At 43.0% G+C, this 288,358-nt stretch overlaps 1 protein-coding gene across 2 annotated transcripts; it reads right to left on the reverse strand.

Moving 5' to 3' along the window:
* Positions 1 to 63,391: 63,391 nt before the first annotated feature.
* TNFRSF19 (TNF receptor superfamily member 19) lies at positions 63,392 to 229,863 on the reverse strand. Of its 2 annotated transcripts, none has more exons than XM_069202244.1 (10): positions 229,751 to 229,863; positions 202,143 to 202,236; positions 196,042 to 196,152; positions 171,391 to 171,569; positions 145,306 to 145,391; positions 92,166 to 92,327; positions 77,986 to 78,111; positions 68,524 to 68,626; positions 67,602 to 67,998; positions 63,392 to 64,018 (listed from the first exon to the last, which is right to left on the reverse strand). In XM_069202244.1, exons 2-10 carry the CDS (start codon positions 202,209 to 202,211, stop codon positions 64,010 to 64,012), a joined length of 1,242 nt encoding a protein of 413 aa, XP_069058345.1. In that variant the 5' UTR covers positions 202,212 to 202,236; positions 229,751 to 229,863; the 3' UTR covers positions 63,392 to 64,009. The 2 variants fall into 2 exon arrangements, with proteins under 2 accessions (XP_069058345.1, XP_069058344.1); XM_069202243.1 differs by lacking the exon at positions 229,751 to 229,863 and adding an exon at positions 214,722 to 214,800.
* Between the last annotated feature and the right edge of the window lie 58,495 nt (positions 229,864 to 288,358).

Below are 288,358 nucleotides of genomic sequence, written 5' to 3' on the forward strand. Positions count from 1 at the left end.
TATAAGGATGCCGTTTGGGTTGGTATCAGCCTCATCAGTGTTCCAAAGGTTGATGCATGATCTTTTTAGTTCGGAGAAAGGTGTGAAATATTTTCAAGATGACATTCTGGTGTATGGGCGAACTAGAGAAGAACATGAAGAAAGGGTTAGGAGAGTGTTAAGTATTCTAAAAAGTCATGGGCTCACGTTAAAGCTTAGTAAATGTCATTTTGGTAAGGAGGAAATAGAGTATTTGGGACACAGAATTACTTCTACTGGTCTATACCCAAAACAGGACTTAATAGAAGGTATTTTAAGACTACACTCGCCAAAGAATAAAGAGGAATTGCAGGCTTTCTTTGGTATGGTTGAGTTCCATGGAAAGTTTCTACCTAACTTAGCTATGAAAACAGAAAATATGCGGAGATTACTGAAAAAAGGTATTGAATATGTATGGAATGATTTGTGTGAAAAGGAGTTTGTAGTTATGAAAAAGCAATTGTCTAATGTGGGTTGTTTGAAATCGTTCAATCCCAATGAGTTGATTGTGATCATGACGGATGCTAGCACAAGAGGTTTAGGGGGTGTTCTCTTACAGAAGGGAGAAGGACAAGATTGGAAACCGGTTGTGTATTGTTCGCGAACTTTAAAAGGGTCTGAGGTGAATTATTCTACAATTGAAAGAGAAGCGTTAGGTGTTTTTTGGACTGTAAACAAATTCAAAAGTTTTGTATGGGGAAGACTCTTTCATGTGTATACTGACCACAAACCTTTGATTGAAGTTTTCATGAAAAAGGGTCTTGACCAAATTTCTTCCAGGATAAGTAGGTGGGTGGTTAATCTTCAAGATTTCAATTTTCAAATGTTTTATGTTCCGGGAGCGTATAATAATACAGCTGACTGTTTGTCCAGACTTGCATTGGTATCAGAAGAAAATTTGTGTGATAGTCAGGAAAACAATTTCAGTGTGTGTAGTGTTACGGAAGGAATTATTGGCCATGATGACTGGGTTCGTGCAGTTGCAGATGATTCCGTTTTGCAAAAAGTGTGTGATTTCCTTAAGGACAAATGGAACTTTGATGATTTAAGGAGTTCTAATACTTTAAAAACATTCTGGAAGATAAGGGATGAGTTGTCAGTTTCAGGTGATCTATTGTTTCGTGGTGGGAGATTAGTGGTACCGAGTACATTAGTTGAGAAAATCATTCAACTTGGTCATAGTGGTCATCAGGGCATAAGTAAAACCAAAGCTAGGATTCGGATGAACTGTTGGTGGCCTGGGATGGATTTAAGTATTGAAAGAGTAATTAGAGACTGCTCTGACTGTTGTAATAGCGATAAAACCTATAAAACGAGAGTACCTTCAATGGGTGTTAGGAGTTTGTCGAACAGGCCGTGGGATGTTGTGGCTATGGATATTGTTGGACCTATCAATGGTAAAGGTGGAAGCAGTTATATTTTGGTTTTAATTGATCAATTTTCCAGGTGGGTGGAAATTGGTATAGTTTGTAGTGTTGAAACCAAGAGAATAATCAATCTTCTGGAAGAGGTTTTTGCTCGAGAGGGTTTTCCCAATGCCATCCTGACTGATAATGATCCACAATTTGTGTCCAAGGAAATGGAAGGTTATCTGAAGAGATTGGGGATTAGGCACAACTTGTGCTCATTGTATCATCCTGAAGGGAATGGGATTGTTGAAAGGTTTAATAGGTGTGTGAAGGAGTGAGTGCAGTTGGAAGTAGCTGCAGGGAGATGTTGGAAGGAAGGCCTGAGAAAATTCTTGATAGCGTATCGTTTTACCCCACATGTTACGACAGGATCTGTTCCCTTTGAGTTATTCAGGGGAAGGAAACCCAATACTATGCTTGTTCCTGGCTGGGTTACGGTGGGCAAGGATAAAGCTGTTTCTTGGTCTCATGGAGAATATGATAGGACGTGTGAGAAAAATTCAGTGGAGAAAAGGAAGGAGTACTTTGATGGAACTAAACGTGTATGTGACGTGGAAGTGAATGTGGGTGATGAAGTTTTGGTTAAGATACCTGTTTTGGGTAAGGGTGAAAGCAAATTTTGGGGTCCGTTTAGTGTAATGAAATTGTTCAAAAATGCTGTAAAAGTCAATGATGGCCGTATATGGAATCTCAATCGTATTGTGATCTCGAAAAGGAAAAGTATCTGATTTTTCAATGTGTTCTTACTGTACCTTGTTTTATAGGTTGTAATCACATTATAGAGGAAAAGTTTATTCTTGTGTTCAATGTTTATAGTTTATGATATTTATTTTCTGTTTTGTTTGTTTTCTTTGGGGGGAAGGTGTGTGGTATTGCCTTCTGCGGTTTATGTAGCCCATCCATCTCTTTTCATGGAATGCGTCTTGAGACATGGAATGTGAGGTTGGAGATTCTAGTGTGGGGGATTAAGGTTGGGCAGAGGAGGATAAGGATGTGAGGAGAGCTGTGGGCTGATTATCTGTGGATGGGATATTTATTCCAGGACTTAATAAAAGACATCAGAGCACATCGACTATGGATATCTTTATTACAAAAGTACCATCTTGCCTGGCATGTTACCCCCATTTTCACTGTATGCATGTATGTTTTAGCCCCTGTGTCACTGGGATCCTGCTAGGTAGGACCCCAGTGCGCATAGTATGTGCCCTCTATGTGTTTCCTGTGTGGTGCCTAACTGTATCACTGAGGCTCTGCTAACCAGAACCTCAGGGCTTATGCTCTCTCTGCTTTCTAAATTTGTCACTGCGGGCTAGTGACTAAATTTACCAATTCTCATTGGCACACTGGTACACACATATAATTCCCTTGTATATGGTACTTAGGTACCCCGGGTATTGGGGTTCCAGGAGATCCCTATGGGCTGCAGCATTTCTTTTGCCACCCATAGGGAGCCCAGACAATTCTTACACAGGCCTGCCACTGCAGCATGAGTGAAATAACGTCCACGTTATTTCACAACCATTTTTCACCGCACATAAGTAACTTATAAGTCACCTATATGTCTAACCTTCACCTGGTGAAGGTTGGGTGCCAAGTTACTTAGTGTGCGGGCACCCTGGCACTAGCCAAGGTGCCCCCACATAGTTCAGGGCAAATTCCCCAAACTTTGCGAGTGCGGGACACCTTTACATGCATACATTATACATAGGTCACTACCTATGTATACCGTCACAATGGTAACTCCGAACATGGGCATTTAACATGTCTAAGATCATGGAATTGTACCCCCCAATACCATTCTGTTATTGGGGGGACAATTACATGATCCCCCGGGTCTCTTGCACAGAACCCGGGTACTGCCAAACTGCCTTTCCGGGGTTTCCACTGCAGCTGCTGCTGCTGCCAACTCCTCAGACAGGATTCTGCCCTCCTGGGGTCCAGGCAGCCCTGGCCCAGGAAGGCAGAACAAAGAATTTCCTCTGAGAGAGGGTGTTACACCCTCTCCCTTTGGAAATAGGTGTGAAGGGCTGGGGAGGAGTAGCCTCCCCAGCCTCTGGAAATGCTTTGATGGGCACAGATGGTGCCCATCTCTGCATAAGCCAGTCTACACCGGTTCAGGGATCCCCCAGCCCTGCTCTGGCACGAAACTGGACAAAGGAAAGGGGAGTGACCACTCCCCTGACCAGTACCTCCCAGGGGAGGTGCCCAGAGCTCCTCCAGTGTGTCCCAGACCTCTGCCATCTTGGAAACAGAGGTGTTGGGGGCACACTGGACTGCTCTGAGTGGCCGGTGCCAGCAGGTGACGCCAGAGACCCCCTCTGATAGGCTCTTACCTCTCTTGGTAGCCAATCCTCCTTTCTTGGTAGCCAAACCTCCTTTTCTGGCTATTTAGGGTCTCTCCTCTGGGGTATTCTTCAGATAACGAATGCAAGAGCTCACCAGAGTTCCTCTGCACTTCCCTCTTTGACTTCTGCCAAGGAGCGACCGCTGACTGCTCCAGGACACCTGCAAAACCGCAACAAAGTAGCAAGACGACTACCAGCAATATTGTAGCGCCTCATCCTGCTGGTTTTCTTGACTTTTACCTGGTGGTGCATGCTCTGGGAGTCATCTGCCTTCTCCCTGCACTGGAAGCCAAGAAGAAATCTCCCATGGGTTGACGGAATCTTCCCCCTGCTAACGCAGGCACAAAAAGACTGCATCACCGGTCCTCTGGGTCCCCTCTCATCCTAACGAGCGTGGTCCCTGGAACACAGGAACTCTATCCAAGTGACTCCCACAGTCCAGTGATCCTTCAGTCCAAGTTTGGTGGAGGTAAGTCCTTGCCTCTCCACACTAGACTGCCAACCTGTGTACTGCGTGATTTGCAGCTGCTCCGGCTCCTGTGCACTCTGCCAGGATTTCCTTCATGCACAGCCTAGCCTGGGTCCCCAGCACTCTGTCCTGCAGTGCTCAACCCTCTGAGTTGGCCTCTGGCGTCGTAGGACCCTCCTTTGTGACTCTGATCCAGCTCTGGTTCACAAATCTTCTAAGTGCCTGTTCGGGTACTTCTATGGGTGCTGTCTGCTTCTCTGGGGGCTCTCTGAGTTGCTGAGTGCCCCCTCTGTCTCCTCCTCCAGGGGGCGACATCCTGGTCCTTCCTGGTCTCCAGCAGCACCCAAAATCCTATACCATGACCCTTGCAGCTAGCAAGGCTTGTTTGCAGTATTTCTGCATGGGAACAATTCTGCAACCTTCATCGTGACGTGGGACATCTTTCACCCAAAGGAGAAGTTCCTAGTCCTTCTCGTTGTTGCAAAACTCCAAGCTTCTTCCATCCGGAGGCAGCTTCCTTACACCTTCATCCAGGGTTTTCTGGGCTCCTGCCCCCCTGGACACTATCGCGACTCTTGGACTTGGTCCCCTTACCTTGCAGGTCCTCAGGTCCAGGAATCCTTCTTCAGTGCTTTGCTGGTGTTTTTGGTTCTTGCAGAATCCCCCTATCACGACTATTGTGTCCTTTTGTGGTAGTAGGTGTACTTTACTCCTACTTTTCAGGGTCTTGGGTTGATGTATCTTGGACACCCTGACTGTTTTCTTACAGTCCCAGCGACCCTCTACAAGCTCCCATAGGTCTGGGGTCCATTCGTGATTCGCATTCCACTTTTGGAGTATATGGTTTGTGTTGCCCCTAGACCAATGTTTGCCTATTGCAACCTATTGTAATTCTACACTGTTTGCATTACTTTTCTGACTCTTACTTACTTAGATATAACTTTTGTATATTACTTACCTTCTTACTAAGGGTACTCACTGAGATACTTGTGGCATATTGTCATAAAAATAAAGTACCTTTATTTTTAGTAATTCTGAGTATTGTGTTTTCTTATGATATTGTGCATAAGATATAAGTGGTATAGTAGGAGCTTTGCATGTCTCCTAGTTCAGCCTAAGCTTTGCCATAGCTACCTCCTATCAGCCTTAGCTGCTAGAAACACCTCTATTCTACTAATAAGGGATAACTGTACCTGGCACACGGTGTAAGTACCACAAGGTACCCACTATAAGCCAGGCCAGCCTCCTACATTATAAAGGCTTGATCCCTCCATACATTGCCCAGGTGCTCAAGATCAATTCGTGCCCATTTGAGAAACCTTTTAGGCCACCAACTTCAGACAGAATGCTGCTATCCCAAAGTGGAGTCATCTCTGTCAGCTTGCCCCACCAACCCAAGTATTTAGTAGTTTCTCTCCACACCCTCACCACCGTTTGTGTATGAGTGGGGAGGACCCTCTTTAGCTGTTTTTTATAAAGAAGTAGCTGGTGTTCTTTGGTTCCCGTGGCAGCTGTGTCCATCCGATAAGAGGGTTCAGCTCGGTAAGCAAATGTCCAGTCATTGACCGCTGCCAACTGAGAGGCCCAGTAGTATTTTCACAAATGAGGAACTCCTAGACCCCCTTCCTAGACACCCTTCTGTAACTTACGCCGAGGTATGCGTGAGGTACCTCCATCTCATAGTAGATGGTGTAGATCCTGATCTTTCTTTTGGAACAATTCTGGAGGGATCCTAGAAGGCATATTTTGGAGGATGTGCAAAGACGTGGGAGAATCATCATTTTAAAAAGGGCTACACATCCCATTAAAGAGAGAGGATGTGCTCGCCAGTGGGGGGGGAATTGTGGGGAAACCGATCTAGCTGTGACAGTAGATTGCTCTCATAGAATTCTCTGTGGTTTCTGGTAACATAGATACCTAATTATTTTAAACCATGTAATGTAAATTGGGGCCGTCTATCTAGGGGGAATTTTTGGAATCCCTCCCGCCAATGGAAATATTAGGGATTTCTCCCCATTAAGATGATATCCAAAGTGGTCTCTGAAAATTTGGAAAATTTGCAGAATACGATTGATTGATAGTTCTGGCCGTGTCATATAGAGCAGAACTTATAAACTGGGGACCAAAGCCTATCCTTTCCAGAGTAGGGAAGAGGAAATTCCACTCATTGCTGTCAAATGCCATCTTGGCATCTAATGACAGCAATGGAGCCTGCTCATGAGCCGGGGCCATGACTACATGGAGGACACTGTATAGGCATTGCAGATTTAACCATGTCTCTCTATGCAGCATAAACCTAGATTGTTTCAGGTGTACCACTGTGGAAGTCACCACTTCCACCCTGGTCACCAGGGCCTTCCTGAGGACTTTAGCCTCACAATTTAGTAGTGAGATGGGCTTGTACGACTCGTTTTCAGTAGCTGCCTTGGTCTTCTTGGGGATAATCACCACCACTGTAGTACTTTAGTCCTCAGGGAGTCACCCCTCTGTCCTGGCTGTCTGAAACATTTGTAGGAGATGTTTTCCAATTTTGTAAGTCATACATTTATATAGCTCTACTGGCAAGCCATTTGGCCCAATCACCTTTCTGGCTTGGAAGGCTCATACTGCCTTTGTTATTTCCACCACCGTTAGGTCTTGGTCTAGTGCAACACGGTTTTCCTCTGTAAGTGTTGGGAGTGTGATGTCTCTATGGAAATCAGTGCAGTCCTCCCCAGTCATAGTTAACGTGGAGGTAAATAAAGCATCATAATATGTTGTGAGGGTCTCTGCTATAGCCATACTCAGGGTGTGTGACTTACCTTCTCTGTCATGAATCTTCAGGAACCAATCACTCCCCTGTCTCACCGTTCTAGCCACGTGAGTAACTTCTTGGCCTTGTTCCCAACGTCATACAGTCGACGCTAGGTTGCCACTGTGAAGACACGCACTCTATCTTCGACCAGTTCCCTTAGTTAATGTTGCTTCAGTCGCAATTGGAGGGGCAAATGGGGGAAGGTCAGTTCCCCACTCACCAAACATGCCTCCATGGAGACACACTCACATTCCAGAGCCGCTCTCTTCAATTGTTTATCTTTTTTCATACCCCATAGCAGGGCCTGTGTGTGGCCATGAATGACTCCCCCAAAGGCCTGCCACAGCATACATGGTGAGTCAATTGATCTCTCATTATCTCAGAAATACTGATTCTCACGATTGCGAATGCTCATCTTGAATACTTTATCTTCTCAGTACCAGGGGTCCATCCTAGGGGAAGCACAAAGTCTCTGCCAGGCCCATTGAGTAGCGCCTCTACTGATGAATGGTCAGATATCCCCGTGCCATATGTGTAGCAGCCCCAAAATGGCCATTTGAGTGAGGATGCAATCTCAACGTGCAAGAGACCTATGTGCTGTGGATAAGTATGTGTATTATCTCAGCATCTGATTGTGCTTGTGTCAAATGTCTACCAAGCCTGTAGCCCCAAGAAAGTCCCACAGTGGGCCTCGACTCCCCACAACTGTTCCCCCAGCACTCCTATCCATTGCCAGGTCCACTACATCATTCATGTCTCCTCGCAGAATCAATGTTCCCAGCGGCAGTTCTAGGAGCACAGTTCCCAAGGAGGCCAATGTTGGTGTATGGAACCTAAGGGGGATTTAGAGAGAGAAGACATTCAGGGCAAGCCCCTCCCAATTCCCCTTTAGTGCTGCATATCTACCTAGGTGATCTGTCCAACCTGAGTGGGAACAAAGGGTGTAGCTTTCTTACAGACAATGCCAACTCCTCTAGAGTCTGTCGAATAGCCGGCATGCACCAGCAGAGTGTAGCCAAATCTCTTTAGGTACTCATAATGGTTCCCTTTGAGGTGAGTCTCCTGCAAAAGGATTATGTCTGGGGCATGTCTGCGTATATATTGAAGCACAATTGTGCATTTAATCTTGCTACCAAGGCCATTGGTATTCTATGTCCAGATTTTTAGAGTGTTATGCTCTGGCAGTCCCATTTAGCTTACTGAGATATCAATGGGTCCTCAGACTTACTTTCTGAGTGCTTATGCCCTCCTTCCCCAGGCAACTCCTCTCGGAGGTCGATTCTGTCTGTCTGTACTGCAGCTGAGCTAAATAAAAGCATTAAAACTGTTATAGCATTGCAAACAAACCAACAAAGAAAAAAAGAACACCCTGCTACCCTGCCATGTGGGTTCTGAATCACCCACCACCCCAACCTGCAGAGTGCCTGCAGAGTGCCCGTTGCCAAACAGAATCATATAAAAAAACTAGCAAACTATGGATTAGCCAGCTCCCTTGTGACTGAGCGACGAATGCCAACTAAGACAACAATGTTATATCCGTTCATCTAATATTGAAATTACATCCTGTGGCACAGGTTGAGTAGTGACATTGTCTCTAGCGGCAGAGAAACTTGGGCCTCCCTCTACAGCCACTGTCACATATGGGGAGTAGCATGCCACCTATATGAGCATCCTCCCCCAGATTCAGAGAAGCACCAATAAACTAAAATCCTTTTGATCTTTGGTAAGTAGATGACATCGAACAGTAGTATCGCAATAAGGAGTCTTTGCAACCAGATTTTCAGCCCTTGGATCTGGTGGAGCAAGGGCATCAGTGTCTAAGTCCTCCACCTTGATCATTCCTGGCTCCCCAGCCGTTTTGCTGCCCATAGGTGTGCCAGGCCTCTAACCATTCCCCTGTTTTCTCAGGTGACAAAAAATGCCAAGTTTTGCCTTCCGCGATCACTCTTAACTTGTATTGCTTAGAGTGGAGGGTATTGACAAAAAAGTCTTCCAGGAAAAGGTCCACACGTTGAACCTCTGCCGTCTCTGGGACTCCCACCACGCTGATGCTATTTCTCCTCGCCCTACCTTCCTGCTTCACCACCATTGTTCCAGATTGTTTCACTAGGAACTGCGCCTGAGACTCGAGCCTCTGTGTGGTTGACTGAAGGTGGGAAATGTGAGATTCCACCGCCTTCACCTTCTTGCTTATTTTCTGGACATCAGTTCACAGAAGAGCAACATCAATTGTCACAGTGTCAAAATTTGGTTCCAATGTGTGTTTTATGTCATTAATCGCTGCCATAATTGCCCCCAATGAGGGCTCTCCACCGCACGTAGACTCAGCCACCTGCTCGTCTCTGTCTGTCTGCGGCCTCAGGGCTGCACATTTTATTGATCTGGGGCACAGCAGGCCCCTTAGGCTTTACCATAATGGATCCTTTTGGGTGGCCACTGGGCAGACCCCACCCCGTCCCCCACCAGGTACAGCTCTGTATATCGTAGCAGCCAGATTGGTAGAATAACCCTCAGAATCTCTGCTGGGTGTTTCACTGCAGTGATGCAACAAAAGGCAATGTGTGAGGCAGTTAATTGTTGTCTCGGGCCCCAGGAGGAAGGGGGGCCTCCACTGGCCACATCGTAGAGTATTTGGTCCAGTCACTCTGCCTGTGTAGGATATCGGAGTCTGCACGTGAGCTCACGCTCCCAACACCATCGCACTCACTGCTCCAAGAGAAATCAGGGCTTCTCTTTCCAAGGTGTCTCCAGGCCTTAACGATTGATCACACAATGCGCAGTGATCCTCCGCTTTTCCCCTGTTGACAGAGCGACAATCCTCAGGCATTTGCATTCGATGGCACTCTCCCGCTGTCAGCTCCGGGCTTCATCGTGGCAGAAGAAGGAGTGGGGGTGCACCCACCATGCTGCCGTCGGCACCACGGGGTAAGGCCCAGCAATGGGCCAAGGGAGTCTACTACCATCAGCATGATGGCTCACAGCAATCCTCAGCCCCGAGAAGCCCAGCAGGATTAAACCAAGCCATGCTTGCGACGAGGCGCACTTGCAGCCCCTTTGCGGCCGCTCATTCCCCTCAGCCAGGAGGCCCTCCACCGACCACAGTCTCAACTGCCTCCCGGGGTCCTGTATAGCAAACCACAGACACCGACCTCCTCCGCACACACAACAGGACTTCGATGACCCCAGGATGTGGAAGATTGTGTCAGATGTGGGGTTAATTTGGCAGCTGCCGCAGAGCTTTACCAGTGTGCAGCCATCTAGGCCACACACCCCAGGTCTTCATTCTTGTTATGGATAACCTCAAGAACCTTTTCCATTTGGAGCAGCTTCTCTCCTGTCACTGATTGACCATCCTCCATGCCTGACATGCGGTGCTCAAGCTGGTCCAATCGATCATCGTGTTTGTCGACTTTCTTCTTGAGGTGGTCAAACCTGTCTGTCAGGCAGTCTATTTTGGTGTCAATGGCAGTCAAATTCTGCTTAAGGTCTAAGAACATAGTACAGATGTCTGCTTATGTTATTCACAAAGGGAGCTTGGACTGTTTAGTGTTGGCTTTCCCCATCTTGCAAAAAGTATGATGAGGTAGAAGTCAAAGGCAGGGAGTGGGCTGGCAAGAGCCTGTGTTTCTTGGGCAGATAGCGTAACCAGCAAGGTCCCGCCACTCTCAGCAGCGGGCAGGGTTTGGGGGGACAAGCATACTGTCCTCTTAGAGGAAGATTTTTTGTAGTTCTTTAGTCGGCTGAAATTCTTGGCAGACAGTCTGGATCAGCTCGAGCCCCACTAGTCACAGCCACTCACAATGTGGACATCACACTTCCCCAAGGCTAGGCCCCTCTACACCCCACATCTCCTTCATCGGGGGCACGAGCAGGCAGACCACACCAACAGTTCACGCTGCTGTACTGGAGGGATCCATTAATATCTGTTTTGCGCCAGAACTGATTAGTATGGGTGCAAATGGGCCTTCCCCAGTTCTGCATTAGCAGTCTCTGGGCCTGAGGGTTAGTTTGTGCACATGTCTTGTGTAGTGGTCGGGCTCTCAGGCGCTGAATGTATCACAAAATGATGCCGGCTGCCAGGCTCATAAACGCTCTTGAACATAGAGCAGTATCCAGGCAGCGGGGGTCAGGAGGTCTCAACAGCTGGCACGGTATTTGCACTGTGTCTCATTCAAAGCCGCCTCCCCCCCCACACCTGGGCTGCCCGTCAGGTCAGGTAGGCCACCACAGGAGTGAAAGCCAGTGTTCTGCGTTATCCAAGGGCTCACTCCCAGATCTTAACCCCATGTGAAAGTGGTCAGCGATTCCATCTGATCCTGTGCGCCCCCGGCCCGGCAGTGCCAGGCAGGGGCTCTCTGTGTTAGTTATGACAGGCAGGGCGGTGACGGCCCTCTTCGCTACTGGTCTTCTAGCTGGCATGTGACCCACCCACAAGAGTTCCCTCACTCACACATGTGGCTGCCCCTGTCGGCTTCTCCACTTCATGGCCTCCAGGCTCCAGTCCTCAGTTTGCTCCCATAAATGCTCGTGGCCATGCGTTCGCTCCTCTGTCTCGGCCACTGCTCATGGGTCTGTCTCTCTCAGCACAGCACAACTCAGCTCAGGCCACAGTTTTATTACACCTCATTGTCACCGGCTATCCACTTTTGAGGCAAATTGCTTAGCTGGCATGTCAGCGCAGCACGTTCCACAGGCAGTCCCCCGCTGGGCAGACTCCGATGCTGACAGTTAAACAGGATAAATGTCGGATAAACAGCCTCTTCCCGTCAGAGCTTCACAGAGTGGCGGTCATCTTGCGGCCAAGATCTCTAACACCACCCTAAATTCATAAATTGGAAGTATCGGAATACACACTGCTGTCATAGCCTAAATGGAGGAGGCTTGCTTGCATTTTTGGTACATGGCTTTGGATCACCAGGCTCAGATACAGATGGCTAGATTGGCTACTCCTACCACCTGTCTGATTCAGGTGATGTAATCAATGACATAAACGGTTCTTCATGTAAAAATAAATGCTGCTTTACTGTCAGTTCAATAGACTTGCATTTCAGGCTTAGTGAACTTGTCATCAATTCCGTTTCTCCTTTATGGATTTATTTCATATAGATGAAGCATGTGGCTTCTTTAAGGTTCTAAATTTGATTCATGGTATTGAGGTGGCTGAAACTTTAGTGCTGTCCCTCTTGTCAGAGAAGTCCTCTACACGGCCAGCAATGTGACCCAACAGTAAGAACTGCACACATTGGCAAGTCTGAAACCCACACACCTGACACACATCCACAACACTATAAAACACTCACAGACACACCCCACAATCCTTTGCAACAAAATTCAGATAACTGATACAGAGAACTCCAGAAGCAGACACTGAAAGCCACAATATACAATATATACACCCAACCACACAAGAGCACCCTCACCTAGATCCACACAACACACCACTCACAACACACACCATGGCACCCCCTAAACACAGACCAGCCAACAACAGCAGCAGCAGCAGCAACTGGACTTGTGCCAGGCCCCCTCAAATAAGTGACTCTGGCAAGAACTGTCCTCCAAGTGTGCCACTGAAACAACATCCACAGCGTGTAAAAAAAAAACCAAAACTGCATATGATAGATGGACATACCACCACTGCCAACAAACGCTGCGACCATGTAGCCATATTGGACATCTACCAGTAGCCCACTCCCATCACTGTAAAGAGCACCATGGCATCCCTGACAACAAATAAAACACCTGTTCACCAATTTAAATGTCCCCTGTCATTATGTTGAATCAAATGTAAGTGTGCATGCAATTGTCATTGAAATCCTTTATTCATTAATTAAGTGCAGGAATGGCACCCCACGCATAACATGTGGTTGTGCCAACAGAATTGTCAAACAATTTGACCATAATGTTACATGTCCCATGCAAACCTGGTCACAGTGACAATGTCTATAGACCCAACACCCCCATAGAGGAAAAGGCACACTGACAGTAAGCTGCACAGACAGCAACATCATCGAATAGTGCCACATAGTTACTGGAAGTAACGTTGTATCAGTCGGTTCCTGGAATGTACATCTTCCCCCTCCTCATCATCACCATCTCTCTCCTCCCCTCCCTGAGAAAGCTAGTCTGGATATACAGCACCCACCTCCTCCAAGAGGGGGATAGAATTCCTGACAGCCACGTTGTGCGGCATGCTGCAGGTCACCACTATTCTACACACCTTTTCAGGCTCATAGGCCAGGGATCCCCCAGAGATATGGAGGCAATGGAGTCTAGCCTTTAGGGGACCTATTGTGCGCTCTATCACCCTCCTTGTACGTCCATGGGCCTCATTGCAATTCCTCTCTGCATCTGTCCTAGGATTCCTCACTGGTGTCAGGAGCCAACGCATGTTGGGATAGCCAGAATCACCTGAAAAAGGGGGCAAAACAGGACTATCAAAGACAACCCTCAGTGGCAGACAGCCTGGCTGTCTGCTATGTGTTAAAAAGTGTCAGACACACTTACCTATGATCCATCCTCTGTCCCCTTGTAGTTGTTCCATCTTGTGTGGCACACTACTGTTCCTCAGCACAAAGGAATCATGGACTGATCCAGGGAACATGGCATTCACATGTGAGATGTACTGGTCTGCAATACACACTAATTGAATGTTCATGGAGTGAAAGTTCTTCCTGTTTCTGTACACCTATTCACTGACTCTTTGGGGGATGAGAGCAATGTCGGCTCCATCGATGACACCCATCACATGAGGAATGTTGGCAAAGGCATAGAACTCCGACTTGATGGCAGGGAGGTCAGCACTTTGGGGGAACCTCACATAGGACTGCAGGTGTCGTACAAATGCATTCAGGAATCTGGACAGTATAATGCTAAACATTGGCTATGAAAACCTGCACCCATGCCCACTGTCACTTGAAATGAGCCCGTGGCCAGGAAATGGAGTGCAGAGAGCACCTGCACTTCATTAGGGATGGCATGCTGATTCCGATTAGCCGGTCTCAGTGCTGGATCCAGTAATGCACAAGGTTCATGAATAGTAGCACGAGTGTGTCTGTAATTGATGATGTGATGCTCCACCATGGTCCTCAAATCAACAAGTGGTCTGTACACCGATGGGGCCCTCCCTCGCCACAAGTATCTGTACCTAGGAGGAGTATAGAACACATGTGAGGAACACACATACATCTGTCCACAATGTTTCCTACTCAGCACAGCTGGCATATAAGTCTACGACACATATGCATCGTAGGTGTGAAACTGGAGTAACATGTCCTCAGTGATACATCAGGACTGTTGTGGTGAGTAAATGTATATTTGTTAATGCCTATGGGGGTTTTGGGACAATAGGGCCTGCATGGGGCAGATGAGGATTTAACAACTGCGTAGTAAAGGCCAAAATGTCTGCCCCCTGTAATCGAGAAATGTTGTAGTGGAAGTGACCTCATACTGCTAGCGGTTGACATAATAGAGTACGTCGGATTTCACCGCCGGCGACCATTCATTGGTTAACATGGTTGTCAATAGGGATTCTTAGCCTATCATAATCGCTGCCGGCGGTGACGGTGCACACCTCCGCGGTGCGTATGCTAACTCGTCACCCCAACTTCACTTGACTACAGGATCTCGTGCATGCAGGTATGTGTGTAATGGTGGTAGATGGCTGTAAACATGTGTGCACGTTTGACACTGTATAGTCCCGGGTTCCTGACATGCTGCGTGTGTGCTGTTATGCTGTTGTAAATGTCCGTCTCATAGTGGACGTATAGCCAGTTGAATGTAATGGCCATTGTCCGGCATCTGTGTTCCTTTTTCTGTGTGTCCCATATAGGTCAGCGCTCATCAGAAGAAGGGACTATGGCAGGCCATCACCAGGGAGGTGCGGACCTTAGGGGTCTACAACCGGCAGAGCACCCATTGCAGGAAGTGGTGGGAGGACCTACGGCACTGGGCGAGGAAGATCTGCGAGGCCCAGCTGGGGAAGTCCTCCCAACTAGGAAGGGGTGCCCGTCGGGCACTGACCCCCTTATCCGACGCATTCTGGCGGTGGTGTATCCGGACCTGGATGGGTGCTTGAAGGCTGCACAGCAGTCACAAGGGGGTGAGTACAAAAACCATGGTATGGCTCCTTGATGGATGTGTGAGTGTGCAGTGGTATGTATGTTGTCTAGTGGCAGGGATTCTGACTGATATCCTTCTAGATGATGCCCCCCATGCCTAGTAGGGTTGTAAGGTTCAGGTGCACAGTACTTCAGGTCCTTCAGTGCTGTGGGGAATGGCTGTAGAGCGGGGTTGTTGCCACTAGTCAGGGCCATTGCCATGTGTATAGCGGTAGGTGCTGCCTGGTGGAATATTAGCAGGGTGGGTGTATGTATAAACCACTTAGGTACCTCCATTCAGCTATTTACAATTGTCTCTCCTGTTTTGTCTCCCAATCCCTGTTCTCTTGTGTTGTCCGTGTACATCAGCATCATCTGGCGAGGGAGCTGAGGCACCGACAAGTGGGGATGCAGCGGCCCATGGTTCCATGGAGGCAGAGTCGTCTGACGCCAAGAGGACCAGTGGGTTGGAGGGTGAGGGGAGTACCACAGGAGGCAACTACCACTGGAGGTAGTGACTCTGATACCTCCTTCGAAGGGAGCTCCCTGGCGGACCCTAGTGGGCCCACCCATTCTGTGTCATCTTCCGCCACCCCCTAAAACATCACCACCCTCCCATTTGCTCCCCACCGAGATGCCCGTGCCCGCTCACCCAGAAGGGTGAGCGTCTCCTTTGCCCCAGGTGCCCCCTCCTCTGCCCCAGTCGGCCCAGCTGCCTTCATGGAGGAGGCTATTGACCTCCTGAGAATCATCTCTGTAGGGCAGACAACCATCGTAAATGCCATCCAGGGGCTATCATCAGAGGTGCAGCAGATCAATGCCTACCTGGATGGCATTCACGGTGCCGTGTCTGGCCTACAGAGATATTTTCAGGCTCTGGCCTCCTCTTTGATGGCAGCCAATGTCCCTGGCCATTCCGTCCCCCTCCAACCACCTCTACCCGTTCCAGCACCCCACTCCCTTCACTCATCCAAAGCACACATTCTGACATGCAGGCACACACCTCAACACACAAGATGCACACTTAAAAACACAAGCACCACACTTCCCACCACAGGCATACACACAGCCAACATACACAGGCACACACACCAACATACACTTCCACCAGTGTGTCCGTATCTTCCGCCTCCCTGTCTGTCCCCTATACAGGCACACCCACAGGCACTGCACCCTCATTCAATGTTGCTGACCCTAATCTTGCAGTCACCACAAAAACAGACATCCGTTCATGCACCCCAGACACCATACCTGCACTCACCACAACGACTTTAGTTGACACGTGCAGCACACTCACCAAACTTGCAGACACACAGACAACATACATTTACAGTGCCAGCCTGTCTTGTCCGACTGTGTCCACCCCCCTCGTCCCAAGACACTCAAACGCACCAAAACACCCACACATCCACCACACCTCAGCATACTGTCCAGTCACCTGGAGCCACGTCACGCACACCTACACCTGTCATGACCACTCCCTCTACCTCCACTCCCACGCCTTCCTCCAGCTCCACCCCAATTTCCCCCTAAAAAACTTTTCCTATCCCGTGTTGACCTATTCAAACCCACTGGCCCACCCCGTCTCGTCCCTAAATGTGCCCACCTCCTTGCTCTGTCCACTCCTCCCACGTCACAGCCCCTCCTGTGCGCCCTTCCCATTCACGTGCTACCTCCCCTGTGAGCAAGAGACCCGGTGCTGGCCCTGGAACATCTGCCGCACCCCAGGCCAAGTCCGCTCCACCTGCTTAAAGGTCCAGATCCAAGCCCCCTCCACCTCCGAAATGTAAGGACAAGCCCACCCCTCCCAGTCATAATTCCCCACCACCCCCTGCCCCTGTTCCCTGAGGTGCCTGGATGCCCCATTGTTGCCCCTATAAGGTGGAGTACCTTTGTACTTGTGGGAGTCAAGTTGGGGCCAGTTTGTCCCATCGGACTACGAACTATGGACTGGCCATTGGCCTTATGTTGCACTTATGTTACTCATTGAGCTGAAGTAAAAATCGTGTGGTCAGTGTTGTTTATGGCACACTCTGGATCCGTGGTTCATCGTTTCTTTGGTTGGGGGAGTTGGGCACATGTGCGTACTTTTGGCAGGTTGGCTTTGCCTTGTGTTAGGTAGGTACCTCTTGCTGTAGGGTGTATGCCTTGTGCTGTTGTGAAGGGTTGTGGGTGCTTTGCGGGGTGGGTGGAGTGGGTGGGTATGTAACTGTGCCCCTTCTTCCCTTATTTAGTAGGTTGTGGTACTCACCATCGTCGTCCTCATCGGCGGTCTCGGTCGTGGAGGTATGTGGCAAGGAGCCTGGCTGGCATGATCTGCAACTTTCTATCCATTTCTGCTTCGGCGTGTTGTGTGTGCCTCCGGTGAGTGTTTACTTTTATTTGGTCTGTTTCTGTCTGGCTTTGCGTGGCGGTGGTTCCCGTCCCAGAACTGACCGTGGTCTAGTGCTTCATTATTTGATGGGCGGGTAGGGCCTTTCCGTCGGCCTGCGGGCGGGCTCTGCCGTTGTTGTCGGCACTCCGCTGCTGGCGGTGAGTGGTTTTCAGGCTGCCTGTTTTTAAGGTGGTTCATAATTTGGCAGTTCAGACTGCCCGACTGTTGGCGGCTGTTACCGCCACCGCCGCTGGAGCGGTGTTTACTGCTGTGTTCATAATGAGGGCCTATGTATTGAAATTATATTGAATTTTTAAGGATTTATGATTTACATACCTGTGCAAAAATAGAGGAATGTAGTTCCACGTTACACTGATTAGAATATATCAACAGAGTTATTTAGTTTCAAATATTGAAATCTAAATGCTAATGATGAATTATTAAAGAAGAATGATCAGTTTGCATATTAAAATGTGTTTTATTAGATGTATTAATGTATTGTATTAATATACTTGCATTAGACTAAGTGAGGCTTGTTAGGCCCTGTTTTCTATGATTGTGCAGAAAATGCAAAGTCATTTCTTTTGGACTTTGTGCCCATGAGAAGACTAGCTTTGTATTACACGTGGAGAGTTATACAATTTAACCTTGGATGTGGAACACCCTGTACTGTGGACTAGCAATTTAAACATTTGTTTCAAATTCGAATGGAACTTCATGGATGGATGATGTTCTCATGACACACCTGGGAAGGTGTGTTAATGTTGTAGGTTGGAGACTATTAGATGGCGCCCATTCAAAGTAAAAAGTAAAATGAATTATTGTCCTGAACGAATCAGATTGTGATATGAACTTTGATGTGTTATTGACCAGTTGGACTTTGGTCAGAGATCTTGCAGAAGCCCTTGCAGATGAACAACCCCACATGCTGAACCCTTGGAGAGATATCTTCCTCTCTGCCTTTGCCCCTTTGAGATGCCCTTTTAGAGTATTTCTTCCTAACCCTTCAGAAGACATTTGATTGAGCTTCTGACAGGCTGACGTTTTCCCTTTTGACCTATCTTTTGCCCACCTTAGTAGTCTGTGGCCCTTCTTCCAAATTCTTGTTATCCATTTTGTTCTTTTTGTCTTTTGCCCACATTTGTTTCACCCCACACATATATTATTCTTATTTGGCCAATAGTTGGTTTTCCCTATGCCCAGCTAAATTAAGCCTTTGATGATTTGAATTCCATTTATGTTTATCAAAGCTGAGCACCATTTATTTTCTGATTCTCTGATAATCTTGTTGATGTTTTGCATTGTTCGTGTTGAATGTTTAATTTTATTAATGTTAGTATGTCTGAACTTGTTTTGTCGCCTTAGGCAATCACTGGTGATTTTGTATTTTTATAACTTTGTTTTGTGAGGTGCCTACATGATTTTGAGCTTAAGTTTGTAATAAATCCCTTAATTTTATTCCTGACTGGAGTTTTCCTTGTATGGCCACATTCGGCATACTGTTTAACTAAATTGACATAAATTGACATTTTGTTAATGGTTCTACCACATCCTATGCAGGTTCCAAAGATCCGTTGATCTCATTGAGCATTGATTCTTGCGGAGGATGAAAATGCTCCAGCAGTATCCAATGCCATATGCCACCTTTGGATGTCTGCCATCAAGCCACCAGGCTGCATAAGGTAGGAATCATGTGACACTGGCACCTGTGCCCCTTTATGTTACGTTAGCTGCCCCTAACAATTAAATTACACTTCAAATATATATAATTGCTGTACATTTCACACATATTTACAATTTAAGGTATATTCAGTTTAAGTGATTAGCCCAGAATGACAACTTTCAACCAAAGGCCAGAACCACATGCAGATCCTAGGTCTTCAGGTTCCAAAGTCAGTAGCTTAGCCAGTAGACTACATCCAGGCTGGGCCAATTTCCCCCCATTATAACATATCATGACACCTTACATCTGATGGGTAATCAATAATAAAGTAATAGCAGTGTACATATAGCAATGCTCATGGGAAAGTGACATGAGGAAACATACGACCCAACCACCCTTGAAAAGTATGAGCACTTGAAAAAACAGAATCCCGCTTTGTAATAGGTTCAACGTGATCACCGTGAAGATGAGACTCACAACGTCCAGTTACAGAGCAGGGTTTACCTTCTGCCTCTCTTCGTTTCTCTCGTATTTATTACGACTTGTATCAGTCTGCTCCATGCTTGCTTCCAGGTGTTTTTGCACAGTAGATTTAGTCCTAGAAAAATGGGGAAAGTCCAGAGAACGCATTTATGGCTGCACCAGGGCAAAACATAGAACTAACGGATTCCACACTGTTTTATTATGTTTATATGATGAACAAAGGAGAACTACATTTTTAATTGTGAAAGACTGAGACTAAATATGAAGCAATATAGGTTTGTTTCATTTTTTATAAATATAAATAGCCATAGGTCATTCGCAGACATTTGGGGTCATTACAACCCTGGCGGACGGTGTTAAAGCGGCGGTAAGACCGCCAACAGGCTGGCGGTCTTATTTTTGGAATTATGACCATGGCGGTTACCGCCATGGTCATCCGCTGCTTCTCCGTTCCGCCCGCTAGGGCGGAGATGACCGCTGGGCTGGAGACCTGGGTCTCCAGCCCGGCGGCCGTGACAATACCGCCGCCGGTATTTTGACCAGGCTTACCGCCGTGGATTTCCAGCGGTAGGAACCGCCATAAAATCCATGGCGGTAAGCACTATCAGTGCCAGGGAATTCCTTCCCTGGCACTGATAGGGGTCTCCCCCACATTACTCCCTCCCCTACACCCCCCACCACCCTTGCCACCCCCCAAAGGTGGCAGGACCCCCCCTCCCCACCCGACCCCCGACATTACCTTACACATACACACCTGACACGCACGCAGGCACCACCAACACACATACACGCACACACACCGACACACATGCCAACATCCACACACACATTCAGACACGTACACCCACATTCACACATTCACGCACACATCCACACAGACATACCTACAGACATACACGCACTCATTCCCAAAACACGCAATACCCCCGCAAGCATATACGCACTCACACACCCCCCTACATACACAGAATCACACCCCCATGCACACACACAACACACAACACCCTCCCACCCCCCTCCCCTAACGGACGATCGACTTACTTGTTCCGTCGATCCACCGGGAGGGGACAGGAGCCATGGGGGCAGCTCTGCCGACACCACACCGCCAACAGAACACCGCTGCGCAGAATCACAGGACGGGATTAGCTGGGCGGTGTTCTGTTGGCGTGGAGGTGGAGAAGCCTCCACTTCCCCGCCGCCCGCAAGTATGGCTGTTGGCGGCTCTCCGTCGGAAAAACGACAGAGGGCAGCCAACGGTCATAATACGCCGAGCGGCAATCCGCCACTACTGGCGGTCTTCTGCATGGCGGTCCCTCGGCGGTCTTGTTAAAAGACCGCAGAGGTTGTAATGACCACCATTGTCTTTGTTAAAACCTCTAAGGCACACATAAGATGATGTGTATATATGGTTGCTAATGGTTTCACAATTAATTTAATCTAATTTTTGCAATGGGGCTAAATTGTTTCTGTAATATGGACTTGTGTGCATTTTGAGTGATCCAATCTGCATTACAGAGCAATCTAGCGCAATATTGATTTGTCCTGTTACATTGACCCAATGTAAAGGTTCACTAATATCACCTAATAGGGTTTCTCTTTTGTTATAAAGATTATAAACACAAATGAAACCTTGTAGGACTTTAAAAAATAAAATATCTGGAATTTTTATAGAAAGCCCACAAGTGATGCAATGAGACAAGTACAAACCACAGCCTCGGCTACAAGTGTTTAGGCGGTACTGATGCTCATGAAACACATTTAAATGGCTTAACAACTGTTACAACTTAGCAAGAATGAATGCACACTTATAGCCATGACTGTCACTTTTCAATTATCAAAGGGTTGAGTTGCCAGAAAGAACACATTGTTCTTATTGAAAATACACCTTTCATTGATGGTGCCAAAGCAATCTTTCTGCACATATAATTTATTGCCTCATTTAATAAGTGAAAGCCAGGTCGCATTGCTGCATTCCCCTGAGACCTTCTGTTAACTACTTTGGCCACCCTCTTCTTAATTCAGAAGTAGCCGTCTGCAGTTTTCTTTGGAAGTTTTAGCCTGGATTGTCCCAGTGCATAAAATTATGCAGCACTTGGTGAAGTTTCCATGACTTCAGTTTGTCGAGATGTTACACTAGGTCTTATTGACTTTCTTTCTGTTGAAATAACATGATATGAAAGTTTAGGGGGCTTGTGAATGCTGCAGACTGGTTATGTGGTGACAGGGATGACGGTTTGGCTAGTAAGTGAAATACTGGCTAATTTGTGGTATTTCTTTTGCTGTAGGTTGAGCTGTCAGAATGAAAAATACTGTCTATATTATTTTTTACATTTCTTTTTTGAATAACATCATTTACATTATAATATCACTTCAAATATAACGTATAACATTATTCGTTGCTACAACCATTTTATTTTTCATTTTTGTTTCCAATTATATATTTGCTATGAAGGTCACTCAGAGGAAATTGCCATTGGCCTATAACTGCTAGGATATATGTGTGGACTACATTACCAGAAATTCATTGAGTTTTAAATTTAGATAACCCAGGATGGATCACTTCAACAATTAGCATGGTACTTCTAGAAAATGAGGAAATTAAGTGCACTTGTTAAATAGTGGGTGAACACTTGTGTTGTCCTAGCCCAAAAATACATCAATGATTAAGGCTAGTGATGTTTTTCATAAACAATATGTAACAAAGACATTTAAAGTTCTTACCTGGAGTATTAGATAAAGGGGCTGATGTGTCAATGGGCAGAAACTCCTGAAATGGTCCTGGGCTAGACGATGCTCTCTCTTATTTCTTCATTGGGAGTGGATGGGGGCTCAGGGCTAGGTCCTTCAGCCTATTGAAGTACTGCAGACTAATGTCTCCTTTTAGCTAAGGTTTCCTTTGGGTGGGAATTCAGGTCATAGTACCTTTTCCTAATTGAATCCACAGACCTTCTGGTCACCCCCACAGCATTAATTCTCTCACGTATCCTACTCGATATTTGCTTTTTGTAGCCTCAGTAACATTGAGGGAGACTTTACCAAAGAGTTTGGCATGTTCAGCTACAGACTCTTCAACAGAAAATTCAAATTATTGGTCACTAAACGTGCTCTTCCTCCCAACCTCCTCATGTAGTTCCTACTTGGACACAGTGGCCACATATCCTCTGTATTAGCAATCAACTCCTGTCTTTGCTTACAGCTGAAGTTATAACATACATCCTGAATTTGATGATTCCATCAGTAGCGGACAGTGCAACAGCGGTAATTTGCAAATAGTACAGAATGGCTATTTGATATTGGGAAATATGTTAGGAAATATGAATGATAATAATTTCTTAGTGAAATAAACTACCGGTACATACATCAAATTTTGCTATTTATTGTCTGTGATTTGCAAATTATTGAAATGTATGAAGTGCACAATATAATTTTTATACATCAGGCTCTTTGTTTCCAAAATTACTACTACCTCCGAAATCAGACAAACGAAGTGTATGCTGAAAGTAATGGCTACATTTTTCTAATGCATAGGAAGAAACAAGTTGCATAAGGTTACTTTCTTATGCTACAGCATTTAACTTAATTGGTGAATACGATCGTTGGCAAGAGTAGCAGGAAGATCAAGAGAGGGCAGATAGGCAGGAGTCAAGAAGAGCATGAGAAGGAGGGTCATAATTGTTTATAAGGTCAAAATCAGGCAATGAAAAGAGATTCTTTTCATGTAGATTTAGAAAGAAAGATCAACATGCTATGCATTGTATATGTGTTTTAGATGGCCAATTACTTGTAGAAGCAAACAGAGGAAGCAGTAAACAGGTAGGGCTAGTTTATTAGTGAGTGTAACTCTGTTGACTGCTGATGATCGTTTGATCCAACACATGGAATGTATGGGCATTTATCTATAGGGACTAATACTGGAAGTAGTAAAGGCAATAGGATGTCCATTATTGATCAAAGCAGTTTTTGACTGGATGCCCGACTATTGATTTTTTTAATGTTACTTTTATTGACTTGTGTAATTACCACTGTAAAACCTTAAAAAACATGCAGCATTGGCAAATTAAATAGAATATCACCTTAGTGATAGGGCAACGTTGAAAGTTTCTTGGTTATTGTCTTTTTAACACGTTATGTTTATTAACCTGAATCAACTCATTTTAAAACAGATATCATGATAGCTTCTTACTGTTACAACACATGCTGACAATAATAAAGTTTCACTTAACATGTTAAGTTCTTCACCTGCAATTGTAGAGCTCCAGCGTGTGGCGTTTTTGTGTGACTGGCTACTTTGAGTGTACTGTGGCCTTCGCTCATGAATTGTCACAGCTAGCCTTACTTTGTTTCGAACTGATTCACGATGTTGAGTTGAGATATGTAAGCAATTATGCCACTTTTGCATCTGCCACATTAAAAGTCCAGGGTGTAAAGACAGAGTTCTAAACAATATCTCAAATTCCAAATACCGTTGGTACTACTGACTACTTCTGTGCAACTGATCCCTACAAAGGGCAATATACAGATTTTCTGAAATAAGAAAATGAAGCACAAAATACAAGTACAAAGAATATGTGACATAAACTTGATCATCGCATGTTTTCTGTTGTATTCCTTGGTTTAACAAACAACACCGTGATCCTACACCGTAGTATCCCATCTTACTGGAGGTTATTGGAGTTCAGTCCTTGGAAAAACATGTCTTTATTCCTAACACTTCTACAAGCATGCATTCCTAAACAGTTTTGCCCAACCATCATTGCCTAAGATCCTCTGCAGTACTGTTGCAATACCGCCTGAGGACTTGGTGTTCCCATCAAAATGATATACAACTTCATCACATACATCTTATTCTACCCTACAGTAATTATAGTAGAAACAAGACTCCTAAAAAGGGAAAAACCAGAAAAACATGAACAAGCTCTAAGGAAAAGCACACTATACAGTTTGATTAAAGGGCACAGAAAGTAACACGGTTGCTAAGAACACCTGATAAGTTTGTGAAACTGATAATAAAATAATGAAATATAGTCATATTAGAATATTACAGTCTGAGTGGCATGATCTAGACTGTCTTATCATTTTAGGGGCTTATCACAGTGGAGTATTGGACTGGTCTTTTCGTAAGTCCCCCGAAGCCGCGGGCGCCAAAAGACCGCCAGTGCTGGTGGTCTGAAGACTGCCATAATACAACATCAAGCGGAAACCCGACACCGTCGGCCTGGCTGACATCGTAATAGAGGCGGTTTCCACTGCTGGCACTGCCACGCCAACACAACTCCGCCTGCTGTATTATGACCCGTAATACCTGTAGGAGGCTGGCCTGGCTTGTAGTGGGTACCAAGGGGTACTTACACTCTGTGCCAGGTCCAGTTATCCCTTATTAGTGTAGAAGAGGTGTTTCTAGCAGCTTAGGCTGATAGAAGGTAGCTATAGCAGAGCAGCTTAGGCTGAACTAGGAGACATGCAAAGCTCCTACTATACCACTGGTGTCATATGCACAATATCATAAGAAAACACAATACACAGATATACTAAAAATAAAGGTACTTTATTTTTATGACAATATGCCAAAAGTATCTCAGTGAGTACCCTCAGTATGAGGATGCCAAATATACACAAGATATATGTACACAATACCAAAAATATGCAGTAATAGCAAAAGGAAGTAATGCAAGCAATGTAAAGTTACAGTAGATTGCAATAGGAGAACATAGGTATAGGGGCAACACAGACCATATACTCAAAAAAGTGGAATGCGAATAACGTCTGGACCCCAAACCTATGTGAGCTCATAGAGGGTCGCTGGGACTGTAAGAAAACAGTGAGGGTTAGAAAAATAGCCCACCCCAAGACCCTGAAAAGTAGGTGTAAAGTGCACCTCTATTCCCCGGAGAGCACAGAAGTTGTGATAGGGGAATTCTGCAAGGAAGACCAACAGCAGCAATGCAACCAAAGTGGATTTCCGGACGAGAGTACCTGTGGAACAAGGGGACCAAGTCCAAGAGTCGCGACAAAGTCGAGATTGGGCAGATGCCCAGGAAATGCCAGCTGAGGGTGCAAAGAAGCTGCCACCGGATGGTAGAAGCTGTGGATTCTGCAAGAACGAAGAGGACTAGGAACTTCCCCTTTGGAGGATGAATGTCCCACGTCATGAAGAAGCTTGCAGAGGTATTCCCACGCAGAAAGACTGCAAACAAGCCTTGCTAGCTGCAAGGGTCACGGTTAGGGTTTTTGGATGCTGCTGTGGCCCAGGAGGGACCAGGATGTCGCCACTTGGATGAGGAGACAGAAGGGGCGCCCAGCAAGTCAGGGAGCCCTCACAAAAGCAGGCAGCACCCGCAGAAGTGCCGGAACAGGCACTATGAAGAGGAGTGAACCGGAGCTCACCCGAAGACACAAAAGGGAGTCCCACGACGCCGGAGGACAACTCAGGAGGTTGTGCACTACAGGTTAGAGTGTCGGGGACCCAGGCTTGGCTGTGCATGAAGGAAATCCTGGAAGAGTGCACAGGAGCCGGAGCAGCTGCAAATCACGCGGTACCCAGCAATGCAGTCTAGCGTGGGGAGGCAAGGACTTACCTCCACCAAACTTGGACTGAAGAGTCACTGGACTGTGGGAGTCACTTGGACAGAGTTGCTGAGTTCCAGGGACCACACTCGTCGTGCTGAGAGGGGACCCAGAGGACTGGTGATGCAGTCTTTTGTTGCCTGCGGTTGCAGGGGGAAGATTCCGTCGACCCACAGGAGATTTCTTCAGAGCTCCTGGTGCAGAGAGGAGGCAGGCTACCCCCAGAGCATGCACCACCAGGAAAGAGTCGAGAAGGCGGCAGGATCAGCGATACAAGGTTGCAGTAGTCGTCTTTGCTACTTTGTTGCGGTTTTGCATGCGTCCTGAGCAGTCAGCGGTCGATCCATTGGCAGAAGGTGAAGAGAGAGATGCAGAGGAACTCTGATGAGCACTTGCATTCGTTATCTAAAGAATTCCCCAAAGCAGAGACCCTAAATAGCCAGAAAAGGAGGTTTGGCTACTTAGGAAGGAGGATAGGCTAGCAACACTGGTAAGAGCCTATCAGGAGGAGTCTGTGATGTCACCTGCTGGCACTGGCCACTCAGAGCAGTCCAGAGTGCCAGTAGCACCTCTGTTTCCAAGATGGCAGAGGTCTGGAGCACACTGGAGGAGCTCTGGGCACCTCCCCTGGGAGGTGCAGGTCAGGGGAGTGGTCACTCCCCTTTCCTTTGTCCAGTTTCGCGCCAGAGCAGGGCTGGGGGATCCCTGAACCGGTGAAGACTGGCTTATGCAGAGATGGGCACCATCTGTGCCCATCAAAGCATTTCCAGAGGCTGGGGGAGGCTACTACTCCCCAGCCCTGACACCTTTTTCCAAAGGGAGAGGGTGCAACACCCTCTCTCTGAGGAAGTCCTTTGTTCTGCCTTCCTGGGCCAGGCCTGGCTGGACCCCAGGAGGGCAGAAAACTGTCTGAGGGGTTGGCAGCAGCAGCAGCTGCAGTGAAACCCCGGTAAAGGTAGTTTGGCAGTACCCGGGTCTGTGCTAGAGACTCGGGGATCATGGAATTGTCTCCCCAATGCCAGAATGGCATTGGGGTGACAATTCCATGATCCTAGACATGTTACATGGCCATGTTCGGAGTTACCATTGTGACGCTGTACATAGGTAGAGACCTATGTACAGTGCACGTGTGTAATGGTGTTCCCGAACTCACAAAGTCCGGGGAATTTTCCCAGAACGATGTGGGGGCACCTTGGCTAGTGCCAGGGTGCCCACACACTAAGTAACTTTGCACCCAACCTTCACCAGGTGAAGGTTAGACATATAGGTGACTTATAAGTTACTTAAGTGCAGTGGTAAATGGCTGTGAAATAACGTGGACGTTATTTCACTCAGGCTGCACTGGCAGGCCTGTGTAACAATTGTCAGATCTCCCTATGGGTGGCAAAATAAATGCTGCAGCCCATAGGGATCTCCTGGAACCCCAATACCCTGGGTACCTCAGTACCATATACTAGGGAATTATAAGAGTGTTCCAGTATGCCAATGTGAATTGGTGAAATTTGTCACTAGCCTGTTAGTGACAATTTAGAAAGCAGAGAGAGCATACCCACTGAGCTTCTGGTTAGCAGAGCCTCAGTGAGACAGTTAGTCATCACACAGGGAACACATACATGGCTGGCAGGGTCCCAGTGACACATACACTAAAACAACATATATACAGTGAAATATGGGGGTAACATGCCAGACAAGATGGTACTTTCCTACAATACCGCACGGCGGTGAAAGCACAGGGACCCATCTTCTCCCAGACTCCCACCTCTCCGAAGCAGGTAAGTTGATCCTCCGAAAGGAGGCTGGGGGAGAGAGGGTGTGTTGTGTGAATGTGAGTGGTGGCTGCGTGTGTGTATGAATGCAGAGGGGGAGGGGATGTCTGTGTGTGTGTGTGTGCGTGTGTGTGTGTAAGTGCATGTATGCAGAGGGGGGTGTTGTATGTGTGTGTGAGTGTGTATGTTTGTGTGAATATGGGGCGGATGGGTTGTATGTCTGAGTGCGTGCATGCATGTGAATGTGTATGTCTGAGTGCATGCATGTGATTGAATGGGTATGTTCAAGTGCGTGTGTGTGAGTGAATGGGTGTATCTGAGTGAGTGTTTGGGTGCAAGTATGTGGGGGTGTTTGTAAGTGAATGAGTGGGGGTGCATGAATGTAGGTGTGTGTGGGGTGTCTGCTGGTGACAGGAGTTGGGATGCCTGTTGCCGGGTGCATGCCTGCCAGTATTTTCGTGGCGGTGTGACCGCCACAGAAGTGCTGGCAGTCTGCCAAGTCATAATGCCGATGGTGGTATTTCGGCTACCGCCAGAGGTGCTCACATCCGGCCTAGCAGTCCCACTGCCCTGTCGGTACGGGCAGTGTTTCGGCGGTTTGGCTTTGGCCATACCGCCAAAGTCATATTATAGCAGTCTTTACCGCCGGCCCGGCTGTGGTAAGACAGCCACCGTAAGTCTGGCGGCCCGAGGACCACAAGACTCAAAATGAGGACCTAAGGCATCATGGAATACAAGGGCTCTAGCCTTCTGCTGGTATATCAGGTGATTGAAGACCTGGTGACACAGGATTGTATTACATTGACTTAGGTAGAGATTACTTTATTTGGGGTGGATATATATATATATATATATATATATATATATATATATATATATATATATATATATATATATATATATATATATAGACATACATGTATATTTATATATATAGAGAGAGAGTGGGCATATCTTCACCAAACAGCAATTAGAAGTGGTAGGTTTTGTGGCTGATGCAAGGAGTAGGTCAACTACATTTTTCCAGTTTAAAAGGTAATTTAGAATTACCATCTAGAAATAATACCGAAAACTATAATAGCAAAAGAAAATAAATACAGTAAAATTAAAACTAAGATGAGAATAAAAGAACAGTTTAAGTAAGAGAAATTAGGGTTCATAGAAATTGAGATAAGAATAAATAACAATTTCATCCGCATTAAATACGAACAAATAAGTCACGGAGAGAAAATAATTGCATAACACGTACAAATACATAGAATGCATTGCAACAATAGAGGTGACATGCTCAAGGTGGATTGAATAATTTTTTCTAGTTTGATACAACAATCATTATTTTTGTTTCAGATGTTATTAAGATAGGAAGTTATCAGAGCCCATAAAATGCTTCTTTTAGCAGCAAAAGAAATTGTTGATACACAAACTCTATCTATTCTATGATTATAGCAAACACTGTACCACCAAACTTTGGAAGAAACATTTTCCAATTCGTAGTAGTTGATTGCTTTTGGAACGCAATAGCCATTAACAGATCTGTCAAATCTCTATCAAATGAACAAGAGTTCCGACATCTGCAACGCTGCATATAAATATATGTGCAAAATTAAAAGAATTCTTAGTTTCAAACATACAATTAAGCTGAATCCAAATCTGCTTCCAAAACGTTTGTATTGCTAGACGAGAAAAAAAGCATAGATACAAAGTTTGAATTGTACAGGGGGGAAGGGAGGATTATTGAAATATAAACACAATTCAGTTCCATGTATTCACAGACCACCAAATAAAAAAATATTATTCCCATTGTAATTTAACTTTAGATTTCATTCTGGCATTAATAGTTTTCCTAAGCAGTTTATATATGCTGGAAGCCTTTGGACAATGTGAGAGAAGCAACACAATATATCATTATTTGTATGATGGTGAGACAAGTCAGGTAAGGAAAAAGGGGTGTTTAGTATAGTTTTGGATATAAGTTGATACTTCCATTTCAAGGAGTTTGGAAATGGAAATGTGTTCTATATATCTGTAAAAGAAAGCATTTAGTTCTTACTGAACAATTGATTAACTCAAATTAACCCTCTATTCCCCCAGGTTCTCAAATAAGTTGTTTTATTTTTCAAGTTAATAAACTTATTATCCCAAATAGTGGATCTTATAAACTATTTTCCCCTATAAAAAGAGGAAAATGAATTGGTTGTAAAAGTCTATGGGTGTTTTAATAATAAAAGATGCCCGGGAGAAGGGCTTTTGAGAAAAGGATAAAAATGTTCTAACAGAAAATGAACTACTGAAAGATGTCTCAAGATCAACCCTAATAGGTGGAAAATGATTATCTATGTTTGACAACCAGAAAGAGGATTGCTTTAATAGAAAAGCTTTGCAGAGGAAATCTGGAAAGTTCACTCCTCCTTCAGATTTAGGTCATTTTAATTGTGAAAGTGAGATACTAGATGTAAGGAAATGCCTCTTTTTGTATAGTCGTCCCAAAGATTTTTTTGACTGATGCTGCTGGTTTTTCGGCTCAGAGTTCAGCGAGGTCTTCTAACCAGCCCACAGTGCCTGTGCCCCTACCCTTTAACTCATATATTGAATTGGCTTTTACCCAACTGGCTGAGCCAACCTACCTGTAAGTCCCTAGTAAATGCTCCCCATGGTGTCCAACGCATGTAAGTTAGAGGGTCACCCCAGGGATTGCAGCACTGGCTGTGCCGCCCTGGGTGAGACACAAATAAAATCGAACTCCCAGCCTGCCATTTGCAGTTTTAACTGCTGGCCCAACTTTGCCATTTAAAGCAATGGCAATGGCAGATTTCCTCCTGGTATATGGAAGGCCTACTGAGTCCTAAGGCAGGATGCAACATACTCCACGGGCAGGACATGTAGCTTTATGTGTTTTGGCAGTAAAAACGTGGAACACTCGATTTTACTGTGGAAAAGCTAGGTCACTCAATTGGCGAGTGCAGAGTTACACGCTAACCCCTCAGCTGTGCTAAATCTGGAATATTGTTCCCAAAGTGGGTCTTCCAAGGTATCAAACAAATTGTTACTTTGGTTCTCGGGTCGTAATTAATTGCTGTGTGCAACTTTAGCAAAGTTGCCACTTTGTTGCATTTACTCCTCCATGCCTATCTGGTTGCACACATGGTCCTGTCGCAGAGACAGCGTTCTGCTTTCACCTCCCTCTCTCAGGAAGCTATTAGGGTGTTGGCCCAAAAGGAGAGCATCAAAGGAGAAGGTGCCTTTGATGGGCAAATGGGTAACTCTTTGGAGTGGGATTGTTCCATCGTTCAGCAGACAGGCTGGTACTGGGACAGAAATCCCTACAAAGGATAAAAGCACCTGGGACTGACTGAAGAGTGCTTCACCTGCTGAGGTAACTTCTTCCGAGGACCTCGCTGGTCCCCCTGACTGGCTCCCTACTGAAGTTTGTCACATAAAGTGACTGCATAACAGCATAACAGTTAGCCTAAATGTTTTGGTGAAAAAGTTTTTGTGTCAAATGCATTGAATTTGCCAGTGCTTGTTTGCAGTTGAATGAAATAACTTTATTACTATACCTTCTATATTCTATATCTCTGGAATCCTCTGGTGGAACTTTTTCATTGTTGTGTTGAAAAATATATGAATGTTCAGTCTGTTTTTATAAACTGGTGTTGAAGTTCTTTGGTGTCTTGCCAAATTCTTCTTCAGTTGTTTTGTTGCTGTTTAAATTCTTTCGATGTGTTCCTTTGTGTGTGCCTTGCTGCTCAGAGCCACAGCTACCCAGGGTTGAATTAAAGGTTTGACAACTGAAACCGCAAGGTCCTAAAGGGCTTGGTAAGTGTATTACACAGTGAGGTCGCACAATCACACTATATAACACACCCCATTTCCTCACACTACATTATTTTTTAATCCATAAAAATGTAAGCAATAGGGAATCAGATTTTTTTTTTAAATAGGAGGTAGGAATATTAAAAACTAGCATAGATAAAAATAGAACTAATGGAACTGACATCATTTTAATTGAGTCTAAACAACCCCACCAAGACAAAAACAGAGGATGTCGTCAGGTAGTAAGATTGTTACTTTAATTCAGTCTGATAAATGTATATTCACTGCACCTTAAATAGAGGCAGTGAACCACAAACACAAATGTTTCATTTTATTAGGATTCCAATAAAAAACTCTCAAACATATGTTCATTAAATGCAGGATTTCACATTTATCTTTGTTATGTTTATATCCTGAAAATGCCTACCAGAGTCTGCATGATTTCGTCCCACGTGGGCGCTCACCAGTGACTACTGGGTCCGCCCACCTGTAAGGCTCTATGGGCCATGGACAAAGGTGCTCATAAGCTCTTCCTCCAACGAAAGTTTTCAGTATGGTCTGTAAACATGGCATGCAAGGATGAATGAAGCATGAATGAGACACAGCAGCTACTGATGGCACTATTAGGGCAGTACCCAGAGACGAGAAAGCCATCATTTTCACAAGATACAGGGTTCTATAAATCTTGATGGTGAAGACAGCCATTCGATCTTAAGGTGATGATATATTACTGAAACATGTAGACCTTTTTGAGGTAGGAACCCTTTGTAACCCTATATGCATCAAACTGCAATTTGATTATCTTGCCAGCGGATCATAAAAATAGAATATTAGACTACATTCAATGCCTAAAGGCAATTTTAAACCTAGATCTCACTCCAAGAAATACATCAAGTACTCTATTAGCTATCAACATTGAGCCCATTCAGGTACACAAGGTACCATGGGTGAGGATCCGATAATGAAGCGTGCACTGATAACCCAAGTGGGTGCGGGTCCTTTAAACAAGTAGAGAGTCTTTAGACCACACAGAGAGTCTTTTTTAAGGATAGAAATGGGTTTCTCTATTTTGATATACGCTATTCATATTCAGGATGAGGGAAGAAATCAGGATAAAACATCTTTTTCCCTCTCCTTTTGGTAATTGTAATACGCGTTTAGTGCTAGATTTTAACAGAAACCTAGAAGCTATTTCTGTAGAGTGCTTGTTAAATTCAAGCTTTACTTCAGTTAGGTTCTTAAACACATCCCAGTAATTAATGTTATAAAAAGAGTCTTCTAGAATTCTTACTTTGTCTGTAACTTATTGTAAATACATTTCGGAGTTTTTCTTTTTTGTTAGCAAAGTTAATGTTAGCATTTCTTGCTGAGGCTTTAAATGTATCCCATGTTATTGGACACAGTATTTCATCTGATAAATTAGTTTTAAAAAACATCATCTTTAAAGGTTTGAAATGACTGTACAAAACTAGAATCATTCAAAATGGCCATGTTAAACCTCAATCAACCTCCATTTTTAGCAAGAAAAATCATGGTCTGGTGAAATACAAATAGGAGCATGATCTGATATAACAATAGCCCCAATAGTAGCATCTGTTATGGATTGAAATTAGACTCTGACCTAAAATCAAATAATCGTGTTCTTATTGAAAATTATGCATAGGGGAGAAAAAAAGAATATTCTTTCATTTTAGGTTTAAATATCCTCCAAGCAGCCACAAGAGATTTTTCTATGATAGTGCTATGAAACTGTGTCTGCATAGAACTGGGTATAATTTTAGCTTTAGCTTTATGATCAATAATGAGTCTAACACCTGATTACAATCGTCACCAAACATCAGATGATCATCTGGGTAATTCATCAATATATTTTTGAAAAACTCTGCCTAAACATATTATCAGTTGTGTGGGATCAAAAACATTTACAATGATAACAGTTTTTATTGATAAAAAGCCTAGCAATTATCCGTCTATCAATATTATCCAATTTCTGAGACACCACCAAAATGTCTAAATGTTTAATTCATTAATGGGAGCTTGTGCAAACTGTGTCTGCAGTCCTGCCAATTGCAGCCTGCATGAAAAGGTGCATACAACCTTTCACTATGGGTCACTACACCCGGTCACTGTAAGTCACCACTCTGGTAGGGCATTGCAGCCCACATGTCAGGGTGCAGGTCTCTTTGTGTGTGTGTGTGTGTGTGTGTGGACACCCCTGCATGAGCAGAAGTGCCCCAATGAACTCCAGCTCCAATTCCCTGGAATTCATAAGTGTGGGGGAAACCATTGTACCCATGTACTGCTCATATGTCACCTGTGGACCAGCTACATAATGGTAACTTTGAACCTGCACATGTTTGGTGTCGAAGATGTCGGAATCATTTCCCAATGCTGATCCCAGTATTGGTGGCATGATCCCATGCACTCTGTGGGTTCCTTAGAGGATCCCCCAGTTCTGCTCCTACCAGTCTTTGATGATATGTGGGCAGCCCGCGCTGCTGCAGCACCCCAGATACATTTCTTCCCTCCTGCTGCTTGACCCGCTGAAGCAGGGGGCAGCAAACAAAGGATAACCTGTGGGAGAGTGGTGCAAAGTCCTCTCCTTTGGAAATAGGTGTAAGTGGGCTGGGGAGGGGTAGCCTCCCCATGCCACCAGACTGCTTTGAAGGGCACATTTGGTGCCCTCCATTCATAATCCAGTTTTCACCAGTCCAGGGACCACTGGTCTCTGCTCTGGTGTGAATCACACAAAGGAAAGAGTGTCCAGCTCCACCCCTAGGGTGGTTTCCATAGGTCCTTCAGGTGGCCACTTAGATCTGTCATCTTGGAACCAAGAAGCTTCTGGGAGCATCTGACTGGGTAGGCCAGGTAGCCGATGACAGAGGCCCCTCCTGATAGGTGGTCCTTCGCTATGACAGGGGAGGTCTGACTGCCAAATTATGACTGTGCGGAGCTGCCATGGTCTGACCACCGCACTGCCAGGTTTCCACCAGCCGATGACTTGGTGGTGCAGGTGGTCTCAGTCCGCCAGGGCAGCGATGCTCCGGATTACGACCCGTGTTTCCTCCAGCCTTTGCATGGCGGTGGAAGGTGGTGCTGGGGACCCCATGGGGGCACTGCACTGCCCACTGCACTGTTCATGCATCTCCCATGGACAGCCCTGTCCCACTTTTCACTACCCAAATTATGGGCAGTAAAAAGCGCGTCAGGTGCTGTTGCAACCGACGCACCGCAACATTGCCTCCAGCTCTATTATGAACCGGCATCAATGTTGTGGTGAGTACCCCGCAGGGCCACCAGGCAGAAACGCTGATTCCACCTGCTGGCTTAGCAGAAAACTCATAATTTGGCCGGTGGGCGGAAAACCGGAGTGGCGGTTTTCTGTCGAAAGAGTTTGGCGGGCGGTGCCACCCGCCAAACCCAAAATGAGGGCCATGGGGTGACGAGCAGTGAGGGGAGTGCACAGAGCACTCCCCTCCATGCACATGTGTGTTTGGCCAGCCGCATTGGGAGGTCAAACACACGTGCGCAGTGTGCTCTCTCCAGCCCAGCACTGTGTTACCGGCCTGGAGATAGCAGGCACAGGCTCCCAGCCTGCCTGGGAGCTCCCTGGCTGGGCGCTCCCATCCAATCCTAACGCTGCTCCGAGCAGCGTCAGGATTGGCCATAGGGCAGGCTGGGAGCCTGCGTCTGCATGCTGAGAAGTCGGAGGAGCGGCAGCGCGGAGCAGAGGTATGTGTTTAAAAAAATGTATTAATTTTTAATTTATTAATATTCCCCCCTCTCTGATGTTACCCTGGGTGCCGCCCCTCACTCTGTAACTCTGGTGAGCCACGACTGGTGGTCACTCCAGAGAGTGACCAAACACCCTTTTTGGATTATTTAGGGACTACCTTGAGAGTGGGTCCCCAGATTCATCATGCAAACTCCACCAAGACCTCTCTGCAAAAACATCTTCTGCTACTGGTCTTCGGAACTGCGGCTAGGCAACACCGGAACTAAAAAGACTGCAATGCCTGGGAAGACTTCTCCTTGTACAATTGTTTCCGCTGCTCCTGTCTGCATTCTGCAACATTTCCATGACTGAGTATCCTCTGGGGTTGGCAAGACTTCAGCTGCACCCAGGAGCAAGAAGGAATCTCCCTTGGAGTGAAGAAGTCACTCCCCTAAGTCACTCCCCTGCATCCGCAGGCAGCTAAGGCAATGATGTCCAGCTGATGGGATCTTCTGTCCTCTGGATCTGCAAAGATTCTCCAACACAGGTGGTGGTTCTTAGGGATACACTCAATCCTCTCTGCCTTCTGTCCATAGTAGGAGATGGTAAGCCCTTGCCTCTGCCACTGGGACAGAACCCCTGTGCACTGTGACTATCGCACCAATCAAGGCTTGTCGACTCCTGGTCCAAGGGGATCTTCAGGCTCCAAGTAGCACCAGCCCCCAGCACTCTATCTGTGCAAGGACAGTCTCCTATCTGTTGCTCCATCTACTTGGGAGTCCTCTTCAGCTGTGCTGATTGGGCTTCATTGTGACTTACTGTGCCTGCTGCCAGTGGGTTGCCTGTGGGGGCTATGACTGTTCTGCTGGATCTCCTATCTTCTGAGGGTCAACCCCTCAAAGGGTTGAGTCCCCAAGACCTTGCTGGTCCTCCACAGTTCTGCAAACATCCAACAGCTCCTCTTGCATTTGCTTGTGCTTCTTGGAGGACCTCTTGACCACTGACCCATCTGCAATCTGGTGACCAGCAAGGGACAGCTTATTGGCAACTTCAGGGACTCCTCTGCAGCTCCTAAACCCCTCAGCTGGACTTCATTCATCACTGTCGACCCGGATCTTGAGCTACAGAAAGGTGGGCATTGGCTCCTGCTCCACCTGGACACTCCTGTGTGGACTGGACTCTGTCCCCTTCTTTTGAAGGTCCTTTTCACCTGGAATCCGCCCTTGGGTTCCACTGGTCCGGTCCTGCTTCTGCATTTTCCAACTGCGACAGCCCCATGTTAGCCTATGGGAAAACCGGGTAACTTACCTCTCTGCTCCCGGCCTCTGAGGATCTTCTAGGTACTTACCTTTTGGGGTTCCACTCCCAGGACTTGTCTAACTACTCCAAATATTCTGGTGGGGGACACCCGTTCGCATTCCAGTTTCTATAGCATATGGTTTGGCCACCCATGGGGCCTTTGCTAATATATGCTTTTCCTAATCACTTACCTGTGTATATCTTGTGTGTCCATACCTCCAGGGGGAGGTATAGCAATGGTTGTCTAGTTTGGTGTACCTATAATAAAGTATCTTTATTTTTGCAAGACTGTGTGGTTCCTTTTATGTGGGATAAGTTACTGTGTGACTACTGTTGTGTTGCAAGTGCTTCACATGCCTTCTAGATAAGTCTTGGCTTCTCACCACAGCTACCCTAGAGAGCACTGGCTGTCTAGACATTGTAAGACTATCTAATTAGGGTTTGCATGGACTCAATATAAGGTTTAACACCATAGGTGTCCACCACGTATTGGGCCAGCTTCCTACACTGACACCCTGGATTATGTTATCTGGCTAGAAATTAGCACCGCCAGTGCAGAGTCACTGTATTGACGTTACATGGAAGAGTCAATAGACTCACCACATGAGAGACCTCTGTGTTGCCCCGGTCTCGGGTAATGAATACAAAACAAAATTTAAACAGGTCAATAAAGCTGTTTTTGCTGGAAGATGAAAACACTTTGGACAAAAGTACCCATTGATAGCAAATCATAATCACTTCGATTGCAAATGTATTTGTACACTTGTTACTCAAAGTTTCTAAAAAAGGAAGGTTCTGTGTTATCGTTTTAGCACTCCAACAGTGTTGAACAGTCTACTGCTGTTGTTAAAACTGACAACTGGCACTGTCTACAGACTGTGTGACTAACCGAAAGAAACTACAACACACATACGTTGAATTTGTTCAGCACTCCTGAAAGAGTAGTTATTGAATCACTGAACTTGGACAATACTATTTGGAACACTAGATTTGTAAAATATATGGGACGGTTTGAAAAAATACCTGAGCACTCACATCGGTTGCAGATCTTTGCTCAGCATCCATAAATAGAATTAATGCAGATATAAAGTCCACTAATCAGGGGCGGCTCCTGTGCAAAGGCGGAGGAGCATTGCCCCCCTGGCTAAGAATCAGCAGATAAAAAAATCAAACAATAGTTTACTAACGTTTTAGTTTTCATCTGCTGGCTCAGCCAGCAGGGAGAGGCGGGGCTGGGCCACTGGAGGGGGGGAGGGAGGAGTGGGAGTGAAGTGCACTAACTGGGCATGTGTGTTTGGCCGACCATCTTAGGCCGGCCAAACACACATGCCCACTTAGGTTTCTCCAACTTGGCTGCGTTGAACAGCCGGGCTGGAGAAACTGCACAGACCCTAGTGCACTGTCTGAATCACAGTCCAAGCCACTCAGACCAATCCTGACGCTGCGTTCATGCTAGTTTTAAGATGAGAGCAGCACCAGGAATGCTGGGGAGCATGTGCTGGTGTGCCAGTGAATGCTGGGACACCACCAGGAGCAGAGAAGCGATGCGGCAGGATGTGGAGGCGGCGGGAATGGTGAAACGGTAAGTGTTTTTTTAATCATTTGTTTTCCCCATCCCTGTGGTGCCCCTGACCCCCATGACATTTGAAGTGGCCGCCGCTGCCCCTAATACGTTTTGGGCAACAACCAAATTGGCGAACAACCTCAACAATACCTATACTTAGCCCAAAAGTACAAATAAGGGATCCATCGTACTCAGTACAAAATTGCTGAAGCTTTGCTCTCAATACCTTTATATGGAAGTAAGAGACTGACACATGTGGACACTCCTGGAATACCGATCTTTTTATTTTTATTTTTTAAAATTCCACAGTGCATCTTTTAAAGATGAAATTAATACGATTTGTAATATATTGCTTTCATTCAGTATTCCTTTAATACATGTAACGGTTTTAATTAACATGATTAAGTACATTAAAATATGATTTGAATTTAATAAATGGGATTTCTGTAGAAGAACGATTTGGGGATTATGTCGTAAGAAATGCTTACAGATCTTTTTCCTCATACTAAGCATACCAAGTCCTTTAGCATTCCAAAAATTGTTTTTAAAGAGCACACTGGAATAAAATTACATATGTGAAAATTCTCTAGAAAACCAATAACAATAAATAGATATTTAATTGTGCAATGTAACTCAATCTCTAACAATTATATTTAGAACTAGATTTGACAATTGCAAGGAGTTGAAGAAAATCAGTGTATTCTGGGAATATAATTATTACACACTTTGAGGAAGTTGAGATAAGACCTAATTTATGATCCAACCTATGTGCTCCTTGAATGTTAATGTTAGCATTTCCCCAGTCTAGTACTTTCAGAATAAAATAATGGAGAACGCTAGACTTCTCTGATGAGTTCTAAGAAGAGTGAAACACATGTGTCAAGGGTTACTTTTAGTCAAACCAAGTTGGCTTGGATGGTATTTACATTTATGTGTATATAGCTATATATATATATATATATATATATATATATATATATATATATATATCAGTTTACCTAGGCTGGTACTGTGCTGTTACAGTACATATTCCATGTGTTCACCATATGCAAGCACAATGGCAGGTTAGTTTGCATTTGCTGCAGGGGTGGCTTCATCATATGTACCAAGTAGGCTTTAATCACCGCTGCCCTATTTTAGGGAGGAGAGAGAAGCCTCAGGCCATTTTCCATTCTCTCTTTTCACTAGGCTACAGTACAGGCATTTAAATCAAAGAAATGAAAAAGGCTCATTCTGAAATCAACTCATTCCCTCTAGCCCTTTGCCAATCAGACCCCACTTACTGGATCAGGCACATACTGCACTTAATTAATAAATTCCTTATCTGTTTGTATTAGTCAGAAATGTGGATCCATAGCAGACATAATACCTCAATCTCCGAGAACACAGCATTCATTATATGGACTATATGATAACATTTAGGCTGACTCATCCAAAGAGGCAACCACGTTGTCTGATGCTTTACAAGAGTGCCTTGTTAATCTTGAAGTAAACAATTTGTATTATTTTGAACCCATCCCTCGATGGCTGGATAGTACACAGCAAGCCACCTGCAACACCACATAATGCACCCTTATAGATCTTTGGTGTTAAGATGTGTAAATGCTTCTCTCTCTCTCAACTCTTTTTCGTGCCAGTCTCTTAGCAGCATTTCTGATTCAGACCTTGCACCTACTGGTAGCTTTCCTTTGGACTGCTTACCTTTGGAAATATGACTTCTAGATGTTGGTACAAACCCAGGCAAATATATGTGTAGTGCTCAGAAAAGTGCTAACACAAGTTTATTTTATCTAATAGATGATGTGAACACAAACAATTCCTTAGCTCTGCCATTTTTCAGTCATCCTTTTTGGACAATGTGAAGTCATTGAATAAGGCAATTAAAAAATAGGACTACAGAAGTCTAAACATCTCTGATTTGAAGGTAGGTCCATATGGCACACTTGCTAGGCCATTGGTTGATTACCAGGTTTGTTGTCGGTCTAAGAGACCTCTACAAAGATGCACAGCTTGCTTTATCTGACATCTAACAAAAGCACCAAAAATAAAGGTTCTTTGCACTGACTGTCTTCTGTAGTTTAGGCAATTCGTAATTCAGTTACCAACCCATAGAAATATGCCATAACTGCTTAGACCCCATCCGTGTGAAATAGGGACTGGAATTTATTGAAACCTAAGAAGACAACATCCAACTCTCTAACTTGATCCAATTTCACATAAGCAGACAATCACACATGCTCCTCCTGCAGAAGAGTGCATTCAAAAGTTGCCACCAATCTTTATGAGGTTTTCCATGAATTCCCTTATTGCCCAGGTGAAGCTTATTGGGCTACATTCGCCAGCCTTCTCTGACATGTCACATACCTGAAACATTTACCCATTACCTTTGGGGGTCACCATATAAGCAAGCACTGCTCTCTGCAGCAAGCTCAACACATTGAAGAAGTCCAAGGGGGTTATTACAACTTTGGAGGAGGTGTTAATCCGTCCCAAAAGTGACGGTAAAGTGACGGATATACCACCAGCCATATTACGAGTCAATTATATCCTATGGAACTCGTAATACAGCTGGTGGTATATCCGTCACTTTACCGTCACATTTGGGACGAATTAACACCTCCTCCAAAGTTGTAATAACCCCCCAGGTGTCTTATTTACAAGGAGCTTGTGCACCAATTCATCATCATTTTGGACACATTGGCAGTGCAGTCAGAATTCCACCTTTACAAGGTGACGCATCTAGGCCGTTGCGTCACTTATAGGAATACTGCGTCTAAATGTACCTGCATCACTTAAGTATTAATATATGCAAGGTAGGCATTCCTACATAATTTCCCTTGCAAAATAGACGCATGGCTATTTACAAGTTCCTGGAAAAGTACTACATCGGGTGGGAGAGCACCGCATGTGTCCAAATGCATCAAAGTTTCTGCGCATTGACAACCCAGGGAATGATGCATTGGCTTTGGCATTTAAAGAGAAGTCAGACAGGACAGTCTGGCAAGCTCAACTACAACCTGGAGTGCCTAATTTTGCAGTTGGGAGTGGGAAGGAGAAGACCACAACTACCACCATCCCAACTATACACACCTCCCCTCCTCACCACCACAAAGGCAGTGCAAGAGACAGGAGTGCATTTATCGGTAGCGGATTAGCCTCATTGACCACTACTAGCTCAGGAGGCAATCAGTTGTCCAAATGCTATACCACATAGAGTCTAGGCTCCAGCCACCAATGGGGAGGTCCACCAACATCTCGCCATGGGTGAAGCTTATGGCTGTACTCCACATGTTGGTGTCAGGGTCATTCCAGATCACAGTAGCAAGAGATGCTGGTATCTCCCAGCCATCATTCTCAGCTTTCTTCAACACTGTCCTGGATGCCATCATATGCCTAACATCGCAGTACTGCCTCTTCCACAACACACAACAACTGCAGCTGCAGATCAAGCAAGGCTTCTATGCCATCACCGGCTTTCCACAGGTGCTGGGTACCAGGGACTGCACACATGTGCAACTGGTCCCCCTGGCTGCCACATCACATTTATACAGGAACTGGAAACACACACACTCCATAAATGTCCAGGCCATCGTGGATGATCGTGGCATGTTCACCAACGTCCTTGCCAAATATCCAGGGAGTGGCATGACGCATACATCTTCAGCCACTCCATCATAAATGAGGGAGTCCAGGACAGTCCCAATAACAGCAAATAAAGAATGACCCAATGGACATATCCGTTTGTGGTACCTTAGACAGTACATATTTAGGAGGAGAGTACCTCATACTTGCACCATTTATCTGGGCATATCTGCAATGCAAACCTCAAAGTCACATGTTGTGAGACATGCTAAGCCACTGTGATTGACTGTCAGTAGTGCGCTGACTGACTTTTTTCCCTTTGTCTTTTCAACTGACCAAGGATATGGTCTGCAGGCCTGGGTAATGACCCCATATGCACATCCCCAGACCAAGGCACAGCGCAAATTCAACAAATCACTGTCCAAAACTAGAGGCATTGTTGAACTGACTTTCGGCCTACTAAAGTCACATTTTCACTGCCTGGATATGTCAGTTAGCCGGCTATTATACTCCCACCAACACTCAGCAAAATCATACTTGTGTGCTGTATTTTGCACAATATCTGTGTGCAAACAAATGTCCCATGGAACCAGTGCCAGGAGGATCATGAAATAGTGGAGGATGATGAAGATGAGGACAGAAGGGAAAATATTGGCACAGTTGCCAGGACAAGTTGAAGGGACACTGTGGTGCAGAATTTCTTTACGGAAGACTGATTATGTGGGCTGGCCAAAAATACCAGTCTCAATTATTTTTGTCAATATATTCTGTCCAAATGTAAATAAACTATGTGTATGGACTTTCATTTTACAGTCACTGTAAACATCCATACCGTGACATCTTACCCCTTTGAATTTGGGTTATCACAAAGTTCTGTAGCTAGGTATCATTCACACCACAGAACACCATCATGTTGTCAAAAACGTGTGCATTTCTACAACATGTGCCAAATGCATGTGCGTGGAATAATAATAATAAACAAAGGTAGCAATGTGAATATTGTGCACATGTACGGAGTATGTGTGGTGCAACTGTGTACTGACTGTCAGACAACCCATCACATTCCAAAGGGAGTATACATGTCAACAGAGTGCAATGACTGAGTGTGTGTGTTGTCATATTTACATACCTTTGCTGTGTCAAACTCATAGATGGCGGCATATTGATCTGATAGTCCCATGACTGTGAACAGAGGACCATAGGATGGTCATGGCACACAGTGCAACCCAGAAAGTCCACATATGCTACACAAAAGTTGGCCAGCACATAGCTACATCAGAGTCACATATCACATAACACATACAAATGTTGATTCCCATACTGTGCTAGTGCTGGATTGGTTACCTAGCCACAAGGGAGCCAAATTTGACCTAATAGGCAAGGGTGCAACTGTCACATGCAGGAATGGATGTGACTTGGTAGCTCTGTCTTACCTTGAAAGTAACAATGCAGTGACTCTTGCAGCTCTATACATGTTGTACAACTTGTCCAGGACACAAAGCAAATCTAAAAGACCAATAAATGTCAAGGTCAAACTACATGTGATGACTCCTGGCAAAGTGGCATGTACTAACGCATCACAGCTCACAGTGGCATGACATGGCAATGTCTGCACATGTGACCATCTGGTGTGAATGCATACCCACATTCTAAGTTCACATTAGCTCTCTTTGTTGTAAAAAACTGTGGTTCATGGGAATGCAAAATATATCCTTACTTGGAAGACACCACACTTGTTAGGCATACTCAAGCAGGCCTCTTGAAGAACAAAAATAATGTGTAACAATCTTGGTTGACCCACTTCTGCCAGTGCAATTTGCATGTGGCACACACACAGTGCCAGGCACCAATCCATGACAGTAGATGTGTGTGGACTGGTATATCATATGGTGTTTGTTGGACAATATAGGGTCTGATTTAGAACTTGGTGGAGGGGAATATCCTGTCTGCTGTATTATGATCCCCTCATGTCCTATGGGGATCGTATTACAGCAGATGGGATATCCATCACATTTGTGATGGAGCATTCCATTTGCTAAGTTCTAAATAAGGCCTATAGGCCACTATATGATGTTATGCACATATGAGCAGGTGACCCATTGCCACAGCAAACTACTGTACATATCTAGAGTGTCAATCTGTGAGCTGAATGCCATGTACAATGTGGACAGGCTGAAGTAGCCAATTAATGTAAATTCCTGAGTGTGTTTTATGTCCATAAGCACAACCATGGTAAATAATGCAGGCAGATAATATGAACTACAAGTATCCCCACAATCATGCTTGAAAATGTGGATATCATATGCATAGTAGTGCAGCATCTGGGAACAGAAAATGACCTATACGCTGATAACTACATCAAAGCAAGCACAATACAAACTGTTATTCATATTGATAATGTCAACATGTGCACAATTGTCAATCAGTCTGTGTTACAGCAATATGTTGTCTATCCTAGTATCTGCAACATGAACGCAAGGAGTTACATATATGCACCCTGTTAACATACACATGCAACACAGCTCAAGTCTACATGCATGTTAGCAGAGAGAATTAGGCCTGTGATAAATTTTACTGCATTGCACCAATAATTACATCGTATCACACACAAAGGGCTAGTTATCTGAAGGAATATTCACACATTGGTCCCTAGCATGACGGATTGCACATGGAGCGTTGTTTGGAGGCCAGGCATCAATATCAAAGTGTCAAAAACAATGCATTGTACATTGGCATGTATTGTATGTAACCCACACCTTGCCAATGTCACTGGCATTGTGTCATTAAAATACAATGCTTCTGCAGAAAAGTGGCGTTTTAGTTGGAAACGTGATGCTTTAGTAGGAAGCGCATTGTTCAGAATCTGCGCATCAACTACATAGCCTCAAGGGCAATGCCTTGTTTATTGTAATGTGTTGAGTGTCCCTTGAGCTTTGGCTAATTCAGTAGTGATGTATCAAAAAAACAACGCTTTTGTAGAAAAAGTGATGCTTTAGCCGGAAATGTGACGCATCCACACAGGAAATGATGCTATGACTCAGCCATGCTGCAAACCAGGGAGTGTCATGTTCCTTTCACTTACAGACTTTTTGGTTGTGCTGGATGTTGGAGGTGCTTGATGTGTGCTGTGGAGAAGTGGTCTGTTTTTTGGTCTTGTTAGTGTCTCTGCTGTTATTATATTGTAAACTGTCCTTTGTTTATTGTATATGGTATAGTTTTGTCCACTGTATTGTCAGGTGTTTGTCCATTTAGGGGTTCTGTAGTTTAGGGGTAGAGGAAAGGGTTATTTAGTTTTTCTTTTTTGCCTGCTTAGGGTGGCTACTTTGGGTACTGGGATGTCAGACAGGGGCAGAGCAAAAACATGTTGGAGGATATGTTTGGTAGCCTGCTGTGGTTGTTGGTTCATTACCTGCCCAACGTGATCAGGAGTGGAGGTAGGGTGAAGCAAGTCTACCCTACCCAAGAGAGGTGAAAGCGTTGGGAGAAGGTGTGGTACCAAATGGATTGTGTATTAAATGCCCAGCTGAGCGTCCAGCAACTGAAGCATCGTTGGGTTGTTGTTGTCAGCTGGGAGGGCAATCTCCTTGATCGCCTAGGGATTGAAGTTGGTGACCAGACCGGTAAGTCCCTATATACCACAAGCTTGTTGCTGTGTGTCATTTGTACATATGTTTGATGTTTTCTTTTTTTTGTAGGCTCATATATGTATTTGTGTCAGTATGGCCTAATACAGGTCAACTCACTAAATTGAACAATAAAGGCCACAGGAGCCTGTTGACAGTGGCATGACCATTGCAAATATGTACCATGCTGCACCGGCTAGGCCCATAGGTGTTGTGTGACCCATTAATCATTGCGTAGAGAGTAATGTCACCCTGCATGCTAGATCATTGCTGATTCAAAACTGTGTAGTCCAGCTAGCATGTATTTTGCAGGATCATCAGGCCCCAGGTTAGACAAGGTGTTGGCTTTACCACCCATTGTATCGCACATATGTGTATACTGGGGGAAATGGTCATGATCCCTTGAATACTCATTGTTCAATTACAGTCAAGTGGTTACATGTAAGGAACTAGGGGCCAGATGTACGAAAGCTTTTTCCCATAGACACAGAATGGGTAAAATCCTTTCGTACATCTGGCCCTAAGTGAATAAGATAACTAAGCATGTGTAATGTCAGATGTGTGCATCTTTGTGAAGAACAGGTGTTTATGTGAGCAGCCCCCAGCATTCTCATGCTATGCAGTGTTGTCAGTCAACTTGGACTGTTCACATAGCCATCAAAACAAGGTGCCCTTGAACCCAGAGGCAACTCATGGAGGTCTTGTGCCTTATCCGTACTCTGTGCAACTGATACGTGATGTGTCTGGTCTCATCTGACTACACTGCAACATGGCAGACATATGTCCATCATTAGGACATTCCAACTTTGCGTCATGCTACATGTTCAATGTACAGACAATACCAGACATTTGTGAAGTCAATGTACTGAGCTTCATATGTACACAGTGTACATGTTCAGCTTTAACAGAGAAATGAACAATGTTCTTGTGTTGTAGGTTGTCCAGACCCATACACTTGTGGTGAGGTAGACAGCTTACGTGATCTAAATGCTACAAGTGAGTGTCAGCTGATTGTTTCTGTGCTCTGTAAGGATTGTCTGTGTCCATGTTTATAGTCTGCAGTGAGATGTGTGTTATCCTCAGTCAGCACTTACAATATACCTGACATGTAGGTACAAAACAGCAGTAGGATATAGAAAGGATAAGTTGGATGGTTGTATGAAGGATGTTGTAATCGAAGTGGGTGTGAACATTGAAATGAAGGGATGAACTTCTCTCTGCCTGTCTGATGCACAATGCTAGTGTAGCTGTCAAGATGGCAATGTATGGTCAATCTTGTGTAACACAGGCTGTGTTGATTCCTAACACACTGCAGATGGATTTGTAATGAATTGATGTGGGACATGTCACCATTCCATGCATGCCAATGCTGTTACATGCCTAACTTATGCCCTCATATACCTAATTCCCTATGACAGAGACATGTTCATATCTTTGTAGTGTTTTGTGAGGAATAAGGACAATGTGTTAAGTACCACAGGCATGCATGCACAGTGTTGTCTGCATACAGGCCATTTCACATTCAACCTACAGTTGTCATTGCCCATACTGTCCCCCCATGGATTGTCACCATTGACCCTGTTCAGGCACTTACCTGTAATGTACAGGACAACATACTCCATTGTGATGCTATAAATTGTGTTTGACTAATGACTTTGTGTTTCACCACTGCGCATATTAGTTGCTCAATGTTCACCAGCAGCACATTATGGGGGTTATTACAACTTTGGAGGAGGTGTTAATCCGTCCCAAAACTGATGGTAAAGTGACAGATATACCACCAGCCGTATTACGAGTTCCATAGGATAAAATGGACTGGTAATACGGCTGGTGGTATATTCGTCACTTTACCGTCACTTTTGGGACGGATTAACACCTCCTCCAAAGTTGTAATAACCCCCTATATGTTTTGTTCAGTTTAGCTGCCTATTGGCTTTGACATGGCATTAGGCATTACATTTTGTATTCAGTTTAGCTGCCTTTTGGCTTTAACATGGCATTAGCCATTACATTTTGTATTCAGTTTAGCTGCCTATTGGCTTTGACATGGCCTTAGCCATTACATTCTGTATTCAGTTTAGTTGCCTATTGGCTTTGACATGACATTAGACATTACATTTGATATTTAGGTTAGCTGCCTATTGGCTTTAACGTGGGGTTAGACATTGCAGCTGAGACATTGCAGATGAGCTGTGTTTTTCCAAGCTGTGTTTTTCCACAAGATGGGCCAAGCTTTTTTCTTCACACCAGACCTTAGCTGATAAGAGCACGTAGATTTTGTGTTTACCTCGCAATCCAGTCTGAGAGCGAGGGAGCCCAGGAGAATTGGCCACTCTCCAAGTTTCTTCGGCTCTCACACTGAGTTTGCTTTTAAGGATGACTCTGGGCTACAGGAGGGTAGATTGAATCTGCTTGACTTCAGACAGGAGCTAGACGTCAGTTGCCTGTCTCCCATTTGGGTAGAAAATCTCTTTCTCGCAGTTGACCGGAGTCATCAACTTGCAGACCCCAGAAAGAGGAAGCTGAATATAGGCCCTACCGCCTTGCCCATACGGTGATGAATTTTGACTTTTATGCTTTGCTTTGAAGTTATGCTATAATATAATCACATCTATTTGCTGTGTACATTGCAACTGAGAAGTACTTTGATATATTTTGCTTTCATTGCTGCGACTACTTTTGAACGTGTGCTTCCAATCTACTAATTTAGTCTCTCAGGAACCTCGTGGTGGGGGGGAATTAATAACAATAAATGTCTTCTTTAAACTCAGAAGTGCATTCCAGAGAGGTTCTGTAAGCTCGGTTATGAGATAAGAGGGAAAGCAGAACATCCATGCATCCATGTTATATTCTGTAGAGTTGCTGGACCCTCTATAGCACAGCCAGCAGTTCCAACACAGCCTGTCCCCACAACACCAGGACTTATTTTGAATAGCAGCCCCTGAAGGACAATGTAGAGGTGAAGTTGAGGCTGGCTGACCTGGAACAGCAGGTGGCCACACTTATGGACATGGTCAGAAATTTGTGGCCCAGACTGATGCCTAAATTTAGGACTACCTCTGCCTTGCTGCCCCTCCCCAGTTCCTGTTTGATTTAATTTATGTATACCATTTTACCATAGTTTAGGATAGGTTTTAGAATAGGGGTAGGTTAGGCTAGTTTTAGTGCTGTAATATACTTTAGTATTTGACAGGTCATCTAGATGTTTAGTTTATGTATAGCAACAAAAAAAAAATATATATATATATATATATATATATATATATATATATTTATATATGTGTGTAGGTTTTAATGTTTAGTTAATTTATGTATAGGTGTAGTCTAGGTTTGTCTGATGTTCTAATGTGTAATAAGGGTGTGGGGGTTGATGTTTAATATGTTCTGGTATATGTGTAGAGTTGGTTAAGTTAAGGTTATGTAGGTTAGGTTAGTTGTAAGTTAAGGTAGCATAGATTATTGTAGGTTAGTTTAGGCATAGTTCACTTAGGATTGCTCACTGTAGGTTAAGTTTAGGTTAGGTTTTAAGTATTTATAATAAAAATCTTTTACGCACTTTCACAACTGCTCCCTTATTAAATGTGTGTCAGCTACCATTTATGCTTTTGCTGGATTAAGCACGTGATGTATGGTTCCCTAGTAGTGCTTGTATACATGTGTAACTGGGTGAAGCAACTAAGGAGTATATACTGCAAGTTTGCAATGGAGTCAATTAAGGGATCTTCCAATGCAATTGTGCCCTGAAAGGGACAATCTTGCTGTGAATGAGCACATTGCAACAGTAGGTGAATACCTGTTTTAGGCTATGTGTGTGTAAGTGATGCTACATGTTCTGTATTGTTGTATAGCCATTTTAGTGATGCCTCTAGGCATGTTATTTTAGCAATGAGGCCTGCCGCTTGTGTCCTTTAGCCCAGTTACATTTTATTCTGCTTTGTTTTTATTATTTCACAATCAGCCACATTCGTGGTGCTGTTTTATTTTCTTTATCTAGTTGTTCTTTTGCCTAGCAAAGCATTGCTTTTCTTAGCAAGACAGTGTTTTCACTTTGTGCTTTCTTCAAGGCTGCAGCAGGTTGCCGGCAAAGTGGTACACTTCGTCTCCAACATTCACAGAAACCCACACATCCTTACGTGGGGACATTTTCTCACAACATCAGCTTTTTTCTTATAAAAACACTTCTCTGTTCCATGCACGTTAGAGGAAGATTCCAGCCAGAGGACCACAACCCCATGCTGATTGACTTTGGAACAGCTGCTTGCCGAGACTACTGATTCTCTGGCCTACATGGGGATGGTGTCTCTTTAGACAACAGGATCCTTGCTCCGGTATGGGGGATGATGTCTTCCCAGGGGAGTCCTGAAGGACGGATTAGGGCTTATCATGCTGTGCTCTAACATAGCTTAGGTACGAACCGCATATATTACGCATAGTGACAGTACGGTGGACTCTTCTTGTGTTTCACTTTTCTTCTCACCATTTTGATTCTAGCATGTTTCATCATTTTAATTATTTCAATTCGTGCCATTTTATCTAAGATGCAGCTGATTTAATAAATCGTATTGAACCATTTGCTGTCTCTGTTTGTCTTTGCATGTGTGAGACTAATGTAACTGAAAGAAAAGGATGAAATCTGATACACCACGATTTCCATGAGAAGTTATTAGGTTATATGACTTGTTGCCACAAATCATCCCTGCTCTTGGGCAGAGATGAGGCACTGCTAGTTGGCCGGAAACAGATTAGGCTAACTATTGTCACATGGTGTGGGATTAGACTCAGTTACTCAAAATTCAGCAGCCTCATTCGGATAGTGACAGCCCACGCGGCAGTATGAATTAATTAGTAATACAATTGTGAGTAATCAAGCATGTTCTGGGTTGCACATTGTTGGCTGCCACTTACACACACTCCTTGCATCAATTTATTGTCACATCAGTGTTGATTGCAGGCTAGTATCCATGAAAGTGTCCCCCACCTGGGCAGTAACTTCCTTTGGTATTACCATTGACAGACTGCTAATTGTAGGACTTCATAAAAGTGACCTTGGGTAATTACTTGCTACTTTAGATGCACATAAGGTTCACGTATACTAATGCCCTTGGCATGTGCTGATTTTGCCATCGGTCTGTTGAACACAATTCCATTTTGATAATCTGTTGGGTCTTTTGGGGCAGCACATACACCATGGTCTACTGTGTCTGATCATGAACAGACATGCAACAAGCTGGATCCGGTAAGTGATTTTATTTAGAAGTAAACCTAGGAACAAGGAGCAAGTGGCAGTCGTTGGGACAACAACCCCAACATTGTTTGTCAGCCATAGGATATCCAGACAAAGTCCATAGGGGATACATTGCATTGGACGTGTTGAGGAGAGGAGTGCTGAGGAAGAGAAGGAGCAAATTGCAATAGAGAAGCTAGGCCACATTGACAGTCCACAAATGGGTGAGGTCAACAGGTAGGACAGCAAACTGAGGACAGTACCAGTTTGAAAGCACACTGGCACAGTCATCGGCACTGTGCAATTTGGCACAGAAATACTACCAGGCAGTTTTAAGTTGCAAAGAGATGAAGTCCACGGCTTCCTGTGAGGAGGGTGTTGTAAGTGCCATAGGCGACAGAGGCACACATACATCAGGGGATGAAGATGTGTAGCCGCGGTCCACAGCAGCATTTCTCTGTGCCAACAAGTGAGGCAGCACAGCACTGAAAAGGGCCTTCTGGTTTACAATGCAGATTTGTGTGCATGGACCCATGTAAGACACAGTGGCCTCATGGTGCAAGATAGCCTACATTCTCACAATCAGGTTGTATTTGTTGTTTCAGTCCATGAGGCATATTTACATGCAGCATCTGCCGCCAGTGCATCTCTTTTTGTGATACACCAGCAGAGCAGACTGCAGACCCATATCTACAAGGCCACCCAAAGCCACTTTGCATGGCTTTCATTGGTCTTATAGATATGCAGTAAGGCAATGCAGCGCAAGTTGCTGTGTTGCCTTACTCTGCGTCAGGGGGGCGTACCATGGGTATTGTGGTGGGTTTTTCAATTTAAAACCCATGGGTTTGGATTAATTCCCTGATTTACAAGGATCTGTAAAGCTGGGAATGCATCAATGTTTTAAGCCTCTCCAAGGGAGGCATAACAAGGAGAAAATATCTTTGTTTCTCCTTGTTGTTTCCTCTTTCTAATTGTGCAGCAGAATGTAGCTTACATAGAAAGAGGAGAAAGCCTGACAGGACGTTTTTTGTACAGGAAAGTGCCCCTTCCTGCACAGAGACAATCCTGTCTGTGATGCAGGCATCCTTGCAACATGGGGTGAGGGTGCTTGCATCGGTACATGGGCAGCCCAGTGCGCATCAGTGCAGGGTGAGAGAACAGGAATGCATGGTATCTTTAGGTACGACCCATTCTTCCCCTTTCCATGTGGCACAGGGCAGTGCAGCAAGATGTCTTGCAGTGCTGCCCTGCGCCACTTACCTTGTGATTAGGACCCATGTTTTGTACTTTGAATTGTGGGGCTTGTAGTTTTGGTGACTCATGTTGTGCATTCCATTCACGTGCCAGTATACAAAGGTGGACCTGGACTGGTGCAGCACCTCACACATGGAATGGAGAAACATGACAGAGCATGACTGAGTGTGCTACATGTAACTGGGCAGTATTTCTGACCTTTCTGTGCCATTTAATGGGACATGATCTAGATTCCTGCCCTCTTCCTGGCACACAGTGCAGTGGAGCACTGGGACATAGCTAACTGCACTGCATAATATGACCATTTTGCCCACATTGCCCCTTGTTGATAATTAACCTGTGGCTGTAGTTGTTCTTTGTGTGCTGCACTGTCATGTCCTGGTACTCCAGCCACCAACTCATCTGTCATGACAACTGACATCCTCTCTTCCAAGGCATCCAGCTCCCCCTGGGGCACTGGGCTCCCTCCTCCAATCTGCATTGCTGCCTTCAGGACATTGGCTAGTTTCTCCTCTGTTCAGTGCTTATAAGAATGCCAGGATTTCTTGCAGTCAGTGACAGTTCTCTTCGCTTGCGCCACACTTTTATCTTCTCCACTATGGGCTGCCAAATGGCTTCTTTACTCCCTAGAGGCAATTTAGATGTGACAAATGGCTAATGTTAGCGCTGTGTTACCTCAGTGATCAAGATGTCATTCTCTTCCCAACTGAAATTACACTTCCTCTTCCTCTGGGAGTCTGTCGGGATATCCTGGCTGGTGCTGGGGTTGTTATCCTTGCTGCTTCTATCTGCTCCCTGCTCTATGGCTGCCTTCTGTGAAGTGTGCTATTGTTTTTCCACCAATGCATCTTTTTAAAAAACTTTTTTTGATGCATTCCAAACTCAAACATGATGAAGTGCCGATTAGCGTTACTTTACATGCCGCAAGGCAGCCCAGCATCACTTTTGCAGCAGGCGTGTCAGATTTCCTTCCAACAAGGCACACAAGGATGCGTCATTTTTGTTTACGCCACCAGGATCCTCACGCCATGAAGCACCGTTTTGTAAATATGATGCATCCACGGCGTAGGATTCTGTCATAATGACGTACAAATTATTATGACGCCTTGCTGCCGCAACGCAGTGATGAGTCAGTCCTTGTGAATGAGGACCCAAGTTTGTAAAGTCTGACAGGTACAATGCTCATGATTTCTGATTCAACTGTAGGAAAGTATCAGTTCCTGAACTGCTGTGCACATCATAATAATAGAGGCCAGGGTCTATCAGATTTTAGAGGAAGTCCATTCGTTATAGATCTCCATTAAACATGTAATTCTCTTGTGTTTTCTAATTGTTCCTTTGTTAACGTTTGAAGAATAACAGAATGCAGACCATTCAATGTTACAGGAAAGGTCCACTTTCAATAGGATGCTCTTCTATCTAGCTGCAAGTTACCCACGCAGTCTGTGTACACAGTGAAAACAATTGAGAAGAACCAATATAGTATCAAATCTTACATAAGTAGTGATACGAACCGTGATGCATAATGTAGGGTTAGCTTGTCATCATTTTAAGCATGAATAAGTATAACATCAAAGAAACAATGAAGACCCCCACTCCAATAGCACACATTGATTGAACAATAAGTCAAAATACAATAAAGGTCATTAGCCTGTCATCCAGTGTATCTAACCTGATCATACATTGTTAACTACAAATCCGCCCCACCAGCCCCCCTCCAGCTCCCCAGCCCGCCACGCCACATGACAACTTGTTTGTGATATTGTATATAATTGAACCCCAGAGGGCCTCCCCTTTCCAGTCAGCATCCCTGGCGGAGGAAGCACTAGCTTGAATTGAGCCACTTGAAGTTAGGGAATAGGAATGCCTAGTGGTGTTCACGAGGGTGAATGTCCGATTTGGTTTCCTGTGCCAGCACAATCATGGTGGCAAGCACATCTGCCTCTGCTTTCACCTATTATAGCAGATCTCTCAACCACAGTCTCAACTCTGCCTCTCTGGGGGCCTTCCATACCATTGCTATGCTTCGTTTCACTAGATCTACATTTTTCAATCTTGTGAGGTATTTGAATCCCTCTGACCAGAGCATTAAGCCTAGCAGGCAGAGTGTTTGTTCCAGCTGCATCATTTTCTAGCCAACTCGCTAATAAGTGCCTCCACCCAGAACTACAAGGTGACCGGCCACTGTCACACCATATTGAAGAATCCTGCCAGTGGGGACTGGCAGTGGGGGTATCTAGAATCTGCAAGCTTGTATATGTGGGACAACACGTTGGGGATGAGATAGGTCTGGTGTAGGTAATTGAATTGGGTGTAGTTTAGGTAAGCACCTTCTTCTAACGAATTCCAGCACCTGGGTCCATCGGTCATCCAGTAGATCCGTCCCAATATTTTATTCCCAACCAACCTTCAGAAACAACGTTGGGACAGCAGGCAGGGTTTATCAGTGAACTGTATAGCACTAAAACCACCCTCCGAGCCTCCCCGTGAGTAAGCAACATCATGAGGACAGGCCTTTGCATGGGGCTCTATTCTGTCTTGCTCCTGTAACTGCTTCAATATGTTTACCAGTGTGTTGTAGGTGACTAACTAACCTGGCCACAGGACAGCCTCATCTTGGATTGGAGCTCCTGAGACATACAGAAAAGTCCCATGTAGGTAGAGGTCACCCCATTTAGTGATACTCACCTAAGTGCAAGGCCGCTTGTTGTGTATGACCATGAGACTAATGGGAGTAGGGGACGAAAGTGGGAGTTCTACTGCATGAACGTGTCTGAGGTGCTTGGAGGGTATGTACTGTCTCCAGAAATGTCCTGCTATCTCCCCCAGCTTCTGTCTTACTCACTGTCATGGTCCTAGGGCCAGCAGCCACTGTATTATCTCGGGAACCTGCATGTCTCTGACACCTTTCCTTAATGATCTGGCTGTGGGCTAAGCAATCTAGCTACTCACTGAGCCGCAGCACAGTATGTTTTGTAATTGGGGGGACCTAAACCACTGGTGTAAATTGGATGCTGTAGTTAACATGGGGCTACCCGTTTCGAGCTAGAACCCCAAAACAGGTCGGATAGGATTGTGTCCAAGTCTGAGAATCCCTTCCTGGGCAACTTAACCGGAAGTACTGAAAAGAAATAAAGTAATCTTGGGAGAACCAACATTTTAAATATCACCATCCTGCCCACTGGGAAAAGTGGTTGGTACACCCAGATTTTCATGGGCTGGCACTTTGTCTCTATCACTCTACCCAGATTCACCTTGATTAGATTATCATCTGAGTGAAATACATTCACCTTAAGGTACCTACAGGTGTGAAACCTTGATTATATCCCCACCAGGTGAAACCCAACACATTCCTTGTTCCTTAAGGGTTGAAGAACAAAAATACATGACTTTTTCCCAGGTAATCTTTAACAAAGAATTGTCCCAAAAATCATTCACAATCTCCCCACCTTCGGCTGTGCCTCCAAGTCATCTTTAAGATAGATTAAAGCATTATCTGCATAAAGGGAAACAATCAGCCACCAGTCTCCCAGGCATATTCCCCAATCCACCTCCCTACTACACAACACGCAGGCCAGGAACTCCATCACAAAATCAAAAATCCGACAAGGGACACCCCTGCCTTGTTCCCCTATCACTCATTCCACTGGTTAGTTGCTGCCACTATCTGAAGCAAGGGCTGATCCCCGGATTTTCCAAGACCATCATTAAATAAGGCCACCCCACAGTGTCAAAGGCCTTTTCTATGTCAAGAGAAAGAGACACATGATTTGAGATGTACATTGTCTAACTGACTAACTGGGCAACGCAAATTAAGGAACATAATCCTCCCTGGCACCAACCATTTTGGATGGGTTGCACTATTGCATTGACCACTGTTTGGAGCCTGTTGGTAAGTATTTCCCCCAGTATCTTGTAGTGCAGTATCCCTAGAGCTGCTCCAACCGCAAATCCCCACAGTGAGTCTGAGCTTGGGCAACAGCAGCTGCTTGGCAAGGGCCAAGGTTAAATATAGCCCCCTGGGTGCCAGTAGGTGGTTGCAGTGGTATACCTTCAGAGGATAATCGCCTCTCAGTGAAACCTCAGGCTCATACAGTGGTGTTGGACACAAAAATCTGTTATAGTCCCCAGTATGTCCCCTTCCCCTCTCGGCCCATCCTCAACAACCAGCAATCTCGCCATGGCCAGAGGTTCGGGGTGCCCATCCCACATCACTCACTATGCCTGTGACAATGTCCCAGTCAATTTCTGTGTTTTTTTTTGCAGAAACAATCACACCTGATTTTTGAGCAAGGTGAGAGTGTGATCCTCGTGATAATGACCCCCACCCTCTCACTTTACCTAACATGCATCTCACCTTGCCAGACACCACTTTGGCTCAGTATACAGACAGCCAGGTATGATGCTTAAAGGGTTCTAACTGTTGACTCTAGATACAGGACTCCTGAGGGTGCCTCCTTAGGGTGTGATTTTATCCTCCCTTTTGTGTACAGGAGACCCTACGCACAAGAGAGAGTTGTGCCACTCAGTTCTATATGTCCTTCCTCCCAAGCAACACCACCTCCATCCACACCGCCTCAGGACTCACAGCCCCCCATCTCCTTCCTGACCAGCAGGTTTACTTGGGGCATGAACAGCCTCAGGCTACAGGCCCTGGGGCCTACCCACTCCACACTGCCATGAATCACTTGCCCATGGGAGGAAGCTGCAGCATCTGATTCTCCACCTCCCTGAGTTAGGGCGCTGTCTCTCCAGGCCACACCACTACTGAGACCACCAGGCCGGATCCCAGCTCCAGGAAGCCACCCATTACCTTGCGATGGCAAAGCCATTGGCAGAAGATTAATGGTGATGACCAAAGAAGAGTCCAAGACATCGGTCTAAGTCAGTCTGCAATAAAGGATAACTTTCAGGCTCGGAGTGCTACTCGGAGCAGGGTTAGTATACAGCCATCTCCGCTGCCATCTTGCCCACAACCCTTAGGGTACTTCTCTTGTTGAGAATCCTGGTGTACTTAATTTTGATGAAACTGATCTTCTGCTTAGTGAAAAGCTGTAACATTTTCAGTGCTCAACATAGGCTGCTGACTGTTATCTTTCTGATTTGCATGAAGGACAAGTGCCACCACTGAACTGACAAACAATTGACATTATAAACTTATTTATGTTAACCGTGGTAGGCACTAATTGATGTGTGCTTCATACTCAACCCTAAAGGATTTCTAAATATATGTTAACTTTGTTAACATATATTCTGTCAAGACCAGATGTACTTTTTTCTTTTGGACTTTGCTTCCACAAAGGGGCATTTTGTAGACATATATACAATGAAGTTCCCAACCACACCTTTCGTCAGTTCTGGTGTCTGGGTCGAGACGCTTTATGTATCCAGACATCTTGCCCAGGGTTATGGTGTTGTTATTCAAGACTTGTTTGCTATTAAAAGGGAATTTGATGCCCATCATGAACGAGTTGGTGAGTACCCACATGCACAAGAACAATATGTTCAAGAAATCATCCAGGGGCAATTAAACTTAATAGTCCTGTTCGCCAACCCTGTCTGACCTCACATGCTAAAAAGAGAAAAAGATCAGTTTGAGCCTGTGAGATACAACAACAATATAAAGTGGCTTCCATTGAAAACCATGCTTGAGAGTTGATAAAAAACAGGTTAATTTAGTTTCCATGGTTCAAAACCTGGAAATAATCCACTAAATTAACTAATGAAACAACTTTAAATCATCGTGTTGGTATTTAGTAAGAGTTAACTTGATGCTGTCCAGACAAAGTTTGCCCAATCTGAAAATGTTCCTGCATGCCCTAAAACCACTATCTTACCTAATGCAAGTTCAGTTGAAATTCCTAATCATTTACTAAACGATTCCCTACAGGCCATCTCAGTCATATTAGAATGTGGATTAAACCCCATGCCCATGCCCTCCCACTTCCATTTCATTTGGTACATATATTTTTTCAGTAGATTCAATGCGCCTTCAGTTCCAATCCTTTGCTGCACCACTCCTGCTTCTTCCATTCTCTAGTGTTGCCCTTAGACCCAAAACATGATGATGGCGAGGCCAGTGATGCCCCACTGACTGAGTGATGCAACACAGGCACCTATTAGCCATTCTTCACTGACTGCAAATAATTCTATTCAAGTACAGCCATAAAGATTAGGTAGCTTAATTGAAAAATATTAAATATGTAAGTTTCAGTCGAGAAACGTACTTTCAATCCTGGCTGTTTCAATATAATGCTGAATGTTATGTGCTTGGAATGAGAGTTTGTTCTTTGGAACATAATTGGGTGTGTAAAGTACTAGTGCATTTAAGTCTCTTTTGAGTCACGATGAGTGGATTCAGAATAAATACGACTCCCTTCACTGACAACCACCCAGGGATCATAGATAAGAGTAGTCGCGGTAGCTAAAACGGTGTTATGTCTTTGTGTGTGTCCACACCATTTTTACAGCTCAGTAGATTTATTAGGATTCCTGAATCATTTAAGTAGCATCAGTTCAGTAGGAGTACATTACTGGTAATGAGACAAACAGAATGAGATTGGCGAGGATGAGAGCGCTCTAAGGAGTGCAGGTAATGGTTCAACCAATTAGACGTCTTATGGTCTCATTCAGAGTTTGTGGACAGACATGGCTTCCTTGTCCTGGCAGGTATTAGAGATCCCCGCCTTCTTGGCAGGGTTAGCTGCAACTTAAGGGCATCCACCAGTCTGGCAAATGCACCGAAACCATGCACTGAAAGCAAAGATGAAGGCTGAGCAGAGCCGTTGTTTATTTGATCCGCTCTGCATTTACTTCTTGTTTGTCAGGTCAAGGCCTCAACTGGCTCTGCAATCGAGGTTTCAGAGGTTCTTCTGACTCCAAGTTAAGTGAGGGAACCAGACGTTTGGCAGGGCAGGAGCGCCATCAAATTATGGTGGAGCTCCAGCTCTGCGAAACTCTAAACGAGTCACTTAGACTGTTCGTATGAACTCACTTCCCCAGAGTACACATCACTGTCTTTAGTTTAGGCATGTACCAGAGGGGCAGGCAATAAATTACATAGGCTAACAACAATACATTAACAGTAAAATGTCAAGGGCAGACATCTGCTTTAGTTAAGTTATTGAATAAGCCTTCTAAGTGAGGTATAGGAAGACACATAGAGGCGTTTTGTAACAAACAGCAAAGTGAATAGAAAAAAAATTAAACAGTAGGTTTAAATGCAAAAACAACTCGGTCACAATTTATTTCCACACACACAAAAGACAAAACTGTTTACATAAGATATTTACAAAATACAAAAAATAATTAAAACTACAAAGCTGTCATGCAGTTATGTGAACAGTGGTGTAAATATTCTCCTGGCACGCACAAAAAAGTCTTAGCAGAAAAAATGCACAGTATTCCAATCAGAACAATTAAATATATATATATATATATATGTACATATATGTTTACACCCACCCTTGAATAGCTTTTATTTTCTCTCACAATTATTTGTCATTGTTTTACTTGATGAGGGAAACTTTTGCCACAGGTGAGGATGATATCACCTCAAAAGGCATTGCAACACATTTTGGTAGGTAAATATTTTACAAGGCAGTTCTTGGCAGAGGCATTCTGATGAACTGTGATCTTAATTATTCATCCTATGAGAGAATTAAATTCTCCGACGCGCTGTGAAATGGAAACGGATTGATGTTATTCTCAAGGTTTATACAGCAACCTGAAAATGCAAATCTCCTGGCACATCACACAAATCTTTCATCAAGTATACATTAGATTACTTACAAGAATGTGAACAGCACACAGGGACCAGAGTCATCAAGTTTTTTTCTGCAAGTAGCTGCTTCTTACTCTTGACCAAGATGTGCTTAAGTCATGAATTTTCAGAGGTTAGGCATGCATAATCATGGGAAACAAGCTTCATGACAGGGGCCATGAATATGTCACACCTAGGCGTGGAGCACATAGCAACTCATAGAAAAAGCTTTGTGAATCAAGCCTGACGATGTAGGAGGTATTCGCATCGAAAACAGGAGCAAGATATAGCTACTCAGGAAAATGAGCATTGGCATTGTCAATATTTTTTAGCCATGATGTACAGCAGTGCAGCTGAAAGTTTTTTTTTTTAACTGTTATGATGCAGCTAGCTCTGGCCACGTGATAGCATTTTTTTTTTGCTGGTCGGAGGAGGAGTGGGAGGTAACAAGAAGGGAGTGAGGAGGCAACAAGGAGGATGGAGGGTGTGGGGGTAAAAGTGGTGTCCACGTTACACTACTTTCTCTTGTTATGGTGAGTGGGAGGCATCTAAGGACCACAGAGGAAGGGAGCCCTCAGGGCAACAATGGAAGGAGGGATGACAGGTGGGGGAGAGACAAGCCAACAAGGACAAGAATGGAGGGAGGCAGGAAGTGGGAAGGTAAACATGGACAAGTGGAAAGAGGGTGGGTGGGGGCAATCCAGCATGGACAACAAAAGGAGGAGGGTGGAGGAAAGACATCAGGGACAATGAATGGAGGGAGGGAGGAGGCCAGGCCAACAAGGTCATTGCTTGAAAGGAGGATAGGGCAAGCCAACACACATAATGAAAAATGGAAGGATGTTGGGAGGAAGCCAACACAGACAAAAGAAGAGGAAGGGTGGATGGGAGCAAGCAGATGGACAGGGGTTGAGCATGGATGGGGGAAAGTTCACAAAGGCCCACTGAAAAAAACACACTTTGGTACTGTGCTTAAATCGAAAGAAAAAGTAGTGTTTGAACAAAAGGGGAGAGACAAACACATAAAGATGAAGGAGGGCTATGGCAGCTAAGCAATAGGTACCAAGCAAATGGGAGTGACAATAAAGCCAACCAATAGTAAGGAATGGGTCACCTCTAAGCCCACTGACAGAAAACAAAAGGTCCCGAAGAGACAGCACATGCACTGTTTAGGCGGGACCTAAAAATATTGGTGAACGGTGCGTACAGTGCGGTGTTCACATGCTTGTTAGACACCTAATGTTGGCTTGAGGAAATATCTGAGAGACAAAGCATATACAATATTTCCAAGCACAAGAATCCACTATAAAGATGTTGACATTACTATTCAAGCATTAAAAGAGTCAACACATTTGAGACCTGTCTTGAGGACCACCACCAAAAATATTCACATATATTCAGTGGAACATTAACCTTAAGCATCTCACGGCTTGGTTTAGCACTATGCTTTTAAAATCTCAATTTACATTATGATACAAGATGATATGACTTGCTACATAACAACTGCATGTTCCTACCAACAGGACAGTGAGGCCCTGCTTTTCTCAGGTTAAGAAATGGCATATTGTACAGAATATAGTCTATGTGCCATTGCAGCACCACAGTTGCTGTTCATATTTACTAGTCTGCTTCCCATTGGCTGCACCTATATTTCTGACATGGGGCAAGTATACCATTTCCAGATGTGGTGGCACACATCATACAGCATACTGGCTATTGTAAGCACAAATCACTGACTGTTTTGTAATCTGAAAGAACTAATGGCGAGTGATATCCAGGATCGACTATTGAAGATCCTGATTAGTATGAATACTATAAGAATACTATATGGCTTGAACTTCGTGCAGACCTTTCCTGTCTTTCTATCATTCTGACACTATTTCAGAATACAGGTACTTCTGAAAGGTGGGCTCCAGAACTGGGAACACACTGCGGCCCAAAATCAGCCATGATCCAGCAGTCCAGTGTGTTCTACCCTTTATGAGTCTTACTCCTTCTGCTTTGCCTTTTATTGAACATTTTGCCATTAGGATTTTATGAAAGTGTGAATAAGTCTAGCTTTTATTTTAGTAAAAGGGAGCAGGAACCTGTCTGAGTGAGGATAACTCATAGTTTAAGTAATAAGTGTGAGTAAGAGAACAAGGATATTGTTGATATGTCTACACACAGACCTGAACTTTTAGTGACATGTAAATGATCAATCGCCTCAACATGGACAAAACAAATAGCTACATATAAATAAATGACCATGTCCTAGTAAAGTCTCATGGTGGCTCAACACAAATGTGATAACTACTAGTGCAATAACCATATAACATTACTATTTTCATAAACGCCAAACTCACGAACATAAATCTTTTTTCAAAGTGGCCAAGTACTCTGAGGAAAGTTACCAGAATATAAGATGTTTTTAAACTGGCAACTGTGTATCACTTGTTCTCAGTGACTATTACCAGATAGAGTGGCTGTGATCTTTGGAAAAGTGGCAAAACAGTGCTGGATAGAGTGCATTGTGTTAAAATTATGCCTACATGGCATCAAATGAGGCCTGAAAATCTTGTTTGGTGAGATTATGGTAGGGCATGAAGGGACCCGGTGAGTTCCAATGTGTACTTAGGGGCCCTTTGGATGGATATTTCCACTGCTGAATCCATTGTTTGTCAAAAGGTGGTTAGACATGTCCCACTCTGGAGAAACCTAGACCCATATTTATACTTTTTTAGCGCCGCATTTGCTCCGCTTTTTGACGCAAAAACGGCGCAAGCTTACAAAATACAATTTGCGGTGCTAAAAAAGTTTAAATATGGGCCCTAGTTTGGAAATGCACAAAGGCAGGTATTTCTCTGTGGGCTTTCCCCACCAGAAGACATACTTCTATCCTCATACCTTCATTGCATTAATGTTGTAATTTCACTTCAAACCCTCATGAACATTAATCCTTCTGCATTGCAGGGCATGTTCAGAAAGAACACTGACTTAATTGGAGGGTAAAAAACTAAACATCAATAGCCATTTAAACACATCTTTCATACACCACGTCATACCTACTTCATGACCTGTCATTGACTATTTTGGAGTTTGTATTTACTATTCTAACTCCGTGCATGCCTTGATCATGGGATAAGTTATCAAGTAGACCAAAGCAAACATAACTGTGCCTTTATTTGTTTAATACACACACTCAGAAGCACCTAAACACCCTACAGAAACCGGTCCATTGCAGCATGCTGGTCCTCACAGAGATGGTGATTCAGTGTTTACTAACACTGTGTGGAACAGTCTGGTCCTCACAGTTGGGATTAAAAATATACACAGACACACACACACACACACACATACATACACACACACACACACACCGTGCAACTACTATCTTTACATATTACAGAAATGTGGATTAATATTTGTGTTATAATTACTAATGAAGCAGAATGTTTGCGATTGCCATACACTTTTTTACATGAAAGTCCAGCACTGCTACTTCAACACTGAAAAAGTGCACCATACAAATGTTAGGTTAAAATGTACTTCTCATCCCCAATTACTAATAACTTCAGATTTTTTTTTTAAAAAAACCTCAATTACAATGCTGTGCACAGGGTACTTTTCTATACAGTATTGGCATACCAAACTTCACAGAAGTATTTTATACACATCACTCTCATGCTGAATCCAATGCTGTGACATGAAAAGCTCTAGGTTTTTAGTGTCAGCTATCGGCCTGAGTTCAAGGTGTGTTAAAAGCATAGATATCAATTGATGATGGCCTTCATTTAAGTACTAACATGTCTTTAAGCTCAATTCGCTCTAAAGAAAGAAGCTTGTACTATAGCATCTGCATGGTGAGTTCCAATTCCAAGGTTCAGTCCGAACACACAGTTGCAAATACGTATCTTGACTATTTACATGGTGGACATGGCTGTGGGTTCAAACCATTGTTCTGTACATTCATTTGTGCGGTGTGGGCCTGGCAGAGCAGAAACGATGCACGTGCAAATCATTTTGCTTATATGGTCTCTTAAGTTGCTCCTAAAGACATCCAGTAACAGCTGCCACGAATCATACACAGCTTCTTAAAGGGAACCAGTGTGTCCTTTGTTTCTAAACATCGCCGTTTCATACAGCGTTGCTCCTTTAATAAGCCGCAGTGAAGAACAGAAGACTTCTTGTGCCCACATGACCAATTATTTTAGGTTTCCTACGGAAAACACACAAAGTGACAATTACAAATCAGAAACACACATCTACATTGTAGACCAGTGATACTTATCCTTTTGACTTCTGTGGACCCCACGTATTCACTATTGGAATCCAGTGACCCCCACTAAATCATTATTGGAATCCTGGGACCCCCACTGAGTCATTATTGGAATCCATGAACACTGGGCTAAGCAATATTAATGATTTGTAATGCAAAACAGTACACAAAAACAGAAATAGACACTCATCAATCAAATACACAAATGATGAAATATTTTACTTAATTCACAAACAAATTAAAAAAGGAATTTTAATTTTAATGGGAAGGTTGGAGCTTTTCTACATTCAGTTGAGGGCAACCATCGTCCATTCTATATTCTGTTTGATACACTTGCACTGCTCTCATGAATGAAGGACATCAATTTAGGGACATATTTATGAGTACCATGTGCCAACATTGCGTCATTTTTTTTTGTGATGCAACAGCAGCACAAACCTTGAAATCATATATATGAGGCCAAGCAAAGCCACTTTTTGTGGCTTTGAATTGTTCTGGAGTAAGGCAAGGCTGTGCAAGGGAGTTGTTCCATGGGCATTGGGGGGGGTGTTCCCATGCATCAACCATGGACATTTAAGAATCCCTAGATTTACAAAACCTTGAAAATCTGGGGATGTGCCAAAACCTTCCACCTCTCCAGGGGAGATATCTTTATTTCTCAGAGTTTTTTCCTCTTTGTATATGTGCTGCATTCTGCTCATAAATATTCCTGCCTACAACGCAGACACCCTTGCACCGTGGTGCAAGGGTGCCTTGCACTGGTGCTAGGCTGCAGTAGGAAAGGACAGGAAAGCACTGTATGACATAGATATAGGGCATTCCTGCCTTTTCCTTTTTGATGCAGGGCAGCGCAGCAAGGTGAATCGCTGCACTGCCCTGTGCCAAAAGCCCAAAAGTATGGGCCCTAATGTTTAGCCTTCAATTTCAAATTCCTTCACATTTAAAGAAAGTTTTAACATTTTCAGATTTTACAATTTGCTTAAACTTTATTAATCTATTAATATTATTTAGTTTTCTAAGCAGTCAAGGAACCCCTAAGGAGGACTGGTGGACCCCCAGGTCCACAGGTTAAGAACCACTGTTGTAAAACTTACCTTCACATATTATTCTAGCTGCAAGCAACATTTCACAAAGTAGTATTAGATGACTACAAAAGGAGATGTTAACACATAGACTGCAATACTGATGGACGAATTACTAGGAGGGATCTAATTTCCTCCTTTATGATAACCAATCCAATGGTATCACTTACCAGCATCCACAAAGGCTGGTCCTTGTAGAAGTATTATTTTGTGTTTGTAAAGTTGATGTATTTTTACATGGTATAAAGTACCCTCCTTGCTTGTGCCTTATCATATTTTGCGTTTGGATATGTGAAAGTGTGACAAAGTGGACTGGTTGCAGATTCTTTTGCTATATTCTAAAGCTTGGTTTTTGATTGAATGTTGAATGGCCCAATATTTATTTACTTATTTAATTAGCATATAAGGCACAATAGTGACGGTGTAGGCCATACAAAAGGAAATAAATTAAAAGGGAAACAACCAAGTGTTGAGGAACTTCCAAGCAAGACCAAGGTATTTTCCCAGTTTGTTATGTTAATAAATCTAACCTCGACCATAATTGACCTAGTGAGGAAAACACAGTCACTTGCTTCTCAATCGAAAGCCAATAGAGTTTGACAAGATGGCAAGAGTCAGACTCTTTCCTGCTAAGAACCAGATTCAGTCTTGCAGCCATATTTCAATTCATTTGGAGTCTATGTAATAGATATTTAGGAAGTCAGACATACAAAGTATTTCCATAATGTAGACAAAATGGCTGCATATATGACCATCATATGACAGTAGGTTTTACTAACACGATTTTTTTCAACCTTTTCAGTACAGCAAAACGAGAAGCAGTATCCTTATTTATCTGAGCTTCCAGAGGAACTTAGGGCCTCATTACGACCCTGGCGGCTGGCGGTACACTGGCGGTAACACTGCCAACAGGCTGGCGGTGTACCGCCAGTGAATTATGACCGTGGTGCATTAGCCATGGCCATAACGCCGGCTCCTCCACTTGACCACCAAGCGGTCATAATCCCCAACCACCAGCCTGTCCATGGTGGTAAACACTGCCATGGAAAGGCTGGTGGTAAGGGGGGACTCGGGGTGCCCCTGTGGGCCCCTGCACTGCCCATGCACCTGACATGGGCAGTGCAGGGGCCCCCAGGCACAGCCCTATCGTGCATTTCCCTGCACATCAACATTGCCGTCGGCTCTATTATGAGCCAGCTGCAATGTTGATGTGACTTTTCCGCTGGCCCAGCGGAAATGTCAAAATAGGGAACCACAAATATCAACAGCACTGACGGTATAGTGGCGCCTGCGGCTTTGGCGGTCTTTTTGTAAGATCGCCAAAGTCGCAATGAGGGCCTTAGTGTCAAAAACGACTCCCATGCTTCTGACTGTCAGAGAAGGGACTTGCACTTGTCCCACATTTTTAGGCCACCAAGGATTTGTTCAAGAACCTTGACTAATGTCTAAGCCAATATCTCCTCCATCTGAATATTAAGCTGAAACTCACTGTCTCTCATCCAGTCTGCAATGGATATTATACAGTTCTGAAGGTTTTTCAGCAGTTGTTCCAAATCCCCATCTAACCTCACTAGCAGTTGAGTGCCAATAACCAAACCAAGCAAGAGATCATGAAAACAAAATGACAAATAGGTATTGCAAAAGGATTCACAAAAATATTAAGCAGTGTGGGCTGACTGTTGCCCAGAAGACTAGTTTTCTATAGTGACAAAATGATCAACAGGCATGTGTGCCATTGTTCTTCACACTGCTTGTCATTTGTGCCACATATTTCAAGTAGTATGATTTTATAAAATGTATATGACTGAAAGGTTGTCACACAAGGGTATTTGGGTGAGGGAAATGGGTGCTGTTTGCATCTAGGCAGCAAGGAGATTAGGCCAAATTTATGAATGTGCTACCGAAAATGAAACAGAACCATTGTCGATGGTAACAACGTACAACAGAAATAAATATATGCCTTATGTGCCCTTCAATAATATTATTCATGTAAAAGTAAGAATCCTACACAGCAGCCTTAAAGTTATCTGTGGTTACTCAATTGGTTGTTTTCTAATTATTTGGACATGAAAACCACCAGCATGATAGGCCATAATGTACTTCAATTTTGCATCATTAAAATATACAATACTTGCTTGAAAGTGCAACAGGCCTAACTAACATTCAGCTGCCTGAGTTAATTTCTGACTGGGTGAGGATGACACATGTTGTGCACTAAAAACTATGCATTTCCTTGCTCTAAAGAGTAGGTTTCCAGTCGAAGGTAAATCCTTGATCCAAAGGACATTTCCTCTATGAAACACAACTTCCTCAATAAGTAGGTCATGTGCTATAGCCTATGTAAGGTTCTGTATTCACCCCATCCCTTTAGTTGGATTTCAATAATACTTCCTTTTTAACATCAACTAGGATCTCTGAAATCTGCTGTACAGGCTTACTACCTTGATATCATTATTCTGGCTCATTTTGACTTCTGCTTTGCAGTCTTCTGTTGAAGGATGTTGAACAGCTTTTACTGTCTGCAGTGGTGTATCCTGGCATTCATGGTCCTCAGGTGTACCAGCAGGTTCTAGGGATTTTTCTGAATAGGATAAAGCTGGAATGAGTCCTGCACTTTGAGCCTGGTCACCTAAGCTCATAATGGCTGCATCATCATTCTCCATGCTGGCATCACTACCAGGGTCTTCTTTACATTCTTCATGTGACTCACAGAAGGGAGCAGCATCTCTGTCAGATGATGTCTTCATGAGAAGCCAATCTTCTGTAAGCTCCCTACTGGCAAAGTGTGAAGCAGAGCCCAGGAATGGCAGGTTAATTTCCGGCAGGGAATCTGCATTCCTGTAAAAACAAGATATACATTTGGAGATTGCTTTGCATTTCCGTGGTTTCCTCGTAGCACCTTGACATAATGGGCTGCACAGTAACATCATGTGGTACATCATTGTAATTTAACTGTTATGATGAACAAGGACACTTTTTTGGGTGGGAATTGACCAGTGGGACCAACATCTAAAACAACATCTTGAAAAATAATATTTGACCACTTTTGAAAGTTCTGAAGGAGGGGGCATTTATCAATATGGATTACCTGAAATAGGGAAAACACAAATTGAATCTCTCGAGATTTGCAACGATATTTTTATTATGCTAGTGCAAATGTCTAGCTTCTAGTTTTTAAGGCAGAACAGGCTGTCTCTTCTAAAGGGGCGTAGATGTTTCTGAAATCTAGCAACCAAGCATATGCAAATGAGGGATAAAGGGTATATGGGTAATGGAACACGAAGTATACTTATGGGAGAGGCCATCTACAATCTCCATAGAAAAACCTCTTTATATTAAGTTTCTACTTTACTTCAACATTACCTTTCATGAAGGGTGCTCTCAGAGTGAAAACTGCAGCAAGTTCTGTTGTGCTGAAGGCTACAAGTTTCCTCACAGAAGAGAGAAGGAATCAAATGAACAGGCCCTGTAGAAAATAATAAAATATCCTATAAACACATCTCCACTGATTCTGGTTGAAAGCAAAAAGCAAAGACAGTTGTTTTCCAGATTACTATTACTTTGTATTTATATAAATGTGTATATTCACAAACTCAATTTCAAAGTAGTAGGTACAAATTAGAAATGGCAATACTAGAAAGCAGTGTTCCCAATACTCCAAGGATCACCAGGACCCATATTCAAGACTTTTTTGTCATATGTCTGGCAAAGCCGTTTTTTATAACTGTAGAGTCTTCAATATCTGTTCACTGCACCGAGTGGGCTAGTGGGGAAATCCAAATTTGCATGTGTGGAGAAAGGCAATTCATCCTGCATTTTGTAGATCTTTTTGAATTGTCAGCAGTTCCTTGCAGGCAATGGAAGTTAAAGGATAGGCCTATCTTTATATGTGTGAATTCTCTAAAGTTGTAAAGTTACAATTAGTAAAAGTAAGCTTCCAGTTTCTGAATACCAAAAAATTGGCAAAGCTTGCAGAGAGGTTTAAGTTTTCTTTTGTGAATCTGGCCCTTAGTTTCTAAGAAATAGCTCTTAATAGACACTGAGGCCCATATTTATAGGCTTTCTGGGGCCGAGCAGCACAGCAAGTCACCTTCCTGAGCTGCATCACGGGGAAATGGCAGGAATGTGCGGTGTTTTAACAAATACCACACATTCCTGTCCTTTCCCCTACACTGACGCCCTTTAGGCTATCTAGTACCAATGCGGGCATTTTTGCACCATGGTGCAAGGGTGCCTCCATTGCATGAAAGATTGGTTTTGTGCAGGAAAGTGAAAGTGCACCTTCCTTCACAAAAAAAACAACCCTGAGAGGCTTTTTCCTCTTTCTATGTGTGCTTCAGAATACATGAAAAAACAAGGAGAAATAAACATTTTTGCCTCGTTACGCCTTTCCCAGGAAGGGATATCTTTTTGGGTGCATTTCCAGGCTTACAAGTTCTCGTAAATCTGGGGATGCTTCAAAGTCCATGAATGTTGCGTGGGAACACCCACGCACCACCCATGGAAATGCCTCCGTGGAGCATAATAATGTAATGCAGTGATTTGCACTGCCTAACACTACTCAACATTTTTGATGTCACAGAAGGTCACGCAAAGTGGCATTGTTTGGCTTCATAAATCTCACTTAAGGTTTGCGTCACTCTTGCACCAAGATCTCTGGTGCTGGAGTGATGCAAACAAAGCCATAAATATAGCTCTGAGTTTATAGTATACTTTGTATTGTGCCATGCTGAATCACAGTTGTTCAACTCACAACCAAAGACTAGAATAATGCATAGTTGCTTGATTTTATTATCCCTGCAGAGTGAAGAGCCCACAGCAGTAACGTTGACACCAGAGGTGATCAAAAATACACTCTACAGATACTGGCCCCACAACCAAGAGAAAGGGACACATATTTTGTATTGTGCAAAGGGGACAGGCACGCTAATGTTGGCAGGAGCAACGGCCTTAAATCAAATGGGGGGACTCATCCAGTATGACTCCCACATGGTGAGGGAGGAGTGTCCTTGATGACTTGTGATTTCAATATTAAAACACTGCATAGGACCCTTAACTGATTGTGAAGCTAGTGAATATTTTACAGGATTTTATCAATACCTTTAAAATAGGATGTAAATTCGCAAGATATGAGGAGTGTGGTATTTCTTGGCAATATTGATGTTGAAAAGTCCTCTATAGCATACAAGTTATATTGTTTATAAGTCAGAAGTATGATAACACTGTAATAACGTAGGGTTTCAGGAATGCAGTGTATTTCAGGCATTGGAACACTGATGAAAGTTTTTGCCAGTTTTTAGTTTTAAACCTAGGCATAAATAGGAGGAGAGGACGAGCCCTGCAAGGCTTCAGATCTTTGCACACATAAAACTTTAACCAATGGAAGAAATGGCGAGTAGGAACAAGCATTGGAAAAGCCAATAGAACTGGCCATGGTGTCCAGGCTTTTGGCTTAGGCAATGCTTGTTTTTTTTATGCCTTCTTTGTAACGTTTTATTGTTAGTAGGATAAGGCCCCCACCGATATTAAAAAACATAAACATTGATTCAAAGCAAAAATATTTTTATATCAAAAAGCACACAATATCATAGGAATTTCTAGTAGTTAAGGGAATTACTTTGTGTGCGGATGCACTTCCAGTAAAGGAGCACAATGTTGAAATTCACATTGAAGTTAGCCAATTATTGAAGTAGGCTGACCAACTGCCCCGTGCTTTATTCTCTTGTAGGTGGAATTAAAGTGTGAATGACAAGACCAATGGATGAAGAGGGTTGGATTAATGCTCCTAGGTGTAAGCACATCAAATATATTATTTTAGTAAAATCAAAAGATCTTGGCTAATATCACTCAAAAATTCCACATATTGTCACAGCAGTTCCTGACACTAACAGAAACTACTGTGTTTGCGGATTTTCTCTTTGTGAAAAAGCAGAATGTGTTACAGTGAAGTTAGCCAGTGGATGAAGTGGGCTGACTGACTGCCCCATGCCGTGTGCTGTAGTGCACAGAACAAATATGTATATGACGTAAGGGACAAATGGATGTAGAAGGCTTAGTAAAATATCCTATATGTAAACATATATAATTTTAGTAAAATTAAACATTCTTGGGTGATGCCAGAACTAAACAAGCATTGGCAAAGCCATTCAGTCTGGCTTTGACCGCCAGACTTTGACAATGCTGTTTTTTATTTTATAATGGATTTTGGGAAAGCTGTCAAGATCTTTTCAATATAATAACAAATACAGTGGCTGAAAGAAAAACAGTTTTTTCTTAAATAAGTACAGTACCGAATTAATTTTAATAAAATCAAAAGGTCTTGGCTGACGCCCTGCCTAAAAAAGCAGTGTCCAGATTATAACTCAGAAAGCTTCAACGTATCTAAGTGGCTGTCAATGCAGAAGCCCCCAGCACTTGGCAAAGGCAGTGGACGTGCTCAGTGATTTGGAGAGGACACAGTATTCTATTCAGGATGAACATGCAGCTGCACAAACAGAAGCACGTGAGCATCTCAGAGGCAGGACCGCCTGAGTGCGAGAAGGCATATTTTCATTTATCTTTTTGGGCAGGCTCCAAAATCAGTGACTGTTCACAACCGTGGTTGTACGATAAACGGCAAGATTTGGAAAGTTGTAAGAACGTAAGCAAATATTCAGAATTAATACAAACATTTAGCACAGTCAGGATTGTAGGCAGTGGACAGTGTGTTAAAAAATCCCACTTGAAACAAAAAAGATAATTTCTGGTGGTAAGAAATAATTAACTCTGGCTCTCTCTCTCTACATCTTCATTTTGCAACAACAAAAGTTGGACCGAAATCATATTAATAAAAAAAGAATTAAACAATGAAGAGAAGGAAATGTAAAAAGAACACGGAGTACTAATACATCAAGTTATCAAAGCTTGTCTACTAAAGTATGCTGATTTAATTAAGTGCAGCAAAACGCCCTCTGATCACCACAGTGGAAGCAAAACATTTCCAGAACTGGCAGTCCACGAATAAATGGAACAAATGAAAATATCAGTAAGTCAAATGCTAGTTTTACAACGTGTGTCGAATGACGCAGATATTTAATTTAACAGAGCCTAAAAAACACAGGGGCATGTTTACAAGCTCTGAGGGCCGCCAGACCGTCACTTATTTTTGGAGCAGAGGGCAGAGCAATATCTATGAAGCTAAGTAAAGCCACTTTGCGTGGCCTTTAATGGTCTCATAGATATGAAGTAAGCCAAGGCAGCGCAAGTCGCTGTGTTGCCTTACTCTGTATGGGGTGGCATTCCATGGGCTTTGTGATGAGTTTTCCCATGCAACACCCATGGGTTTTGATGCATTCCCAGATTTATAAGGACTTGTAAACCTGAGAATGCGTTAAAACCATATGTCTCCCCAGGGGAGAAGTAATAAGGAGAAATATCTTTAGTTGTCCTTGTTTTTTCCTCTTTCTATGTGTGCTGTATTCTGCAGCACACAGCGAAAGAGGAAAAAGCCTGACAGGACTGTGTTTGTGCAAGAAGGTGTCCCTTCCTGCACAGAGACGACCATGTCTGCGACTCAAGGGTGCCTGCGTCTGCGCTAGGCAGCCAAAAGTGTGCCAGCACAGGGGGAAAGGACAGAAATGCACTGTATTTTGTAAATATTCTTGTAAATATGTTCTGTAATGTCTGGCATGGAGCAGTTAGCAACAAAAAGCATGACAAACTATAGATGAAGGATGGAATTGAACTAAACATATTTATTGCCATTTCAAGTACTGTAAAGTATTATGAAGATCAGGAATCCAAACTATTCTGTTAGATATCTAAAACAGGGGCACACATTTTGGTCACACAAGGATTTTTAAATGAACAGGTGAATAAGCGGGTGGGTCTTTCTGAAACTTACAAGATTCAGACAACAGAGAAAGTTAACCAAAGCTGGGACTGCTTTGACGTCCAATTGCACAATTACTGTTCCTCTACTAATTAGTAAATTAATGTATGCCAAATGAAGATGAGAAAACAACTAGTAGTAGCAGTCATGTAGTGCTTAATTTGTGCTTGTTGTTTCTGGTGCTGAGCACCGGCACTTATTTTTGAGGACCGGCGCTTATTCTTTTGCCTCAAGCATATGCTGCGAGCAAAAGACATATATGGGAAAGACGGAGGAAGAAAAAAACGAAAAAGCGTCACAAAGGGAGAAATTAGAAAGCTGCAAGTGAGTGAGCTGAAGGGCAGAGAGTGGCTCTATATGGATTGAAGAGGCCCAAGATGGCTTCAGGATTACGCCGCCTCAGTATTCTGTGTTCACATATTTAATTGCAGCAGCCGTGTGTTTAAGAGGAGGGCTTTGGGCACCGGCACCTTTTCACTTACAAATTAAGCACTGCAGTCATGTTTGCATTCTCTCAGAAAGTACGTTTTAGCACCATTGATTCCCAGTAAATGCTCAGAACAAGAGTTTCAAATAGATTTAATTTTCACAGAGCAGTTTTCTCAGTTTGGTCTGAATGACATCCATCCACCAAACAATATCAATTTATAGAAGATAAATCATTTGACCACTGTTGTGGTTGAGAATGATATGTTTTGACATCTGCTGCTGTGAGGCATCATAGGGTAGGGAAAAAAAACTATGGGCCTGATTACGAGGCTGGCGGTCCAAAGACCTGCGAACCTACCGCCGTCCCTGCCAGGATCTCGGATCCTGATGGGCTGACAGTGGTGCAGGTTGTAATCAGCCAGGGTGGCACTGAACTCAGTGACACTGTGCTCATTACAATCTTGTTACCACTGCCATGAAAAGGCTGGCGGAGAACAGGGGCAGAGGGCCGCAGGGGGGCCCCTGCACTGCCCATGAACGTGGCATGGGCAGTGCAGGTTTCCTCCTGCCCAGCACCCCCAAAATGCACACTGTCTGCTGCGCAGGCAGTGCGCATTTCAAGGGTGCTGGTGCCCTCTGCTTGCGGCAGCATTGCGGCCGACTGTATTATGGGCTGGCGATAATGCTGCTGCACCTTTCCCATTGGGCTGACTGGTAGAAACATTAGTTTCTGCCAGTCAACCCAGTGGGAAAGTCATAATGGGGCTAGCGGGGAGGTCACCAGCATGGCAGCGACCACACCTCGTTGGGAGTTTGGCAGACAGGTGTTTCCATCCGCCAAACTCCTAATCGGCCCCTACAAAAATTATATTTCTAACTATTTTACATAATTTAATTTAACATTCTTTTCTATGGTGTTTTATTTTAAGACCCTACCTCCATTGATTTGTATTCAAAGGTGTTACAGTTACAGTGGATGGCCATGTGCGGTGCTAGATGTACCTCAGCTCTGAGCTGTTCTTTGCTGCCAGTGAATACAAACATCAGCGATGGTAATAGGTCTGGCTTTAATGGAATATTGTATGGTAATGTGAAGCATTACAAGTAAATGGCATGGGCATATTAAACACTGGTGTAGATGAAGGGGTAAGTTGCACTGTCAAGCCCGACATAAAAAGCTGTGTAGGTTAATGACTGCCATCTGCCCAACTGTGCTGCTGCGAGAGAAAAACACTGTTAATTATCTATTTATTCAAGACATTTTATTAACACTGCAGTGTCATATGTGTGTCCCTGACAGTTCAAACTCAGGTAGTTGGATAAATAAACAATACGATCACAGCTGTGTGATGGGAAAGCACTTTTTTGTGGGTGCACACAAAATCTGCCCAATCAAGGCATATCCTCTGGCTCTTAAAATGTGGGCAGAGTTACAGACCTTTCCTGGTGATACTCACATTATTGTCTGGCGACAGCTCCACTGTCAAGCCAGACCATAAAAATTACACAACTATGCTAAAAGTATACAAAAACCATCTATCGTACAATTGTCCCCTATGACTTCTGCCCATAGCCATTCATAGCTAACAATTGGATTTCTTTCTAATAACAAATCATAATTTACCGTTATTAAGAAACTCTTCCTAGGTAGAACACATCCTAACCTGCTCTCTACCAAAGAGGTTTTTGAATCTCTGGAAGACCACCAACAATTGTGTATGGATTTACTTTAATCAAAAGTCAAGTTTTAGCATTAGACAGGTGACGTTGCCTTTTGCCGGACTGATGATCGATTATTCAGACACTTGATCTCAGTCATGGTGGGCTGCAATGCATTGCACTAATTATATTTTAAGCTAACCACTGAGTAAGGATGCATGGGTTGTAAGAGCACTGGTTGGGTGAGAGGGAGAAGGACTTACTTGTGGATAGCCCTACACTGATGGCTTGAAATGCCTTTTAATAGAAAATCGCAACAGATGATCAGACATTATTGACAGAGACTAAGACGTCGGAATCTAAGCAACATGACAACTTCATACATGTGTGACTATATCTCCACCTCAGTGCATGTAAAGCAATACATTTTTGTATAAATGGCAATAGAATTGAAGATTTTTCCATGTTATTAAAAAAATTACTTTGGCCTATAAGACCAACGTCTGTCTCAAGTCAAACCTGACCACTGCCACCACCAGCATGCAACTTCAGGTCCAGGAATATCTTGATGAAATGAACCTGAGGTTTTGCACACCATCTTGTCTATCATAACAAATGCCTGGGCTTCTCTGTTGCCTTCTACGTTACCTTCTGGACTAATACAGCAGACAAAAGAAAAAGGGGCTGCCTAGGACCCAACTTACACTGCTCCGCAGAGCTAAACCACTCTTGCCAGAAGATGACAACAGAATAATCCTTTCAGGCACTAGACGATCACATACCAATGGTAATCATTCTCTATAAATCATTCCAGAGATTCAACTGCACCCTTCATGAGCAATCTCCAAACTTCAGCTAGTCTTGTCTAGTAGGATAACACCAGCTCTCAAAGAACTCCATTGACTATATCAACCACCCAACATCAACTTCAAAGTCTGGTTGATCATCTATAAGGCAGTCACAAATACCACTCAGACACCAAAATCAAGCTTTCTGGAGCACCCTGCAAGACCTGCATTTCGATACATAAGATGATGGTATGCGGTTTAGGAGTGGAATTGATGTGGTAATCAGGAACTGTGCCAGTAATAAGTGACTGGTGGAGGGAGAATGTAACACGAGACACACACTAAAAATTGCAGTTCTGCTGTTCATATGATGAGGGAGGGCATTAGAAGTTGTATTTTCTGAGCCAGATGGTCTACACCTAATAACTTCACAGTACTTTAGAACATTAGTAGAAAGATGGTAAAGTTGAGCTTGGAAGAAGAACATGAATATGACAGGTAAATGCAATGGAAGTTAAGGGCTATATTCATGACCTGGTTTGCATCGCTCTTGCACCACACAATGTGGTGCAGGTGTGACGCAAACCTTAAGTGAGATTTATGAAGACATGCACAGCCACCTTGCGTCACCCTGTGTGGCTTCATAAATCTCGAGCAATGTAACGCACTGCAAATAACCACGTTACATTATTCTCTGCCAGGGAGGCATTTCCTTGGGTGTTGTGTGGGTGTTCCCAGGCAACATCCTGGATTTTGACACATTCCCAGCTTTACAAGAAATTGTAAACATGGGAATGCGCTAAAGAAATACACCTCCCTAGGAGAGGTGTAGGGTCGTGTAAAGGTGCCTGCATTGGTGCTAGATTGCCTAAAGCGCGCCAGCCCAGGAGAAAGGACAGGAATGTGCAGTATCCTTATAAATACCGTGCATTACTGCACTTTCCCTGTGACGCAGGGCAGTGCATCAATGTGACTTGCTATGCTACCTTGTGCCACAAAGCCCATAAGCATGGGCCTACGTTTGGAGCATATTCACAGAGTATGAATATTGCCACTCATAGGTCAAACATTCTGTTGGGTTTGAGGTGTGAGAGTCACGATCGATGACGTGTAGAAATGTGGCCTTGTTTTTCATTGCATTTCTAATTGCATTCCTTTTAGAAACAAATCAGGTGTCTCATTATCACTGAACTCCTTTGTGGGGGTGCATAGCAAGCAGGTTGAATGAGTCAATTCATATATGTTTTTAAGTATATCTAGTTTTTCATAAAGCATGAACGTAGCTTGGTATCAATGAAGCACTCAATGGGGATACATAGCAGCTCAGGAACGTGTAGATGAACGAGGAGAACATGCAGAAAAGGCCGAACAGGGAGACTCTGAGTTTAGGTCTCTTGACTTCAGAAGGTGCATACCATGGAGGGGATAGATAAAGTGCTTTTTTGAGTCCCACCCTTTTATAGCTACCTTGCAGACAGATAATTAATCACGTTTCGATGTTTAAATGAAAAAATTAACACCTACAGTCAGCATTTTGTGTGTGTTATACAATGTTCTGTAATGAACAATTCCATGAGCTGAATCATTGAGAACTGCCCTGCTGTGACTAGGGAGGTTTATTCAACAACACCAACAATTTATCAACAACATAAAAAATAGAACCTAGCTAAGTATGAGCAAAATGTCAGTTATTACTTGCACTATTAAAGTGAATATTGCTAAACCAAACAACCTTTTAAATGATATCATCTCACCATGATTGATTGGAATGTTTCCTGTCAGAAGGTAACCCTGAATTACAGATTTTAAAAAGGAAGAAACTGAGTAATAAACCTAACTGGCAAGCTGTTTTAATGAGATCAGCTAACTCAAAACAGCAGAACCTGAGCTGCAGTTTTGAGTATTCTAGGAAGGTAGTGGTCCACTCAGAAATCAAGAATAATTTGACCACAATGCATAGAACTACCGACCGAAGCATGGAGGCTTCAGTTTCTGTGTGCATGTTCAATATTTAATGCACGTTTTACTGCAGAGGACTCTGTGCGTCCCAAGTTGTGCTTTCGAAGAGGCTTCACTCACCGCATGCTTGAGCTGGGCCTCGTGGGCACTGATGGCATGGTCTTTGGCTGTACTGAATAATCTGCTGTCTGTCAAAGCAGGATAGTTCCGCCCCTTTGCACTGCATGTCTTGTGATCTCGTAGACCCTTAGAATTAGACAGTAGGAAAAGAAGACATAAGATGAGACCTCCTAACTTTTCTCAGTCACATTTCACAGAAACACAACATTGTCACAGTTCAGGTCATCATTCTCACAAGCAGTATGGTTCAGTGCTATTAGCACGCATTGCTGATATTGGTCTGTGCAAGTCAGCTTTACAACCGGTGTGCATACGCAGAAAAAATCTTTGTTGTTGTAATTTAAAACAAAGCACCGAAATACACAAATATTTACAGAGCTAATAGTTTAGATGATTTGCTGTAAAGTTCTGTGACAAAAAAAGGCCTATGACCCTTTTTGAAAATATGTAATGAAATCAAATCACAGCTCCGTTTCTACCTACATATGCTTCTGTGTTTTTTTAACAGATGTCAGCAAACCCAAAATGCAGCTGTTTGAGTTTTGGCTCTGGTTGTCTTGCGAGTTAATTACAGTTGTGGCTTGCAGCACTTAAAAGAGGCGGGTGCAGTGCAACGGGGAGGGGAAGAGGGGACAGGGGGTGAGTGGGGGGTACATTAAATTATTTATTTTTTAAATTAAAAACGTACCTGATCTGTCGACCTGTGTCGCTCTCCTTTCTAGTGTCTCTGCAGGCACAGGCTCACAGCCTGCCCTGTGCCAATCCTGGTGCTCTTCAGAGCAGCGTCAGGATTGGCTGGGAGCTCCCATGCAGACTGGGAGCCTGTGCATGCTCTCTACAGCCCAGCAATTGTGTTGCCGGCCTGGAGACAGCCTACTGCGCATGTGTGTTTGGCCTGCCGGAGACGGACGGCCATACACATGAGCTCTGAGGGGGAGTGCACGTCACCCCCGTGGCCCCGCCTCTTTCAGAATGAAAGGATAATAAACATAGTTTATTATCCTTTCGTACTGAAAGGATTGCAGCTTCTACTACTGGCAGAAGAGTGACGCTCCTCCGCTCTTATGGAGGAGCCGCCCCTGCTCAATTAGCCAATAGTTTTGCATGCAGTTGATGTAGGAAGTTGGCTCTGTATGTGCTATTTCAAAGTAAGGAATAGCATGCACAGAGTCCAAGGGTTCCCCTTAGAGGTAAAATAGTGGTAAAAATAGATAATACTAATGCTCTATTTTGTGGTAGTGTGGTCGAGCAGTAGGCTTATCCAAGGAGTAGTGTTAAGCATTTGTTGTACATACACATAGACAATAAATGAGGTACACACACTCAGAGACAAATCCAGCCAATAGGTTTTGTTATAGAAAAATATCTTTTCTTAGTTTATTTTAAGAACCACAGGTTCAAATTTAACATGTAATATCTTGTTTGAAAGATATTGCAGGTAAGTACATTAGGAACTTTGAATCATTTCAATTGCATGTATACTTTTCAAGTTATTGACAAATAGCTACTTTAAAAGTGGACACTTAGTGCAATTTTCACAGTTCCTGGGGGAGGTAAGTTTTTGTTAGTTTTACCAGGTAAGTACCTGCGTCTTCGGAGGGCAGACCAGGGGGGTTTTGTAGGGCACCGGGGGGGACACAAGCCCACACAGAAATTTCACCCTCAGCGGCGCGGGGGCGGCCGGGTGCAGTGTAGAAACAAGCGTCGGGTTCGCAATGTTAGTCTATGAGAGATCTCGGGATCTCTTCAGCGCTGCAGGCAGGCAAGGGGGGGGTTCCTCGGGGAAACCTCCACTTGGGCAAGGGAGAGGGACTCCTGGGGGTCACTTCTCCAGTGAAAGTTCGGTCCTTCAGGTCCTGGGGGCTGCGGGTGCAGGGTCTCTCCCAGGCGTCGGGACTTAGGATTCAAAGAGTCGCGGTCAGGGGAAGCCTCGGGATTCCCTCTGCAGGCGGCGCTGTGGGAGCTCAGGGGGGACAGGTTTTGGTACTCACAGTCTTAGAGTAGTCCTGGGGTCCCTCCTGAGGTGTTGGATCTCCACCAGCCGAGTCGGGGTCGCCGGGTGCAGTGTTGCAAGTCTCACGCTTCTTGCGGGGAGCTTGCAGGGTTCTTTCAAAGCTGCTGGAAACAAAGTTGCAGCCTTTCTTGGAGCAGGTCCGCTGTCCTCGGGAGTTTCTTGTCTTTTCGAAGCAGGGGCAGTCCTCAGAGGATGTCGAGGTCGCTGGTCCCTTTGGAAGGCGTCGCTGGAGCAGGATCTTTGGAAGGCAGGAGACAGGCCGGTGAGTTTCTGGAGCCAAGGCAGTTGTCGTCTTCTGGTCTTCCTCTGCAGGGGTTTTCAGCTAGGCAGTCCTTCTTCTTGTAGTTGCAGGAATCTCATTTTCTAGGGTTCAGGGTAGCCCTTAAATACTAAATTTAAGGGCGTGTTTAGGTCTGGGGGGTTAGTAGCCAATGGCTACTAGCCCTGAGGGTGGGTACACCCTCTTTGTGCCTCCTCCCAAGGGGAGGGGGTCACAATCCTAACCCTATTGGGGGAATCCTCCATCTGCAAGATGGAGGATTTCTAAAAGTCAGAGTCACCTCAGCTCAGGACACCTTAGGGGCTGTCCTGACTGTCCAGTGACTCCTCCTTGTTGCTTTCTTTGTTCCCTCCAGCCTTGCCGCCAAAAGTGGGGGCCGTGGCCGGAGGGGGCGGGCAACTCCACTAAGCTGGAGTGCCCTGCTGGGCTGTGACAAAGGGGTGAGCCTTTGAGGCTCACCGCCAGGTGTTACAGCTCCTGCCTGGGGGAGGTGTTAGCATCTCCACCCAGTGCAGGCTTTGTTACTGGCCTCAGAGTGACAAAGGCACTCTCCCCATGGGGCCAGCAACATGTCTCTAGTGTGGCAGGCTGCTGGAACTAGTCAGCCTACACAGATAGTCGGTTAAGTTTCAGGGGGCACCTCTAAGGTGCCCTCTGGGGTGTATTTTGCAATAAAATGTACACTGGCATCAGTGTGCATTTATTGTGCTGAGAAGTTTGATACCAAACTTCCCAGTTTTCAGTGTAGCCATTATGGTGCTGTGGAGTTCGTGTTTGACAGACTCCCAGACCATATACTCTTATGGCTACCCTGCACTTACAATGTCTAAGGTTTTGTTTAGACACTGTAGGGGTACCATGCTCATGCACTGGTACCCTCACCTATGGTATAGTGCACCCTGCCTTAGGGCTGTAAGGCCTGCTAGAGGGGTGGCTTACCTATACTGCATAGGCAGTGAGAGGCTGGCATGGCACCCTGAGGGGAGTGCCATGTCGACTTACCCATTTTGTTCTCACTAGCACACACAGGCTTGTAAGCAGTGTGTCTGTGCTGAGTGAGGGGTCTCTAGGGTGGCATAAGACATGCTGCAGCCCTTAGAGACCTTTCTTGGCATCAGGGCCCTTGGTACTAGAAGTACCAGTTACAAGGGACTTATCTGAATGCCAGGGTGTGCCAATTGTGGATACAATGGTACATTTTAGGTGAAGGAACACTGGTGCTGGGGCCTGGTTAGCAGGGTCCCAGCACACTTCTCAGTCAAGTCAGCATCAGTATCAGGCAAAAAGTGGGGGGTAACTGCAACAGGGAGCCATTTCTTTACACAAGCCCCCCCCCAGCCCACAGGCCAGGAGACTCAGCCCAAGCTGGGAGAGTCTTCCTAGTCTGTCAGGCGAGGAAGAGTAGGAGAAATAGGCTGGTTAGTTGCAGGGCCTACTCTGCCTTACATCCTTCTGTTCAGGTCATTCCCTTTGGGGAACTGACCTACTTCCACAGTGATAGGACCTAGTCTGAATTGCCTCTTGTCTGCCTCTTCAATGTCTCCACCCATTCTTTCTATTTTGGTCTTAGAGGTATCCACCTCTGCTAACCTTATCTTGGCCAGGGTTACCCCTAGCTTACCCAGAGAGGTTACCCAGAGCTGGAGTAACCCCACCATGACCAATAGGGTCAGGGGGCCTAACTTGCTATTTGGCATGGGGTCAGACCACCATGCTAAGGATAGTGCAGCCATAAAGGCTAACACCCAGCAGAGGCCACTGACAGCTGTCAGTGCCCAGAACCACACCTTTAGCTCTTCACCTAAAAGGGAAGGGGCTAAGTTACAGGCTTCTTTGGGTTCAGGTTGCCTGTCTGCTGTATTAGAGTGGGGGGTTACCACATCTTGTAGTAAACACCCTTCTTCCACTCTTTCTTCTGTTAGCTGAGGAGCCACCCACTCAGGTTTAACAGTTGCCTGACTAGCCAGGACTTCTTGTGGGTCAGGTTGGACTTTATCAGGGCCATTTTTGGAGTTCTCCCCTACTGGAGCAGAATCTCCTTGGCTTGCTGTAACCTTGGCTAAAGGTTGTCCACCCTTCCTACTCTGTTTTCTTTTCTTCTTCTTCTGGGGCCTGCTTGCATTTACTGCAGAGGCAGGACTTCCAGAATCCTTGGGAGAGGACTGGCACTGGACCAGTTTCTCTCTTGGGCTCTGACTAACCTCTGGGTAGTCATTTCCAAGGAGACAATCAAGGGGGAGGTCTGTACTGACTACTACCCTTCTCCAGCTAAGAGTGCCACCCACTTCTATGGGCACTAAAGCCACAGGCCTCTTAGTGACCCTGTCTAGGCTAACTCTTACCCTGGCAGTCTCACCTGGGATGTACTGGTTTGAGAGCACCAGCCTGTCATGCACAATAGTGTGACTGGCACAAGTGTCTCTCAGGGCAGTGGTTGGGATTCCATTCACCAGTAGGTGGTGGAAGTGTCTACTTCCCTCTGGAATCTCCAACTCACCTGTTGGGCCCTGTTTCCAGTTGAAGGCTATGAAGACCTCCTCATCTGAGGAGTCATCTCCCATGGCTACACTGGTTACCCCTGGAATTTTGTTCAGGGGTTTGTTTTTGGGACAAGAAGTGTCCTTGGTGTGGTGCCCAGACTGTTTACAGTTGTGGCACCATGCCTTAGTGGCATCCCAGTTCTTACCCTGGTACCCACCTTTGTTTTGGGTTGTGTCTTGGGGCCCACCCACCTGTTCTGGTTTTTGGGGGCCTACAGAGGACTCTTTTTCTTTGTTTCTAGTGTCACCCACTTTCTCCTGGGGAGTTTTTGTAACCCCTTTCTTTTGGTCACCCCCAGTGGAAGTTTTGGTTACCCTAGTCTTGACCCAGTGGTCTGCCTTCTTTCCCAATTCTTGGGGAGAAATTGGACCTAGGTCTACCAGATACTGATGCAACTTTTCATTGAAGCAGTTACTTAAAATGTGTTCTTTCATAAACAAATTATAAAGCCCAACATAGTCATGCACTTCATTTCCAGTTAACCAACCATCTAGTGTTTTTACTGAGTAGTCTACAAAATCAACCCAGGTCTGGCTCGAGGATTTTTGAGCCCCCCTGAATCTAATTCTATACTCCTCAGTGGAGAATCCAAAGCCCTCAATCAGGGTACCCTTCATGAGGTCATAAGATTCTGCATCTTTTCCAGAGAGTGTGAGGAGTCTATCCCTACACTTTCCAGTGAACATTTCCCAAAGGAGAGCACCCCAGTGAGATCTGTTTACTTTTCTGGTTACACAAGCCCTCTCAAAAGCTGTGAACCATTTGGTGATGTCATCACCATCTTCATATTTTGTTACAATCCCTTTGGGGATTTTTAGGATGTCAGGAGAATCTCTGACCCTATTTAAGTTGCTGCCACCATCGATGGGACCTAGGCCCATCTCTTTTCTTTCCCTTTCTATGGCTAGGAGCTGCTTTTCCAAAGCCAATCTTTTGACCATCCTGGCTAACAGGGGGTCATCTTCACTGGAGTTATCCTCAGTGATTTCAGAGGTGTTGGTCTCTCCTGTGAGGGAACCAGCATCTCTGACTATTATTTTTGGAGTCAGGGTTTGAGGGACGCTGTTCTCCCTAGATAGGACTGGTAGGGGGGAATTTTCCTCCAAGTCACTATCCTCTTCCTCTGAGTTGCCACCCTCAGAGGGGTTGGCCTTTTCAAACTCTGCCAAAAGCTCCTGGAGCTGTATTTTGGTAGGTTTGGGGCCCATTGTTATTTTCTTTATTTTACAGAGTGACCTTAGCTCCCTCATCTTAAGATGGAGGTAAGGTGTGGTGTCGAGTTCCACCACAGTCACATCTGTGCTAGACATTTTGCTTCTAAAAGTTGGAATACTTTTTAAGAATCTACAACTGGTTCTAGAATCTAATTCAAACTTTTACAAACTTTTAAACTCTAAAAGAAATGCTAAACAGGATCTAACACAAGGCCCTAGCAGGTCTTTTAAGAATTTAGAAAACTTTTCAAATTGCAAAAATCAATTTCTAATGACAATTTTGGAATTTGTCGTGTGATCAGGTATTGGCTGAGTAGTCCAGCAAATGCAAAGTCTTGTACCCCACCGCTGATCCACCAATGTAGGAAGTTGGCTCTGTATGTGCTATTTCAAAGTAAGGAATAGCATGCACAGAGTCCAAGGGTTCCCCTTAGAGGTAAAATAGTGGTAAAAATAGATAATACTAATGCTCTATTTTGTGGTAGTGTGGTCGAGCAGTAGGCTTATCCAAGGAGTAGTGTTAAGCATTTGTTGTACATACACATAGACAATAAATGAGGTACACACACTCAGAGACAAATCCAGCCAATAGGTTTTGTTATAGAAAAATATCTTTTCTTAGTTTATTTTAAGAACCACAGGTTCAAATTTAACATGTAATATCTTGTTTGAAAGGTATTGCAGGTAAGTACATTAGGAAATTTGAATCATTTCAATTGCATGTATACTTTTCAAGTTATTGACAAATAGCTACTTTAAAAGTGGACACAGTGCAATTTTCACAGTTCCTGGGGGAGGTAAGTTTTTGTTAGTTTTACCAGGTAAGTACCCGCGTCTTCGGAGGGCAGACCAGGGGGGTTTTGTAGGGCACCGTGGGGGACACAAGCCCACACAGAAATTTCACCCTCAGCGGCGCGGGGGCGGCCGGGTGCAGTGTAGAAACAAGCGTCGGGTTCGCAATGTTAGTCTATGAGAGATCTCGGGATCTCTTCAGCGCTGCAGGCAGGCAAGGGGGGGGTTCCTCGGGGAAACCTCCACTTGGGCAAGGGAGAGGGACTCCTGGGGGTCACTTCTCCAGTGAAAGTTCGGTCCTTCAGGTCCTGGGGGCTGCGGGTGCAGGGTCTCTCCCAGGCGTCGGGACTTAGGATTCAAAGAGTCGCGGTCAGGGGAAGCCTCGGGATTCCCTCTGCAGGCGGCGCTGTGGGAGCTCAGGGGGGACAGGTTTTGGTACTCACAGTCTTAGAGTAGTCCTGGGGTCCCTCCTGAGGTGTTGGATCTCCACCAGCCGAGTCGGGGTCGCCGGGTGCAGTGTTGCAAGTCTCACGCTTCTTGCGGGGAGCTTGCAGGGTTCTTTCAAAGCTGCTGGAAACAAAGTTGCAGCCTTTCTTGGAGCAGGTCCGCTGTCCTCGGGAGTTTCTTGTCTTTTCGAAGCAGGGGCAGTCCTCAGAGGATGTCGAGGTCGCTGGTCCCTTTGGAAGGCGTCGCTGGAGCAGGATCTTTGGAAGGCAGGAGACAGGCCGGTGAGTTTCTGGAGCCAAGGCAGTTGTCGTCTTCTGGTCTTCCTCTGCAGGGGTTTTCAGCTAGGCAGTCCTTCTTCTTGTAGTTGCAGGAATCTCATTTTCTAGGGTTCAGGGTAGCCCTTAAATACTAAATTTAAGGGCGTGTTTAGATCTGGGGGGTTAGTAGCCAATGGCTACTAGCCCTGAGGGTGGGTACACCCTCTTTGTGCCTCCTCCCAAGGGGAGGGGGTCACAATCCTAACCCTATTGGGGGAATCCTCCATCTGCAAGATGGAGGATTTCTAAAAGTCAGAGTCACCTCAGCTCAGGACACCTTAGGGGCTGTCCTGACTGGCCAGTGACTCCTCCTTGTTGCTTTCTTTGTTCCCTCCAGCCTTGCCGCCAAAAGTGGGGGCCGTGGCCGGAGGGGGCGGGCAACTCCACTAAGCTGGAGTGCCCTGCTGGGCTGTGACAAAGGGGTGAGCCTTTGAGGCTCACCGCCAGGTGTTACAGCTCCTGCCTGGGGGAGGTGTTAGCATCTCCACCCAGTGCAGGCTTTGTTACTGGCCTCAGAGTGACAAAGGCACTCTCCCCATGGGGCCAGCAACATGTCTCTAGTGTGGCAGGCTGCTGGAACTAGTCAGCCTACACAGATAGTCGGTTAAGTTTCAGGGGGCACCTCTAAGGTGCCCTCTGGGGTGTATTTTGCAATAAAATGTACACTGGCATCAGTGTGCATTTATTGTGCTGAGAAGTTTGATACCAAACTTCCCAGTTTTCAGTGTAGCCATTATGGTGCTGTGGAGTTCGTGTTTGACAGACTCCCAGACCATATACTCTTATGGCTACCCTGCACTTACAATGTCTAAGGTTTTGTTTAGACACTGTAGGGGTACCATGCTCATGCACTGGTACCCTCACCTATGGTATAGTGCACCCTGCCTTAGGGCTGTAAGGCCTGCTAGAGGGGTGGCTTACCTATACTGCATAGGCAGTGAGAGGCTGGCATGGCACCCTGAGGGGAGTGCCATGTCGACTTACCCATTTTGTTCTCACTAGCACACACAGGCTTGTAAGCAGTGTGTCTGTGCTGAGTGAGGGGTCTCTAGGGTGGCATAAGACATGCTGCAGCCCTTAGAGACCTTTCTTGGCATCAGGGCCCTTGGTACTAGAAGTACCAGTTACAAGGGACTTATCTGAATGCCAGGGTGTGCCAATTGTGGATACAATGGTACATTTTAGGTGAAGGAACACTGGTGCTGGGGCCTGGTTAGCAGGGTCCCAGCACACTTCTCAGTCAAGTCAGCATCAGTATCAGGCAAAACGTGGGGGGTAACTGCAACAGGGAGCCATTTCTTTACAGTTGACATTTAGAGACATAAGCAGGTTCACAGAGGTAGAATGGCCTTGAGTTCCACCTTCTTATTAGCACTATTTTCTCTGTTGGCAGCTGATAATGTCATCAGTTCAATGTGTGTGTGTCACATGAGCCCAGTAGGCCCATGCTGTTTTCTCCGTGCTTGCAATAATCGCGAGGATCATACTATAACCATGCCTTTGGGAGTTTTCCAAGATCAGATCACAGCATCATTGTTTACACAGGGCTAGGGCTGTACATCTCGACTTGTTATCTCCCGAGCATTACCTATATTCTTTCCACTTAAATCCCTGAATGACTAGACCCTTGAACTCTGTCTGTTCATGTTCTATTTTATCACTAAAGATGGGCCTCCCCTCCCCATATCTGGCCAAGTGTTTTTACGGAATCCTCTTAGTTCCTCCCCATCTCCTTTGAACATTATTCCAACTGACTCAATGCCCATAACAGATGCCTCCGCAAGTGTCTCATCCTGGTCTAGAAATCTCACTGTGGCCTAGACCGTTCCTCACCCAGGCCATCTTGCTCTGCATACCATACCCCCCGCTGTGCTCTCTCTCTCTCTAGCCAAGCTGTCTTCTGGTTGCCCAGATTTTGGTCATTCAAATTCCCGAAGCTCTCTACAACATACTCCTTAACCTTTGATCGTCAGCATTTTCTCATGCCTTCAAATTGGCCCTACTGAACAGGACATCGGGCCAGCCAGACTACACACTTCCCTATTCCACATCAAAGTTTATAGACTGCTATGGAATGTATATCCACTATCATAGACAAATATGTGGTGTTATTGTACATTGCATTATTTCAATCATGCTTATCATCATTAACTAAAGATAGAAAACAGGCAGCTGCTTTTAACCCTTGCTTATCCTTTGGTAGGCCGAATACAGTCTTTGCTGTCCCTTATATTTGGAGTCATGAAGACAGCTGAATGAACAACAAGCATTGGCAAACACAATAGTTTGATGCTTGCATTATGATGGATTAGGGCATTCGCACCTGACAAAGGATTAACTAACTGTACAGATAATTCTGATAGTGCTCTGTCTCAATTGCTACTGGACTGCTCTCCAAAACCAATCAATTCTTAATGTGGTGGCCATCTGAGAAATGTAAACGAATAATAGAATATGAATAATGCTGTTCCAAAATTGTCCTCTTGTTTAAAATCTATCAGCATGTGACACAATAGCACTGGTGAACAAATGCTAACAAAAGGCAACTGGCAACGGATGGTACAAGACTATACCAACCCTTTCTATCTGTAGCATCCGTTTTTCAAATACTTTGGCAGATTATCCCTCTCCATTGCTATTTGGCTGCTCATTGCCTAATTTCAGAAATAGGATGGACCCTCGTGTATTGCAGTTGAGGTGGAAGGGCTGAAATGGTCCTGTGGGCTGATCCAAGATTTCATCAACAATGTCTCAAGCCAACAGGTGATGGTTCCAGGGCAGAAGAAGGCTGACCCAACATCTTTAGACTATCCAACCACAACAGATTGTAGTTAGATATTCCCTGCTTTTGTGAAGACAATTTACTACATACAGCCTTTTCTACACCATGAAATTGACAACTCTTATTTATAATGAATTTCTCCAATATGTCATCTTTTTCCAGTTCTTACATACATTTAGTTCTAATTTTCAGCAAATGTGGTTTAAAAACTAAAAGCAGCCCGGGAAAAGGTGTTCATATCAGCCCCCAGGTGTACCGAGCTGACCATTTGTTTGAGTATTTAGGTATGTAAATTATTAAACATTCTCTGAACATGCCCCAAAATCGTGCCATACTAGCAACACTTCCAAAAAGCATTTAGGGTGGCAGAGGGGCACACGGTGGCATTAGACCTTACAGAAGTTATGGTGGGAACTGTGGCTGGTTGAGATGTTACGTTAGGTACTAAGACCCTTGTAGGGACTGAGGTCCTGGTGGATAAGCAACTTATTGCTTACAAATAAAGACGTAGTGGTCCTCCTACTGAGGCTGACTGGTGAAGGGACATGGACAGATGGTCCTTCACAGAAATAACTGTCTACAAAAACATGTGGATGTATGAAGAAATATAGAATTTGGAGTATATAGTGCTGATCAAAGGGCTTGGGTTTGTGAGATAATGCTGACTAGCAAATGGATTGGGCACATTCCCGCTCTTATGGCATGATCATCCTGTTGGGAGTGTTGGGAAGGTTTAGTGATTCTAATCTCATGTACATTTCATGTGACATTGACTTTACTGTAATTGATCTAGTATCAAGGATGACACCTCTATTGTTCTTTGAAAAAACAATACAGTGTTGAGAAGGAAATTCTATAAGGAAATTGCATTTGTTCATTCAGGGCTCTTTTCCATGCGAGGCAGCTGATGATCTCTGTCCATCCACCCCTAAAAACAGCCCCCTGGTCCTCAACCTACTGAAGTTTTCCCTGTGTGCCCTACAGGAAAAGCCATCATTGGTTATGACACATTGACTTTTGTTTTAATATCCTACGTCGACATTTTGTATTCATTATATGAAAATGTTCAATTAAAATGTCATTTAGTCACACATAAAATTCCACCAATACGGTGTAACCTTATGTGTAGGAAAATGTACTAACAGGGGCGCAGAGCGGACATTCAAGGTGAGGACCCCTGGAAAATGAGGTAAGCTATACACCCACACATTTGTGAGTTTATTGGCATTTCTAAACATCAAAATCCCAGCCTGCATACAATCAGAGATTTACTTCTCTCAAAGTAATCCAATCTGAGTTCAGCATGGGAATAAATGGAGGCACCCTCAAAACTGATGGTGGTAATGGGTGATGGGGAAGACGTTTCTCTTTATGGAGCAATATTTGCTCTGAGGACATACAAAAATGAAAAATCTTCTGGCACTGAATGGTTGGTTGAAGGGCAGTGAGGTAAAGGATTAGCAGGGGCTGTCAAATTTGTTTGCAACAGAGCACCTGCTCAGTCTTTGTTTTACAGATCTGTGCCAACACCTTGTTGATAGAAAGCTCTCTGACTCTAGGAAGCTTGCAAAGGAGGCGGACTGCTAGATCATCGCCATGGTCCACAGGAAGGTACCTGAGAGTGACGCCAAGAATGGTGGTTCAGGTTCCTCCCAGCAGAGTGAGAGGGAGGTCAAGGGAGACACAGAGTAAAGGGGGAGGCTCCCCGTGCCTTTTCTAAGGAACAGGGAGGAAGTTCTGGTGGCTGGGGCCCAGGCCGCCCCATTTACAACACCACTGTTTTCATTGCTTTCAGCTAGGACACAAGCAGGAGGACTCCTAGGAAACTACGCACTGGTGTAAGTCTGAGAATGCCACTTTAAGAAAGTTGGCATTTTCTTTAACCATTCTGTGCCTCTGCCTGTGTCTGAATACACGTCTGGGGTGCGTGACTGCTAAGCTTTGTGCATTCCCTCCAGACAGACACATACAAAGGGAGCTGGGGTGTAACATTTACATTTTAATGGCCCATAACCAGGTTGATGGGCCTTCCTGGGCTAGATGGGAGGGAGAGGTTGACACTTACACCTGAATAAGGCCATTTCTGTCCCCACACAAAAAGCTGCATAACCCCTTATAGAGTGTCTGCAGCCAGCTAAAGGAAGGGCAGGGACCTTGTTCACTTCAAAGGCCTCACTTTGAAGTTTCCCCCACTTCAAATGGGTATAAGTAATGGACCCCAAACCCCACCAAATCAGAACTCTGCTGGAACCAAGGACATTTTGTCAGGAGTAAGAGCTCCAGTGCTGTAGGAAGGATTGCCACTTTGCTAATTGCATTGCTGTGTTTGCCTGCCGCCTGCTCATTTCTGTGCTGTAAGATGGACTGCCATTTTGCTACCTGTTTTGCTATGTTGGCCTGCTGCCTGCTACTTCTTTTCTTGGAGTGAGAAGGACTGGATCTGTTCACTACATCCTTGAACCTAAGTTCTCCAAGGGCTTGCTAGCTTGCCTCCTGTTATTGAAGTGTCAGGACCATCAAAGACTTCCTCCAACTCTGCTTTAGCTGCTGGACTCTGCCAACTGTGAGTCCTGTCGTGCCAAGATGTGCTAATCCAGTCCTGGGCCTTGTAAGGAAACTCTGCAGTTGTTCTCCTGCAAAAATCAATTCATCAATGTTGTTGCGCTGATCCAAACTGCTGCATCCATTTCTCAATGCCGACGCATCGCCACTGAGGTCGAGGACTTTGCACTGCTGACCGTGTGACTCAGGATCAATGCATCACCACTAGCCCCGGTACATTGCCTTTGCTGCACGACTCGACGATGACGCATTGCCTTTATCATAAGGGGTTCAACGCCACACCTCAAGGACACTGCTTCGATGACTGTGCGGCTCGGGTAATGAGACATTGCTCACATTGCGTGCATCAGAACCAATGCATTGCCTTTGTATCGCCTCCTCGACATCAACGTGAATCTCCATCCAAGGTACTTTTCAGCGGGCATTGTTTGGGTCCTGTAGCCGGCCTGCCCTCCATCAAGGTCAGCTTGAACTTTGGATTTACCCTAGTCTAGTGTGATCTCCAGTAACCTTTTAGCACTACTGACTTCTAAGCACTATATTGCAGTTTATTCTTTAAACATTCATATTCAGTGGATTTATATTGTTTTGGTCTTAATTTACTCATACAATTATTCTCTATTTCTCTAAACTGGTGTGGAATATTTATATTTTTGTAGTGTTTTCACTGTGTAACTGTAATTTAAGTGTTGCACAAATACGTTACACGTTGTCTCGTAAGTTAATCCTAACTGCTCTGTACCAAGCTACCAGATGGTGAGCACAGGTTAATTTAGGTTGTGTGTCTGACTTACCCTGAATAGGATTGTGGTTCCTATTTGGACATGGTGCATAACTCTGCCAGCAATACCCCTAATGTCTTTATGCATCCAAAAAAGGCTTACACATGTGAGAAACATGGAACTCACAAAAGAATTATAAAACTACTCATGGGTAAATGGACTGTTGAAGAAACTCACAGTACTACTGCAATCATTTGTAAATTCCCCAAAATCAGAATTTTGTTCTATGAATAAGTGTAAGTGTACAAAACTAATTTTCCTGAATTAATCTCTAGAGCCTGACAAGGCAGCAGAAAATGGCACAACCAGAAGAGAAAATAAGGAACAATGCCACATTGCACTTAGGAGTAGCAAAGACATCCAACTGTGCAAAGAAAAATAGCACAAAATATTACTCCCACAAATATAGAATAATCAACAGACAAATATTATACTTAGGAACTACTTACAAGTGGGTTTCTCCATGAACTGTCTTTTGCAATAGATGATACACAGGATGAGCAGGGCTAGGAGCACGGTGGATAACGCGCTGCATATGACAGCAGCCAGAGCGGTGTCACGTGGGCTCGAGGCAGTGGATGGTATTTTCACTAGATTCACTTTGGTATGACCTTCAAGAATAAAACAGACGAGTTAGAGGGACTAACAAAACAGTTGTCCATAAATGTATAGTTATAGCTCAAGTTGCAATTGTGTTTTAATGCGCATGTGTGCGAACACACACACGCAACATTCTGTATTCATGGAACAGTTAATGTAATGTATTGATTGTAGGAATCAGGTAAGTAAATAATTGGCTGTGATGGACATTTTTGATTTGCTCCTCCTAACTTGGAGCCATAAAACCTTCAAGACATAAAATAGTGAATAAACATGCAAGATGTTCTGTTAGAATCTACCTTAATTTGAACAGATTTGAGTAAGTTGGTCTCTCAAACTCCCATCTGCTGCCTCTCTACCAAAATGAATGTCCATTTTCCACTGTTCTCATTCTTCCCCATACCTAACCGTAAAGGACGGGCTCTCACTGGCTGCTTGCTCCCCATGCACCACCTTCTCTTCTTCCTGAGCCTAACCATCCTTTGTTGGCAAACAGAAATAACATAGGGTCAAGAGAAGGTTGAGGCAGATCAGAAGCTGCCAAGATGGCACTGCACATTTCTAGACCTAAGTATATTTTAAAAAAAATATCTTCAATTCTACAGTAGACTAACGATCGAAAAACACTAGCTCAGCAAAATAATGTTTCTACTTAACTTTGTGACTGACATCAATATTGTTAGCTTAATCTTTCGGATTTTTTTTTATTTCAATGTTACAGTCCATTTTTGCAAACAAGTAGCTGCAATATAGACTTGGGCTTAGATTTATTAAAATGTTTCTGAACTCAGTGCAGCAAACACAATTGTTGTGCTGAGTTGCACAACAGGGAAAAACAGTGCTGTGCCATAGCTACAAAGATGAGGTGCTGCTCCTGTGCTCCACTGGCTGCCCTGTGCCATTTACACACCTTTGCATCACAGTGTAAAGGTGTGTGCATGATGTCTGTCATAGGTTTTGTACAAGAAGGATATCTTTCCAGTACAAAGTCTATATTAAGGCATACATTTCAAGCATTGTATAAATATTGCAGTACCATACCCTTCAAAGCAGTGTGTGCTATATGGTGCAGCACACATGCAAAGTTTGAAATGTTTGGAGAAATAAAATTTCTCCCAGTTAATACCTGTCTCAAGAAGGCATTACTTTTTGATGCAAATCCCTGTCTAGAAATGTTAGCTGACAGGGCTTTGCATCAAAAACCATACATGGTGGTGTGAAAACACCAAAGAACCACCTATGGGATGCCCCTTGATGCACAGTATGTATGTACATAGATTATATTTTTACAGCACAAACAGCAATAAGGCAGTGGAATGCTGTACATAGTCAAAGATAAGAATAAAGTCAACAAGTAATGGGACAGGAAGCTGGGTTGTGGGTGGTTAAAGCATTGTGATGTAGTGTTCTCCAATGTTGTGTGTATTCAACTCTTTCATATGTTGGAGCAGGATTGGAGCAACCATGGTGGATACAGGGGGTGTTGTTCCAATTCCTGGGTGCATAGATCGGAAAGGCCTGCTGTCTTTTTTTTTTCTTTCACACTTCTTAGTCTGCAGTCTGATTGTGTCCTGGCTGTGGATGTACTGAGAACCAGAGCAAAGATAGTGAGCAGTCTACAAGATAAGTGGGTGAGCTGGTTGTGATGGCTTTGTAAAAGAAGAAGCTGTTTTTGAAGATGTTGTGGACCAGCCAGGGAACTAATGGAGTTCCATCAGGATTAGGGTGATGTAATCATATTTCTCATGGCCTAGATGAGGCATGCTGTGGTGTGTAGGATTCTCCATTCTTCCTTCTTCAAGTACATTCAACAGACTCTGCCAAGTGGTGGGTTTCCCTGTACAGTTGTAAAACATTTGGATGTAAATGTTTATTCAAATATAGGTTTTATAACAGTCCACCATATTCCAAATCCTAACACGGACTGCTACAAGTTCATACATTCCAAAGGCTGTAGGGCTGCAGGTATATTTAATGTCAGAAAATTGGGTTGTGGTTGAGGAGAAGCTTTGCAATGGCAGCTAGTGACTCGCAGGAACAGTGGGGTGGGCACACACGTGCACACTCACTTCCACCCATTCACAATCACACACATTCTCACCCATCCATTCAGAAGCACACATGCACACATATACTCACATCCAACCATTCAAACACACACACACGCACACATACTCACACCCATCCACTCATAAACACACATGTGCACACATACTTACACCCATCCATTCACAAGCACACTCTTGAGGCAATACTCACACCCATCCATTCACAAGCAGTTATGCTTGTACATACTCATACCTGCCTATTCAAAAGCACACACATGCATACAGTTGCAATTACCCATTCACAGAACAAACTTGATAATACACCTACATTGATACATACAAACATGCACCCAAACATTCTATGATGCACCTACAGGGCTGCAGTGATGGCAGGACTAGCAGGTGGTGGGACTTACAAGCACAATTGCTCATGAGGAGCTTCAGGCTTTGGGAGGGAAAGCAAAAAACAGATGATCCCACTGCTTTCTCTCATTGGCTAACCTTGCCAAGAGTTAGCCAATGAGAGGGGGACCTTCCCTAACTTGTGGGGTGGGGTCAGTGAGACTTGCTAAATCTGCCCAGCTCTCTGACAAGTTAAGGAAAAGTGATACAAGGCACCACTGAAAAACAGTTAGCCCTGGGCACTTCAGGGATTAAACTTGAAGTGTCCAGGACTAACTCTATCGGTAATGCTTCCCCTCATCATGAGGGGGAGATCCTCACAGGACCTTGACAGGCTGATGATGTCACTGCCTAAGGACTGTGAAATCTTCAACCTGCCAAACCTTGGCTCAGACTGCCAGACACCTGCGCATTAGTGCATGTAAAATGCCTGGCTTCCTTACCCTGACATGGTGTGTCTGACCAGCCTGACACTCATTACGCTTTGAATGAGGGAGGTGTCAATGTCCTGCTGCCATTTATGATGGACTGTCACTGAGCTTTAGGCTTTGCGCTTTTAACAGGAAATTGAACAGGTTGCAAAGAAAGACCATAGACAGTGTTAAAGTGAGCTAATGTAATAAAATGAAACGGTTACTCTTTAAGAAAATAATTGGTAGGATAATTGTTTGTCCACCTAGGTGCCTCCCAAATATGCAGCTAGACAATACAAGCAAAGGGAACATAGTTAATACAGGGGAAAATATAGTTGCATAGCTTGCAGGAGACAAACTACTTATTTTTTCAAAATTTGCTAAAGAAGCACTTTTTCTGTGCTTTTTAAGAGAATGGCGTACAAGGTATTTTTAGTGATCTGTGGATCAATAAATGTAATAATTCCTCAGTTTTGGAACTGTAAATTGTTCCGTGATAAAAAACCACCTATTCGAAAAGCAGGGCGACACAACTTCAAATGGTGATAACAACAGATGCTGGAAGTATGGGTGCGGAGGGTGCTTCAGCATCCCCAAAATAACGATGTTGGAGATCAGAAGGTATATGAGCAATAAAGATGCCTTTACATTTTATTTTTATCATGTCACAGGTTGTGTGTTCAAAGACAGAGCTCAAATGTCAGGCAAAGTCCCCTGACAAACTGCCTCTTATTCTTTGATGTGGAGACTGGTGTTAATTTTTCTTTTCTTTCTCTAACTGCAAAGTGGGAGGATTTTGTAAAGTGAACTATGTGAGAATTGTGCTATGGTGCAGGGAATGTGAAAAGGAAAGACTGTAGAAAGACAATTTATTCTAAAACACACCAAACAAGTCTGTAAATGAACTGCACAAGTATTCCAAATATACCAGTCATTAAGCCACACATGAGGCACATTTGTTTGTGTAATTGTGAATTGTTAAGTAAACAAAGATTTTTCATAGGATCAAAACAAATCAAAACACTTTTCTTGGTGATACATTTTTGCTGAAACCCTACTTTCAAATATTGATTGTGCACTGTCTATTTTTATCTGTAAAACTGCATGTCTCTTCCGAGTTAGTGGCCATTTCAATGGAAAATATGTTGTCTATTAAACGAAAATGTTCTACCACACCATGCTTTAGTAACAGTGTGCTACAAAATGCACTACGAGCTACATGCTACACCAGTACCGCTTTCCTTCTGGACATGCGTGGCTCATTTCCTACATATATTTGTGTGACGTTTAGAGTTTTCACAATCCCTAGGACTTTAGTGATATAAAATTGATGGCAGCACCCCTACTCTAGAAATTGTTCCAGCACCACTGTTGATGAGCTGAAACAGCATGAACTGCGTTTTTATGTGGGGCGAAGGGCACATTTTTTACTGGAAGGGAATTAGTGAACATCCGGGTCCTCTGTATGCACCAAGTAAGATGAAACGGATCTTACAATTGGCGGATTCCTTCAGCGATGAATGTTAGCAGCTGAGCTGTCTTATATCAGACAATAACAGGACAAATTCCGGGAAACCATCGTGATATGACAGGTGTCGCTATTCACATAATTAAAAACACAGTCAGGTCCATGGGAAAACACTTGGCCTCTGTTTCAAAAAATATATGCGTCCACTGAATTCCACAGGCTTCTGGATACATACCGTATTTACACGTCTGAAGCCTCCCGGCTGCACATGGCTAGCACGGGTGGAGGTCAGCTCAAAACTGTGATCTCCTAAGTGATGTGCGCCATTTGCTTCTGTAAACGTTTTTCAGAAACACGGTTGTGATTTTTAATTTAGGAACAAAACAATAGTTTTCTTTCATCCATTGCTACTGACTCATCAGAAACCTATAAGGGGATCTGTAAAACTTTAGACAGTCTACCTTGGGCATGACTTTTTCACAGCTTTGATGGCAGAAGCATGATTTATAGTTAGAGCAGCAGAACAGCTCTTTTCCATGTGTAAGCCATCTGCCGTCAATTTCTGAGTGAGCCGACGTCCCTGTGAACCAGACTGAAAAGTCTGCACCAGATTAGCGTAAAAAAATCTTTAAATTCAATCATGACCAACGGGCTGCCATATTCCCCATGAATGAAAACTTGAAGCAATTATCCAGGCATTCAAAGAGGCTGCCAAACAGGACAGAAATCCAACAGCATCTGCGCATTTGCAGCTGCTAGAAACAGTGCTTCAATACAGAATGTCGCTGTTTCCCAATAGCTATGCACCAGCATTCGATTTGCTTGGAGCTCAAACACCCGGGAGGGGATGCAGCCTGTAAAATATTTCACCACCACTAGGGGCGGTAGTGACAATGCTCTGTTGCAATCTTGTGGTTTGTATACTGCATCCGATGCAGCCTCCGTGGAGTCATTTAAGGGTCCTCGTTTGTACCGGTTTAACAGGTGGATGGAGGGCGGGGGCCGGCGAGGTAGCAGCGGGCAGTCGTACAAGTGGTCTGAGAGGGAGAGGTGGACGTAAGAGCCAGGAGCCTTCTCGGGTCAAAGTATGAGACCCTATTGTGATGAAACTGCTCTCTGTTGCTGGGAAGGAGCTGAACACAAATCGTAAGCTTGTGATTGACTGAGTCAAACGTTCTCCATTGACAAAGCTGATGATCTGAAGGCCACACGTTTGAATCTCTGCAAGGCAGCCTTACATCCTTCCAAGGCCAGTCAACTGATCACCGTTATCAGTAATAGTAACGTCTGTTATTCCAATAGCTTTGAAATGTAAACAAAGTGTGTGGTATGAAATACTATAGAAACATAGATTATTGTTAATACGACAGCCTAAAATGGTCCTATTTCACACTTGGGTTCAAGGCACTACCTTTTCAAGAAAAAAATCCTTACCCAGACTAAAAGCACTGTTCCAAAAACTTCAAAAGAGAAACATTCGCACATTTACAACTTATGATTGAAACCATTGAACTATGATCAATCAAGGATTTCCATGTGGTTTCTAATTTTTTTATCGAGTAATTAACAATCATTCTCTTTATTTTCTATCTTTTTTGTTTCGCTTTTTGTGTCGGTGTAATTGATGGCTGCTGCAGCAAGGCTTTGTCCTTGGTCAGAATTAGTGCCCTTAACAGAGTTCAGAGAACATCTGCTCCCCGGCACATTCCATCAAAGACCCAGTGTGGCACCCCCTCCCCCAACCACCCACCTCCGAAGCTCAGGGAGCCTCCTCGGCTTAAGCCCTGGGTCCCAGTCCAAGGCAATGTATCAGCGCTGTCAAGCCTCCAGTAATGCGGGGGTCACTGTAAACGTTGACACCAGGACTAGAAGGTTGATGGCCTGTCAAAAGCTTATTATATGAATGAGAGTCTGTCAAGAGCAAAAGTAAAACCATTATCCCTGCAGTGGCCGGTACCAGCAGAATCCAAAAAATGCATCTCACTTCTTACACACATCATATCGTAGCAAACAGACCTATTTCCTGACACTACGTGATTTTATAAAACATCAGCTACTACAGTTATTTGAATATTTGTAAAACACTTAATTAGTATATAGAAACAATACTGGATAATAAAAACAATGCACAGATACCGTCAATTACTAGGTGACGTTGTTTAAGAATCCTTTTTTTACAAGGTGTTTGGTGTTTGTTATGCACTCAACAAGCCACAGAACTGGTAAGTGAGGTAAGGCCGGAACCTTGCCATTCTATGTAGGGATAAGATCCCCTTTCAGTGTGCTACACTGAGCACACAGACTCTCTCTCTCTCTCTCTTCCGGCCTCCATTCCTGGGACCAGAGAACACTACATTAATCTTATCTGAATGCAAGTCCTATGCTGTTCTATCAGAATTTAACATCGGTTAAGTGTGATCACACTTTCAAGTTGGTGAGCAGGACTGCATCGTGTGCCATAAATAATGTATACAAATATATAAGTTTATCTGAGATCAGTGATATTTTGGTGGTGTTAACGCTAAGCGAGGCGGTCACATTAATGACCACAACTTTGTGTTTTACTTACCATCAATAAAATGTTACACCCAGTGTCCAAATATCTCATGTTATTAATCACATTAGCAGAAGCTTTTTGTTACAACATATCTACAGCGTGTTCATCAGCCTTCATTGTCTTCAAATGGTGTGCCCTGGAATCTATAGCTGCATGTTTGCAGCACTGACTGATGCAGCAATATTATTGCATATGAACCATGTGTATGTTGGTTTTGCCCTACCCCCAAACCAGTCAAATTTATCAGGAGCTGTCTTCGAGCCTGTTAGCATTTCTTTTCTGAGATGACTTCTTCCTGTTATGGAGAAACTTCTTTTAAGTACACCACAATTCAAGATGGAAGCTATTCCTCTCTTCTATGGCAACCTTTCTAGGAAAGCCAAAGAATCTTTAGACGTTTATCATAAGCCTACTGTCAAGGTTAAGTTATTTTACAGTGTTACCCATTCGACTTAACCAATTAGACGCAATGCTTTATATCTCACAATTCTTAGCTTCCTTGCTTCACTTTAGCAGTTAGTGTTTGGGGCGGTATGTCGTTCTGTACTTGCAAATTTTCCATTGTTTGCTTTCTGATACTGATGTAGATAGAGCATAGGAAAATAAAATGCAGCAGTGCTTCCTTAATGCTCATTGCGCATGGGCATTTTGTCCTCATTTACTTTATCTTCTCTTGATGACTTCACTCAATGTTACAAGGTTAATCCTGGCTAAAACAATAACACTTTTTGAAGGATGTGTTAAGGTAGCTGTGTTTGGATGAATTTCATGCATTGGCTGAACAATATCGATACAGGAAAACAATTAATTATATTTTATCCAACAAGGTGTGCCATTGTGTTATTTTGATATCTTCATATCCCCCACCAACATCAATTGAGACGCCACTTAACTGCTGCAACCTTAAGCATATAAAGGTACTGCAGTGTCAACTACAGCCTAATGAAGTGGGGGAATTGCATGACCAGACAAACAACCCGTGTTGGAGGTGGTGGATCAAATTATTAACCAAAATAAAGTCCCTCTAAGTTAACAGAATCAAAAGGTTCAAGTTCCAAAACCCTGCTTACATAAACTTGGGTGACATAAAAGGGGACCTCACACACAAAGCTTTGTAGCATGCTTCATTATTGGACCATCGCCTTATGAATGACTCCACATTAGGGAGGGCTCTGCAGTGATCTGGGATCTCTTAGATATTGCAGGGATGAGAAGAGACAAAATTACCTAGGCAGAATTACCTAGGATGTAACCATATATGCAATTATTTAATGATGGTTATCCTGATAAAGTTAAAAACAAACACTAATATAGTAGCACTAAGGTGGATGTTTGAGGGTAGTAATGGCCTGTATGTCATCTCTTGCGGTCTACATGTTACAGCTATTTTGAGTCACCCAGATGGGTTATGCAACCTTTGGCATTGGTGATTACTGTATCAAAGTATCAAAAGTATCAAAACTCATGCAAACTCGCAATTGTGGGAGAAGACACTAGTCGCCCCCTACTTGGGGTATGTACTGGCTTAACAGGGTGCTTGGCGAGACCGGCTTCGAAAGTCACATGTTCATCAAGAGCTCAGGTCAGTGGATATCACCTATTGTGGCATCTGCGTCCCTACATCAACCCAGTCTCTAGACACTTTGTTAACTGCCTCAGTTAATAATGGATGTCCTCATTTGCATGGTTGCAAAATGTCTCTTTGGAGAAAAGCATATCCCACGTGGATAAAGAAATCTAGTCTGATGCAAACCAAGAAAAGTTATAAGTATGATTACAACTACACATTAAAAATGAATAGAACCCCGGTTGAGACATGGGCGGACCTAGCACGTTAGCTGACGTAATGTAAACCAGCTGCGCCCTTATATTATCCATCCAAGCTACAACAAAGTATATTTTCTCTCCATAGCAAAAAGTCACTTTAAGAGCCTCCAGATAGGAATTTAATTTAACAAACATTGGGGATGGGTAGACGTACATTTTAGAAGACTAGATGGATAGGAGATGTTAAAAAGGACTGGAAGTTGGAAGAGTCATTGTGTTCCAAAAAGGAATTTTTAGAAGAGTTTTCATAGCAACTGTTTTAGGGTTTGATGGAACAGATAAACAATGTAAGGAATACTCATAACATTTCTGAGCGCGGTCTGATAACTTCAGGTATTTTAATCAGATATTTTGTGGAACTTACGTCAGTCGGGGAATTTGAACAATGATGGACCTCAGTGTGTTTTGAGCATGTTAGTTCTAGGTTTGAAGACCCTTTTCTTGTTATAAATTAGTTTCTTGCATTTTCATGCACCTCACAATGCAAAAAATGCCGTGGTCAAAATGAGATCAGCTTTGACTCCTTTACTGACTGTGCAGGAAAATACTGTACTGTGTAGTACTCATCAGTACTACTTATTTAAACAACTGCACTATAGAAAACTGAGATTTAAGACAGGCCTTTAACTAAAGAAAATCTAACGGGTAACAACTTAAGAATTCAAGTAGAAAACAGTAAAATAATAATATGGATCTATATCCTTTGCAGTTTTTGAACATCTAATGGATTTCCGAGTTCTAAAATGAATAATGTTTGAAAATAAATTTTGATAAGGTAGACCAAAGATTCCTATTTTATTTGAGGTGTTCCTGGACATTACTGCGAGGTAACATATAATATAAAACCCACATGGCAGCGACTGTAGATTATTAGGTTTATTCTTCGCAGACCACACACATGGGGGTCTCCTCAACCAGCCTACAGAGCACCAGCTGACTAAGTTTGCTTTTGTAACTAAAGAACCACTGACGACCTAGGGTTCCATAAAGAACGAGTCTTCAAAACAACACAATTGCGAAGGCTACATTTTCACCTCATTGACCAATCCCTAAATTAGTCTTTTTTCATAACAGTAAGGTTACCAAATGTGGTATCAAGATTAACTAATAAGCAATGTACTTACTGGGCCAGGTTTACTGCCCAATCATCTGTGATCTGTACAGGAATGAAAATTATAGGACATCGGTCTCCTGTGTAATGAGCTGGTAGCATCTCATTATCAGCAACAGCAGCATCATTACTGATGTTATGAGTATGCGATTTTCAACAACTGGTCTTTACTGGAAGAACCTAGAGTAGGTACCATTCTCAGCCTCTCCAAAGGAGCACCTACTCGTATACTTTCCCTATATCTCCTTGTCATATTCCTGGAAGTATAATGTCATTCTTTCCACATACTGGTTTGTTTTACATTTACAAACCTGGGAGAGGCGACGTGAGATATACATTTCACATGGAGCATGACTATTCAAAGAATCACTTCTTAATCCCAATAACCATGTCTCGCAGCTTCTTCTATGTATCAGATTGCCCTGTCAGTCCTGATCTTAGAAACCCTGACCAAACATGAATATTAAAGGCTAGGGTAAATGCAAGGCCTGGCGGTAAACTTCCAACGTCTGCCTTAAAATAACTTTTTGCATGCATGGACCAGAGCCAAGGCTTCATGTCAGACCACAGGAATCAAAACTGCTTCAGGAAAATACAGTGCGGGGAACCAACATGGGAAGGGACTTTTGAGGAGATCTGTTAAGAAATTCTACAGAAAAAGAAAATGTGCTCCATGTTTGGCAGTATTATAAAACAATTGTTCTTAATACAGTACATTGTTTCAAATTCACAAAATCCAAGTGTAAGTTACTACTAAAAACCAGCAGCAAGTCCGGAGCCAATGATGGCTAACCAAATACTGCAACACCCTCCAATATATGAATGTAGACATTTAATTAATACTGATTTCATTATTTTTAATAAACATTATTGTTATAATAGTTTAACATTATTTCCTATGGGGTTTCATTTAAATCCCCTACCTTCAGTACTTGCTGTGGAAGGGTGGTTGGCTAAGTGTAGTGCTGGACTTACTATTGTTTTTTTAATAGTAACTTTACACTCAGATTTTGTGAATAGCAAAAATTAGTAAAGTTACTCAAAAGTATAAATTGCTCAGAATTCTAAGTTATATTTATGAGTTAAGCCCCCAGATTATAGAATATAAAAAATACTTTAGAAAACAGAGTATATGTCTCAATTACCATTTACATGAAATGTAGTTGAAGCACACTGTTATACATGATCATCGACTCTCCTCCAATGCTAGGACCCCAGAATACTGAACAGCATATATAGGAAGCCACACCACCCATGCCTAAGTAAAATCCAGGAAAAACACTTTGTCATACTGCAGGTTAATACCACACCACAGTGTCAGATCTTTCTACTGACATAAAAATGCAATTGACCAATCACAGTGAAAACTACTGATAAAGGTTAATGTATTGTCCATGGATCCACAATAACGCCTTGAACTTTGCAAAACGCCCTAACGCTTTTAAGAAACAGGCCCATCTGACAACAACCTAAAATGCTGCTTTTTGAGGAAGAGGATGCTTTGGGAAAGAGAGACAGAGCTGTCACTCTCTGTGATTTGGTGGGACATTATGAAGGGGTACTGGCAGAGGACCTGGCAGGAGAGAGAACCACTGACAGACTGGAAGACATCGTTGCTAGTGCATGAGAGTGTCAAGGGCAGAGGACCAAAGTGACTCTACTGGTTTTGCTGTGATTGTCCGCAGTCGCAGGTGGCATCTAGCAATTACATCGAGGGCTACAGAGCAACCCCCAGTGACTAGGGACATCTTATAAATTAAATATATAAATAAATACACCTATCAACCCGTAAATAATTAAATACATTATAAATATGACATTTAGGGCTTGATTACATCCTTGGCGGACGTGATAATCCATCACATACGTGATGGAAATCCCACTTGCCATTTTACAATGGATGATCCCTTCCACCAAGGTCGTAATCAGGCCCTTAGTGTTTCTGCACCAGAAGTCTTGTTAATGTAACCACTTATTAGTTCGGAAAAGCTATAAGGAATATGAAAAAAATAACTTGGGATAAATAGGTTTATACAATGACTTGTGATATAACACAATAGTCTCTACAACACAAAGGAGCTCAGAGCATTTTAACATAAAGTGAATATAGATTCTACAAGAGCATCCATAATAATATGCAATAAGCAGGGTGAAAGGCTACCGAACGCTCATCTAGTTTGAAGGCCACTTATACTTGAGCCTAACTTGCAATAAAATATTACATTTGCTATGGAAGTCAAAAACATAGAGATGTGTAAGGACGTAAAGGCATGCATAACGCTTATTATATTCTTAACAGTGGCAATGTTAATGCCTGTACTGCTGATTCCATTCATGGAAATATACGATAAACACTCAGAAATGTTATATTTGTGCACAACATAAATACTGCCGTGGAAAAGGAGATCAACACAAATATATTATAAATATCCTTATTTTATTCTGGGTTCCTACTCTTCTTTGTCCCAAAGACGCTGCGCTGTGTTTGGTTGAATTGGTCCCTTTAAAGGGAATTTATCTTATCAATTTCCGTATAAATGACTCAACCAAAGTCAATATTTTCAGCGAACACCAACAATTATCAGCACAATCAATAAACTGCACACAATGATGTTGATAAGAAACTATTAAACCTAGATTAGTGATTAAAGCTTGATTCAAAAGAGATTCAAGGTTACTGCAACACTACGGCCTGAAAAAAAAAGAGTTCAGCATGAACAAATGTTGATTTTGGAACGTTAATCAGTGGGTTAAACAGAGGTTTGAGCATTTTCTTCTCACATCAGAACAAAGGTAGGGAGAGCACACTTCTTGAGGCAAAAGTTTCTCCAGCTGCCGTGAAAAATAAAATTCAATGAACAACACAACAGACGTTGGGTGCAGGCTCTTTGGTACAGTGATTGAGTCCAACCACTTACAAGCCCCTGTTCAGCTGCAACTTGAGCATCTCTAACAGAAAGGGTAGGGGTACCACATGAATGCAAGAGCAACCAGCTCTACGTTAGAATTCAGAATGCAGGGAGACTGTCAGCTAGATGTGTACTCTCCATACATGTCCATCACTCGATGCAACAACACTGTCTGTCTACATACGTCACAAGCAGACATCACAACCTGGAGACTTTATGATTCCATGTCCCTACCACTCCATTAGCCTTCTACAATCGGTTAAGCGCTGAATTACATCTATTACACAGTAGCAAATAGATGCACTCATAATTAAGTCTACAGCTTCCTGTACTGAGTTTTACAAGTTGCTCCTTCTCTGTAGAATTTTTCTCTTTCACTTAGTCTAGAATGGATTGCCCCGGATCTACAAATGGTTCACTGAGCATCTAAAGTCGGATTTTAGGAGGATCATTACAGAGAGCCAAAAATCATATGGGCTACTTAACTTTCAAATGAAAAAACACAACATCATGCCCACTCCAAAATGACTATCATGCCTTCCAATTAACAATCAAGTAATGTGTTGAGTCAAAACACCCTGCCCAGTACAAGCATGTGCAGATCATCACCTTGTAATGGGGCTGCTCATCAATCAGCTAGCCGTGGTTGGCATCTCATTTCAAAATATCACACCACCCAGTAAGGTACAATCTTTATGGGGAGAAGATGCGTTTACTGAAAATGCTCTTCTCTATGGAACTCCTCCTTAAAAGGCTAGAAACTCTTATGGTATGCCGCCGACCAGACAACCCTGACAGCCTCCCACCCACAGTGTCTACTGTCTGAAAACAATTTTCTTCCAAAAACTGGGAAAGAAGTTTAAATGTATTTTCCACTTGAAGCATTAATGTTTGCAACCATTAGGAGTAGAAATCTGATGGTTCTGGTTTAAACTAATTCAAACACTGGTTGCTTCACTAAAGAGTGTCCCTTGAGAAAATGTTCAAAATGTATTCACTCACTTAATGAAGTCAGGTCTGGTGATTTATTTCATTTTATTCTATGCCTTATGATCACAAAGTTGAGATTGCCCATGCCAAATATTGTGACCCGAAGAATAGTTTCTTTGTGATGTTTTCGAGACATGTGGCTTAATGCCCACCATTTTGAATTTCTCAAACATGTGTGGCATCATTTTTGTGTTGGTCTCAGCAGAGATGATGCTCCAGTGTGTAATTCTTCTAGAGATAATTCTGCCTAGATTTATTTAGAGAGGATATTGTTACCTACTACCTTTGGCAGAGTGTCACCATCATCGGACACCAATGCCCATGCTTAGTTTTAATGATCTCTTGACAGGATTAGGATGAAGCTCCAGACCTAGCACAAATGGCCCAGAATGCCAAAACCTTTCACCCAATTCCCTTAAATTACCATTTCTTCAATGTCGGTGGGTGAAGACTGTAGTTTATCTTGGAAGTTTTATAAGAATGGAGACAGAAATAGGCACCCTATGCTGAACGAATGCTTGGATCAATGTGACAATCGCTTGTAACAACAATCAACTTCATGGCATTGCTGATCTAAATCATAGCTTATGTTAACGTGTATCTCTTCATCACATACGCTTGTAGAGTAAAAGTATATGTTGCTAAAATGCCATCAAGAGATTGTTGTGACAGGGTACACCAAAACACTAAGTAATAACTTCACCAAGGCTTGGTACACTACTGGCATTTAATTAAGATGTAATTTATGAAAAAAAGATTTACAGCAAGGTTTCAAAATGCGAGTAGCATTGCCAGGCATTTTGTCTGAGCACACATGTATAAAACATCTTCCATGCAGGAGGAATGAGTCACTTACTTCTTATGAATGCATATTAATACTATGCAGACAGCCTCTGGCAAAAACAGATGCAAACTGTACAACTGATTTTGAGATCAAACGTTCCACAGGTTATTACTGGAATTAGAAATTAGTACTTACTAACAATCATAAAACAAGTATGACTGGAACTGTGAATGTGATAATATTTTTTAATGTAAATTTGAATCCAAATGTTTCAGTAAATGTCGAAAGCTATGAACAAAATGAGAAAGCACCTAAAAACAATCTTTCTAACTATTGTGCAAAGAAAGGGCTTTTTCATTAGACTACTGCAAGAAAAGATATAGTTATTCATAATATGTCACATGATGATCTCCAAGAAGGTCGAAATGTGGATCGGTGTTTTCTGAACATCTCTGAGAGATCATGATTTGGTTTATAAAGTTGACCTGATAGTAGTACTGTCGTAGGGCATGGAACTGGCCAGAGCTTCTGCTTGGAGTCTGGAAGCATAAAAATGGTTCTGCAGTAGATTTTGTAACATGCAATGATTGTGCTTTGGTTCTAGGGAGGAACCCATTGACTAACAGACCGTAAGACACTTAGGGGGTAACAGCGAGTGAGGGCCTGGCCATGTTTTCTTAATACAACAAATTACAAGTGATATTTTTCTTATTTATGTTAAATATGCTCTAACATATAACACTTAAGTAATAGTTCAATCTTGATTGTGATCATCATCACAGTCAATGTGGTTTTAGAGCATTAGCCTTCCCCTCTTCGGTCTCCACAAAAGGGGGAATCTTGAAACCTTGTGTTGGGAATGATACATGTAATTGTGACATAATATAATATAATCACTAATTCATATTTAAAATAACCTAAGATTTAAAGAAGTGTGTGTGTATATTGACAACTATATAAGTCAATTTAAATGATATACATGCAATAATTATGAAGCCCAGCGTATAAATTAAAATATAGAACTATATTGTAATATTTAGCCTGTACGGATAACATTCTGTGTGCTGTGAAGCTAGTCGTATCATTCAACACTCTCACATTTCTGTGTGCTTTCTCCACTGGCATCACATCCAGAAAACAAGGAGTTCTAAACTTTTGGTATTGTTCTCTATCTGAGCACTCTCCTTCCTATCTGCTGAACAGCGAGTACAACCTAAATGTCCCCAGTAAAAATCAAGAGGGTACCACTCCATCAAGGGATGGTAAGACTGGTGGTTGGTGACAATAATTCATAGTCTGGACTACGTGCCTTTCTACTCGAGCACACAGGGGTCCCTCTCCCACTTCTCTCTGTGAAATCCTGTCCTGTACCTATAATTTGGATTTGTGCACCCTTTGATTGTGCTCTATGTTGTGGAATGTATGTTACATGGGTATAGTGTGTGTGCAGCATCCTTTCTGAGAGCACAATGATTTAAAAAAAAGATGTTGATTAATTCAATGTTGCTGCCCCTTGTGTCTTCTTCTGGGAGACACCTTACAGTTCGCTTGCTGAGGTTCGATTGTAGACTACTTGCAAATAAGCTTCTATCCCACAGCAGCACTAGAACCGTCACCTATAAATTCCTGTGTGTTTTTCAGATGTTCCAGTTGGGGCATCTAAAAAATGTTCTACCATGCATCTGCTATTTTCCTCCGTTCCTCCATTCCTCACATGCTCCTGAGTAGAGTCCTGAGAAGATGCTGGCAGAAGACCTTCTCTTGCTGTTGATGAACCAGTATTAATTCAAAGGGGGCACACAAAAGGATAAGGCCCTGGCTTCTGGGTAGTTGCTGAAGTTCAGGATAAATATCAGTCTTCCAGAAACAGCATTTTATATTTGTTTGAACTTCTTCAGAAGACTCTACTGTCCAGCTGACAGATGGGTTCCCATGACTGGAAATCTAATGTTGTTCTTCCCACGGGTAGTACTAAGTCCAAAGGTCCTGGAGGATACTCAAAGGCAGGTGTGCACTGAATGAAGGGAGCTGGTTTGTTGTGCTAGCACTGCCCCTGACCCCTGAGGACAAAGACAAGCTCCACATAAGCAGCTCGTCTAGAGCTAGCACCTGAACCACCATAACCCACAGTCCAGCACATCAAGAATCATATATTTAACAAGTTACTCAGGAGTGACTAAATATGAATCGTTTGCTAGACCTTTTGATTGCTTTGGCAAAACCCTGCTCATGTGTGTTGACATCCATCCTGGACAGCACCAGTATCTTGTATCATTCCTTGACTGAGGATGCAGGGACTAAAACCATGCTATCCCTCAAAGGTAGAGTTGGTCATTTAGGATTTGGTTCCAATCAGAGTGGTGTCCATTGATCGCTTCCATTGAGCGCCACAAATAAATAATAACTTAGTGGTTACTTGCTCTAAGTGCAACTGTGGTTATAACTCCATTACTGAAAATGTAATCATTACTGGGAACACTCTTTTGAAATCATCTCTCATTCCAAACTCAAATATTTTCATAGCATGCCTCTTCTTCTTTTCCTCCCTACCACTCACGTGAAGACCAGTCTAATTGGTGCAGCTTTCCATAGTGTGAACTGTACTCACCTGGGTCTTTCTTGTGGAGCTAACGTGCTGCAAATTTTGGTGAATATCTGTAATAATATCTATGAGCACCAGTTATTCACACATTTTAAAGTCTTTACTACATTTACCTTGGAATTTCCAGACCACTCATCTGACAGAACCCCGGGAACATCCACAAATTTTACCAAAAATCAAGAGACTATGGGGGTCATTACGACCCTGGCAGCCGGCGGCAATTATGACTGTGGCGGAATTGCCACGGCCATACCGCCGGCCCCTCCAATTGACCGCCAGGATTCCAACTGGCGGTCATAATCCCCAGGGCAGTGGTGCAAGCACCGCTGCCCTGGGGATTATGAGTCCCCGACCGCCAGCCTGTCCGTGGCGGTAAACACCGCCATTGAAAGGCTAGCGGAAAGGGGACTTGGGCTGCCCCTGGGGGGCCCTGCACTGCCCATGCACTTGGCATGGGCAGTGCAGGGGCCCCCAAGCATAGCCCCATCGCACATTTCACTGCCCGAATTTCGGGCAGTGAAATGCGCGACGGGCGCTACTGCACCCGCTGCACATCAGCATTGCCGTCGGCTCTATTAAGAGCCGGCAGCAATGTTGATGTGACATTTCCGCTGGGCCAGCGGACAGTAACACTGTTACCGTCCGCTGGCCCAGCGGAAATGTCATAATAGGGAGCCAGGAATACCGCCGGCAATGGCGGTATTCTGGCTCCCGCGGCCTCGGCGGTCTTTTTGCAAGACCGCCGAGGTCGTAATGACCCCCTATGTATGCAACGTGCACTCACGTTTTACATCATTGCACCTGTACTTACAATTTTGTAAATAAGGGCTAATAAATGCACACGTACGTTCACATTTTTACAACCAGTAAAAGTCATTAGACAATCAGGACCACAGCCTTACAGTGGAAATACGTGTAGTTTTTTTAGTTCCAATTAGGGTTTTATTTTTACAGAGTGAAACTGTTCTTGTACAGTTAATAGTGGGTAGTGGGCCAGTGGGAAGAGGGGGTGGGGTGCATGCAGTTTGCACCTGTCTTTGCAATATAGGATAGTTCTAAATCACCCCATTAATTCTTACAGAGACAAATCATAGAAAACTTAAATCAGTTACCTCTGTCACTTTTCTAAGCTGCGTCCATAACACCATGGTTGCTCTTTCCACAAATATTGCTTTACAAACAAGCTTCTAATACTGAAATAAGTGGTCTGAAAATATCAAGTTTATCAAACCTGAACCATTTAAAAAAAAAAAATGGCCATTTCAAACAAAGATTAACATATAGGTCACAAACGGTTCCCACAAATGCAGTGAACAATATGCATTCTCCACCATTGTTAATCATGAATAAATCAATATTGTGTTTCCATTCATCACAAAGCTTTGGATAAATCAGGTCTATTGCCATAACCATTTAACACAATAATCTCATATTTATTCTGCACTGCAGAGAATACTTGCTAGCAAAATCGCCCAAGAAATTTTAAAAACCTTACCACTGAATGTCTGTAATCTGCAATATATCAAAGTTCCCAAATGTGTCCATATGAATAGACCCTGAGGAACTCAGATTCCTAAAAGTAATGTGCCATTATAGCCCAAGATAGTCGACCTCAGTGAGACATAAGCTCAGAAGCAGTTTTGTATTTCAAACTAACTTTCCACTTGGATTAAGAAACAGGAGCACTGCCAGCTGGTAGCACGACCAAAGATCTGAAACTTGGACCCTTGCCGTGGCTATCACTATGCAAGGACTCCAGTTAACCTTTTGTGTTCCCCAGTTCTTGCACACAACAGCCCCTCCTTTGCAGGCCGCCAAGGCAGGCCTAGGAAAAGTTCCCAGTTACTGCAATCTGAATAAGGCTACTGTGGCGTACATCTACAGCTAAACACACTTCAGCTTTCATGTCCGGCTCAAATCCCTTGATTATGTCACCATCACTTTGGGACGACTTGCCATAATTTTGGTAGTCGGGATTCATGGATTGTGCCCAACTATTGAACAGCCTATCTTTAACAACTGTATATGTTGTTTTCAAACTGTGTTAGTCTCATTTTACTTCACCCTTCAAATGTGAGTGTTTTCTATACATTACTCTGGTTTATTTGGTCCCATACATTTTCACTAAAACTGCAAGTTCTGTATCGTCAAGAAATAGCCATCACCAAAGACAAATAAGAACAAAAAGCAGCGTACAGTCAGGCTGCACAGTAAAGGTGGCAGAAGCTAACAAGTGGGTTTTGAAGGCAGTCGCGACTGGGCAAACTGGCGGGGCAGGAAAATATATATTTTTTTAAAAACTTACTTAAGGTCGCTGCTGCGCTGCTGCACCGCCGCCACACTCCACGCACAGGCTCCCAGCCAGCCCTGCACCAATCATGACGCTGCTCAGAGCAGCGTTAAGATTAGCTGCAGCGCCCTGGCTGGGCACTCCAACGCAGACTGGGAGCCTGGGCTTGCTATCTCCAACTCAGCAACACAGTGCCGGGTTGGAAAGAGCCCTTGTGTGTATGTGTGTTTGACCGGCCCAACATGCGCACTGAGGGGACTGCTCTGTGCACTCCCCTCACTGGTCGTCATCCTCATGGACCTGCCCCTTTAAAAAGAAAACAATAATAAACACCATTTATTATCATTTTATTTTTAAAGGTTTGCAGGTCCTGCTGATGCTGGCGGGGTGGGGGGTAAAGCTCCTCTACCTTAGAGGAGGAGCCGCCCTTGGTTGAAGGACAGCAAACAGACTAATTACTAAGAAAAAGAGAGTGTCCAACAAGCACAATATTAATTTGGCCTTGGCTCAGAAAATTCTTGCGCCGAAGCTGGGTACTGCCAGTATTCATCTGAATGAATGGTTCCTGAATGGTGAGTGTTTCTATGCCCCTTTTGAATTCCTCCATAAAAGACTTAGGGGGTCATTCTGCCCAAGTCCCGCCAGCAGAATACCGCTGCGCGGTCAAAAGACCGCCGCGGTAATTCTGAGTTTCCCGCTGGGCTGGCGGGCGACCGCCAGAAGGCCGCCCGCCAGCCCAGCGGGAAACCCCCTTCCATGAGGATGCCGGCTCCGAATGGAGCCGGCGGAGTGGAAGGGGTGCGACGGGTGCAGTTGCACCCGTCGCGATTTTCAGTGTCTGCCTGGCAGACACTGAAAATCTTGGTGGGGCCCTGTTAGGGGGCCCCTGCAGTGCCCATGCCATTGGCATGGGCACTGCAGGGGCCCCCAGGGGCCCCACGACACCCGTTACCGCCAACCAGGTTGACCGCCAGAACAAGGCTGGCGGTAAGGGGGTCGGAATCCCCATGGCGGCGCTGCTTGCAGCGCCGCCATGGAGGATTCCCTTGGGCAGTGGGAAATCGGCGGTACACCGCCGGTTTCCCGTATCTGACCGCGGCTGTACCGCCGCGGTCAGAATGCCATGGGAGCACCGCCAGCCTGTTGGCGGTGCTCCCGCGGTCATTGGCCCTGGCGGTCCATGACCGCCAGGGTCAGAATGACCCCCTTAATCACAGGAATCCTGAAAAGGGATGAGTGTCCGCTGTTCTCCATGTGTGCCGCAACTGGAGCTAAGTGGAGGCTTTTAGAGGTGTATGCAAGACCTGCCTTCTGAAGGTGTAAATGGTAAAAGATGACACCTTGAACTTTGACTTTGAAGGAGTTTGGTTGCTTAGAAATTCAGTACTGGACAAGCCTCTTCCAATTGTCTGCGTAAGACGTGCAGGTAATGGGCTTATGTGCATTGTGCAATGTGGTCATACACTCCTTAGGGAGGTTTAGGAAGCCAATCTTCAAGACCTAAGGAGCCTGAGTGCTAGGCTGAACTGCTAGATTTGGATGCCTGATCTGGCTGTGTTGTTGTGGCTTGTGACCATTGCGTCATTAGACACTGTTATAGCAGGCAAATGTGTAATCTGGCATGAAGCACAACTGTTATACCAGATGCCATCATATCTAAGAGCTTCATCACAGTTCTTGTAGTTAGTGTTGGAATGTTGGAATGCCATCACCATCTGCTGGCTGGGATATGCTTTCCCTGTAACAGCATTTAACAAGCATTGGCAATGCCATTAAGTCTGCCTTCGAAAGAATGTTGTATTGTACTGCAACGTTTTACAAGTAGAAAGTGTGGGAATGGATATGTATTTGTGTAGAATAACGTTAGTGTATGTTAAAAGGTCAGGTGGCAGTTGCACTTTCAAGACAGAATTAAAAATGCTTTTGGGTTAATGACTGCCCTCCTCCCAATTGTGATACTGCCAGAGAAAAACACCATAAATTATCTAGTTGCCTAAGACAATTTAACAGAATGTGTGTGCCCTTGAAAGTTCAACCCCAGGCAGTGGATAAATAAACAACATTATCACAGCTGTTTGGAGAGCAGGCATTTTTTGTGGAAGACACATCTGCCCAATCAAAACATGCACTCCTGGCTCCCAGCATGTGGGCAGAGCCAAAGTCTTTTTCCTGGTGTTCTCACATAAATGTCTGGTGACTGCTGTGCTGTCAAACCAGACCATATAAATGAGGCCAGGAAGGGCTGGATGTCTTAGCACTGGAGGCCTCGGTTTGCATTTAGAGTGAACCCTAGGCAGTGGAGCTTAGTTTGTGCTAGGCATAGTTGCCTCCTGTTGCTCTTGATCAGCCAGTCTTCAAGGTAAGGGAAGAAGTGGATGTCTGCTCCACCACCAGATTGTTGGAAATGACTCTTGGAGCTTGGATGACCCCAAAGAGTAGAACTGTGAATTGGTAGTGCTGTACACTCACCACTAACCAAAGGTACTGGTGATAGATAGGGTGATGGGGATATGAAAGTAGGCATCATTGAGGTCTAGCGCCATCATGAAGCACCTTTGTATGAATACAGTGGCCTCAGGTCCAAGATAGGCCGGAGAGAGCATTGTTTCTTTGGAATGAGGAAGTACAGCCTTTGCTTTATTGGTGTGGGGGCACAAGCGTATTGTGCCCTTTCGAAAGAGAGCTTGGACTATTCCTGCAGGAGAACAAGGTAGTCTTTGCTGAAGATGAATTGGCATGGTGTAACTGCTAAACTACTGCTAACATCAAGTGATCAGAAGAGATTTCCTTACAGCAAGCGTTGAAATCATTTAGTCTCTGACAGGTGTTGTGTGATTGGGGAGGGGCCTTTAGCGTGTGTAAGTCAGTGTTTGGGAGCAGAGTTTCCTTCACTGGAGCCACCTCTGCCCTTGCTGTTGGTGCCCCTGTAACCACCCTTTGGGTTTCTGCTGCCTGCCTGAGACTTCTGAAAGACCTGCTGTTGATGCTGGAAGGTATGCACCTGATCAGAGGGTGTGGTTTTGTTTTGACCCTGGATTGCTGTCAATGAAAAGGGCTCCTCTGGGTGGCAGTCTGCAGAGCATCTATGGACTTCATAATCTTTTATGTTTTCCAATATCTCACCCGCTCAGGGTCCGAAGACATGTTCCCTGTAGCATAAGATGTTGAGGAGGTGTTGTTGGCCCTCCAGTTTGACCCTGAGATGCAAAGCTATGCATGGGGATGGAGTAGGATCCTGGTATTTTTGTGGTAGGAAGCGATAATCTTCAATTCTTCTGCCAGTCTCTTCAGGATGGGGCCTTTGGTGCCCTTCAGGCAGGAGGGGTATCGATGAGTGTCAAAGCTCGGCTCAGAAGCTTTTCCTCAATCCCTACCAGATCCGAGGGCTGTGGGGGGCTGGAGTCTGAGGTTTTCTTCTTGTCCTCCTTGGGGCCTAATGCCAAGCTCTTGTGGAAGCTGTGTTCTGCCTCAGCATAGGGGGCCTAAAGTCCGCAGGGATTTTCCCCCTGGCTTTGTGCTGGAGTAATAGTTGGTCCCCTCTGTATCTTGTTGGTGAGGGGCCCTGTTGGTATTGACATCAAAGATGCGCTGTCCTCATCTCCTTCCTCTGAGGTGCTTGAGGACAACATCTCAAGGCTGGGGATCAGTTGAGCCACAGAGATTCCAGGGTTTTTTGCCTCTTCCTCACTAATGAGTCCTGCTCATCAAAAATCTCAGCGAATGACTGCTACTGTCTTTTGGAGTGCCCATATGCCTTTCCCTTTGGTACCTCAAGATCTTTTTACACTGAGTGGCCACGAAAAGCACACAGGGAGTTTGTTGTAGTTAGGGGAGGAGAGGAGCACAGGTTGCAAATGCTGTGCCAAAGGTAATGTACATTGCAACTTGGACAAAAGTGGAAGGGCATACGTTCAATTGCCAGCTTCCTATCTGCATATTCTGGGTTGAGCTCTGTGGAGATCAAAGAGGACTTGACCAAGTTAGAGATTAGGGGCAGTGAAGAGGTTGTGATCGGTATCAGTTAAGCAGTGTTCCCATTTGAGAACTGTGAAGGAGAGGTTGATCAATCTGAGGCTATTTGACTCAGTTGTGAAGAGTGGCGATGTCAGGTCTGTGAAGGCCCTTGACGAACACGTCATCTCTGACCCGCTGCTGAACACATCTGAAGCCCATGGAGGAAAAAGGCACAGTCTAAGGTGGAGTTGATCCCCCATACGCATTATGCACTAAGGGAGACGTCAAAGCACATCCTGTGACTCGAATCTTCTTCAAAGAAAAACAAGTTGTAAAGTTCAAGCCCAACACTAGAAGGCAGAAGTATGCAGAGTTTATATACCTACAGCCACACACACTACAAATACCTTTCTGAAATCTTAATGCAACTTTGTATCATATAAAATGTATTTTTGCATTGCTTTCCACGTCTTTGCTTTATACTGACATGACACTTAAGTGACCAACGAAATACTTCATGATGATGTATTGAAATGCCAGATAGTTACAAATACAATATATAAAGATTCATTTTTACAATCACAGACAACATATTAAAGTGCTATTATGCGTGAGGTAGAACACAGTTAATGCGTGATTTAAAGTGTTAATTTTGTTCCTCCTAATTATTAGTTGTTAGGTTTTTCTATACCCATTTTTACTGGGTGTGGAAGAACCTGGCTAGATTTTGTTTCGGCTGGTAAAACCGGACAGAAAAATTGCAAGAGACTTTGCCTGCAAAAGCAGACAAGTCTCATTCCCAATTTTTTCTAACGGGCAATCATATAATGCTTCCTCACGCTATAAAAATGCTTCCTCTTCCATCCTCTATTCCCACACCTCCTGTAGTTATCCTGCACCCTACATAGAGCTCGCAGTAGGTTTGTAAATGTGTCAAACTCCATGGAATTGGGAACTCCATGTTGCTTTATACATAGAATCATCAGGCCCACAAGGGAATCCCCCAATGGGGTTTAACTTGTAATTGCATTGTACTGAGCAGATTTGGTGCCTGACAATAGTAAGTTTCAAACAGTAATTCCAAAAAATACACTCCAATTATTTTGTAAAAGTGGATCTCTTTTACTTAACTTGAAATATCCTTGAGAACAAATGTACAGATCCCCGTTCATACATGTTTGCTGCTACCTTTGTCTTTTTAATTGCTGGTTGCAGGCTGTATTTTATGGATCCTTGTACTCATTGTGAAAAGGGGTTTTGCCCCTTGGATCTTAATAAAAGCTCTCTAAAATAACAGCATATGAGACAGAATGTTTTTGACTCATCATTGCACATGTATGAATGATCATAAACCTAATTTCTTTCTTAGCGATGTTTTCATGAGATTAACACATTGACAGTCATAGGTCCCACGGTATCAACTAGAAATGAATAAGGATTACATTAATGTTTCTCTCTATTGACAGTTTTATTGTAAATAGAGCTCATTGGAGCCCTCCTGTATACACACTTAAGGAGGAACTTCACTCAACATGAAGCTAAATCAAGATCTCTTAAAAGACACCACAGGCTACATAACATCAGGCACTTGTGCCTGCTTTTGAGTCCTGTTGCACTTTGATATTGCAGAAGGAGCCACAAATTCTTGTCTGGCCCCTTCTGTAATTTGCAGTGAACTAGCTCCCAAATGATCCTGAGGGTGCTTTACCTCATTTGAAAATGAGGGAACACCTTAGTCACTGTTCCAGTTCCAGACTACACGTGTGCAGGTGTAGATAGACTGTTGGGAGGTACACTATTTGGATACCACTTAAAAGATGGCACACAGTGCTTCCCTCACTTCAATACCCCAGTGGTGATACCTGGAACAAGACTCTTTGGCCCAAGGACTCTCTCGGTATTCGGTCACCAGAGAATGCGGTCACACACTGCACATCAAACACGGAAATATCGTCATATAAAATTATCATGGACAAAATATCGAAGACCAAAAATCTCGAAAGGTAAGTGCATATAGAGGAAGTATAGATTTACTATTCTTAGTTTTGCATCAACATATATATCATCAAAGTATCTACAGGTGGCGTTAGGATAAAAAATCTATGGTTCCTTACCTTTTGGTATTTCAGTTTCAATATTTTGCCCTCAACATTCACATAGCAAAATATTCTGCCTTTGATATTCAGGAGCACACCTGCGCTATTGCAATTGCAGGTGCAAGTTTGCGTCTGTACTGGAGACAGCACATTTTATGGCACACTTTGCCTGTTTGCACCATTTAACTTACTTTGGCTCCCAAAATAAAAATAGTTCATGTTGATTTCTGCAATATTAAGAGTTTCAAGTTTAATATTTAATTAATTGTTTATTGGTCCTTCTCAGAAGGATACACGAATGTACAGACCCGAAAACGATATTTCTCCTCACAGCACATATTTTAAAAGACCTAACTGTACAATTTGTGATTTTAACATCTTTACCTTAAAGTTTAAGGTATTAAATAATTCCCTGGATTCGTCGAAGACAGGACGAATAACCCACAAGAAACTCTTGGACAACCGCTGTTTGAGAAGAATAACTCAAACAGGAGAGGTAAAAAGTCAACTGATTTCCTCCTATAAGTATTGTAAACACATCTGTTCCATAATGAGCATCCAACAATGCAGCTGGCTTACAATATATGTAAGCCAATAGCTGCTCACGTATATATCACACCGTGGGACATATACATAAATATTGCACTGAACCAAAAATAGAAGATATCCACAGCCCCCCCCCCCCCCCCCCCCCAGTTTTTCTGCAGGCATAGAAAGGAAAAAGAGGGGAGAGGTTTTCCGAAAGTCTAAATTACCTATGGATATTGCAAAATTCTACAGCACCAGAACTGATTTTGTTCCAGATGCATGGATCAAGCTGAAAAGTATGGAATATTTTAGTTGCCCTACTCCTTATCTCACACACACATAGTGTAAAAGTAGCATATTCGACTTGGTCTTCAGGCACAACTATGTTTCCCACATTTTTTACTGTTTAAACAATTAAAACTGTAAAACATACATTGCTCCACATAGCCAAGTGTGTGACACATAAATTGCTCATTTGTTTGCTAAGTGCAAAATATGGACAATATCAATTATATAGCTCCAGACTAGAATAATTTCCTGCGGATTTCTAAATCCAACAATAAGGCCATATGCTTTGGAAAATAGACACAAGTGATAAACACTCTTCTAGCCCATCTTACCAAGCACTGCATTAATGTTGACACAGAAACAAATTACATACATTGCAACAGTCATTGAAACATTTTGGACTGCTCAGCACACATTTAATGCACCGCCATTTTAGTTCACTGATCAATGCAAGAATAATATATGTAGTGATTAAAATTACATTTTGAGATTGAAGCTCAGTGTAAATAACAAAAAAAGTTGCCCCATAACTAGTGCACAATTGCTCATTCACTGATGAAATGCATGTAACCTGGCTAATTTATTTTTTTTTTTTCACTTACGAAAACACACTCAGTTCGTGACTGAGAGCATGGAAGGTATTTTGAAGCTAAAAAATAAAAAAACGGGCGCGTGTTAAAAAGTCATATTTGGGCCCCTGTGACCTCTACGGTGGCTGCAGTCATGCATGGACGAAAAGGAATGGCACCCCACCATTGCAAGGCTCTCTTTGTTCCACAGTGCACCATGGAAACAGTAAAAGGACTTGACCGAATGAAATCCATGCAGAACCCTCCCCACCTATCCACGCATTATGAATGCTTGGCGCACTCATTGTCCAGCTTCACGTTACATTTGTGCCTTTTGTAGTAAGATCAATAAAGACACAGTTGAGTGGGTCAGTAAGACACAAAGAGGTTCTTTTAAACATTGTGTATGTCCACAGAAAAAACACAGCTGGAGCCCAACACAGACCGTAATGGAAAGAGAGTGAACACTGCTGGTGGGAAGAGCCTCATTTTACTTTCTCTTTGCATAGCTTAAAATAATGTTGTGAAAGAAACCAAACTGCCGCAGAAATGGGAGGCGACTTAAAGAAAGAGGGGGAAAGGAAATAGAAATTATATGGTGCGAGTTCTCTCTCAAATTACCTGGTAAACCCTCAGGCGCTCATCCTGACTACATCAATATTTTGGTGTGGTAATACAACTTGGTAAATTCCAAAGCCGCTTGGTTGAGTTTTTCTCCTACGCCTGAACATTGCTCGTTTTCTCTCTCACAAGTTTAGCTAGTTTTTATCTTTTAGTCAGGGCTGTGCACTAATCGTCCATTAAAAGAGGGTCACGTGTGGGAAAAATGATTCAAATGTGCTTTGAAGATCTAAAGACTGCAAAGTCCGGGTCACATTAAGTCAAAATAAAAGTTGAACTATGGTGGCAAGGTGTTAACAGTGGTGAGCCACTGTTTGTCCACGAACATAAAGCAGAAGTACAGAGGTTGAGGTGATTGTGTTCACTGATAAACTGCAAATTCGCAAGAACAGAAGCATCAAATTCGTTTTTTTTCTGTCCGGGTTGCTATATGTTAAAAAATTGGTTTAGCCATATTTGCATTGCCATAAAAAATGAAATGATAAGCGAAGAACTGGGTCATTTATTCAGCATAGTAGAATCCCAGATACGTTTTTACATATTAGAAATTATATGACATTAATCATTGAATTAGTGCTAAAGATTGATGACATTTCTTCATAAAATTTGTTCGAATGAGGAAAAAATATAACATACACATCTGCCTTAATCCCTCGAGAGGGCATTAGTGAACAGAGATGATTATCCTTGTAAAGTACAGAAATCTACCTACTCATGTGGAAATCGAGGTGCCAATACGACAAATCAGTTTTACACAGATGCATATTATTCACTAATTCATGTGAAATAAACGTAATATGAGAGAGCATCTGTGCTAGTCCTAAAGAGAGGACGTTCTTAACCCGAACATTAGACAAATAAATCACATAACCACAATTGGACATGAGCAGTGGCAAAAACCGATTTTTGCAAAAGGGCACATTATTCACAATAGTGCCCATGAGCTTCATAGTAGAAGAGGCTAACGCTGAAAGGAGCATACTTAAGAGCACAGTGCTCCTGGGGAGCTATGTATTGCACCATATTAACAAGGTGGCGTTAAGCCACTTTTTTGCGGCTTAACGCCACCTTGTAAATACGGCCCGTCACACGCAGTACTTTGCGAGGAAGGGGCGTGCGATGGGTGTTGCTGTGGGCGTGCCAACGCAACACTTATTGGATTTTGACACTGCCCCAGATTTACAAGTTTTGTAAACCTGAGGCAGCACCAAAATGTAACGCCACCACAGGGGTGGCGTTAGCAGGACACAATGAGGAGAAATCCTTTTATCTCTCCTTGTTTTTTGCTCTTCCTACGTATCACCATTTAAAATTGTTTTTCTGCAGGAAGGTATTCTCTCCCTCAACGCAGCCATCCTTGCACAATGGTGCAAGGGTTGCTGCATTGGCGCACTGCAGCAAATTCTGTCCCGGCGCAGGGGAAAACACAGGGGTGCTCCATATTCTGCTAAATATGGCACATCCCTGCGTTGTGAAAATGATGGTGCGTGACACTGACAAATTTGCCGCAGTGACGCGGACCGTCATTTTCCCTTAAATCTGGCCCTAAATGTGTTAGATTTTGTCAAGTGCGAGCAAACAAGACGAGCAGCCGATCACTTTTAGCTAAAGTTCCTGACAACAAGCAAAACTTTAAAAGTTGTTTAAAGGACAACAACAGAGTGGACGTGCACAAAGCTTCACTTAAGTACTAACACGTAGGCTTTAAACTTTCTAGGAAACGAAAACACAACAGGAAATGCCTCTTCGAGGGTTGGGGGAGGAGGAAGCAAGGGATCAGATCAGTTCATGGATTTATTTCTTATTTGGGCAGATTAAAACTCCATTGCACAAGTAGTCTGCAGCGAGTCAGAGAGAGGCCCACCGACTGCAAGGATTCAGGAGTGGTATTACTGTGTCCCAGGCCACAGTCACTACTTAAACATCCTTTTAAATGGGCGTTTTGAATGTAGTAAATATATTTACCTCTTTGCCTGCCACGTTCACATTTTAATGCGCATCTTTAAAATACAAAGAAAAAGAGCGCCACCACTGATCCGCAAGAGCAGAGGAGCGACTCATGCTTAACAGGTGCGAGCCTTTAAAAAAAAAACAACAGTACTGGGAACTTGACCCGCTGATCTGGAATCAAAGTCATTTTTTGACGCAAATGTGATGTTATGGTGGCAGTTCCCACTCGTCACATTTACAAAGTGGTGAAATGCAAGCACTGCACCACTTTGTAAACCCTTGCGACACATTATGCCGGTGCTAGGGGGCTTTTCCACGAAACAGGGCCAGAAAAATGGCGCAGTGAAATTTATTAGATTTCACTGCGCCATTATTATCGTCATTATTAACGCCTGCCTAAGGCAGGTGTTAAGATGACGTTCCCATTAAAAACAATGGGCTTCCCTGTGCTTTGCTGCATTAGTACTATAATTTATGGCACTAATCCAGCAAAGTGCCACATTAGCGCCATTAATTATGTCGCTAATGGGGAAATGACTGCCATGGTGCACTGTATTGCAAATACGACGCACACATGGTGTCATTAGGGGGCGGCAATGGGGCACTGGAAAAGTGGTCCATCATTAATGATGTGCCACTTTTCCAAAAATATGCCCCAGAATTGTGAAAGCTGTAAGCTTTTCTTCCTCAGCAAATGTAGCGCTTAAAATGAAAGCACAGACATGTATACTGTATAATGTATACTGTTCAATTTAAAGAAGAGGAAGTAACAGCAACAAATGCACAACGTGAGCGAGTTTTCAATGAACAGACAAGCATTTTGGGACAGATAAAAGTTATTGTGTGCAGCGTAAAAGTAAAACTACTGAACAGGCGCTGTAGGCGCTTTTTTTTAAAAGGGCAGTCTTGAAGAAGGCAGAGCTATCATCACTAGTCCCTACGACAGGGGCTCCGGTGATCACTGATGGAGTCTCTCACTGGCGAAACAAGCATTTGGCAAAGCCAACAGGCCTGACCTTGACAAGTGAGTGTCAGGGTTTTAACATTTTTTTTTATTGCAAGCCTATGCCACAACAATGAAAAGAAAACGAAAAATAGTACTCAGTCTAAACATAGCCACCAAATGCCTGAAATGATAACATCTAATTCTTCACTGATGTGGCTGTTCTTCTAACAGAAAAGCCTTTCAGTAAAGTTATACATTTTATTATTTTTTTGTTTTGTTATTTTTTTGTTTGTGATGGAGACATGATTAATTCATGACCTAACTAAGCACTCTTATTGCATCCAGTTAAAATTTGAGGTGGGCGAGCCAACAAGTTAACAGGGAGAGTCGACCTAGAGCCGAGCCAGACATGGGCTTTAGCTGTAAGAGTCTGTGTACGAGCTGAGCCCTGAGTATATATTTTGCATGTAAATCATGTAGCAATCATCACGTTGGAATATGGTAAGATGTCTTCAAAATTCAAATAAGCATATTTCTTTAGCATGTAAAAGCTTTTCTCCTCAGAACACCAGATTGCATCTCTGCAACAAGACGTATGTATTAAAAATTAAAAGTGAGTGTGTTTAAATAGAAACTGCGAAAGATACCTGAGCCTCATGATGACAATTCTATTGGTGAACTAAGAGGCAGGTCAGTTGTCATATGTAACCTATATATGGTCTAGATTCTTATTATACACAGAGCAACATTATGGTTCATTAAATCAAGTGCAATAGAGGGGTTTGTACAGCACACATGAACTCATACATCTGAAGATGCTCTGATCTATGATAATAAACAAAGAGGAGACTCGGTGCAATAAAGTGTTTGCCAAGATCACACAATTGGGCCAAACGGGGAAGGCAGGATTAATCCCATATTTTCTAGTTTTATGCTCTGAAATTCACTAAATAGGTATCTCTTTGTGACATCTAAGTTTACTGATGTGTCCTTAATTCCTATAAGAATAAATTAGTGCATGCCTCCCGGGGATAAGCAACATTTTTTTTTTACAGTTTCACATAGCGCAAATCTTACCCATGGACATATGGATACTTCACAGTAAACACAGAGTACCCTAAACTTTTTTACATGATTGCCATGTGTGTTCACTAAGCAAAATGGCATCCTGAGAAAGCTCAACTCATTTAGGACTCGAAGTTCTAGACTACCTCGAGCTGAGCCATAGCCACGCCTGTGGCTATTGCTTTCAGACTCACCCACCTTTAGCTAATATATTACAATGCCACTTAAGCACTTTGCAATCCCAACTATAAAAAAAAAACAAGATAGAAAATAAATCCACCACCCAACAGGGCACCCCAAGTGCAGAAAAAACAAATAACCGTTATTTAGTGGCAACTCACTGAACCTGGGCATCCCGCTGCAGTTATTATGAGACTACAAATTACTTAGAACACTGCTGCACAGTTATTGCTGGGTATTCCAAAATCACAATCAGCATGGCCAGCGCTCAAAGCTCTGCATTGTTTACCCATAAATTGCAGAATACAATGTAAGACTCTCTATTGTACATCAGGCAAAACATAATGTGGGTCCACTCATTCTTTGACAGTTGATCACTCCTTCTTGGACCAATAGACATCTTACGTCCAACAATCTTGATCTTCTAGTTGTTTCCACAGTTGAGAGAACGAGAAGTAGAGGTTGCTCAATCACATATCTTGGACCCAAACTTAGGAATACTTTACCTATTGAGCTAAGACAATAACTACATGAGTGTTGGAAAGAAATTGAAAAGCTATCTCTTTTCTTAAGTTATCCGTTATTCAAGCCGGTCTCTGTATTCTCATTAGCACTGACTGTGCTGCGAAGCCCGTTTGGGTAGCCATGCGCTATATAATATTAAATGAATTGAATGGAATAGAATAAATTGAGAGTGATTATTAAAAATGAATAACATTAAACAGGACACTTTGATCCAGCTCTGTTATCTCAGAGAAAGGAACATAGGGGGTTATTCCAACTTTGGAGGAAGTGGTAATCCGTCCCAAAAGTGGTGGTAAAGTGACAGATATACCACCAGCCGTATTACGAGTCCATTATATCCTATGGAACTCGTAATACGGCTGGTGGTAAATCCGTCACATTTGAGACGGATTACCACCTCCTCCAAAGTTGGAATAACCCCCATAATGAAACTTCCCAAATAATTATCATGTCATTTGTTCTACAATAAGGATGACATTGTCGAACAAAAGCCAAAAAAGTGCTCTTAAGCAACCTCTTAAAACCAACCAAAGGAGTAAGGAATTTAATAACTCTTAAGCTATTAAATCACCCAAAATGCTGTAAAATCCTCATGAGCCATGAAATAGACAACATTAGCAATAAACCCTTTTCTACATAAGTCATAAAGCTTCCACATATGTCTTATTGAAAATAAATCCCAACCTCTTCATCCAGTCTTCAACCCTACATAGCACTTTTCCATACATGTGAAAACACCATATTCAGATGGGAGACTCCCGACTGTTTAAGACACAAAAGGCTTTACTTTAGGCGTCTGCCGCCTGAGATTGTTTTGCTTCAAAATAAGCCACTGAGAAAAATACATTCCCCTGATTTTTTTCAAAATCTCCCAATTCCCAGTTAGAAAATGTTGGCATGCATGCTTCTTCAACAGCTAATGGGGTGTGACAAAGGCAGATTCCTTGTCTGTGCTTGCCTAGATTGAGAATACATCTTCTCTGCCATCCTCTCTCTCGTGCAAGGATAAGGAAAGAGAGGAGCTCCAGAATGTTAAGCAAAAAATAGAAGAGCAATTGTTTCTGGACGGGTGAGAGAAACGGGGCTTAGGCCAATGGCCCAGTGAGAAAAAAAGACGACACTGTTTTACTACCGGGCAGCCTTGTGTTCATGTCTCTGAAAATGGGCATAGGCCACACAAGAAGAGTATTCGGCTTCGGTTTGCCTCAAAATTGTCCACTTGCCAGCTTGCTTGAATGGTGTAATTAGACGCAATCAGTCAAACAGTGTTCCTGCGAGGAAATATTTACTCACAACAATAATACTTCAATAATAGACTTGTAACAAAAAGGTGTACCTTTAAAACTGATTGTGAATGAAGCTCCACGTGTGTTTTATAGCCTGGGTGAGAGGATGGAGCAAAGCAACTAAAACAAGAATGTTTTGAGTTAAAGTTTCATTCCATGCCTTAGCTTATTTTGAGACCATTATTTTTTTAAATATTTTGTGTCTCTGTTATTGTTGTGGAATAATATTGAAGTTATTGCTTTTCAATTTTTTCCACACTGCATTTGCAAGCTAGTGTGTATGCATGTGTCAAAGTTAAATCACTGAGGTGAGTACAAAGAGTTTGTCACATTCCCATTCCCAGTATGCATCGAATTACATCAAATGAAGGAGAAGATTGTCCCTTTGCAGAGAAGCGCTTGCTAACACGCTTGCACCCATTCCAAAATTTAAAAAATAAAAGTTGGCACATGGCTTGTACTCATTGAGCAAAGTGGTTCTCAAGTCATGCAGATTTATTTTGTCCTAACAGAATCAGGGCTATTGTGCAATTCATCTAAAGTAAATGTTGTTCTTGCTATGATTTGCAAGGCATGTGCAACAGAGCTTTGCATACTCCGCACAGGATGGGTGTGCCCTACATCACACCACACAGACTTAATAAGTAATATCATTGTATAATTAGTCACAAAAGTGAACACAATGTAAGGGTTCCTGCCAAGACTGGTCTAGGCTTGATAAGCAGCTGAAATAAAACTGTTAGAGTGCTAGAGAAGAAATTAGAGCTGGAGGGTTTTACAGAAGAAGAAGTTCAGAGAGCAGAAGGGGGGGGGGAGTTCTATTGATTAGTGCTGAGGGAACATGGTAATTCGGGCTAGAGTGTGCTGTGAATGAGGGAATTATATTTAGTGGTGATGAGTTTTGTAGAAATATCCTGCCTTATTGAAGGAAGGTCTATTATTACTCGTTCAGTAAACCATCTCCCATGACATATTGCCCATGGATCTAAAATCTTGAATAGAATGCAAATTATACCCCACGGGGAGGGAGGATGCATCTAACCCACTGACAGGGCCTTGAACAGATGACAGTATGGTTCACATTTCTGTAGTAATCAAAACAGGCATGTCTGTGTAGCCACACCTGCAGTTCATTTAATTTTCCATAATGGAAAAAAGACAACCAAAGTGTCAAAAACCTGATCTATGGACTAAACAGATTTTATTCAGTGTGGACTGAATCAGCTTGAAGTCACATTTAGGAGCTGGCTGAAACAGAACAGTGAGTACTGGCTAGGTGGCTTCCTGCACAAACATCAGATCATAGGTTTTCAGCAGCTTCACTGTACTAAAGTATGGGATATTATTTATTTATTTATTTTGTTGTATTTTAAAGCACTGAAAGTAATCTTACGACAACTTCAGAGCACTGTGGTACAGCAGCAATATGTGACAACAGCTGGTATTAAAATACACGTCATAGAAGTTCATACGAGAGTATGTGATGGCCCTGCAGAGTTCGGTTCTGCTCCAAGTTCGGGATACAGTGTGCTTCGGTGTTTTGTACTCTGAACTGCGTGTTGCCACTTAATGAAGAGGTACCAGGGAACTGATGCAAGGATGTTGACTGAAGATTCCAGGGGCTGTAATAAGGGGCGAAGTTTTGTGAACATGCATAGTATTTGTTCCAGTAGGAATTTGGAAAATTGAAAGGGTGTCAAATGTGATCCTTGGAGCCAATGAGGTGCTGCTTTCAAGGCAGGAGTGTTGGGGTCATAGCTCCATAAACTTAGACACACTTTGGGTGCATGATTTTACAGTTGTTTCAAAGACTGCCTACATTTAAATATTTTTTAAGGAAAGCCAACCCAGTAAAGTGTACCACCAGCAGTGGAGTGTTGAAAGTAGAATGACTCAGACCCTTGATATGGCATCTCAACTTGATTATGCACAGGCTCGGTAAAACATTTCCTGCCACCTATCACTACCTCATTGATGTCCGCAAAAAGTTTAAAATGTATGAATTCTGGGTCTCAGCAACCAAGCTCTCCCGGTTAAAAATAAAAGGGGTGGGTGATGCACAAGGCCTTGTGAGTCAGGATATTCATGGTCCGAGACTCTGAGACAGGGAAAAACTCTCCCTTCTGAAGTAAAGAAGATGTGTGGCAGTGGCGTATCAGCTCTAGGGGGGCCCCTCAGCACACGACACTGGCCCAAGAGCTCCTGAGTGAGCCCAGAGGGGGGTCCCTCCATGTTCTTTGCAGGTGGACCCATCCAGTTTCGTTACACCACTGATGCATGGCACAGATATCCTACAGTCAATATTGTGTATCTAGAATCTTAACTGTGTGTTGAATTCTGGAAGACTTCCTTACAACTTAGTTAGAGGGCAAGCCAAAGACTGTTTTATGCAACGTCTTCAATATACGCCTTTTGATATTGTTTCTGTTTTAAAAGACTTGTCTGCCAGAAAATCACAGATCAGAAAAAACACTTTTTACACCACAGATGGCTAAATGATCCTTCTTGGTCACCTGATTTAACCAAGGGTGGGTTCTGCACTCCTGAATGGTGACCCGAATTATGTTCCTCGAGCTATTACTCATTTCAAGAGCCTGCACTGTCTCACTGCTGAGTCAAGATGAGATCCTCTTACTTGTTTATGTAACGCATCGATAAATGATGAGCTGTCCCGCCTATGAACCTCTTATCTTGCATAAAAGGCAAAGCACCTAGAGCAACAAAAGAGATAAAGAATGAATGATGGCACAAAACATCAAAGTGAATCCCTGTTAGAATGGTTCCTGTTGAAGAAAAGGAGGCATAGTAGTGAGTTATCTGTCTAAATGTCTGGTATTTTCTGGGTGTCCACAGGGGCATGTTTTGTAGGTATTATCTCAGAATTGTCAAATGGGATGCAGCTTTGGTTTCAAATTTCCTATACAGATTGAATAGCTATCGGCTAGAATAGCTAAGGGAATATTGGGGGTTTATTATCTTAATTTATTACTAAGGTATATTTTGGCTGGTGCATATGTGCCTTTTTGAGTGAGGCAGAGTCTTTTGGAAACTAAGCGGGCATCCATAACAAGCTAATGAAATGTCAGCAGTTTTCCAGCTTACAGACTAGCTGTAGCTGCTCTGGTCGCTTGTCCACATTCTGACTTCATGTTAGTGTAGATTCAGGAGACAGTCATCTGATGATGAGGAAATTACATATCTCTCTTCTTTGAGGATAATGAAATGCCGATTCCTGATTGCTTCTGCAGGGATCCAGACCCTTCTTGAAGGTGGAGGAGTTAAAACCTTCCTCAAAAAAATAAGTGCATCTTCAATTCTCACATGGACCACAATCCCTTCAGATGTGGCTTGAGGTCTTTCAAAAGACTTGAAACCAGAACATTGATGGTTTTCCTTCCCTATCACTTTGGCTGAAATCTGACTAGATGTCATACTGGAAGCTAATGGATCAAAGGGTAAGGTCAGTGATACACTGAGGGGGTAAGCTTTGCACTCATTCTGGAGCTTTTCCCACAGAGGCACTGTAGAAAATGCATTTATTGAATTATTTGTTCTTTTTCCATTTCGAAGCAGTGATTCCTACAAATCCGTGGTTTGGTTTTGGATATTCTGGAGTTTTTGGATGTATTTCCTGGTTCCTCTCAACACACTCTATATTACAATAGTGCAGATGGGACAATGAGTGCTCTGGTAAGGTAAATGCAGTACGTTTACTGGAGGCGGCGTCACAACCTTTGATAGGTGCTGAGATCTGTTGCTTAAACTAGAGATCACGACTGGACCATTCCAAAAGGTGTTTCATTTTCTGTGCTAATGTCAGCATTACTCCAAGTTCCTGATGCCATGGAAATGGGATATTAGTCGATAACCCAGCTGTTAAGAACTCAGTTCTGGTCCATTAAAGCACATGCTGTATTATTTTGTTCAATAAATTATGTGTTTCAGGCAGTTTAATGTATTTGTTTCTTTGCTGTTCCACAACAGGATGTGTATCCAAGTGCCATCTGCATATATTTTGAAATGGAGATTATGTAGGTACATTTATTTAGTTGTGTGCTGATGTAGGTGTTGAAGAGTTGATGTGATTATGAGGGTACTGGTAGTTGGAAGATGATGTGAAGGCACCTTGTTGTAATCTATTGGTTTTAAACTGATAGGAAGGATCCCAAACACTGCAATTTTTGCCTCCAATGGCAGCCCAACGTAATAAGTGATTAAGGATAATCTTACGGCCCACCATATAATATGAGACTGACAGTTCAACCAAGACAAAGACGTCTGCAGACCAGTGTTGAAGTAGGTTAAGAAAGCCTCTCAGATGTCAGCTATACGCTTTTCCAGCCAGACGGGAGTTATGGAGAATTATCTTAGATTTTATGTGGTCTTAGAGCAGCACACTTCCTCACTTTACATCAAGAATTATAGCAATGTCTGCATATAAAATATTGAGTGGCATGTTAGAGCTTTGTTTTTCATATGTCGAGGACAGATGAATCTTAAAAGATGCCCACAATTTGCTGAGGTATTTCTTTTTGTGATTGAAAGAGTCATTGGTGGCCCTCACAGGTCAGCACCTGAAGCACATGCTGCACCTCTTCAGGCAGGGTGCATCACAGTACTGCTCCAGGTGCTCCACTTAAATTGCACAAATGTCTATGATACTGTTTGCCATTTCTGTTTTTTTCCGCCAAAACCATGTTGCATTGCGGGCCCTGTGGTGTTTTTTTTATTTTTTACACTGTCATTAAGGGCTCAATTTGTTATAATGCAAATGGCTAAAATGGCAGAATGGGCTGAAAGTGCTATGCATGACATGAAGCCACTTGTCAGCTATGTTTTAAAATGTTACAAAGTTGTCTAGCCAATGGAAGTCAATCAACATCCATACTATATTGTGTTTGATGCACTTCCACTGCACAAATGACTCTGAGAATACTAACCTAACTTTTGACCTCCAATTTCAGATTCTTTCACATTTACAGAACATCTTAAAATGTTCAGTTTTACTTTTTCTCCCTTCATTTATATACACTTCAATAATGTATTATTTATTTCATTTTCTAAGAGGTGATGGATCCCCTAAATAAGCTTCGTGGTCCCCCAAGGATCCCCGTACCACAGGTTAAGAACCACTGGCCTACAGTAAACGCTGCTCACTTATGTTATGAGAGTTCACTCTAAAAGGAGCATTGGCAATGTGTCTCATTTTGTATTTTGAGTAGTGGAACTTTTTATACCAATTTTCACGACAAAGGTTCAAATGGACAGTAGCGGTGAAGTCTTTCATGATAGACAGAATAGGTAAAGGACAGGTGGCATTGGCAGGAGGAAAGTAACCTCATTCCTTTACACATACATAACAGGTACAATACAGGTAGCTAACACACTAGACCCTCATTAGGTGTGGCCTCTTACTTCCAGTGGCGACTGTAACAGCAATTATCATCCACTTTGGAATTAGGATATCAGGAAAGAACAATGCAGATCACTGATCCTTTTACTTCCACCTGGAGATTTCGGATACTGAAAACAGCTGAATACTCTGTGCGAAAACATGGGTGAAAATTAGGAATTACCAAAGGATTCGGACCTGGAATTTCTTATTGTACAGTAATTCTTTTTTATTGTGCCTTCAGGGTAAGACTTGTAATGAGCCATGTTTTCTCCTCCCCCAGAGTTACCAGCACCCACGGTGTCAGTAACTCTGGGGGTGGGGAAAATCCATCCCATTTACTGGGCCACTCATAATCAGGGACTAAAGAGGTAGTGAGAGGAGTTATAGGATTTTTGTAAGGTCTTAGGAGAGATAAACATACAGAAACAGCAAAACCTCTTATTGAATCACTAAACATTCATGTACTCACACAGGATGAAGAACCATTTCCTACCTAGTATGATGTGATGTAATAGTAGGTCCCACATCTAGCACCGAGAAGCATCTGTGAGCACTAGAGTTTCTCTGATGTACAGCCTCCTAGTCATGGGTTCCCTAGTTGGGTGACATTATGAAACTCATGTCGGCATTTATGCTCTCATTTTGGTAAACTTTCAGACCTATACTAAAATTGTGTGTGTGTGAGTTAAAATGTTTTTATTGGTGACTTCCTACCACAAGATCAAAATCAAAAGGGTATAGCAAAGGCCCCTGCTTGGCTTTTCTGTTGGCATGTTTTGGTGGTTGCATTTTACCCCAGTGGAGCAGGTGCCTTTATTAATGGCTAAAGGTCTTGGTATCTCACACCAAATATGGAGAAACAGTCCCTGGTCCATAGGGCATGGTATGCAAGTGCATTCAGTATATCCTTTGTTTTTTCATATAATGGGAAAACGGCTCTGGGAGCACCTTTTCCTCACAGAACTGGTACACAATGGGAAGATACAGTGCAAAATTCCCTTTTTAAGAGGACAGGTAAAGCTAGGATGGCAGTAGCTCAAGTTTTTCCTATTCCAGGACACTTGCACACTGGGCTGCAGCAGTGCATGCTGCCCTTCCTCACAGAAAAGATATGCCATGTTCATAGGAAAGCCAGCTTCCCTCTCTCAGAAAAGACATCAAGTGCAATCTTACATTTCATGCAGAACAAATTCAGCAGGACAGACTACAGCAAGCTTTCATCACTCACAGAAGATGTACATTTAAGGTATGAGTGACATGTAGGTTACAGACAGATGTGTGGAGCGGGTGCTTTACTCACTGAGAAGAATGCAGGGTGGATGAGTGAGTTGATATGCAAGCTCAGACACCATTCACAATTAGGTGATATTCCACATAATCTTGATAGTCCTGTTGCTGTTACTCAGAGACCTGCTGTTTGTGTTGATTCTTTTCACTTATTGAGAAGCAGTAGTTACCTAGTATGCCATAGTTATTTGGTGCAGCTCATCCACAGCCTAACTATGCTCTAGACAGGTACACAGGTACCATCCTCTTTGATAAGGTTTTGGATGTACATACATCAGGTGATACGCAATGCCAGCCTCAGTGCTCAACCTGTTATAATTTTAAGGGCCACCACTGCTAAGAGTAATGGAGTTACCCAGGATGCTATAGTGGGGAAATGTAAACAGGGTCAAAGCTGGAAACATGAGAGCTGTTGAACCCAATTGATAAAGATCATGCAAGGATATGTAATACACCAAATACCTGGAAGTGCCGAGGAATACCCAAAACCTTTCCCCTTAAATCTGAACCCAACACCTCACGATTCAGGAAAAGCTTGAAGAGACTTGCTTTGTAACTGAACTCATCGCAGGACAAGGGTTATGATTTAAAAACATACGTTTTTGGCTCTGCTCTTTGTACTCCAACCTCCCATGCCTCTTCACTTATATCTTTACTATCAACTTCTATAGTGCTCTGAAGTAACACAAAGGTATACATAAAGAAATAAACAAATGAAAAATGAGTAGTGTAACAGACATTCAAGACTGAATTTCCCAGCCAAAAATGTAAGATTAGACCTCTGTATGATCTACTCTATGGGAATCCTAACATGCATACATTATCGGCTCCTACTTAATGATACATCAGGGTTGCTAAATGTAAAGAAATCTAGGGTGTGATGGCATGGAAAAGGAAAATGACCCACTAAATATTGCATTGAGTTTTAGAGATTATTGTTGAAAATCTGATTTGATATACCAAATTAGATGGTGGTATATCAATTAAAATGGTGGCTCTTAACATTTCAACTTCTGTAGACCCCCACTTAATCATTACTGACACCCAGGGACCCCCACTGAATCATTACTGGAATCTAGGGACCCCCCCACCGAGTAGTTGCTGAAGCCGGTGACCCCGGCCTAAGCATTTCCAATATTTTGAACCATAAAAAACAAATATACAAATTATGAAATATCTTATTTAATTCACAAACAAATACAAAAAAAAAATCAAATCTGAATTTAAATGAGAAGGTTAGAGCTTTTCTGAATTAAATTGCACTTGCATTGGTCCCATGAATCAACCTTAGGATACTACCTTCATTTTTAGCTTCCAATTTCCAATTCCTTCACATTTACAGAATCTTTTAAAATTCATTTTTTATTTTATGCTTCTTTATTTATTTACAATCTATATGCTCTATTAATGTTATTTAATTTTCTAAGCAGTCGCGGACCCCCTGAGTAGGCTTGGCAGACCCCAGTGGACCCTGGACCACAGGTTAAGAACCTCTGAATGAAAGGATTTATTCTGAGGGTACATCAACAAATAATACTTTATTATAGAATGGCATTCCAGTTCTCAATAATAAGAAGCTTCACTGCAGAAATCTATGGATTTCTATGTCCTATGGCTTTGAGTAAATAAGCCTACTTATGTATCCCGGGGAAGGAAGGAGCCATGCTTGGTTGGTAAAAGTGCTGGGCATACTGCTCATAACACAGATTTCCACAGGAAATCTACACCATAGTGTGAGCTATCTTTTCTATCATAGTTTATGTTGGATAACTCAGCTAGTTTGGTTTCTAGGTTGCCTTCCAAATCATTAAGGTTTCTCATGAAGGTATCAAAATATTTGAACAATCACATTGTAAACTTTACATACTAGTCAACACAGAGCATGCATGTACAAACACCCCAAAAACATAAAAATCAGAGAAACTGAACAGAAAATGATTAAGGTACTGAAGAGCATTCAGTGGGAGGCAGACAGGTGGTGGGAGAGGAGAGATGAAAAGTAAAATAATTATAACAACCAGCACTTAGTTTTGCCTCAAGACACGTTCAGAGGAGATAAATACCTTTATGGGTAGACATGCAGAGACAAGGCAGAAGGGTAACACTGCACAGCAAAGATGTGCTTTTTAAACACAGATAAGTAAAACTGGTAAGACCTTAACTTAGAATGCTCAAAAGATAAGATTAACTTGTGTGCCAATTGTATTCCCATGAAGGACTACTTGCATGGATTCAGAAACTGCTATAAACATTATTAATGCAAGTCAGTCCCACTCATATTTGCAATTACCGTACCAGTTTAAATGAGTCCCATGATGCAAACTTGAATGAAAGGATATAATAAATGCTCATGTTTTGCATTACTTAGATCTTTAGAAATTAATCGAACAAAAACCTTCGACCTGATGTTCGGCATTTTGCATTCCAAAGAGAAACAAATGCATTTTCCAGGGAAAAGTTTTTTAAATCATTAAATTCTTTGAACTTTTTAATTCCTCCAACTTTATCTAAATAATGCTATGCTGTGATACTGGAGTCTTGTCCATGTTTCAGCATTGTAGAAAGTCGCTTTCTACAAACATAACAGCAATCAAAGCAATCAGTCATTGGTCCATGCTGTAGCCGACAGAGGAGGAAGTGAAGCCAGCATGCGCTGGCCAATTGGAAGGCAGCAAATAAGAGTGACAATGAAATCAACAAATGTTAAGTAAGGGGCAGGCTGCAAGCTTTTTGTTATATACAATAACTCTCCCAAGCAAAAATGCATGTAATGCATGACTTGTCGCTGGTGAGACGTAAAAATGACTTCTGATTCCTGGACCATGGCAGTCTTAGAAAGAAAGTTTAATGGACCTGAAGTATGGTCTCATTTTGTTAAAATTGAACTCAGCCACCCCAAAGAAAAAAATAGGAATGTATGATGTAAAGCTTTCAAAAATGTCTAGCAGTTCATGCAAATTCACTATCACACAGTTTGACCAGGAAATATCCTGCCTGGAAGTTGCTAGATGGCATCTTTGAGTAATGGCATAACTAGTCATACTAAGAAGGGCAAGCAAAACTATGCCTTAGAGCCACATGCGCAGGTACATATGCCTATCCTGGGCATATTGTGGTATTGACTTTCCTAGGAGCTATACAACTTAGGCACAAGGCACTGACTGGCTTATGGGGCATAACTGTGCATATAACATAGAATAGCTGATAAGACAAACAAATGCACAGTGAAAGTGACTGTTTTATGAGCAATATCTGTGCGCATTGCCTTGACTGCCTCAGACGTGCCTGGGCACCTGCTGGTACTGACTAGCATACAGCACATAGAGGACTGACTAGCCATGTGAGAATACGTTGGAAAATGCTTCTCCTTCAAAGTCACATTCTCTGCTGCCCCGGACAGCCTACCCTATCCTTCTCCTACTCCCTCTTACTCCACTCCGCAGTTCCACCCCATCTTGGCTCCCATTTACTACCTATTCAGAGCAGTTTGTAAGTGTGATTGGTAATCCGCTCGTAACTAGGAATTTCGTCTGGAGCTTGAACTGGGACACCTGAGTCCATGTAATTATTCCTCCTTCTGTGTGAATTAACTCGTAATTAATTTATTTGTGGGGAAACTGACTGTAAACATTATTTACGGCCACATAGTATACCCACACATAAATCAATTTTACTCATAATCAGGACCCAGAGTTTAACCAGAAACATGGAATGATTCTCTATTAGGTATTTTTCCATAGCAGTCCTCTTCACAGTGGGGTCTAGTTTGAATGCCAGGTTGAACAATTTCATTATGAGAGTTTGTTGAGCTGCGAATTGGTAGATTTCTACCCTCTTAGTGGAATTAAGGGAATGCAGACTTCGAGTCCCAAAACATGAGGGAGCCTACCACCATATTATAGTCTTTTAAGATATCATTATTGGGTGTTGGCTTAGGTCTTTAAAGCATAGTCTCGTGGTATGGGCACGGAATTTGAATTTAAAACAAGTCTCCTCTGGCAGCCAATGAAGTGTTGGTTTTAAGGAACATTTCTTGTAGTTATATTTAATGTGGTACAGACCTGCAGTCTAGTTCTGTGAACTGTCAATGTGATTCTGTGAAGGGGCAAGATTAGAATATAAAGGTAGTGCATGGTGGGGAAATGAGTGAAGATGCTTTATATTTTTTTTAAATGATATGGTGGTGTGTCAAACTGAATACCTAGATTATTTGAATTGCATGTAAGATCTATGCCTTTTCCATTTTGATTGATTGGGAAATGTTGCTGTAAAATCAATTGTCCTGTTCCATTTTAATTTTCTTTGAGGGAATGGGCAACCTCAATAGATTAGGAAGTATCATGAGTTCAGAAATGCCTGCACAACCTTGGTCTGCCATTTTTAATGTTAATTGTATGTACAATGCTCCATTTTGACTCATTTGTTTCCAAACTTTTTTTCAGGGTGAAAGGAAGGGTGGAGGGTTGAGTCTGTTGGTGTGCTGAATGAAAAAAAGTAGTTCTGTAATGTAAGGAGTTGCTAAAGAATCTAGTCCACAAGAAGAGTAAGGAAAGCCATCAAAGAAGAGATAAGCAAATGAGACTGACAAGAAAGCCAACCAAAGACAAGCAATGGGCTGCCCCATATCCCACTCTAAGTATTGGCACTGTACACAATAGACCGTTTGACAAGAGACACCTAGAGCTGCCTATAGGCAAGATCTAAAAACATGTATTGGACTTAAGTTGCAATACTATAGGTCAATGACGTTTTCTCACTTGTCAGACTTAGAGCAATATTATTGTTACTGTGCTGAAGCAGACTGGTGGGTGAGCAACTTTAATCGCATGCTTTTAGCCGTCTGGCATGGGGCATACGTGTTTCTGCTTGTTTTAAAACTTGTTAGATATTTCATTAGCTATGTTATAAGCTGCCTGTTGTTAGCCCCAGGGTTGTGGTCTGGATTGAGCGATTTAATTAGTTGTTGTGGAATTACACAGTTTAAGCATATTTCGAATACACACACAAACATATTGTACACAAACTCTCCCAAAAAATTTCTTTTACCGTTTTATATAGCGCGAACTGGGCATTAGAAGCTTCACACAAGCACCAGATTACATCACACAAGGTCAGTCTGCTTTTGTGTTTTGTGTTTTTAGGTAGCGCGAAGATAAATTAATTTGCTCAGAATCACAAAATGTTGAGTCGCTGCCGGAACTCGAACCTGGTTCCTCCGTTCTAAAGTCGTCGGCTCTGGACGTCAGGTCACACCTCCTTCCCATCCAGCGTAAACATTAGGAAAAAGTGACCTATCCACGTGATTATATCAACTATTACTCATCTAAGGGAAGTCCCCATTACTCGTGTTTCTAATTTCCAGACTTAACCCTCCCAGCCAGTCTGATGGCCCTTCTAATGAGAAGGCATTTAAACTGATATCTGGGAAAGGCAGAGGATGAAAGCGAAGGCGTGAGATTTATGGCTGACTGGATAATAATCAACTGCTACCAGTTCTCAGAAGTCTTGGATCAAAGTCTTAATTGACTGGCTGTTCAATGGGAGTGTTCAGCGCAGGAAGTTCATGGCCTCGCGACAGTGTTCACAGGCAAACAAAAACTTGCCACAGTATCTCACTGATACAAAAGACATTGTTAAATTAAGGGCTCCCAAACATTTAAACTGCCCCTTCCATCAATTACAGTTCACCAGAGCCAACAGTGTACTAATATTTGCCTTTCGTTTTTAGGCCCTAATGGATAAGGCATGTGGCTCTGTGAAAGAAAGAGGAAGCCAAGATAATGTGCAATAAAAAAATCTATTTAAACATAGGCATTCCTTAGATTTTCAGCCAGTTAATAAACTTTGCTTTAATTATTCAGCTGTTGCAAAATGGGTTCACTGTGTTAGAGTACTGTGTTTGAGAGGGAGAAAAATAACAAGAGATTTGTATTAAATAAAAACAAACCTCAAAAATCTAATCTTGACATTGAGTTACTCAAACAATATTTACTTCAAATGACCCGGGACTATATCTGCTCGGCGCTAGAGAACAAAGCAAATAAACTGCAAACTTCTTCATAAAGGGCCAGTCAATTCTAGACTATTTTTTTTATTTGCTGTGTGCCACTTCCCTTATTTTTAATAGAGTAGTTCAGCATTTGTTGAGTTCTTGCAAAGTACATTTATATATATATATATATATATATATTTTTTTTTTTTTTCCCTACGTCCTGTATACAGTGGGTTATGGCTTTACCATAGGACATCACATTCATCTCTGAAGAAAGTGGGATTAGCAACCACCTTCGCTTCATGCCCAGGTCACTCTGTTTTACAGTGTGCACCGCACACAAAGTTACATTTTAGGAAGCAGTGATGGAATCCATCCAGACAGAGGACCCATTTCCACCTTGGAGAGGAATCTATCTGTCCCCAGTCTCCCACGTGTCACATTAAGTATAACACCCACAATAAGATGCTGATTCTGATTGGGATGGTGAAATTGGGTGCAAAATCTGTCTGGGGCGGTTATAATGTTATAGTACAGTATAGCAATCCCCGCACAGTTTTGCACATATTTCTAACTTTTACCAGTGAGAATGGGAAATAGCATGCAGTAACAGATTCTATTACCTCATGGTATTCCACCTTCCTCATTGCTTTGTCCACGCCAATTCCATCAGGTATACCTGGAGGAATTTGTACAGCTAAAACTCTAGGATCCAGAAAAATCTGACACCAACTCATAATCTGGCCAAAACACTTTTTACTCCCAATTTTAGACGAAGAGTGGAATTTGTATGCAGGTTATGCTTTACTTCCTTGTCTATTAGTACTATAATATTAAATATACTGTTAAACCTAGATGTGAATTAATTAGCCTTGTTCACAGTCATCGACATTGTGTACTCCTTTATCTCTCACATCATCAGACATCACTAACTCATCACATTATTCAGTATGCAACCTAATTCTCTGAATTGGCCACATGATAATATGCCAGCAATGCATAAAAGCACCAATAAAAAAAAATTAAGTCATCGAGTTTATGAAAAAATGTATATCTCTACCACAGTCACCATATTCGGCACCATTCCAAAAATCAGGCGTTAGTGCCCCATCAAACAAATAGCATGTACATTTATAAGAAGCACAAGATATTTTCAAACTAAACAAATCTCTAAAGCAAGAACAATGACACGAGATTTAGGTAATGAAGAAGGACATTTCAAGTCCACACAATTATATGTAATACGTTGTCAAAACTGTTCCAAATTTTGGTGGGAAGTAAATCTATATGGCCTGATTTTGAGGAAATCTGCATGAACTGTGAAACCTCTGGGAATGCAGATGGATGGATCTCCTTAAAAGCACAACACATGGACTAAATGATGTTTATCAACTGAGCTTGGTAGCAGCCACCCTGAATAGAGTATAAATAGGATGGGCTACTCCCTACAGTGCCCGATGTATACCTTGATGTACATAGACAAGCACCAGTTAGGGTTTACACTGGAAATGTTGTGAATATATGTAATTATTTTGAATAGAAGTAGCAACATTCAGATACCTGTAGGACTGAACGAAATGTGCACCAAGTGTTGAGTAAGATTGTAAAATAATGACACATGGGTTCATTTTATCTCCTGCCAGCCAACTCACATTTGGTCATTCATTATAAGTACAGCAGGCTGCATTGAATGGAAAAACGTTATGGATTCCCACAAAAAAAAGAAAAAAAGACATGTAAATGGGAACAATTGTTAGATACATATGAATAAAGTGCTGTTTGCAACAAGTAATTTACACCTCACAAAAGACTACCAACCAAGAACACACACAATATCAGCTTGAAGTCCTTTTGGGGATTCCTGATCAACATCAGTACATTAATAACCACACCGAACATTCAACAAAAGGCAACTGAGGGAAGCCACTGTCCCACTTCAAACTGGAAATTTACACACTACTCAAAGTACCCAACACTTGAACAGTATCTATTTATACTGGCAGAGTGTGGAAAATTAACAATGACATGGTATGCTTTATCCACGTGGTGAAGATCCAGCTTGCATGGCTCAGTATCAGTATAAAAGTCAATGTTCACTGCTCTCTTTTAAAAACTGAATAATGAAGGGAATCGGCATGGACACCACCTTCTACACAACACATCAACCGCATGAGAAAAGATGTAGGGATGCCGGGATTCATCCTCTATTAGGAAATAAGACCAAAAAAAGCTCAGCATGAAGGGGTGCCCCCACCAATATAATGGATCACAGTAAAATAAACACAAGGAGAAAAACACAAGTGGGCAGCACCATGGATACAGGTTGCCGAGCCAACCTGGCTCCATTTTGGTACACTACCTGCTTGCATGACATTGTTCCCTGCTGTCACTATCTCTGTCACAGTTTAACGCTTTTTCCTGAAATTACCAGAGAGGAAAGGGACGTGGGTGAAAGACAAAAGTAAAGGATGCTGTGGGGGTAACAACTGGGCTGTTGATCTGTATTTGAAGAGGTCATATGATAACCTGCAGTTAAAATACTGGTGGGAAATTCACAAGTCATCCACTCAAGTGTGGGCAATGGTGCATTTTCTGCTCTCAAATCACCAAGAAACTGTTGTTTAGACATCATCCTTACTGATGTTCATTCCCACTCTCTGTGCTAGTCTTGGTGCCACCAGAGATACACTGCAAACCCCCCAGGTAATACAGATTGTCCTTTAGAATGCAAAGGATTGTGCTGTACCCAGAGCAATACAAACACATGTAATGAGCTTCTGATGAGTGACAGGAGTGCAGAAAGCAGAGGAGGAAGTGCAGGGCTTGGCTTCTCTTACATGGCTTGGGGCTGGTGCAACTCAGATCCATATCATAACTGAGGAGCTACACCTTAATTATACAAAAGGGCTCAGTGTCATATAAGCGTTACGTCAACATATACAAAATACTAAAATTTCACTCACAACCTGTTTATAGATATTATCTAAAAAACTGCTGATATTACACACTTTAAATTGTACAGCTAAGTAGACTTAGGAATGTTCTGCAAAAAGTAAGCTAAATTTTCCTGTGTATTAATGCAAGTTATCTTTGTCCCTGTTTTTTACATCTGCTGCCAGTCATTGCCAGACCTATTGGCTTTACCAGTACTTGTTTACATCTGCTGGCAGCCTTCTCCTTAATTTCGTTTTGTTTATCATGGTGATATTAAAGTAGTTGAAATGAACCCACCTTGATTGTGTGACTCTTCCCAGAGACTTCTTTGAAAACAATGTTAACTTATTAACATAATTTTCTGTAGTTACTGCCAGAACGCCTGCATCTGGAATGCTGGAAGGGGTTTGGCATGTGATTCCAGGTTTAAGTTTGCCCAGGCAGTTTTTTTAAACTTTAATTTATTCTCTTTTACCTCCTACTTCTTCTGAATAGCTTTGGATATTGTTGTCTTGCCTACAGCTTTCATTTCTCTCATTTGAGAACAATTCCCACCAATCCCTTGTGTGGAGTGAGTGTGCAGTACTCCCTGTCCCAGAGGCTGTAGGAAACCAGCTCCTTTCTGTAAACATTTAAATGATTCATGGGTTTCTCTATTTATGGGGATGTGGGAATTACACAAGAATTTGTCCCATATAGGGTAATGCCACAAGCTAATAAAGAGCGACAAGTGTGTCAGCATACATCAGTGTATGTAATCCACTACCAAAAGCAAGCAACATGGATTAAATGGCTACATACCTCACATGACTCAAGCTGAGCCTCAACCCTGGAGATATTATGAGGCATTGCCAGCAACCTGATTTACACTCTTTCTAAACCTCGTCTGATTTGTATGTGGACCAGTTCTTCTACACCTAACATCTAATTTTGAAGACGCAGCTTTTATATGCACAGGCCATGGCAGTATATTTGCTCTCTTGGCAGCTTGCTATTGTTTTCATCTAAGCCAGGACAAACATTTCTCACTGTTCATTGCAGCAGCCTATGAGTGAAGGGCAAACGAGGGATACAGTCCTTTGGGAGTGGATGCACTCATATTTGGGTTGAGGAAAATAAATAATTCCATGGTTTCGAACTGGCTTCATGAAGAAATGTAGCAGTCTTGATAAAATCTTGACACTCAGGCCCTCATTATGACTTTGGCAGTCTTTTTCAAAGGCTGCCAAAGCTGCTGGCGCCAGAAGACCGCCGTTGCTGGTGGTCTTCCGACCACCATATTATGAGTACTACACGATTTCTGCCACATTTTGGGCATAAATCCTGCAGTAGTCGTGCTGGTCGTTGGAGGCGCTTGGGCGGTTCCACGACCGGCCCGCCAGAAAGACTCCACCAGCCCTATTACGACCTGGCGGAGTCCTCATGGCCGGGCGCTGCGGGCGGTGGAAGCACCTGTTCCCGTTCCCTGCTGGACGACCTCCTCGCCAGACAAGGTAAATAGGGCGTCCGACAGGGGAGGAGGGTGAGGGCTGTTGCGTGTGTGAGTGGGTGTATGTCTGCGTGTGTGAATGTAAGTGTGTATGGGTGTTTGTATGCATGGTTGAATGCATGTATGAATGTTGAAGTGAATATGTGTATGGATGTTGAAGTGAATGTGTGTATGGATGTTGAAGTGAATTAGTGTATGGATGCATGTGAGTAAACGCGTGTATGTCAGTGTTGGTGAATGAGTGTATGTGGGGTGCATATGGGTGTCTGTGTGCATGAATGCAGGGAGGGGGGATTGGGGTGGGGGCTATTGGGTGGGGGGCTGTACCAGAAAGAGGGGGATAAAGGGGTGTTGTACCAGAAGGGGGGGTGAGGGTTTCTGGGATGGAAGGGGGGTGGAGGAGGTATTGTGCTTGATGGGGGGGAGTCATCTGCCAGTGACAAGGAAGGAATTCCCTGTCACCAGTAGCCTTTCTACCAGGGTTTTCCATGGCGGTGCTACTGCCACAGAAATCCTGGTGGAAAGCCGACTCCTAATACCGCCAGTGATCTTCATTGGACCACTGGGTTGGAGATGCTCATCTCCGGCCCGGCGGGTTCAACCGTCCTGGTGGTCTCAGCAGGGATGTGGCTCTGCCAATCCACCACACTCATAATGTAACGGTCTTCAGTGCCAGCCTGTTGGCGGTGGGACCGCCATTGCAAGTTCGGCGGTCATGAGACCACCAGATTCATAATGAGGGCCTCAAACAGTTTATTTACAAAGAAAATCAGACAAACACTAAATTGTGCGCCTATCTTATTGGTTTTAAAAAAGCATTCAACTCCATTAACAGAGATTTGCTTTGGGCATCATTATTACAATGGGGTCAACTGTGTAAAATATTGAACATTATTGATATGTTTGTACTCTTAACATTGGGTCTAAGAGAGACAAGGGCAAAGTGATGTCCTCTCCTGCAAAATTCAAATCAACAAAGCCCTTAAACATGGCTGTGTCCTTGCCCCACTACTTTTAGCCTAAATGTGGGCAGATGTCAAGGAGACCCTGAAAAATTCAAGGGCTTGTCCCCCAACATCAACATTAAACATCCACCATCTAATTTGCATATGATACAGTCATCCTGGATCATACAAGAATGAGTTTCCAGAATACCTTTAGAAGTCTAATAATATACTGTGAGACTAACCAGTTAGAAATCAATTATATAAAGGTGAAAGTAATGTTCTTTGGTTCACAAAACAATAAAATACTTCCTTGGCGTATGGGAAGACAAATACTGACTCATGTTATTACTTACACTTATCTAGGTGTTACAGTCTACACCAAAGGTGACTCTAAACTTAAGAAAGGCAATTTCTCTCAGATTAGGTTTGCTAAATTATCTAACCATATAAATGGACAGTCAATTACAACCCTTTTAAATGTCATCAATGCAAAATGTATTCCATAATTATGCTATGGGATGGAAGTTTTCCTCAACATCTGTATTAAATGGTTTAATATTGAGCAGAGCAAATACATTAGAGCGATCTTCAATCTTCCACAATCTTCTAGTCGAACCCAAATTTGTTTAGAATTTGGATTTATTGATCCAGAGCTGAGAGCAGCTGGAGTCATAGCAAGATATTGGTTTGAAATAAAGAAGGACGGCACTCTTAGAGGTTTCCTATGTCAAATGTTTGACAGTCCAGTACTACAAGGAAATATAATGCAGCATATAAAACTAATCACATTTTTAAATGAGTTGAACATGGAACATTTATTGGACAACTTATTTCTAAATATTTATTCAAGACCGTCCGAAAGAAATATATTCCCCTCTTTCATGAACTAAAGACCTTGAACGATTCCGCTCTTTATTTCTGCTCAATGACTCTTATCATGTTCCTTGGGGCAAGTGCACAAATACACATACATTAAGACAATTATAACTATAGGGCCAAGATCAAATTCTGTGTCATTACTACAGCATAGCTTCACTAACATAAAAAATAATTTTTTAATGACTCACACATTCACAGTTACTATCATTTAACCATACTTACATGGCCTCTATCGTGTAATTTACCTCAAAGCGCAAAGGTAATCGCTTTTCCTATAGTTCAATACCTTTGTTTACAGTTTCTACACATGAAAACTCCTGACATAATACATACACTCTGATCTGCAGAGAGTAATATGTTATTAATTACCACTGCTGAGGGATTGGAAGGGCATTATGACCCAATTGGGGTACTGTCTTTTAAGACATAGACCCTCCCTATACTCAATAATGGTAATTAATTGCATATCACATTCAGTACATCTAAGAATAAACTATGCCTTTATAATAAGTGAAACAACAATGTATTGTCATGCAACTGGGGCAATGTATAGGACATCTTTTGTTTATGAACAAAAGGAAAGTGACAAACCACCACTGCTTTAAAGCTCTTTTTACAAAAGGGATACAAATTCATATCAACAAAACATGAACTTACAGTGAGGTTCATAAGGAGGAGGCGGATCCCCACATGGAACACACTCCATGTCTTGAAATACACCCAACTTTGTCTTTCGGTAAAATCTGAAGGGAGATGGAGCAATACCAAATTAACAGCTGCAGTAAATAAGTCTATCACAACATTTCAGAAATTCCCTTTTCGCACGACACCGATTTTACCACATAGGGAGAAAACTGCAACATGTGGCTCAAGCTGTTAATATGTTTTCTTCTTTAGAACTTCATTCTACTAAAAATATAATTTTACTTGGAATCTGTATGAGTGCTTTTGCCTGCTACACTCTTCTTTTGTAACTTGATGCAAAATATGGTGTTACAAATTATTAAAACTAAAGTGCAGCATTTTTTGTCAATTTTAATATTCAAAACACATGGCACTTTTTGTTCTGAACATATTATTTTTCAAAACAGAAAAAAATAACACAAACAAGAAGAAATAACATAAAATATCAAAAGAGGAGATCCAAATAATGATAACATGTCACACATAGCGACACTCAAAAAAAGAATATAAACCAATTCATGTACGCAAAGCTAGACCTAAAACATATCAAAAAGAGAATGAAAAATCAGCATACAATTATAATTCTGTATAACCAGAATATATAAGGAAGTATAATAATACCAATAAAATCAGTACAATGGTTTTGTAAAAATATAATAAACTAAGATATGTAAAAAAGGTGTATATGTGTCTTAAGAATACATTTATAATAAGAGCAAAAAAACAGAAAAAGAAGAAATGGAAAAAATAGAGGAAAGAAGAAGAGAAAAGGACAGAAACAAGAAAAAGAAAAAGAATGAAAATAGGAGAGAGAAAGAAACGGGAGGAGAAAAAACACGGGGTCATATTATCTAAATAAGAACCAGATATTTCCATCATTACAAATTAAGGTAAAAATATTAGTACTATTTAATTACATTATGGCCATAAAAACATCTAACATATGCTAGAGCAACTGTGAGGGGGACGGTGTCCTTGGAGAAAGAGATACATTTTTATATATACTCCTAAGATAGGTAACCCATGCCCACCATGTATGGAATGATACATTATTTAAAGCTGCTTTCCCTTTTAAAAATATATCTTTGACTGCTACCAATAAAAGCAGATCTAGCAGGTCCATATTAGTATCAGACATACCTAAAGGGGGAGATATAACATGTGGACCTTACATAATAAGAGAAATAATAAAAAGAGAAATATTTTAAACATTTTTGAAAGCCAATCTTGAACATCCTTCCAATAACTAGAAAGATATTTACAAGTAAAGAACATTTGATCACGAGTACCAATGGTTTCTTTACAACAAGCCCAACAGAGATCAGAATTAAGAAGATGTAATTTAAACATTTTGGATGGGGTCCAATGGAGAAAATTAGCAGTACAGAAGCAGCATAGAAGCGTGTCTGAAAATAGTGTAGGAATCAATTTATTTTTAAGAATTTGAGAAGAAATATTTGGACAATTCTCATCAGAAATCAACAGAAGATTTGACTTTTGACGATATATTGACCAAGGTTTCTAAAATGGTGAAGAAGTGCCTTTCACAAGATTATATATTTTTTTGAAGCTAAATGACCTCCTTTAACTACATGTTAAAAAAAGGAAAGACAGTCTGAAGGAGGTAATGAGACAAGTTTTAAGACTTTTGCTTTGATCTTTAAGAATTTATAAAAGTCCATAATTGATAAATAGTATTTATTCTGTTATAGAGGTAAATTATCTTACATCAAACCAGACACTGCATTTATACATTTAGAAGCCCAGATTGGACCTACATCAGCAGAAATTTCAGGAGACAGTTTTGGATTTTTCCACAAAGAAATAGCCAAACATGCAGACAGTGTAGGTGACAGAGTCTTTTCTAAAAGCTTAAAGGCTTTAATCGTATCATGAAAAGTAGAAGAAGAAAGAGATAAATCAAAGAAATTCATAGTCAGAGCTGAAAAAAGAGAGCAGGGGGATAGAAGATGACGCTCAATTAGAAGCAAAGGAGGAACCATATTAGATGAGATCAAGCCAATACATTCCTCGAGCTATAAGAAAAGCTGTTTGATAATTATACCAATTTGGGATATCACAACCTCCCATCGAACGTAGAAATCTAAGCTTTTTGACATTCATTCTAGGTTTTTTATTAGACCACAAAAAGTTAGATGCTAACTTATCTAGATTACATAAGAAAGTAGAGGACAGGAATCATCATAATCAGAAAGTGTAACTTTTATAGTTTCCAATTTTCCCCATCAAAATATATATTTGGGTGACCAACAGGATAGATGATCTTTGATTTTATCTAAAAACATTTTGTTCATTAATGGCAATTTATTCCGCCAAATTCTGGGGAAACCACATGCAAAACTATTTAATCATTTCTGGTTGCCATGAAAGGCCTGGTTGTCGAATACAAGAAGAGTGACAGTACACGTTAAGAGGCATGATCTCAGTCTTATCTTTATTTAACAAGTAGCCTTAATATTCCGCATAAGACTGAATCAAAAAGAGAAGATTACAAATTGCTACATCAGGATTTTCAGAAACAATTAAAATGTCATCCGCATATGAGGCTGTCTTAAATATTTGTGACTCAAAAGTAAGACCACTATTCTCCAATCAGTCATTAATCACCACTAATAATGGATCAATCGCCAAAAGAAATAGTAGTGGAGATAATGGGCAGCCTTGATGGGTGCCTTGAAATAAAGAAAATGAGAACGAGAGAGAACCATTGATCCTTATCCCCGCAGTGGGGTTCACTTAAAAGGTCTTAACCACTGAAGAAAAAGCTTCACCCAAGTTATACTGATCCAAAGCAGCTTTAAGAAAGGGTCAGTTAACTTTATTGAAAGCCTTTTCGGCATCTAAGGCTATGGGAATAGTGGCAGGGGAATTAACAAGTGATGCTTTTTCGATCACATGACAAAGGAGACAAGAGTTTTCACATGCCAGTCTCCCTTTAATAACCCCAGATTGAGAATGATAAACTAATTTGGTAATCAAGGGTTCCAGACGTTTCACTAAAATCTTTGCATAGATCTTTGCCTCCATATTTAATAGTTAGATAGATCTATATTTCTTGGATTCAGGATGATCCTTCCCTTATTTTGGGATCACAACTATGGTGGCTTCTGCCAATGACCCTGAAACCACTGCGGATGTAACAAACTGTTGAAGTAAGAACTCTAAAGAAGGTAAAATGGTATCGGAAATGGATTTATAAATTCTGGTGCAAAACCGTCTGGCCCTGGAGCATTACCTCCAGGAATAAGTTAAATCGCTTGCAATAATTCTTTTCTCTCAACAGGTTCATTAAGAAGGATATTCTCCTCCTTTGAGCGGGATTTCATTGGAACATAACTCAAGAAATTCGTGAAAGCACTAACTGTAGCTCCAAACGTTAGGGTATAAAGGGCACCATAAAAGTTTCAAAAATCTCCAATAGGTCTGCAGTTTTAGCTTTAATTATTCCTTGAGGATCTTTAAGCATCATTATAAGAGAATAATTATATTTAAATGTAAGAAATACAGCTAAGGATTTACCAGCTTTGTTCAAATAAAAAAGCTTCTTACTTTTTTGGGCTTGTACCACAAAATGTGCTCGGTTACTAACAACAGAGTTATATGCATACGTAAGTAGTTTAATGTCTGCGAATAAAGAAGAACACGTTGACTGTCTATAGGAAGCTGCCTTATCTTTAATTGACCTGTCAAGAGACAGCAGAGAGAGCTTGATGTCTTTATTGTTTTTTGGACATACGACTAATACAACGACCCATAACCGTACATTGTAACGCATCTCAAAGAGTTACCTGAGAGGTCACTTGTTGAAAAGTGGGTTATTGGTAAGGGCAGGTAGGTATCTACACCTAGCAAAAGGCCACAATTCCCCACTAGGACCAGTCAAGATCTCAGTAAATTAATCCTTGCTCAACCATTGGTAGTTTGGCCCAATAGTAGTTAGTCTTAACTTAGGAGACAGGTGTGTAAAGCATTTATTATCAACAAAACAGTAAATAAGTAAAACACAACACACAAAAACAGTCTGACACAAATTTATAAAAGGATTATGTTACCCCGTAAGCATCTGTTTGTGGCATGTAGTGCTGTAGGTTCACATGCTATGCATACTTCTGCTATCTAGTGATGGTTCCAGATGTATGCAAGTTGTTTTTCTTCAAAGAAGCTGTTGGAGTCATGAGGTAAAGTGACCAATCCCCTCAGTGATATTGTGCATTGGCATCGACTCCATTGTTAGATTGTACTCCGTCAGCCGGGTGAGAATGGAGTGTATGTAGAGCGTTTAGAAAAAGATATACATGCAAATAAAGTGTAATAAAGTACTGCAATGACCATGGGTATCCGGGGAGGAGACAGAACAGATGCTTACAGGGTAAGTAAGATAATCCGTTCAATGGCAGGTGTGGCTGTAGCTACACATGCTCTGCATAGACTGTAAAGCAGTACCCTCCAGAAAGCAGTGGCTAACCCATGGATGTTGCAGTTGTTTGAAAAAGAGTATGAAGTACTGCCTGTCCAACCATTGCTTGTTGTCATGCTACTACATCCACACAGAAGTGTTTAGTGAAAGTGTGTGGATTTGACCAAGTAGCTGGTTTACAAATTTCAGCAATTGGTATATTACCCAAAAAAGCCAAAGATGCACCTACTTTATGAGTTGAGTGTGCTCTAGGAAGTGTGGGTAAAGTTCTTTGAGCTTTAGCATAAGAGGTTTGGATACATGTAATTATCCATCTTGAGAGACCTGCTTCAGATATAGCCTTCCCTGTGTGTGGAGGTAAGAGAGGAAACAAAAGTTGTTTCGTTTTACGAAACTCTTTAGTTCTATCAATATAATACATTAATGCCCTTTTAAAATCTAAAGAGTGCAAACCTCTTTCTGTAACTGATTCAGGCTGTGGGAAGAAAACCGATAATTCAACAGATTGATTAGGTGAAATGTAGAGACAAACTTTGGAAAAAATTTAAGACTGGTAGATAGGACTACCCTATCTTTATGAATTTGGAAGAAGTGTCCCACTAAGGTTAATGCCTGAAGCTGACTCACATGTATTAGTAAAGTGATTGCTACTAGAAATGCTGACTTCCATGAAAGGAACTGAACTGAACAATTATGTAATGGTTTAAATGGCGGTCCCATTATTCTAGTAAGTACAATATTAAGGTTCCATATTGGTGCTGGAGGCACCCTATGTGGAATTACTCTTTTAAGGCCTTCCATAAATGCCTTAATCACAGGTATCCTGAACATTGATAAGTGTTGTCTATTCTGTAGGTATGCAGCTACCTCTGCAAGGTGTATTCATATTAATGTATATGCTAACCCACAAGTGTGTAAATTAAACAAATGGCAAACATTATTTTGAATAGTTGCATTGAAATAGTTATTCTGTTTGACTTGACAATAGAAAACAAATTTTCTCCATTTGGCAGGATAGCATGCTCTAGTTGTTGGCTTACGTACGTCTTTAAGAATGTTCATTCATTCTGTAGGAAGGTTCAAATATCTGAACTCTATGACCTCAGGAGCCAAATTGCAAGACTGAGGCCCTCATTACGAGGTTGGCGGTCTTAAGACCGTCAGCCTCGCGATGGCAGTCGGACCGCCGCAGACAGGGCAGTCCGACCGCCCCATTATGATCCTGGCTGATCTGCCACGGTCATACCGCCGACTCCGCCAGGCTGCAGAAAGCCTGCAGCCTGGCGGTCCCGGCGGTTGTAATCCGCCAGGACGGCGCTGCAAGCAGCGCTGCCCTGGGAATTAGGAATCCCCATCCTCCAGCCTTTGGAAAGGCTGCCGGAACTGGGGTGTCGGGGGGCTCCTGCTCTGCCCATGCACTTGGAATGGGCAGTGCAGGGGCCCCCATGCACAGCCCCATCATGCATTTCGGGCAGTGAAATGTGTGATGGGTGTTGCTGCACCCGACGCACCTCAACATTGAGATTACGAGCCGGCTTCAATGTTGTGGTGAGTTTTCTGCTGGCCCAGGGGAAAATTCCTATTAGGGTTGCAATCATACCGCCAGCACTGGCTGTATGATGGCACGCGCAGCTTTGGCAGTCTTTGAAAAAGACCGCCGACTTCGTAATGAGGGCCTGAGTTCTTTGGGATTTGGGTGCCTGATTTCTTCATGGTTCTGAGAAGGTCTGGGAGTAGGGGAGCTTCTTGTGGGAAACTACTGACAGTTCAAGTAGGGTTATGACACATGGTTGAAATGCCCAAGTGGGATCTACTAGAATGAGTGTGAGAGAGGTCTGCCTGAGCTTCCTTTCCACAAATGTAAAAATAGGTGAAAAAGCATAGGGAAATATCTTACCAGTTCATCCATAGAGCATTGCCCTTGGATCGTGGGTGTGGTAGCCTGGAGGCAAAGTTTGGGCATTTTGCTTTGTTTGCAGTTGGGAACAGATCTATTTGTGGAAATCCCCACCGTTGGAAGTATGGTTAGAGGATTTGTGGGTGGATTTCCCATTCGTGGACTTGTTGCCACATCCTGCTAATCAGGTCGGCAAAGTCATTGCCCATCCCTGGGAGGTGTTCCACTAACTAGTCAATCTGATGTCGAATTACCCAATGCCAGATTGTCTGAGATAGGCTTGACAACTGTAGAGAGTGTGTCCTCCCCTGTTTCTGTAAATAAAGCCTCGCTGTTGTGTTGTCCATTTGGACCAACACAACTTTGAACTGTGAACCAGAAAAGCTTTCAGTGCTAGATGAATGGCTTGGAATTCCAAGTAGTTGATGTGTAGGACTTTGTGTTTGGAGTCCCAAAGTCCTTGTATTAACAGGTTGTGTACGGGATCACTCTAGCCTGTGAGAGTTGCATCCTCTGTGAGAGTGACCTGGGGAACAGGGTCTAGAAACGGTGGCCCTTTTGACAGATTTTGTGTGTTCCACCATTGCAGAGAATGATGTGTGCAGCTGTTTACCAACACTGGATATTGGAGTTGACCCTGTGATTGAGTCAGTTGACTCGCCAGGCACTCTTGCAGTGGAGGCATGTGTAGTCTTGCATGTGGTACTATTGCAATGCAAGAAGACATCATCCCTAGAAATCTTTCTCACTGTTATTTGTTGGTTGGGGTGTAACTGCTGCAAGAGGATTACTATATTTTGAATTGTGAGTGTGTTTGGGTAGGCCAATCCTAAGTGTGTGTTGAGAACAGCCCCTGGATATGGCTGTATCTGAGACAGTTGAAGATGGGATTTTTCAATGTTGATGGTAAATCCTAGTTGCTGAAGAGGATGAAGTGTTGTTTGAGTGTGCTGAATGCACAGAGGGAGTAAACTGGACTTGATTAGCCAATGCTCTGTCTGCATACATGTGCTGCAACTACCGCCAGGCATTTTGTGCATACGGGAGGTGCAGTTGTTACTCCAAAAGGGAGTCTCATAAAGGTAGGGTAGTCCTATGTTCCAATCCTACATTTCTTCCAAAGGTTGAATTGATAATGTCTTCCCGGTATTACAAATCTGAGATATTTTTTGTGAGCTGGATGTAATGGGATGTGGAAACATGCACCCTTTAAGTCCAGTGTGGACATGAAGTCTCCTTGTTGTAATAGAGGTATTACATCTTGGAGAGTTACCATATGGAAATGTTCTGATAGAATGTACTGATTTAGTGGTCTGCGATCCAGTATTGGTCGAAGTGAGCCATCCTTTTTGGGAATAATGAAGTACAGAGAATATACTCTTGTTCCTCTCTGATGAATTGGGACTATTTCTATTTCCCCTTTTTGAAGGAGAGCCTGCACTTCCTGATTTACTAATTATAGGTGTTCTACAAAGAGTTTGTGGTTGTGAGGTGGTATGTTTGGAGGTGTACTGATGAGCTCCAGGCAATAACCATGTTGGATAATACCCAACACCCACGGATCTGTTGTTATGTTTTGCCATTTTGGAAAAAACTGTTGTAAACATCCCCCAACAGGTGTTGAATGATTGGGGGGAATGAGAAGAGTGTCACTGTTTTGATGTGAGGGGGTAGAGCGAGTGGAGGAGCCTTTCCCTCGCCGCTTTGAATTGTTGCCCCTATATGTGGCTCTATAGAATCCTCTTGAAGGGGAGGTTGGCTGGTGCTGTCTAAAATAGGTAAGTGGTTCTGACATTGACCGTTTATTGCCCTGCTTATATGTAGGCCTTTGAAAGGAACCACAATTAGTGGGAGTTTGAAGTGGCTGCCTCTGTGCCTTTCTTCATCTTTTCCAGAGTTTGGTCTACCTCAGGGCCAAAAAGGTGTTGTTTATCAAAAGGGGCATTTAACAATGTTTGCTGCACCTCAGGTTAAAAACCTGATATACATAACCTGTCATGTATATGGAGTGAAACATTAGTGATTACCCCCCTAGCAGCTGTGTCTGCTACATCAAGAGCACATTTAATGGAATTATTTGAAATCGACTTTCATTCCTGTACAAGTTGTTGACCTTTCTTTTTAAATTTCTCTGGAAGATGTTGAATGAGATCTCCCATCTCATGCCAATGTGCTCTGTCATATCTAGCTAACAACCCTTGGGTGTTAGCGATTCTCCAATGATTAGCTGCTTGTACCCCAACCCGTTTACCTGACGCATCAATTAACTTTGATTCTTTATTTGGTGGAGGTGTGGCTGCTGTGGTTTGTGAGTTCGCTCGCTTGCGAGCATTTGATACCACTAGAGAATCTGGTGGAGTGTGACCTCTTATATATGCAGAATCAGATGGAACTGCCTTATATTTTTTGTCGATCCTGGGTATAATTATTATGGCATGGACAGGATCTTTAAAAATATTGTCTGCATGAGGGATCATTCCCTTCAACATGGGCAGGTACTGGCATGCCCTAGTGGTGGAGGATAGGGTCTCAAATAGAAAGTCTTCTTCTATAAGGTCTTTGTGTAATGGGAACTGATGATATGCAGCAGCCCTAGCTACCTACTCATTAAAAGATGTGGTGTCATCTGGTGGAGATGGTTTAGCCGGATACACATCCGGTTCAGTATCGCCTGGTGAGTCAATATCGTATGAATCCCAGGGAACTACTGGCTTTTTTGTTTTATTATCATCATCATGCCCCTTTGTTCCCCCATGTAAGGTTGTGGAGAACCTTGTGGAGTTATCTCAACAATATCCCCTATAGGCGTTGGAGAGAGGTGTGGTGAAGTGGGTGGAGGAGAGGGTGGTGTAGGAGGGAAAATAGGACTGGTGGCAATGTCTGTCTTTTCTTTTTCTGAGGTGGTGGTAAAGTAATGTCCTCCTCTACTGAAGACTGATGTTTAGTTTGAGTGGACCTCTGCTTCATAGATTTAGCAATGAGCTGACCCGTATTCGATTGAATATGATGAGTCTTTTGTCTCACAACAAGTTTGTCCGCCATAGTCTGTAATATAGGCTATGGTTTGGAAGCAATTTGTTTCGATGCTGGGGCCAAAGTTTCCGGTACTGAAGTGGATTTCTGTTTCAGTGCTGAGGTGGTCAGTGCCAATAAGGTCGGTACCAAAGAGCTAAATGTTTGAGTCAATCTGGAAACGGTATGGCCCTGGTGAATGGTGGGAGTTTCTGGCTTAACTTTCAGTGCTGAGCCCGAAGGCAGGGCATCCTTAGCGATTGCTCGGTGCCTCCCATGGCCAGTTGGCAGTGGTGGCCCAGAAGCTGTATGTTCGGTCAGTGCCAAATATCTTTTGATGGGCAGGCGCCTTTGTATTCACTGCGCAGATGGAACATCCTGCGTGTGCACGCCCATCTCTGCTTCAGAGTGCGAATCGGAGTCTGGGATGGAAAAGGCCTCGACTTCAGCTGCTGAAGACTCGTGCAGCTCTTCCAGCAGCTCAATGTCTTTGAGACAGAAGATTTGTCCTTGAATTCCTTTTGCTGCATTTCTTTCCTGCGAGTGATAATACTGCAGAGTTTTTTTTTATCAAAACGATTGACAGGCCTCACAACTCCCCTCACTGTAGGCCAGAGATAGGGAGAGGTTACAAACCAAATGAAAGTCTGCATGCAGGTATTTAGTGTGGCAACGGGGACAAAATTGAAATGGTGTCCATTCTATCAGCAGTGCATACTTTACCTGTACAGACGCTTTGAAAATAAGAAGACGAAGCTCGAATTGGCAAGGCCCAAAGACCGGGAGTGAAGATCGTCAAACCAACGAAGGAACATTTTCTTCTGCCCTCGATGCAGGTTGGTGGAATGTGAAAGGAAACAATACTGACGAGTATGGAAACATACAATGTTCCGAGGGGAGCCCCAAAGGATTTCGAACCGGAACACCAATGGGGGAAAGAAAGCAATCTAACAATGGAGTCGATGCCCATTTACACTATCAGTGAGCGGAGGGGTCACTTTACCTCATGACTTCCAACAGCTTTTTTGAAGAAAAACAAACTTCCACACATCCGGACCAAACACTATTTGGCAGAAGAATGCAGAGCATATGTATCTCCAGCCACATGTGCCATCGAACACAGGAAATATTTTTAGCTTTAAAATTACACCAAAATGACCAAAAATCCAAAGTAGGGAAAAGGAGATATGATTTTTTAAAGATTAAAAGTAAAACTAGCGCTTGGAAGCAAGTAGCACTGCAGGGGTTAAAAAAGGTTGCACTGGACAGGGACAAAGTCCAGAGTTCAGGCCACCCACGATGTAAGACTGTTACACTTACTTTAAGAAGTATTGCTTGATTCAGGAAAGAGGTCCACAGCACCAGACAAGGGCTCAGAGGCTCTTGTTTGCCTCGGGGTGTGGGACAACAACTTCAGCAATTCACATCTTCAACCTATAGAGCTGTTTACAACAGTTGCACCAAACATCTCCAAACTTCTGGATCTTCTTTCAGAGGTCCTTTTGGGGTCCTTGAAGTGTCCACAAACTTGATTTAAAATTCCAGAAGCTCTGAGTTACTCTTCGGAAGTTGAGACTACAGTTCCCAGAATGCACCTGGCCAAAATCATCAAATGGCCACTGGATGCTGGCCAGGTGGACTCGTCTTGCAGGGCTTGATGCAGGGGACTCTGGTCAGCTCCTTTGTACCTGTAGTCTACAGGGAGTCCACTCCTGGAGTTGCAGAAGCAAGGCAAAGTCCTTTCCTTGGTGAAGCCTGAAGTGTGCGGCTGGTGCAGTCCTTGTGAGTGCAGTTTTTCATGTGCTGCACTAGGGTCCAACAGGGCAGTCCTTCTTCTCCAGTATCTTCTTCCAGCAGGGATCTGAATTGTGGGGCAGATCTGTCATATTTATCCTTGTTCCTGGGGGTGGGAAGCAGGTGGGGGTGCTCCTGTCCAATAGAGTGCAGCCACCACCCTCTTGGGTGACCACTCCTGGGATGTGTGGCAAAAATCAATCCCAGAAAGCAAAATTCTCTAAAAATTCAACATGGAGGAAATCTCTCATTAAAGGTTACATATGTCTGAGTTCACCCACTGGTGTGGTCAGGTTTCCCATACACACCCCCTCCAACCCCTCTCCTAATCTAGCTAGTGAGGCTCCTATCTGGCTGGGGAAGCAGGAAATGGGGGCGGTCAGGTTCTGTCCCCGGTGGCTTTACCTCCTTTGAAAACCATTTTGGCAACTCTCCCCCCATCCTGCTCTGCCATCTGCTGCAACTGCTCCCCGCACACCAGATAATTCCTTTGTCTCAGCCCAGGCCACTTCACACCTCACTAAGGTTTTCCATCCTATGAAAAAATTAATTAAAAACGTAGACACGCATGTGAGCCAACATTTCAAACATCGTTTACTATGAGGCTGCTGTTACAAAATGAAATGTCTGTGCAATAAGCTGATGATGATTCTATGGGCCTCATTACGAATCTGGCAGTCAACAGACTAATGGTGGTGGTCATGTCCGCCTCCAGTTTGGCAGTTCAACCACAAAATTAAGAGTTTGGCAATTGAAGCACCAAACGATCGCCATCTCTGCCTGGGAACAATGCACCTGATGGACTGACGGTGGTGCAGGTTGCAATCAGCCAGATCCCTGTGCCCAGCATCCTAGTAATGCGCACTGTCTGCTGTGAAGACAGTGCACATTATGAGGATGCTGGTGCCCCCTGTGGGCAGCAGCACTGCAGCCGGCTCGATTATGAGCCGATGACAATGCTGCGTCACTTTTCCGCTGGGCTGATGGGCGGAAACCTCCCCATAGGAAGTTCGGGTCTTCCCGTCCGCCGAGCTCATAATGAGGCCATATTCTCAATTCAGACCATATTAAAAAAAATAGCCAAACATATCAGAAATCATTTCAGTATAATTAGAGGATGAGATTCATGGCCTGATATTATCATTACATAGTAATAGTTAAATAAAGAAAGTATATGTTGCATAAAGATCTGGTATCAGGAGAGTGCACCATCACAACCTGGGTGCAAGCCACATATCCCTTTAAATTAGCTCTGATATTGAGATTAAAAGAATAACTTTGAAACCAGCAGCTATTGGTTATTTAGTCCATTCATTCTTCTCAAGGGATCCTTTGTAAGTCATCTAATATAATTAGATCGACCTAGAATCATATCAAAATATGATAAGCCAAATGTCCGTCTGGGCTGCGAGGTAAAAAGACAAGGACATGACTCACCCGTTATTTAAATAGCTTTTGTTAGCCTCCCAGGCATTGCTGTATTTAAGTCCCACGAATATACTTGCATGAAATCCTCAATGTCAGAGGAGACACAACGAAGTCTGGGGGGCCACTCATAAAGAGAGCCGATAGTGCAACCCAACCTGAAGGCAGAGAAGTGCCAAGCAGATACTTCAGCTCCCTCTGGAAGCACTGCTCTCACTGCCTCAGCGCTGAACAACTGAGGAGACTGGGCAGTGCTGCCAGACCTTAGCTGCCAGACCTAAGAAGGAGCATTCGGGAGATGGTGATTTTGACTGGAAATGGGGTCCCCAGCCCAGTGTAGCATCCCGGTAGGTTCCATTAACATTTCCACAGCCATCCACATCAAGTTGGTACAACCGACATGCTGTTCTACGGTCGCCGCCATGAAGACAAGCCATCATCCAGCGTGGTGTCCAAAGCATGCCCCCCGACATGTCTTTTTAAATAATGCCAGTTTTTTCTTCATCAGAGCAATCCATGTAAACAATGGTAGCAATCATATTTGAGATGTTAAGAAAAAAGCCCTGCAGATTTTGTGCAGGCCCAAAGATTTGTGCACCATTTTCCATTATCTCTCGAATTGCCTCCATCTTTCTCATTTTTAGCAAATGATTGTAGAGTACCCTGATGCTGTGGGGCCCCTTAAACAGCAAATGATGCTCCCCGGTGCCCTTTGAGCGTTCTCACAATTGTCTGAAAAATATAATTTACCCAAGGACTGTGCAACCAGAATATTGAATCAAAAATGCTTTCAACAAAAATATCTAGGTTACATACTTTGTATGTAAACTACCAAAATATTGTGTCAAAAACACAAGGAACAGATTATCCTAAAAAAAGGGGGTATATAGAAATACTCATATACACAGCTTTGTATTTATGTAAAATATCAAATAAAAAATTATTTTATAATTAAAAATAGTTTTAATAATTAATGTAAAATAAATAAATACACATATATAAATATATACATTCATATATAAAAACAATACTTTATAAAAGTACACAAATCATATTAAGAATTAAAAAATTCTAATTAACAAACATATATAAAATAAATATATCAAACAATTAAAAATATGATTAATATAAACAATACATTCAATTATTAATGTTAAATATATATGTAAATATATATACATATAAGTATATATATATATCTTTATATGGGTATACATATACATATATATGTTTATGGTATATGTACATATGTGAATGTGTGTGTATATGTATATATATATATATATATATATATATATATATATACCTTAAAAATATGAAAACGAAATTTTAACAATTTTGAAAATACTGTACATTAAAAATAATAACCCAAAACACAAACATTAACAAACATTTATAAAACAAAAGCTTATATTTAACTGAATTAAGCAAATTTAATTTTTATAAAAGAATATATTGGAATAATAACTACAATTTAAAAAAATACTCATTAAATAATATCTTTTTTTTTACATAACAATAACACTAGCATAAATGTTAGCTGCTATTCTAACTCCAATTCAAGCAAAACTAGGGAAAGTGATGGAATATGGAGGGGCTACATTTACTGTTTCCACTTTAAGCAATGCAAAAGTTGGAAAAGAGTTGGACTTAGGAGGGATCCAGGTTTATCATTCACACTCCAATCTAAGTAAACGATGGAAAGCAATGGACTTTGGGGGGTTAGATGTACTGTTTCCACTCCAATCTAAACAACAGCAAGGAAAGAGTTGCACTTTGGAGGGCTAAGATTTACTAATCAGACTCCAATTTAAACAACAGTAGAGAGAGGGGTAGACTTTAAAGGGGTTGCATTTAATATTGCTACTTCAATGTAAGCAACTGCAAGGGAAATGTTGGATTTGGAAGGGGTCAGATTTACTATGCCTATACATGTCTAAGCAGCAGTAGGGAAAATGTTAGATTGTAGAGGACTAGATTAACTATTCCCTCTCCAATCTATGCACCATTAAGGAAAGTGTTGGGCTTTGGAGGGGTTAGATTTACTTACCATTCCCAAACCAATCTAAGAAACAGTAGGGATAGTGTTATACTTTGGAGTGGTTAGATTTTCTATTCACACTCCATTCTATGCAACAGTAGGGAAAGCATGGGACCTCTGAGGGGGAGGATCTAAGCAACTGTAGGGAAAATGTTGGACTTTGGAGGGGTTAAATATACCATTCTAAATACTAAATATTTAAAAATATATATATAACAAAACAAAAATATTTAAACATACTAAAACTAAATGTATGCATCTTCGATAAATATGGATACATACAATTAAATGTAATGAAAAGAACTCATTGTTAAATACAAAAATCCTTTAAGAATCAAATATTTTAATTAATACACTTCCTTTGAAACTACTAAAAACCCACCAAACTAAAAAAGTAAATTAAAATTATAAATACAACATTATTATTGTTAAATGAGGTACAAAACAAAACAAATCAAATCTAAACAAATAATAAACAAATAATTTGAAAAAAAATAATAAAATAGAATTATTAACTGAGAGTTAAAAAAATTATATTTAACATAACAATCAATGAAATAATTTACAGTATTAGCGGAACATATTTTAACTAATGCTGTAAATTCATTATAACTAAAAATTAATAATTTCAATACATTATCAATGTAATCCCCCTACAAACTTAAAAACCTGCTGCTAAATTTAAAAAATATGAATTAAACTGCAGGGATTAAAACAAATAAAAATCAAACACTAAAAAACATAACAAGCACTAATCAATTACATGATGTACCTGAATAATGGAGAATTAATGAACATAAAAAAATATAAACATAAAAAACATACTTTAGATTTTAAATGACCTGCCACCCAATCCCCTATAATCCCAACAATTTGCAGCTAGATTAGAAACTACTAATCAATAATTTAATAAATAAATTACACTTTAATTGTGAACTATACCAAAATATTTAAAATAACATTCAAGTAAATAATTTAGGTAATCACAAATTAATTATTTAATTAACAAAAAAAGATGTGAAGATAAAAAACAATAATTTATATTAGAATAATGTAAAGAAATGGCTCCCTGTTGCAGTTACCCCCCACTTTTTGCCTGATACTGATGCTGACTTGACTGAGAAGTGTGCTGGGACCCTGCTAACCAGGCCCCAGCACCAGTGTTCTTTCACCTAAAATGTACTTTTGATTCCACAATTGGCACACCCTGGCATCCAGGTAAGTCCCTTGTAACTGGTATCCCTGGTACCAAGGGCCCTGATGCCAGGGAAGGTCTCTAAGGGCTGCAGCATATCTTATGCCACCCTGGGGACCCCTCACTCAGCACAGACACACTGCTTGCCAGCTTGTGTGTGCTGATGAGAACAAAACGAGTAAGTCGACATGGCACTCCCCTCAGGGTGCCATGCCAACCTCACACTGCCTATGCAGTATAGATAAGTCACCCCTCTAGTAGGCCTTACAGCCCTAAGGCAGGGTGCACTATACCATAGGTGAGGGCACCAGTGCATGAGCACTATGCCCCTACAGTGTCTAAGCAAAACCTTAGACATTGTAAGTGCAGGGTAGCCATAAGAGTATATGGTCTGGGAGTCTGTCAAAAACGAACTCCACAGCTCCATAATGGCTACACTGAATACTGGGAAGTTTAGTATCAAACTTCTCAGAATAATAAACCCACACTGATGCCAGTGTTGGATTTATTAAAAAATGCACACAGAGGGCATCCTAGAGATACCCCCTGTATTTTACCCAATTGTTCAGTGCAGGACTGACTGGTCTGTGCCAGCCTGCTGCTGAGAGACGAGTGTCTGACCTCATGCGGTGAGAGCCTTTGTGCTCTCTGAGGACAGAAACAAAGCCTGCTCTGGGTGGAGGTGCTTCACACCTCCCCCCTGCAGGAACTGTAACACCTAGCAGTGAGCTTCAAAGGCTCAAGCTTCGTGTTACAATGCCCCAGGGCACTCCAGCTAGTCGAGATGCCCGCCCCCTGGACACAGCCCCCACTTTTGGCGGCAAGTCCAGGAGAAATAATGAGAAAAACAAGGAGGAGTCACTGGCCAGTCAGGACAGCCCCTAAGGTGTCCTGAGCTGAGGTGACTCTGACTTTTAGGAATCCTCCATCTTGTAGAAGGAGGATTCCCCCAATAGGGATAGGAATGTGACCCCCTCCCCTTGGGAGGAGGCACAAAGAGGGTGTACCCACCCTCAGGGCTAGTAGCCATTGGCTACTAACCCCCCAGACCTAAACACGCCCTTAAATTTAGTATTTAAGGGCTCCCCTGAACCTAAGAATTTAGATTCCTGCAACTTACCGAAGAAGAAGACTGCTGAGCTGAAAACCCCTGCAGAAGAAGAAAGAAGACACCAACTGCTTTGGCCCCAGTCCTACCGGCCTGTCTCCTGCCTTCTAAAGAACCCTGCTCCAGCGACGCTTTCTCCAGGACCATCAACCTCTGAATCCTCAGAGGACTGCCCTGCTTCCAAGAGACCAAGAAACTCCTGAGGACAGCGGCACTGCTCCAAAAGAACTGCAACTTTGTTTCAAGGAGCAGATTTAAAGACCCCTGCAACTCCCCGCAAGAAGCGTGAGACTTGCAACACTGCACCCGGCGACCCCGACTCGACTGGTGGAGAACCAACACCTCAGGGAGGACCCTCCGGCGACTCCGAGACCGCGAGTAACCAAAGTTGTCCCCCCTGAGCCCCCACAGCGACGCCTGCAGAGGGAATCCCGAGGCTCCCCCTGACCGCGACTGCCTGAACCTAAAGTCCCGACGGCTGGAAAAGACCCTGCACCCGCAGCCCCCAGCACCTGAAGGAACGGAACTTCTGTGCAGGAGTGACCCCCAGGAGGCCCTCTCCCTTGTCCAGGTGGTGGCTGCCCCGAGGAGCCCCCCCCTTGCCTGCCTGCAACGCTGAAGAGATCCCTTGATCTCTCATTGAAAACCATTGGAAACCTGACGCGTGTTTGCACACTGCACCCGGCCGCCCCCGCGCTGCTGAGGGTGTACTTTTTGTGCTGACTTGTGTCCCCCCCGGTGCCCTACAAAACCCCCCTGGTCTGCCCTCCGAAGACGCGGGTACTTACCTGCTGGCAGACCGGAACCGGGGCACCCCCTTCTCTCCATTAAAGCCTATGTGTTTTGGGCACCTCTTTGACCTCTGCACCTGACCGGCCCTGAGCTGCTGGTGTGGTAACTTTGGGGTTGCTCTGAACCCCCAACGGTGGGCTACCTTGGATCAAAAACTGAAACCTGTAAGCGACTTACTTACCTGTGAAACCTAACAATACTTTACCTCCCCAGGAACTGTGAAAATTGCACTGTGTCCACTTTTAAAACAGCTTATTGTGTTTTATGTAAAAAGTATTTATGCTACTGTGATTATTCAAAGTTCCTAAAGTACTTACCTGCAATACCTTTCAAATGAGATATTACTTGTAGAATTTGAACCTGTGGTTCTTAAAATAAACTAAGAAAAGATATTTTTCTATAACAAAACCTATTGGCTGGATTTGTCTCTGAGTGTGTGTTCCTCATTTATTGCCTGTGTGTATGTACAACAAATGCTTAACACTACTCCTTTGATAAGCCTACTGCTCGACCACACTACCACAAAATAGAGCATTAGTATTATCTCTTTTTACCACTATCTTACCTCTAAGGGGAACCCTTGGACTCTGTGCATACTATTCCTTACTTTGAAATAGTGCATACAGAGCCAACTTCCTACATTGGTGGATCAGCGGTGGGGTACAAGACTTTGCATTTGCTGGACTACTCAGCCAATACCTGATCACACGACAAATTCCGAAAATTGTCATTAGAAATTGATTTTTTGCAATTTGAAATTTTTCTAAATTCTTTAAAGTCCTGCTAGGGCCTTGTGTTAGTCCCTGTTAGCATTGCTTTTAGAGTTTAAAAGTTTGGTAAAAGTTTGAATTAGATTCTCGAACTAGTTTTTAGATTCTTAAAAAGTATTCCAACTTTTAGAAGCATAATGTCTAGTGCAGAGATGAATGTGGTGGAACTCGACACCACACCTTACCTCCATCTTAAGATGAGGGAGCTAAGGTCACTCTGTAAAATAAAGAAAATAGTAATGGGCCCCAGACCTTCCAAACTACAGCTCCAGGAGCTGTTGGCAGAGTTTGAAAAGGCCAACCCCTCTGAGGATGGCAACACAGAGGATGATGATAGTGACTTGGAGGGTGATTCCCCCCTACCAGGCCTATCTAGGGAAGACAGGGCCTCTCAAGCCCTGACTCCAAGCATAATAGTCAGAGATGCTGGCTCCCTCACAGGAGGGACCAACTTCTCTGAAATCACTGAGGATAACTCCAGTGAAGAGGACATCCAGTTAGCCAGGATGGCCAAAAGATTGGCTTTGGAAAGACAGATCCTAGCCATAGAAAGGGAAAGGCAAGAGATGGGCCTAGGACCCATCAATGGTGGCAGCAACATAAATAGGGTCAGAGATTCTCCTGACATGTTGAAAATCCCTAAAGGGATTGTAACTAAATAGGAAGATGGTGATGACATCACCAAATGGTTCACAGCTTTTGAGAGGGCTTGTGTAACCAGAAAAGTAAGCAAATCTCACTGGGGTGCTCTCCTTTGGGAAATGTTCACTGGAAAGTGTAGGGATAGACTCCTCACACTCTCTGGAAAAGATGCAGAATCTTATGACCTCATGAAGGGTACCCTGATTGAGGGCTTTGGATTCTCCACTGAGGAGTATAGAATTAGATTCAGGGGGGCTCAAAAATCCTCGAGCCAGACCTGGGTTGATTTTGTAGACTACTCAGTGAAAACACTGGATGGTTGGGTAACTGGAAATGAAGTGCATGACTATGTTGGGCTTTATAATTTGTTTATGAAAGAACACATTTTAAGTAACTGCTTCAATGAAAAGTTGCATCAGTATCTGGTAGACCTAGGACCAATTTCTCCCCAAGAATTGGGAAAGAAGGCGGACCATTGGGTCAAGACTAGGGTAACCAAAACTTCCACTGGGGGTGACCAAAAGAAAGGGGTTACAAAGCCTCCCCAGGAGAAAGTGGGTGACACTAGAAACAAAGAAAAAGAGTCCTCTGTAGGCCCCCAAAAACCAGACCAGGTGGGTGGGCCCCGAGACACAACCCAAAACAAAGGTGGGTACCAGGGTAAGAACTGGGATGCCACTAAGGCATGGTGCCATAACTGTAAACAGACAGGGCACCACACCAAGGACACTTCTTGTCCCAAAAACAAACCCCCTAGCAAAATCCCAGGGGTGACCAGTGTAGCCATTGGGGATGACTCCTCAGATGAGGAGGTCTTCATAGCCTTCAACTGGAAAAAGGGCCCAACAGGTGAGTTGGAGATTCCAGAGAGAAGTAGACACTTCCACCACCTACTGGTGAATGGAATCCCAGCCACTGCCCTGAGAGACACTTGTGCCAGTCACACCATTGTGCATGACAGGCTGGTGTTCTCAAACCAGTACATCCCAGGTGAGACTGCCAGAGTAAGAGTTAGCCCAGACAGGGTCACTGATAGGCCTGTGGCTTTTGTGCCCATAGAAGTGGGTGGGACTTTTAGCTGGAGAAGGGTGGTAGTCAGTACAGACCTCCCCCTTGATTGTCTCCTTGGAAATGACTACCCAGAGGTTAGTCAGAGCCCAAGAGAGGAGCTGGTCCAGTGCCAGTCCTCTCCCAAGGATTCTGGAGTTCCTGCCTCTGCAATAAATGCAAGTAGGCCCCAGAAGAAAAGGAAAAGAAAACAGTGTAGGAAGGGTGGACAACCTTTAGCCAAGGTTCCAGCAAGCCAAGGAGATTCTGCTCCAGTAGGGGAGAACTCCAAAAGTGGCACTGGTAAAGTCCAACCTGACCCACAAGAAGTCCTGGCTAGTCAGGCAACTGTTAAGCCTGAGTGGGTGGCTCCTCAGCTAACAGAAGAAAGAGTGGAAGAAGGGTGTTTACTACAAGATGTGGTAACCCCCCACTCTAATACAGCAGACAGGCACCCTGAACCCAAAGAAGCCTGTAACTTAGTCCCTTCCCTTGTAGGTGAAGAGCTAAAGGTGTGGTTCTGGGCACTGACAGCTGTCAGTGGCCTCTCCTGGGTGTTAGCCTTTATGGCTGCACTATCCTTGGCATGGTGGTCAGACCCCATGCCAAATAGCAAGTTAGGCCCCCTGACCCTGTTGGTCATGGTGGGGTTACTCCAGCTCTGGGTAACCTCTTTGGGTAAGCTAGAGGTGACCCTGGCTAAAATAAGATTAGCAGAGGTGGATACCTCTAACCCCAAAATAGAGAGAATGGGTGAAGACATTAAAAGCACAGACAAGAGGCAGTTCAAATTAGGTCCTATCACTGTGGAAGTGGGTCAGTTCCCCAGAGGGAATGACCTGGACAGGAGGATGTAAGGCAGAGTAGGCCCTGCAACAAACCAGCCTATTTCCTCTACTCTTCCTCGCCTGACAGACTAGGAAGACTCTCCCAGCTTTGGTGAGTCTCCTGGCCTGTAGGCTGGGGGGGGCTTGTGTAAAGAAATGGCTCCCTGTTGCAGTTACCCCCCACTTTTTGCCTGATACTGATGCTGACTTGACTGAGAAGTGTGCTGGGACCCTGCTAACCAGGCCCCAGCACCAGTGTTCTTTCACCTAAAATGTACTTTTGATTCCACAATTGGCACACCCTGGCATCCAGGTAAGTCCCTTGTAACTGGTACCCCTGGTACCAAGGGCCCTGATGCCAGGGAAGGTCTCTAAGGGCTGCAGCATATCTTATGCCACCCTGGGGACCCCTCACTCAGCACAGACACACTGCTTGCCAGCTTGTGTGTGCTGATGAGAACAAAACGAGTAAGTCAACATGGCACTCCCCTCAGGGTGCCATGCCAACCTCACACTGCCTATGCAGTATAGATAAGTCACCCCTCTAGTAGGCCTTACAGCCCTAAGGCAGGGTGCACTATACCATAGGTGAGGGCACCAGTGCATGAGCACTATGCCCCTACAGTGTCTAAGCAAAACCTTAGACATTGTAAGTGCAGGGTAGCCATAAGAGTATATGGTCTGGGAGTCTGTCAAAAACGAACTCCACAGCTCCATAATGGCTACACTGAATACTGGGAAGTTTAGTATCAAACTTCTCAGAATAATAAACCCACACTGATGCCAGTGTTGGATTTATTAAAAAATGCACACAGAGGGCATCTTAGAGATACCCCCTGTATTTTACCCAATTGTTCAGTGCAGGACTGACTGGTCTGTGCCAGCCTGCTGCTGAGAGACGAGTGTCTGACCTCATGCGGTGAGAGCCTTTGTGCTCTCTGAGGACAGAAACAAAGCCTGCTCTGGGTGGAGGTGCTTCACACCTCCCCCCTGCAGGAACTGTAACACCTAGCAGTGAGCTTCAAAGGCTCAAGCTTCGTGTTACAATGCCCCAGGGCACTCCAGCTAGTGGAGATGCCCGCCCCCTGGACACAGCCCCCACTTTTGGCGGCAAGTCCAGGAGAGATAATGAGAAAAACAAGGAGGAGTCACTGGCCAGTCAGGACAGCCCTTAAGGTGTCCTGAGCTGAGGTGACTCTGACTTTTAGGAATCCTCCATCTTGTAGAAGGAGGATTCCCCCAATAGGGATAGGAATGTGACCCCCTCCCCTTGGGAGGAGGCACAAAGAGGGTGTACCCACCCTCAGGGCTAGTAGCCATTGGCTACTAACCCCCCAGACCTAAACACGCCCTTAAATTTAGTATTTAAGGGCTCCCCTGAACCTAAGAATTTAGATTCCTGCAACTTACCGAAGAAGAAAACTGCTGAGCTGAAAACCCCTGCAGAAGAAGAAAGAAGACACCAACTGCTTTGGCCCCAGTCCTACCGGCCTGTCTCCTGCCTTCTAAAGAACCCTGCTCCAGCGACGCTTTCTCCAGGACCATCGACCTCTGAATCCTCAGAGGACTGCCCTGCTTCCAAGAGACCAAGAAACTCCTGAGGACAGCGGCACTGCTCCAAAAGAACTGCAACTTTGTTTCAAGGAGCAGATTTAAAGACCCCTGCAACTCCCCGCAAGAAGCGTGAGACTTGCAACACTGCACCCGGCGACCCCGACTCGACTGGTGGAGAACCAACACCTCAGGGAGGACCCTCCGGCGACTCCGAGACCGTGAGTAACCAAAGTTGTCCCCCCTGAGCCCCCACAGCGACGCCTGCAGAGGGAATTCCGAGGCTCCCCCTGACCGCGACTGCCTGAACCTAAAGTCCCGACGGCTGGAAAAGACCCTGCACCCGCAGCCCCCAGCAACTGAAGGAACGGAACTTCTGTGCAGGAGTGACCCCCAGGAGGCCCTCTCCCTTGTCCAGGTGGTGGCTGCCCCAAGGAGCCCCCTCCTTGCCTGCCTGCAACGCTGAAGAGATCCCTTGATCTCTCATTGAAAACCATTGGAAACCCGACGCGTGTTTGCACACTGCACCCGGCCGCCCCCGCGCTGCTGAGGGTGTACTTTTTGTGCTGACCTGTGTCCCCCCCGGTGCCCTACAAAACCCCCCTGGTCTGCCCTCCGAAGACGCGGGTACTTACCTGCTGGCAGACCGGAACCGGGGCACCCCCTTCTCTCCTTTGAAGCCTATGTGTTTTGGGCACCTCTTTGACCTCTGCACCTGACCGGCCCTGAGCTGCTGGTGTGGTAACTTTGGGGTTGCTCTGAACCCCCAACGGTGGGCTACCTTGGATCAAAAACTGAAACCTGTAAGTGACTTACTTACCTGTGAAACCTAACAATACTTTACCTCCCCCAGGAACTGTGAAAATTGCACTGTGTCCACTTTTAAAACAGCTTATTGTGTTTTATGTAAGAAGTATATATGCTACTGTGATTATTCAAAGTTCCTAAAGTACTTACCTGCAATACCTTTCAAATGAGATATTACTTGTAGAATTTGAACCTGTGGTTCTTAAAATAAACTAAGAAAATATATTTTTCTATAACAAAACCTATTGGCTGGATTTGTCTCTGAGTGTGTGTTCCTCATTTATTGCCTGTGTGTATGTACAACAAATGCTTAACACTACTCCTTTGATAAGCCTACTGCTCGACCACACTACCACAAAATAGAGCATTCGTATTATCTCTTTTTGCCACTATCTTACCTCTAAGGGGAACCCTTGGACTCTGTGCATACTATTCCTTACTTTGAAATAGTGCATACAGAGCCAACTTCCTACAAATAACTTTCCACTCTAACCTCTACATACCTAACAACCTGCTACTAAATAAAAAATTGTTTCAAGAATATCATCATCAAGAATATCATGGTACAGAATATTGAAGGTGGGAATATTGTTTTTTATTTGTAAATTGTTTTCATCAAATATATATAACTATTTTTACTTGAATATAATTGTATTAAATATTGTTTTTATTTATTATTTGTAGGTGTTAGCAGAATGATATAATTTCAGTTAATGCAGGCTGAGATGAAATTTAGGGGCTGTTTAGGAGTTTGGCGGACGGAAACACCCATCCACCAAACTCCTGATAGGGTGGTCACTGCTGTGCTGGAGACCTCAACACTGGCCCCATTATGGCTTTCCCACTGGGCTGACCTGGGGTCAACCCAGTGGGAAAGGTGCTGCAGCATTGTTGCTGGCTCATAATAGAGCCGGTGGCAATGCTGCTGTCTGCTGGGGAGGGGAACCCCTGAACTGCCCATGCCACGGGCATTTGCAGTGCAGTACCCCCCGGTCCCCTGCACTTGTTCTCTGCCCACCTTTTCATAGAGGTTGAACCGCCATGAAAAGGCTGGCGGAGGACAAGGTTGTAATCAGCAGGGTGGAGCTGAGCTCAGGGAGGCCCAAGCTTATTACAACCTGCACCACCATCAGCCTGTCGGGATCATGAAAGATCATGGTTGGCCTGCTGGCGAACCTCGTAATGTGGTGGTCGGATCACCACCGCCGCTGCGATCCAACAGCCACTGCAAGACTGGTGGTCTTTGGACCACCAGACTTGTAATCAGGCCCCTAGTTTTCATTCCGCAGTTATCGAAGCCAAATAGCTTTGCAAATCTGCAACACACTGGGTCTTACTCTTATGACCTTTTATTGTCCTTGCCAATGTTTTTTTCTGCTGCTCTATAGGACTGGGGGAAAAAAAAGATGTGGTGACACACGCACATGCTTGTATGTGTCATAATGCTACCCGCAACTGCGATTTCCAAAAGACACATTCACGCTTGACGGGATATATGCTCACATGTGTGATCACAAATGCATGCTTCTACTGAGTGAAGGGGATGCCATTTTATTTACTTTTTAATTTATTGGTTGAAGGTGGCAGATGCCACTTGGAGTGGCAAACAAACAAAAAAATCTCCTGTATGTAAAATCACATTTTTGAAAGCAGAGCGACCATGCAGCAAATGGGAGCTTCTAAGCCCTCACAAATGTAAAGAAAAAACACCACACAGAGTAGGGAGCAATGAAGGAGCAGATGGGGGAGTAAGAGGGCCAGGTAGGGGAGAAAGCAGAAAGAAGTGCTATAGACAAGAGGAGAGAGCAAGTTGGGGGAGAAGAGAGCAACATGGAGTAATAGGGAATGGTACTTGGGGGAGAAGGACACGAGGTATAGCTTTAAAACACATGCACTTTCATGGAGGGCTTAAAGAAAAATAAGAAAGTAATTCTCTACATATGAGCAGTGGAAGGATACGAGTCAGACAACTAAAAGGGTGGATAAAAGTCTATGCTCCAGGGGAGGCACAAACTCAAGAAGAGGAAGGCAAGTCATCAAATAAGGAGCAAGAAAATAAATGTGAAAATAAAGCCAACCAAAAGAAAGCAATGAGCACGCTCCAAGTCCACTGTAAAGTTTTCGTATGGTAAACAAGAAGCTTTAGCATACACACAGTTACAAACTGTATGGTAGCAAGACCTAAAAAAAAAGTAGGAGGCAACCAAAAAACTGCCTTTATCTCAGAAGTGCCTGGTTCATGGGTTTGCAGTTCATGTGGTTCTCTTTGGCCCATGTCTGCTGGCCAGGGTGAAGCACTTAAACCATGCAAAAGGCAAGCAATCCGACTTGTTGCATGATTTACCTGTGAATCACCTTCAGCTGCTTTAGCCTAATCTTGCTCCGCAGATGAATTGAAAGAGGGGGAAATTTTACAACTCATTACAATTATAGGCTTACTACTGTTAATCTTAATAAGGGGGAAGAAATGCAGTGTATGTGGTACCAAATCGCAAGTGAGGAATGAAAACCACTACCCCTGGCTCCACATAAATGACATCCATATCTAGTGCACTGAGCATGATAAAGAGACAGGGTAATCAGCCTATCTTTGCTCACACTTAAAAGGTGAAGACGTTGGTAGTGCTGACATGGTAACAGACCTAGGCAACATAGAAAACTTTAACTATACAAAGACCAGTGGCTCCTTTCGCACATGGAGCCGTAACTCACCCTGGTAAGCAGTCCCCACACGCCGTGTTGCTAGTGGCGGAGCAGTTGGCCTTCAGGTAGCGGTTCACCAGCGCGCAGTCCTGGCAGGGCTTGCACTTCTGAAAGCCCCAATCCTCCTTGAATCTGTTTGGTCTGCACGTCATGCACTGCGCATCCTCCTGGTAGCCAAAGCCGCATTCCTGCACGGATTAAACAAGCTCGTTGGTCATTGTGCAGCATGAATGGGGAGCAAGGGCCTGTATGAAATGAAGAGCGGTGAAATCACGGAAGAGCCTTTCAGAAGACAAAGGCGCCCTTTCTTCAGGTTCAAATGTGTCCCCCACCGCTAATCATCTCTCTTACTTCATCAAGCACCACTCGAGTCACCCACTTTAATCGAGAAAGCAAGCAGCGCTTCAGTGAACAAAGCCCTGGGAGCCCCCCACGGCTGCATTATTACAAGCTTATGGCAGAATTATTGAGCTGTCTGTTTTCCAATTAAACCAGTCATGTGAATGTTTGGAATCCCAGTGAAAGCCGGGTATTCAGACAACCATTCAGTCGCAGAAACAGCCAATGTGCACTTTGATATTAAGGTCCATGGCTAAGCTGAACAAAGTTAATTGCTGGAAAGAGCTCCGTGGCATTGATGGCCCTTGGAGAGCAGTGATCACATACAAAGTAATCCTGCGAGCGATGACTAACAAGGCAGTGTTGGAAATGCTGGCTGCCCAGAGCAAACCTAATTATAGCCAACCCCATCTAGAGACGTCTACCCAGGTCTTTCAATGGCCCAAATGCATCTGCCTCATTTTAATCTTTTCAAAGTAAACTTTGATCAACACGAATAAGAAGTTGTTATTATGTAGTGCCGCATACGCACTTGCGTGGTTTCTAAAATCTTGCAGCAGAGTCAAAAATTGGGCAAACTGGTTTCACATTTTTTTATTCATTACTTAATAACGAATCGAGAAAATACAAATGAATTTGTTCGAGTTTTGCAATGTATTTAGCAAAACATTGCACAGTAAGAGTGCTGCATTTTGTTCAAGGCGTTTAATTATGTTGCGTTTCTACGTTAAAAACTAGGTTACAAATATGAAATAATAGTTGATTTCAAAACCCATTCCTTTACTTCTACGCTTTTGCATAAACATTTTTGTATTATACAATGGAATATATTCTGTTTACTCCAGTCCTTACCGCAAAATCAGACAAACCTATTTGAGTTCTACTTTTTCTGAGCACCTTTTCAATGAGTGTGTAATATTTGCCCATGTGTACTGACTCTCTTAGTGACAGTGAGATTTATTGCCCACTTGTAAACACAAAATGACGTTTCTTTCGTGCCATGCTGTGGAGCCACGGGCGAATGTGTCAATAGACTCGTACAGGTGTCAACAAAACCAAAATGTACAATTAAATACTTCCAACAGACCAGTTTGAAAAAACACAAATGCACGTACAAACTTGAAACAGAGTAAAAGTGAAAAGTACCTATCAAGTTACTGCAAGACTCATAGTCGAGAAAGAAATATGGCTTTTAATTAAATCTCACTGACATTCTGTGCATGTTTGGGAGGTCTAAATACATACCTCGAGAAGAGAGTCCTGACCCTGGGTCACACCATTTATTTTAAAGAACGCATCTCTTCTCCAAGTACCTTGGGGCATTTAGGGATTAGGCAAGGTAATTAAAAAATAAAAACAAACTATCCAATGAACTTATTCCCGCATCACACTCAACCATCTTCACACTGATGAGAAATAAGAGTTAACAAACTAAGGGCCACATTTATCAAAGGGATATGCCCATTATGTGTCTACGAGAAAGTTTAGCACATATGGCTCTCAATTTGCTTCACTGGTGACTTTAAAATTCCAGAGTACATGTTTTTGTAATATTCCCAAGAATGCAAAGAGAAGAAAGAAAGTGTTTTTCTCGTTTTACAATGCCTCGGTGCACTCGCTGATAGCTTAGTTATTTTGTTGTTGCAACTGTGGTTACTTTTCTAAAGATATCAATTTGTGCTTATCATTTACCCATTGTTTAAAAACTCCAATTTCACTTTGTGAGTTCCCTAGAAGGAATATCCTGAGATTGTGATAGACAGTGTATTTTTCCGCATAACCACATTTCAAGTTATTCATCTTTCCAATACAAATACGTTTTATAGAGGGGGTGAAGATCAGAGAAGATAACTCAATGAATTACACCAACAGCATTTACCATGAGCACAGCAGATGCAGAGAAATGCACCTAGGCTGTCCCTTATGGTACAAAATAGTCCCCATCTTTAATTATCAAATTGCAATCATGCACAAAGTATCCAGAAAGACAAGGAATAGGAGAAAGCATTGGGAAGAATTACAAATCGCTCCGGACACTATATTTAGACCTCTAACATAAGCCATCACTAGAAGCCAACCTTTCTTTACCTATACGCCAGTCAACACATATCTGAAGTCATTGAAACGTAATAGGAATTCCAGCATCATCGATGTTACCTTCCTTATTGCTATAAACTGTCAATGGCCAATGATCTTAGAATCTGAAAATTGCTTCAAAAGAATTAGATTTGATTGGTGGCCCTGCAGCACTTCACCTCCACAGGATGTTCTTTTAGATCTGAGAAGGCATATTCTGTGTGGAAAGGGATGGTAGCCCTACCTGCCTCCAGAAGAAAGAAATATGAAAGCACTTTCCCCTCTTCCTCCTTCTCCACCTTACCCCATACTGGGACCTAAAAATCACCACCTTCAACCGCCTACTCCACCTCCATGTGCCTCTAACCCTACCTGATCAGCACACATCTCACCACTAGATAGACTGACAAGCACATCTCGATCATATGCAGACCTGATAATGCACTCCAGCATTTGGGACTCCACCTACACCACCAGTTTAGCCATCACTGCTAGCACCTCCTACTGCATGATTCTGAAAACAGGGGGTATAAGAATATAAACTTTTGTAAGGTCTCAAATTCCCCCAAAATGGTCAAAATCCTGAGGCACAAAATGTGTAATTAGTTCCGAAAAAAATCAGACCACACATTCCCCACAGACAATCATTATATTCTACCTAACATGCCCAAAACAGTGTCAGGCGAAGCAGCCTGTTTAGAAAGATGAAACATCTTCCCTCCAGACCTCTGAACTATGTCAGACTTCATGTGAGGCCTGCTGAAAAGTAGCTGACTTTATTTAGTAGTTGAGAGTTTCAAAGATAGTATTGTTCATTTGGAATTCCATGTGGCTAGCTGAATCTGCAATTTCTTGCAAGAGACACACCCCTGAGAAGGAGCTATGCCAATGTCTAGTTATTAGACCCAATTGAGAAGGAAAACGTGTTTACAGTGATATCCATTAGAAAAAAACAATAAAAACTATAAGAGTCCTCTGGAGCTAACGAAGGTGGAACTACAATTAATTACAGAACTGCAAGCTTGCCTGAAAATTTCAGGTTATTTTGAGCAGGTATTATAATGGAATACACAAACAGAAACATTTATCATATCTTGTGATTTGTGAACCAGGGAATTGTCAGGCAATTTTGGAAATGTGTTTATGCCACCTACATTGTTCTGTTGGATTCTTAGGTTTTGTTGTAAGAAGAACCTTCAGCTGATGTTTCTTGATTCTGCTCGTGTGACACATATTTTGTTTGTTTAAGTGTAAGTATGCACGCATTTTCAAAGCAAAAAATAGAGAAAAATACAGCAACTTACACAATGCCTTACCTCACTGTGTGCTTCCTCCCCTAATTGTCAAGCATAATATCTTGATAAGGATGCAGAAATGACTCCAATACTCCAGTCCCAAAATAGCAGGTAATGTACAAGATACCGGACCTTATTACGATCTTGGCGGATGGGATACTCTGTCACAAACGTGACAGATATCCCGTCCACCGTATTACAAGTTCCATAGGATATAATGGAACTTGTAATACAGCGGACGGGATATCTGATTGTAATCAAGCCCTAAGTGTTTTTCCAAAGACATATTGCCTATGGGACTTAATATTGGAAGACCTACACTTAGTGGGATGATATTTTTGTGAACAAAGTTTAGGACAAGATTTTTCTATGTCAGACATTATTGTTGCCAGTAATATTTTTGTTATGTTTATGTACAAACCATTTTCAGTTGAATAGACTACAGGCAACAATACAATTCAATGTCTACGGATCAAAACATAATAATAGACAAGTTTACAACAGATTACTGAAAAAAGAAATGTTTCCTCACAATACTATTTACTTACTATTCTGACTAAAGTACATATATTATCTTAGTTCTCCTCTACATAACTAATGTACAAAGCCTTGTAAAGGATTTTTATTTCACTGCTGTCACATTCATCCACCAATTAATTTAGCTCCATCGCTTGACAACTTAAGACAGCAAAATCTCAAAACTGTGGAAAAAGGTAGAAATGGTAAATACATGCTGTGAAGTATTTCTCTAGCGAAATAATGAGGGAGAGCGACAGCCAAAGATCTTACGATGAGATGAATAATAAGAATAGAAGCAAGAATAATGAAGGGAAAGGTGACGCTCAGGGGATTTTATGAGGAAAGGAATTTCTCTGAAATATATGTACTGTGGTCACGGAAAGACAATTTCATATACATTATAACATTACCCAAGGAGTCCAGTCACAGCTTTTTCAAGATTTCAAGATAGTTTCAATGCTCACTTTATTGTTATTTTATCAGCAGTGGCATAACACCAGTCTGAAATTAGTAAGAACTTGCAAGGCTGTAGAAAAATAAATGAGGTGTGAAGTTTTGACACCACAGCCTTATTAAGAGTTTGGCAAAGCAGAACATCTGCCAAGAAGTGGTGGATGCCCTGTCAGCCATATTTAGAATGCCATTGAAAAAATATTCTTAATGTAGCAGATGGTACATCTGCCACTTTTTGGAGGGTGTCCTACATCACCAAACTCTAAATAAGGTCCTTTATGTTTTAGATTTCTGCACGGTCTGCAGATTTATGGTTTTAATATTACTCCACAAGATTTGAAAGAAACTTTGACTGCATTTGTAATAGAAGGGGAGGATAAAAAAATAGCAATCAAGAAATGTGCTTAACATTTTCTGTATGAAGGAATTTGTTCCAAATGTTAAAAGAGTTTTTAAATATTAAAGAGGCTCTTTGCACACACTAGCCATACAATTCGTTCTGGACAAAATTTGAAAGAATATTATGTTTTCTTCATTCATTAAAAATTCAGTTATTGCCTAATATCATCCGCTACAAAGCATATCTGACAGTTAAATATAGGGTGCAATGTTTTTCATTCAAACGTTCAAAATTACAGAGGGTGCTGCCAAAGGTTCAGTTAGTTTCAGGGAAGCCATCCAATAATAATCTGAAAAAGCAAACTTCCTTTCATAAACTACACATTATAGTGAATCATAATTCCGGCACACTGCAGCCCGAAGGAAATCTAGCCTGCTATGAAGTTCTTTTATTTTCCTTGTTTTAAAACCTAACAGATTCTAAATAGGAGCTTTGTGGTATCTGATAGGTATCAGATTTTATAGAGGTGTTCTGTGGTGTTTTTTTAAATTAAAAAAAAGTTAATCAGAGAAAGCTGATCCTGAAATTCGTTTTATTCGTTTTATTTTTCAACCCAATTTAAACTTAATGGAATGTTGAGACTGCCACCCAGTTCTTGATAGGAATCAATTAAGAATGCAGTGCTATCTGGAAAAGTTCAACCTGAGTGAACCAAAGTACATCATCACAAGAAACAAGAAAATAAATAATAATTGTCAACATTTGAGTGGATGGTGATGGTCACCTAGCTGTTGCTCCTTTTAATCTTTCAATTTTGGGGAAAAGGATCTTTTGAGTGTAAGGTGCGCCCCAGAGGAACAGCTTCCTTTAACATCAAGAAAGAGGAATCTTCTCTGAATCAGAAAAGTTATAAATAACTTTTGCTTCTACAAATTGTTTACAGAGTACTCAGTTCTGTTCTTATTTCATCCACTATGCTAACCAATTCTTTGAGACAATATGACCTTATTATAGTTCTACACAAAATATAAGTTTCCATTGCAGTCCTGAGGCCATAAACTGTTTGCTACTTGCAGACAAGGACAGCTTCATACTGCAGTATAGCCACAATTTCTATCAGCGAATAAGCCACAGCAAAGTTCATATAGAGAAAGTGGGAATGCACTATTCCACTGGCAGCACAATTACTCAACACAGGAGGCAGCACACATGTCAAACAAGTTTCCAAATTGCAATGCATTAATACAATATATTATCCCACAAGCATCATATTCTGAGGATGATACAATTTGACAGGGCTAAAAAATGCACAGCATGTGAATCTAGCACATGGTACAAGAATATTGAGTCCTAGATATCTTTTAGAAAAATATCTTCCCCTTAAAGGTAATACTAGAAAATCTATATCCAACGGAGCTATACTTTTATGCACAATACTTGTGCCATCATTTATGCCAGAAAATAATGTTATTATAGATATTCTGACATACCACTGAATCTAGATTTTGTTCATGCTCAAATCATTGTCATTCATGTGACTTTTCTATGTAACAAGCTATTCATGCCATATCTGAAGTCCTTGAAAATTCAGTGGGCATACTCTTTGACTTAATATCCCTCTTGTTCTGATGGTGGAGATGGAATATTTTAACTCATACACAAGACATTTTGCATTCACATCATCCATAGATAATGCACCTAATCAGATCACAATGGGAAATCAGCAAATATTTAATGGATCTCCTGATCTAAAGCTGCATATTCAGAAGTAATGTGAAGCAGATAAAAGGATCTGGTCACCCGCCACCTCAAAGACACCGCATCATGAAAAATGTCTGGAATGCAAAAATCAACCATACTTAGAGTTATATTATTTACAATAAATATATATCTATAAGAGTTTATGCTAATTGTACACTGTATATAACATAAGGCGAAGTAGCTATTTATTGAATATTAATAATCAGTCTTCCCAAAATGAGTTAATATCTCACGTTTCCAGTGATCAACTTCCTTGTGCCCCTTAATTAATTTTTCATTCCAATGTAGAGGTTCTTTTTGTCCAAATCAAACCCAGAGCCTGTATTGGTCTTGCTGCCAATCTACAGTAACTTGTCTCCAGCTAAAATACAAGCAGTATTGTCAGCCAGGTTAATCTTGTCTGCTTCTGCCCCTTAGTACTTCTCAAAGTGGCAGAACATATGATCTATGGAAGCATTTGCTTAACTGAATATTATTTACAATACACTATTATACATGTGAAGTCTCACAGTGTCTTTGTAGACCTAATATACAGCAATAAATATATATATATATATTTTTTTTTAATGTGACTTGATTGCTGATAGAACTTTTTATATTTGTAGAGGAGACAGTTTTGTATTATCTCTTTAAATGGAAAAGACTGTTTTCTTTGTCTTAGTTAGTAGGGTGCAACATCGCTAAAAGATGATGCGTTTCACCCCAATGTCATTCCTGGACATCAACAGGCCATTAAAGATACTCAATTTGTGTGTCTGTTGATAATTCGCAGCTCCTTAGTTGTCCCATTGGCATGTATCAGAAAAGTTTTTATTTCAGCACAATCAGTAAATCTTAGGTGTAGACCCTTCTAAATTGAATTGAGTTGAAAGCCTAATCACAGCCGAGGAGCGTGGGACACCATGGCAGCCTTGGCATTTGGTAACATCGTTATAGATCAGCCCCAACATCAAGCTTCTAGGAAACTCTTTAGTTGTAACTATCACAAACTATTTCTTATTTTCTTCAAGTCATTTCTGCAATTATCTCTACTTACACAGGCCGATGTTTTTGACTTTGTCAGACCTCTCGAAAAATGTATAGTTGTAAAGACCAAATTACACAATTATCCAATATACTCTTGTGCAGTGACCATATAACATATGGATGAGCAAAATCCTGCTTCAATTCAAAACACAAAGTGAATAACCAGTGAGAGATTCCCCGTGCACATACCTAGTGAAAAACAGCATATAGCCCTCTTTACTTTCAACGCTGACTGAATGGCAACACTAAAATCTTGGTATATCAGCATTCCAGCATACTCTCAATTTGAAATATAACCTGAACATTAAAAAACCTGTTAAAACCAACATAAACGGTTGTAAATACCACCCACTGACTGTAACAAGCTAATGTCAGAGGACGGCATTTAATACACTAGCAACCATCCAACATTATCCTAGACATTAAAGTTTCCTTGATCACAAAACCACAATGCAGAGAGGATACTGCCTGCACCTTGTTCAGTTTCAGCTGCCATTTCAGCAGTAACACTGACAGCATAACCAATAACTCCTATTTTACAGCAACCTGTGATTTTAAGGAAAAAGAAGCGCAAAAATAAAATCCTAACTATGTAACTTAAAAGAACTCTAAGAATTATTTTTGCAGAACCATTTGAATGAACTCAGGGTTGCCAGTCATGCTTCCCACCTTGCACTCCAAATGCATCAAAGGGAAATCAAGATAGTGAGAGACAAATAACAAATCTCACAGTATCCGAGGAATGGCACATGATCCATTGCAATTGAAAGGTTGACCCTGCATACTAAAAGTAGAAACTTTTTAAAAAGTGAGGATAGTCTTTCCAATGTATGCTTTCTAAATAAGATGGTAGACATATTGGGCTCAAATCACAAATGCGTTTTCAGATGAAAATTTATCATTAAGGCCAAAAATGCCTCACTTACAGATGTAAGGAATTCACAGAAGTTTTCCTGGCAGGCATAAAGGGTTTTACTACTGAAGATTTCTCCACCACAAGAGCGAAGAAATGAATACAAGACATGATTTGACTAGTAAGTTTTGGAATGCATGATATTGTTGACATTTGTGGGCATTCACAAACTCTGAGCCAGAATTTTCCCACTCTGGAAATGGTCAGAAAGTTACTTCAGCCAAGGGCTGTAGTAATTAACCTTCAAGAATAGGAATTGGGCAGGAACATCCCTCTATTTGCTTAGGGCCCTCTAGGTGAAGGTGCTGAGCTTTCTGCATGGAGAAAAATGTTTCCTCATAGAGAAAAGAAAAGAAAAAATAGGGGTTTTGCCTATCTACCAGCCCTATCCACTATGTGGAATTTACAATACATACAATTATACACAGAGGCAAAAGGGAGCCTTTGAAAGTCACATGTCAGATGCAATAGTATATCTGGAAAGTATGCATCATGAGGTTTCCACATGCACTATTACACCTGCTTTATACATCGAAAAAAGTGTAAAGGTACATTCAGGCGATGTCGTAGTCCGGACTTGTGAATTAGGAATTATATTTATTTAAGAAAGTATATATTTCAAATTCACTGAGATGTTGTTTTTAGACTATTAACTGGGTGTACGTATACCCCGAAGCATGTACCAAGAGCCAAGAACACTTTGCAGGCAGCAAGGCCCAGCATGCAGGCTTTGTTTTGTAATACTGTCTGCTTCAAATCTCGCAAACAGTGTACGTGATATTGAAATTCAATAGCAGAAAATAACATGGTAGAGGCGTAAAACAAAAGATGGGAGCCCGTGCGAAATGTAACATATGCTGGCTGACTCACAGACACACAAAGTCCTCAGGTTGGAATGTAAGAGGATGCCGAGACCTACATTACACCCTTGCTACACCAGTCAAGACCTATAATAATAGATGATTATATCACCCAAAGTGTAAACTCATTCACATCTTCATCGTATGACATTTATAAGTTAACAGTAAATGTTTAAAATAGCCTAGAAAACAAATAGCTAAGACAGCTTTTTTCTTAATGTAAAATACAGTACTCAGATCATACATTGGCAAAGTCAAATAAGTCGACTAAGAAAAGCAATGACAAGCTAATCGCAAAGAATGGGGTCATTTTATAAAGTATGCCCCTATAATCGATTAGCCGGTGACTTCTGTTCACATGTTGCTGTTAAAGAAGTCCTATTAACAATTAAATCTGTGAACTTTGAACATATAAATGTTGGCAAAAACATGCAAGGCAAGCACACCATCCCTGGAACTGAAGTATGCTCCTTTTCAGGCAGCTCTGTACATGTGATCAGGTAATACATCATCACTCACAGTGCAAACAGCCAACGGATGAAGCAGGGTCACCCATTGCCCAACACTGTATACTGTGAAGGGCAGAAGCAAAAACTGAATGGCGTCTGATCAGACCAATGAATGAAGTGGGCTGACTAACAGTCTCTTGATGTAGGTATATGTATACCTTTTTATTAGGTATTACTGGGAAAACATGAGGCTGACAAATGTCTAAAACAGTTTCTAGGCCAGACCTAAAAAAGTGAAAATGACTTGCAAAAAAAACACATTACAAGACAAATGTCAAAAACGAATGAGTAGACAAGCACTGCCAAAGCCAATCGTTCTCGGTAATGTCTAAGCTATTGGTGAAATGCACAATTGAAGTGAGATCAAGGGCCCTGGGGCCGTTCCTCTGAACATAGCAGGTCTTTAATTGATCTGAAGATGCCAAGAAGAATCAAGCTATTTTTTTGTTTGTTTTTTTCGTCTTGTCCCTCCCCCTCACCCCTAGGGTTTGTTCTTTCCTTAAGCAGCTCAGCTATGATTGGAGGAAGGGAAGCAATTCTGAAGCCGCATTAACATATTTGCATGCTGATTCTCCACATATGTGCATTGAGGAATGTGGGGAATGGGGTGGAGAACCTTAAGGAACATTAAAGTCCCCCTGCCAGATATTATGTACCAAGACCACACGTGGGAACGGCAAAACAACACACGTTGCCAGTGTACTTCTGAGCACTTCTACATTTTGCTTCAATTTATTCGAGGCATTGGATTTAGAGCCCATTGCAAATTAAAATTAAGCTTATCGCATCTGAGACACCTTTTAAAAATATGATTTAAAAAAGGAGCGACTTTACACTCGCAGTTTTTGAGTGTTCCACTAATTTTAAATAGATATAAATAAATGTAGTTGATATATTGTTGATTTGCAACTGCCCAACTAATGCCACTTCTCCAGGAAAACAGCAGGGTTTATCCAGTTGTGTGGTACAAAAAATAGGTGACCTATCCATGTAGCGGGCTCTACAAGAAATGCTTAAAATAAATACAGATAAAATATACTTGATTTAAATTACTGGTTGCACTGCACCCTCTCGGACATACGTCCTTCAATCCTAGTAAAGAAAAGTTAAATTTGTGACCCGTATGACTATGTCTGACAAAAGGCACACACAATTATTTTGTTGACAGATATCAAACGCAATGATGTTAACGCAGTTTTTAGGCTCATAATAGAATGACAATGCAACTATCTTACACATTTTGGGCCTATATTTTTCATAAAGTATGATTCATTCTGGAATGCATATGTCACGAAAATCAACTAAATTAAATATAAGTTGCTATTCATGTAGGTGAGTGGTTTGTAAAGGGCAAATGTAGTCGCGCCAGGAAGTTGGCTGAGTGCTGCCTCAGAAAACAAGGTGCATGCAGCGTCAACAAGCAGCGATGAGGGATGTGGTTGGTGGGATGGGGGAGGCAGTGATTTGACCTCAGTCTTTGAGTGCACAGCAAATGTGATGAGATAAGAACATGAGTTACAGGCTTTTTTTACAGAGGAGTTTGAAGCGACTATAAACAGTTGCAGTCATGTTAGCTGCTCTTCAACAAAGAAAAAAATAGTTACTGAAACAGATCCTAAGATGAAATCAGTGGAGTGATAGTGTAATTGGTCCATGTCCTCATGGAGAGCTAAACAGGAAGGGGCATGACAAATGCATCCCACTGACAAATGAAGAGAAAGAATTTGAGAACGAAGATGGAGCCAGCAAATGGGAAGCCTATGGGCGAGCTGAAGCCAACAAATTATATACAACATGTCACAAAGATACAGTGCAAGCACTGTCTAGCTAAGACCTAAAAAAGCCATATATAAATGTATGCACAGCAGAGAAGGTTTATAATACCTACAGTTAATCAGATCCGAAGGCCCTTAGTTACAAAAGTTTTATGCTGGCCCTTGTGCAATGCAACGCTCAGCAAATGGCAGTATCAAATTATTTACCATTTTAAAGGCTTGCATACTCAGGGCTAAACCGCATTGGGTTGTGTGAGCGCCCAGGCAAATTTTAGCAAATTAAGTCCTAAGTGCTCTTTTTGGGAAGACTGAGAAAAGACCTAAGAGGGAGAGGAAAAAATATTTAATTACCTCAGAGAGCGTGACAATCTTTGTTCCTTTCAAGGAATGGTACCTTATGGAAATCATGGCCATTCGTTAGTAAAGGCTCAATATAAAAGCCAGGAAATAGAGGATTCCTTTTATGACCAGGAAAACATGCATGAAAGCTCCAATCTATGTTTATATCTTTTAAGAATCACACGTCAATTACATTGCGATGTAACATTTAGCACCTATACTGTCAGGAGTTGTGCTATTTTTTTCGGTATATTTTATGTATGACAAGTGATGGCTCCATCTCAAATGAAGTTCAACTGTTGCAGATAAGTTGTTCCTCAACATGTAAGTGTTGTTGACAAATGTTGAGGTTAGTTAATAGGACTGGTGTACAGTGTGCTCTGATGCTTGAGATGTCATGATTTACACACAACAGGAATATAAAGAACTAAACCATTCAGATAAAGGCAGCCCTTTCTAACTAATGTAATGGAATCACTTTATCCCAGCCTACCAGTTTTGAAGCTATCTGGTACTTTTTCATACCTAACAATATTTACATTGTTTACAGCAAAACTTTTAAAAACCAGCTACAAAGCAAAGATTTGGACAGGGTAGGAATGCTAAAAATGTCCCTTTTACACATCCATTCATAGTCAAACAAATTTTACTATAGAATTTGACACATGATTTCAGTGTGATTTCCATCTAATCGACTTTTCATCACACTGCATTGAGACTTGCTTTACTCACTTAATTAAACCATACAGGATTTAGTTATGTGTCAACAAACAGTTGTTAGGGTACTTTTCTTGTTTTATTGGTAGTCACTGTCAGTGTGCTTAAATTAAACGGTGATGCCATTTAATCTCATTGACAAATTTTGACACTCTTTCACACACAGATATCACATTTTGTTGATACTACTCATGCTCTGAGGAGGTCACATTGCCATCAAATATGCAACAAGGTTTCCTATAACAATATGTTTATTTACTTGTTGCTTTGTAAGACACTTCTACTGTTTCTATGCCTGGTAAATAACTGGTTTCACTAATACCCAATTTAATGGTACTCAATTTATCAAACATGGAAGATTGAAAGGAGGGGTTTGCCTTGTTACCATTCGAAGTTGTTACCTTTCAGATGACTTCTGCAAACAGCGCTCAAATCAATGAGAACACATGCCATAAGTCTACAATAAAAATCTCAGTGTAGCGTACTACAATGGTCTCCATTGACTACCCAGATGTTAATGGTGACAGATCGATCACTTGCTAGGCTCAATGGTATTATCATTGATGCTTGAGTGAAGCTAAAGTACTAACCAACAGTACATGTAAAACACTACCAGCCTCCACAGCTGCAAGTGCTAAAGTATCACTGGAAGAGTCCACTATACCCCGGGGTGTCAGAACTGAAGTGAGAGGCCACAATATCAGGAATAAGAATGGAAAGATTTCTCATTTCCACCCTAAGGCATGAGATAGCCCCAGTGGAAACACTGGCCCAATAGAAAATTAAACAATTAGAGATGCTAGAACGTGAAATACACCTGACAATTCCAGCAGAGATAGGGTCTTATACCCTTATTCTAGTACACTACAACACAGCAACTGGGCAGGAGTTTAAATGTTGTCCTACAGGACTTCATTTTAAAGATACCTTGGAAGCTGGGGTCACCTACTATGGTGTAGGCTTGTGGGCACAAAAGACCATGCGGTAAAGGAGATAATGTTACAAAAGTGGCAAAGTAGAGGGTTTCCTATTGACCAAAGGATAAATTAACTAAAACGCTTAGCGACAATGAAGAATCTCATTTGCCGTGGGAGATAGAGATTAATTTTTTTAAGAGGTTTGGGGAAATTACATGAATTCTTATCACAAGAAGTCTTTTTCCTGACCAGTCTCCTAAAATATTTTTGGACTTTATTTTGATGTGTAGTTCACACTGATAAGTGTTTAATAATATGAGATTCTACTGCCTTGGAGCTTCGAAATACAATATTTAGTGGTCGGAACCAATACACCATTTCAATAATGTCTGATAACTCTTTGGGGACTGTAGAGGATACAGAATTAGGACTCTGCTCTTAACAACAAACCTCTTAGGTGCACCCAGGTGCCCAGCAGTGCCTTATTCCCTTCCTTCCTCATCTCTCCATCTCTCACCCTGTACAATCAGCTCTGTTTAATGGTAGATTAGAACATTCCTGTGCAACTACTTACATATCAAGCCATAATATGCTGCATTTGCATGTATGCTGCTGTAATGTATTCCTTGTTGCGTAATGTTTATAGTCACATTGCAAATTACTTTATTTGCTTCTCTGGAGGTTTATATTCTGCACAAACTGCAGAATCTAAAAGCATGTGCAGATCACTCTGAAACAGTACACAACACTACTGTACATCAGAGAAGTGCACATAAACTCTAGAGTTAAAACAGTTGCAAGTTGCAAAGACATACACAGCAATATTTCATACTTTAACCAAAGTGAAGAGAAACCAGGAATAATTCATTTTTTGGCCTAATCCTTCAAAGAAAAGTTGACTCGTAATGTTTTATAGAAAGAATAGAGGTCTAACAGTTCCATGTTATTGATCACCAGCTGCAGAAAAGCTCAGTTCTGTGATATGTGTCTTTCTCTCCTAGGCTATTTTTTGAAGGTCACTTTTGCTCTTTGTGGACTTTAGAATTTCTAGCAGGCAGCATCAAGGCAACACTTACAATCCAATAAGTAGGAGACAGTGTATTGATAACTGGTGATTCGGCTATTGCTCTTTTCCTAAAGATACAATGGATTTTAATAGCTACTTTGTGAAGCTAGGTAATAACTTTGCTGTTGTCAATAATTTTCTAACAGCACTGTCCTTTAGGATCAAACAAAGACATCACATTGCCACAAAGAGCGCACACATAGCAAAGATTGTATGATGGAACCACGCATGCCGGAACAACGCATGTGCTTGCAGCACTGCCCTGGCAGATTACAACCGCTGAGACCGCCAGGCTGCAGACTGGCTGCAGCCTGGTGGTGTCTGCGGTTTGACTGTGGCGGCTCCGACACAATCATAATGGGGCATGTTGAACCGCTCTGTCTGCAGCGGTCCGACTGCCATTGCGAGTGTGGCACACTCGTAATGAGGGCCATTGATTGGTGTTCTTCAAACTGGAGAGCTGGGAGGAGGAAGATCTGATAACAAATAGTCAGATTGCTCTAACACTTTGCTCACTCAGTTTAGGCGTTACATTAATGCATTTAAAATCTATGGATCAGGATTGCAAACTTTTCTCGCCGCAAATCCTACATGCTAGTGAGTCATATCAGCTTCTATGGTTGGTTTTATATAGCAGCCATCGCAAGATTGCAAGTGGGAACTTGAGTGACTGTACATAATACCAGGAACATCATAGAAGTCTCATAATTTTGTAGGCATTCAAAGATTTTCTGTGGCTATTCCCCCTCTGAGAAGCACAAACGTTTACTCATAGAAAAGAAAGGTAAAGGTGAATTTAGAGGAAAGAAAAGCGTATGTAATTCTTCCCAGATCTGCTCAAAAGGGGTACCCAGATAGAAAATGCACTATGATGCAAGCTCAACAGTGGTTGGCAGTTCCAGGTTCCAATTTAAATATACTTGAGGTGTTGCTGCCTGGCATGATTGAATGACACAATGGAAATTAGGTTTCGCACTACATAAGTCTATATCATTTACCATGGATGAATTTATCATACTATACTTTAAAAATCTTTTAAGATGAACATAGCTCATATTCTGGGTATCTAACCTAGACAAAGAAAAGTGCTGAAGTGCAAATTAAATATTAGTTAAAGACGTCCCAGTCTTGCAGACAGAAGGAGATATTCCATAAACAAATCAATAGTACACTGTTCCAAGGCAAACAAAACGGTCTAGGGAACCTGATAATTCAGGAGCAAAAGCCCTCACGCATCACATTGGATGATAGGCATCATCATTGGGAATTGCTCCATTCCATAGCCACAAGACTCCTTAGAGGCAAGCCAGCAAATTCCAAAGAGCGTGCACCGATGCATCAGGATATTTTCTTCGCTCTGAGATGCTGGAGCATGGCTCAGATTAAATAACACTCTGCAGTGAACTTTAGCAGGTAACTGAAAGGGAACTATCAGGCATTCACCAGGAACTCTACTTTAGAGGAGTGTTTTTTCTAAATTGTACACGCTACATTTTTAACATTCTTCCATTTCACCTTTAAGAAGTTTAACATTTGTAGGTGTTCAAACAGGAAGTAAAATCAGCACCTGACGGTTGCCATTTTAGGCAGCCACGCGGCACAGTATCACTTCTGGGAAACATTCCGTCTGCGCATCAAACCCGTCGCCATTTGCCACCTCGGTGAATCTAAGCTGCACATTGACATGCATTCGACCAGACGTGTCCGCTTACAAACTAGGAAGACATTACAGTAACATTAAAGAGAGGGCCGAACTTGCCAAATGAGATCTTATTGACAACAGCGGGAGCTTAACATTGGTTGTTGGGACGCAGGGCCAGAGAGGGAACCAAACGCAGCACTGACAAAATGCTCAAACCAGACTCGCTCCCACCGTCTCCTCGTGCTGTCTCTCGCAATCCTCCCCCACTCTCGCCCCCCCCCCCGGGTCCTCCCCGTATCTGCTGCAGTTAATCGCAGGGAGTCGGTGAAAGTGACAGAGGCACCAGCAGGTCCTGGGCTCTCAGAACGGGCCTCCGAGGGCTCCAGCCCCGGGAATTCTTCGGCGGATTAAAAGGATTGTACTCCCCCCCCCCTCTCCTGATAGTATACGACGCATACGTCACTACTTCTGAGCTCCAATCAATAAAAGCTTCGTGAGTTCTACCATTTTCGTATTTAGTAGAAAATACACTTTAAACAGAGTAAGTAAAAGAATCTGATTGTTCGTCAAAATTAACAGTAAGGGAAGACTAAGCATGTATATATTTTAATTCAGAACTGCAACTAAAATGTTCATGATTTGAAGCAGCCGTTCAGGGGAGCTTGAGGTCGGTTTTTACTGCTGTTCACACTATTTGTGTTAGGCATTTAAAAGGATTAATGTGCAAAGTGTTAATGTCTTTCTTTCCTGGTAACAGTGCCTCAAGCATCTGTTGCAAGAGTAAATCAAGAAACATCAGCACTCTCAAGGAGAGGGTGGAACGTGTTTCTGCCTTACAATTGCAAGCAATTGTTTTCAGTCTGGGCCATTCCTCCTCTACCCTCAGAGATGCTGCTGTGCCTTCCCCACTTCGGCCTGTGCTGGATTTGTAACTGTGAAGATGCAACTTGTAAGCAGACGCTGCTGAGATCAATTGCTCTATCAACTTATAGCAGGGTAATTGTGATGTCACATCTGGTCAGTAATAAGCTAATTGCACACGGAGTGTTCTAGAATAAATATAGCGCTGCATACCACAGTATCGTTTTTAGGCACTCTGAGTAAATGTACATAGTTTTATAGTGCTCAGTTTACTAACAAATGAGGTGTGGAAAGTTGATTTGACAATGTGAGGATTTCAACTTGTGATCTGTAGATCACAGCAGATGTCACCGATGAGCATTTAACTTACAAAACCATCTTGGCTGACTAGAGGAATATCACAAGTGCTGTTACTGGGTTATTGTGATTCCAAGGACATATTCCAATCCAACTAATACATTATAAACTAGAATGGGAGACAGTGTTTGGAACCCTGCCCTTTGTTGTGAAGCAGGGCCACGTGTGGACAACTGGTTGGATTACTAAAGCAGTGTGAAGTGCAGGTGCAAGCTGTCACTTTTCACTAATGATCTGTTGTAGCTGTCATGACTGATGCATTGACAGCTGCTGCCTTACCTCATCAGGTAAGGGTGATCCGAAAGGAACTACAGGTTGAAGGGCAAGGGTCACATATTACACTTTAGCTTTCTCTCTGACACTGGACATTGTGACATACCTTTGAAAATGATCTGGCTGTTCACGGTGATAGACTGCAATTGAGATGAAATGTATCCCCACAATGCTGTGCTCACTTGGAAGCCAATCAGCCAGAACTTGTTACTGGGATGAACCAACAGAAATCAAAATGAAAGAATGGATAAAGGTCGAATATGAGATAATCTATTTTTAAGTCAAATGTCCTAACAACACTTTCTAAAAACTGCCTTTGCACTGAGCAACTCTCTTCCAAGCTCTTGTTAGGATGCACCTACGTTTCTTAAAAAACAATACACTAGAGAAAAACAAGCATTTGCAATGTAAAGGGTCTCGCGTTCGTTAGAGTTGGAGCTATTAGCGTTGTAAATTCCTAACTGGACTTTTCTTGCCACATAAATTGAAAATGAAAAGTAAAACAGTTGACATAAGCAAGCCCAACCTCAAATTCTTTGCTAGAACTACCTTCAGATTTATACCTGCTGGGTCGGTGCTCTTTTAAAACCTTTGTCATGGCAATGTCCCCACTTAGTAGGCCACACACAGTAAAGACAGCTTCCTACCCACTACTTTAAATCATGCTTCTAGGAAACCACTATGTAACACTCACATCAAAAACATTTTGATAATTCGACCCCAGATTTACAATAAACGTATCACACAGGATCAGAAATATCCACCTTCTGAATACAGTGCTTTAGAAACAAAGGAAGTACAGCCGCAGGATGGGCCTGTCTTTTATTGGGGACCCACAAACTACTGATGCAAAGGTTTCATGGAGTGTCTTGACAAACTGCTGCCTCTCGGCGGTCAGTAAAATCCTGAGGCAAACCAAAACTAGATGGGAGGAGGGAAGAGGGGCCATCACACGCTGTAACAGGAGGAGGCGTGACGTAGTGTGATGGGCAACAAAAATGTTCAATTAGTGAAATTGGCTGGGTGGGAACCAACCTCACAAAGGAGGGACATTTCGCAAAATGCACCTATAAAAATAAAGCATTTAAAACAACCACAACAAAGAATGAATAGCAAGAGTGGGTTTGGTTAAAAGCCCAGAAAAAGACTACAATAGGCCAGAGCGCTTGCGCGCTCGACCTTAACAAAAATGCCTGTTATGTGCATTGGTTAGCTGAATTCAAGCATGATGCATAATGACCAATTGACAGCCCTTTGTTAAATGTACACAGCATTCAACAAACACAATGGATTCATGATTGTAGCTAGGAATTGTTGGAAGAATAATGGGTCAGTTATGTACGTGTTTGATATTAAGGGTGATGGGATCAGTCCTGCCCGTAGGAGAAGGAAGACGGAAGCCATCTTTACCTAAAGCTATGCTGAATCTTGGCAGGTGAAAGCTTGTTTCTTGGGTGGTGAAGTGTGTGTAGTTAGTGGGATGATAATGTAGGACGCTTTCTGTGGTTGTGAGCAATTAGAGACTGGCCACGATAAGAGATGAGCTCTCTTTCCGAGAAACAAGTCAACACCCGAAAGTTGCTAAATGATAAATAATACATACATGACAAATAACAGCTGGACGCTAGAAGACGGAGACTCTAGGAGACAGAGACAATAGAGAACACAAAGAAAGACACGGCCATTGAAAGATACAAACAGTACAGAAGACATAAACATTGGCTAAATGGGCACTGGAATGCACTAGAACTGAAATACAAACACACCCAACTGTCCTATCAAAATAAAATGTAGACTGCCAGAATACCAATACCCCAGCAGAAACACACCACTTAGAAAAACTGCACCGCAATGAGGCCATAGCAAACTGATTTTTGCAAAACAAATACAAAGTAACATAAAATACCCAGATTCGCCCAAATGTTTGACTTTTCCAGACATCATCCCCTCTATATGTGAAAATGTCAGGGCGTCCTTCAAAGCATGAAGCTGTTTGCACAGGTATTTTCTGGTGCAATCTGTTTCCACTTACGAATAATGCCGGATATAGGCGTGTTTTGTTCTGCACATACAATCAATTAACAGAACTGTGAAATAGTTCTTATTTCCTCGTGTTTGAGACCGGTGCCAACCAATCCACGGTTCCACGGGCAGCTGGTGCAGAAGAGTATGTGACGAAGGAGGAGGCACGGGCTGGTGAGACTGCCAGCTCTATTCAACCTCCTCCCACCACATGTCAGTCACACACAACATCCATGAAGGGATCGGAAGGCGTAATTCACTTAGAACCAGAAGGGTTAAGCAGAACTGATTCCTAGAATATGACACAGGCAAATCCATCCACTAAAATTTGACAGTCAATTTGGACAAGCTCAATGAACGCAGAAAGCCCAAAAAAACACAAGCAGCTGCTGGAAGAGTCCCCCCACCCCCAAACCCCCACTGCGTTCACTGCCGTCGGACTTCCCCAGTAACACCGGGCACTATTTCTCCTCTTGGCTCCATGCCTCCATTCCGCGAGTCCCCTGGTGTTTGTTTTCAGTCTTTCAATCCCTGTTTACATCTCGTCCATTCCTCTGCCTTAGCCCTTCTAGGTCTATTTTTGTCAGCTTGTCGCCGCTATTTTCTGAGAAGCACAGGCAGCCAGCATCTCTTGTTTCGATGGAATTAGACATCGACTCCTGGGCTGCCCCCGTCTAGCTGGACCTTGCGGCAGTCCGCACTTTGAAACTATGTTTGGGATTAGCGTGCTTATAGGGGAAACCAGGGGTCAAAGCTGCTACGCCTGTTTTGCTCTTTGCCCTCCTCTGTCTGTAGGGGCAAGGAAGGCATTGGCACCCACATGTGTCCTGGAAAGGATCAAATTAAATAGTACAGATAAAAAGGTAGTAAGGTGAGAGCACTGTTCGTTCTGTATTTCCACTCCTCACCCTTCTGATAGACCCTCAGCAGCACTCCTCACCTTCTGATAGACCCTCAGCAGCACTCCTCACCCTTCTGATAGACCCTCAGCAGCACTCCTCACCTTCTGATAGACCCTCAGCAGCACTCCTCACCTTCTGATAGACCCTCAGCAGCACTCCTCACCCTTCTGATAGACCCTCAGCAGCACTCCTCACCTTCTGATAGACCCTCAGCAGCACTCCTCACCCTTCTGACAGACCCTCAGCAGCACTTCTTACCCTTCTGACAGACCCTCAGCATCACTCCTCACCCTTCTGACAGACCCTCAGCATCACTCCTCACCTTCTGATAGACCCTCAGCAGCACTCCTCACCCTTCTGATAGACCCTCAGCAGCACTCCTCACCTTCTGATAGACCCTCAGCAGCACTCCTCACCTTCTGATAGACCCTCAGCAGCACTCCTCACCCTTCTGACAGACCCTCAGCAGCACTTCTTACCCTTCTGACAGACCCACAGCAGCACTCCTCACCCTTCTGACAGACCCTCAGCATCACTCCTCACCCTTCTGATAGACCCTCAGCAGCACTCCTCACCTTCTGATAGACCCTCAGCAGCACTCCTCACCCTTCTGATAGACCCTCAGCAGCACTCCTCACCTTCTGATAGACCCTCAGCAGCACTCCTCACCTTCTGATAGACCCTCAGCAGCACTCCTCACCCTTCTGATAGACCCTCAGCAGCACTCCTCACCTTCTGATAGACCCTCAGCAGCACTCCTCACCCTTCTGACAGACCCTCAGCAGCACTTCTTACCCTTCTGACAGACCCTCAGCATCACTCCTCACCCTTCTGATAGACCCTCAGCAGCACTCCTCACCCTTCTGATAGACCCTCAGCAACACTCCTCACCCTTCTGACAGACCCTCAGCAGCACTCCTCACCCTTCTGATAGACCCTCAGCAGCACGTCACTGGGGCCTGATGGGTGTGTCATGTCATTTCCACTCCCCGTGCATTTTGGTAAATAAGGTTCATCACCATGCTAATGAAACCAAGACTATTATACTACCCAACATGCAGTACCGTACAAAAAGGCATGAGAGAAGTGCGTATCAGCGGATGCGCCTGGGCGCAACAATGATGGGAGATGATGAGACACCAATGGACTCCACACTGAAATAGAGACACGGAACACCCTACCCACTACGTGTTTTTTAAACTACTTATTTGGAACAGAAATGATAAATTATACAAATGTTCCCTATATATAAAGATGTTTAAAAAATTTGAAATGAACATAGTGCAAAATCTAACTGGAATTAAGAAAAAGGAAATTATAATAATGGATATGTATCAAATTATATTTGATGATCGAGCAATATCTCAATTCAAATTACAGCGGCTACTGCCGCAAATGTCAAGGGGGGGGAGGGAGGGGAGACGATGGGGACATGGAAACAAATGAAAAAAAAAAACACTTACCTTTCCCGATGTTCCTGCCACCGCCGCCATCTCCTGCTGCCTCGCTCCTCTGCTATTCTGGTGCCCCGCCCTTCACTGGGACACCAGCACAGTCTCCCCAGCAATCCTGGCACTGCTCTCATGCTAAACCTAGCATGAAATCAGCATCAGGATTGGTCTGAGCGGCTTAGACTGCTGCTCAAACAGTGCACTGGGGTCTGAGCAGTTTATTTAGCCCAGCTGTTCAACACAGCCAGGTTAGAGAAACCTGAGTACGCATGATTGTTTGGGTGGCCTAAGATGTCCGGCTAAACACACATATGCACTTAGCACACTGCATTCCTCCCTCCCTCTCCCCCCCTCCCGTGGCCCAAAGCCGCCCCTCCCTTCACATGCTGCTGGCTGGGCCAGCAGATGAAAAATAAAACAATAGTGAAGTATTGTTTTATTTTTCTACTGATGGTTCTTAGCCAGGGGGGTGACACTCCTCCGCCATAGCGGACAAGCCGCCCCAGTCAAATTATTACAAGATTGTCCGGTAAACATTATATAATGCATGCAGGCGTACCAAAGCATAAGGGTGTAAATGCAGGGTTCAATGCAGACTGCAATATGTTCTGTTTAAGTGGATCAACTCACCAAATCACAGATTAAAGTCACCACTCGTTATCTGTCAACCCATCCAGTTAAGCAAGTGATTCGTGTGCATATGGTGCAAAAATAATGGGCAGAATTATTGATGGTCATCTTCTAAACAGGCAGGTCAAAACTGTAAACTGTTTGTTAGGAGTAAACATTAACAGAGCAATATATGGAGGAATACCATTGCTTTTTACCAAGAGGATAGCTCTGCATGACTGCACTCTTCGATGCATCTCACCAAAAATAAGATTCTGGAATCCTACATAAAAAGTATTAGCTAGAACTGTGTCATGCTGCAAGGTAAAGCCCTCCCCACCAAGAGGCTCATGGTACAGCAAACTTCTGCCAAACCTGAAGTTCCTCAGTTTGCACTGGCAAAGCAGAATGTCCTATCCCTGTCTTTCTTGAGTTTCTTGTCATCCTTTAAACTTGTGGGGCACTTTATTGTTTTACTTCATCTTTGTACAGTCAATCGAAACATGTTTTACCAAACAAAACGTGTGATCATATTTCTTCTGCCACTAGAATTAGGTCAATATTGTGTACATGCCTGAGATAGGTGCCTGCCTTCAGAGAGAAAACTACTTGCACCAAGATTATGGAGCCGATCATATGCTGAGATCTGGCCACGCAAATGCAGAGCTAGACAGCTGTTTTTTTAACTGTGGACCTGTAGACAGCACCACTTATAGGGCTAATTATTACTACCTGCGAAATAATTAGGTATAATTTTCCAATATTAGTCTCTAAAATAAATGCACCACAATATAGGTTATTCTTGTGTTGATCAAAAAAATTCCCTGCATACAATAAATAAACTGGTCAGATTTGCTTTACTATATAAAAAAACCCAATTTATCTACAAATTTACATAGATTACACATTTTGAAGCAACTTTTAGGTTGTAGAGTTGTTTTCCGGAACGATTTGCTACTATTCATGAAGATTTCAAGACACATACAGTACAACAACTGCCCTTCTGTAATATACTTGGGCCTCTAACCTGACAAAGGGGCTCTGACCCAGCACTAGCAGGTAGGCAGCACGGAAGACAAACGCCGGCTATTCTCAGATTAAAATGATGTCCAACACACACATTCACGCTGCCAGGCCCAAGGGTCAGTGGGGATCCATATAGTGATAACGTTTTTTCTATAGACACACAACCTATACAAACAAGTTCCTGATGAATGCATCTGCAAAGCTGGGTAGGGACAAACATTGACACATTTTGCCTCTTTTTTTAAAGGGAGGTGCAGCCACAACAAGGTGGATTTCACCTCAGTCCATCTTGAGTTTATTTGCCTAACTGGCATATTTCGCAATGCTGAATTTTGCTTTTTTAAAGCACAATAATACCAGGACAGAGAATCACAAATAACACAATCATACAGTAGGTCTTCTGGTAGGCTTTCCCATGCCAAACGCACTTGAGGTAAACATTTGGTGAACCTATGAGGACAATGTGCACTTCTGGGCAGGACTGCATGCCCAGACAAACCAGGTTATGGGTAAAACCTGTCACACAAGAGCAGAAATAAGCATATAAACAGTGTGTTAGAATTTACTGACAAAGGTTACAATAGAAAGGAAAGAAACTAGAATGTACTGTACCTTAGATAACTCCTCGCCTGGTCCACACTGTTTGCAGGGGATACACTTCCCAGAAAGGTCCATAAACTCTTGTTCCCTACAGTCTCCAGTCTCACAGTTTACTGAACACGACTAAAGGGAAAGAAACCCGAAAACCATAGTTAGGCTTGTTGTTCTGTGAAGAACCTTACAACAGCTAATTTTTTAAAAAAATGCTCTTCGCTACAGTAAGCGGTAAATGACTTACAAAATGTCTCAACCCAGAAATAGGGAAGATCTCAACCCAGAAATAAGGAAGACCGTGTGTCAGGTGACCACAATCGGAAAGCAAGGAATGCTGAGCCCTAACTTTCTATCTGAGGAAGTGAGCTCTTAGAAGCAGTGCTTAATTTGAGCCGGTGGTTTCCTGTGCAGGGCACCAGCACTTATTGTTAAGGGGCGGCACTTATTTTTTTGCCGAGCTTAAGACACATATGGGAAAGACGGGGAAAAGAAAGACAGAAAAGCGTCACACAGAGAGAAAGCAGAAAGCTGCAAGAGTGAGCTGAAGGGAAGGGGGTGGCAGTAAATGAATTAAAGAGGCCAGATATGGCTAGAGGATTAGCTGTCTCAATATTACATGCTTGCACACTTAATTGCAGCAGATTTGTGTTTCAGAGAAGAGCTTTGAGCACCGGCACATTTTTATTTACAAATTAAGCACTGCCTAGAAGCTGTTGCTCTCAATCCTTCCCACCAAGCAACAGGCCAGCCTGCCCACCACTTGAAGCCTAGGTTGAGAATCAGGACGACAGAGCTGGTCAGACTGATGAATACTGCCTCTTTTCACAAAAACGCTTAGTGAGTTACATTACTGAACTTGAGTTTTACAAGCAGGTTACAGGTTAGAATCACTCTGCATTCCATCTTTCTTAGATTAATGAAATGTGTACCAATGAGGTGTATCTTTGTACCCACTGTCACTAATATGCAATGAGGCAGCCACAATATGCCTTCAAGCGCTTTATAAAAACAGTGTTTTTAATAAGCTGTTACTTTTATTATTGTTATAGAAATGAAGGAAGAGTACCTGCTAGCGCATAAAGACGGTAAGTGTCTTACTAGATAGGGAAGTATTTACCTGTAACACATAGATGGAATGCTTGAATTAATCTCTGCCACGAACAATCACTCACATGGACTGGGGTGTGGCCCGAGCGACAGTGAGTGCCTGGGATGAATTCTAGAATTCCCATCCATCACTTTGTTTTTCGATGCCCCATTTTGCTAATAAACACCAACAGTGCATTGACCACTGCAGACAGACACAATATACACCAGTCTTGATATAGGGGTGGGTTAAACAAAGTGTCTGCTTCTTCCTAGGCAGCAGTATGGCGGATTTGGTGAATCTTCAGGTAGCCTACTGTCATAAATGACACCTCCAGCCAGTCCTTGCCTTTAAGCCAAACGTGCTTTTCCTGCTCTGTGTCACTAGAGGTCGATTCTTCTAAATGGAAAGGTGAACGTTCACGTCCTAGAATGTTGAGTACAATGGCCACTAGACAACTATGCAAGCAGTGGCTTCTCACGTGTGTATACAGAAGGGATGCATTTTGGAAGAGACATTACATATTGGGAAATACCTAAAATTTGGATTTGTAATATTAATATAATAAAAAGACTAACAGGCTCACCTTTGTTTATGAGGACTGACAATGATTACATGAAATAGTGAATTTAAAAAGTTAAGATATTTTTAATGTGTCCCATGTCATTAGGACAATACAATTCTATACAAAGCATCTTCATGTGTCAGAGCCTCATCAGCCTTTGTATAAATCCAACGCCTACTTAAAATCTGTAAAGCCAGAGGAAGTTTAATAATGACAACGCCAGACTGCAGCTGAATTCATAAACCAGGGTGAAGTGCTTCAAAGTGGAGGCGTCACTGGTGGAAACCGAATGGCCACTACCAGGTTACTTAAAGAATGTGGGCGGCTGCAGATGTGACATGTGGCACTCACATTACACTGATGGAAAATCTCAGTTCTATGGCAAACTTTTCGTAGGCGAAAATACTGTAGCTTAAATATCGAGTAACCAAATTATTATGAAGGTAAGTATGAATGGAAGCTAAGATATTTTTGCATATCAATATTTTACCCGTGATATTCTGATATATCAATAACCACATATGTCAGCTGTGCACATCTAAATTAGACTCATCCAGCCGGCTTACAGTAGGAAAACATGTTAGAAATCTATGCTAACTAGGCAAGTTGAAGCGCACTATATGCAATCTGTGTTAACAATATAGGTTTACGTGAATTTATGCATCATTTCTCTCCACTCAACTGCATGATGCAAGAAGCACTCAGGAGCTTCGAACCCAGGACATTGGTGGTGCTTTGCAAGATGCCGGGGCCGGCTGAGTGCCGGTGCTGTGGGACCTGTGGCGATGGAGGTAGGTGCCAACTGAAAGGGTTCTCGGAGAATGTACACGGACACGTAAGCTTGTGTGACTTAGAAATGACAGCTGCCCTTTATTATTTTTGACCAGGGCGTGTGAGATCATTTCAACCCTAACTTGGGAGCCCCTTGGTTTGGAATGCAGCTCTGGTCAGGATAGCAAGAGATCCAGTGACAGTGGAAGAGGTCAGGGTTGTGGAAAATAAATAATACATAATGTCGTGCATAGCTAGGGGGCACAGCAAAGATTAGAAGCATTAAAAAGCTCTCTGCAGAAGAAACCTAATAGGAAGTGGCTAACTGACAGCCACAGGCATTGATACCCATTTAGCTTCAGCATAAATAACAGTATTAAAAGTTGTAGGAGGAAATAAAATAACTCCATCGGCCATTTTCTTTAAATAGAGGAAATATTTAACTTTAAGAATCACAAACACATCAGTGGAGAAAGGTTTCTACCATTCAAGGAACTGTCAGGGGAGGACCAAAGAACTAAGCTGCAATAGGAGATGGAAAACCTCCATATTTTTCACCAGCATATCCCACAGAAAATCTAGCTGCACTTCTCACAACATCTAAAGGAAAGTAATTTAAAAATAAACCACTGTATGCAAACGGTATGATTCACTGTTAAATAGGGAACAAAATAGCTTATTCTAGCAAGCAGGGGCCAGTGCGCGTAAGTAAATTTGCATTCATATTTACGTGTATCATAGCTGTAACTTAAGTCTGTGTAGTCCCAATGGAACAGATATCGAATTAATAACCATTTCCCCCTATGACTCAATTCAACTAGGCACTGTAATCAGTATGTACTCAGCATAAGTCATGGTAGATGGACATTCCCGGTGCCCAACAGTAGCACTTAGCGGGTGTTGGTGACAGGAGGACAGGGGAATGGCACAGCCAAGGTCAGGTTCAGTGCCTGCTGGATAGAGATAAAAGATCTACCTAGGAGGTTATGGGGACTGTGGCAGGGAGAGTACTAACACTGCCAACAACTAGATGTACTCGTAGAAATGACACAGAGAAGAGACGCCACTGCATTTACACCTACAAGGATTACATCTGTGTGTGAAATGCAGCTGTGAAGCTGCTGTGCCACTATCAGCCACAGGGTGTCTTTGCTGACATTATACTGAGAATAAAACGGTGTTTCTACATGCTAAATGTTGTGTGTGTCTCCGTAGCGATGTTATTTCAATTAACTTCGATAATGTCAAATGTGATGTCACCAGTGATTACATAAACGAAATCACTTGTGAGGTTGTCTGTGATGAGTAAGGCAATATGGGAATTGTATCTGATGTTCAAGAATAATTGGCCCTGTAACTACCTTTTTTTTAAGGGTGCGTGTGTGTTTATTACGTATTTGACTGCCTTTATTGCACAAAAAGCATTAGCTCCAGAGCTGATATTTTGCTCGCATTATCACTCCTGTGAAACTTTTGAGCCACATGTACTAAGCATTTTTCACGTTGCAAACGACCTGATTCGTAGAATTGGACCGTTTCCGATGGCAAAAATGCTTTTCCAAATGTACAAACATCCAAACTGCGATTCTTCAGAATCGCAGTTTTAGGGCCAGATGTAGCAAAGGTTTTTACCCATTCTGTGTCTATGGGAAAAAGTGTTCGTACATATGGCCCTAAGTGTAGAAACCGCTATTTGGAAGGGGCATTTTTAGGGTGTCCCTTCCAAATAGCAATTTCCAGAATTATATATTAAGCTTTTGCGACTGAAAACTTACTATTTTACCACCAACTCAAAGTTGGTGGTAATGCATTCGCAAATTGGAAGGAGTCTCCTTGGGACCCATTCTCCTTTGCGGATGTTGGAAAAACATTTTTAAGTGCAGGCAGTGGTCCCACGAACCTTCGCCTGCTCTTAAAAAATGAAAACAAAACGTTTCATTTTTTTATTCATGAAACACATCCCGTTTTTCTTCAAGGAAAATTGGTTGCATTTCAACAACAACAAAAAACCCGATGGTCTGCTGTCATGGCAGAGGTTCCTAATGGGTCACAAACTCCGACCTACCTCATTAATACTCAAGAGTTAGGTCGATTTGCAACCCACTAGGAATCCCAAGTATGAAACCAAAAGTCTCAAAGACAAGGAATAGCGATTTCCAAATAGTGATTCTGATTATATCGCTATTTCGAAATTGCTATCCCTACTCTTTGTACATCTGGCCATTTATCCCTTTGGAATCATCGTCATGTCCTGACTATCACATACATTCTGTGAAATACAGATTTCATCAATTGGAGGTCTGAGTTCCATCACACCAGTTAATTAGTTCTAGCTAATTAGCTTGGAGTTTTACAATGGCTTTAGATACTTACAGCCCTAAAGCATTGTTCTAGGATTTATCATTGCTTTTTAGTTAATCACAGCTCTCTTAATGAAAAGTATAGACAATCTGAATATTTTAACTATCATGGTCCATTGTTAGCTTTGCTCTGCTGAGAGTAGCCTCAAAAATCTCCAAATTCAACAGAGAGAATATGTGTTTTTTCAAAATAATCAAACTTTGTTTTATATTAGAGTCACAGCTCCTGAATGCCATACTGAAATACTTTTCTCTACTTGTTACCACAGACTGGCAAACAGACTAGTATTTCACATGCTGTTTTCAATAAACATTTCCATGTTTGCTAAAACAAACACAATCACCATGCTAGTTACCCAAAATAAACATGCAGTACCAAAAATAAATACTGAGTTCCACATGTGTTATGGTCGTATATTGCAAAATTAGAATGAAAGGGAAATGACTAAATCTTCAGTTTATTATGTCACCAAAACTTCTCAAACGTAATATACAACTATATTAGAAGGCAACCAGTTATGTGTCATTGCTCCGTCTCTCATTCTGTTTTTCATTGATGTAGTTATTTGGGTCTGTGTGAGTGCTGGGTGTCATTAGTACAATATTATTAAAAAGTGTAGATGTCTTAGGGATGTAGTGCAGACCTGTTAACTGACATATCACCATGAATGGACCAGTCAGCAACAAGGCACATTCTAAACCCTTAGGAAATTCTCTGGTGGCCTACTAATCCATTGTTAACAAGACACCACAATTGGACGACATCTCAATAAAAGAGGTTCAGAACACAAACAATTTAACAAACCCACAATACAAAACAAGCACAAGAAAATAACAAACTACAGCACTACAGTAAAGCAACACTCTACAGTACAACACAAAAACGTAAACCATCCGAACAAAAGACAGCAAAAGAGACCACCACATCACAACATAATAACACAAAACTCAACAGCACAACACACCCATTGACTCGAATAAAGTACACATTTACTATTCCACAATCTACGTATTACAGAGTATAATCATTGTCACATGGAAAATGTGAATTGTAGAGTATCAAATATGAAATAGGGCCTGCTCTTTTGGATACATTTTGTACAATGATGGACTTTCAGGAGATCACAGTGATCATACATAAACACTGTGACTTTCTTCTGGGTTCACTGATGTACACTATATACCTCGATTGTGGTTCATTATGCCCAATAAATAGGTATGTATGTTTATCTATTCATATATCTACATATATCTATATACATACATGCAAGTCATATAAGCAGAAGGAGCAATGTTACATTAACTAGAATTCAGACATAGGATCATGTTGACTTACCATATATGCAACAAGCAATAGTAACACCTTCAGTATCTGACATTTCCCTTCAAACGCTTCACAGTCCATTTTGTCAGGCTCAAATGTGTAAGAGCTAAACAAAGAAAAGTAATGGAAATACAGCTTTAGAGTTCAGCATTAGTGCACCTAATCAATGTTTTGTGAAAGTTTACATTAAGATTTATAGACCTTATCCTTGCTATAAATTATCCAAATCATACTCAAGAACACTTCATTTACAAGCACAGGTCTAGTACAAAATCAAATTGTAAATGTGACTGTCGTCTGTAGCTACAAAATATCACCCCATTACAATCAGAGCAGTTTTAACGTATTTGTGCTACTTATTATTTTTTTAATTTCAATAATTTGTATTGAATTGAAAGGAAGGGACATATAGTAGAAATAAAAAGTTATTTCATTAACAATTCAAAATTATCTTCAACACAGAAAATTATCTTCAACATAGTGTCTCCAAAATAGCATCAACACAGACGTCTGCAGTGGGTGCACCAAAGGCAAGCCCATCTGCACACATCGCGCCTTGACTGTGCGCAGCATTCGATCATTGCCCAGCGATAGTCCGCAGCACTCCTAGGTTCCTAGAACCTAGACACCGTTCTTCCAACTGCTGCTGTGCTGGGCCTCACACCTTGGTAGGAGTTTCACATGCACCCACTGCCAGTTCTCCAACAGCCACACACCAAGACACCTCATGCAAATACTAACAATGCCCTCAACAGCCCCTCCCAGCACACACACCACACAAGCATCAACAGATCCTTCACCTCACCCTAAACCACACGACACAGCAAACCAGCACGCCAACACCCACTTGGATGCATGCTTTTCAACTCATGATCTTTAAGCAAACACACAACTAAAATATGGGACCTGCTGAAAACTGACACACCTAAGATCCTCTTTTTTACAGATACCTGGCTTAACCCCTCATGGGCTCCCAACATTGACATGGCAATCCCAGCGGGCTACAAGATTGCTTGACAGGACTGTCTTCACATGCCAGGAGGAGGGCTCGCTATCATCTACAAGGAATCCATCAAATGCACAACATTCACATTAATGCTACCCCATTAATGGAACACCTGCACTTCAAGATGCAAATCTCAGAAAACTTCACCCTGAACGGAACCCTCGCCTACCAACTACCCGCACCATGAGCCACCTTTACCTACCTCATTACCAACCTCGTCGCTCCGCTCACCATTGACTCCAGAAACTACATTTTCCTTGATGACCTCAACTTTCACCTGGAAGACCAAAACAACCCCTGTTCCACAGCATGCCTCAAAAGCTTGAGCAACATGAGACTCACCTAGCTCGTCCAGGAACCAACACACACTGCAGGATACACCCTGGACCCCATCTTCACCACGAGCGACAGCATCAACTACAACTCCACCACTCCCTCATATGGACCGACCACTCCATCATCCACTTCCAAATCAACACACCTCAAGTCAACACTGTTACCAAGTTCTGCATGCCGAGCTGCAGTTATGCCAAAAATCACAGAGACAGACTGGCTCAGAGCCCTCAGCACAGATCAACCTAGCCCCACAGACAACCTAGAAAAGGATATCATAGTCCTTGTCGAGGAGCATAGTAGATCATACAAGCAGGCCAGCTGCTACACTGACCTCTGAGACACCAAAGTACACTGTAAACTCCTAGAAAGGAAAAGGAGAGCCAGCCACAACACCACCAAAAGAACTACGTACAGAGGTACCCTTAGACGTTATTACCAGCAAATGATACAAGCATTTGCAATGCAATAGGTCTTCTTGAGTTAGAGCTATTGGCATGGCAAATTCCTAACTGGACTTTTCTTACCACATGAATTGCTTGATCCTGTCTCATAATTTTGTCTTTTCCTGCCATGTTTTGGTGGTCACTGGCGGCTACTGACATCAGAAATCACAAGCCCTTGAGGAGAGATGATGGAAAATAAGGCTGGAAAAGTATTTTATTTTTATTTTAACAGACGAGGTCTTGCAAGGGTTCTTGTCTCCAATTTCAACAAAGAACTAATGAAGTTAACAATAGTAGGGCAGACTGAGAAGATTTATGTCCCCAATAAAGGAGATAAGCAATGCCCTGTGTGGGATGTTCTGAGTGCTTGCAGGGAGGGGCCCTGGAGGAGAGACTCCAGATGCGAGGCTAGGCAAGTTTCACATCATTGCTTCTAGGTTTAGCTACATTATACCAGAAAGGGCATATTGTGGCTTTCGTGAGCAGTGAGCTAAATGACCAGGTGTTTCTTTGGTAAAATAAGCTTATTTTAGGAGCCCAAGTTGAGGACAGCACTGGAATAATGCCAAAACAAATGTCAGCGACATCGGAGGAGGTGGGAGGAACAAAATGCTGAAATAAAACGCAGGCAGCTACTAGCCTAAAACACCCACAGTGAAAAGGGAGCACCAAAGAAACGCCAAAGTAGCAACAGAGAAAGAAACCAAACTGGAATAATACAACAGTTGGTCACTGCTCTGAAACAGAAAAAGGAGAGAGAAAAAGGCAGAACTGATCACTAGCGAGCAAGAAGTTTTAAAGGACACTGCAACCAACAAATCAAATCGCTTTAAGCCATATGAAGCATACACGAGGTGGAACGCTTAAGCTCAACCTAAAAAAAAAAAAAAAAGAAAAAGCAGTGGTGGACCACAAAGAAAGAAGTTCCAACAGCTGCAAGGAGATCTTCTCGATCATTAAGGATTTCACCTCACCCGCAGCCACTGTCACCAACATCGCTGCCTCTCATCAACTCTGCGACAATATATACAATTTCTTCCACAGCAAAACTGCAAAAACTACAGCAACTTTGCACACCAACCACACCCCAGAAAACGTGTTTCTAACCTACCCATGACCAGCCAGGATGGTCACCTTATCAAATCGACAACCCTCAGTAGAAACAACACATCAGCAGTCATTCATACCCATTCACTCAGGGGTCCCTAAGGCGCCATGCCCCCACCACGTCTCCAACATGGAAACATCACCAATCAGCACCACCCTGACCCACATCATCAGCAACTCAATCAGTTCCACCACTTTCCCAGATTAATGGAAACTTGCAGAATTCAACACCCTCCTCAAGAAACCTAGAGACAACCCAAATCAACTGAGCAAATTCTGAGCCATCTCCCTGCTTCCCTATCTAGCCAAAGTGATTGAGAAGGCCACCAACAAGCAACTCACAACCCACCTTCAATTTCACCATCTTCTAGACAATACTCAATCAGGATTCAGGAAAAACCACAGCTCTGAAACAGCACTCATTGCAGCCACCAATGATATTTGAATCATCGTGGACTGAGGAGAAACAGTACCCTCATCCTTTTGGACCTCTTTATGGCCTTCAACTCTAGCTCCCATAACACCCTCATCAGAAGATTCCAAGAGATTGGCATACAAGGATCACAGAAGAACTCCAAAGGGTCTGGCTTCCACTCTTCACATCAGAGACCAAGAAACTGATAGGTGGAGTACCACTGGGATCGTCCCTGAACCCCACCCTTTTCAACATAAACATGACACCGCTCACCAACATCATATGATCACAAGACATCACTGTCATCTCATACACCCAACTCATCCTCTATCTGACGGATAAAACAACCACCGTCAGAACCAACTTCTCCAACTGCATGACCATGGTAGCAGGCTGGAAGCGAACCAACTGCCTGCAGCTGAACTCTGAAAAGATAGAAGTAGGCAACACCTGGTAGCCATTGGAGGTAGGACCAACACTCACAGACCATGCAAGAAATCTAGGGATCATCCTAGATGACAAGCTCAACATGATGGCTCAAGTCAAAGCAGTGTGCACTTCCTGCTTTCACATCCTACGCATTCTGCAAAACATCTTTAAATGGTTGCCTCAAAACACCAGAAGGACCTTTACACAAGCTCTCATCACCAGCAGGCTGGACTAGGGCAACACTCTCTATGCTGGAATCTCCCAACAACTCCTACACAGACCATCCAGAACACTGCTGTATGACTCATACTCTTTTTATGCCCAAATGTCACTGTTGTAACTTGTCATTGAAATACATTTGGCTTGATAGATTTTAATCAGAGCTTTAATTGGTTTTGATCACAGTCTGGAGGCAAAGTCAAACACACTCGTAACAACCCTAGCCACTGAATTTCACACCTGACACAAGAGGCACCCATGACCCTCTTTTGTCAAACAAAACACCAAGAGAAGGTCCTCACACTGGAGATCTCAGTCCGCTACATAATGCACCTTCTCTTTCAAGTGCCCCTAGATCCCATAACCAATATTTGTGATTTCACTAGTTGGTAGTTATGTCCAAACTATTCATAAAAGCAATAATGGATTCAACAGGCTGCTGCAAGCCGATGGCAGTTCTCGCTATTAACACTGCACCGTAGGCATACAAGAGTGTTGGAATGAGCTGTGTTCACACTTGTGGGATGTCTTTGCACGATGCACATAATGTTGGACCCAGATTGTTGATATACAGGGTAAAAGGGTTGGAGCTAAAATACACCCTTGTCTCATCCTTCTGAACTTTAAAAGATGTGGTACAACTTCCTTCTAGATCATATCTTACCAAGGATGTTAGATCTTTATGTAATTCATGTAAAAAATAACTATGTTTCCATCAACTCCCATGTTAAGAAGGACTGATCATAGTTTATTTCTGTTAACTTGGTCAACGTAAGATCCATAAATGCTGTCTGAAGTGAACACCCTTTGCTGCTGTATATTTCTCTTTTGTCATCTGTAGACTTAGACACTGGTCCAGGGTTCCCCGGGCTGTTTTAAAGCCATACTGCAAGTCAGACTGTATGTTATTATCTTCCATCCAAGTGGTTACTCTAGAAAGGATGACCTGCGCCATAAACTTAACCACAGAGTCAATAAGCAAGATGGCCCAATAGCATCGAGGGTCACCCCTTTGACCTTTTTTAAAGACAGGTACAATAATAGATCTAGACCTTGCTGCCAGAAATACCCACTATGCATACCTTACATAAATCAGAAGGTGACCCCATCTTGGCATGAAGACTCAATATTAGATAAATATATAATTGCCTCAGTTACCTCTAATATCTCAAATTCTACACTGGGCTTATCTAAAGACTCTACTTGTTGATAATTAACTCATAATTGGAATCTGGGTAATAAACACTCTCAAAGTATTGTATCCAGCTATCTGGAGCAATATGCCAAACCACTACACCTCTATCATTTCTGGCAAAAAAACGGACGATTGACTATTTTCCTAAACCTTGTGCTACAGGATAAAGTACTAGCCTGTAAAAGATGTTGCAACTCTTCATGTCGTTTCTTAGGTGTATGTAGAAGGCAATGTCCTTAGGGACCCCTCTTCAATTTCTGTCATGACTTAGAAAACATACATATGAACTCCAATGATACTTTCCTCCTTTCTCTAGTAATCGTGGTTTCAGGCATCAAAAAGAGAGTGCAGTGTTAGTTGATAAATACTCTTTTAATCAGGCGAGGCCTGAGCTTTGGTGATTTTCTTTAAAGGTTACTCTTTCTGTTGACAAACTTCCAAAATCTAATCATAATTTGGAGAAAGGATTTCTTCAATGGATCTTGTGAATCATGTTCCAGATTGATCTGATGCCACTGGCCTAATTTTAGATAAAGAGCAGAACTGTTTGCAGGATTCGGAATCGGTTTATGTGCTTCATTCAGCAGGTATTTTTGTCAGACTGGGGTTAGATCAATATTTGACAATCATTCCTAGAATGTCTTTCTCCAATAAGATATTTGTAACTCTTCAGTTCATAATCTTTGTATACAAGTGGTTTCCAATAATTCTCTCTATGAATCTGTTTGAGCCATGGCACAGTGAGGAGCCTCCTGTTTTCAATGCTTGTGCTTCCCACCCTAGATATGCATATTGTATCGCCAGGATTTTATCCCTGATGTTGTTTTTCACTACATAGATTATTTTCCCTGCTACTGTGAAGCTGCCAGGTGATAACTCCATTCTGATTTCATCGTGGACACTCTAGTTCAAAGATGGGACAAAGAGCGGATGTCAAGACAACTGAAACTATTTACAAAATCCATGTGTGGCACTGAAACAATTGCGAAAATAATTTGCCCAACGTTACAGATTGTGGTCCTGTAATTGCAGTCCCGCTAATTTTCACTCTGGGGTTGCTGTCACACCCACAATTACATTTTCTTTATTTTTAGAATATATTGACAGAGTCATTTTTATAAATTTTCTTCCCAAGTGCATTATTTTAAAAAGTAATAATTTACCTACACCTGTTAATCCCTTTTCAAACATCCTAAAACAATGGGAGATCAGTGCACTTTACTGTCCTACATGCACCACTTAGGTTCATTTGCCTATACGTTAGATGCTAAAAAACGTGTTGATGATTAATGTGTTAGGTTCTGTGAATTATTTTTGCTTGTTCATCCAATTTGTGTTGCATGCCACAGGCCACTCATTAGATACTCCCTCGAGAAGCTACAGCTTCTACACATCCAAGTTAAACATTCCAGTGTCCAGTTTATGATAATTTGCATACACTACGCAAATGTAAATTAAATCTCCTCGTAATATAGTGACGTGAATTGTTACAGCGTTATAGGTGATTAGAATACACATTTTCTGGAGCTAAGCACCACATACATATGCAACAGCCTTGGTGAGGCAACCCCATTTTATTTTAACTTTCTATATTTATAGTTTTGAGGTTGTTGGATGCCACAGGCTAGCACTTAAAGTGTAGCTTAGCTGCATTAAGCAACAACAGCGGAAAGACTGATTTTTCCACTATCAGCTCATCTTTAAATTGGACATCCTCTGGTTCTTACACTTACTGTTGCGTTAGCAAAACCTGATGACACAAGGTGGTGACATGGATGTTTTTGCTTTCAAATTATAGAACATGAAAAGCTAAGTTAAATTCCATATTGCATCAATTATGAAGAAATACTTCTCATAAATTGTAAAAAATAAATACATTCTTGACCACTTTGGTCTGACCTAGTTAGCTGAAAACGATCTGAGTCGGTGATGAATGTGCTACATTTGTTTAATCCTGATATCATGATACCCTCTCGGTCCACATTCTGTGAAGCCTCTCCAGGCGCTGGGTAAGCGAGGAACGCGTGTAAGAAGTTGAAAAGAACAAATCTGTAAAGCACAAACTTCAACATAATCTGATAAATTAACCTCTCCAGGCGATCTGGCCATCTGATTTAAGCGCTCAAACCCCCAAAAGGGAAAAGAGCTTCCTTTCTGCAGCTTGATGATCTAATACATACTAATAAACATGCAATGCCAATTAGTTTCAAGAACTGCGGAAGATTGCGTTACAAAGATGGGTCTCTTAACCACTGTGTTGATAGACTTGCTAATTATGTGGCGTCTGAACTTATAAAAACGTAGATTTGCTTTATTATCACAAATCCAGGCAGCAATGACAAGGTAAAAGTATGGGCAGGGATTTTGGGTCAGAATGTGTCTCGGTAGAAAGCACCCTGCAAAGGAAAAAGAGAGCAACATCTAAAAGATCAGGGTAGGAGGAGGAGAGGTGCATTTTGGTCTATGCTACTGTGCTCTACCATAGTACCAAAATCTGTAGATGTCCTAGGAAGTGCAGATCTACTGTCTGACATGTCGTCATGAATGGACTATGTCTATGTCCTTGATCTTCAGCTTGGTACAATAACCAGCTCAGGCTGCTGTGTTGATCACAAGAATAAGCAGAAGTATAATCTTTCCCACATATTAAGAACTGCATTACAGGTAGTCTTTTTCAGCGGAAGCATACACATGGAATCATGTGGATGAAGGAAAAGTTCCTCTCACAATAGTGTTTCTTTTTGTGTTACTCACAACCGGGCAGTTCATTTACCACTCATTTCATCTGTAGTACACCGCATTCCGCCTGACCACTTCTTCTGAACCGGATAGCCAAAGAGTTTTTTTAACCATTCTAAGGCGGTTGCCACATTTAAGAGCATTATGTCAGCCATGTGGGATTGACAACAATTGTGCACTGTGCACAGTGTCACATTCGAAGATGGGCTCCCATTGCTCTGTTTACAGAGCAAGCATTTTGGAATGGTATTTGCCTAGGGTATCACAGTTTTATGACTTCAAGATGGCGAAACAAGCGGCTTCTAAAGCTGACAGCCATGTTGAAATTTGAAAACAATAATATGCTAACATCAAGCCAGCCACCCGCTTCTATTTATAACTGTATTATTTATTGCAGCACACTCTGACCACATTTAGGTGGTGGCATGTTTTCTTTTTTACTTTACTGTTTTAATTTACACTTTGTATGCGTGTTGAATTTTGCATGCTTTTTTTTAATAGGGATTAATAAATGGATAAATGCAAGAATGAGCAAATGGAACGTCCTTTTTGTGGCAAATACGGATGACCATCACATTGACAATGGCAGATATATGGAACCTGCGCCCCTGGAAGTCTAGAATATCACCCACAGCAGTGGAATGGTTAAATGAACTATTTCGACTGGCATCCTGTGAAAGGTTCCGTTATTGGATAGTACATAATGCAAGTGTGTCATACATAGATGGATCAGAACACCATATTAGTTACTTTGAACCAAGTTATCATCTTCCCAGACTTGGATAAACCAGAAAACATTGGTGGTTTGCATTTCACATCTACAAATTTATGCCTCCACTATTCAACCATTTGGAAATATGAAAGGATACTCTCACCATCCCACTCTCTTCTATTAATGCCACCAACTTCATACTTCCTATTCCTCTATTAATTAGGCCTCTGGCTGCGTATAATAACCATTCTTTCTTAGTAATGAGATATTTTGAGTTCAGAAAACGAATTGTGAATGTCTATTTTAAGTGAGCAACAGCTTACTACAGTATATGTATGCGGGATGCTATTCATGTTGTGTATAGTATTACTTAATGTTATATCACGTTACTCTATTACAAATGCCCAACCATGTAAGAAATTTAAAAATCGATAAAGAAAAGTTTTTAAAAAAGAATGAGCGAGTGGGTGGATGAATGGATTCATGTGTGCAAGGTTGAGTGGCCCTGTGCATATATGACAATTTAGTAAGTACCTTAACTGAGCAGTGACTGATGGTGCACTTTCAGTTATAAGCCAGACCTATTAGGATTGCCAATGTTTGTTCAGAAAATGAGTCATAAAAGGGCCTGGAGAAGTGATCTGTTGGCCAGGATAATGCACGCATAAATAATTTTGCTCGCCTAATTAAGGAAATAATTCGTTGTTTTCTTCGGATGAATTACGATTAATTTTAGATGCACCATTTGGGTCCGGGGCGAAGGAAGCACTTTAATTACACTATGAAAAAATGTCCTTCACGTAAAAAAAAAAGTTGTACTTTCCAAAATATGTGATACACATGGTTCATATTTACAAATAATTGAGAGGGGGTGGTGGAACCCCAAACAGTGTCAATGAGAATCGTTTACAGGGGTTGTGTTCTTCACCTTTTTCTGTTCAATGAATCCTTATCAGATTAACCCCACCCACACACATCACTGAACTTAGTGGATTCTCCCTGTAAATATAAGGCATTCATGTTCAACACTTATTTATGTTGAAAATATTATCATATTTTACCAAAAATGGCAGAGGTTGGCAACAACTGATGAATGCAGTAGAGGATCAATGTCATGTTCTATTATGTTATCAGCATTGTAATGTGCATTTCTACTGTTAAATAAATAGAAAAGTTGAGTTACAGCTTTTGGGGTGGACATTTTCAAGAGATACTTGCTCTCACAATGTTAAGGACCTTCTGTAGAGTTTGACACAAAGGGTAGTCTGTTTAAAACGTAGCGGATGTCCAGTCCACCATTTTACAAGTGCATTATAATCAATACCACTCCTAATAAGGCAGACAGGACATCCACCATGTTTTCACACAGTACTCTCTCGGTCAAACTTTAAACAAGACCCTTAGTCTTAACTTCCTCTTCATGCTAACCTCTTGACCTATGGCGACTCAGTTGTATTACTTCATTCCTCATTCCAAGGGGTGGAAATCAAAAAGGGGAGGCAATAATGCACCCTGTAAATAATACTGCATCATGTGGTATCAGTATTTATTGGGTACAATCATAGGCTGTGTAAGGCTATGACCACCTACCGGCACAGCACCAAAAAGTCATTGGAATACATAGGGATATCCCGTCTGTCAAAATCTAAATCCCAATAAATCCCAGATTTTGCCAGACAGGATATCTCTCACCGTTGTGACAGAGTAACTCATCGGCTGAGTTCTAAATCATGCCCACAGTCTCCACACTTGAGCTAGAAACATTCTCAACTTCCCCTTCCTCAGGAAGCTTCTGGAAATGAAGGTGACCAGGCAGCTCTAATAGTATGTGGAACAAAACCATCTCATCCATGACCACCAGTCTAGATTTAGCCCCTTGCGGCGCACAAAACAGCCATGGAAGATAAAAGGAAGCTCCTTCTTTAAATAGGCAGGGGCAAGAAAACAACCCTCATAAACCCAGAAGTCTCCACTGCCTATGACACTGTTGATGAAAACTAGTGCTGGAAAGGCAGGGGAAATGGAAAATAATATTGGGGCAACTATACCTTGAAACTGATCTGTTTTTTTGTAACTTCAGACAAAAAGCCAGGAAGAGAATAGGATAATTATCGAGACACATGACATCCTGCAGCATCCACTAAGGATCATGCCTCTCCAGCCTCTTGTTAACCATGTACATATTGCCCCTAGCACAGCTACTTGTGCAGTACAAAGCAAACTTCCAATAGTATGCAGACAATACGAAAATCCAGTTTTAAACGTTTTGGCTACACAACGACCTAAATACCACCACCAGCATCATCCTGTGCTTGAATTGCACCCTCCATTGGATAAATGAGAGTATTTCCTCCATTAACAGAGCCAAAGCTGAAATCATAATAATAGGAGAAAGTGAACCTGTATCAATATCCCTCGACTTGCACCCAGGTCTTGGTGCCTGTTCTTTAACTACCCCAGAAACTAGCAACCTGGGAATACTCTTTGACTCAGATGTTTATTCCTTCCGCAAGTCAACAGAGGGATCAAAGACAGCAATCTTTAGCCCTCCTACTTTCGATTAATCCTCTCATTTACTCCAACCATCGTGTGAAATTGACAAGAGCCATCACCATGTCTTGTCTAGTAAACTCCATTATTTAAAACCTTTGAATTATATAGCATGCGTGGCATTGTGACTGCATACTTGTATTCTGCTATTTTATCAATATCAGCATCATGATTCTCACATTACATGCAGAAAAGTACACATATTATTGCACTGGAGATAATAACAGGAGAAGAAAACACAGCAATACTAACATCAAGACTGGTCTCTTACTTCGGGTACGAATGTAGTGTTGTGTGGGATGTCCGGTGGTTAGCTAGCGATGGGTGCCTAGGTCCATATTGAAAAGTCAGACTGGGTCAGGATCCATAATGGTCTATGTAATCCAGCCCGGCCCATGGTAATCCAGTGACCACATGTGTTTCTATGATGGGTACATATCATCATCAGGATTTCTTTGGAGAGTGTGCAGGAGGTCATCCTGGGATGCAGCTATTGGGTGCCTCCACGGGCCCCAAAGCTCCTCCCCATGCAGCACCATGGTTTCCACCACAGCCCTATGTAACACTGTAGCCTACCATTGTGGGGTTCCTGGTAGAGATGCAGCTTTCATCTCATCATAAGTGTGCCTCTGGCCAGCAAAGGTACCAGATCAATAAATCGAGTCATTGCCCCACCCGTCTTTCGACAGCAATGGAGGCCCAGGAGACAGGAGTCTAGACTGTTCAGGCCCGAACAACCTGTGACTCTCTGGAGGACCATACAAACTGTGTCTCAGAAGATACACATTATAGGATAATCCCAAAACATGTGCAGTATGTCCCCCTGAGGATGTTGACAAGGAGAATATGCAGAGGTGTCCATGATGATTGTTTGGGCTGGACATTCTGGGTGTAACTGGAAGAAGCAAGGCCTTTCCTTAGTTCACTCTCAGGCCCTATGGCCTGGTCTACTCCATGATCAACTACATTTGCCTCCCCAAATATATCTCATTGTCAGGCTCCAGAGGCTCAGAACCAAGTAGACATAATGTGCCCTAGCCACAGCCACAGACATAATGTGCCCTAGCCACAGACTTGCCTGCACTGACAGCTCTCCACTGGCTACCAGTTGGAGACAGGATCAAATTCAAGGTTCTCTGCATGCCCACAGCATCTCCTGGGGAAAAGTTCTAAAATATCTGCAGATTTTAATTATGCACTACACCTCAACAAGGAGCCTCCTTTTTGTTCTCTGTGACTGGATTCAGCAATAATAATTCAAAAGGATGAAACATAGAAGCAGATCCCTTGGAGTACAGGGTCCAATAAAGGCTATACAATACCCTCATGATTTCCTTAGTCTTAGAACCAAAACATTCAGTTGAGGAAATTGCTACTCAGATTCACCTTCTAAAAGTTCTTTCAATCTGATTAGGGGCAGCAAATAAGAAATTCACCTACCATATGTGAGTGGACTTCAACAGTTGCTCCTTTCCCTCCGATGGTAAAGGGGGCCTACAGATACCATGTAGTATGCAGTAGTACCCTGTAAGATAGTAGATATGAAACATAGTGAAAATAAATCTAATCTGGCTACACTCTTCTTGATGGGCTAAAGCATTATTTTGCTAGTTAACAGGCTTCGCAGTACAACGTTGTGGAAATCAAAACACTGAAATGTCCAAAAATATGGAAGTCAACATTTTGTGAAGTCATTGCACAGAATGGGGTCCTCTTTTTCATCAGGCTATATTAGTGTCAAAGGTTGACACAAACTTTATGGCAGTGAAAAAAACAGAATAGGGAAATTGCAATATGTAGGCATGACTGACTTGCACTTCCTTGTGACGGTTCCACAGTTTTAGGTTTCAAATATAGCATGAAGGATGTCATCACAACTGCTAGAGCAATGTGACAACACAATCATTCCTCTGTGAACAGAACTGTGGAACTTTAGAAAATTCTTAATGTTGCAAATAGTCTACTACGATAGATATGGAATCATAATGATGTGTACACATGAACAAAGTTGCATTCATGAATGCCTCTCTCACCAGTGTCTACCTTGCCACTTAAGATTTCCTTCAAAATAGATGGATCCAACTCAGTCTTAGGAGAGAAGCCACTTTCCCAAATTACCCTACCTAATAAGTGAGGAATGGGAAGCAAATCACTTAAAAAGTTGCACTGTTCTTTCTATGTGGTTGGCCTGTTCCATTTCTAGATATTTACGGATAAATTAATCGCTTGGCAGCTAACAACTGTGCAATTAAGCTCCTCATTCTTTGAAGTTAGTCAGCAACTGAAGTGTGCTGACCCACTGCCCCATCCTACAAAATGTAGTGGGCAGAAGACAAATGTGAATGAGATAACAAAAGACCAATGAATTGAGAAGGTTGGTTGAACGCTCCTATAAGTATGTTAAGCTCCTCATTCTTTGAATGGCATTGGGCAAGATCTTTTTATTTTACTAAAATTATATATATAATAATATTATATATATATATATAATACAATTAAGCTCCTCATTCTTTGAATGGCATTGGGCAAGATCTTTTTATTTTACTAAAATTATATATATAATTGCCCAATGCCATTCAAAGAATGAGGAGCTTAACATACTTATAGGAGCGTTCAACCAACCTTCTCAATTCATTGGTCTTTTGTTATCTCATTCACGTTTGTCTTCTGCCCACTACATTTTGTAGGATGGGGCAGTGGGTCAGCACACTTCAGTTGCTGACTAACTTCACTGTAAGTGATGGTGTTCTGCTCTACCACAAGGAGTGCATCCACACAAAAAAGTTATTCTGAAACTGCACAGAGGAAATAGAACTGAAGAATCAAATGGATGATATGTTTAAAAGATTCTATAATAGGGGATATCCAGAATCAGTGTTGAATGACGCCTTAAGGAGAGCAATGCAGCGCAAAAGAGATGAACTCTTGATACCAAAAATGAAAAACAACCAAGTTAACTAAAAAATGAATGATGTGAGATACATCATGCACTTTGATGCAGATAGTCAAATGACCAAAAAACGGTTAGAGGATAACTGGAAATTTTAATTTTGGATGAGACATTACAAAAATCCTTGCCCAAATATCCTTTGATCACCTATAGAAAGGCACTGTCATTAGGTGACCATTTAACTAACAGTTACATGACTCCATATAAAGAAAATAGGTCAAATTGGCTAAAGGACAATCAACAAGGTTTCTGGAACTGCACTAAGTGTAAAGCATGCACTTTTGGGAAGAATATGACGAATTTTAGAATATCGGATGGTAGAACAATGAAAATCAGAGAAAGGATAAATTGTGATACTCCCTATGTGGTTCATGTTTTGGAGTGTACCTGTGGTAAAACAATATTTAGGTAGCACAGTAAATAAATTGAAACTTCGGATACTACAACATCTCAGGGCCAATAACAATCGAGAGCCAACATATTTAATGGCCAAACACATTTGGGAGCAACATCAAGGTGAACAAAGAGGACTAAAATTCTATGGTATTCATCATATAAAACCGAATATGAGAGGAGGAGATCGTGAATTGACACTTAGGAGGATGGAAACCAAATGGATTATCTTGATTGGAAGTGAAATGCCTTGGGGTTTGAACATGGATGCGGAAATGCATAGACATTTATGAAGATTATTAAAAACATAGATAATTTGGTTAAATCTCAATGAGGAAATAGGTGGACTTTTTGCTATCAGTAATAGGGCAAGAGAAAATGTGACTGTAGACCGATTTAGAAATGTACCATCATGAGTAAGGGGTGATTTTGGAAGCCTGCTGTATAGACAAATGTTACAGAACATGTAATAGAGATGAGATTACCACATTCGGACAATACGTTATATGGGCGATGTGTGGATATAGGTAGATTATGGATTAGGTACTTTACCTACTAAGAAAGAAACTTGTGTTTAGCCTGTTGTAATTTAAATACAGGGCATAGTAAAACTAAAAAAAAAAAAATGCAATATATATTAAGGATCGATAGGCTGACGTAAGTTTGTATTTGAAGAATTGATTCAAATATCCACCCGCCCACATTCCGTAGAACATAAGAGTGTAGTAAAAGGTACTTTCTCCGCATGCACACAACACATAAAATATATAAACGAACACGCTTATAAACGAGAAAAGGCATTAGAAAAATCTGGTCCTCAGACTTTAAACTATTTATACTTGTTATAATGAGAAAGAGGTAAAGACAAAAAGAAAGATGTGTACTAATTAGGAATCAAAAGTAGGTCATGATTTTTAATTGGTGTTGGGGAGTGGTCACATGGTTTACATACACTCACTCAGCACTTAACTCTATGGCCAGTCGAAGTCTCAAGCCGAAACGCGTTGCCATTTGTGTTCTGGACTTTTGCACTCAGCACTTTTATACTTTATGAGAAGAAATAAAATAAAATTGGAACCTGGATTGGTGGTGCTGGCGTCATTCATGCGGTGAAAGGCTGGGGAAACCGGGCTTTCATCGTTAATGGAGTGGCTTCTTTGTGAAATAAATATATATATGAAACATATTTATAGGAGCGTTTAACCAACCTTCTCAATTCATTGGTCTGTTGTTATCTAATTCACATTTGCCTTCTGCCCACTACATTTTGTAGGATGGGGCAGTGGGCCAGCATACTTCAGTCGCTGACTAACTTCACTGTAAGTGATGGTGTTCTGCTCTACCACAAGGAGTGCATCCACACAAAAAAAGTTATTCCGTTGAGTACCAAGTGCTGCTGGGTGAGGAGTGCTTTTTGAGACCAAAAAAGTAATGTTACTCTTAGGCACAATTTTTTTCCTATTATCCAGTGTCTGGCAGTTCACCCAACAAAAGGTTTTATAGAATCCATTACAAAACAAAACAGATATTGACAAAGCCAAAAAGTTGCCAGCCAATGCCGGAACTATTGCCTTTACCAGTGCTTGGTTTTGTCTTTACTTATCCTAATTAGTTCATATACCCTTGTGTGCATAATCCACCCAGCAAGTAACTAAAAAGGTATGGATACCTTCTGTGCAGTTTTAGTGCTGTGGAGTGTCATAAAGGCAGAAGCTTCTAAGGCACTTTCTTACGCTCCACACAAATACACAAGCATGATGCCCTTGACACAAAGGGCTCAAATCAAGAAAGTGGTTGCACACCTTTGAGGGTTGCAAAGTGTACTGTAGCTAATCTCAGTAAATAATCAGCAACAAAACAGATCTCTTAAAGTAGGCAAAGAATGGGAAGGATGAGAAAAATGGTGTGACCTGTGCAGATAACAATGATGCCAAGGGAGGCATAAGTAGAGGTATAACTGAAATAGAAGTTAGAGAAAAAGGAACGAGAGACGATGGATTATCAGCCCACAGACCTGATGTTTCACACCAGATTTAGCACTATAATCAATTGAATACACTTGGCATACCTGCACTTCAGTTGAGTTCATAAAGTTGATCAGCCTAAAGCATCCGGGCCCTTCGATAGTAAGGGTTCTCATATCCATTCAAAAATAGTCACTCGATCAATTGATCGATCAGACTGTAAATCGACCTCTCCTGAGAGGCCACTGCTATTACCTCCTTCAGTCAGTCACTGTGAGTAGGTAAGTTAGCTGAAGACTCCGGGTACTGCCAGAGAAGCTGCTAGCCACCACCCCCAGTGGCTTTGCTATTCCAACACTATTGAACATGTCGCGGAGTACGGAAGGTCAGGAGATGGGTTCAAAGATGAATGATCTTGAGTCTTTCATTAAAGATCAGTGGTGGTTCCAGGAGTGGATCAAAAAAGGTATCACTTTAATTCCAGTGATAGAATATTTAGGGCAGAGCTAATTCCAGTGATAGAATATTTGGGGCAAATGTAATTCCAGCGATAGAATACTTGGGGCAAAGCCCCTGTCACGTGGTTCATGCTAATCAAGTGGGTAGGACACATGCATTCACATAGCATAGGAAGGATCTGGCATAAACGGTGACGGAAACACCTAGAAAAACAACTGAAAACGTGTGCCTGCCTCCCTTGAAGTAAGCCAGGAGATAGTGGGAATGATTTGAAACAGAAGGGAAAAAACAATCCAAGATAAGCCAGTACGCTGTGTTACACATGTTGTTCTGGAACTGGACTGATTCATATACTAAATCTAGCTTGGTGGGGAAGGGCGTGTACTCAGTAGTATGCAATTTTGACTGGCAAGGGATGCATATAATGCACATGTCTGTGAATGTATACAGCATAACCAGACAGTACCTAACACCAGCCACAAATGCAGGCTCCCTTGGCCATGTGTCTTTCATAACAAATCTGAATATGCATTTCTTCTAGGGATATCTGTAAGCAATTATTTAAGAAGAACTCAACTTCCCCCTTCCTCTGGGCTGAAATGAAGTGACACGCATGCTAAGGGGGCAAGCAATTGGCGGGAGTACCCTTGTAAAACTAGCACTGGCAAAGTCAAATAGGCCTGACCTTCCCAAGCTGGTGCAATAGTTATTTTCTGTAATAAAAATGTACTCCAAGCATGTTGCAAAAAAATAAAGGAAGACAAAAAAGAAAACATGTTGATACCTAAATGTGGCAGCCTTATGCTGCTAATGAAAATGATTTTTCATTGTAGAGAATGATAGTAGTATGGAAGGTGTAATTATAAGGAGTAAAAAAACATTTTAGGTTTAAATGCATTTCACGGGAAAATAAGATTCTCATTGGTCAAATAAAATGTACTACTGGCTTTGAATTACTGTTACCTGAAGAAATAGTGTCAACACACAACAGTAATTAAAAAACATAAGGAACTGAAAGAAAATAACATTTGAAAAGTAATGTATTGTTCCACTAGCCTTGGCAGTGAAGTTTTTCGGCGGATGTGCATATGTGATCAGAAAAAAATCCATTATTCACAGTGCAAGAGAGCCAGCCGCTGAGCGAGGTGACCCAATGCTTCATGGTGTAAGCTGTGGTGGGTGTAAGCAAAATGTGAATGACAGCTGAGTGGACTAATGAATGGAGAAGGCAGACTCAAATCCTATCCTGAGCGTAATATCTCTTATTTGCATGTACTTATTGGAGAAGAAGTAGGGAGTGAGACTAGACCTTCATGGTGAACAAGGGCATCACACAAGTGATGAAAACCCTAGTATGAGGTAGAAATAAGGAGGAAGCACTATGCCAATAGCGTATCCCTCATCCTCTTGGATTAGGTATCCATCTATATGTATGATTTAATTATGATTTGTTTTATTACATGACCCATAATATCAACGAGAAGGCCTGCTCTGATGAGAAGAGCGGCCTCACCCACGTAGAAAAACAGCCAACACTGCAACTACGTTCCAACTTCAGTCCCTGCAATAAAATGACTGACATTCAGCCTTGGGCGTTGGTAATATAAGTTGCTAAATGATCAAAGGGCTACAAACAAATGCCAGGCTCCCTTGCAGGTGTTTAATAACAGCACAGCGTGTTCTGCCTGGAGCCAAAGTATCAGTCGCCTATGGTGTGCTCACCTCTCCAGCTCTGTGACTGCCTTTTGAACTGTGTCCCACCTGGGTGGGAATCTAAATTACACCCCCTGACACTGGGAAAGTTTACAACTCGTCTTTGTTAATTGCTGCACTTAGGCATTTCAAGAATTTACTTTTTTGCCCTGATTGAGTAAATATACCCATCTGACAGATTGCGGAAGGGCTTTTGTCTGAAGCAATAAACATCACAATGTTGAAAGAATGATTATTTCTTCAGTCCAATTAGAATGTTTTGTTTCACTATTTTTAAAGCGCACGAATTCACCAGAAGGTAAAAGTCAATTTCTGCTGTCAGACCTCAGATAGCCCTCCAACCAAACTTTGCCCTTCTCTTAGACAATGTACAGTGCTACACTGCCTTTAGGCTAGGTTTGTGCTACACAAATACCACGTGCTTACATATTCATGCTAGTACCACACTGTTGTAAAAGTAGGCATCACTTCAAGATGGCACTCAGATCAATAAATATAAATGTATTGCACTACTGTTTTGGACTTTTCTTTTTCTTAATAGCTTGCAGAGGCCCTATAATATTAGTTAATACATGATAAACATTAAACTGAAGACAAGTTTTAGAGTATAACTGGAATGCGCTGAATAAATGAGGCACGCCATTTATTACAAAAGTTAGTACGAGTAGGCAGGCATGCTTCTGCTCAGGGCAACATTGTATATTATGCACATAATCTACTTTACTCTGGAAGGAAGATTGTTGGTGTTACTAAAAGGGCGTGCGTGTGCTTACATGCAAGACACAAATATTAAGCACTGATGAACTTGTCTTTCTTGCCTCTTAGTCATCCCTGATGCATAATTTGGTCCTTCGCCGCCACATTATTTGAGTATATTAATACAAATAAATTAACGCGTCGGGGATTAAGTTTTTTTTTATTTTATTTTAAAACGCTTTGGTGATAAAGTTTCATCTGAGGTGGTTAGGTGAGGTGGGTATCGGTTTATCCCCAGCCGAAAGGCCGCCCTTAAGCAAACTCGAGACTAGTAAGCAAAGGCGACCCCTGACGGGATCCCGCGTCCTTGCACCTCTTCCGAAAGCAGCACCCCTGTCCAGCTGGTTTGACTAAACTTCTGAAAAGGCTGCTTAAATTTTATTGGATTAGCCTCTGGTATGACAGCTGCCCACGTAAACAGCACAGCCCCCTCCTGGTCTCATCTGGCCTGGAAGCATTCCTCCCCCCACCGTGAAGCCGTGAACATCTGGGGCTCGCACTTCACAGCACCGCGCCGGCTTCAATGGCTGGGCCGGCATGCCGATCCCTGGCGTGGGCCAGCCCTGGCCGCCTGCGCCGAGCACGCTCCCCCGGCCTCGGGGTCTGCTCATGCTGGTCCCGGCTCTACGGCCTGCAGGGGCTTCTGCCTCACGGAGCGCGGACAATACGCGGCAGAGGCCCTCGCTTCCTGGGACCTCCCGGGCGGGAAAGGCCGCTCCGTCTAAAAATAAAGCGAGGACTAAAATAGGCGCTACCCAACTCTGGGTGAGGAGGCACACTACTAGGCCCAAAAATAATAAGTGCGCGGCCATTAGTGATAGGCAGGCTGCCGAGAACCTCGGAAAGACTCACTCTGCCCTTAACCTAAGTACTGCCCAGTCTAAGTTTACTTCAGTGTCTGCCCTCGTCGCAGCTTCTGTCCGGAAAAGAATAACACTTCCTAGAGGGTTAGCGTGCGCATGCACGCACGTGTGAACAACAACGCCCACTGTATTACAGTACTGTATTGTATGCACGGATGAGGCTTCACACCGACATTTTACATTAATAATTTATGTGTGCCGACTGAGGTAAAGCAAAGTAGTATCTGACGAGAAAGCGCCTGACCTATCTGCGTGCCATGGCCACGTGATGGGTCTCTGTAGGACCTGGAAGAAGCACTGTGTGCGCTCCTATCAGAAACCTCAGCATAAGGTATCAAAATCGGTGTGATTTGGACCGTATGCTGACCTATCCTGGTGCCAGGCCTTCTGTGCAGTGCACGGAATCTGGGAATGTTTATTGAAAACGCGGCCATTAATGACCCGGTGTCCCCTGGCTGAACACAGGCTGTTGGAAAGAGCCCCGCTGCCTTCGGGCCTGCTTTTTTAAGTCTGCCACCTGGCGCGTGTCCATCCCTTCTACCTGCACGCGCGCCTGGAGCAGATAAATGGTGCCCTTTTCTATCGCGCTGCCCGCCTTCAAATATTTGCTCGTCGGATAGGGAAGGCTTATTTTTCCAGGTACACAGAGACAATCAAAGAGCAGGCTTTTAAAAGATGTTCAGCGTGTTTTGAGTGCTAAATCTGCCATGAAACCTGCTCGCCTCAACAAACAATGGGACGGAAAATTAACCAGGATGACAGGCGCATTGAGAGAGATATACCGCAAGGTGGAAAGCCATGGAAGCGAAATGGGTATCGAAGCGGTGCCAACTGCGGTGGACGTGAGAGAGAGAAGAGAGGGAGGAAAAAAATAATATGAAAAGAAAGAAATGGAGTTAGGGAGAGCTAATGTTAAACAGAGGAAGCAAGTGATGCATGCAAAGGGAGAAATCGAATAAAGGAAGTAACGAACGAATCAGAGATACAGACGAGAAACAGCAAGCGAGAGAGATAACGTCACTTTTTTCCGTTACAGCTGTTTTAAATAGACGCTAAATACACAGAATAAGTGCGATAGTCAGGGCATGCAGAAGGTTCTTAAAGAATCTCTTTAACGCCAACGGAGTAAGAACATGCCTTGCTGTTCTGCTTGCAGGGCCAGAGCCCTCAAGTAATGGCATGCTTGGTAAAATTATTGTTATTGCAAAACAGCAATATAAAGCAGTTGCACAATCAAATGGAGGAATCGCATCCTAAACGTTCGACCTCCACTCACCTGCGCCTTTTGAGCACAGGCACTTTGCGCATTTAAAGGGGTGGTATCAAAAGCTGTCAGGGAATGGAACGAACACTCATCTTTTATCCGCCCGGTGTTGTTAAACTGTGTTCTTCTCCCTGTTTCATTTGTTGCATTGTATTATCAAGGACGGGGTGTGCTCATGTCTATTAAACAGACTGAATGGTGAGTCCTTAGGGAATAACATCCAATGCAGCACTTTATTTGTAACATCTTCCTCTTCACAACTGTTTTGGCTGTGATTATAATTAAGGACAACTTGGAGGAGAGCAGGCACCGGTGTTGCATAAGAACGTGTTGAAGCTCTCTGGGTATTTACGGACGTGTCCCTACTTTGCCATAAGGTGCCCCCCCAGCTTCCGTAGTATTAGTATTACAGTGCAAACAGCTTGTGCATCAGCATTTTCATCTATGCTCACAGGTATGATTTAGGATATTTTACCGAGGTTTTGTCTTGTTATTACAGGTTGATATGCAGACCTTTGCTGAGATGTTCTTAATCTGGTAAAGAGTGTGGGGTTCGCCAGTCATTTCCACTGTGTGCTACATTTTAAGCAGTAGAAAGGTCACCATCATTGAGCACATGCACCGGCTTGGCCAGCGTGTATTCAGCGGAAAAGTCAGGCTACTTATAATGAGATCTTATCCTGGATTAATTTAACTCTCATTTTAGTTCCATCAACAAAGTATTAGATCCTAAGAAACAGACAGGTTAATGCACGAAGAAATCATGCACCTGTAGAATATCCTGTATACAGTGTATCTGTTAATATTGTGCCTGTGTCTTTAGGCTTGTTTTTATTCATATCATGTCAGTTTTAAGTAATTATATCATTATTAATAAACATGTCAAATGTCTGTGTGATAGGAAGCACACAACATGGCATCTGGACTTAACAGTAACGTTGCATACGGATGAAACATGGAATGTACAATGAAGTGCTTCAGGACCGTGGCAGTAACTGCAATAAATATATATGTTTCCACAAATGCAGGAAATGTATTAAAAATATAGGCGGTATCCCTCCCTTGCAAAGGTTGCATAGGTGTCTACTCACGTCACCCTCTGGAGTAATGGAATGGGACTACTGTTGTTATGATCCTTTAGTGCTTAACATGGAGAGCACTACTTTGCACTTTGAATTAGTTTGTGCTACGCAGGTAAACCCAGTGTGAAGAATGCAAACACTTGCCACCATGAAACCACACACACCCAGCCAACTGTACTTCGTAATTGTAATTGCATTTATATTGCGTATACTACCCGTGACAAGGCTTGAAGGGTTTACAGCAAATACCAAGCTATTCTGGAACCCAAGGTTAGTGGTTAATAAAGTGGTTATTGTTGGTTACTGGGATTAATTGTGTGCTCTCAGGAAACTATTTTGTGCATTTCCTCAGGTTTCTTTGTTGTAGATTAAAAAAATAGAAGTTAGGTGTGATCGTTAGTGCAGTTTATGTGGCTTCACGCATATGGTTGGTGAGATGAATAGATAGGTCGGCACAGCTTAAATATTGTTATAGCAAGGATAGGGTTTTAAAGGAGCAGAGCTTATGATCTGGTAATTTAGATGTGGGCCATTTGCAGAAATACAATAACAGAGATAAAGACAGACAGGCATGCGACTAAAAGATGGTGGAAGGTAGGAAAGGCTCTGGGGAAAAGAAGCAGAGGAATTAATCAAGAGTTGGAAATCAAGGTCAATTTTTCAAGCAGGGTTTTAGGAATATAGCAGAAAAAGGCTTTCTGAGATAGTGTACAGCCTGCGATAAAGCGGAAGAAAGAAACAAGATTGAGCTGTGCTCTATGTAAGGTAAGATTACTTAAACAGGCGAGTTGGAGTATGCAAATCATTTAAACATTAAGAGCCTGAGCTTGTTGTGTGCTAAATTTAGGGCAGACCTTGTGAACTATCTGTAGTATCCCAAGCTTGGTACAGGGCCTGCCTACTGTGCAAGAGAAGGTGGTGCAGCCTCCTTTAGGGAAAGTCTCATTTAATTATATTTTCTCTCTGTTCTAACATCTCTGCAGTAAAAGGATTTAGGGATTTCCTTAAATTCACTAAAAGGTTGTTGGACTCCCTAAAAAGGAGTTATTTGGCACTGGCAGAGAGCCACAGTGCAGTCAGATTTATAGTTCATGTTACCTAATCACATTCTAAGTTATTCTTAATCACAGATACAAAGGTATCTAGCACTACAAATCCCAAGTGAATTTTGTCTTTTCGTGTGTGGCCTATGTGGTACATGCAGTGTGTGTGTAGGAGGGACCCAGGCTGTTCCATCTCTGGTTTGTTCCTATGCACATGATGGAGGTGAAGTTGTTTTATGAGACAGCGGTGGTGTATTGTGAAAGTTCCTGAGCTGGAAGGAGAAGACACTGAAGTGACAGTAGTGGAGAGAAGGATCCTTTAGAAATTCAAACAAACCATTTGCTGAGAGAAGCTAACGATTAGCCTCCCTGTAGCACTGACATTTGTTGGATGGTGGGAGTGAAGTATTAGACACAACAGCTGATATACATCCAACACATTGCTGCTATGCCCTATCGTGGGATAACAAGTTGCTCCCAAATGCATTTACCTCTAAGCCAGGAGGACCAGGCACACAGTAGCCCTAATCATTCGAGAGCAAGGTACCTCCCTAAAAGATGCATAAGCAATTGTTAATTGCGTCAACATACCTCTTAGACACCAAAATCACACACCACAGCTCGGGAAACATTACACTGCTACTGAAACAGAGTTGGACGAGAACACAAAAACTGCAACATTATCTTCACAGGCGATTCAGGTTCTCACATCCCAGCCTGTAATGGAAACCCCACGCTTGCATGCTGAAGCATCCCTAAACAGCAGCAGCGCTATGAGGCTATGTTGATGGCAGATGGTGTGCTCTATAAATATCAACTACATAAAAGAATAAGATTGTAAGCCTAAGAGAGGAGCTATGGAGATCTAAAAAGACTTTGACTGCAGACTAGATACCCTAATGCGTGATAAGTTGCACCATACAAATCAGTTTAACATAACAACTTAACTATGCCTTGGTTATAGAGGATGATATGTTAAAAGTAAGGAAAGGTACAAGAAAGTAAGATGAGAGGGTGCTGCAACCATAAACTCAGTAGGCCTGATTCACACAAAATGTGTAAATTTAACTAAAGCATTGCAGCATTATGCCCACAATTTGCATAGATTTACAAACTTTCAGCTATTGCTCAGAAGTCAAATGAGTAGGCATAGTAAATCTATGAAAGTCTTAGAATTGTGGGTGTGCTTACAGTCCGATTTCCGCAAACCTTTTGAAGTGTTTGCTCTGCAGATATTCCCTTGGAATATAGGTGGTTGAAATATGCAAACTTGAAATGTGCAGATGTGCATTTCTATGAAATATTACAATTTTCCCATTACATTTCCACCTATGAAAGAGACATTCTCCTATCTCCTTGCAGTAATAACTTTCCAACATGTGAAAGGACCTGCAAAATGTTTGTAAATACCCACAACCTTACAAGTTTGTAAAATTTACCACAGTTTGGCCCAACAGTAAAAATAACTATTAGAACTAAATCTGATTAACAAGTGGAAAAGATGGTGGACCCTAATTATGGGTATTTCTGCTCACAGGTGAAAAAAAAACTGTTAGGCTAGGAATCCCATTTTCCTCTTCAATCCGGCATTTTATGTGGATTAGGGATTATGTCCTCGAACCTTAACTGAACCGCCATTGAGTGCTGCCTTCTTTGTGTCAGACTTCAGCCATTTCAAAACGCTATAAGTAAAACTCAATGGTATTAACCAATTTAACCTCAATTCATCCACCTCAGAAGAAGGAAAAGCTAGGCCAGGCTACCAGGACTTGAACTTGTGATGTGCCCCTCATGTCACGTTTCAACAGCAAATTTTCAACCCACTGAACCATTATTCATGCCAAGTTTCTCTTGATACGTTTGCTAGTAACACAACTCATAAAATACCTTGCTGTGCCTTCTAAGAGGCGACAATTATTATATGTGCTGGGAGTGGATACCAGCTGTACCAGAAATAAGTGGTTCCACCAGTCACAAAACATCAGCATTTCTGATTAAACCATTTTAATTGCCTTAGTTATACAAATACAATTCAAACAATACACAATCATGAAACACCACATAGAATCTGCGGCCAAAAAGGAAATACAGCACAGCAGCTCCAATTAAAGAATCAACCCAGAAGTGTTTGAAGAAAAACACAACTAAAATAAACTAGAAAAAAAACATACAGCAGCACCACGTGCATCAAACTGAAGCTGACTGGCGTACAATCTACTCTGATAAACTAATTAGCAAAACAAAGACATGTGAAACGAGTGATGCGATTCCAGAAAGGGGACTGGACACGAACATGTTTAATTGGAATCTTTTGGGTCACGAGCTTCCAATTAAAAGCATCTCCAGGGCGCACGGCCTGTTTCACGGAGACACCAAGGCGCGCTCTAACTCACTTGCCCAAACCAACAATTTGCTAGCTGTGCCGCCTGAAGGTGGTGACTGCTGGAGTGGTACAGCTGCCGCCAAGGGGTCACTGGGAAGCCTGGCACGTCAGAGGCATCGAGGGCAGGAGGCATACACGGCTAAGGCCGGGAAGGAATGTCTGGCACCCACAGTGGGGTATGCATGTGCACACCCACACAGTGTGACGTGAACACGTTTGACTGAAACTCGCAACTTACCACGCAGTGAGTCGGTGGTGGACCAGAAGGGGGGCATTGGTATACATTCGCAGTGAGGAAGAAGGGATGGTATAGAAGGGGTTTTAACTTGTTGTAAGTCAGCATTGTGGTTGGCACGCGGGAATATAAACGTCTCTAGGATCTGTATGAGCTACAGGCATTGGGCCCTCTGCACTGGCTCTAGCACTGGGACGGGACCCAGTGCATTCAGAGGTTCAAGCAGTGGGAGCGATGATAGGGCACAGGTATCTGTACAGGGCCTCTAGAAGTGGTGCCAGGACTAGGGCGCCCACTTAGGCTGCAGCAGAAGGTGAGGAGTACCGGGTCATAGTTGCCTCTGCAGTTGCTGTAGCAGCGGAAGGGGACCTAAGGTACTATGGAAGTGGCAAGGCTAATGTACCCCTGTGGTAGCTTCAGGAGTGGATAGATGACAGGGAACGTGCCCCTCGAGGGGCTCTAGATTCAAGGGCGCCATGGCGTGGAGTTACCTGAAGATGCTCTAGCGCTAGAAGTGGAGGACGGCCATGCAATGGCCTAGCAGCGAGAGCTCTCACAGGGCACGTGCACTTCTTTGGGGTCAGCAGTGGTGCCAAAGGCATGTGTGACCCTTCAGGGGCTATAAGAGTTGCAGGGATGCCACAACATAGCACTCACTTCAGATGCTCTCGCATTGCGAGAGCATCCGCTACATGTAGGGCATATAGACGTGTGAAGGTTGGCAAGGCTTCTGCACACCTCTGGGGGCTGCGCAGAGAGAGGGGAGAAATGACAACTCAGCTTATCCGCTATCCGGTCCGTAGCACCGGGCTGGCTGATGGGCGTCTTTATCCCTGTACCCGAAGGGACTCTGTCCTTGGAGAAGCCTCGGGAAAAGTTGGCATGCAAGTGCTTCGGGGTCCAGGAGATGGATATTTCTAAGTTGGAGGGTGCCATGAGATGGGTGCCTCTCCTTGGGGAATCTAGAGGTTCTCAGAGTGCCAGCCCACTGGGTGCCAGAGAAGAGCATGCACCGATCTGCGAACTGAAAGAGCCTGGCTCCCACTGGGTGCCAAAGAAGAGCATGCACCGGTTTGCAAAGTGGAAATGCATGGGTGCCCGAATCCAAAGCAGAAACTTCGGCAGTGGGAGTGTTCCATCTGCTTTTGCAGCTCGTTCCTTCACATGGCCAGAGCTCTGTAGTGCGCTTAGAGTTGATCTGCGGAGTCCCGTCGCACACTTAGCTCTATCCATGGAGCTACGTCGGCTCTAGCGGGCACGCACAGCTTGCAGGGACAGGGACTGTGACAGCACACAGCTGAACACGGCTGCTGCGCCCACGGTCCCTCTTGGACTTCATACACACTGGTGGCTGCTCTCCTCACCTGCTGCCGCTGGGGTGGGCGGTGCTGCCGTCCTCGGAACTGCTGCTGCGGTAACAGCGCCTCCTCGCTCCCTGCTCTGTACTGACTCCGAGCTGATGCTGCCTCTGACGCCGCGAGCTCCGTTGCCTGGAGACTCCCCGTCCCGCCCTCCTTCGACAGCCGCCTATCACGGTGTCCCATTCAGGACTGAGACAGCCAGCAAAGAGATCGCCCACGCCCACCAAACTGTATTTATCACCCCGACGGGTGTTCTCAGTTTGTAAACTGGCGGTTTTCGCCAGTGTCTTTTGCAGCAGTTGGGAGGTAGGAAGGACGGCGGAGGCCTGTTCCCTGGGGTCTGCTTACGACTGATAGTTAAGCAGCAGGAACTTTTCTCGGAAACTGGTCTTCCATGGGAGCCTATGTGGTGTTGTGCAGAAGAGAACATCTGCTCTGCAAGAAGCCAAAGGATGAGCGTGTTCTTTACAAAACATACGTCATGTTATATTATGGGGAGTGTTCGAGGAGCTGTGTAATAAATATTTGCATTATGTTGTCCTACGACTAGGCACGCAGCACTTTATCATTTTTCACCTTTTTTTCTGTGTTTCATGTTTGTGGTGCCCCAAGTGCGAACTGCACTGTGTAAATCATATTGTACAAATATCTTATTGCCGTAACTTTACTGTAAATATATTCTTACTTGTTGTACAACCAAATTTTCATCCTCGAGAAAGCCCCAGGTTTAATGTCGAGCAGGACGAAACACATGTTGGCTGAACTACAACACTGCTGAATTCACATGTAAAGATTCCACATGATCAAATTATAAAGAAGAATAACGAATAAATATTTTTTTTGTCTCATAATTTGACCAATGTATTATTGATGTAACCAATATATAGAACAAAACTGGAGTATAGCCACTATTGGAGCAGCAGGAACAGTAGCACCAGGATTAGGGGCCACTGTGGCCTATCGAACCGTCATCATTATTGTATTTTACTACTCCAAAAGCAGCCATAGAGTCCTTTTTCCTTGCTTGCACCAGGGCCCAGGTATCCTTGCTATGCCACTGAGAGAATACAAATAAGAAATATAAGGTACTACTGACTTCCTAAAGTTTCGTGATATTCGAAATACAATTAAAAATAGGTTTGTATCACTTTAGAGGAGTACCGTAATTGCCAACAACTATTTACAACTTTTCAAGTTAGTGTAATTGAGAGGGGTGACAGGTTGAAAAACCTCCAATCTTCCTGCACCTAGCTGTCATGGATGCTGAAGGTCCCCTTCACTGATAAGGGAATCATTTTATAAGCTATAGAGAAGGATATAGTTGAAGCCCGGGAAGATAATTAGGCTTTAAAGCAGCAAGTAGGTTAAAACACAATAATCCCAGCAGTGAAATTGTAGTGTGTGGCAGACCTTTCATTGTAACACATACATGTTACATCCAAACCAGGCCGAATTGTATGCTTTAGACCTGTCAGACTTAGGGTGGTCTATTCTCAAACGTTTTGCATCCATTCCTCCTGTTTTGCTGACTGTGTTCTTGTTGGCCTTAGGACTCCATGCACTTTACCACTGCTAACCAGTGATAAAGTGATTGTGCTCTTTCTTTTTAACACAGTACAATTGGCTTACATCCAACTGGCATCATTCATTTGCTTATAAGTCCCAAGTAAAGTGGTACTACAGGTACCCAGGACCTGTAAATTAAATGCTACTAGTGGACCTGCAGCATTTACTGTGAAACCCATTTAAGTACCCTCTTTAAACATGTCCCAGGTCTGTTATTGCAGCCTATGTGTGCAGTTTTAAACTGCCCTTTTGACCTGCCAAAATTAACCATTTGCCAGGCCTAAACTTTCCTTTTTAACACATATAAGCCAGCTCTAGGGTAGGCTCTAAATAGCCCATGGGATAGGATGCAGTGTGTTTAAAAAGTTGGATATGTACTTTTAAGTTTTACTTATCTTGGTAGTGAAGAATTCACACATCTAGCTCTCCCATAGGATAACATTGGGTTATCATATTATTACATTTTATAGGTGATAACTTTTGATTTCTGGTGTCTGAGGAATTGCAAGTTAAATCCTCTTAAGGTAAAGTCAGATTTCAAGTCATAATTCTGAGAATACCACTTTTAGAAAGTTGGCATTTTCTTGTCCCAACCATTTGGTGCCTGCAGCGCCTGTTCCTGGGTCATATGACCAGGTGTAATTAGAGGTCGGCCTTTGTGTATTCCCCCCACCCCCAAACAGGCACACAGTAGAAGGACTAGTGTGCCTGGAAGGGACATCTGAGGCATGATCAATAAATGGAGCTACTACACTTGCACTTCAAATGCACTGGCTCAGCTCACACAAAAAGGATTTCACACTAGCCTAATGTGCCCCAGACAGGCTGTGACCAGGGCAAGGAGTCAGGAAATTCCAGACACCTCTGTAGGGGGGACTCCAGAAACTTTTTTCCCCACTTCAAAGTGAACACCAGGTATAAAAGGGGACCCTCAGACCCACTCTTCAGTACACTCCTGGACATGCAGATACTAATCCCCAAACTTGACCCTATCTTGCTTAGTAATTACAGGGCGATTGCTCTCCTTCCAATCCTAACCAAAATAAAGGAAGAGCACATCAACAAACAATTGACATGCTTTCTCAAGGATCATGAACTCTTGGACTCTACGCAAATGGGTTTTAGACCCCAATACAGCACAGAATCGGCTCTTCTGGCAGTTACTGAAACCACCACTCAACTGTTAGATCATGGAGGTCACGCAGCCATTATTCTACTTGATCTCAGTGCTGCTTTTGACACTGTAGATTACAATACCCTCCTACATAGGCTTTCCAATATAGGGATAGAGGGTACAGCATTAGCTTGGTTCCCTTCATTCCTGAATGGTAGAAACTTCCAAGTCCTTGATCGTTCTTTTCTGTCTGATATATTTCCCCTCACTTGTGGTGTCCCACAAGGCTCTTCTTTGAACCCTACTTTCTTTAATATCTATCTTTCTTCTCTAGCTAAAGTTGTTGAACCATATGACCTTTCGGTGGTCACATATGCTGACGATACCCAACTAGTTGTATCTCTTTCCAATGCCAAGGACCCTTCCTTGACAAATCTTTCTCTCTGCCTCGCTGACATTGGCAAATGGATGAATATGTCCAAACTGAAACTTAATGACAGAAAGTCAGAGGTGATGATTGTAGGCAATGGTGCTCCTTCTAATCTTTCTGTATAATACCCAGAGGTTTTCAGCAACCTTCCGTCTCCCAAGGATCATATAAAGAGCCTTCGCTTTTGGCTGGACTGTCGTCTCACAATGGAGCAGCAAGCTAAAAAGATGTCTTCTTCCTGTTTTGGCCTCCCTAGAACCTTAAGGAAAATCTTTAAGCTGTTACCCCCCCTGGCCAGAAGAATTCTTATCCAAGCCATGATTCTCTCTCGACTGGATTATGGTAATTCCCTTTTTCTTAGCTCCCCCGACTATGTAGTGATGAAACTCCAGGTTGTTCAAAACATGGCAGGAAGACTACTCATGAATCTTCCTAGACATCAATCAGCCAAATCAGCCTTAGCCTCTCTTCATTGGCTACCAATAAAACAGCGGATTCGCTTTAATGCCCTATGCTTGATACATAAAGTTCTGCACAATAAAGGCCCCCACTTTCTCAGACAAAGCATCCATCCTTATATCCCTACAAGAACTCTGATATCCTCCACCACCCAGCTAGTTCACATATCACGGTTTAAGAGGTCATCGTGGGGAGGTAACTCCTTCTCAGTCAAGGCAGCGATCCTTTGGAACGCTTTACCTCTAGAACTCCAGTAAGAACCCTTAGAACTCCTGTTCCAGAAAAAACTAAAGACCTTCCTTTATTTGACCTAACTTTTTTATATTTCATATAGTTTTATTTTCTGTGTCGGAGTTGTCACTTCCTTTTTAGCGCTGGGATGCCTTTGGGTAGCTATGCGTTTTATAAATCTTTTAAACTAAACTAAACTAAACTAAACTAAACTAAACTAAACGAAAGAAGAAGGATACCCTGCTGCCTGAGGCCTGTCCTGCTTGCTGAGAAGGAAGATTGGACCTGCACCCTTCATCCTAGACAGAAGTGACTCAAAGGGTAAGCTGACTGACCTCATGGTCTAAGCTAAAGGGACACAACAAGCTCTGGAGACTTTTCTATAATTGCCCAGCTGACCTGCAGCAACTGGACCTGCCTGGACCTGCATCTGAACCTGCTTGAGCCCTGCTGGCCTCTGCTGGAATGAATTCCGGATCCCAAAGAGGTGCCTTGCAGGCCGTGGAACCTTGGTGTGGCATCAGTTGAGGTCCTCTTTGAAGAAAAGGAGAAATCCCCTCACAACTTGTGCACCTTCTTTGCTCTGGTTCACACCATCAACCCGGACCATTCTCTTGAGTGCCCTTATCTCTTTGCACTCCCTACACGTCTTGGTCGCAGCCCTCTGTTTATTATGACTATTCATCTGTTGTACACCCAATCCACTGCCCCGCTGTGGGTTAACAGATCTGTCACCCCCCTTTTCCTGTGACAAGAAGCTCCTGACAGGTTGGCCCCCTGTCACCCATATTATTCACCATGACTATGGAGCTGCTCAGGACCCGGCTACGACAACGCCATTCACACCAAGGTCTGTCCTTCATACCCAATAGTATCCTCATCTCTATGTATGCAGATGATGTCACCCTGTACATGAAAGACCTGCAGCAAAACTTGGACCAGTTGGTCAGAACGTTTATTACAAAAAAGAAAAGGAGAAATCCCGAAGCTTTGGGCTCTTTGCAACCATAAACAGGCCTGTTTGCAGCAAAATCTTGCTGCCCACGCCAACCACCAACGTGAAGCTCTGGTGAACCCAACTCTTCGTGCTTTTTCTTGTGTTGTGTTTTCACTTTATTACTGTTTGTGTTGTGCAGGAATGCTTCACACATTACCCCCAATTTAAGCCTGAATATTATTCTACCAAGCTACCACAGAATTAAACACAGGGTAATTTAGTGACTTTTGTGGTTCACCCTGACAAGGATTGTGCCTGTTGCTTGAGAGGGGCTCACACGCCCCTCAATCAACAACCCAATTTCTCATAGTATGGCAACATGAAGATCGCTAATGCTTTAGATGCTAACAGTGTGTAAAAGTTTGTCATATTATTTCAGTTTTAGGTTGACATTAGTTGGGCAAACAAAAATTAATACAGACATAGCAGAAAGGAATCTTCCATGCGCCATTCTAGAGGATTATGCATAGTGATTTGGAATACTAGGCCATTTAGCCTTGTACGGAACAATCTCAGAAGGAAGCAGAGTTGGCTACATTTGCTTGACTTTCGAGCATGCGTCTAACAGGGGCATTGCTCATATTTTGCAGTGCATATATAAGAGACTGCTCAGGAGCTACACCTCCTCTCTCCATAGAGAATCACTGGTGGAGTAAAAGCCATAAAAAGATCTAGGTATTTAGGTGGGACAAACACAGAGACTGATTGCTAGAGGGTAAATGCTGGTGCATCACTATCTAACTGCAGACCCCACAGCTTTCTGAGATATACATATTTAATTACATGGCTTCACATACAATAGAGAAATTACTAATAGCTTATCTAATGCAGTAACCATGAGGCTGGCTGACAACACATGCGCACACACATATCTACATTGTTTATACATATTCACTGACAAAAACAAAGGTTAAAGGGAAGTTATAGTTAAGAATGGTAATAATATGTAATTACATCCAATATTACATCATCATGACATATTCTAAGAAAACATTGATAACATCAGTGCAATATCTGAAATTAAATCATTGATGACAACACTGTGCTTGGTGGGGCGCAAGGTATATTTACTTTAGGGCAAAAATTATAGTTGCTTGACATAAGCATAACTGGTGAACTTCAGTGGTTTTGTTAATTTAAAATGGTATGTTTAACCTGGGATTTTCTCCCTACTATAACGTCCCTTGCCTTGAAGCGTTGTTTTTTTTCTAGTCTGCGTGTGTATATATATATATATATATATATATATATATAATACTTCCGCAAACTGGCGATGCCGCAATGCTCCTTATGACCGGTGGTGCTGTCAAGCCACGTCACCAAAGCAGCATTACATTCCAAACTTTCTCTTTCAATTAGTAAAGAGAAAAGGACAGCAGTCCAAACAGCAGCCTATATTCCTTTAATGTGTGAACAACAAAGACCTCAGGATCTTCTCTCTATTGCCTCCCCTGACATCTTTCATGACTCCATCAATCACAAGATATTTTAGATCCTCAACTCTTCCTGAATGTTTTTTATTGATGTGTCTCGCTGTTGGGTATGTAATGTCCTTGTTTTTGATAGCTCAGAGATATTGTAACACTCTCTTTTGCACTTCTGAAGTTGTACTTCCCACATAGATCTTTGGATAAGTGCATTTGAGTATGTAAACTACATTATCAATTTTACAATTGAAAATGCCCTTTATTCTATGGACCACTTTGTCATCTATCAATATTTGTTTTGCATTCTCTCCATTTCTACAAGCTTTACACATGTTGCACTTCTGAAAACCATTACCTTGGCCTAACCATATCTCTTTCCTCCATAATCGTATGTCATTTCTGACCAACAAATCCCTCATAGGTGTTCCTCTTCTAAAGGTGATCAGTGGTCTTCCTGAAACCTCATTTACTATCACCAGATCATTAGCAAGAAGATTCCAATGTATGCTTGGAATAGCTCTCAACCTCTGGTGTGCTACATTATACGTAGTCATAAAGCTATGCTTGTTATCCTTGTCCACCTTTTTCTTTGGTTTATTAAAAATCAGACCTTCTCTCTTAATATCTTCTTGCATGCCTTTTACAGAACTGTATCATGGTATCCTCTAGTCCTCAATCTCCTTACTGCTTTCTTTTCTTCCTTTTCATAACTTAGCTGTGTACTGCATATCCTTTTTGTTCTTAAGAGTTCCCTGTATAGGATACTGTTAATTAAGGATGTAGGATGGAAACTGGAGGCATGTAAAAAGCTGTTCCCAACTGTGGGCTTTCCATATAAAACTGTCTCCAGCTTCTGATCAACCACCTCAACCTTAACATCTGGAAAATTCATCTCACATTCACTTACACTGCTAGTGAACTTTAAATTTAAATCATTCTGATTCAGGTCTAATACAAATTTCTCTACACTTGTCCTGTCTTCTCTCCAATTTAGAAAAATATAATTGATATATATCAACCATAATATTTTATAAGTCTGCCATACATCTAAGGCGGGCTATTTAGGACTTGCTCCTCCCACCAGCCCATATGCAAATTTGTGTAGCTGGGGGCAAAGCAAGTCCCCATAGCCGTACCTTGACCTTGTTCATAAATATGGTTATCAAAAAAGAAAATGTTATGTTCCAGGCACCATTGCATCATTGTAAGGAGCCTTTTGCTATCTTTAAAGAACTTAATCGGTGTGGCTCTCAAATACTGTTCGGTAGCTCTTAATCCATGTTTATGTTTGATGCTTGTATATAATGAAGTCATATCTAAAACAAGAGGAGAAAACCGTCTTCCCGTGGAATATCAAATACATGTTTGAGAAAGTCAGCACTGTCCTTTAAATATGATGGTAGGCTTTGTACAAATGGCCTTAGAAAATAATCTATGTATTAACCAACTCATAGGTAGGCCTGTCTTATTACCTAAATCCAGCTACCACCTACAGAGGTTAGGCAGCCCTTTCAGTGCATGACCTTTCACTGCATGACCCTAGGGATTCAAGGCCCTGACGAATGCCCCAGACCTTCTTTGGCTTAATTTAGTGAGGAGAAACATGTTGGCCAGTAAGACATTGGTGACTCTTCGAGTCATTAATCTCTAGAAGAGTCCCGTTGTGTTGTTAATGTTATCAACAATCACCGCTAATAAAGGTGTAATAATACACAGGTGGCTGATTAGGTAATTTTAGACCTTCCATAGTACAACTGCAACCAGACACTATACATATAATCTTTATTTCACTCCCTTCGAGTTCTTTTAATGACAAGGTTGAGTTCGCCCAGGTTGTACTATCCTACCTGGATGGGGGTAGGTGGTCATATGATGAAGCATGACACTATATAGTGTGTGAGACCACCTAGTGTGTAAGGAGAAATTCCCCTTAGCCCCTTTACACGGCTTCCCCATCACAGCTACACTCAGCACACAAACAGGTCCGAAGTCTGGGACACACTGCCGGTCTAGGACAATCTAACACTATTTTGTCTCCATGGGATACCCCATACTCCTTGTGTATTTTGAGGTCCACTATTTCAAAACATGTTGGGATTGGGATTTTTATAAAATGGAGTAATTATATATTACCAACCCTCTCAGTACTTTGCCTAATTCTAAGGGGCATATTTATACTCCGTCTGCACCTAATGTGCACATTTTGACACACATTCGGCGCAAACCTTGCCCCATATTTAAACTTTGATGCCCGAGCCCGCGGACGTCAAAATCCTGCCATGTGCGTCATTTTCTGGATGCGGGAAACCACCTTCCGTTAATCATATGCAAGGTAGGCGTTCCCGTCCAAAAAATGACTTAAACGCCCGTGCGTCGTATTTATGCTTCTGGGCAAAAATCCCGCACGGCCGGGAGGCGGAGGCGGAGGCGGAAAATGATGCACAGCCCGATTTGTGTAAAAAATTAACGCCTGGGTCAGGACAGACGTTAAAATGGACCAAACACAGCTGTATTTAATCAGAACACACAGAAGCAACAGCAGAGCAGCAAAAGGGAGACATGGAGGTGCTTCTCATCCAGCGTGCACACAGACGCAGAGCATAGTAAGAACAACAGCAGCTACCAAAACACCAGCAGGGACCCCAAAGGCAACGCAGAAGGCAGGAGAGGATATTCCACACCAGGACAACCCTTCATGGCCTCAGGGAACATGACATCATCCAGAGGTTCAGGTTGAACTGGCAAGCCATTCAGCAGCTGCTGCGCAACATAGAGCCACAGTTGGCACCTTAGCTTGCTGACACCCCGCACCATCCCAACAGAAAGCAAGCTGCTAGCTGTACTACACATGTTGGCAAGTGGCTCCTTTCAAACCACTGGCGCCCTGGTTGCCGGGATATCACAGCCATCATTCTCCACCTTCTTGCCCAAAGTACTGGATGCCATCATCTGACTCACACCCGCCACATCTGCTTCCCAAACACACAGCAGAAGCAGCAGGAGACCAAATAGCGGTTTTACCTCATTAATGGATTCCCACACGTCCTTGGTGCCATTGACTGCACACATTTACGCCTTGTGCCACCTGCTGCAACTGAACACCTATACCACAACAGGAAGCACACACACTCCATCAATGTGCAGGCCATTGTGGATCACCAAGGATTGTTCACCAATATTGTGGCAAAGTATCCTGGGAGTGTACATGACTCATTCATCTTCCGTCACTGTACCATCAATCAACACTTCCAGGATGGACGATATGGCAATGGACTACTTGTTGGTAAGTACAGAAACCTACTTATAAACACACTGCACAGCAACCCTCTAGGACACACAACACATACACCACAACAGCAACATGTGGACAGGAACACACTGAGGTTGGGACACCGCTAGCCATGTTTGATAGGTCTGCAGTGAAAGTGTCACACATCTGAAATTAGTGTACAGTCTAATATCAATACTTCAATGATCACAACGTATGGAGAGGTTTGGCTAATTGTCACCTTGCAAAATGTAAGCGTCTCATTGATGTCAAAATTAATCCATTGCATATGTCTAAAGGTATGGGATGTCCAGGGTACATGGATGCTAACGTGTTACCACCACTGTCAATTTGAATCTGTGTATGGAACTATCATCTCACCCCCAGTGAAGACACAGGGACACCTGTATCACAAGTCACAATGCTAGGGAGTGCACACTGTACTGCAAATCCCAAAACATACTACTGACAACCGGTCATCAGGCAAACACTCGTTCAGCCAAGGAAACAACCCAATGCAGATGGTGAATCCTAGAAGCCTAGAAATCAACACAATAACACAAAAGATCCACAGATAACACAAGACAACTACTGCCATGCAAGGTGATATGAATGGGGCAAGCTACGTCAACATGATCCCAATCATTTTCTCTTTCAGCTGATCAGGGGTACGGGATCCAGCCATGGATTATGACACCATTTGGCAACCCAAGCACTGCAGCAGAGCGTGCCTACAATGAGGCAAATAGGAGGACACACACCATAGTTGAGAGGACCTTTGGCATCCTCAAGTCGAGATTCAGGTGCCTTGACATCACTGGTGGCAGCCTCCTATATTCACCAGAGATGATCTGTAAGATCATTTTAATATGTGCCATCCTGCACAACATTTGTATATGAAGGAACATTCCCTTATTAGAACCAGAGCCACAAATGCCTGAAGAGGAGGAAGAGGAGGAGGCTGGCCTGCAACATGAGGGGGAACAACAAAACACAGGTGCTGGATTGCATAGGCGCCAACATATTGTGAACAATTTCTTTTGAAACAACTCACCATCACCACTGTACAACATATGTAAATAAACACCGATAATAATCACCATATCATGGTCTGGGTAATTATTTTTGCTCACCTTTATCTCTAACTATCAGAATAAGAGTGTAGCCTCATGGAGCATTGCCGGCATACCGATCAGGACACAGGAATTTCCAAAGCAATTCTGATGCGTATTATACAACAGTCACATACACACACACTGCAAATGACATATATCCTGTACGTTTCACCTTTGAAGAGCAATAGAAGAGGACCACACCTATTTCACACATACATGTTGGCAACATGGTTCATCGCAGCATATGGCACACAACTAAGAAAACCATCAGTTAATAAGGGAAAAAAATGCCTCATACATGAGGCAGTGGATGTGCTATTGAATTGGTAACAGGAATGTATGACCAGACCCATGACAGCAGTAAGTCGTACTGCACCTATCTTTGCAAGGACTATCTGTGACTAGAGTTCCATATAAGCAGAACATAGACAGTACAAGTGCCACACCTAAGACAAGCATTGCGCACATGACATTCCATATACATATCAGCCCCTGTCCTAACTCCTGACACACCCATGCTCCTGGTCTCACCCCATCTGTCTTAAAAGGTCCTTGGAATGGTAATATGTGTACCCAGATATTCCCCCTTCTACACACACACAGACTAACAATAGTAATCCAGTGTGCTTCACCCTTTTGTATGGTATGCCATAGTCATTGTACATCTGACTACATGGATGTCAGGTCAAATAATGCACTGGCTTGTAGTTTCTAAGCCCTGCTATCACCTGTAGATTGCTTCCCATGTGAAAGGTACTGTTGACCATTTGAACTCAAATCTCACCTACAGGACTTGTGAGAAACTGATGCAGCACACACCTGTGAGCACCTCCACGCAGACCACCCATTTGAAAATGCACTGCCCTTGCAGATGCTTGGAACAGCATAGAAGCTGCCGTTTTGTCGATTACACTGTTATGCGTTGCTAGAAAAATAAGCCGTGTAACACAGCCCTTAGGTTTATGTGTCCCCTTCCAAAACACAGGACAAACACAGTCTTCCATGTCAACTGTCTTGTTCTTCCTCCGATCAGTCTTAGTCAGACCACTGAGTATGTACCTTGTGAAATTGCAGAATCCTGATTGACCCTGCATCCTGTCAGCCTGACTGGCACCTGTCTGTGCGTTACCCTAAAGGTTCCTTGTGGCTACATATGTAGAATACTTGCTTTCCTAACCCTCACATTCCTCCGGGGGTATTTTGTCAGGTGCTTCCTCAATGCATACTCAAATACATTGTATAGCATAATCTGCTTTTTTATTGTACCATGATTGTAAACTTGTCTCCAAATACCCAAATCATGGCCTATCCCTTGTCTGGGTCTCATGTATGCATGAGCGACAAAGTGTGACAGTGTACCAGGGCCGTATGCAGGGATTGAGTATGGTGCCTCCAGCAGAACCAGCAACCTCTGATAATGTGCATGAAAATTCCACACATGTTAGGACCCAGGACAGTTCACACACTGAATCAGATTGCTCAAAACATATTGATGGCCTGTGCTTGCTGAATAGCTGCAAGATTAATCAACACAGAGGCTATGATGTTCCCAGATGCAGTGGGAACTTTACAGGCCAACCTGTGTACAAATGTTGTAATGACACCTGCCGGAACATGACTCACTCAGCACACCAAGGTTGCCCTGTTGACAGTCTCATAACACGTCTTCAGTGACAGGGTGGGACCATCCCCATGTAGTTCTCATGTCCTCATTGGCTTTACTTCCATTGATCTCCGAAGGATACTCAGTAGATACAGGAACAGCCGCCACTGACTCATGATGAGACCTGGACATAACTGTGACAACCTAGACCCCTAAAAATTTCCAGGATCAACATTGGACCACACACATGAACCAGACACCTCTGTGCAATTGATCACTGGAAATATGTGGCCACATGCTGCCTCGTCTGCTGGTCCACCACTGCCACAGGAGAGATGTGGCTCAGTCATATGACCACAACTGTGGGGTGATATTACAGTTGTGGGTTACCTTTGGCTTTCTGTGTCAATAACATGGTACCCACTTAGTCTGTACATGTGCCTGACTCATGGTGGGTTCACCAACAAGTGCCTAGGAAGCAGTATCCAAATTTCCAGGACATGTGATGGGCAACTTTTGGACCATTGACATGAACAAGCGTCTGCCATCTATCCGGTGCATGCTTTGTCATTTGTGATGTCTACGTTATCCAAAATCTTGGAAGTGCACACAACAGATGTTGCTACATGTATGACTAACACATGTCCTCTCTCATTTCCACACTGACTTGCATCTAAGGTTTGGACACATTGACTTCACATTCATACAAGCATATTTGCAATAATGCAACTTGTGATGCACACACACTGGGTCAACAACTACATTAGTAGCTAAAGCACACACATTGAGCCATAGGCATTGAAGTATTGTACTTATGTGCGTCACATTGCTATCCTCTCCTGACGCCAAACATGCCCAATTGTGCAATACATATATGTAGGCCACACATATGGCCATCTAGTGCGTTTGCTAAGAGTGAAAATCCTGTTAATGAAGTAGCGGATCGTGGTCCGCGGCAGAATGATGTCTCACATGTGCCCATAACCCGTCAAGACCAAAGTGGGTGCAACCAACCTATCTCAGTTGTGTCACAAATGTTATATAACATTAAAATGGTAAAATGACCCAAACCCAGTTAATGCCCTGAAATTTTGACACATATGCGTAAAAAAATGACACTTATGCCCGAAAAATGACGCATAATGCACTGAAAACACCATTGACCCTTCCACACTGTACCTCAGAAAATTGGTTAAGTGTTAGACTATTTCCAAATATATGGATGCGGGCTCATTTCTACTCCTGTGCGTCGAAAAAAATGACACCCAGACTGTAGGCGTCCATTTTTTTTACGCATAACGATAAAAATGTCCACCATTTTAGGCAGGACGTGATGTAATAGGATATCCTGTTTACATAATATGTACAGTAGGATGTCATTCACTTTCACTTTGCAGTCTGTGATTTTTCTAGACTGTGTGGCTGTGTTGAGAGTTTTGTCTGGTTAAATTGTGCTTTTGTCTCCTGTGTGGTCCATTTCTTGTCATTTTGTGCATTTAATATTGTTGGTTGTTGTAGCCTGTCTGAGTGTTTATTGTGTACAATTGTCTTGTATTGTATTGTCTTTGTTGTTTTTGGGAGTCTGTTGTGGGTAGTGATAATTTGGGTATAGTTGGGCTGTTTTAGTTGTTTAGTTTAAGTTTTTCATATTCTACATTCCCCCTATTCTCCTTTGTTCCCCTTTATCCCCTATTTCCCCTTTTTCTGCTAAGATGTTGGGTAGGCCTCGTCTTGGCAAGATGGGTGAGGAGGAGCTTGGGGGTTGTGCCATTTCCTCCCCCTTATGATTGAGGCAGGTGGGCGGGTGATACAGGGGTATCACACTGAGGCACGGAGGCTCCGGTGCGGAAAGGTATTGCATCACCAGCAACGCTTCTATCGGACACCAAGGAATGACCACCAGCTGAAGCACCGCTGGGCTGACCTCATCTCCAAGGAGCAAGATCTGCTGGACCACCTGGGCATTGTGATTGGTGGCCCTGTTGGTGAGCTCAAATCATGTACACTTGCACAATTAAATGCTCTGTAGTGACATAAGATGATTTGTACAATATCTGCAGGCAATATTGTTGAGTGTGTGGAATGATTTGGAAACATACAGGGTCATTTATGTACTATGTTAAGGACCACATTTGCTAGCTGTTAGGAAGCAAGTGCTCTGCAAACTTACTGAATACTTTTGCTTAATGTAAGTTGGTGCCGCCTTTGTGCCAAACAAACACAATCAGGAGCCAATTATGTATAGATATAGGTCACATTTGCCATTTCCCAAATCATTACCAACATTTGTTGATGCAACAGCTAGACTTGAAACACTACATGAGGCTGAAAATGAGTGCAGGCTTCACATCAATTGATGATATCAATGTGGCCCAAACATATGTCTCATGTGTGTCTGGTGAGTGTGTAAGGAAAGCGATCACGGAAATTCTAAAAATCTTAGGGATTATTGTGGCCCTTCGTCATTTTGGATACATGTCAGATCTGGATTTGGAGACATAGGGGACAAGTTCAAGCTGCCCTCAGCTAACATCATAGACTGGTATTTGGTGTTTGTTGTTCCACTTTTCGTTTACGGATGGCTGAGCAAAGGTATGCACATGGCTTCATATCTCTATGTTTGGTGCAACTCATCATAGCTGGGCCACATCAAATGAAGAAACTGTGACAACATGTGGGCTTACAACTGTCCCTGCCCCTCTGTACATTGTACCTGTGTGTCATAAATTTGTCATGGGCACAATGGCTGTTTGACTGGTAATGCACTCCTCAAGGAAAGTGGCTTTGGATGTCTCTCTTGGATACACATGATGAGACGAATACACTCCATTATTATGTCTGCTCACTAATGAAGGAGCATGTTTTCCACCACATGATAGTTAGGGCCACTGCATGTGTGCAGATATGTGTGTAAAACTCACAGGAGACCCATGGTATGTACATGTTAGCCATGCTATATCGGATGCAGTATCATCATGTCTGAGTGGCTTTACTTACTTATGTAATCTTACACATTGTATTTGTCTTTGGAATTGTTGGACAGTGCACAGAATTTGAGCACATTTCTCCCTTCCATGCCTTACAGTTGGACCCGCACCCTACACTGTGGGCGAGGTGGCTACATTCGAGGACCCAGACAACTCCAGTAAGTGTTGATATGTCTGTTATGTGTTGTGTTTGCTGGTGATGTGTGATGGACTCCTGTGTGTTGAACACATAGCAAGGTGTGATGCGCTGGCCAATCATTTGTTTTGTTCCATGAGTGGGCTTTCGTTTTATCACCATCTTTGAGTTGGCCAATCCTTATCCTCTTGTCTTATTTAGGGATTCTAGGTCAGTCCTGAAGGCCCCGCAATGTGAATGGGGATGAGTCATGTGGATAACACTTGTATCAGCAAGAGTCGCACTGGACCTAATCTGTAATTTAGTCAGCCTGTCAGACCCACATTCTCACAGAATGGGGCTGCTAAATGCTTACCCACAGACTTTGCTTCCCAATTCACTAATGTACTTATTGAACTGTAGGTTGAACTTCCTAGAAGCATGTAGCTCCACATGTAGTGCTACGAGCATGTGGCACTAGAGTGCAATGGCCTAGGTGTGCATGCAACTCATGGCCAGGGGTGGTCTTGCATCTCTGTGTTTGTTTTAAGTCATGGCTTACTGGAAGTATATGATGCGGACAAAGGTCTTCATTTCCAGACATGTGGGGCGCTGGGATTGGTCAAGGGTTTGCTGTCTCCTATTTGTAGATACACCTTACCTGTGGTGTGTGTGTAGAGCCAAACACATGTCCAGCTTTCCTAAGCTTTCTGGGTGTCCATGTTGTTTCCAATTGTTAGTTGTTAATCCACCCTTCCACCCTCAAACGCAGGCATGGGTTTGTGAATAGTGTACCTAGGACCGATGATACAAGTTTGGTACACAGACATGAAAATCAGTGGATCTTTTGTCTGAACCTAGTATACACACTCATTTTTCTCACATGAGTACTATACTAGCAAGTCCATTTACAACTTGCAGTTCATGTGGCCCTAGATTTCCAACCCGTACAATGACATTTGTAGCCCTGGCATTGGCGGAGGATGTGCTACATGATTGTTAGCTGACAACTGGCAGAACTATGATGCCAAAACATGCCAGTTGTTACCCCAGGGTTTGGATGTGCTATGTGTCATAGAAGCTTTGTAGGCTGGCCTGCCATGTACTTCCTCAGGGACAATCAATGATCTGTATGATGATACGAGCTGTTACAAGAACAGTAGATGTATTGTCTGATTTACTTCTTGTGCCATTTCACACAATGCAGTTCCTAATGTTAGTTTTTCTATTTTTCTTCACAGCTGCAAATATGACACCCATCCAGGTGTGGGAATTTCAAAGGCGGGCTATGATGTATCAGCACATACTTCAGGTAGAGTCTGGGTACCGAAGAATGGCCCGCAGACACCAGCACGAACGGGCCTCCGGAGCCTGGATGGCATTCCCACAAGGCGGCCCTTCTTTGCTCATCACAGCCACCACCAGCACCACCACCACTACCACCCAAGTGGCACCACCAACAGCTGGCACCGTAGCGGCAACCACCTCAGCAAGTGCTCCATGCCCTAGCACAGCACTACCTGCAGGGCAGCCCACAGCCATGGAACCTACACGGCCCCACACTTCCTCAGCTGGCACCCAGACCACCCCAGCTGCAGCTAATGACCCTGCTGCTTTTGGTGAGATGCAGCGTAAATTGGACCGTGCCCTGCGTAAAATGAGTCGACGGCGGCAGAAGGTCCGACATGTAAACCGGAGGGTGCGGTCAATCAAGCGGACCCTCTGGAGGGCCAACCTATAGACATGTTGATGGACATGATTGCCTCCCCTCCCTCCTCTTTCCTTATTGTTATACTTTGTTGGTTTAGGGGGCTTAGTGTCAGGTTAGTATAGGCTGTTAGTTTAGTTAGTGTTAGTGGGTGGGGGATCCTGATTATTTATACTGTTTCTTTTTGAGTGTGTGGGTGGGGGCAATGTTGAGGTTCTTGTGTGTTTAAAAAAAACAAAAAAATATATATAAAAAAATATAAAAATAAAAAAATACAAAAAAATATATATTTGTTTAGTATAGGATAGTATGTGTTTAGGTTAGTATCTGTTGTCCTCCATGTGTCCCGTCTCATAAGGGGGGTGAGGGGTCAATGTTTAGAACGTTTCGTTAAATGTGATAAGTACGTTTAGCTTAGGTTAGTTAGGGACAGTTGTGGGTAATGAGTAGTTAGGGTAGATTAGGGTAGGTAAGGCTTTTCCCTGAGTTTTCTCCTCTGTTTTTACAGTTTAATAAATATGTAGTAAACCCTTTACAGTATGTGTGACATACTTGTAGATCAGGGCCTTGGCATGAGTGTACATGATTTCTTTTGTATTACAATTAGTGTCCTATTCTACAAACAAATCCAAAATTAGTTGTAACATTGGCAGCTACCCCAAAGCAACCTTGCAAAGATTAGACCATTCATTGCAACCACCAATCACAGTTACTATGGATCCCAACCTGTTTTTTTCAATAAGTATGTTTTCAATGTCACATACAGTGCTTCCAGATTTGGTATTGGGGACACTGAGGGTCATTCTGACCCTGGCGGCCGGTGGCCGCCAGGGCCACCGACCACGGGAGCACCGCCGACAGGCTGGCGGTGCTCCAATGAGCATTCTGACCGCGGCGGCTCAGCCGCGGTCAGAAGCGGAAAGTCAGCGGTCTCCCGCTGACTTTCCGCTGCTCATTGGAATCCTCCATGGCTGCGGAGCGCGCTCCGCAGCCATGAGGATTCTGACCCCCCCTACCGCCATCCAGTTCATGGCGGGAAAGCCGCCATGAACAGGATGGCGGTAGGGGGGGTCGCGGGGCCCCTGGGGGCCCCTGCCGTGCCCATGCCAATGGCATGGGCACGGCAGGGCCCCCCGTAAGAGGGCCCCAAAATGTATTTCACTGTCTGCCTTGCAGACAGTGAAATACGCGACGGGTGCAGTAGCACCCGTCGCACCTTCCCACTCTGCCGGCTCGATTACGAGCCGGCATCCTCGTGGGAAGGTCGTTTTCCCCTGGGCTGGCGGGTGGTTTAACTGGAACCGCCCGCCAGCCCAGGGGAAAACTCGTAATACCCGCCGCGGTCTTTTGACCGCGGCGCGGTAATTTGGAGGGCGGGATCCTGGCGGGCGGCCTCCGCCGCCCGCCAGGGTCATAATGAGGCCCACTGTGTTATGTCTGACTGCAGTCTGATGTTCAAGGAAACCCTTATAAGGTGAGTGGTAGTAAGCACTCCTGTAGTATCGTGTTCATGACTCACATAGATCATTTGATACACTGTTAAGCATGATTACTTATTTGGATGTAAATTCAGACACCTCCATTCATGCAGTTTGGTGACTGTTCGCTTAGATTTGTGGGCAATGTTATATGTGTTAGTTTTGCATGGAGACAACATTTTGCAGGCACTATTTAATGTCTTAGATATCCCTTGAGGAAGCATTATTCTGTCCAACACAGCATTATGGTGTATAGTTTCTCGATTCATCAGATATTACCCTCAGGAAGGGCAGAGTATGGTAGATTTCAGGCCACTGTGCATAGTTAGCAGACTACATTATTTCAGGACAGTTGTATTGACAAGCTATGTAATTTGACAGGAGGCAAAATTCAGTGGTATACTGCACGGTTGATGTGTCACATTACACAGAGACAAAGTGGTTGTGTAAGTGCTATTTATTGAAAAGTGCTGTAGTGCTATATGCACATTGTCCATGATTGTGAGTCCATTATAGTGACATCTTCCATTGTGATCCTACACAAGTGCTAAAGGACAATTCATTGGACATGCTGGGGTGATGTGTCAGACAGTGCAGAGGGACAGGATTTGCCAATGAGTGAGTGAGAGACAATCACAAGGCAGGCTGACAAGATATACAGTGGTTTGCAGAACAGTCCTTGAGTACAGTTGTTGCAAGACTGGCATGTTACAAAGCGCAGGACCTTGGTAATAGGTGGCAGAGACTAATGCTTCCGGGTACTTTTACGTGTGAAGGTGATCTGTTCCATGTCTTCTTCTTCTGATGTGTGCGTTGCCTCCTCTGTCCTTGGTGGGGGTGGTGGTTCTGAAGGGGCAACACACACCTCAGTGTTTGAAGACGTGGAGTCAGACATCCCGGTAGCTGCTACCTGTGGGGGTCTTAAGGGCAGTACTGCTGCAAGGAGGATCTGCTGGTTCTTAAGAATAGCAGCCACATCACAATGGTAGGCAGCAAGGGCGGCCCTGAGGGGGTCATGATTACATTCTTGCATGCAGTGGAAGGTTTGGGGTGCGAGGTGTTGTGGCAACTCCCTTACTGCAGTGGTGAATTCCTTTACAGTTTGTTGTAGTCCTTGCAGGATGGATATTAGTGCTTGCATGGCTGCTGCCTGATCTGCAGATGACATCATGCACGAACGCATCCCCCCAACTCTGGCTGCCATATTTTGCATCCCCACCCGCACCTCCTTGGCCAGCTCCTGCTGTACTCCGACTACAGTTCTCTCAAAGCTGGTGCCTGTGTCATCTGAGTCCTCAGCTGTATTGGAGCTGGCAGGTCTTATAATTGGGGTGGTGGGTGGGTCCTCTGTGATGGCTGCTTGTTCTGTGCTCCTCCTTGTGACTAAAGGTGGGGTCTGGAGGGTTCCAAGGACATCTTGGAGGGTCGGGTGGCTGATGTTTGTCAGCTTGTCATCCATGTCATCAGGGTAGTCCTGGACAGGCATATCCGCAGGAGATCCATCGTCCTCTGCAATGAAATAGGGTACAATTAGTGTGTCTGTGTTGTGGCATTAGTGATGTGACATGCCTGCCTTGTGATGATTTCACATTGTGATCCTGGTTCCTGTTCATTGATCCAGTCTTTCAGATGGGCATTCTCCCAGGCCTATGCCCCACCTGCATGTCACATGTATTGTGGTAAGTTATTAGACTTGTCGGCATCATCTCCTCTAGGTGTTGGTTTTGGCCAAATAGTGATTTGCCACCTTCTTCTCCTACTCAACCCTCCGCCTACATCCATTCTCATGGTGAGACCTTTCATTGGCTGTGGGTGCTCTGATGGCACTAGCAGCACACTTAACAATCTGGACCTGCCCCATGCTCTGATCTTTCACATCCACTTATATGTAGTTGAAATGTAGCATATACTGTCCATAGCATTGTTATGGTACGATATGGATGTGAGCTTTGGTAATGTGTACAGCCGATGTAGGGGAATGTGTGGTATATTGGATTGCCCTGATAGTCGTAGCAGTGTCCTATTTCTTCCTCTGACTGTGCAGGTGTATTTCAGTGACCAGTTACATGTTTCCTCCCCCTCAATGCTGTTGCCTGCGGGTATGACATTTGGGATGTTGCATTGTGACCCAGGCACAGGATGGACCCTGACATATGCAGCATGGGTGTGACCTTAGTGCTGTGTAGCTCCTAATGTTGATGACATTGGCTGATGTTTGCGGCAACTATGGGCATTCACATTTGACAGGACTGGAACATTTGTCTTGTTTCAGGGGATTGTTAAAGTTGTCATCCTAAACCCTCTAATTTAGGTGTGTATGATCCATCGGGACGTTACTGCCATTGGCTACTTGAGCTGCACACACAGCGGAGGTGGTAGTGGCAAATGTTGTCACTGTTACATTACAGTTGTTAGTATGGTGAGAGGTTGTTAATTGGGCCCTAGTTAATGTAGGGGGTAGAGTGGCTGACGTGTGACAGGATGTCAGTTTGACGTTGTGCTCTTCCCTCCTGGCGTGGCTTTACCTTTGCTACATTGTTGGCATGGCAGCATACCCCCATGGAACTGTTGTTGGTGTTGTGTTATGGTGTGCCCCAGCTTTTCTCTGTACAGGCCATGCCCCCGTGCCAGGCCCCTTTACCCATGCCACTCCATGTATATGATGACTTCCATGCATTTTGTAGTCGTTATCCCCCCGCTGGTTGTAGTTGACATTAGAGCATTTTAATTCCCCATTCGACTTACCCTGCATGTGCGTTGTCTCCTGGTAGTCTGCGCTGTCCTGTCCTTGAATCCCTGTGACGATCTCCTCAGGGATGATGGCTGCCACCATCTCCTCCATGTGGTCCAGGGCCTCTTGGTGTGCTGGACTTCCACCTCCAGTCTGCTGTGCTGCCTTCCTGTTCCTGGCCATCTTTTCCTTGGTCCTGCGCTTGCAGTCATGCCAGCGTTTCTTGCACTCAATGACTGTTCTGCGTACTTCTGCCACACTGTTAATCTTGTCAATAATTTGTTGCCATATTGCCTCTCTCCTACTGATTGGCAACTTTGAGGTGACAAACAGTTGGTGCTGGTGTTCCGTCACCTCTTTTACCAGGATTTCCTGCTCCTCTGCACTGAAGCGACACTTTCTTTTCTTCTTCTCCCTGTCTTGGTTCTTGTGTGGGTCCTCCTGACTGGTTCCTGGTCTGTTGTCATCTTCCTGGGGTCCGTACAGGCATCTGGGATCCATTTTGGCTCTCCTCTGCTGAAATGGCTGTGTTTGCGGGGATTTTTGGCTTTATTGCGTCAAAAAACGCTGCATATGTGGTTTGCGGTGTCGTAAATCGTCTCACAGTCATTTCCGCCGCATTAACGCCGTTTTCCTTTTCGATGTGACACTGTGGTGTGCATAAAAAAAATGACTTACACCTGTAGTTTGCGCCGCTGTGCGTCAAATTATAAATTTGACGCCCACACGGCGCACAGTAATGGCGTTAGCCGGCGGTAATTTTTTTGACGCAAAACTCCGTCTGTGCAGTTTTGCCTCAAAAAGAATAAATATGGGCCTAAGTACCATTGTAGCGTTTCACTTACCTACCATTTGTTCAAATTCAGTCGTACATAGTTTTTTGAGTGTCCTCATCAGAACATATAGCTCCAGCATCTCAAATACTGCATCAAATCTATATGCGCGTGCTGACCTAGAGAATCACAATCCTCCCCTGAAAATCCTCCGACCTCCGTCTCGGTTCACTCCTTGGTTCCGTGCAATGAATCACTCTGTAGACTCCGGGGGCAGCGCTTACTTTTCACATATTGCAAGTTTCATCTCCTAAGGGAAACTAACGAGGCTATGTACCTATGTACATGTGATAACATCACTCAAAAATGTATTTAATTATATTTTATGCGATGACAACCTCAAATATTCTTTAGAACAAGAATAATACCTTTGTGGGTAGTCATTTTCCTTAAACGAGGAGCTATAGAGCTACAGAAATTCTAAGTGGCGCATACAGACAGCGATCCTTTATCGAAGATATTGATGTCTAGACTAACGTAATGCACAATATGGCTGAAGCGTTGGCGGCGGACGTTGCAGAGCGCAAGCTATGACCCACCAATATCTATTAAAATTGGATGACATCTGTGAATAACAGCAACGCTAATGAGCAAATTTTATCGAACAATACGAATGATGTATATATTCTTATGAGGACACTCAAAAAAACAACGTAAGACTGAATTGACCAAATGCTGGGAAAGTGAATCATTACAAAGGTACTTAGAAGTAGGCACAGTACAGAGAGGGTTGTGAAAATGAATTACTCCAACGTATGAAAATCCCAAACCCAACATGCTGAAAGACTGGGCCTCCCATAATGCTGAAAGCTATGCAGGAATGTTGGAAATCCTGATTAAATATGCACAGATAGATAGAGAGAAACTGTTGGAAGAAATTGCTATGATGAATGACAAGATAGACCACCTTAGGAGAAAGAATGTGGTAGAACTTCTAAAAAAATCTATGATAAAAAGACTGCGAAAACTGGAAGATGAAATTATTCAGAAGAAAGCCTGAAAGTTCAATAGAGACCGGATTGGTTACGAGTGTGGACAAATATATGATTTTGCAAAAAAAGTTAAACAGTTTGAGGAGAGAGAAAATGGAAGGTAGAAAACAAGGCAAAGGATGACCTACACCAAGCAATAGAAGTACAGATATGAGTGCAAGCTCAGATAATGATGCAGATGAGATGGAAAGGATTAATGCACCCGCCTCCATCCAGGATGAGTTTGATGTTTTACGTCAGGATCGCTGAACAAATCACAAGCTGTGGCAGGGCAAAACAAGAGGAAAAGGCAATGACAAAGACAGAAGAGAAGAGGAGCCCAAGGCAAAAGAATTAGCCAAAGAAAATCAAGACAAAACCAGGAGCAACAGGTGGTATTGACTGTGGAAATAAGGTATTAAACTTATCAAATGTGGCTTTGACGGAGAACGATATGAAACAATTAGCATTAGGCTTGACATATTGTAGTGAGAATGAATTTGACTATGTGCAGAGTCGAATAGATTTATTTTTGTTCAGTAGAAAACACAAATTGTTGAAATATAACAAGATGGTCAAAAATAGAGATCCAGAAGTTGGGATAGAAGGTGGACCTGGAGATAATTTGCTAATTGATGATGTTTATGTCTTGTGAGAATTAGCTGGCTTGGAAGGTAATTGATATGAAGAAATAACTGAGGGTGAGACCATTGAGAGGCTTGAGGAGATGGGGGTATGGCTTGCGGAAGAAGGAGGGTCTTCTTTTAGACCAAAATCAAAATGTATTCCACAGGAATGGGAGATCATATATATGTGTTTACAGAGGCAGTGGCTAAAGATCTTAAGAACTTAAGAATGTTTTCAGTTAGGCCATGTAAAAAGAACAAAGAAGAATATTGGACATGGTTAAGAAAGCCAAAGACAGTCCAGATATAGTGGTGCGCAGTGCAGACAAAGGGGGAAATATTGTCATCTGGCCCTTGGAAAAGTAGATGAAGGAAGTATATTCACAGTTAAATGACAAAGAGTGCCATAAATTGGTAGACTTGACACAATATACTGTAGTGAGGAAAGAGTTTACCATATTGTTGACAGAGTGGAAAGATGGAGGCCTGCTGAGTTGGGAGGAGTATAGTTTTCTGAGGAATGACACTCCCAAACTTCCAGTCTTTTATTTAATACCAAAGAAACATAATTTCACCAAAGCACTGGGTAGGCCCATCATTGTGGCGCAGAGAAGTTTTTTTGAAAAGGTATCAGAACATATAGATTCTTTTCTAAGACCATTTGTACAAAGCCTACCATCATATTTAAAGGACAGTGCTGACTTTCTTAAACATATATTTGACATTCCATAGGGAGGGGTTTTTCTCCTCTTGACCTTTAATGGGACTTCATTATATACAAGCATCAGACACAAAGATGGATCAAGAGATACAAAGCAATATTTGAGAGCTAGACCGATTTAGGGCCAGATGCAGGAAACTATTTGCGAGTCGCAAACGGCAAAAAATGCTGTTTGCGAGTCGCAAATTCCAGTCTCCAATGCAGAAATGCATTTTGCGAGTCGGGACTGACTCGCAAAATGCATTTCAGAATCGCAAATAGGAAGGGGTCTTCCCTTCCTATTTGCGATTCGGAGTGGTATGCAATACCATTTGCGACCGCATATGCGGTCGCAAATGGTGTCGCAGTTACCATCCACTTCAAGTGGATGGTAACTCACTCGCAAATTGGAAGGGGTCCCCTTTGTGAATGGACCACAAATTATTTTTTCAGGGTAAGGGACCACTACCTGCCCTGAAAAAATACCGAAACTAAAGGTTTCGTTTTTTTTTTTTAAGTGCAGCTCGTTTTCCTTTAAGGAAAACGGGCTACACTTAAAAAAAAAAAACTGCTTTATTTAAAAGCAGTCACGAACATGGAGGTCTGCTGACTACAGCAGGCCTCCATGTTTGCGAGTGCCCATAGTCGGTATGGGGCCGCAATTTGCGACCCACCTCATTAATATTAATGAGGTGGGTCTTTGCAACCCCATACCGACTCGCAGACGGTGTCTGAGACACCGTTCTGCATTGGAAATTGCGACTTGCAATTTGCGAGTCGCTCCGACTCGCAAATTGCAAGTCGCAATTTCCAAGTTTGCTACATCTGACCCTAAGTTCTTTAAAGATAGCAAAAGGCTCCATACAATGATGCAATGGTACCTGGAACATAACATTGTCTTTTTTGATAACCATATTCATCAGTGGATGTGTGAGTGGGTGCGTGAGTGGGTGTCTGAGTGTTTGAGTGGGTCTGAAAGTGGGTGAGTGAGTCTATGAGTGGGTCTGAGTGGGTGTATGAGTGTCTGAGTGGGTATGAGAGTGGGTGCCTGAGCCTCTGAGTGCATGTATGAGTGAATGAATTGGTGTATGATTGAGTTTGTGGGTTTTCCATAATCGTGAATATTTTGCGAATACTTCTCAGAAATTCAAGAACATTTGCAAATGTTCATGACTATTGTGCACCGTGGCTCAAAAATATATTAATCCTATAATTGTCTCCTAAAGCACACTTATATCAAACCCATGGGGTCAGGGTACCTTCACCCTGACCCCTTATGCCACTTTCAATTAGAATTTGAACCCCCGGGGACCGTGGCCTGTGAAATAAAATGGTAGTTGCAACTTTCTAGTCAGGTTGCTGTAAGTCAATTGCAATGCTTCTTTTCGCATGTATTCGCAAAAATATGGGAATTTCACGAATTATTCGCGGCTAAAGCAATACATATTTATTTGCTGTTAAATATTGCCTAAACTACTGAACAGATTCACATCAAATAACAAACAGCACAACCTGCGTACCGGCAGCAAACTTTCGGCCAAATTTGGTGTAATTCTGTTAAGTGGTTTGGGCTATAGACGTGTTGACAGGTCCTTTGGGAATTAACATGAGGAACACAATGTTTTTTGAGCCCCCTTTTCCTTGGCCCCTGCTTGAAGGATCACCCCTAAATTTCCTGTGCGCAACAAGAATAATCAGGCCACTTTATTTTGAAAATTTCATCATGACGATTCGTCGAACAGTGCCAATGATATAGGCAAGTCAGAAAATGCGTTTTCTATGGAAACATGGTCCTGACTATATCTACCTACTGGCAACCGCCAGTAGGTTTTATATATATATTCTGCCTTAGTAGGTTGCTGCAGGCAAACACACATTATAACACATTTAGAAAATCTTAGTAGGCGAATTCAAAACACAGTTATCGAGTTTTGCTGAAATTGTTCCGTCCTGTTGCTCTATGTATGATGATGTGGTAAAATCACACAGGCCTGCTTTCTATCTGCAGTGGTGCTGCTTTCACGGCTGGACAGGCTGTTAATTATATGTAAAACAAAGTTGTCCTCGGACAAAAGCGCACTCTCAACAGGTTGCAGTTTGTTTTGGAAAGCTGCAAAACCAGTACCATTCAAATAATTCTTTACACATTTCCCAGGCCTAACATGTTTCAGACATCTTGAGGACAACTTTGCTTTACACATAATTAACGGCTTGTATAGCGGGGAAAGCAGCACCACTGCAGATAGATAGCAGGTCTGTGTGACTTTACTACATCGTCATACATAGAACAACAGGCTGGAACAATTTCAGCAAAACTCTGTAACTGTGCTTTGATTTCGCCTACTAAGGTTTTCTAAATGTGTTATAATGTGTGTTTGGCTGCAGCAACCTACTAAGGAAGAAATGAATATCTACTAAAGATGTAATACAAACATGCAGGACTACCAGGATGCATTGTGTAACTCACCAGAGTATTAAATCAAGTAATCAGGTGCCTGCTATTCTTTGCTCAACCAAAGCATTTGTCCTTTGACCAAGGACGAGATGTCTGAAATGCGTTAGGCCTGGGAAATGTGTAAAGAATTCTTTGAATGCCACTGGCTTGTTGAGAGTGCGCTTTTGTCTGAACCAGGTTCCCTGGGCCAGATTTCTTTCCCTAAAACTGTTGTAATGCGTTGGCACAATTGGCAACACCTTTAGCTGCCACTATAAGTCCCTAGTAAATGGTACATAGGTACCCAGTCCATTGGGTGTTAAGGGTAGGCCCCTGAGAGCAGCAGCAAAGATTGTGTCACCCTCTAGGGCCATGCATCCAGAAGCACCTGGCACTGCCATTGCAGGCTGAGTGTGCTGATGCAATCCTAAAAGGCAATCTAGAAGTGGCACACAGTCGATGCGCTGTGTTCACTATACACTGCATGCAATATAGGTAAGCCACCCCTCTCGCAGGCCTTCTAGCCCTAAGGCCGTGTGCACTATCTTGTATGTGTGGGCATAGATGCATGAACAATATGCCCCTACGGTGTCTTTGTCAAATTTGGGACATAGTAAGTAAACAGAGCAGCCATTTTAAATGCATGTGCTTGACACTGGTCAGCACGAGGTTCACAGCTACATGATGGCTACTCTGAACCCTGGGTTGTTTGGTATCAAACAACTCAAAATGATAAATCCAAACTGGTACCAGTATTGGATTTATTACAAAATGTACCCAGGGGTCACCTTAGAGGTGCCCCCTGCAAAAGCTAACTACCCTGGCATGGTTGCTGGTCAGTCACAACCAGCCTGCCACCACCAGACAAGATTCTGGAACCCTGGGGTGAGAGATCCTGCTCTCTGGGTCTTAGAACAAAGCCCTTCCTGGGTGGAGGTGCAAACGCCTGTTCCCACAGGAATGTGCACTGCTCTGCTAGGGAGCTTCGAAGGGCTTGCCACCCTTGAAACTGGATCCCCAAGCCTTCTGCTAGCAGCAGATGGCCACCCCCATTGCAAACTCCCACTTTTGGTGGGATCAACGGCAGTAAAACCATGCAAAGGACAGGAGGAGTGGTCGGCCCCAGCTTGTACCACCCCTAAGGTTTTGAATGTAAGGTGACCCCTCCATTTCATTTTCTTCCATCTTGCAGGGAAGGAAAATAGCCAATCACGTGTAGGAAAGTGACCTCTGCCCACAGGAAGTGGTCACTTAGTGGGTGTAGCCACCCTAAGTTAGATGACCCATTGGTCACTACTAAGTACTCCCCTAAACGCTCCCTAAATACAGTATTTAGTGGGGATCCCTAGACCAGATAATCAGATTCCCAGTACAAAAGAAGACCAGCAACAAAAAAGACCCAGGGCTCAAGAATTGAAGACCTGCTGCACCAAGAAAAGGTGCCAAACTTTGCCTGCTTCACCTAGGACTCAACAATCACCACTGAGGAGTTGCTTGGACACTGGACGGACTCTACAAACTCCTAGAGGACCTCTCACACTTCAAAATCACCAATGATCTCCCTCCAGAGTGAAGGCATTACTCTCTTGCAACAAAGACCAAATACACAGTCAATGCCACTTCACTGACTGGCGGCTGACCAAGGAACTGGACACCACAGCTGGACCAAACTCCACCTGACGTACCGTGAAGACAAACCCTGCAAGTGTGCCAATATTGGTGGCACTGTGCCCTCCAGTGGCCAAACCGTGCAATAGCCACAGGTACTGGTCACCGAATATCAGACACCCAGAAGAACAGTCCATTCTGGACTGTAATAGGTCCAGGAGGAAGCCCTAGTCGAGAGACTTCAGAAACCACCAGGACCTCCCACCAGAGTCCCCTTTCTGACCTGCAAGCGACCCTCAAAGTGACCTATCTCCTGTTTCCAAGGGCACCTTTGCGCACAGCTCCTGACTCACCGATTTACTCTGCACCCTGTCGCCCTGTGCCCTGTACCCTGTACCGAAGATTCAGCTGTCCCCTAAGGGTCCCATACCCCTTGTGACCTCGACACTCCAAGGGGACCCACCGGACTTACCTTTAAGTCCACCTGTGCTGTGCTTTTCCAAGTGGTCTCCCGCAGTGGCCTGGCACCAGCTCCAACGACTTTCTGCAGCAGCTGCCACCGAAACCGTGAACCGCCTGAATTTCTCCATCTGGTCTAGAGAGCCCATCGACGACCTCAACATACCTGCAAAAGGAGAAATTGGTAAATGCATTACCTGATTTTATAGGCATTTAAAAAAAGTTTGTCTATTGATTCCTACAGTGCGTAGTTACGCACAAAAAGACTATTTTTGCTGAAAATTAAAAAACTCATAACTTAGAAAGTACTTTCCCGGTTTTGTTGATCTTGGTCTTAAAAATCTGAAGTAGTTTTGTAAATTGGTCTCGAGTTATTCTTTTGACTGTGTGTCCTGCTTCATGGATACTGTGAGTACAACAAATGCTTAGCACTTTTCCAAGATTTGCCTAACTGCTCGACAAGCTACCATAAAAATTAGAGCATTAAGTGGTCTAGTTTTTACTTCTGTAAACCAACGTGTGGTTGCCCAGACTCTGTGCACAGTGTGTCTAGCTTTGCACACTACACAGAGGGCCTGCCTCCTGCAATGTCACTCATACACCCACTTACACATTCATACAATCAGTTACAGTCACTGGATGATGACATTTGTTGTGTCATCAGTGATGTCACTGACCATGTCATGAGGTATGTAATCTCTGAGGTCATAAGCAGTGCATTAGGGGTTGCACAAGTTATAGTTAAATAAGGTAACTATAACTGCTGAATTTCTATGGTTTTGCACACTTGAAACCTTTGTTTTTTTCAGTGAATTGCTATGGTTTACTTTATATCTATTTTCTAATTATAACGCCCCTATACCCTCGGTTGTTTTTTTCAGTGAATTTCTATGTTCCTAAAAAATCTATTTCCTAACTAAAACGTCCCTGTAATCTTCTTTTTTCAGTGAAGTTCTATTGTTTTTTAACGTGTAGTAATTGTCATTACTATACGTTAATCCAACCACTGCCACGCATGGCCTTTGACCATGAGCGGCAATGGTTGGCCTCGCCAGGCCCTGACCCCAAAGCCCTATAAGCACCCAAACATGCATTGTGCACAGACTTCACTTGTCTGTATGGGAGGTTGCCAGCAAGACGTGGACTGCAACCAGACCCTGCAGCCAACTCCCTGTAACCACTCAACCACACGCTTTACTCAGGCCTTTGACCGTGCACAGCATGAGTTGGCCGTGGCCTCTCTGGGTGTGAGAATAGATGTGAGAGGATGTCTCTAGGATGAGAGTGGCTGTCAGATTGTCTGTCTGGGTGTGAGAATGCATACATCAGTATTTTAGTGGGTGCGGCAGTGTGTGCGCGGATCAGTGAGAGGGTGCATGAGGGTGTGAGTGGGTGCGTGAATGTCTGACTGGGGGTGTGAGTGGGTGCAATAGGGTGTCAGTGGGTCTGTGAATGGGTGCGTGAATGTCTAAGGGGGTGTGTGAGTGGGTGCGTAAGTGTCTCAGTGGGTGTATGAGTGGCAGAAAGAGATTGAAAGAGAGAGAGAGAAAGAGAGTGAGAGGGAGACAGAGACTTTTTTAGGCTTTGATGTATGATAACTTAAAATGACATATTTTTGTTTAATTAAAAAATGAAAAGGAATTTTTTGATTTTAAGTATTAAAATCACCTTTCATTTTTTATTTTAACATGTGAAAATAAAAAATAAAAAGGAAAAAAAAAGAAGAAGGAAACGAGTCCAGCTGTACTTGAACTTTCAGTGCTGAGTGTGAAAGTCCCGGAGAGTGGTGGTCCCCAGGGTAGAGGGGGCCATGAACCCCCACCTATAACTATATAAAAGCCCCAGGAGGTGGTAGACCCCGGGACCTGAGGGTCCCACAGGGACCCCCTTTTAAAAAAAACAAGATTTGCCCCGTCTCGTGGTGGTCCCTGGGGCACGGGGGCAGCACGGCCCTCCACTCAAAATTCAGTGTAGCCCCAGGGGTGGTGGTCCCTTGGGGGCCACAGGCCCCCTCGCCTATCATTTTTTAAACGCCCTGTGAGGTGGTGGTCCCCGGGCAGCGGGAGGGGGCCAGAAGCCCCCCGTATTTCTAAAAAAAATGCCCCAGAGACTAAGCCCACCCAAGCTTCATGACTTCATGATAACGAAGCGCAGGAGCCTGTGGATGGGACTGTAACATTGAAAAAAAAAGTTTTTTTGCCCTGACGGGTTCCCTTTGGGACCCCACCACCAGAGCTAAAGGGTCAGGGTGTTCGTACCCTAGCCCCTTTTGTGTCTTTTTTACTATTTTATTCTTGGACTCGGCTGAAGCCCAGTTCCAAGATGGCTGACAATACTTCTGTTGTTGAAGTGCTATCAGCCAATCAGATCTCTGCACGAGATCGATAGGGATCTCTAATCCTTTGTGTCCCTACATCTGCAAATTTGTATTTTCTTAAATTTCTCAAAAACTACTGAACGGATTTCCACCAAATAACAAAAAGGGCTCTTTCTGGACCTGAATTTCACCCCCCTTCATTTCGGCCCCTGCTTGGTAGATCACCCTGAAATGTTCCAGACATCAGCTCATGTGACTGTCAATTTTTTGGGTAAAATTTCGTGAAGATTCGTCAAGCGACACCAAAGATATATGCAAACAAAAAACTATTTTTTTAAAACAGAAACTAGGTCCTAACTATAATTACCTAGTGGTGACTGTCACTAGGTTATATTTATATAAATATATTTCCCGTGATCAAGGAAATGGAGCTTTGCGAAACGCGTTGCATGTTGCCATACGAATTAATCACTTCTATTGCTTCATAACACGACTGTGGCTTTGGCTGTTTTCCTTTTTTGTGGATTTGGGATACTTGCATTTTCCGTAAGGAAAGCTGTTGGATATGGTATATATATATCCAAGAAAGAAAGGTATATTTCTCCTTTCTTGGGTATTTCATTTCCTTGTGACTGATTGTATCCTTTGGGATCCAGATTTTTGCCCTGACTGGCTGTTGTTTTCTTGTGATCCTTCATCTTCTAGTGTATATATATATATATATATATATATGATATATTTATATCGCAAACCTGGTCACTCCACTACGAAACCAGACACCAGCACACAAGGTCTCTGAAGCTGCTTAGTTTATTTTAATGTCACCGATAACCCGTTTCAGCCAGTATCGCCTTAATCACATCACGGGGAACTGCCATTTTGTTATGTCATTTACATGCTCACATGTCATTCAGCATAGTAAACTATGTAAATAAATACTACAACGGCATTATTGCACATCTCACTTAAAAACGTCTTAAACAAAAATCTTACAAACATTTTGTCATCTTTGTTCAAATATTCAACCATTAATTAAGGCAGTCATAAGAAAAGTAATATTTACGTACTCTTGTGTTCCTTTTATTAATAGACATTGTAGAAATCCTACAACAAGCATTTTAGACATTTCATTTTAAGATTCTGAACGCAAAAATCTTAGTATTCCCGGACTACACCCGGGAGGTCCAGGCCCGTCGCCGCTCATATGAGCAAGTTAAACAAAAACTCAGGGCTATGCAACTTTCGTACATGCTCCTCTTTCCTGCGAGACTTAAAGTCATTATGGCGGGCAAGGCTTACTTCTTCGATTCCCCGGAAGAGGCATGGGACTGGCTAACTGAGGAGGGCATCGGGGCTCGAAAAAGACCCGCGGCACGGAGGGGGGAGCCCTCCCGGGCGGATCCCCCCCCGCTGGGGGGCCCTGGAGGGGCCGTAAACGCATTAGATCTCGGAGAGGAAGACGAAGAGACTCGGACGCTCCCATGGGTGAAGAGACGGTGGGAGAGACTGGCTCACAGAAAGGAGGGCTGCCCGTTGAGTCTCCAGAGAGGCAGATCCAGACGCAGACCGGAGACGACGGCCGCTTGAGTCAATCCCCGGCGCTTGGCTGACATGCCACACGGAGCCCCGAACGGAGCGCGTGGGAGGAGCCGGAGAGCCCGGTCCATCTCGAGGAAATCAGTGTTGGACTGCATGGGGACATGGGCTCTCCCTAAGACTTGTAAAGTATGGCTTGACTTTTTGCGAACAGTTGTAAGTGATCCGACCAAATGGAGGGGTCCACCACTTCACTCCTATGGCAGCCCTTTTGGCTGTTTTGTTCTGGTTGATTGTTAGGGCGACAGATGCTTCCTGGGTGGGAGTATGGGGAGGGGGGCGGTTTTGGGGGAAGAAGGTTAAGTTAGGGTTAGATAGATATATTTTGAGTATTGCATTGTTAAGTTTTAACTGGTCATTCCTTTGTCCATTGACTGACACCCGACACTGTAAGACTCCCACGCAGCTCACGCCTGGTCCCCATTGACACAAATCATCTCATGGAATGTGAACGGGCTGCTAGATAAGATCAAAAGATCCGCAGTATTTAGCACTCTCCGTAGATATTCCCCCTTGGTGGCCCTACTGCAGGAAACCCATCTTCTGGGAACTAAATGCCCTATGCTGGTTCGAGGAGGATTTGATAGGGTCTATCATGCAGGCTTCTCCAGAGGCTCCAGGGGGGTGGCTATCCTGCTCCACCGCTCACTACCCATGGTGATTACATCTACGAGATCTGACCCGCAAGGCAGATTTGTAGTTGTCTCAGGGTTACTTCGAGGCGTGCCACTGAATCTTGTGTACGTGTATGCCCCCCCAGCGGGATTTGACGCCTTTCTACTTTCACTTCAGCAGGTAGTAGCGGGACTCCCCCAAGGAATCACAGTAGTAGGAGGGGACTTCAACGCGGTTCTGGATCCCAGATTAGATGTGTCAGGGGATGTCACTGCGGGCAGGTCCACCCGAGCCACAGGCCTCAAGGGCTGGGCTGATAGCCTTGGCCTATGTGAAGTGTGGAGAACCTGGCATCCTATGGAACGTCAATATACGCACACCTCGGCTGCCCACCGGACACACTCTAGAATAGACCTAGTATTTATGCCGGCCATGGACTTCACCAGTGTCACGGGGGCAGAGATACTGCCTCGAGGGGTGTCGGACCACGCACCGGTGCGAGTCCGGCTGGGCGGAGTAGATCTCACTAGACGCCCGGTGTGGCGCCTGAATGCATGGCTCTTACAGGATGATGATTATACCCTCAAGATTAGGGATCGTCTCACGCAGTACTTTGAACTGAACGTGGGAACGGTCCAGTCGTCAGGCATACTATGGGCTGCCTATAAGGCTACTTTAAGAGGACATGCTAAGTGCCTCCTACGCGCACGTGAACGCGCCCATGACTCACGAGTGTCCGAGTTGGAAGCTGAAGTGTTAAAACTGGAACGCCAACAAACGGCGTTATCCGAAGCCTCCGCACTGAGGCAGCTCACCAGGATCCGAGAAGAAATCAAACACTTAGCACTTGAGTCAGTGAAACATATGTGGAGGGCATCGTCCGCCCGAATATATGGCTGGGGAGACAAAAATGGGAAGCTCTTGCACTGGTTGGCCACCCGGCCCTTAGTTAACAGAATCATCCCCGAAATTAGAGATGATACAGGCACCCCTCTCAGGACACCCACCGAGATTGCACAGAGTTTTGCTTCCTATTATGCTCGCCTGTATGCAGAGCACCCCCGGCCTACTGTTGAAAAAGCATCCCCCCTCCTGAATGACATAACACTCGCCGGAGTTTCTCAGGCGACCAAGGACAGGCTAGACGAGGCACTTGATCTCACAGAAGTAACGAATGCGATCGCCAGTCTGGCTTCAGGCAAGACACCAGGACCAGATGGGTTTCCCGCGGAATTGTATAGGAAATGTAGTGACATTTTGGCCCCACACTTACTTGAGATGTATAAAGAAGCTGAGCAGAAAGGTCACTTCCCTCCAGGGATTGACCTAGCTACAATAATAGTGATCCCGAAGACCCAACCCCCGTCGCCAAACTGCTCGGCCTACCGACCCATCTCCCTCCTCAACACCGAGATCAAGGTGTTAGCTTTAATCCTTGCCACTAGATTAAAAGAGGCAATGCCCACCTTGGTGCACCCTGACCAATGCTGCTTTATGCCTACGCGGAGCACCAGGCACTGCATTAGGCGACTGCATCTCGCATTAGCACACCGTAAAATCCTGTCACACACCCCTCTGGCGCTGCTCTTACTTGATTTTGAGAAGGCCTTTGACACAGTGGATTGGTCCTATCTTGAACAAGTATTAAAAAAAAGTGGACTTGGACCCAAGTTCCGAGGTCTTGTGGGACTACTCTACTCTAATCCAACGGCTCAGGTCCAAGTAAACGGAGCGATCTCGGGTGTATTCCCGATTGGTCATGGCACCCGACAAGGATGCCCGTTATCCCCCTTACTCTTTCCATTAATAATAGAACCCCTTGTGAAGTTATTTCGAGAGGACCCTCTGATGGAGGGCTGGTCTTGGTCCGTATGTCCAGAAGACCGTGTGGCACTGTACGCGGACGATGTCCTACTATACATAGCTAACCCGGCCAGAAGCGGCCCCCGTATCATTCAAATTCTAGACATCTTCTCGGAGGCTTCGGGTCTCGCCCTAAACCCCAAAAAATCCCTGTTGGTTCCGCTCCATCAATCTAGAGACTGTATAGATTGGCAACAAAACATACCAGTGCGGAGGAATAGCTTTAAATACCTGGGGGTGCATGTCGCAACGATCCCTGAATTAACATGGGAGCTCAACGTCACGCCTTTAACCAGAAGAATCAAGGACGATCTTCAACGGTGGAAGGACCTCCCCCTTAATTTGCTTGGAAGAATCGCACTCTATAAGATGATGGTCCTTCCCAGGCTTCTCTATCTCCTCCAAAATTATCCACAACCTATCCCCATGAAATGGTTTAGAGAAATGGACTCGCTAGCACGCCAATTTATGTGGAGTGGCACCCGTCCCCAGCTAGCGCTTAAAATCTGCCAGAGAGATGTCTGTGAAGGGGGTCTAGGAATGTCTAATGTCCTTTACTACCACCTGGCAATGCAACTACTTGTGATCAACGACTGGTTGGGGGGGGGTGGACAGACCTGGCGTACCGGCTGGAACTCCAGACACTGAGCTACCCCAAGATCTTTGACGCCCTGTATGGCTGCCCGATCACACGTGGGACTCCCGGGGTGACAGGGGTGGTGCTGCAGGGATGGCGGACAGCTCAAAAGATTTCAGGATGGTGGGGGCGCCCAACTCAGCAGACCCCACTGTGGCATGAGACATGCTTGGGAGAGGTGGCGGGTCTTGAGGGATTCCAGAAATGGGATAATATAGGTATTTCTACACTGGGTGATGTATGGGAGGGCACGCACATGCGTTCCTTCGAGGACCTCCAGGAAACCTTTGCACTAAATAAGACACAATTCCACAGATATCTCCAAGTACGCCACGCCCTACTGACGCAGGTCCAGACAGGTGACAACACACCCGAAAGCAGCCCTATGGAGAGGAGGGCTCTGATGGGGAATCTGGGTAGGGGAGGCGTTTCCCAGGTATATCGCACATTAATCACCACCACTGCCTGTTCCCTGGAGGAACTTCATCGGAAATGGGAGGGATGGGTGGACCCTGTGGAGGAGGAGGACTGGACTGAGGCATTGGCAGCTCCCCACACCCTGACCATGGCGACACGTCTCCGACTAATACAGACTTATTATCTCCACACTGCCTACCTTACACCCTCTAAAATGCACAGGGCGGGCTCCGACCTACAGCTGATTGTCCCCGATGTTTGAGACCAGACGCTGATTTCTTCCACATGGTGTGGTCATGCTCGATTATTAATACTTATTGGACGATGATCTCGCGGGAGATCTCGTTGACCCTACAAGTGGACATGGAGCTGACACCACTGACATCCCTATTAGGGGTCATGGGAGATTCGGGATTACGCAGAGCAGAACGAACCTTACTAGGGGTGGCATGCCTAGTGGCCAAAAGAGACATTGTGGCGGACTGGAAGGCCACTAAGGCACCGGCCCTGACCAAATGGAGAAAGGGGATGGATTGGTGTGCCCAATGTGAAAAACTCGTATATGAGGCTAGAGGGTGCCCGAATAAATATAACAAGATCTGGGGGAAGTGGGAGGGCACGACAACTTAAGCCCCTAAAACGCAGACTGACACAATGAGAGGAAGAATTCATTCACATTCCTCCAACTCCTCTTGAGTGAGATGAGGCACGTACGTGACACACCGGCATAGACGTGTACAATCTATTCATTCAGGGTGTTGTCTGGGGCATTGGATTTGACCACTGTTTGGTGCCCATTGGCGCCTTGTTACCTATGTATATAACTGTTTTGCCTGTTTTGTATTACCTTTTCTATTGCAAAACCAATAAAAAATTCTTTATAAAAAAAAAAAGATTCTGAACGCAAACTCAGCATAAACATTTTGCATAAAGATTATGCATACATATTTCATTTGTTCATCGAATACCCACTACAGTCTTGTCCAAGTGGGCTAACTACTCCATGCTTGACATGTTAAAAATACCATCATGTGAACCTGTCTCAACATGGTGCCATCTCAAGTCAAAATACTCAAAAGAAATTAAATCGTTAGATTGGATCTAACAAGTCAATCCATGGAAAACTGTAAATCACCATGAAACTATGCACAGTTTGGGGACAAAATAGTATACCAAACAGTAATGTATAATTGGAATGACAAATGGGACCCAAATGAATTTCTTTTACCATGTCACTTTATTTCACACTTTATAAACACAAACAAAAGAAAGCTATACACTAAAATTGATAAATAATAATTTTACAGGCACCCATTGTGCTACAATGATAATTGAAAGACCGCCCGTTGTATAACACTCAATTAAACCCAAGTGGGCTAAATGACATTACACCAATTATAACTCAAAATTCATTATACTATAAACCAGAGTGACATTTTATAGCACCTACTCCATTCCGGATTCCCCCAGAACACTAAAGTTAGAAAAAAGCTCAAAGTAAAAGTAAAACTAAACAAATGGGAGCTGACTGTGTACTATAGATCCATCCTTGTTTATCACTACTGGATGTTACCTGTTTAGTCTGAGGCTACAGACTGACTTCTATTTCCCAAGATCTTTTTATCCTGTTGCCATTTTTTATAGTTATGGGCACTGCCTCACTAACAAAATATTGAGCCCTCTATCATTACTTTCATGGCATTCTTCAAAGTGTCTTGCACCTGAGTAATTCTTGTCTCTGTGTTTGATTGCTCTAACGTGCTGTAATATCTGTACACTTGATATTTGGTGCTGCCTACATAGTGGAGTCCACAAGGGCATTTCAATACACATACTGCATAATCAGTTCTGGAGACGTAGGCCCCTCTGATATTTTGTGGGGTTCTCTCTAAAGGTGTTTAATACTGAGTCTGATTGACTCCATACTCACAGGCCTTACATTTGTTGTACTTACAGAATCCTCTGCTTCCCTCAAGCCAGCTAGTTTTGGTGGTTACTGTAGGGTTACTCCTAATTTGTTTATCCCTTATCAACCTCACTCTCCTGAAAGTGCACACCAAATTTTGGGGAAGTGAAGAGCCTATCACCAGATCACTCTTGCTAGATTCCAATACTTGTTTATTATTTTCTTGTTAGTAACTTGCTCAGTGCTGTAGGTAGTACTGAATCTAAGTTGCATTTGATTTTGTTGTTTTGACTTGCTTGGCTAGAACAACACTTCTTCCAACTTCATTTTTTTTTATTTCTCAATCTCTTTACATAAGATCTCATCTTTGTACCCTCTTTCTTCAAACTTCCCTGCCAAATCTGTAATGGGTGCATCAAATTCCATTTGCTCACTGCACTCTAGTGCCTCACCATAAAGTATACTGGCTCTGGCGGTTCTGGGATGGAAACTGCTAGTGTGCAATCCTGTGTTACTAGACATGGGTTTCCTATAGATTGTGGTCTCTAATTTGACATTTTTGATGTATATTAACACATCCAGGAAAACTACTTCAGTGCTGTCAATGGAGTTTGTAAAATGGAGGTTCAGGTTGTTATTGTTAATACCTGTTACAAACTCTCTTGCACCATCCTCTGACCCCTTCCATATCACGAAGAGGTCATCTATGAACCTGACCCACAGAATTATGTTCTCATTGCAGACATCACCAAACTGGGACTGTAGCACCTGCTTCTCCCAAATGCAAATGTGCATAACTGGGGTGAAGCAGGTGCCCATAGCAGTACCCCTCAATTGTTTGTACACTTCTTTACCAAACAAAAAATAGTTGTTTTCCAAACACCACCTGGCCATTTTAACCAACATGTAAGTAGGCTATCTCCTGGGGAGCACACTCCCGGGACATAGCAGTTTCCCTGCCTGCAGCAGCACATGCAGGGGAACCTGTGATTGCTCTCACTAGGCAGGAACATTTTTAAATCTCAAAGCTTTAAAAATGCACCAACCTGTGCTAGGTGCTGACTTTAGATCTGTTTCCCTGCTCACAGTGACTTTACGTGTTGTAAGTAAATATCACTTGCAATTAAAATAACCCTAGAACTGAGAGATGAGCAGTAAACCTTTGAGTAGGGAATGCCACTGCATAGGAATACACCCTACGTCACCACATATGTAGTAACATTTAATTAATCTGAGCTAGAATTTATTTTTGATAAATTCTGCAGGTCATGCAGCATATGATGTATTATGTGGCAGATGTGGCAAATCCATGTTTATTTGAAGGAAGCTGTGGCTACAGAATCACATAATTCAATTTGCGCTGGCCAAGAGTTACCTCTTATGTGCTGTTGCCCACATTTTGCTGCTGGTGCCCCTATGCAAAGATTTTACTGCAGTATACCTGCAGTAGCATATTGCAATGGGTGTCCCATATACCAAGTATTACCTCTAATATGCCAGTAATCATTATTACATCTTGATATGGGTCAATCTATAAACAAATAATTACCTTCAGAATGTCCAGGCAAACAGCAGACTTGCAAGCTTATCCCCACATTCTCACTCATGCTCACTTAAATTCATTCACTTACATTAGTTCTCCCTCACTTACACTCTCTCGTTCCCTCTCACATACTTGCACTCACTCATTCATTCTCATTCTCCTGTACTTACTCTTACATTCACTTATTCTCAATCATTTGCACTTAATTTAACTCTGAGTCAGTCCTACTCTGACATTAAGTTCATCCTCACTCTTACTCTCAGTGATTAATTTTCATTCACTCTCAGCTACCCATGGTCACTCACTGTCACTCATTGGCACTCACACTCATTCTCACTTGCTCTCTAACACTCATTCTTATTCATTATCTCTCACTTTTACTTGAAGTCACTTTTACTCTTACTCATTCTAACTCACTCATGCTCACTTACTGGTAGTCAATCTCACTCATTCTCACAACTACCTGTTACTCACTTTCACTCACAGACGAAACATGCTCACATATACATGCTCTTTCACACACATTCTAACCTGCATGCGTGCAGACAACTTACATTAAAAGCCTTATTTTACTTGTGCCTTAGCTGCCAGGAAGGTCCTGTTGCAGCTCCTTATGCTCCAGAGTTCCTAGCTGCCAGCACCAGGAACCCTGCTTCTTCCTCTCCTCAACTCAACTGACAGAAGAGTTAGTCTGCTTCTAAATTGCATTGGACTGGCCTCTAGCATAAGAGCTGCCCTGAGGATTGGTCTTTGATTTTGTAAGGCAGCGCCACATGTAGGTTTTGTAAATTATTATCTTTCTTTAGCCAGAATGTGTTGTAGGACCAAACCCAGGGGTGGCTCCTTTGCAATGGTGAAGGAGCATCACCCAGCTGGCTAGGAGCCAGCAGCTGAGAAATAAACCGATATTTCATTTTATTTTTCAGCTGCTGGCTCAGCCAAGCCAGCGTGTGAAGGGAGGGGCGGGGCAGGGCAATGGGAGGGAGTAGGAGGAGAGGATGCACCTAGGTGTGCATGTTAGTTTGGCTGGCTTTCTTAAGCTGGCCAAACACACATGTGCACAACAGCACAGACTCCAATGCAGTGTCTGAGCAGCAGATCAAGCCTCTCAGACCAATACTGGTCCTTCTCTCATGCTAGGTTTAGCATGAGAGCAGCACAAGGATTGCATGGAGAGCCTGTCCTGGTGTCCTAGGGAATGCTGGGACACCTTCAGAAGAGAAGCACGAGGCAGCCATCATCGGGAAAGGTACATTTTAAAAAAATTACTATTATTCATTTTTTAAAATTATTTATTGCCTCCTTGTCCCCCGTTTCTCCCCCGCCACTCCACTTGAGATTTGAGCAAGCCTCCGCTGATTAAACCAACAAGCTGTCATGACTGTTACTGCTAACTTGAGCGCTGCTATATCCATAACTAATGAGTACCTGTACTGCCGTTTGATCAATGTTTGGTAGCTAAAGAAACATTAGTTAGACTTGTAGGAGTGTATCACAGATAAACAAATGGATGTACTCTTCATAGAAGAAACATGGTTGCAACCAGGATCTGCCATGATATTGCAATGCCATGCCCTCCAATCCTCTCGTGAGCTATCATGACTGGCCTAATAAATTGGGGGTCAGGGTAGAGATAGTATACATTCATTCTGTCTATGCAAGTTGGTTGCTATCCTCTAATTGGCAATGCTGAGTGTCTTCTGTTTAGTCTATCAATCAACCCCCAATATTCCTTGGGAGGTGCACTTTTTTATAGACACCTCTGGTCTTGGGGTTTCATTCAGAACTAAATTGGCAGAACGTTTGGTACCTCTGTCCTGAAGGCAGCAAAGTTCATTCTGTTAGGTGATCTGAATTTGTAACTTGAGTCAAACCCTAAACCCCCCCACCCACCCACCCCCAGTGAGGGTCCTGATTCAAGATCTTGCAAAGTTTCAAGTTTATTATTTATTGTGTTACGGAACTCCACTGGAGGTCCACATAAGACGATACATATTTATGAAGAACTATGGAAAAAATAAAAGGATTAAACTTTCCTAGACAGTTGGTTAAATTAATACAATGTTAAAAAAGACTTAAAATAACAAAAAACTCTAACACAAAACATTTCATTTAGCGGCATAAGGAGGGCATGTAATAACTCAGAAGCAGTACTAAAGGAAAAAGTGAAACAAATAGGGCGCAGCCACCTGCGGCGATGAAGCCATAAGGTGGGTTAAATTAGTACAATATGTTTCAAATCTTGGGCGTCGTTATGACAAAGATTACAAATAGCAGAGGAACCGAACCATCTAACCTGTCGCAGCAGGAGCCAGAATCTTCTCACCCCATGGGGTATGCTCCAGAAGAGGTAGGGCTGTGTAACCCTCGGCCTTAATGTATCAGATATAATGCGAAAACTCTGCCAGAGTACACAAGCCTGGCTGTCCTGGTGGAAACTCGCCTCCCAGGTTGCGTTCCTGAGTGTGAATTTGAGCAATGCTGGAGAGAGAGGGAAAATTACAGAAGAATCTAATTGCAGAAGATCTCTGGCGTATAGAAAATTCCTGCATATGGTATATTTTTCTCTATGGTCTGCTAATATTTCTTTTTTTAGCAGTGACCACAAGGAGTCATCACTGCACGTCATCAGGATAACCATCCAGCGAATTACCGCTGCCAGTCCTTGAATGAAGGAACTTCGCAAGCCCAACTCAAGTCTTAATGTTGGTGCCGAGAAGGCAGGGTTTACAGATAAGAGATTCCTCAAGACATGTCCCTTGAGTTTATCGAGAAAGACCTATTTGGAAACCACAATGTGCTCCATGTCGTCGAGTATAGACGGGAGTATCTTTGCCAGATAAACCTCTAGGAGATGTTTAAAGTGCCTTCTGCCCGTTGCCCTATATAGGGTGTTCAGACCATTAGCTTGGGATTGAGCAATCCTTTGGTTGTGCTCAATATGCTTTCTATCTTTCAGGTTCCCACAGACGATTTTACCCAAAAAGGTGTATAAGGTGACTCTTTTGAGTTGTTGGGCTTCCAAGGTCCAGCAGAAATTGCTGTACTTAAATCTTTTTTTCTATGAAAGCACATGATTTTGCTTTTAGAACAATTTGCCTTTAAAAAGTGGGCTTTGGTGTATTGCTCCAGGGCTTGAAGACAATTATTAAGCCCCTTTGGGGTGCGATCTAATACGATTATGTCATCTGCGTAGAGCAGACAACATAACGGTCTACCTCCTAATTTAGGGGTAAAACCCTCACACTGAGTTAAATGAGTGGGTAAGTCTGAAAGATACAGAGAAAATAGCAACGGGGCCAACATACACCCTTGTTTTAGGCTGTTTTTAGTTGCAATGGGATGAGATAGGTCTCGTTCACTTCCTAGCAATATTCTGCCTCCAGGTGGAGGAGTGAAGGGCTACCACAAGATCAAGGAGAATACCAGGCATGCCTAGTCTTAAGAGCTTCTTCCACAGCGAGACACAATCTACTTTATCAAATGCTGTGGAGAAGTCTACAAAGGCTGCGTAGATCACTTCCCCTCTCAGAGAGACGTATTTCTCATTAATTACTTGCAGGACTGAGGTATTATCAATTGTGCCATGATTTCTCCTGAAGCCTGACTGTTCCAAGGGGATAATTTTATTCCTTTCTGCCCAATCATTAATCTCTGAAAGCAAAAATTTGTCAAAAATGTTTCTGACTGCATCCAAAAGTGCAATCTGGCGATAATTCCCAGGGCAGCTTTGATTCCCTTTTTTATACAGGGGAACAATGATGCTACCCTTTCAGGACAAAGGGACATTCCTGGCTTATTAGCAATATTGATACACCGGTAATAAAATCTTACACCAGGAGGGTATGTTGTGTTTTATTGGCTGTATAGGGATTTCATCTGAGCCCATTGCGGCAGAACTATGCATTCCTCTTATGACAGCCTCAATTTCTTTTAGAGTGGGATATGAATATGAGGAATTGATTCTGATTTGGGTAAATTCCACAGTGGTCCCATTAAAGGCAAAAAGGTCAGATAGGAAGGCCAACCAGCTCGATTCATTGATGGATGATGGAAGAGGTCTGGTTCTCGTACCACACCCCTCTGCGATCAATGGCCAAAACCGCTTAGTGTGGCCGGTAAAGACTGCTTCACTTACTGCAACCCAGAATCTATCTGTAGCATCCTTTATTAGGTGCACTCTTAACCTCCCCCTCCTTCTTTTTAAAATGCCTAGCTGGGATTGCCTTGTCAACGTATGTTCCCTATACTGTTTACGAATAAGAGCATTAATTTCTTTATTCAATAAAAGTAAGGGGCGGGGTTTTACTATGTGGTTACTCTGAGACTTTTGGTGGGGGATCAAAATAATTAGTTGCATAAAAACAGTAAAACTCCCCATTACTTTTCCTGCCCAGCTTCCGAGATCATTAAGGGTACTTTATAGGATACCCTTGAGCCCCTCGAAACTACCAGGGGACCAATGTGTTTTTCCTGTTTTGACATTAAGCCGGGGGTGCTGCTCTGCTAAGCTCCATGGATCGGCAGATTGCACCTTCAAGTCGAGAGAGACAACCAAAATGTTATGATCACTGAGGGTAGTCTGTAATACTGCTATATCCTTTAACAAAGAAAAAGACTAATAGCTCGATATCACTCAATCCAAAATTGCAGCACCCCTGCCCTATTTATGCGGAAGGTGGGCTGAGGAATCAGATGGAAGTCTATTGTTAGCGACAATACAATCATTCTCCTTCAGGTGCTTGAGAAAGAGCTTCCCACACATATCAAACCATATTTTATGAGGGAAAATACAGGGAGGTAATCCAAATGCTTCCTCCTTTTCCTCATCCTGAAAGGATGAAAGACCTAAGTTAGAAATTTTACAGTTTAAATCTCCAACCATAATGATTTGGGTTCCTGGCTCCATGTCACAGAGCTCCTTAACGTAGTGAAATATTTTAACTAATAGATTATTGAAAGGGACGCCAGGGGGGACAGAAGAGTTATCAATGCAAGGGAGGTTACCTTGTCTCCATCACCAATGCTGTGTAAGGCTACGGCTAAAAACAGGTTACTGGGGTCTCTAAAGCATTCATACTGCCAGTGCAGCCTATTAGACAACAAACATGGAACCCCTCCCTTAGCGGAACCCCTCTTTGAAGGGGTGGCCTTGCAGCACAAAGAATAGTAATTTTTGAACTGCAGCTCCCCAATGGACCAAGCTTCTTGGAGGCAAATTATTTCAGGATTTAAGGAGTCCAAAAAAATAATTTTTTTCCACTTTCCACTTTACACCTGCTGCATTCCAAGATATAAGGGTAAGCTCATTGCTACATTGATGGAGCTGTTAGCCGGGAATTTGTGGCAGAATTAATTAACACTGCTGGTAACCAGTTCCAAAAGTGGGGATTAATGCATAGATCGGGTATGGAAATAAGTGTCAAGGTTAGCTAGGGGGATAGCGTGGGAGGTAGGTTTCCACACTCCATCGGGAAGCTGGGGAGCTTACAGGGTTAACCTTAGACCCGTCTTGCTCAAGACAGGTACTACATCAATACCTTTACATTATTGAGACCCTAAGTTGCTTAAGATTTTGTTGACGATTCATTTGGAAAAAATTGATACTCTGGACTTAGGACCAAAACCAGAGACCTTCAGAGAGACCAGATGTATATCACTACTTTCAATTAGTCTAAGTGGATCAATGTCTGAAAATCATTTGAACAGTTGGGATCTGTTTAAAAAATTATCATTATCAAATACAACCATAAAGTCTAAAGTCAAGATGTCCTCAGGGTGATGTCCCTGTCCCTTTTTGAGGGTTGTGACCGAGCCTGAGCGGGCATGAATCCTGGAGGAGCTCCAAAGGATTGTGCAAATGGATTTAAGGATGGCCTAATTGGTCGAGATATAGTCTGATCATGTGCAAATTTGCGTCTACCATTTCAGGGTTGCCGATGGATCGATGAGGTACGGACATTTGTTGGGAGACGGTGGGTGTGGGATGGGGATGTGGAACTACAATCTCCTGGGCTAAAGGTTCCTGCAAGCCAGATTGATCTTCAGAGAATTGTGTCTTTCTCCGACCTTTTTGAAGAAATTTCCGTATTGTTTTTTTAGACCTTGTGGCTTTTTTCCTTTTGCATATTGGTGTTTGCTCTAAAGTACCCGAAGCACTGGTCATGATATTTGCCTTTGGTCGAGCTTTGAAGACTGGAAACATGACCGGCCTGGAGTTTTGACAAACAGGATCCGGGCCTTTCTCTGATGAAAAGTCACTTAATACAAATCTAATAGAGTTGACTGTGCACTCAATGGGAGCAGGATTCATAGGAAGTAGTTTAACCTGGGGTGCACCAGCCTGAGAGCAAAAGTCAGTACCAAGGGGTATTTTGTTGTTTGCAGGAGTATAAAGCTGTGCTAAATGATCATCGCAATGTAGCGTGAATAATCCAGGATTAACTCCATTGCCAGCAGTCATTTCTTTTACTATGGCTGTAATGGAATCAGAAATGCAGTCAGATCCTCCAACCAATTGTTCTAAAAGGTTCAAAATAGAAGAAAAGAGATGCTCTAAGCCTAGGAGCGAAGAAGGGACCAAAACATTTTGATCGGGTTGCTACTTAGAGGATTAACGTTTATGCTCAGGTTGGGTGTCGCTGAAAGATGAGAACATAATGAAGAGTGGTTGGAGGGTGTGCTACTGAAGAGCTGCAAACCCCTGGATGGAGGTAGAGGGAAAATAGGGAGACATTTTGCTTCCTGGCAGGACCCATATCTTTTAAGGAGTTCTAAATCAAGGTCAAGGAAGGTGAAATCCACGAAGAGATTTTCAGGGTCATCATGTGGAAGAGCATCAGTACCAGACTCACGAGACGAGATTTCCTTTACAAGGGCCGGGCTAGTGGAATCATGGCATAATGGAGGGGATACAGTTGAAGAAGGCTAGGAGGCTTTACAAAAAGCCAGTTTCGAGGATAAAGGAAGATGTGTGTGGTGTGGCAGAGCTCTTATCTGGATCTGCTGAGACGTGAGGGAGAACTGGATCCTTGGGACAAGGACAAAAAGGGAAAGGTTCTTCTGATGGAAAAGTGACCTTGCAGTCTGGGGATCCAGGCGTTGGAGGATTAAGAGGGCCCTCTCTTTGTCCCATAGAGAGAAGATTTTATTTTTGCATTTTAGGCCTCAAGTGACTGTGGCTTTATTGCTCAAAGGATTGTATTTTGTTTTGGAACAAGATCTCCCCGGGAGTAGTCGGCCAGATCTCAGCTTTTTAGCAGTCATTGTGACCCATGATGCTATGTTGGATGTTTCACGTGTATTTGAAATGGAAGATTTTCTAATAGATGGAGGAGACTTCTGAAGATGATTAGGGCAAAGGGGATGGCCAGGTGAAAGGAATAGTAATTGGAATGCTGTTTAAGAAAACTAACAATACCTTGTAGCGATGATGAATAGGATCTGAGAAAGCTGTTGATAGGAGAGTTTCTACCACTTGCATCAGGTGGAGACCTTAACTGTGATGGTCTATCACCTCCTCCCACTGCCTCTGGCGTTACCGTAAGCCTCCATGTGGGTCCTATGTCTCCCCGAGGTTCCTCACAGCACCATGGGGCATCACAGTGCGCCACTCAGACGGCGGTATGCGGGCTTCACGCAGTTCCTCACCGCTCCTCCCTGCAACTGACTGGAGATGAACAAAACCCAACAGAACTTAAATCGGTTGCAGGGCTAGACTAACCCACATGCTGTCTTCATTGCGCAGTTCCTGCTGCCGGCTTGGGGGCCCACGCAGGAACTGGATGATGAGCCGGGTGGATTAGATGACTGCCACACAACTTGCAGCACGGCTTGCCGGCCCACTACCAGCACGCCAATGGCGTTCACTCCATCCTTTATGGCGCCTGCAGCGTCTTTGTGACCTCCCTGGGCATTTGGCAGCTTCACTCTCGCCAAACGGGTCCGGGTGGTCAGTCACAGGTGGAAAAGTGTCTGGAGCCCTCAGGAGCACAGCGCACAACCTGGCAGCCTAGTCAGGGGAAGGAGCGCCTGCACCAACCCTTCGGAGATGAAAAGAATGGCGTGTGCAAGCAGGAACCGAGGGGCTGGCAGAGAGCAGGCAGATCCTGCGGTGGGGCAATGATCCAGCCCCCAGCGGGGGTGAGAGTGCCAGGAGCTGTGGCTCGCTCCACCCACAGCTTGCTGCGCTTACAGCTTACGGCTTGCCACGCGCTATCCTGTGTTATCCACGTTGTCCTGCTGGCATCACCAGCGCTTCTCCGCGGCTTCCGAGTCGGTGGGTTCCGTGGTGAGTCCCACGACAGGACAAGCAATCAGACCCCGGCAGGAAGCCGCAATTCGCTGCTGCTGCCACACGTAGCTCCTCGGCATAGCATAGCGTCAGTGCATCTGCGTAGCTTGGTGTAGCATCAGTCAGCGTCTTGCAAAGATCTTGCAAAGTGCTAAACTAAATCAGATAGTGACAGGGCCTACACTCACCGCAGGGCACGTCCTGGACCCAGAGTTTACCAACATAGAGTGTTCATTGGTCGGCATTGCCATCCCGCATGTGGGGTCAGACCATTTTTTGGTCTCTTTTTATCTCCCGATAGTCAACAGTAAATACTCCACCTTTTAAAAGCCATTGTCGCTACTGGGTCATCCATGGTCAAAAGTGTTAATTGAAAGCTTTTTCCATGCCTCGAGCAAGGCCATCAAAGTACCATGTGATACAGTAAATATTGCTGCTTCGTTTTTCAATGATCTACTACTAACAAAGTTCTGAGGTGTACAAAACTCAGGGCATTAGCCCTTCACACCCACTGCATGAGCCTTAGCATTGTACAAAGGCTGGGGACTGCAGTCCTGTAAGCTGTAGCCTTCAGCTCCCTTTGAAGCCCAGCAACATTGGCTCCCTTTCAAGCCCAGCAACCTTGAACCAAGTGCAGTGGAGCAGTAAACCCTGAGAGAGTGCCTTTTATACCCCTGTCATCCTCGCCAGCCTTGTACGAGTAATGGATGATTGTGACTTTTATTTATTTCTTAGTAAATGTATGTTGAGATGTCATTAATGTACTGGTACCTTTTTACCATACCTCTAACTGAGACTCTGATACCGGTATGGAAGGCTCGCATGGCCATTCTCTGTCCCAGCAAGCGATATTGAATGAAGCCATAGAAAATTATTTTGTTGGATTACTTACAACTTATTCCTTTGAGATGAGTTTGCACAACAATTTCCAAAAACAAGACATGACCTTGCAAAACATGCATGCAGAATTGTTATTGAGAAAGGAAGTTCATGGGAAGTCCACAAAGTGCATGTCCCATTGAAATTCCGATAAGAGAGCTAATGGTAAGTGAGAATGTTAAAAAGGTTGTATGCAAACCATTTCAGATGTGGAATAGAGTGGAGGAAGGCACAGTGGGCTTGAGCAAAGACCGTACCCTGTGGCCAGTGCCCGCTGGGCATTGCCAAAAACTGTGCTCATGGTGCAGTGAAGTGGTGAGACATCATGTAGGGCAGGTCCAAATGCCATGCCCAAGACCCAGTATGCACTGATCCTAGGCAAAGTTGGTGACCTTGGACAATTCACATGCACTGTGCCTATAGACTAGTGAAGGTGTGATTGGATTGAAGGCCACACCTGAGCTCAGCCCCCACCCTCCCATCGATAGCCAGCTAGTATTACAGACAGGGGTAAAGTGCAAAATTACAACCCCCACTAATAACATTGAAAAATATTTGCAAAAGTATGATAGGCGATATATATTAAGGGTAGCTTTTCAATATTACCTGGCAAAAACACTCACATAAATAACTTCAGTTGTAGAGATGTTATTGATCTAGGAAAATGTCAAATGCATTGGTTTATTAGAGTGTAATCTGTTGCAGTCATATAATTTTACATAACATGACATAACATGAAAATGAAAGGGGAATGTAAACATAACTTCATGAAGATTACAATGGGAAGAATTGTTGCAGTACCAGTGACCATTGACAGGTGTTCCTAGACTTGATTTCGATAGAGAAGCAAGATGCTTTAACAACATGAGCAATGCCTGTGACCGTCACAGGATGCCACCTGTATCCATTTTAAATATAGTAACGAGTGGCAGGCAGTATGACCTGCTTTGATGTTGGCACACCCATTTTATTTCATTGCATTATTCTACTCATATTTATGGCTTGAGAAACAGTCATGACAGTGGTCTAAGTGCGTATCTAAGATAGGGTCAGGAACAACACCGTGCAAATAATGTCCCCTTAAATTCACTATATGTGCATTATATTACATGTTTATCCTGAAAAGATGGTATGCTTTGGCTTTCCTAGATCCACGTTGGGTGCACCCAGTCTGTGTCCTCCATCCTCCAATCTTATATCTGAAGGGCTGATCACAGGGATAATCCAAAGCCATCATTTCCCTTCTGAAAACGTGGCAACACTTCTGGGTAAAAACTGCTCACAGAAACTCTGCTAAGAACCAACTTTGGCAATCTGACCCATTGCCATGGACAGCGAATTCGTAAGTTCACCAGACTATAAACAAACGTGCGCCCAGCACTGGTTCCTGAAGACCCCCATCCACGGCAGTTTTCTAGAGTAATTAATGTCTACGTAAATTGCTTCCATTTAGATTATTGTATGTATGGTTAACTCACATGTATAGCCTGGAAATCCGGCATAGTCCCAGGCCTGGCTGGGGGAAACAGTGGGCAGGGTTTAGGAGAACGAAGAATGTCAAAATACACAATAAAACGGAACAGTACTGACTGTCACTGACGGATTTAAACTCACGCTCTGCCCGTAAACGAAATACTATCTCAAAGAGTGGAAACCGACCAAACACGAGACTGCAGCCATAGATACATTGTTGCAACTGTTTCTGTCTTCAATACAACTGAAGACAGAAACAGAACAATAAATATGTGTGAGAATACATACTTGCCATTTTTGAGAAAATGTATCACATCACCATTCGCTTTGAACCACAGTCTCAGGATTCAAGCAAGCGTAACTGTATCTTCTCACTAAAATAACAAAAACTCATTTTTTCGTCACTGTCTTGTGCTTGCTTTCAGATTAACAAAAACTCCATACAAAGAGGATCTTTACTTTCGAAACTGCATTTTCCCTTCTATGCACACTGAGATATAAACACTGATAGTAGACAAAATCCTCTAGGTCCTTATAGGTCAGAGACAACACAGTCTACTCAGTCTGGGATTATTTTTTAAACCAAGATTATTCCTCTGTTAGCTTTGTGCTTACTTGAATTCTGTTTCTAGTTTTACCTTTAATTCAACTTCAACTTTTAGACAAGAAGGTTCCCTGCATTGAGCACTTTCTCTTTAAACAGAAATGTACTTGTGCATGAGATTTTATTTGCCACCACTCTGAACTCACTTTTTCCCATCTTGAAATTTCTATTTTTCTAGGATAATGACTGTGTGGTAAATTTTAATCCCAGCTTCTTCTAGTCCTGCAGAAATGTATTCGGCAAAAACACATACAAGTAGATCTAAACTGTGAAATGGATTAGTTTTGCCAATGCTTGTTTTTTTACCAGTCCAAACCACTTACCATCTTGGAGTGGTAAATAAAAAATGAGGCAAAAAAAGGCTCTGAAGATAACTGCCACATATGCGTGTGCACGCACATCGACCCTCCTGAAATAGTTTTATTATACTTTTAGAAAAATCACTCCAAGAAGGCCACCATGTGCGCTTAAGAATACACGGCATCCATCTGGTCATTTTTCTAGTTTAAAAAAAAAAACTTTACCATTCTAAGATGGAGGTGGCCATCTTGGGATGGTAAATAAAATAAAAAAAAACAATAAAGTGAGATTATTGACACCCATAAGGGGAGAGTTAAGTTACTTGATGGCAGTGTGCAGCTGCTGGCCTTCACAAAAATGAACTAAAAAAAAGAAAAAAGCAATATAAAAAAATTAGGAACGTGGTGAAAGATAATGGCTCAGGGAATGGGAGCTCAAAAGTTAGTGGCCTAGTGCAATATGCAGCTGCCTTGCGGTCTCAAAAAGTAATCCGAACAGAAGGAAGAACGTAATGAAAGAGTGAGAAGCAGGTGCATTGTCAGGAAACCAACAGGGATTTGTATAAAATCCGGTGTCCACAAATTCTAAATGGTTAGTAAAAGATTCAGTACTCGGCAAACATAGGGGGTTTGGGGAAATAGGCAAATAAAATAAGGAAAAAAATGGAGTAGGCTCTGTCTGGAATGAGTGACATCTATGACACCAAGATAGCAACACTCTCCAGAAGCCAGATGAGTGTAGAGAAGTTCTGCAGAGCAATCCACCAATAATCCAGGACTCTGAGGAAATAACGTGTAAGGATGAAGAAAGACAGAAAATGAAAGCTACTATCTCAAAAAAGAGGGCACGGAGGTAGCATCAAAAACTTAACAAGCATTTGCAATGCCATGGGTCTCACATCTGCTTGATTTACAGCAGCTATTAGCGTTGTAAATTCCTAACTGGACTTTTCTTGCCACATAAATTGAAAATGAAAAAGTAAAACAGTGGACATAAGCAAGCTGATTCAAAGCGCCAAGGTTCAGCATGAGCGTGGATGGAGCAACACAAAAGGAAAAAGAAGTTAGCTTTGTCAACATCAGGGCAGTGCGTGCTCTACGGGCGACTGGAATGCAAAAACCCAGCACTTATGAGATCACATAATTCATGCATTATGTTGATATGCTGTTGTTTAACCTTTTGCATTGCACAGTTTAATCCTGAAGACTTATATTCAAGGTGCTTGTAAATACTGTTCATTTGCAATGTATTGCTGCAGGCTTTCAGAGTGTGTCAGGGTGTGGTCCCTTTCCAGGGCCTTCTAGAATCTTTCTCTGCAGCATGCCTGGGTGTGGTTTGTGGGCTGGGCCAGACTGTATATAAGGGAGCCAGCCCAGCTCCACGTGCTCACTATTCAGAGATCCCAGTGCAGCGCAGCAGCAATTTCCTGAGCTCCTGTTCCGGAGGCCTACCTTGATCTTCCAGGCCTTTGCCCTTCATTGTATTGGTGACCCTTGATCAGGGCGATAAGACTGAGGTCGGGCTGGGCCCCTGATCCCGTTTTCGAAGGCATTCGAGTTTTTGGGCCTACTTTTCATGTTGGAAGATTTTTCCTCGTGCGTGTGAATGTGCTCGTGGTTTCTGGCATTTACATGTTGATATTCGAATCGGCAAGACGCGCAATTCATTCTTGGCTTTTGACTGTTGCGATTCGGGTCGGCAACAGTGTGCGTGACCATTTCTAGACATTTGCATATTGACATTCAAATCGGCAAGACGCGTGATTCATTTCTTGCATTTGACTCTTGATACTCATTGTGCGCTACCATTTCTTGGCATTTATATGGTAGCATTTGAATCGTCAAGACGCACGATTCATTCTGTGCATTTAACTCTTGATACTCATTGTGCGCTACCATTTCTTGGCATTTACATGGTGGCATTCGAATTGGCAAGACGCTCGATTCATTCCGTGCATTTAACTCTTGATACTCATTGTGCCCTACTATTTCTTGGCATTTACATGGTGGCATTCGAATCGGCAAGACGTGCGATTCATTCCTTGCATTAAAACTTTGATACTCATTGTGCGCGACCATTTCTTGGCATTTACATGGTGGCATTCGAATCGGCAAGACGCGCGATTCATTCCTTGCATTAAAACTTTGACAATCATTGTGCGCGACCATTTCTTGGCTATTACATGGTGATATTCGAACCGGCAAGACGCACGATTTATTATTGCATTTAAAACTGATGTTCTAGGTCACTTGCAGAGTGCGCAATCATTTCATGGCATTTACATATCCTTGTTGAAATCGGCAGTGTGCGCGATTCATTTCCCGCATTTAAAACTAGGTGTTAAAATTCAAGATGTTACATTATATGTGCATATTAAGTCCTTAATACAATTCCTATTGTGTTCAGATTACTTTTTGTCCTCATGTAAAAAGACCATGTTTTGTTCTGAAAACATAATTCTAGAAGGTTCTTATAATCCTAGACAATGTGTAACATCTCATGAAAAGTTTCATTGAGAAGTTGTATTAATCATTCTTGATTCCTTCCCAGGTACCCAGACGTCTTGAGGCCTAGTTATTAGTTCTTTCTTAAGTTATCCATGGTTACAGTATGACAATGCTTAGAATCATAGTCTAGTGAAAATCAATGTGATATAATCTTGATATTGTGTGGTTTAACCTTTTTGCTTCCTACAGGTCTCCTTCCCTGCTGTTCCCATACTAATCCCCTTTACCCCCGCTTGGACTCTCTCAGGCTCTGTGATTTTATCTATCAGAGTCTTGGAGCTGTCTAGTGGAGGACATGTTGGGAACGTGCGCAGACCCCGAGGATCTAGTCTCCCTGACACGCTTGCAGTCAAACGTTTCAGCAAAAGTGCAATTATGCATGTAGCAGGGTCGATGGCCAAGACAGTAACAAAACTACCCCAAGGAGGGACAAATGTATAGAATTTACCAATGGTAACAAAGGATTTTTGAAAGGCAAGCCCATGAACGAGTGATAGTGGTGGGCATGTTGTGGGCGTGGTTAAAAGCCCACAGAGAGATTACAACAGGCCAGAGCACTTGCATGCGCAACCTAAAAAGTGCCCAATGTAGGTGCGAACTATGAGGAGAGCATGAGAAACTGCCCAAAACACATCACTGCTAGGCAAGAAATGATTTCCCTTTTGAGCTGTTTTTATTATCTCTGCTTATGTTAAGTCAGTAGTGCAATCTTCCCCAGGAATTTAAAGGCCCTTAATAGTTGCCATGCACCAAATATCTGCCCCACCTGCATGACATTGTACACCCCTTCAGACCTACCTTGCAACACCCAGTTGCCACAAACATCAGTATCCCAATCCTTGATAAACCTTTCCCCTATGAATTGCTCTCCGTATGTATGTATTTATGCTGGGCCTAGTGCAAATCCATGACAAATGGTGGAAAAGGGGGTAGGATAATGGAGAGTGGACCCAAAAGCGAGCAGACCAATAGCTGTGTGCAGTTGTTAGGCCCTCACTAAAATAAACAAGCATTGTCAAAGCCAATAGATCTCAGCAATGCAAGAGCTATTGACGTTGTCAATATTAATGTCTTTTAGCCATGTGGTATAGCAGCATGGCTGCTGTTCAGCCTGGCTGAAAGTCATTGAAAAAAGTTCTATTACACGGCCAGCGCTGGCCATGTCATAGTGCTTTGTTGTCTGACAGGAGGGGTGGGACAAGTAACACAACGTGTGGGATGGGACAAGCAATATAGCACTGGTTGAATTGATGCAAAAAGTATCTTGTTAAATCCAGTAGGAGATTTGCGTTGATGAAGGTCGATTGTAGAGTTTACACGGGAATAGTGTTTCAGGAGCGATGTGCACTGTTTTGTAATTTTTGCAACAGCAGCCACATATCTTCGAACCACAGCGACCACAAGCTCACTATTGGCCTACAAGAAAACTCAATGGAAAGGAGCAGATTTCATCTAACACGAGAAACAGCCCATGATTTATTTGAAGCTATCCAAGCTAGAAGAAAAAATATATAAAAAACAGGAAGCGAAGGGAGGAGCGAGATGGGGCAAGCATTGATGGATGGAGGGAGCAAATAAGGAGGGGCAAGCAGTGATAAGGGATGGGGGTGGGGGGCAGCTCAAGAAGCGAAGCAGAGTTGGTTAGGGGATGGTCAAGTAACACCGGGACACTAACCAAAAAAACTCACTTCCTTTACGTCAGAAAAAGTAAAGTAAAGAGGAGCTCTCTGAAAATAGCGACTGTTGTTTGACCTTGCTCTTTAAATGCACAGCAAATGTGAATGTTGTATGTTGATTGTATTGTAGAATTTAAGGTACTTCTTAAGCTTTACATGATGGTGAATCGCTGCAATAAGCATTTTGTCAAATCAGGCATGAGATTTGCTTTGATGTAGGTGAGATCATAGAGTTCTCATGGGAATAGTGTTTTGTGGAGAGATGCGTGCTGTTTTGGAATCCTAGCAACAGCAGCCACATAGTGTTGAGCCACAGTGACAAAAAACACCCAAACGGCCTTCAAGAAAAACTCAATGGAAAGGAGCTGATTGCCTCTAACACAGGAAACAGCCCATGTTTTAGTTGAAGTTTTGTACTTCATCTAAGAGAAATGGGATATAAGGCTTTCTGAACAGCCATGCATGGATGGAGTGAATGCCAAAAGAAAGTTAATATAAAAAATAAGCAGCGATAGGGGAAGCGAGATGGGGCAAGCACTGATGGATGGAAAGGCCAAGCAAGAAGGAGGCATGCAGCGATGAGGGAGGGAGTGCTACGACGTTTCAAGCAGCGAAGAGGGATTGGGTTGGGGAACAGGCAAGCAACACTGGGATATTAACAAATCAAATCCACTGCCTTTGAAGTGAAAGAAAGATAAGTAACAGGCACACTTGGAAAACAGCATCTGACATTTGAGCTCGTCTTTGAATGCACAGCAAATGTGAGGAAATTAGAACAAGATTTACAGGCCTGTTTACAGAAACGGAGCTTGGAACAAGTGAAAACATGAGCGCTCTTGTGAAGTGCTCAAAAACTTAGAAAAAGTAGTTCCTAAAATGGGAGCAGTGGATGGATAATTTTAATTGATCCATGCTCTCGGGAAGTGCTAAACACAGGAAGAGGCATGATGCATGCAAGCCATGGACAAATGGGCAGAAAGAATATGAGACGAACGATGGAGCCAGCAAATGGGAAGCCTATGGATGGGCTGAAGCCCACATATTGAATACAATATGCCTTTTAGAGGCAGCACATGAGCTGCCTAGCCAAGACCTAAAAATAATAAGGAAGAGAGTGAAGAACGTGAGGTACTTTCCTGGAGTGCTGCAAGTAAAACAAACATTTGCAATGCAATGGATCTTGCGTTTGCTCGGGTTAGAACTATTAGCGTTTTAAACTCCTAACCGGACTTTTCTTGCCACATAAACTGAAAAGTAAAACAGTTTCACATAAGCGAGCCGACAGCCATCATGAATGCAAAGCAGACACACAAAAGGAAACAGAAGTTCACTCGCAGTGAAACATATCAGCAAAAGTGCAATTATCCATGTGACCGGCAAAAGTGCAATTATCCATGCAGCAGGGTGTATGTCATGCTAAGCACTTGACTACTGCCCAGCATGATCACACTGTCTGCAAAATAAAAATAAAAAGTAGTCCAGAAACATACAGAATACATAGCACCTTGTATGTTTTCAGTAGTTGGTCGGTGCGCTCGAGGAGGGCTACACACCGGAAAAGGAATGACGTGTGCATGCCTTTACCTAATGAAATGAAGTGGGCGCATGATCAAACCAACCCGATGGGCATGACATGGGTATGGTTAAAAGCCCATAGAAAGATTACACCAGGGACAGAGCGCTTTGCGCGCTTGACCCTAATAAAAATGTAGCTCCCACATATCAGCAATGGAAGGATTTAGTCAACCAATAAAAACATGGTAAGTAATAAATCCTCCAGGAGCAGGACAGTTACAAGAACAGGGTGGAAAACCTTTGAATAATGCACAAAGAACTGATATAGACAAGAAAGTCATAAAGTCATGAAGGAGGGGCTAATCCTAAACCAACTCTTTGCAAATTGTTGTGTAGATGATACGACTTTGACAAAAGGCGCTGAGACCTAAAAAGGATGGACCCTATTACTAATTTCCCCCACCTCGGAGTATACTTCATTTAAGTGGGGGCTGGTGATCTTTGAAAGTGGTGGCACATAAAATATGATCAAAATTGCAGCCAGTGTGTGAAGTAAAGAGGCTTGTCTTTCTTTACAGGGAGGTCAGACAAGGGGCCGTGCTTCTTCCCCTGGGAACATTTTGAATCAAGTAGTGCATTTTATTACTGTGCTGTTGGTCACATAAATTTGAAATTAAAAGGTCACTCACAAAATATATTATTTTAGTCACAAGCCAAACAAGTCTACGTTTCTCCAGGATTGTTGCAGGTTAGTCAGCTCCAGGAAAAATTCAAGAAAATGAACAAAAAAAAGCACATATTCATCACCGTTACATGTAGTTCAATTAATATAAATCTACATTTCACTTCCTTTCGTTGTTCCATAGAGCCCTTTCCAAGGAGATTTTCAGTCACATGGTATTATAGAAAATCATGTTTGAAATGGCAAGGTTAAGAAATTGGAAATGAAAAATAAACCGGTCTGAAAATCTCAGATAGGTAAGTAGAGCTAGACATCATTTACAGGCTCATGGAGCAGTGTTGTGGCCCATGATCTAGAGACATTACTGCTACTGATAGCAGACATGTTACAAACATCATACAGATTTTGAAAAACACCAGTTGATATCACTCAAATATCTGTTTTAAATATACATTTGGAAATGCAATCCTGCTGTTCCTGCACATCAGTTAGTCTTCAGTTCCACAGTTTACGTAAATAAGCCAATTTCTTTACTAAAAACACACTCCATTTTAGGGAAGGAAAACGCAGTCCCCGAAAACGTCTTAATTTCATGGAGAAAACATCTTTGCCCTAAAATGGCAGTTTTTAAGTGAATATATGGTGGCTCAACACCAAGTCTATCATTTCAGCGAGCCAGTCACCTGTATTATTGACACACGTTCATAGATTCTGTCTCGCATGCCCATGCATAACCTTTTCACAACGTAGATATACTCAGTATGCTAAGAAGTACCAGTATTCCAAGTGCTTCGAGGCTAAATCATGGTGATAAACAGTGTTTTACAAACACCCCGCTTTAAATACAATATTATCCTATACCCATAAGCCATTCAAGGCTGGGCATCCTCATAAGCGTGAATGTTGTCAATAGCATTTGAGTTATTAC

This window comes from Pleurodeles waltl, chromosome 8 (assembly GCF_031143425.1).
Source record: "Pleurodeles waltl isolate 20211129_DDA chromosome 8, aPleWal1.hap1.20221129, whole genome shotgun sequence".
In the NCBI taxonomy this organism is placed as follows: Eukaryota; Metazoa; Chordata; class Amphibia; order Caudata; family Salamandridae; genus Pleurodeles; species Pleurodeles waltl.

Bases quoted from the DNA above. Each gene is read 5' to 3' on its own strand.
- TNFRSF19 (XM_069202244.1), bottom strand. From the start codon at position 202,211: ATGGACTGTGAAGCGTTTGAAGGGAAATGTCAGATACTGAAGGTGTTA. The intron at 145,392-171,390 runs GTGAGTTACGGC...ATCTCCCTTCAG, and splicing joins TGTGGGGACTGCTTACCAGG to ATTTTACCGAAAGACAAAGT. The intron at 67,999-68,523 runs GTAATGTTGAAG...TTGTTTTTACAG, and splicing joins GAGAGCACCCTTCATGAAAG to GAATGCAGATTCCCTGCCGG.